Source organism: Ylistrum balloti, unplaced genomic scaffold (genome assembly GCF_031769215.1).
Source record: "Ylistrum balloti isolate Yb309-2 unplaced genomic scaffold, AGI_CSIRO_Ybal_v1 Utg370142, whole genome shotgun sequence".
NCBI classification, from domain to species: domain Eukaryota; kingdom Metazoa; phylum Mollusca; class Bivalvia; order Pectinida; family Pectinidae; genus Ylistrum; species Ylistrum balloti.
In genome coordinates, this window is record NW_026782148.1 from 17509 (window position 1) to 251489 (window position 233981).

Sequence of the window (233981 nt, forward strand, 5' to 3'; positions counted from 1 at the left end):
ATCAAATTTCTCGGAATAGTCAATTGTCTTGAATTTGTCTAATACTATAGCCAATGATTCTGTTTTTAATATATCCGTTTTGATCCGTGTGAATGATTTTCGGCATAACTGATTTTAATCTTGCTGCTAAAGAGTATGCGGCAATTTTATAATCAATGTTTAGTAGAGATATCAGTCTCCAATTTTCTAATTTAGCAACATTACCTTTTTTATAAATCAGAGAAACTAGTCCAATGAATTAAATACTAAATTCTTTATTAGTTTCCAAAAACGTCTGATAAAATTATAAGGTAAATCCGTCTGTACCTTTTAAAACTTCATTGGAATCGCCTCCAACAATAATCATTCCAGTGCTTTTTTTCTTTTATATCATTCAACGCGGATTTAAAAAAACCGTTCCTCTCATTTTGATTATTTGGAGCGTAAATATTAGCAATACTTAGAATTTTGTTTTCTATTTCAATATCTAATAAGACCAATCTACCGTCATCCTTATTTAGTTGATTTAGTATATTTTGTGTAAAATGTGTTTCCTGTAACAGACAAATGTAAACGTTTGTTGTTTCATCCATTGATATAGACGAAGTGCCTTTCCTTATCCCTAAGTCATTGGGCATTTAAGGAAAGAATATGTACTATATCTTTATTTTGCACGTTTGTTTATGGTTCATACTTGTCTGTGTTTTTTATTTTCTTTGTCTGACGGGGACGGGGGTGTTCGCGATTTCGATTGACTCCTGTGACGATTTTTTCGGAGTATCAAAACCGCGGTTTCCCACCTTGATGAATTTGTCTAATGTTTAAGTCTGCTGTTTGTCTTCATTTCCTCCTCTTTTTCATTTTGCCTTCGTACTTTCCTCTTCCTTCTAGTGTTGATTGCACCCGTCTTTGCCTCTGCTCCTTCCTCATTTGGTGTTTCTTCGTTCTGTGAATCTTCTTCGTTCTGTGAATCTTCCTTCTGTGTTTCCTCTTCCGTGCCACTGCTAGCATGTTCCGTGTTCTGTATTTTTGTGCACTCTTGCCTTTTATGTCCATACTCTTTACAATATAGACATTTCCAGTCATTGGTACATTCTGATTGTTCATGACCTTCTTCAAAGCACTTTTTACATTTTTTCATTTTGTTGCTCATTGTGTTGTCCCCTCGGATGACCATAGTGCCAAATAGACCCATAGTACCTTCCCATGGGCATTGTCTTGGGCAAATCTTTTTCGAGATTTTTTCGTAAAAACTATTCTGTCTGCTGTGTAACAATTATTACACGATCATCTACCGACAACGGAATGTTGGATACTTTTATCCTAGTTGTATAATCAGGGTCATGTTTCGGTTGCTTTGGATTTTCAGGTACCAGGAATACGTGTTTACCCCTAACGGTCACCAGCGTATTTCAGCTCTAATCACATTTCCCAAACTCCTGTACACCTCTATATGGTTAAGCCATTATTTATTGACAGCATTGTAGCCAAAACATCAGACTCTTTTAGAAACACAGGTTTTGCTGAACCATAGCCACACGGATATTGTATTTCATTTGACTGCATTATTTCATTCGGTATTGTATCGGAATTGACCTTTCGTGAACTTACCATTCATAACCTCTTCCTAGGTACCCGCTCGAGCAGTGTGAGCAGTGTTGTCACGCTCCGGTGATTGTCCGCTTACCTGCACATGCCCGGTTTGGGTCAATATGTCGCTCAGTGCAGACAATATCTTGTTTACATCAGTTGTATTGGAATACATATCTACTCAGTTAGGAATACTACCGTTAATTTGATTACACAAATTTGATACTAAAGCAGTTAACAATTCAGTTATGCAAAAATTACCTACATTACTCAGGCGTAATCGTTGATATTTCACAAATTTTCTCGGAGCAAAATTCGACGACTTCCCTTGGGTAGCGGCAGATAACTCTCTCTACCCAGAGAGAATTATCTGCCGCTACCTAGAGAGAGTTATTTATTTATTACTTAATACTTCACAATATAACTGTTCTGATAACGTATTTTCATGGTCTAAATCATTTAAGCAAATATACAGGAATAATGTAATGATAGCTCACATATAACTTTCATTTAAAAAATAATTCTTTGTTTTGCTTTGTCAAGCTTTAATTTCGTCTCGTGTATTCCAATGGGACGTCCATTATCCTTTTGTCGTTCATTTTATTTATTTTTTTTCTTCAAAATTGATGCTAGACATGATTTTGACCAATTTCGTCAGAAGCATCATTGGGTGTGGGCCGAACGAAAAGTGTGTAGGGGATGAGAAGAAATTAATGAAAAAAACTTTGAATTACTTCTAAACGATTGATGGGAATTCGTGGATTGGTCCTGGTCCGAAGCATTTTTGTACGAAGGGGAATAATCACCCCTTACTTAGGACAGATGGGCTTGAACCAAATCTGGTTTGGATAATTTTTAGGCGAAATGGAACCAACTTTGAACAAACGGTGGTCTTGTTTGTTCCCCAATTGACCGAAGGTAACGATAACTCAATTTTGTATAAATAGTGGGTTTGACCCCCATTTTGGCAAAAGGGTGGGTGCGCTTTGAAATCATGCTTTCAATGTTGGGATAAAAGTGTTTTTACTATGTTCGATCACAAGAATTGTAAATGCAGAGAGAGAACCAGTTTTGTATATATTGGTCACCTAACTTGAGGGGCAGGATCATGTAAATAAAATAGATATTTTGTAAATTTCTTATCCCTCAGTACCAATAAAGTAGTTTCAGCCGAACCAATCCAGTCGAGCGATACGGGTCACATTGTGATTTATAATAATATACCGAGATATATTGATCCCAGATATTTTTGTGTGTTTCAGTGGGATCCCGGCCACAGTTGTCACATGTCACAGTTGTCCCCTTGATTATATTTGTGCATGGTGTCGACAGAGGAGATACATCGAGTGCATTAAAAAATACTGTAACCAATGTAGGCGGCGCCTCCAATATCCCACGCCTTTCATGTCGTAGTCCATTAATTCTGGTTCAGGAATAATCACAACAAGATTGTTGAAGGAAAAGATTACAATGAAATATTCCAGTGTCTGACTTACTTCATGCTTTGACAAAATCTTATAATGCTTTAACCTTTTATGACCGGTATATTGTCGATTTTTTTCTTTTAATCACATAATCCGCATATTTTTCAGTGAATTCTTTGTGTTTATGTCACTAGCGTATTAAACCATGGCACATTTTTCATTGGGCGCGCTATTCAAAATTCTAATATAGTCATAATAAAGGCTCCGTTTGATTTTGTCTTCCTATTTTTCTGAATTATGTGACGAAAAGAGTATCAACTTTATTTTTATTTCATATGAGATTTTTAAGTTTTAATCTTTGCATTCACAAAAATAGATGCTAACACTCGTTTCAAAAAATCCAAAATGAAATGTAAACTCATCCTAAATATATTAACAGTTTGTGACATTATAACGCAAATATGATATAGAAGAATGATGAAATTTTATATTTTCTGCGTAGTAAACATTTTCGACCATGCCTTCTTCCTAACAGAATGCAAGTTATTTCATGTTAAATGATGCATGCAGTAAGACTGTGCCAACAATATTTCAGTTAATGATGGACACAGTCACTTTTTATCAATTTTCTTAATCTGTTCATATTCTATATTAGCCTCTAAACACGAGGATTGATTTTCATTCAGTTTCAGTTTAAATGTCATTGATTTTTTATATGAGTTCTAAGTATATTTGGTAACACCGTGTGGTAATAACTTTATATCACCCTGATACATATAACAATGACCTCAGCAAATTTAAGGATATGACATCGGCTGAATGAACAATGAATGTATATATTACATATATTACATAATCTAATTAAACATGTGTCAAGGATAGCAAGTCAGTCAATATTTCGATAGTGGAACCATAGGCTCTTCCATTCCATACATCACTTTTGAGTGAAAGTTGTTGGATACATTCATTCCGAACTGATGCATCGTTTGTGTTAGAACATCTGCATCATGTGTGCCATGTTCATAATGTAACAATAAATTGATGTTCTCTTTTCCAAATGTTGAGCACTTCCCGAGATGCTCCGCCATGTGAATTGACAGGATTTCTTCGGTGAAGTTGCCGTAGAGTTCAACGTTGTATCGAATTCCATTAGGTACGCTGTACCCAACAGCCAGTGAAATGCATTCTAACCCTTCTGACTTGCCGTCTTTCAAATCACTGCCCAAAATGTGACAAAATTCGTTGAAGAAGTGATCAACGTTAGTTGCCAACAGACGATACGGTACCCAGTCAACTATTATTCTTCCTTGTGGGAACAGTCTGTCCGTGTCTGTTTTGGATGACAGCAATTTCTTTAGGTCTTCCTTGGTTAGGATCCTGACTATGGTGTTATCAACGGTAGGCAGGAAAGGGAGGATATTTGACATTAGTCCTTTGTAGAACAGGATCGCCTGTACGAATTGAAAAGAATTAAAACTGTTGCTTATTTGTTTGAAACAACGGAATCAATTACTTTTCTCAGGGATAATCAATTTTTAGTTTTACTGGAGCAAATGAGAATGGCGGAAATTTTGTAAGCTCTCTTCTTGACACATGTATATTTGATATGATTTTTTCATATGTGATTATTTCATTAAATTAAATAACACACCTTCTGTAATACAAGTTCAGCTCTTCCTTCCTCTACTCTCTGTAAGAGAGTCTTGTTTCCAGATGTGTACACCGAACGTATAAGCTTAGGTTTATTTGCATTGTCCCGTGTAATGGCGTTTCTCAGATGATAGGCCAACCCTCTACCTACGTATTCTTTACGGATGCGTGCTGCACGTGCTATTAATGTTTCTCCATCATCAATGAGAGAAACGCATTCAAACCCTACCTATAAAGAAAACAATAATAAATCATTGGTAAGTAAATATTAATCGTAGCATAAACTGATGCTTGTTTGATGTGAAAAACTTACAGTGCCAAATTGTAGAAAGTTTGGAAAAATCAAAAGCTGGATTTGGATCTTCCAAATGGGAATTAACTAAACTTTTCCACTGGTTCAATAGTAAAATCAGACTGACGTTGTATTTTATCAGAAGTTTTGACATACATGCACCTGATTGACTGATTAATTGTTGCTATGTGTTACTAACCATAATCTTATTCACGAATACGCCATACCCAGTGTGATTGGTCATGATTGTCCGGTATAGGGCAGGTAGGTAGTCCAGCCCATCATAGACGTCCGTCCGGATAGCCATAACAGAATCATAGTCTTCAATACCAACCTTTCTACATTCTATACAATCCATGGTATTCCTCGATGTAACTCGTGCCTAGCAAAAAAAAAATAGTTATAACATCGGTAGGAGGGTCAGACTATGATGTACTTTTCCGAAATTATTGATCATCACCATGAAATAAAGATGTTTATAACACGGAGACAATTCTGAACTGTCCTAACATGGCTTGAAAATAAAGAAGTGAAATAAAAAATGTTTCAACTTGAAAAAAGAAATCAGACCAGTCTTTTAATCCTATCAAAATTTTAACAACAATTAATGTGGATGAAATGTTGGCCCTAAGTTTACTGATGTTACAATGAATATTAAAAAGCGTTAACATCTACCAGTCAAATATGAGCTGATAGTACGTTTACAAATAGTTATCAGTAGACATGTTTGTGTATATAGGTATCCATGCTCAGGTATAGACACATTCTTGTTATCACAGTGGTCAGGATAACTTATATCTATTGGAAAGCTAGACGAATATCAATATTCGTTGTAATTTTTATAGCCGATTTTGAAAGAAGATTCCCACATCATCCCTCTAGATCTACCAAAATGTTTTAAAAAATTCAACAAGGTCATAATTAACGTATTTACGTAATGGAGATACGTCGAATATGGTTCAATATCAAAATATAAACTCGATATTTACATATTAATGTTTACAAGAAATAAACAGCACGTAAATACAATAGCCATACAATATCCTTCAAAATTCTACAACTGTACATATTCAAAAGAAAACAAAAGGTCTTACCTTTCACAGAAGTGATCCGAGACAGTTATAAAGTAAGGCAGGGTCTTTTACCAGGTTATGCATGTACTAGATAGTCCAGACAATCTTTTCCCACAATGCATTAAACAAAATGGCAAAATGGATTAGTAGCATACAGATTGCATTGGGTGTTTTATTTGCCTTACGGAGGAAATAATTTCACTTAAGTGAAAATAGTTTAGCATTTTGTCTATACAAAACATATTTTACTTTCGAGAAATACTTTTTGTCTTAAGGGAAGTAAACAGTAAACTTAATTTGAATTTTGTTTGATGTCACTTAAGCGAAAAACAATTTACTAGATTTTTTTTCTACGAGGAAAGAAAAGAAACAAACTGACGAATCAGAGAGCAACATTCGTTATGACAAATTCAGGTTATTATCTTAGCAGAGTGCTGCTTTTAACAACAATTAATATGGACAAAACTTATTGATAGTACGATTAATATAAACAAATAAGGTTTAACACAAGGTTAATATTTACCAGTCAATTATGAACTGATAACTGGTATGTTTTTGAAACATATTCAGTTACCAGTAAACATGCATGTGTATATTGGTATGCATAGACACGTTTAGTCAAACCCTTGTTAACACAGTGGAGAGGATAATAATGGTCACCCTATTCACGGTTTGTGTCTCGAGCCACACGACTCTCAGTTAAATTCATAATCATGTTCATATTCATACTCGCTGTTTATAGGCGATATAGAAAATAGACCTACATCCCCGCAGGTCAATCACTCTTTAAAGAATATTTTGTACTTTAAGACACCACCACTCTCGATGATGCCATTGATGATCCAGTGCCTTCAGATTGTTTACCCAAGACAGTCTACAAGTTCAAATACACAGGTGAACAAATTATACATCAACGAAGCTCTCACTAAAGCTAGATCAATGCAAAAGAAATTCATTTAGATGATTAAAACGGCACTATTCTACCCCGATTTCGCCCGATCGGTCTTGCACGGCACAGTACTTTTGCGAGAAAAATGCAATATATTGGCCGTTTGACCCTGATAAAAGCGTAAGAAGGTAGACACTATTACATATATCTGAGGTACACGAACCTTCTTTTTATAGTCATATTTACAGATAATGAGGTTATATACGTTTTTGAACACGTGCCTTATCATCTCTTGCAAACCCTTATACTATTATTTGGTATTGATGATGATTGTGTAATATAAAGTTTAAATACTTACCGAACATTCAATTGATTTTGTGTTGACATTGCATCGCAGATTATGTGATGTGATAAACTGGGTAAGCGTGTAAGGGAATTCCCATATAATTTATACGAGGTCAGATTGTACTAAAGACACACAAGAGAAAAACATATCTATAAAATCAATGTAAATATAGGCAAATGCTGAATAACTGAATCATACAGAACTTCGTTTTTAAGTGCCAGACCCTGCCTACATCTGAAGACACTTCCACTTTCGATTTGCATATACTTATTATTACATGGAAAAGTAAAATTATTTTAAAGAAATTTGGATATGTTCCTCTATTAAACTTCTATTAGTATTTAGTTTGACATTTCCGCTTTCGATTTGCACAATAAGGGACCTAAAGGAACCTATACATGAAATTTGAGAAAGATCTAGAGAAAAGTTTTCAAGAAATAGTGATAACAAACTTTCATAGTCAAAATTCAAGATGGCCACCTATCGGCCATTTTGTTTTTCTGATCAGTCCCAAAATTAGATTATGCACAATTAGGAACCAAAAGAAACATATATAAATATGTATAGTACATACATTTTTCTACTTAACTGACACACATATATTCCTTACCAAAACATATATATAGATATCTAGATTTTTAAACACGCTAAGTACAAGTTAAAGTACATTAATGAATAAATAACATTAATCTGACCCATGTCAGTAATATAAAAAGTACATATCTGACATAATTAGGACATGTCCTAATTATCATCGAATTAATGAATCAAAACAAATAGCATACTGCCATACACTCCCGCTGTTGAAAAAAATGACCCCCTTGTCATTTACTGCTGACAACGGCTAGAACTGCTGTCTTCCCACACTCCGGCATGTCCTCCAATGCACAAGTAAGAGCAAAGTCAGCAATGAATTGTGCAGGTAGTAGCCAATCTGAACTTTGATAACAATTTCTGGGGAGTTGCAACATATCTAAGACATAATCACCAAACATTTGCCATTTTCTTTCTTATTCAGGTTGATTTCCTAGGTACAGGAACTGGTCCTACTTGATACCTCTCCTTGGCATCATTTCCTACCTGATCACCTTCACAAGGCGTTGTAGGATCATCCTGAGAAGCAGGGATGTTCATACCCTCCATGAACGATTGGTCGTCACCAATATCCCAATCTTCTTCTGTCTCCGCATCCTCATCTAGATCGTCATCTGTGAGTTAGGGGACAACAATATTCTCCATAGTTACAGCTGTGTCTTTGGTACTGGTTGGGGCATTCGTAACTAGCAGCCAGAACAAAATATGAATCTTCAGAATCTAAACCACTTTCATTGCTGCAAGCTTCATCCTCAGTCACATTAACACATGACTTTCCAGCCATGGTCTTAACTTTAGTCTTGCAAATATTGTCCATTTCTGCTGGTGGAACGCTGGAAAAGTTCCTATGAAAAGTACGGATTCTTCTTTCTCCAATTTCCTTCTTTACCTTTAAAACAGGAATATCCTTGTTGGGTTGTTCAAGACCTATGTGCGCATCCTGTTCCTATTTATCAGAAAGTTTGTGACAACCATCGTGCACCAAACTTTTCACAAATACTCTGTCACCTGTCTGGACTGAAGATCCTCTAACACGAGTATCGTAATTCTTCTTTTGGCAATCCTTAGAATGACTAGATGTTTTTGCTGCACACTTATATGGTGACCTTAATCAACACACTGTGAATAGCTTGTACCTTTCTCTCTCTGGGATCTACTGATTCCAAGCACTAGATCATGTGGCAATCCTGAATGTCTCCCATTAATAAGAAAGAATGGTATATGTCCAGTGCTCTCATGACGATTACAAATATAGGCATGCACTGAAGGTCCAATGTGTTTCTTACAATCGACTTTTTCACTTGGTTCCGATGTTCCTATCATATCTAATAGCGTACGATTGAATCGTTCGCATAAACCATTTCCCATGGGGTGATATGGTGTCGTACGATATTTCCTTATCCTGCAGTTGCACATTTCTCTTAGATAACTCTTCCAACAAAATTGGAATCTTGGTCCGCATGAAGTTGCAAAGGAAAGTCATAAAATGCACAAAAAATTGTTAAGCAAAATGTCTGCTGTTGTGTCTCGAGTCGGGTATGTTTGTGCATATCTAGCAAAATGGTCATTTAGCACAGGTACATGTTGAAATCCTCCTTCCGATGCTTCTAGAGTTAAAAAAAGTCCACGCAAATGACTACCAAAGGCTGCGTTGACACTACAGGTACCATTAGTCGAGGGCAATGCTTTATCCTTCACAGACCCTTCTGTGTATACAGGCTGTTACTCACAAATAATAGTCCTAACATCGCATTCCTTGTAGTTACATTGGCAATAGTTACAGGAATATACCCACATCCCTTAAAGTCATAATGGAATAGCCCTGTAGTGATACCTAAATCTGAATAAAGTCCTGAAGAAGCAGTAGACTGTAGTAAGGCACAAGTAGGAATAGTCCACTTTCTAGACAGTGTAATCCTTGGATGGTCACCTTAGAATTAGACAGAATACTTACATGTACAACACCTTTTTCAGTACTCTTAACGATGCCGAGACATCAATTCTTCTGAGCAAGTTACACATCTGCCATATATCAAGGCACAACAAAGTCAATCATTCTCTCACAGAAGTCTTCCTTCCACGACTTAAATGAGTAAAAACACAGATTTATTGTAATTGCTGTCTGACACAACAATAAATAAACCACATATTTCCTTTTACAAGGTAAATAGTTCACTGTAGCTTCAATATATCCTAGGTTAGGTAGTGATGTTCCACCAGCAGATTTAATGTCCAACAACTCTGTTAATAGGTTAATTGGATTACGTGACAAGTTACTGAAATAAAACGCTTCACTTACAGACTGTAGAGCCAGTATCCAGTAATGTAGAAACTTGTAGTCACTCAACTGAAATAATCGGCTCGTTACCTTATTCTTCTAACCCGGTAGTTACTGTCGATTTCTGAACTGATGCTTGTGAAAACAGTCTGGGTCTGAGCTTCCAACTTGTGATTGACCCTTCTTCATAGGCTGTTTGGCGTTTAAAACTTCCTTCGAGTGGTCGATGATGACACGACATCCAATACGCAGGTGTCCTTGCTGACTGCAACGACGACAAATGAGGTCCTCATCTTTCTTTCTATTCTGCCTAACAGGCCTGCAAGTGTTCTAGTAGTTACTGGATGAATTATTCCATGCATAACGTCCATCTTTATTACTAGTTTGTGATTGATGACGGTTTTGTCGACTTTCTAATTTTGCAACATCAGCTAATTCAGATTTTACTGCAGCTGCTACCTTCTGTCTCTTCTCACCAGGAACTGTATGGTTATGTTCTGTCTAATAGCAACACGAAGTTGATCGAAACTATTTCATGAGAAAGTATTCAAACAAGTAATTAATAATAATTTTTCACACAATGTTTCAAAGCAATTCTTGATATACATATACAAACTACACGAACTGTCCAAACAATGTAGGTAATATAACACAAATCGGGAAATTGTCATACCTGAATGTTCGAAAACCTGAGTCACCGAGCCACTGGACAAGTACAAATTTGTCTGAATGAATGATTAATTCACTCTTTCTATAAAGATGATGCAGGAACATGGTCATTTTTTCCAAGCTCTATATGAATATTATCAAGCATATCACTCTGATTAAATCAATTGTATAAAACACAATAACAGCAAAAAGCAAACCATACTATTACAATATTCCAATAATTTAATATGCAGGATGAACGCAAATTACCGACTTGAAGCAGTGACTTAGGTATACAGTCCATGCTGGAAGTATGAAGATAAATACTGATAAATGATTATTTTGTCTGGAATGTGTTTTGTCGCGATTCACATTCGCTTTATAATGTCACAATAGGCAGACGTCAGTTTCGACAGTTATCTATCATATATGTTGGAATGTTGGAATCTTTGTACCGATGTTAACATATTTAGAAACATAGGATTATTTTCAGGCGGAACCAAGATGGTGCCTCGGGTTGGAAAGTAAACAAATGCAGTTGGAACTTCGTAGAATCTGTCAATAATCCTGTGTTTCTACTTAAGTTAACATCAGTACAAATAGCCCTTTTACAGCAGTATTTTTTAGCCAAATAAAGGTTGATGATGATTAAATGTAAATCAAAGGGAACCAACTTTAATGGCACAAAGCAATGTATTGGTGAATGGTCTCGAAGGGTGAACAAATCGTTAGGCCGACCTCTATGGGAAATTAGCATTGCTGGAAACCCCACCTTTGTTTGTGTATATACGTGCATATATTCAAACATAAAAGTTGAATTTTCAGTGTCCGGTGAAACATATTAGAATAACTTGAAACAACACGTCGAAATATCTTATATACACACATTTTGATGTATATATGTATATACATAATATTGTACTGTGAATACATTATGGACCGTATTCTACTTTGGTGTGTGCTTAGATTTTTAAGTTTCCATATTGTATGTGATATCAATAAGCATTTGTAATATGTGCTTGTATGTATCTGTCTATGTGAACGGAATATTAACGGAGAATAAAAATGTTGATTTTTTTACGAAAATCTCTCCTTCTATTCATTTTGCTCAGAAAGCTTGAGGTGGGATAAGGGTTTATCTCCCTTACTCCACTCAATGTACGTGTGATGATATTCTTCACGGCTGACAAAAAATTGTATTTTGAAAAGAAATAACTATCATTGCCTAAAGCTTAAAATGACTCTGAACTTCGCTGAATTTAAACAAATTCACTAAACCTCAGCTTCCTTTGGCTTGCCAAGGATTTCAAGGCTGTCAAGGACGTCAAGTATGTCAAGGAGGTCAAGGACGTCATTGATGCCAAGGACCTCACGGACGTCAAGGATGTCAAGTATGTCAAGGCCATCAAGGATGTCAAGGACCTCACGGACGTCAAGGATGTCAAGTATGTCAAGGCCGTCAAGGATGTCAAGGACCTCACGGACGTCAAGGATGTCAAGGACGACACGGACGTCAAAGACGTCAAGGATGTCAAGGACCTCACGGACGTCAAGGATGTCAAGGACGACACGGACGTCAAAGACGTCAAGTGTGTCAAGGACGTCAAAGATGTCAAGGACCTCAAGGATGTCAAGGACGTCAATAATGTCAAGGATGTCAAGGACATGAACTCAAGTTTAATATTTTCGTACGAGATCAACCAAACATGGCCAATTTCATGGTCATGTAAATCGTGAATAGCGATGAGACGGAGTGGACTTTGGTAGTATTTGATTAATTAACCACACTCTTACCATAGGGGGGGAGGGGGGGGGGCGAAGTATGTAGTGATAGAAAATGTTTATCGTACCTTACCGCTTAACAAGAGTCGATATTTTATACCATATGGGTCCACACACATAAAACACTGACTAATGAGTATAGGTAAGGAACAGTTGTATGCCATGCAAAAATATACTCTGCTCTTAGACTAAGCGTTGTACATGTATGTAATAATTTTATTTTAACCTGGTAAAAGAAAATACAAAGTAACCTTGCTCCAAATCTAGTACACAACACTCCTTGTTTTTTTGTACCCGAAGTTTGCTGGAAACCCGAAACACGTTTAATTTCATGATAGTATGGCGTTCTATGAAAGCGTCCAAGAATTATGGAGAGAGTGCAGCTACATTTTTATTTGGGATTTTCCAGGATATTTAAAAAAATTCCCTTACTTTTTTATCGATGATAGACTCCACCTGACCACCGAGGGGTAAGTATACAGATATCATTTTAAGGACTTCATTGAAATGTGGTTACATTACCTAGACCTCGTCTTCACTTTTGACTTTTTCCCTAAACACTACAACTAAATATCGAAATAATAGTTTGATACAGTATGGGACTATCATCACGTCTATTTGACCTTTCACCTCCAATTGAAAATGCGATTCGTCACGTGCGACCCCTGGTTGACCTTTGACCTTGACCCAAATAATAATATCTAAACGAACGAAATACGGATTTCTGGAGAATATCTCAATACTTTTTCATGTAAGGATATTAAAAAAGGGATGTGGGACAATCCAGGAAGTCGACCTTTTTATTATCATTCATTCGTTCATGTTTTAGCTTATATTAGAGTTGTCAATATTTTCGCCAATCAAAAACTATTTCCCCGCCTACTGAACGCATGCACTTTTCGTGTTTAATCATCTCGCTGAAAACCGACAGACTTGTGTTATAAAAAACATTTTCATAGGCAGGTATATGTGATCAGTTAACATGAAACCACACTTACAAAACAAGGTCTCACAGAGGCATTTTAGTGCCCACCATTGTTTGATCTAATTGTTTTCCATTTTTTGCTCTTATTTTCTCTTAATCATATAAAATTTTATTCTTCTCATGAATCAGTGAAGTTAACCTTTAACTATTATTTATGTTTTTTAAAGTTATAGTCAGAGACCAAGGGAGTATTCAAAAGAAATTTGGGAAAGACCCAACTAGCATTTTCAATGGCAAAATCCAAGATGGTCGATTGTCAGTCATTTTTTCTCATCAGTCCCAAAATCAAAAGAGCACAGCTCGGGGCCTAATGTGGACAACTTATGAAAATTGAGAAAGAACCACCAAGTCCTTCTCAAGAAATTGTCATAACGAACTGTCTTAATCAAATCCAGGGTGACTACCTGTCAGCCATTTTTTTTGTTCTGATCAGTCTCAAACTCAAACATATAAGGGCACAACTTTCCAACGAAATTTGAAAATAAGATCCATCCAGTGATCCTCAAGAGAAAGTTGTAACAAGCATTGACAGACGACGGCTGGATAGACCACGAACGCAGGGCATTTGAACACCATCTGAAAATGGTTTTGTCCTTGGAATTGGGTGTCTGCCATATTTAAAATCAGTCACAGTTTCATTGAAATACAGCCAAAATAATATCTACACGTATGTTTTTGTTTCTAATTAAAAAAATATATCTTGCTTTTACACGACTTATACAAAGACTGTTGTGAGAGTGGATATTTACAGAATGGGAACTGGGTCTATAAGTGCTTTTTGCAACAAGCAACTCTAACTCATGACAAACTAACATGTAGTGGTCTTAATGAGATTGTGACGCATCGTTTGATAAACACGGGGTTCATGATTTGACCTTTAAACACTAATTAGTTGTCGAATCACATACTTGTACGACTGACTAAGCATTTGAAATGGTCAACTTTTAATCAGATAACCGTTCCAAAATGATATGAACACTAAAATCGCTGGCAATTTAAAACGATATCTTCCGAAATCTTACCCGTCCAGCATACATGAAATATACACATAATCGACACGCGTGTTTGGTTGCGTGTTTTGTTTTAATCATCACGTGGTCCTTTTTATAATCTTCCTGATAGCTAGAATTATTTCGATCAGTAGTTTTGCGATCTCTCTCGAATCGAACACCATGGCCTAGCAAAATGTTCGGCAAGTTTTAAATGCTTTCTTCGACAAGCACAAGGATACCGCTATTTGAATTCCATCTGGATATTTTTTTTCTTGTGTAATAACGATGAAAACCGGTAATTAGTGATTTAGAGGGTACATTCATCTTGACTGATTTTCTCCAGAAGATTTCAAGATGTCAGGACTAACGGACAAACAAGAAGACACTCTAAGTATTGGAGACGCAGTTTGTCTGTACACTACCGAGAGCTATGGGTTTATGTACTCCCGACAAACAAGGTCAGTAAGAAAACTACAGGATAAATGAATTAATAAATAAATAATAAATAAATGAATAAATAAATAAATAAATAAATAATAATAAATAGGGCAGAAAAATAATTTAATGCTATTAAGATAAGTTATTTTTGTTTGTTTCTTTTTCAGTTAATGTTGCATGCTACCTTACACATTTAACTTATTGTGTGAAAATTACCCCTATCGAAGAACCAATTCTCGTATCACCTTAAAGTAACCTTAATGTTTTCATCAATAAGCATAAATAATAAATTGTATATCTATCTTACACACGTGTGAATTTACTTACTTAATATTTAAAATAAATAAGTAATGTTGTTCATTAAATATCTATGTAAAAACAAACGGAATTCTTAAACCAACTTATTTATTTATCATTTATTGACCGTATTCCAAAGTTACGTAAGTAAGATATTCTGTAACAACTTCTCTCGTACTCCAATTTGTTAAGAGATAACGGGACGAAAGGAGACTTCAAAACAAGACGAAATGCAACATTGCCTTCGGCTGATAATATGCTAACATCATTTAAATATTTGTAAAATTCTAGGGAACGAGCAGCAGATGTAGTACATGTGCTACCTGTTTAAATGAACACTGGACTCATATCATTACAGTAATGGTAAATGCAAGCTTTTGCTGAAACTAACTGATGAGTTCTAGAAGGGCGAAAAACAAAATTCTTTAACTTTCCTGTGTATAGCTTATTGCAAAGTCACGTAAGTTAAGAAAATTTCGTTTGTAAAAAATACGTGTGGTAAGAAATCTGTTTTCATGGATATTGCAAGACCGGAATTCAAGTTTTCTTTGATCTTTGAACATTAATATACAACAATTAAGCGATAATTTTGTCCTTTAAGATAGTAAATGATATAAGGGAAAGTAACCCAATTCCGGATGCTTGCTTTCTTCTTTTATTATTAGAACGTATAAAAATTCCGGATTAAAGTTGGCCGGCACCTGTTTTGAACCATAGTCTAAATCGAAGAAATACGAACTAAGATCGACTGATCCCAACTATTCGAAATACAGTGCTAAGTAGTCATCTATAGTTCAACTATATTACTACATGTATGATGATTGGAACAACATGCAAAACCTACAGTTTCCTTTTAAATCATTCAGTCTTTATCGATAGATTATATAGCTTCATTTTTAAGTTGATAAAGAGAATCACACTATGTGCAAAAGATTGATTTATCAGAAGTGTAAAAAAATGCATTGAAGCTGATTCTTATATGAAAGCTGGATTTTTGACAGGCCGTAATACAATACCTTCATTTCAGCTTCATTAATCCAGGGACGCATATTATAATTACATAGGGCATTGATAAAAGTGTATTGGGAAGGAATAATGAAAAATGGGGTTCGAACTAGCGACTCTAAAGGGAAATTCCCACTAACTGAGGGCAGTAAGCGACATGTACTCTCAACTTCTACACTACTCCCTCATTCACAAAATCTTTTACCCGGAAGACAACAACACCATGGATCAAATCTGTAATAGGAAGGAATAATGATAAATACCCAGCCATTGCAGGGGTTCGAACTAGTGGCCCTTTGGTCTCTAGCCGGACCCTCTACTGCTCAACTAAAGGGAAATTCCCACTAGCTGAGGTTTGTTAAAGTGACCTGTGCTCACAACTTCTGCATGAGTATGAAAATTAAATCTTACAAATATTACTATAAAAATCCCAATTTCCTTCAGGTTATGACATTATTTCCCAAAATGGTTCATGACAAGCTTATTTTTTTGCCTTTCAGCTCCATTTTTAACCAGCTGGCTGTTGGAGTGCGCCAAGACAAAATTCGACCAGACATACAGAATCAGCATAGTATGTGATATTTTGATATTCATTTTATTGTTTAAACACAATGACATATAGATATTGTATCACATTTCACAAGAACCATTGCTACACTGTTTCTGTCACAAAATTAAATCTTTGCTAAATATTGGAAATGTAATATGGAAATGTATGAACTGAACATGGCAGAATTAAGATATTAGATAGCTGTATTAAACCTGAAGTAATATTTAAACCAGTGTAGTATGATGAAGTGAAGCCCATGGTAAAGAGAACCGTGGCTCATTTCACCATAATAGTGAAATGAAGCTCCTCATGGCAAAGTGAAGCCACTATATATTTTGTTTTCAATTGCTGTTTCTTTACTTAATTTTTTATCAGTATACTTCATTATGTTTCCCAATACATAATAAAACAAGAAAAAAACCAGGGTTTTATATATAGGAGGACATCCATCATTTTTGATTTCTCAATTTCAATCTTGAAAATTATTTTCATGACAAATTAAGAATGATGTAGGGTAATTCTGTGCATTTAGTGTAATGGATCCATTTCATTTTCATGCCCAAGACCATGAAGTGACCATTCTGCCTTGATGGTGGTTCTGCTCATTGTCTCTTTATATTGACAGATGTAGAACTTTAATCTGGTGTTTAGACTAGTTTTATAATGATGAATACTGCTTTAGTCAAGTTCTGATGTGTTTATGGTCAATATATTTATTCCAGAGTTACAGCCATTTAACTTTCAAGAATTTTAATTAAAATTTAGAAAAACAATTGGAAGACAAAGGTATTTATTGGAGACCTCTGCCTAACTCCCATGGGAATTCATAAATAAAAAGATACTGACAGAACTTCAATTTCACTTTGTGAGTCATAAGTACACCTCTTCACAAAGCAATGAATACTGGAAAGTCACACACTTGAACACTTTGTAGATAGAGAAGTCCCTATATTTTCCTTTTTTAAGTTCTTAGTTCACTTTTTTTGGTATTAAAATAAAATTGCTGATTATGTTTGACCAATTTAAACAAAATTTCTTCAGATTAAAAATAAAATGTATGAATGATCATATAGTTAAATGGTTCTTGCTTGATTTTTCAAGATTAAAATGTATTTCAAAATTTCTCTTGTGCACAGTGCTAGGTAGTAAACATGATATAACTTCATTGTTATTAATTATAATGCCACTTTCATTTTCAAAATCCATGTTTAATTCACCTCGATGCACACTTTTTGGATTTGTCATGAAAAAATTAAAGATTTACTATGACTGGTGTAGGAAAAGTGAATTGTTTTGAGAGCAAAATATATTTTTCAATGATGTGAAATGTCCAAATGAAAAAGTTCAACATACTGACTTTTATATACAGTTAATCTATGTTTAAATAAAAATGAAGAAAACAAACTTCGACTTTTCAAATTTTATTTCAGTGATAACATTTGAGATATGTGTGGCCAATCGATACAAGCTCAACAAACAGTACAAAAAGCAAGCGGCCAAACTTGCTGAAGATCCAGAAAATCTTACACTACGGGCAAATGTGGCACAATCTAAGGTAATTTTTATTGTCTCAGAGTGAACAGTATACTGAGGCCTTTTTATGTCACTTACCTGTACTTGTGTGCCGTAGATTTACATCGCCCACATATTAGAGACATAAAACTGTTTATTGCTAGAAAACATTTCAACGTTGAAATAAAACAATTATTCAGAGCACAGGTACGAGTCACAGGGTATTTTATCCAGAGTGTTTCTGCATATAGGATGTTGCATGATTTCAATGGCATATTAGAGGATTTAAAAATCAAGCTCAAATGAAATCATTTGGTTAACCACATCTTCTACAATACATTGTTTTTGTTTGCAATTGGCACTGCCATTGTCTGAGTTCACCTGCCGCATGTATTTTTGTTGTATTCGGCAGTGACGGAAAACAGCAGTATTTTAGCATGTGTGGTCATTCAACAGAATTACTCTCTGAATTTACTTTTAAAATCACATTTAAAAATATAAGCAACTGTTGAAATCAGTGATTTTATATGTTGTACTGAATAAGTTTATTGAAGAAAATTCAAAATTCGCTGTTGTATCTGTTGAAGTTTTGAGCTACATTTCTGTGTGAAACAATTATTTTGGTGTATGTCATCAGGCAAAATTCAGTGTAACTTGAACAACATTTAATCAATCAATTTTGCAGGATAAATAGAATATGTGGTCAGTGTCTTAAAATTTAAGTTGCATTTGGACTCGAGACAGAGGCAGACCACTTTTGTCTTTCTTCACCCTTGCCAAAAACAGCTTATATATGAAGACATTGACCATGTATTCTCTATGTCTTTATGAAAATATATGTAATGAATCGGGTCATACACAGAGCCTTAGATTTGTAGCACCACCATATGTGACCAATAAAACAGACAGTTTTTTCCATTTGATTCCAATAGAGAGCTTAATTATAAAGGCTGAATGTTCTTTTTACAACAGCTTGCAGCTGAAGCTGAAACAGAGGACAATGCTATGGAACAAAAGCGACAACAGGGCAGGAAAGTCTTGTATGGCCAGATTGTACAGGTTTGTCAAAGTTTTAATTACAGAATACTATTATACAGTTGGTAATGCTAAGATCTGATTCTGCTAAATGTAATTACATGTGTTAGGGTCACGCTCATTGTGGTTTCCTAATTATCAATGGATCAGACCACATCAAATGTTTCGTCGCACTGACCAGTCAATTAATTTTTCTGTAGATTTTTTTTTTTTAATCTGATCTCCAAAAAGTACCTGCGCACTATACGCAAATATTTACGGTATGTATTTGTTAAAGACAGTTGAAATAAGATTCTGAGCAAACATTTTCACAATGAATCAATATATAGACATGCACTCCTGCTTTTACTGCTAAAATTTGGGTAGTATGAAATTTTAGTGAACAAGTACAAAATATGGGTCCTGAAAAACTACACAACTATGCAGTATATGATAGGTAATGAAACTAGATATGCAATGCTTGTTCTGTTAAGAACAATCCTTTCTTTTGTTTGGAAGAGTATATCCAAGTATGTTTAGGAGACATTTACACAAAGTAGATATATTGCTGTCAATATTCTGGATATATCAAAGTTTGTGAGATACTCTTTAACCTTCATCCTTGATACTTCAGGGGTTACGATCGCTTTCACTCTCTGCACTCCTGGAACATGTCCTCCATACTCCAGGGGTTATGTTCACTTTCACTCTTTGCAATCCTGGAACATTTCATGGCAAAATTGAAGGCACAAGTGAGGTTATGTTAATGGTCTAGAGCAGGTTCAAGGAAAAAAACTGATTAATCATACACAGATAGGCTCCTTTTAAAGATTACAAAAGAGCGACACCCAACTTTAAAGCCAGTACAACATACCATTACGGTTATGTGACCTCAAGATTCATTTGATGTACAACAAAGGATTAAACTAGTCTGGTCTTCTCCACAAGGTGTTGCACATGGGACTTTCAATTTTGCCATAATATTTTCCAGGGGTGCAGAAAGCAAAAGTGAGTATTGAGGATGTTTAACCTCTGATTTGATGTTTCAGGATATTACCATGAAAGTTTAAAGTAACACAAACATGTCATGTTATACACATGGAGATAAATATCATCCTCCTGTACACATTTGTATCTGTGCTTGCAGTTATGAAAATAGTTTAAGAAAAAGATATTTTGTTAAGTGTCTGGGATTCTAGCTATCACATGTAGATAGCAATATACCTGGTATGCCTTCCATGTGGGATGCGAGATGAAACTGGCAGTTCCTGAATTTTACATAGTGCACAGGTCAGGAAACTTATTATGTAACCAAAGGAGAGAACATAGATGCATTATTTAAGTTTTATGTTAAAGGTGGTTTTTTTTTATGCAATGTAGAGTAAATCTAACTCTGGAAAATTAATAGTTTTCTGTGAGGACAAAAAATCTCCTTGACAAATGTTTCCCCTTATGAAATATGTGACACCTGTAACTTTAGACACAATGTATGTGTGGTGTTGTAGTTATTGATCAATAGAATTAAAACACTTATCAGTCTGTGTACATTTTTTGTTGTTGTTTCAAGCATACAAGTGCCTGATCTGGAGGTCAGAAATATTCAATCGATTGTTATCTTTTAAAGGGCTATTAACAATGGACATACAGACTTGATATTGTGACAACAAGCTTTGTTATCCTACAGATCTTCTGTAGTCACATGTAACATATTCAGATATCACTTACATTGTCATCTCTCAATAAACAAAATCTTGATAAGTAACCTTACAGTATCCATCTTAACATGAGGTCCATTATGGTAAAGTTATTGAGACCTAGAGAGAGTTTTTGAAAAAAGTATCTTTGTAAATGGACTGTGTAATGTGGCTTGTACATAATGTTGACTACAGTGTCTGTCAGTCAGCTGATGAAGAAATTATGTCAGTCAGCAGGTGGAATATGATTAAGGCTGAAACATTTACAGGTGTATTTGGAACATTTAAGAAAATCCTGGTATCCATTTACAAATCAGAAAAAAAAATGTTTAAATGGAGATTTTTACTTTCCATCATTTATGAATGCTTTTAATTGATCAGAGGATGAACTAGAAAGTGATACATCTTTTGATAATCATAAATCCTGGGTTGTTTTGAGGACTGTAGCAGCACTACTGATTTCTCCACATTAACAAATAAATTGCAAGTCAATTCTAGTTCTGTAAGGTCTGTAGCAGAATTGCTGATTTCTCAACAGTAAACAAATAAATTGCAAGTCAATTTTAATTCTGTAAGGTCTGTAGCAGCACTGCTGATTTCTCAACAGTTAAACAGTAAATTGCAAGTCAATTTTAATTTTGTAAGGTCTGTAGCAGCACTGCTGATTTTCAAAAGTCAACAGATGAATTATAATTCTCAGAGGTCTGTAGCAGCACTGCTGATTTCACAACAGTTTACAGATGAATCATAATTCTCAGAGGTCTGTAGCAGCACTGCTGATTTCACAACAGTTTACAGATGAATTATAATTCTCAGAGGTCTGTATCAGCACTGCTGATTTCTCTGAAAAGAGGGTTGCTGGCTGAATGGTGTTATGTTTTATATCATTACTTCAGAGTATGCTTATGTTGAGAATTAATAATTATATTATAACCTGAAAAATCTTGAAATACTTCCAGGCTTGATCTTTGAAATTCTCTTAAGTGTACTTAGCTATAAAAATGTCAGACTTCTAGCTGTTTGATGTTATGGTATTGTCCTTAACATAATTAAATTAATTAATCAGGCCACAGTTTTTTATTTGGTTGTCTGCCAGTTGTAGGTATCTAACTATCCTGTGTGAGTTAATCAGGTGACAATACTTATACTCAGCCCAGGCAGATCTGTATGTTAGAGCCAGGAGATATGTTTTCGTCTTGTTTGATGAAACATTGACATTCATGTACCTGATCATTATGAGAAATATCACAAACTTAAAAAAGATAAATTTTTATAAAATCTTTGTTATGAATTAAAATCAAATTTTAATATTTAACAATAAATGGAGGTAGTTTCATTCACAACATACCCAAGCGTCACCTGTTAAGTTCAGTAACTTATTGGTCGACTTGTTTCGCCTCTGTGAGGCTTCATCAGGACGATGTTATGTTTCACAGTGTTCTTCTTCAGTCTAATATTTACCAGTTATAAGATTCTAGTTAGTGTCAGTTATGTGCCTGGTACTGTAACAGGATTGTATAAAAGACCAGTAAACTTGGTAACTACCTATTCACCTATCGGTAGAAATATAGGATTCAGTATCCAGTCTGTGGTAACTACATGTGTGATACAGCTAAGACTTCTGAGACTCGTCAGTGATGCCAGGATGTGGAAATCATGTTGTAGAGATAAAGAGATTGGTTCAGCTAACTGCATTATAGTCTTAAGTAATTCCCAGTAGATTAGTATTGTTTTGTGTCAGTTCTTGAAAGCCAGATATTGCGAGTTTTAGTTCCAGTGATTAGGAGAAGGTTTTCATGACTTCTCTCTAATGGCACTCATACAAACTTTATTTTCACTTGGTTATTTATGTTAGGGTTGAAAATAGATGTTAACACCCAACTGTTCCTCTATGGTAAAGTGTTAACATTATCTTATAATGAAATATACCTCAATAAGAATATAGGTCTAAGGATAATTTTGCATATCGTAAAATGTTCTGACTGTTACCTCTAGAAGATATACTTTACTTATAACAATGTGATAATGTCACTCATCAGGTATACTATAGGATATTATGGATTGTCAGAAACAGTCGTAAAATATTGGGTTGTATTGTATGGTTATAGTACATTGTATGAGACTTGTGTTAATGACTGAAGAGGCATGTACAGGTTCCTCTCGGATGATTCTATCAATGAACAATAGCCATGACCTCCTGAGACCAAATCAAGATTGTTCCACATATCGACCAATGTTAATGAAACAGACTGAAATATACCTTGTCAAGTTTTTCAGAATTTCAGTGTGTAGATGAATTTCAACGTATAGGTGAATTTCAGCGTATAGATGAATTTCAGTGTATAGATGAATTTATAGATGAATTTCAGCGTATAGGTGAATTTCAGCATATAGGTGAATTTCAGTGTATATATGAATTTCAGTGTATAGATGAATTTCAGCGTATAGATGAATTTCAGTGTGTAGATGAATTTCAGTGTATAGGTGAATTTCAGCGTATAGATGAATTTATAGATGAATTTCAGTGTATAGATGAATTTCTCGTATAGATGAATTTCAGTGTATAGATTAATTTCTCGTATAGATGAATTTCAGCATATAGGTGAATTTCAGCGTATAGGTGAATTTCAGCGTATAGATGAATTTATAGGTGAATTTCAGTGTATAGATGAATTTCAGTGTAGATGAATTTCAGTGTATAGATGAATTTCAGTCTATAGATGAATTTCAGTGTATAGATGAATTTATAGATGAATTCAGTCTATAGATGAATTTCAGTGTATAGATGAATTTCAGTGTATAGATATATAGTTGACTACTGAATCTACATCAGTGTCTTATGTCACACAACTCTAGACTTAGATTTTATTACTACTGTTTTACTTATCCCTGGTAGTGGCCAGGATTTTATTTCCAAAAGTGATTCATCTGCCATTAACACCAGTAGTATATAGGTAGTCCTATTTCTCCCATATCAAACATACATTCAGGCTTCTGTCTGCTAATATCAGTGATTAAGATCAGATGTTGAAACTTTTTTCATGGTTGTTATATGGTAAATCTTTGATATGTATTACTAGAAGAAATGAAAATACAAGGTATTTTCTGTGATGATTGTGTCTAGTTCATAGTTTGTTGGCTTCAAAGTCTGTTCAGAAATGTTGGACAAGATGTTGATGCTGTGAAGTCTGTCTGTTCTGATATATAGTTGGACAAGATATTAATACTGTGAAGTCTGTCTGTTCTGTTATGTAGTTGGACAAGATATTCATACTGTGAAGTCTTATTATGACATGTTGGACACCATATCAGAATAACAGTTATTATTTGATAGTTTACATCAGAAATAGGAATTTAGCCCTCTGTCTAATTAGACAGGGAATCACAATATGGATAAGTCATGGTATACTGAAAAATTTTCTAATTAGCAAAGTAGGTATATAGATTTATCGCCAAGCTGCTGTATTACCTTAATCTACTGGCAGGTTGGTGTCCTTGTGGCCCTAAAATATTAACCATAAATTTCCCTACTGCTCTGTCATAATATTTACATGTGTCTATGGCAGAAAACAATAGGGCAGTATCAGAGCTATTGAAGAAAAATCATGAATCTTTTGTACAACCTGGGGTGACTACATGTATCAATACAGGAGTTACTGGGCTGGAAATGTGATATTAATGGTACTTAATACAGCTGTTATGTCACTGGTACAGTTTTATGTTATAATTATAATCAACATATCTTGTGCTCTTTGTATTGTGAATCCTTTTGAAGCTTGAAAAAAAAAGCTTCCCAATGTTTTGGTCCTTGCCATAGTTTAAACCCTAAAAATGTTCACCTCTGATTTTCACCTACGATTGTGGCAGATAGTTGCAACCACTTGTTGTTATGCATGCCATCTTTTGGGTGCTATTGATGAAAAATACTTGCTTCACTGGTTAATGGCCCTAATGACCTTTTTATGTGTTGACGGGCCGTAAGACTGTAAAAGTGATAATAATGATTGTCTCTTTCAGCCAGAAAATCTTTATTTATCATGGCAGTTCTTCATTATCTCCTCGCAACGACTGCAAGGGGATAATACATTTTGTTCATAGATATGTAAATATATTTCTTTTTAGTCGTGACTCTAGCAACTTCATTTCTCAACCAATTTTTGTCAAATTTCATATATTGGTCAAGTATCACAATACCTTGAAGGAGATTGTGTTTCTGCATGCTAAAGTCAGCGTTAATGACCAATGTTACTATTTATGGAAATTTTTTTGTCATTGCTCTAGCCACTTCATTTCTCAACAGATTTTTATCAAACTTCACATGTTGGTCAAGTATCATAATACCTTAAACTAGTTGGTGTTGCTGTTAGCCAGGGTCAACGTCAAGGTCACTTACTATTTATAGCTACATGTATATATGTTACTTTATGAGGAATCTTCTTTGCACATGAGAATACAGGTATAACCCATTCATGTTTTTCTGCAATTTATCCTGTCCAGAAAATCTTCATTTATCATCATATATATTTACCCTGTTCATTTTTCCAAATGGCACTTCATATTGTTCATTAACAGTATGATATTGTTCATTTACAGTATGATATTGTCTATTTACAGTATGATATTGTCTATTTACAGTATGATATTGTATGATATTGTCTATTTACAGTATGATATTGTCTATTTACAGTATGATATTGTCTATTTACAGTATGATATTGTCTATTTACAGTATGATATTGTCTAGCATGATATTGTCTATTTACAGTATGATATTGTCTAGCATGATATTGTCTATTTAAAGTATGATATTGTCTATTTACAGTATGATATTGTCTAGCATGATATTGTCTATTTACAGTATGATATTGTCTATTTACAGTATGATATTGTCTATTTACGGTATGATATTGTCTATTTACAGTATGATATTGTCTATTTACAGTATGATATTGTCCATTTACTGTATGATATTGTCTATTTACAGTATGATATTGTCCATTTACAGTATGATATTGTATGATATTGTCTATTTACAGTATGATATTGTCTATTTACAGTATGATATTGTCTATTTACAGTATGATATTGTCCATTTACTGTATGATATTGTCTATTTACAGTATGATATTGTCTATTTACAGTATGGTATTGTCTATTTATAGTATGGTATTGTCTATTTACAGTATGGTATTGTCCATTTACAGTATGATATTGTCTATTTACAGTATGATATTGTTCATTTACTGTATGATATTGTCTATTTACAGTATGATATTGTCCATTTACAGTATGATATTGTATGATATTGTCTATTTACAGTATGATATTGTCTATTTACGGTATGATATTGTCTATTTACAGTATGATATTGTCTATTTACGGTATGATATTGTCTATTTACAGTATGATATTGTCTATTTACGGTATGATATTGTCTATTTACAGTATGATATTGTCTATTTACAGTATGATATTGTCTATTTACGGTATGATATTGTCTATTTACAGTATGGTACTGTCTATTTACAGTATGATATTGTCTATTTACAGTATGATATTGTATGATATTGTCTATTTACAGTATGATATTGTCTATTTACAGTATGGTACTGTCTATTTACAGTATGATATTGTCTATTTACAGTATGATATTGTATGATATTGTCTATTTACAGTATGATATTGTCTATTTACAGTATGATATTGTCTATTTACAGTATGATATTGTCCATTTACTGTATGATATTGTCTATTTACAGTATAATATTGTCCATTTACTGTATGATATTGTCTATTTGCAGTATGATATTGTCTATTTACAGTATGATATTGTCTATTTACAGTATGATATTGTATGATATTGTCTATTTACAGTATGATATTGTCTATTTACAGTATGATATTGTCTATTTACAGTATGATATTGTCCATTTACTGTATGATATTGTCTATTTACAGTATAATATTGTCCATTTACAGTATGATATTGTCTATTTGCAGTATGATATTGTCTATTTACAGTATGGTATTGTCTATTTACAGTATATTATTGTCTATTTACAGTATGATATTGTCCATTTACAGTATGATATTGTCTATTTACAGTATGATATTGTCTATTTACAGTATGATATTGTATGATATTGTCTATTTACAGTATGGTATTGTTCATTTACAGTATGATATTGTCTATTTACAGTATGATATTGTCTATTTACAGTATGATATTGTATGATATTGTCTATTTACAGTATGGTATTGTTCATTTACAGTATGATATTGTCTATATACAGTATGATATTGTCTATTTACAGTATGATATTGTCTATTTACAATATGGTATTGTCTATTTACAGTATGATATTGTCTATTTACAGTATGAGATTGTATGATATTGTCTATTTACAGTATGATATTGTCTATTTACAGTATGATATTGTCTATATTGTATGATATTGTCTATTTACAGTATGATATTGTATGATATTGTCTATTTACAGTATGATATTGTATGATATTGTCTATTTACAGTATGATATTGTATGATATTGTCTATTTACAGTATGGTATTGTTCATTTACAGTATGATATTGTCTATTTACAGTATGATATTGTCTATTTACAGTATGGTATTGTTCATTTACAGTATGATATTGTCTATTTACAGTATGATATTGTATGATATTGTCTATTTACAGTATGATATTGTCCATTTACAGTATGATATTGTCTATGCACAGTATGATATTGTATGATATTGTCTATGCACAGTATGATATTGTTCATTTACAGTATGATATTGTCTATTTACAGTATGGTATTGTCTATTTACAGTATGATGTTGTCTATTTACAGGATGATATTGTCTATTTACAGTATGATATTGTCCATTTACAGTATGATATTGTCTATGCACAGTATGATATTGTTCATTTACAGTATGATATTGTATGATTTTTACATATTATGTTATTACCATTGAAGAAGAATTATATAGCCAGTTGTTATCTGTCAAAGAGTTGAAAATCGCTCACCAAAACTCACAAACTGACCGGATGGTGTTGTTCAAGGGTTGCTGGTGTTGTTTTTAAATGTTTTGTCTGTTTACACTGAATGCCCTGTGTTAAGTTGATGCTAGTGTGATTTATAGACAGTTGGAAACCTATTCTTCTCAGTTGTCATGTGTTTTATAAAATTTGTTCTTTGTTTCAGTTGCGCCATGTATTCAGTGGTAAATACATCCATGTCAGTACAACCAAGACATCAGACACTGAGAGCAGCAACATGGCGGTACGTATACAGTACAGAGCTGATCATAAAGTTATCAGCTGAGACTGATCACATTGAAATGAGTAACATAATAACAAAAAATTCTTACATTAATCCAAACTTGATTGGCTATGTTTACATAGTGTGCTTCTTGTCACCTGTCCACCAACAATCTGGTCCTCCACTCATTTAGAGGAATATTTGTACATGTATTAGGAATGAATGTTCTATCGCTTCAGAATATTTCTTAGAATTACATTCTTTATTTTAACAATTCAAAACTTGAACAGGTGTTTATCATAGCGCAAAAATATTAATGACTTCAATAAATTCCGCAACTAAGTCAGATAGATAAACGTGAATAAACAAATACTGTGAGGTAAGTAAGTATTATATAACTAAATGAAATATTTATAATTTGATTGAAATTACACAGGCATACAGCTACAAAAAACAGGTCTAAATTCTACATAAAAAATACGTAAGTCACAAAAAACTCACTCTATGTTTACAACATTTTCATTTTCTTTTTTGGGCGTTTAATTCTCAGGGGAATTTTACCCGCAATCTCATAATAATAGAATATTCTAATACGATCATATGTTCCAACTTCTGTCACATCGTGAGGGTCTAGCTTACATATTCAGCTTCTCTCATATCATTGAGGGTCCAGCTATTTTGTTGAATATTCTATTTTTCTGCATTGCAGAATCTAGAAATCATTCAGGGTCTAGCTGCTTCTCTGTCTCTCTTCAATGCTGCTAATCTGGTTACTCTGAGTCACTTCAGAGTCCATTTCTTTGGTATATATAGAATTATGTTAGGACATTACATCTTGGTAAATAGAGTGAGTAGCCCCTGAAACGCCAAATCTTTTTATATCATACGTTGTAATAACTTAATAAACAGATCAGCTGTTCTTGTGGATTGTTGTTGTATATAAAATAAAAAAGAATACTTCAGTCACAAAAAACTGCTGTGGTCTATTAATTTGTCAGGCTAAATCAATATACCTGACTCACCTGTATTAAATTTAAAGTCCTGATGTTCTAATTGATGAGCCATTTAACTGAAATGTAATTCCATTGTACAGTATATATGTACACACTTTGGATTGAGATCTTTTAATATAGGTCACTTGGAACACGTTGTGATCTGTTATTGTTCAAGTATTTATCAATATCTTTGACCTGAGTGCAGCTGTGTCTTGTTGATGTATTCAATCCTTCATGTACAATTTAAACTCTCCCTATTACACTATTTATTAAATCTTTATTATACTCTTATGAAATTGCTATTATAGGATTTATCAAATACCTAATCATACTAAATATATTTTTTTTACTGTACATCTAGTATTCCTAACATACTGTTCATTCTATCTAAATTATACTAATTATCTGGTATTCCTAACATACTGTTCATTCTATCTAAATTATACTAATTATCTGGTATTCCTAACATACTGATCATTCTATCTAAATTATACTAATTATCTGATATTTCTAACATACTATTTATTCTATCTACCCGGTAAATTATACAAATTATCTAGTATTCCTAACATACTGTTCATTCTATCTAAATTATACTAATTATCTGATATTTCTAACATACTATTTATTCTATCTACCCGGTAAATTATACAAATTATCTAGTATTCCTAACATACTGTTCATTCTATCTAAATTATACTAATTATCTGATATTTCTAACATACTATTTATTCTATCTACCCGGTAAATTATACAAATTATCTAGTATTCCTAACATACTGTTCATTCTATCTAAATTATACTAATTATCTGATATTTCTAACATACTATTTATTCTATCTACCCGGTAAATTATACAAATTATCTAGTATTCCTAACATACTGTTCATTCTATCTAAATTATACTAATTATCTGATATTTCTAACATACTATTTATTCTATCTACCCGGTAAATTATACAAATTATCTAGTATTCCTAACATACTGTTCATTCTATCTAAATTATACTAATTATCTGATATTTCTAACATACTATTTATTCTATCTACCCGGTAAATTATACAAATTATCTAGTATTCCTAACATACTGTTCATTCTATCTAAATTATACTAATTATCTGATATTTCTAACATACTATTTATTCTATCTACCCGGTAAATTATACAAATTATCTAGTATTCCTAACATACTGTTCATTCTATCTAAATTATACTAATTATCTGATATTCATGACATAACATTAATTCTATCTAAATTATACTAATTATCTGGTATTTCTAACATACTATTTATTCTATCTACCCGGTAAATTATACAAATTATCTAGTATTCCTAACATACTGTTCATTCTATCTAAATTATACTAATTATCTGATATTTCTAACATACTATTTATTCTATCTACCCTGTAAATTATACAAATTATCTAGTATTCCTAACATACTGTTCATTCTATCTAAATTATACAAATTATCTAGTATTCCTAACATACTGTTCATTCTATCTAAATTATACAAATTATCTAGTATTCCTAACATACTGTTCATTCTATCTAAATTATACAAATTATCTAGTATTCCTGACATACTGTTCATTCTATCTAAAATATACAAATTATCTAGTATTCCTAACATACTGTTCATTCTATCTAAATTATACAAATTATCTAGTATTCCTAACATACTGTTCATTCTATCTAAATTATACAAATTATCTAGTATTCCTAACATACTGTTCATTCTATCTAAATTATACAAATTATCTAGTATTCCTAACATACTGTTCATTCTATCTAAATTATACTAATTATCTGATATTTCTAACATACTATTTATTCTATCTACCCGGTAAATTATACAAATTATCTAGTATTCCTAACATACTGTTCATTCTATCTAAATTATACTAATTATCTGATATTCATGACATAACATTAATTCTATCTATATTATACTAATTATCTGGTATTCCTAACATACTGTTCATTCTATCTAAATTATACAAATTATCTAGTATTCCTAACATACTGTTCATTCTATCTAAATTATACTAATTATCTGGCATTTCTAAGATACTGTTCATTCTATCTAAATTATACAAATTATCTAGTATTCCTAACATACTGTTCATTCTATCTAAATTATACAAATTATCTAGTATTCCTAACATACTGTTCATTCTATCTAAATTATACAAATTATCTAGTATTCCTAACATACTGTTCATTCTATCTAAATTATACTAATTATCTGATATTTCTAAGATACTGTTCATTCTATCTAAATTATACAAATTATCTAGTATTCCTAACATACTGTTCATTCTATCTAAATTATACAAATTATCTAGTATTCCTAACATACTGTTCATTCTATCTAAATTATACAAATTATCTAGTATTCCTAACATTCTATCTAAATTATACAAATTATCTAGTATTCCTAACATACTGTTCATTCTATCTAAATTATACAAATTATCTAGTATTCCTAACATACTGTTCATTCTATCTAAATTATACAAATTATCTAGTATTCCTAACATACTGTTCATTCTATCTAAATTATACAAATTATCTAGTATTCCTAACATACTGTTCATTCTATCTAAATTATACAAATTATCTAGTATTCCTAACATACTGTTCATTCTATCTAAATTATACAAATTATCTAGTATTCCTAACATACTGTTCATTCTATCTAAATTATACAAATTATCTAGTATTCCTAACATACTGTTCATTCTATCTAAATTATACAAATTATCTAGTATTCCTAACATACTGTTCATTCTATCTAAATTATACAAATTATCTAGTATTCCTAACATACTGTTCATTCTATCTAAATTATACAAATTATCTAGTATTCCTAACATACTGTTCATTCTATCTAAATTATACAAATTATCTAGTATTCCTAACATACTGTTCATTCTATCTAAATTATACAAATTATCTAGTATTCCTAACATACTGTTCATTCTATCTAAATTATACTAATTATCTGGCATTTCTAAGATACTGTTCATTCTATCTAAATTATACAAATTATCTAGTATTCCTAACATACTGTTCATTCTATCTAAATTATACAAATTATCTGGTATTCCTAACATACTGTTCATTCTATCTAAATTATACAAATTATCTGGTATTCCTAACATACTGTTCATTCTATCTAAATTATACTAATTATCTGGTATTCCTAACATACTGTTCATTCTATCTAAATTATACTAATTATCTGGTATTTCTAACATACTGTTCATTCTATCTAAATTATACAAATTATCTAGTATTCCTAACATACTGTTCATTCTATCTAAATTATACTAATTATCTGATATTCATGACATAACATTAATTCTATCTAAATTATACTTATTATCTGGTATTCCTAACATACTGTTCATTCTATCTAAATTATACTAATTATCTGGTATTTCTAACATACTGTTCATTCTATATAAATTATACAAATTATCTAGTATTCCTAACATACTGTTCATTCTATCTAAATTATACTAATTATCTGATATTCCTAACATACTATTCATTCTATCTAAATTATGCTATTTATCATATGCCTATGAAGCTGTTATCCTATCCTTATTATACTATTTATCAAATCCCACTGTCAGGCAAAATATAACACAGTAATGGTTATAGCCTATTGTCACACCCTTTGGATTACTATTCCCTTTAAGGTGGTAAATTTTGCAATGTAAATACTGTTTTATAATTGTTTTCATATCTATGAGGAAAAAAAAACAATGGTTAAAATTGAAGGCAGTTGCACAGAATATTAAGACTACCAGTCAACATTACTGGAGGCTCCCCCTGTGTACTGACATGATTAAGACATGACTTTATACAGCTAGTCAGAGATAACATCACAGTAGAGCAGGGTACACAAGGATCGACGGGGTACTCAGGGTACTCGGTGTATATACAGATTCTATCAAGGGGTATTTGGCACCATCAATAAAAATCATCAAGACCTCCTGACATTGGATAGATTTTTTGAGGCCAGGCAACAAAACTGTTTGTTTATCAAATTAATGAATAGCATGATAAACACAACATTGAATTGTAACTGTAAAGTTTCATATTCATACTAAAGGGACCCTCAAAATGTTCATGCTTGTTTTTTTTATTTTAAAAAAGTTTCACCTATTAGTTAGTTAGTTAAAAAACCCCTATTCTGCCAGGTACATTTAACATACACAGTTATCATTAGTACCAGGGTATTATTATAGAATTATTTTGTTTTTGTTTCTCACTTTTATATGGAGATTTTGATGTTTTGTTCTCAGGAATTTTAAAAATTGAAAATATTTATTGCAGTTACATAAAAACACTAATTAATATTGGTGAATGAATTGTTTTTGAGATCTTAAATTGTAAGTTTTGTACACTAGATTATATATCTAGCTTGATCTCAGAAGTGTGTTAATTTAGGGGTTGTAAGATATGTAGGATTTTGAACCTGTTTCTATTAGCAAAGTCAAACAAATCTTTATTGAATTTTCGTTAGCAATATATGTAAAGCTGGTTATCCATATGAATAGATTTTTGTGTGTGATACACATTTTGCTATTGTTTAAGGTATATTACCTTTCCCTATTGAAATGAGTGAATATTTTTTTTTATTTGGTTTGCCAGTACTGTTAAATACATATAATGAATATCATTTTATTTTCACCAAGATGCAAAAGAGAACATTCCAACCTCATTAATCAAGCGGCTTGATTTTTATAAATTTGTTAAATTATAAACACTGTCTGTGTATAAAGAGACAGTCAGACTATAAGACTGGTGGGTCGATCGATGGATCCTATCTGGGTGTATAGATATCATAGTTAATACATGCATGTATTCATTTCATTTGGCCTCAGGTTTGGTAACTAAAACAGTTGTACACAAACTATTCTGTTGACGGTAATAGAGTCATTGTTTTACCATCCAGGGAGAAGTTTATAAATGTAGTTAGCAATGACATTCAGTATTATCTCTGTGTACAAGTCTGGTATATCAGATATTATCATCCTTGATATCAAAACCTCATATTGTTTTCTTATCACGTGTAAAACTATAATTAATTTTTGTAATATTGATATAAATTTGTTGATTAATTTCAGTCCCCCACCTGGAACAATAGGAGGGGGAGAGGGGGAGCGGTATAGTTTTGTGTTCTGTCCATCAGTCCTTCCTTCTATCCTTCAGCTATCTTGTCTGATATACTACTTGTCCCTAAATCTTCATAATTTGGATATGAGTTAACCTTTATCATTTTGTACAAAAAGGAGTATAAGGTGAAATTGTCAGTTAAGAAGAATTTTGATATGCCAAGGTAGGGGTAATAGTTCTACTTAATTTCCCAAATTAAATGTTGACTACATTTGGAATATATAGAGTGGAACTTTTCAAACTGACCATGCATGGGACATAAATATTTGGCAAGTTTAGAGAGGGTTCAGTTTACAGACTACGATATATCAGGACTGATTCCTTTCTGTATATATAACATTAACCATTCTGATTGCCTTCAGCGTTTACACTGCACTGTCCAACTGTATTCAGAAAAAAATTGAAATTATAGAGTAAAAATATTTTGGTAAAGTGATACAAAATGTGTGACTTTACTAGAAAAAAAATCTGCACACATTGCCCTTCATTCTTGGAACTAATGTTACATATTGCCAGGCCCAGCCCCAGTTGGAAGATTGACTTGTCTGAAAAAGTTTTCATTTTGTACATTGCCATTTTGTTTAGTTTCAATTGGTGATTGGTTTTGAGAAGGATCAGTTTGGGGAAATTGCACTGTATAAGTATTTAAACAAGAAAGTACTAAACACCTACCAAATAAGTAATGGTAATCACTAAAAGTGCTGGGATTAGGACTAAGTGTTGTAAATATTTAGTAATTTGTGTCTGTCTTTGTAATGGTAATCACCAAAAGTGCTGGGATTAGGACTAAGTGTTGTAAATATTTAGTAATTTGTGTCTGTCTTTGTAATGGTAATCACCAAAAGTGCTGGGATTAGGACTCTTTGTAATGGTAATCACCAAAAGTGCTGGGATTAGGACTAAGTGTTGTAAATATTTAGTAATTTGTGGCTGTCTTTGTAATGGTAATCACTAAAAGTGCTGGGATTAGGACTAAGTGTTGTAAATATTAAGTAATTTGTGTCTGTCTTTGTAATGGTAATCACTAAAAGTGCTGGGATTAGGACTTAGTGTTGTAAATATTTAGTAATTTGTGGCTGTCTTTGTAATGGTAATCACTAAAAGTGCTGGGATTAGGACTTAGTGTTGTAAATATTAAGTAATTTGTGGCTGTCTTTGTAATGGTAATCACTAAAAGTGCTGGGATTAGGACTTAGTGTTGTAAATATTAAGTAATTTGTGGCTGTCTTTGTAATGGTAATCACTAAAAGTGCTGGGATTCCAAACCATTAGGTCTAAGTGTTGTAAATATTTAGTATTTTTGTGACTGTCTTTGTGTCTTTGTTGTGTTGAAGATATCCAAACATTTTGTGTTATTTTGAAATAAGGTATCCTAGAATTTTGCCATGTTTTAGCCATCAAGCTAAAATTCCCTTGATTGAGATTTAGACTGTATAATTGTTTCATAAACTCCATATGCCACTTAAGATATCACTCTATATTTTGCATCCATGTATATTCCAGGTTGAACTTATTCCCGTTAATGCAAAGCATGCTCAGTTCCGTATTATGCCCCGATACAAGGTCAAAGCCGAAGGTGACATGGTAAGTTGTATGAAATGAACTGTAAAGTAACGGTCAACTTTTTCTGTTTTTAAATTTTATGAAAGTATTTCTTAAGGCTATGAATGAAATATATTGTATGAAAATGAAACTTTCATACCATGGTCAGTACTGAATAATAATAATTTCTTAATTAAATCAAAATGTTTTTTTGATGGTACATCATAAGCAACAAACAATTGTAACTATTATTATGAATGAATTCATGCAGTCACATAATTTATTGGTCATGTCCTGAGTTCAGGGTATGAATAGATGACTTGGTATCCATGATCAGCTCTTGTGAATTAATATAAAGATGAATTATAAAAAACATGGGTTTAACATTATGTTTTTGAAGATGAATGCATATTATAATCAATAACCATTGCTGTATTTTCCACAGGTCCAAGTGGAAGACCAGATCATGTTTGAAAGTGTCAAGTCAGCTGGATCCTTTCTCCATTGTAGCAAATACTTTTTTCCTGGCCACTCCGTCTACTGTGATAGGTACATAAAAATGTAGATGGTAGACATTGTGAATACCATAGATTCAGAGTAAACATTCTTCTTTCCCTGGGTATCGTCTCCATTTCGCATTGAATTATACCTGTATACCATGCAGCATTAGTGTAAAAGCTTGAGATTCTTTTTGCATTTGTTTATAACTTTTAAGACATGATCTTGAGCTCTAACTTGATTTATTTAAGATCGTTATTGGCTTGTTGATAAGCAAGGACTTAGCACTGGTAAAGAATGACATAGTCTGTAATTATATTTTTATGATTAATCGACAGTCACGAGTTGAACCTGTCTGTCCAGACAACCGGGTTTGTGGTGTACCGTAAATACAAACCTATGGTAGAGGAGGAGGACAGACTCAAGGTTAGTTTAACCTAATACCCTGCCTTATACAAACACCTGTCTTAAGCACACCTTTAAAGTGGTCCCTCAAAGTATTCAGAATACTGTATTAATCAGCATAGTGTTAGCCTAACCAGATTATATCATATACAATATCAATTCTTTGTTTCTTGTGTTGGATCAGTGAAACCTTAAGATCCAAAACAAAACTTTGGATAGGGTTGAATCTTTTGACCTATTTTGACTTTGAATTGACTCTTTCAGCCCCAGCACCCTTACCTGGTAAGTGCCTTTTGGCCAGCAGCCCCCCAAATCATTGATATGGGTCAGGGTTACACATCTATAAGCTATATGCACTGATCAGGATGTCAGTGCTGCTGGGCAAGAAACAGATTGAATATATGCATGGGACCAGGAAAATGCTTACCACCATATATGAACTATCAATTACTATTTAATAAACTGAATATTTTACTGTACTAGTTATTGAAATAATTCTAAGGATACTTTCAATTTGGATTAGCTAATTAGTTGTCGTACATTATATTGAATCTAGAAAAATATGATGGAAGGATCGTCTGAAAAATCTACATGTATTATAAGTTATTATACGTTAGAAGTATGAATTATACAAAAAGCAAGAAAAAGTGTAATTTTATCCACATTATTTTTCAAACTGTCAAGAGTTTAGGCATGATCAATCATATTTACTTGAACCTGAGTACATGAGGACACCCCTTGAAATTGCTATGGTTGTAACCAAGGTGACATTCCAGGAAATTTTGTTCTTTGTATAATTGGGAACACCAAATTAGGGAGAAAATATGATACTGTGCCACAAGTTGAATGCTTAGGAAAGGATTGTAAGTAGAATGAAGCTTTCTATGGTGTATATTACACTGATAAGGTCGAAAATAATTTCTGATACACATATGAATAATTTTTTTTTTCATGACAAAGCATAACATTTCTTTCTTCCCCTGTTGATGGGCTTTCCTGTCAGTGAACAATAATAATAATAATAATAAGTCACAATTTTGACCACTTTTGAAATAGATAAAGGGTGGGGAGGTGAAAAATATATTTATATGAGTCATTTTTCCCTTTGTACTTTGATTGTTTCAGTTTATCAACAAAAGTAAACATAGAAATACAAAGATCATGGTATTTTTTAAAGTAGAGTTCCACATTTACAAACAGACTGGTTAATTTTCATATGAAGTAAAATTATACTGCCTGTAGTTATTTCTTCACACATTTGTAATACACACAAATATACAACATTATCTTTTCCAATGCGATGAAGATTTGTGACCTTGACCCATAATACATTGTCCAGGGCTTGGGGCCACATGGCGGTTTTGACTTGGGTAATAGTCAGCAGGGTGATGGTATATTCTATATTTATATATTCTATATATAGGAGTGTAATGGCGGTGATCGTATTAACATATCTTATTTACATCACTTCTAATCACTTAAGAAATAAAATCAAAGACACAACATCTCAATCATTTCTTCTTGCATATTAGAAATGTTGTTCTGATATGTAATTGTAATGAAATCCTGTAAGCCCAACATTCCATAGACATGGTGTCAAAATAAACATTGGATTGCTTATGGTATCATTTAACTTTTCTTTTCTATCAATGAAAATTATTATATGACAGTTTGTTCATTATTTTTTGTGCGCATGAAGCATTCCCTAAAAAGAAATGCCATGCCTGGAAAATTTCCTAAGTTTGTTAAAAGTAATTTTATTTAGTAATTTTACATGATAAAGATATTTTAAAGTGAAGAAGGTTAATGTAATCTGTGTCCAGTTGCTTTTATGATAATTATTGTAACAGATTGGGGAGCCTGTTCGCTTCTTCCATAAAGAGATGGAGGCATATCTTGTAGCAGAGGGATTATTTGAGGAAGAAATTCAAGAGGATGGTAAGTTGGCTCGGATTTACTGCATGCAAAGTGTTTGTCTTTTGTTTTGAATAATTCAAAGTCATTAAATAATCAGAATTACTTATAAATGTATGGTAATTGAAGGACATTTTAGATAAATGTTTTTATCAGTAATTGTTCTTTACACCAAACAGCTGTGTTTTTAGTCTGTTTAAGTAATTATGCAAAAGTATGATGAGGTATCAAATACAAGAATATAGATGACTATTTTGGTAATTCTAGTCCATTTGCGTGTACGTCCAATGGATCAGACGATTCCTAAGACCATGTTCCCTAGTACTGCCTCCATCACCTACTGGCAAATTGAGCTGCAGGAGGGACCAGTCAGAGGTACAAACACGTCTACTGTCTAAATCATATTGTGTAAAACTTTGTTTTCATATCTTTGGTTAAAGTTCATCTTTATAGAGAAAGATTAATGTATTTGTGGTCATGAAGAGACTTTTCTGATATTTGTCATGTTGTCATTTAGGTGGTATCCTGAAATGGGAGCAACCCATCAAGATTGTCCATATGTGTAGTCGGAAGTATCTCTCTGTTGATAAAACAACAAATGAACTCACTCTTACTTCTTCTCACACCGATCCTCGTGCAACCTTTAAACTATATGCTGTCTTCAAGGTAGGCATTGTGTGAAATAGAGTTAAAGTCCAAAATTCAATTAAATTTTCTTAAATTTCAAAAATGGGAAATTATTTATCTTATGTTTTGGTAAACAGAACAACTCATGTTACTAAAATATTTTTTACATCACATGGAAAACTGTCAGTTTTTTGGTGATTGTGATTAATATCAAATTATATTTGTTTACAGCATCTAGAATCCTAGCTGCTTTAGAAACATTGTTACCATAAAGATGTAATAAATAAAATTGGTTGTAGACGGAGCAGAGTGTCATGAAGGATAGCTACTGTAGGATCCAACATGTTTCCACGGGCTTCTGGCTACATGGATTTTTGGGTAATTACTCCACTGTTTTCCTGAATTCTGTCTCAATTAAAAAAATACTTTTCATGGGCACTTGATTTTATTCAATTTTATTCAGAAAAAAGAGTATATAAAATTTCTGACAATCTATTTAATTCTTGTATATATGAATTCTCTAAGAGAAATCAACAAAGATAAAAGTCTATATTGATAATTTTACAGTAATCTGTTACATGTGTTGTAGATAAGTACAGGAGTCGACAGCAATCAGATTCCTCTGACAATGGATCTATGACAGCCCATAAATGGAGTACAGCCGAACTCAGAAAGGTTTTCTTATTCTCACTGATAGGCAAATAACAGTACAATTAAGGAGTAAAGTTTGGTTTCGTTTATGAGATAATCAAATGAAGTACGAGGCAAATTGTGTATAGATTCATACAAGACTATTTACAAGAAATGTTTCAGTTGTATATTCTGAAAGTATGGAAATTGAAATGTCTTGAAACTTGCATGTTTAGAATCAAAATCATCCTCCACAGAAAAAGTTGTTTTTATATATGGCAGATATTTGTGATTTTGAATATTTATTTTAAATATCTGAGTTTCACTAATTATTGTTGCAAACAATTGTTTATGGTAGGTTGGGGTGATTGAGGAGAAACAGTATGATGATGCCTTCACCCTTCAAATAGTGGAGCCAGAACTCCTGGAAATATTCAACGGCATGTCGGGAATGGTCCCTTTCCTACAGAAACTTGTTAAAGACGTAAGTTGTACCCTCACTTTATCAGCTGTTAAATGTTTTGTTATATACCTATCAACACTTCTCATTAAAGTGGTTGATGGTCTAATGAATGCTTTACAATGTTAAAAGATACAATTATCATTGGAATAATTCACTTGATGAACACTTTTCTCCTCGTTCATTGTAGAAAAAGCAGGGAATTGTCCTGAATGCCAAGATGGCTCATGATGCAGTTACGGTAAGTATATTGTCATTCTCATTTGTCATATATAGGTGCATAGCAGTTGTAATTTTGTCCTTTTGAAAAGGTCCAACTTTTAAAATAACCAAAGAAAGTGATTGTAGAGAATTTGAAGAAGTCCACAGAAAAATGCTAAGTCTGTACTTTTTAGTAACATTGTCCAAGATTAGAAATCTTATCATTTCTGTTGTGCTGTATGTCATGTATTCTGATTTATCAGGCTCTTCAAGAAATGCGAGGTTACATGTTTGAGCTCGGTGAGACCACCAAACAAAGGCAGAAACTACTGCGTAATTTACAGGTAAGTATCTATAAGCATTGTGTGGTGATCTGATCCTTGAATGAGAAACATTTATTGCATAAGAATATTTTCAACTGTTGTATTTTGTACTGAAATACAGGTATGTCTTTTCTCCTCAGGAAATTCTTCTTACCTCTAAATTGCTGTGTATTTTTCTTTTTTTGAATAAAAATGTCTGAATGTACAACTAGTATGTTAATTTCTGCTCAAAAATGTGATAATTTATTAAATTTGAAACTTATTTATTTTCTTTACAGATCGTGGAAGTTCTAGTTCAACTTCTGCAGATCCCATTCAGAGGATGTGATGACCAGCAGTAAGTTTTAACCATACAGAATTATCATAATCATTTAAATTTACAGAATTATCAACAGAATTATCATAGCATTTGTCAGTAAACTCGTCATGCTAACAACAAAATATCAAGCTGTTTTTCCAGTACTTATTTTAAACAGAACTCATCCTCCTATTCTAATACAAAAAACAGTCCTGACAGTTCTGAATTGTAACTCTGTTTCAGTCATTTGGTGAGGATTTATGTGGAGGCATACGATGTCCTTTACACCTATTTGATGGGAGATAGCAGGAAGAATGAGCTCTACATCGCTAAACATATTGACTTCTTCCTCACACAGTTTGAGATCAAAGAGGTAAATATATGAAAATCAACCTCTCAGAAATGTTTCCTATTTCATGTTCTACTTTTGAAAGTGGGTGGTGTGTTGTAGCTGTAATGTGCATGCATTTCACAAAGGTGTTAGGGGTTAAAATCTTTAACCAAATGTGAAAAGTTTTGGGATCACTTGATTTGCTGAAAAATTAAGTTTGCGTCATTGTTACTAAATCAGAGTCACACAGAAGTTTTTGATTATATAAAGATATGGAAGAGGTGCTATGAACATTTAACGAATAAAATTTTCCAATTCATCATCTCTTGTAGGGTCAGATTGGTCTGAATGCTGCTCACATGGTGATGGAACTGATCAAGGACAACAGGAAGATTGTGGACAGGATCACCCACAAACATATTGACACTTTCATTGACCTCCTACAGAGAGACAAGGTACCAAACTATTTCATCTAAAGCTTTTGTCTTAAGCATTCTAGCAGCATCATTTAGACAAATGTCTTTCTTCACATTTCTGTCACTTGAGTCTTAACTTGAAAAAGTTATCAGATTCTGATAATAAATACAATGTAGCAAAGGTTTGACTTAAACAAGAAGTAACTGCATTCTATGCCCCATAAATTTGGAGGCTGAAAAGCTTAAGAAAGTCATGACCCAACTTGGGGTTATTCAAATTCTGTCACAACAGGAATCTTATGAATGCTAATGGATTTAGACCCAAATTTTTATTTTTATTTAAATGAAGTCTACTTAACACTGTGAAGATTAATACATTCATACTTTGGTCAGTTTTCATCATTTTTATAACCATGATTTACTCCAGAACTATCGATATCTGGATTTGCTGAGTGTCTTGTGTGTCTGTGAAGACATCTCCATCTCTGACAACCAGAAGTATATCACAGAAGTCTGGCTGATGAAGGGGAACAGGGTAAGTTAGCTACATCTCCTTATCGTAGATAGTATAACTACAGTAACAACATATGTATGGAATATTCTGTAGATTCTAAGCAGTTTCAGTTTTCATTGATGAATCAAATTAGGGTGCTTTTGCTATTTTGTATGAAAGTGTTTAGATATGCACTATTTAAATCCAGCAGTAGCATAAATGATGGCTTTTGTAACAAAATGTTTTGTTCCTTTCAATATAATACAGAGGAGTCTGGGATGAGATATATCAGTGTTATCAGGGTTATACAGCGATCAGTTTAAAGAGATTATATCCTGTGCATATGATTGTATTTTCATCTGAAAATGTATTGGATTTATCCTCTGATAATATTAATTGTGTTTTATTTTATCTATTTATTTTTCTCCCTTTTTTCAGAACTGTGTTTTCTATACTGACCTCGGACAGAAGATAGGGAAAGTGCCTGGGGTTGTGTATGTCTCCTCAAACATGGGCCGTACTTGGACAGAACTGAGGGAATTTGTCCAGGTCAGTCTTGTCATTTCAGAATATGGTATAAGTCTATCTCTGATACTTAGAGCCTTGATTTGTTCTTTCTTTCCTGGTGAAACTTATACCATAGTGAGTGAACCTGCAAAACAATATCTTCCATCAAATGTCCAGTCACCTTTTGTTCATAGCTTTAGAATCTCTACATTAAATTGATGGGAAAATCATTGTGTGATAAAAATCTGTTCTCTTAAACATATAGTGGGACAAGAAATGGTGGCTGGATTGAGTAAAAATGCTATATACTTCAGTTTCACTGATATAAGGAACATTTTTATATAATACTGCAATATTAGAAGATTTATACTTAACTCTTTATGATTATAATATTGTAATAACTCTATAATGTGTACACTGTAAACAGTCTTGTTTCACTATTTCTTGATATAACTACTCACATTTAAGTATTAATACAGAAATTTGAGAGAAGTGTTTTTTGGAAGGAATGCTGATATGGTAAGTTGACATGTAATTGAAACAGCCATTTGACTAGATCAGAAGATGTCTCCTGTTTATTGATTTATAATTGGAAGAGAAATGTTTCCTCCTAAGCAGACTATTTTCCTTCTTGTATAGCGAGCTGGTACAGACGAGTCATACCTGTTCTTAGAACATCAGCTGGAACTTTATGGAATGTTGTGTCATGTAAGTATCACTTCCTACACTCAATAATCAATGTTTCTGTTGTAATAGTGTTATCAGATAGACCAGCCTTCATTTACTTTACATACCACTTTCCTTTACTTGCTTCAAATCTAAGTAAAAAATGTTTGTATCTGTCTTAGACTTTTTGACATGGATATTGTCTTTCTAACTTTTTCATTGTCTTCCCTAAGTTTGTAGTGTGGTCATACAGACTTTTATTCCTTAAATTTTTATGTGTGATGTTTAGAATTGTCTTCACATAATTGATTCACCTCATTCTGTTTCCAGGGTCAAAATGAGTTCTCCACCAAAGTGATAACCCAAGAGCTGAACTATCTGACATGGGAGGAAGCCTTTACCTGTCTCAGTGATGAGGTTCTCCCTGACCAGCTGCGTGCCAGATACTGCATGCTCATTACAAGTAAAACTTTCATTATAACTACACTGTGTTCCTGTAAAGAATGTCTGACTCAAATTTGTTGGAAATACTATCTATCAGAAAGTTATTGATGTCTTAAGAATTGAGTCCTGAAAAAATGTGAGATATTAAAAGTAAATTGACTGAAATTACTTTTGAGTTTTACTTTGTTTTAAATAACGTTAACTCGTGGTAACAGGTAAAGTGTTTCTTTCAGAAACATTTGCTATTATTATTGATTGTGGAAAACTGTCTGTATGAATCATCTGTAATGATGTACTTTGCAGCCATGTTTGTGGATATCAGTGAGAACCAGGCTGTCACAGACAAAGTCAAACTCTCCTACATTTACGAAGATGTGGACCAGTTTGAGGTAAATTATCTCCCTTAATAGAATATAGCAAAGACTCACAATCTATTCCTAAAAATCTGAACATTTACATGGTTTGAGCACAGTTTATAGAAGCGGACAACACATGTCAACTTTTGTAAATGTTTCCAGCGCAAACCAGATAGATAGATAGATATACTGTATGACATAATGACAGCCAAGCCTTTTTTCTTTTCTATACTACTCTTCTTATGAATATGGATATTTCAGGTTGCAGCACTCATAATGTCACCATATAAATTTGGTGTTACAAAATGAGACAGTGTACACCAGAAGCCTGTGTAAATATGCTAGTAAATGTGTTCTTGTTGATGATAATATTAAGTATCACTGTGTTAACAGGATGTGGTGGATCGTACTGGATCAACAACATATCAGTTCTTCCCAACCCTCAATGACTGGATCTCCAAGTTCCTCGGCAAAAACAGTGATATGACTGCATCCGAGATAGGCAACAACATGCTGGTCAAACAGGTAGATTTTAACCTCTGATGTAAGATTCTGTTGATATGTGACATTTTCTTTGTTTTTTTTTTTTTTTTTTAAGCAATCATCGTGGTATACAATTAATCAAATATTGCGTTTTGTCCATGGTCTGCCATCCATGCATCTATCTGTAAAAATATTTGTTATCACTATTTCTTGAAAAGAGCAGAATAGATCATATTAAAATTTCAGATGTAGGTTCCTCTTTGTCTCTAATTGTGAATTATCCCATCTTTTGAGAAATTCAGAAACAAAATGATAATTGGATGACAGTCTTGAATTTTGACAGAAATAGATGTTATCATTTTTTGGATGAATAATTCACAAATTTCATGTAGGGTCATCTTGGTCAAAAGTTGAACAAGATAAACAAAATGGCCAACAGTGGCCTGTTATATCATTGTGTGAAGTACAGATGTAATTCTGTTTTGTAGATGTTAAGACTGGTACACTACCTGTTATATCATTGTGTGAAGTACAGGTGTAATTCTGTTTTGTAGGTGTTAAGACTGGTACACTACCTGTTATATCATTGTGTGAAGTACAGATGTAATTCTGTTTTGTAGGTGTTAAGACTGGTACACTACCTGTTATATCATTGTGTGAAGTACAGATGTAATTCTGTTTTGTAGGTGTTAAGACTGGTACACTACCTATTATAATATTGTGTGAAGTACAGATGTAATTCTGTTTTGTAGGTGTTAAGACTGGTACACTACCTCGTATCCTTTGGATTCTACTACAAAATTGATGACATCAAGAAGCTTCTTGAACCCCTGATGAGTTTGCTGGATGGAAGGAATGACAAACCTTACCCAAATATATCAGGTTTGTCGTCAGAACTTATATAATCATGATTAGCTGAGCTAAAGTATGCTTCAATATTGAAAATTTTTTCCAATTAAGCATGGTGACAAATTACTGTTTCTTTTATTTCGTTTAAATGGTTTCGAGAAACATGGGTGTGGAAAAAACCTTACATGTATCATTTGACTGCCCCTTTATTCAGAAAAGTCGTGATTCACATCTATTTGAATGATATCTACAGGCAAAGATGGAGAGGAAATCTTGAAACATTTCCGCAAAGTTGGACGCTATGAGAGAGGTCAAGAAACCAAGGCTATTGTAGATGCCAAATGCCAGTAAGTATGACTTGATGTGAGAGAGTTCTATGAAGGCATTGTAGATGCCTGATGTCAGTAAGTATGGCTTGATGTGAGAGAGTTCTATGAAGGCATTGTAGATGTCTGACATCAGTAAGTATGGCTTGATGTGAGAGAGTTCTATGAAGGCATTGTAGATGCCTGACGTCAGTAAGTATGGCTTGATGTGAGAGAGTTCTATGAAGGCATTGTAGATGTCTGACATCAGTAAGTATGGCTTGATGTGGGAGAGTTCTATGAAGGCATTGTAGATGCCTGACATCAGTAAGTATGGCTTGATGTGGGAGAGTTCTATGAAGGCATTGTAGATGTCTGACATCAGTAAGTATGGCTTGATGTGGGAGAGTTCTATGAAGGCATTGAAGGTGGTTACAGGATGAGTATCATAACAACAATCATACAATGTTGTTTCAAAAACTATGGTAAAATTACAAGAAACATTGTGACTATGGTTATGACCAAAAGTGGATGTAGGCTTGATTTTTTTCATTTTGATTAATTAATTAGATGACATAAAAGCATTTTCAGACCTACTTCCTCCTTCAACTAATTCTTTTTTGTTGTTTATCAAGATGCAAATGATTCATATCTACTTTTGATGGCAATTTAGATTTCATTTTGGAAACTTGGTTCCATTCAGATGTATTTCATGGCATATATGGCAGCTGATAAATTGGAGAAATTGATAATAAGAGTAACAGACTCTAATATGAGTACTCTGATAAGAGTAACAGACTCTAATACGAGTACTCTGATAAGAGTAACAGACTCTAATATGAGTACTCTGATAAGAGTAATAGACTCTAATACGAGTACTCTGATAAGAGTAACAGACTCTAATACGAGTACTCTGATAAGAGTAACAGACTCTAATATGAGTACTCTGATAAGAGTAATAGACTCTAATACGAGTACTCTGATAAGAGTAACAGACTCTAATACGAGTACTCTGATAAGAGTAACAGACCAATAATATGGCTAAAACATGGAAGTTTCTGATTGGAAAACTAGTCTTGTCAGGTCGTTTAAGGATCAACATCAAAGCCCTATTCCTTGTTTTACAGGGCTTTGGAAGTGCTGGACTTGTTCTTTGATTTTATCCTGAACCAAAGACTTGAGGTAAAAAATGTTTTGTTTACATCCTCTTCATCCTTGACTTTTTATAAAAAAAATTCAGAAACTGCTGAACAATGAGTGTAATATAAAGAAAGCAAAAATACAAAGAATTATTTTTTAAGGCACAGAGGTGGAAAATTATAAAGCTGTAGGAGTGATTTCTGTCATGTAGGTAATAATAAAATTTTGTAAAGAAAAATGTTAATGCACATGGGTAAAATATATGGAAATATACTAACAAGATCCACAAGATATTGGGACTATGTATGTTGTATGTTAATTCATGTTATCAAGGTGTTTTTTCTTTATTCCTGACCCTTTCTAAAGGTCATTAAAATTGGCCTGCATATAAAGCCATTCTATGTAAAGACGTAGGTTTTTGAATTATTAATGGTTAATCATGTTAGTCTTTGGCCAAAATTACCATCATTTTGTGATGTAATGTAAGCATAAGGTTTTTTGATTAGCTATATTCCTGACAAATTACAAGTACTGGGTCAATTAAACTTGGATCATACATGTGTTACAGCTAATAGATATCAGAGCTATATGCTGATTTGTAAAATCTAAACTTCTTAGTGTGCTATTGAACAAAAATTATACAATTTTTGAGATTTTGAAAAGTATGCAGTTTTGAAATGTTTGCTTAATCCGGATACTATGGGGAAGCAGGAACACATGAGGTAAGAATCCTTCAGAGTCTCATAATGTAATCAGGATTGTCTGTTTTCCACAGAAATTTATCAACATGTTCAAAGTAACCCACACAGAGATGAATACACCCTCTGGGTTTTTTAGCCATAAGACAGAACTTGCTCCCATGCTTTCTTCAGACTATGATCCACTTAAACAACATGGGTAAGTTACTCAGAGGTTGCCTTTAGTGTTGATAACAGCATCTCTAGGTCTTCAGATTTTTTGTCAAATCAATACTCCCATTCTTTCCAAGGATGTAACTCATCCTAAAAATTGTTTGTTGAAGACTAAAGTAATTGTAACACAGCTTGGAGCATAAGCCATAGCAGTGTTGAGTAAATTATTACACTTTTGATGTTTACCTGAAGTAACTTGGTGTAATTTGTAGGAATGAAAATATTACAAATGCTAAATTAAATGTAATGAAGTGGTAAAAATTGATAGCAAATTACTAATGTTTAAATATTGGTGTGAATATTTTTAGATTGTCAAAGATTGCTTTGAAGAGGTTGGCTGAAATCTTTGACTCCACCTCTTTCCTGAAAGGTTACAATCTGGTAGACGTCCTGAAGGTATGTTTAAGAAAAACAAGTTTCCAGTGATTATAAACCTTATGTTACTAATTGTCATAGACTCGGTAGAAACATATTATCATCAAAGTTAGCTGTATGGGCCTCCAATTGTCGAGGAAGTATTCTCCGTTGTCACTCTCCCGTTGTATCTATAGCAGGAGAGAAAATACATCTGAACTAAGATTAAACACTTCACAGCCACTGTCAAGTTACATTTCCTTCCCCTTTTTCACACAGGTTTGATTCTTTGAACAATAATTGTAAAATCGTTTCATTATTTTTGCTGTGTTTTTATGGAACTAAATGTTTTTATTTTGTGTGTTATAGGACTTGACTCATTACAAGTATGATGAGATCATCAGACAGTCACTAAACCTTCTGGACAGATATTACTCAGCCTACAATGATCTCTTCTCTAGAGCAGTTCAGGCACAGGTATGCTTTGTTATTAACCACAAGGTTTAACGATGATATATTCTATCAAAAGAAATAAAAAAAATTAGACAATATACATCACATTGCAAGATAAAGAATAATTGCTTGGTCTCAGGAACATTGCATTAGAAGTGACTCAGGACCATTTTCTTGCAATGGAAGTGTCTTCAGGAATATTTCCTTGCAGTGAAAGTGTCTCCAGGAATACTTTCCCTCTATTATCCAGTCACCACTAATCTGGTTGTCCCTCTATAATCCAGTCACCACTAATCTGCTTGTCCCTCTATTATCCAGTCACCACTAATCTGCTTCTCCCTCTATCATCCAGTCACCACTAATCTGCTTGTCCCTCTATTATCCAGTCACCAGTAATCTGCTTGTCCCTCTATTATCCAGTCACCACTAATCTGCTTGTCCCTCTATTATCCAGTCACCATTAATTTGCTTGTCACAATATTATTATGTCACCACTAATCTGCTTGTCCCTCTATTATCCAGTCACCAGTAATCTGCTTGTCCCTCTATTATCCAGTCACCACTAATCTGCTTGTCCCTCTATTATCCAGTCACCATTAATTTGCTTGTCACAATATTATTATGTCACCACTAATCTGCTTGTCCCTCTATTATCCAGTCACCACTAATCTGCTTGTCCCTCTATTATCCAGTCACTACTAATCTGCTTGACCCTCTATTATCCAGTCACCACTAATCTGCTTGTCCCTCTATTATCCAGTCACCATTAATTTGCTTGTCACAATATTATTATGTCACCACTAATCTGCTTGTCCCTCTATTATCCAGTCACCACTAATCTGCTTGTCCCTCTATTATCCAGTCACTACTAATCTGCTTGACCCTCTATTATCCAGTCACCACTAATCTGCTTGTCCCTCTATTATCCAGTCACCACTAATCTGCTTGTCCCTCTATTATCCAGTCATCACTAATTTGCTTGTTGGTCTATTATCCAGTCACCACTAATCTGCTTGTCCTTCTATTATCCAGTCATCACTAATTTGCTTGTCGGTCTATTATCCAGTCACCACTAATTTGCTTGTCCCTCTATTATCCAGTCACCACTAATCTGCTTGACCGTCTATTATCCAGTCACCACTAATCTGCTTGTCCCTCTATTATCCAGTCACCACTAATCTGCTTGTCCCTCTATTATCCAGTCACCACTAATCTGCTTGTCCCTCTATCATCCAGTCACCACTAATCTGCCTGACCCTCTATTATCCAGTCACCACTAATCTGCTTGTCCCTGTATTATCCAGTCACCACTAATCTGCTTGTCCCTCTATTATCCAGTCACCACTAATCTGCTTGTCCCTGTATTATCCAGTCACCATTAATCTGGTTGATCCATTATAAGCCAGCTACCATTAATGAATAACTTTTGTTTTTGAGGGTAAACAGTAAGATATAAAAGTATTATTAATAGTCATTGTATGTTTTGTTTTGAATCCAGGTGTGTATTACGGACCGATCTGTGGAAGTGTACCACCTCCTAGAAAGAGTTCTTCCCAAAATGAGATTGTATGCTAGTGCACGCCTGAGTGATGAGCAAATAATTGAGCTAGCTAGCATTCTAGACTCACTGATTTTGTAAGTAGTTCAATACCAGAAACAGATGCTTGAGAACTACAAACGTGCCATGTGTGTTCTTGAACAGAGACCATTTATTTTGATAATTTAAGATAACATATGAGATAACAATCTTTTGTAGTATAAATCCTTCCATGTATGGAAAAAATGTATTTGTTTAACGATGAGTTAGATCAAATTCTTTGGTTTTGCTATTTTATTTTTGTTCTCTGATTCAATGAAGTAAGTTGGTATTGTCCCAGTACTACATGTTAACTATGTTTTGCTTATTAGGACGTGCCATCTGGATGGAGAAGAGGACGAACCTCACCCTGTCAATCAGACCATCCTCTACAACCATGGTCAGTTATTCTATATTACTGTTACCTGTAGTTACCAGCCAGTACATATTATGTTACAGTGACATGGAGACTTAAGGGTATATGCTATGTTATTGTGACATGGAGACTTAAGGGTATATGCCATGTTATTGTGACATGGAGACTTAAGGGTATATGCCATGTTATTGTGACATGGAGACTTAAGGGTATATGCTATGTTATTATGACATTGAGACTTAAGGGTATATGCTATGCTACGGTGACTTGTAGACTTATAGTAATATGCTATATTACTGTAACATAGAGACATTTAAATGACTTATCTTTTTTTTCCACCACTCCATACATATGACTTGTCTTTGTTATACTGTGTGTTGAGAATGTTACTGGTGCTGCCATTTATCTCATATGCAGATACACCATAATACAATGAGAATGTCATTCTGATCCTTGTTTTTCGTAGACTCACTTGGACTTTGATTTTTAGTCTGATTTCTGTCAGAGTTTTAGAGGAATCTGTGTTATGTCTTTTATTGAAGATTTGAAAAAAAACTTCTGATACTTTCATTAGGTAATGACATTGACTCAAATGAGATTAGTTTTTTGTTTGTTCTGGATGAATGTTGATGGTTGGGGTTTAAACTGTTTTGTATTTTACAATTTCTTTTTGTCCTTTTAACAGGAATCATTGAGTTGTGTTTCACCATTCTTACCCAGAAAATCGACACCAAGCTATTGGTTTGTATTACATAAAATGCCTGTGTTGTATCTGTTGGTGATTCACGTTTTTAGGTCATCTGCCTGATGATCTGTAATCATTGTGTTTCATCTGTCGTCATGCACCGTTCACCTTGCACTGTGCGTAAACTTTTTTAAACTTCTTCTCAATAACTAAAAGTCAAGGATGCTGATACTGGGCTCATATCAGGCTTGATTGAAGGTTTAGCAAGTTTGATTAAATGAATGATTTGATCCAGTTTCAAGGTCACTGGGGTAAATTGTGTTAAACGAATTCGAATGACTTCATTTTAATAAACAAGAGGCCTATGCTGCTAGTATTTTTTTTATCCTGTAGCATGCTGGTATGAAGTCCTACCAAGTTTGTTGAAATGAATCAACTTGACCTACTTTTAAAGTCACAGGGGTCAATTTTTTATTTGTTTTTCCAATTTTTCGAACAGATTCTCAATTACCAAAAGGTCATTTAAGATGCTGATATTAGGCATATAGCATGCTGGAATGAAGTGCGATTAAATTTGTTCAAATTAAGACCTTTATCTACCTGCAAGGTAACAGGGTTGAAATATAATAATAATTGTAAGCTTCTTCTTCAATAACTAATATATAGCCTATGGTTAATGCTGTTTAGGTAGATACTTGGGGAATGGGCTTTGAAGATTGCAGAAATTAACTTAGTTAACAGATAATGTCCTCTTTGTAAGCTACAGAACAGGTGAGCAGTTCAGGCCCATTGAGTCTCAAGTTATTTTTCAGTTCAGTTCAAAATCCAACATGGTGGTCATTGCCACCATCTTAGAAAAAATCTAGACTTCTCAAGTCTCAGTAGTAACATAGACATGGAAATTGATAGGTTGTTAAGGAAAGGATGCCAACACAGTGGTGTTATTTTTCTGCCTCATTAAAAATTCAATATGATTGCCATGATGGCCATTTTGTAACATGATTGAAGGTTATTAAGGAAAGGAAGCAAACAAAATGTACTTGTTTTTCAGCTTCCTTGAAAGTCTGATTTATCTTTTGTTAGAACAATTGGCTCAGATTTTCATGACAAGTTGTTTTTAGCAAGGGCAATAGGAATTGTAAATGTTCTTAAGACAAGGTAAAGCTTTTAAAGAGTAATCTGAATTATGACATACAGGACTGTTTAAAATATCAGTCCACTTAGAACAAAACTGCTGAAATTATTTACTACAAAAATCATGTTGCTTTGTAGTCATTATCTTAATCAGATTGAAGCATTTGAATTCATTTTGTTTTTCATTTCGGTGTAGGACCAGTATTCTGGGCTGACAAAGATTTTCAGGAAGACTTTTACGCTGTTGAAGCTCATGTCTCGCTTGAACAAGCTGGTACAGAATCGACTGTTTGATCGTCTGGACCTTTTGCTGAAGGTACAGGGAGTAGAGGTGGAGCTAGCCGATTGTATTGCTGAGGTAATCACTTTTTCTCACTTCTATATTCTTCCTAAAACATATAATATATTCTAGTAAATATATACACATACAAAGTCAATGTCATGTCAGTGAATTCCACGCAAGATAACCAATTTTGGCATTGTCTTTGTTGCAGATTTGCCCTTCACAAAACTGTTTTATTCATACTTTATACTAAAAAATCCATAGCTGTTCATGGTATCAGTATTTTGCTACTATCTATGTTATTCAATCACAAAAGTAAGATTACAGGTTTTTCATGTTTTTAGTATTCCAACTGAATTTTCTGTACTTAAACCATTTTCACATTCCTCCAGAATTGATAAAGTTAAGATAAGCTTTCACTCAGTCAAAATGTTTAAATTAAAGTTTCCACTTTTCAAGTAATAGCAATACCAATCAGCAGATAATTGTACAGAAAACTGAGTAAATAGTGGGAACTTCCACATACCTTGTGTAGTAAAATTAACTAACCAATTATCAATGATTTCCAGCTGTTTGTAGGAAATACTAAGACTTGTATGAAGATCACAGGTAAACAAGTACAAAGGATTATGTCTATGGTGGCTCGTTGTAAAGAAACTGTCCCCCAATTCCTAGACCTTCTCAATGCTGTTGTCAAGGTGGAGGAGTTAGACCTGCCCATCAAACGTAACCAGGGCTTCGTCATGCAGTATTTCATGCAGTTCAGAGCTGATGTAGCTTATGTCATTGACCAAGACGAGTCGGCACGGTAGGTAACCAATCCTAGGCTGTGTTAGCATTGTAGGTAACCAATCCTATGCTGTGTTAGCATGGTAGGTAACCAATCCTAGGATGAGTTAGCATGGTAGGTAACCAATCCTAGGATGAGTTTGCATGGTAGGTAACCAATCCTAGGATGAGTTAGCATGGTACGTAACCAATCCTAGGCTGTGTTAGCATGGTAGGTAACCAATCCTAGGCTGTGTTAGCATTGTAGGTAACCCATCCTATGCTGTGTTAGCATTGTAGGTAACCAATCCTAGGCTGTGTTAGCATGGTAGGTAACTAATCCTAGGATGAGTTAGCATGGTAGGTAACCAATCCTAGGATGAGTTTGCATGGTAGGTAACCAATCCTAGGATGAGTTAGCATGGTACGTAACCAATCCTAGGCTGTGTTAGCATGGTAGGTAACCAATCCTAGGCTGTGTTAGCATGGTAGGTAACCAATCCTAGGATGAGTTTGCATGTTAGGTAACTTAACCTAGGATGAGTTAGCATGGTAGGTAACCAATCCTATGATGAGTCAGCATGTTAGGTAACTTAACCTAGGATGAGTTAGCATGGTAGGTAACCAATCCTAGGATGAGTTAGCATGGTAGGTAACTAGAGTGAGTCTGCAAGGTATAAGTAACAGACTCTAGAATGAGTCTGCATAGTAAGTAACTAACTGTAGATTGAGTTTATGAGGTAGAATGAGTCTACAAGGTTGAGGTAACTGACCTGTAAATGAGTCTAAAAAGTACGTAACTAATCCTTGATTGAGTCTGCTGTCTAAAGGGTAGGTAACTGACCTTTGAATGAGTCTAAAAATTAGGTAACTAATCCTTAATTGAGTCTGTTGTCTACAGAGTAGGTAACTTCCTATATATCTGTCTTATTTGATTATTACTTATTGACAGAGAGAAAATCCTGATGGACAACAGTCACAAGGACCTACAGTATCTGGTGGCCATGATGGATATGCTGGCTACTTGTGCTGAGGTAAGTAATGATACGTGGTGTTAAACAAACTTGCATTGCAGGATTCTAGCATCAAGGTCAAGGTCACTGTTAATATCTATTAGAAATTGCTTGTCAGCATATTAACAGCATCAACAAGGTGAAAAATGTCTGATGTTTTCTCAGGGGAAACATGTCTTAGGTTTTGGAAGGCTAACATGTCTTAGATTTGGAAGGTGAAACATGTCTTAGGTTTTGGAAGGCTAACATATCTTAAATTTGGAAGATGAAACATGTCTTAGGTTTCTGAACTTGAAATGTATCTTAGGTTTATGAATGACCAAATTGCTTCATGTTGATTTCTAGGGTGAGAACCAGTTTATTGAATCCATCTGTCAGACAATCTTCAAGATTCCTGAGCTGATGAGAATTCTAAATAATCCCAAAGTCAGTGATAACCTCAAGAGACCTTTTCTGAGATTCATCTTGTGGGTGTATCTCAACTCTGCTGGAGGGATGATAGAGAGTGGCGCCGGAGACCTTCCACACGACAAGTAAGTCCTGATCAATGTCTCAACATAAAAGTTACAGATACTGAATTTGGTGCAGTAAGATTTATTGCATTATCCTTAAATCAATGCAAAAATAAATTTGTGTGTGTACAAATGTGTTTATATCACTTTAACTGTACAGATATCTGAAGAGATATCATAGACCAAATGTGATGGACTAAAATCTTGAAAATTTGACTGTAAGAGATTTCCTTTTCAAGACACTATAACAACATGTTTCTTCTTCATTAACTGACTTACTTTACACAGAACCATGTGGAACTACATAGAAAGCCTCAATCAAACTCTGAAGGCAGTGGCTGATTACTGTCGCGAGAATCCACGCAGTGCAAAGCAACTGGTCAGGAAACCACCTCCCAGATTGTAAGTTATCATCATCACAAACCTTAGTACCTCTTAAGTTATATGATGGTTGTTATCACACTGATAACAGGGTAGTTATATAACGGTTGTTATCACACTGATAACAAGGTAGGTATATAACGGTTGTTATCACACTGATAACAGGGTAGGTATATAACGGTTGTTATCACACTGATAACAGGGTAGTTATATAACAGTTGTTATCACACCAATAACAGGGTAGGTATATAGCGGTTGTTATCACACTGATAACAGGGTAGGTATATAACAGTTGTTATCACACTGATAACAGGGTAGGTATATAACGGTTGTTATCACACCAATAACAGGGTAGGTATATAACGGTTGTTATCACACTGATAACAGGGTAGGTATATAACGGTTGTTATCACACTGATAACAGGTTGGTATATAACAGTTGTTATTACACTGATAACAGGGTAGGTATATAACGGTTGTTATCACACTGATAACAGGGTAGGTATATAACAGTTGTTATTACACTGATAACAGGGTAGGTATATAACGGTTGTTATCACACTGATAACAGGGTAGATATATAACGGTTGTTATCACACTGATAACAGGGTAGGTATATAACAGTTGTTATCACACTGATAACAGGGTAGGTATATAACGGTTGTTATCACACTGATAACAGGGTAGTTATATAATGGTTGTTATCACACTGATAACAGGGTAGTTATATAATGGTTGTTATTACACAAGTAACAGGGTAGTTATATAATGGTTGGTATTACACTGATAACAGGGTAGTTATGTTAGTAAGTCTGCTAATGCATTTTAATTTTCCCCACTACAAAGTTTTGGAGGTATACTGGAATCACCCTGTCTATCTGGATGCCAATGGTCCACAGAACTCCTCCAAAACCAGTAAACTAATGACAGATAAAATTTATATCAATACAAAGGATCATATGTAGATATGCATGTTTGGTTGCCTTGGTATACATATCTGTAAACAGGTTTACAATAAATGGCCAATACTTGTTGGTCATTCAACAGATTTGATTTGTTCTGACATTATGAAGCAAAGCTGGTCAGAATTAAACAAGGAGTCAACCGACTGAAAGTCAAAGTCACTGCAGCCAAGGTCAAGGTCAATTTTTGTATCTTTTAACTGGTGCATAATTGCTGACATAAATTTATCGTCCTTCTTACCTGAGTTATGTCGTGCAATACTCCTTATATATTAACACATTTTATAGCCCCTAACGTGAAGTGGAGCGGCCCAAATGTAGGGGTATAAGTTAGCCCTTAGGAGACAATTCTAGTCTCAGATAGTAAAGTATTGTTATGTGCATTTCTTAGAGGAAAACTAGACATGAAAAATGGAGTTAATGACTGACCTGTATATGTTCTTGTCTTTCAGTTCCAAGGAGATGTCTAGACAGTTTGTCATTCAGGGCAGTATGCACTACTTATTTGATGCTGTCATGCCTTTCCTCCAGGTAATATTAACTAAATCCCAGATGTAAATGGTAAGGGTTTCGTTTTAAGATTCCCAAAAATAAGAGAATTTTACATTTTCAAATATCCTTGACTGATCTGTGTTGCTCAATAAAATGTCCTTATCAAAAGAGGGTGACAGATATAGTAAATATATGACTTTTTTTTCTTCTTTGCATATCTATGTAAATATTTGGAAATAAAACTTTGTATAATGATGTTGAAATGTGCTGGAATTCATGACCTCTCTGTAGACTGAAATATCAGTCATATTTGAAAATTAACACCAGGATTTGTCTTTCTGATCTAATTTTGTTGGTTCGTATTTCTCTGCCTAATTATATATGACTAATTATTTTTAATTTATGTTAAATACTGCAAGGTCAGATGGTGAATTTTTTACTTCTGACCTGTTGTGTTACATGCTTTGTGAGATTTAGATAATGTGTTAGGCACCATGGATAAAACTTTCCCTAGAAAAGGTTGCACCTGCAAACTTGGAAACATTATGTTTTCTGTACATTTTTGTTTTAGTAAAAACACATGTATAGCATACATACAAATAATATTTTGAGGGGTTTGTATGTTTGTCACAAATGCAATGCAGAGTCAGGAAAGTTATGGCTGACAATATTGCCTCGCCTTACCCAATTCAAGTTTGATTTAGCAAGAGAATGATATAGGCCATAAGCTGACATATGCTGTTTACTTCACAGATCTTCTGTAAAAATTACTACCAGCCAGACTTGACTATGTACCCAAGTGAACCACAGAGCATGGATATCTTGGCTCGGAACTTTAAGGTCAGTTTTACGAAAGGGTACACCCAAATACATTTAGTTAGTCACTGTTAGTTTCACAATAATAATAATCTGTCTTATGAACATCATTAATGTCATTATTTTATACAATTATTTCATAGACTATAAATGTCAGTTGTAAGATCTGTAGCCAGAGTTTGTGATTCTGTTGTATCAATAAAAAGCAAGCATTTCTGTGACTCTGTAGTATTTGTCTAAAGCAAGCATTTCTGTGACTATGTTAGTTCTGGTATAAAGCAAGCATTCTTTGACTCTGTAGTCCTTGTATAAAACAAGCATATCTTTGACTGTGTAATCCTTGTCTAAAGCAAGCATTTCTGGGACAATGTGCTCAGTTCAGTGAATAGGAGGTTTTCAAGTTAGGTGGCTTCAAGGAAGTGGGATTTTACTTTTTTTTTACTTAACTATTGCAGGACTTCATGAGTGTGATTGGTCCACTCATCAGTGATGCAGGACAATTGAAGAAACTCAATGCATGTATGAGTACCCTGATGTCGGCCTCTACTTTACCTGTTGCAGTACGTAGAATAAAAACCACTTAATTTCTCCATGATAGCATAATGTTAAGGTTTAACCAATGGGTATTCATATTGTATTGTGCTGTAATGAGAACCTGATGGAGCTTATTATGTATTTTTAACCAGTTCTATCTCGCCATCAATCCATCATGATATGTTTGTTCGGAAAATTGTTCATTATGTTGTTCAAACTCAAAATTAAGATGATAACAAGACATCAAAACAACTCTACCATATACTACGAGTCAAAATGTATCTTCAGTGTGATTTCACAAACTCGGTTTCTGTAATGCATGCCATTCTATTTACCATGAGAAACCCATTCTGTGAACTGTTTGATGTTATGCAGGAAATTCGGGAATTCCAAGACCAGATGGGTACTGGAAATCAATCCCTAGATGTCCGCAGTGATAGCAAAAAGGTATGTACTTTTGAAGATTTAAGCAGTTGAGGACAAAACATTGCTGGGATTCTTGAAAACTATTAATGGCATCAAGTGATTATGTTATTCTGTCTATGAAGAATATTTCAACACAGTTTAACTTGCCAATAGGATGAAAGTAAAATGTTAGTTAAACTTTAAACTTATTCAATACAAATTCTTATATATCTTAGCAAAAATTTAAAACTGACCCAAAATATGAGTATTTTGTAGGTGAGAACAATTAAACACAAAGGGAATGTTTCCTTGTGTATAGTAATGAAACCCTTGAGTGTCAACAACATTACTGAATCATTGAAGCCCCTATTGAGAGCAGTCATTAAAGATTGCACTGATTCAGATTACTGACAAAATTATCCCATATCCATCTCATGATATTACAGTCCTATGATGACTATTACGAGGCCGAGAATGAAATCAACAACCAGCTCAACGACTTTTCAATGAACATGAAAAAATCTTACGGAGGCAATAACACAGTGCAGGCACAGATCGGATTCCCGTCTGATTTACGTATGTCTATTTCACACTTACATCATGAAATCTTTCTCTTTGGTAAAGTGATAATGAAATGTTTTGCAGTATTAATTCACAAATATCCAGATGCTCATCTTGCAAGTTGTCACACGGGCTGTTGCAATCACAAATGAAAAAGTTAATGTGTTTTCAATTTATATTTAATTGCTGTAATCAATAATCACTTTAGAGAAATCTTCTTCAGTTTGATGTTTGATGTATTCCAGCATATTCGGAGGTTGGAGGAGATGAAGAGCTACCTCTCGGGCGGGAGTTCCAGGAGCATTTAGAGTGTTTCATTAATCGATCGGCCAAAACACCCCGCGAGAAATACTCATTAGCAAGTAAACTTGTCAAAATGATGGCGTAAGTATTTTAAAGAAATGGTGTTAGTGTAACTATATTAATGAAAAACACTAGATTTTTATTTCATTCTTGACATCAATTTACTGTTGTTGGTTCCTGAATGGCCTCAATTATAGATCTTATAAAGGTAATCAGTTAATGATATGTGAGCAAGCAATCCTTCTGTTTGTACAGAATCTCGTCAAGTCTTACCAACCTCAGTGAGAAGGAGAAGTTGGATCAGGTAAACCTGGACATCAAGACTTTGCAGCTGCTGCGTGGACTCATACATAATGAGATCTGTAGACTGCCGGAGGGATGGGAACAGAACTCATCTGACCACAGAAAGTAAGAGTCTTTTACTTACTAGACATTATACAGTAATGAGATCTTTGAACAGCATGTCCATTTCTTGCCGTGTTTGTGGCTATCTCATATTCTACTTGTTGTTAATATTACTATCTTCAGGGACAATGACTTAAAAAGGAAGAGAATAGTGATACTCATTAAGATTGTTAGTTACCAGATATTATTAAGTCTGAGATTTTAGAGTTCTCTAATTACAGTTTAATGGTGTTCTCCTTTGTATGTTACAGACAGTTACGTGTGATTGACCAGGTCCAGGATGCCCTTGACAACTGTGGAGCAGTCAGCAGTGTACTTGACCACTTGTCACGACCTCAAGATGAAGTTGTTAGGGAGGTGCTTGTCTTCATGGCTAACCTTCTTTATAACGGCAACGAGTCAGTCCAGGTATGAAGTTATTGAGTCTCTCCAGGTAGACAATCATTGAGTCTATCCAGGTATGTTGTATTGAGTTTGTTCAGGTAGGTAATCATTGAGTCTCTCCAGGTAGGTAATTATTGAGTTTGTCCTGGTAGGTAATTATTGAGTCTCTCCAGGTAGGTAATTATTGAGTTTGTCCTGGTAGGTAATTATTGAGTCTCTCCAGGTAGGTAATTATTGAGTGTATCCAGGTATGTAATTATTGAGTCTCTCCAGGTAGGTAATCATTGAGTCTATCGAAGTATGTTGTATTGAGTCTCTCCAGGTAGGTAATTATTGAGTCTCTCCAGGTAGGTAATTATTGAGTTTCTCCAGGTAGGTAATCATTCATTCTCTCCAGGTGGGTAATATTGAGTCTCTCCAGGTATGTCATTAAGCCTTCCCTTCATTAGAAGCTTGGGTATCTTTAGTTTCATATGATGAAAAACTAAACACGATCATGTAAACTGTGTTTTCAACTGAGTTAGAAGAGGTTTGCTTATCTTGATCAATCTAGCATTGCCCAATATGGAGAAAATTTCAGGAGAGAAAATCTGCATGATATCAACCCCTTTTTTTCACTGTAAGACATACTGTTGATATGTGTTACCACATCACAAAGCTTTTGGTATTTCTCTTAAGAATTGTACCAGGACAATGCTGAGATGTAAAAATCTATTCATCTTTAAAGATATTAATGTTACTTTCTATATTTTTTTTACTTGCTTGAATGCTATCAAAGTGTGACTTCTTAAATGGGATAAATATCATGAAAAACTGCTATTTATGAGGAAAAGTGTACCATTGTGGCTACTTTGTAATGCTGTAAGACAGAGCTATATGTAATAAATATCCTCTTAGAAATTGAGGTAAGTGAAATACGAATGAAGAATTGAAGAAAAATCACATTGCATTATAAATGTTAAAATTTGTTAAATTTCACATTGAGGAATATGTATGAGAATTTTTTTCTTTATGCAGGTCAGTTTGATAGACTTCTTCACTGGAACAAGAGAGGAGACCTTCTTCTTCTCTATCAAAGGAAGGATGACCATGTCCGCTATAGCTACGCGGGAAAAGTGAGTCTATTATAAGGCATGATGTAGGCTTCCTGGCTGCCAGTTTTGACTAGATTATTTCAATCATAACTATCTGTAGCCAAAACTCCAGAATAACCTTCTTGATGCTTAGAAATCTGATCAATTGTAACTATCAGTAGCCAAAACTCCAGAATAACCTTCTTGATGCTTAGAAATCTGATCAATTGTAACTATCAGTAGCCAAAACTCCAGAATAACCTTCTTGATGCTTAGAAATCTGATCAATTGTAACTATCAGTAGCCAAAACTCCAGAATAACCTTCTTGATGCCTAGAAATCTGATCAATTTTAACTATCAGTAGCCAAAACTCCAGAATAACCTTCTTGATGCCTAGAAATCTGATCAATTGTAACTATCTGTAGCCAAAACTCCAGAATAACCTTCTTGATGCCTAGAAATCTGATCAATTGTAACTATCTGTAACCAAAACTCCAGAATAACCTTCTTGATGTTTAGAAATCTGATCAATTGTAACTATCAGTAGCCAAAACTCCAGAATAACCTTCTTGATGCTTAGAAATCTGATCAATTGTAACTATCAGTAGCCAAAACTCCAGAATAACCTTCTTGATGCCTAGAAATCTGATCAATTGTAACTATCAGTAGCCAAAACTCCAGAATAACCTTCTTGATGCTTAGAAATCTGATCAATTGTAACTATCAGTAGCCAAAACTCCAGAATAACCTTCTTGATGCTTAGAAATCTGATCAATTGTAACTATCAGTAGCCAAAACTCCAGAATAACCTTCTTGATGCCTAGAAATCTGATCAATTGTAACTATCAGTAGCCAAAACTCCAGAATAACCTTCTTGATGCTTAGAAATCTGATCAATTGTAACTATCAGTAGCCAAAACTCCAGAATAATCTTGATGCTTAGAAATCTGATCAATTGTAACTATCAGTAGCCAAAACTCCAGAATAACCTTCTTGATGCTTAGAAATCTGATCAATTGTAACTATCAGTAGCCAAAACTCCAGAATAATCCTGATGCTTAGTAGCATTTGCATTTCAATAGAAAACAAAACCTCCCTAAATTATGAGATATTATATTTACAATGCCTGGATTATTATGTAGCTTAGAAGTATTTCTTTCCTTTTACTAGACGTCATCTGTTTGCAATGCACCAAGCACGAATGGAGGATGCTATTCAACAGGCGAAGGCTCTAAAGATTGCCATGAAAACTGGACAGCTGGCCACCAATGTAGGTATCAGACAAAGCATGTCAAATACATAGGTATTACATAGATAATGGTTGTCTTCGGAAACACTACCTACATGATGTATTCATTTTGGAAAATGTGGTGATATAGAACTCTTATATTATGTTTGGGCTTGAGTTAAGGAAACCCAATGTGATTGAAAACATTGCTTTGATTTTAGGCCATGTAAGCAGTTTATTTCCATATCACTGATTTATAGATCCTGGGAATTTTAAAATTTTAACAGAGAAATTAATTGTTTAAAACAATTCCTTTGTTGTCTGTTTCCATACCTTTGTTACACCTCTGTGTTGTGCTGCCATTGACTGTTCAGCATTTGAGTGTAAAATAAGTCTGAGGCATGAAAACCAACCCAAGGAATTGATCAGCTAAATCTTCAAATTCTCAGACGTAGGTTAAATATGACCATTCATCTAGTGCCTGCCGACATTTTACACTATTTATATATTGTTTTACCTTTGCATTCAGGAGATCACCAAAGCTAACAATTTTGGATCCTTCATGTCATCCAACATGCAGAAGTCTTCCCTCAACCTAGGCTCCAGCCTGGCAGTGAACCAGGTAGGAAACACTGTGAGACATATGCTCCCCAAAAATATAGTCGCTGCCTTGTCTGTCCATCCATCCATCTGTCCTTCCTTCATTTTGTGTCCGGATCATAACTTTGCCTGCAACTAAACAAGGATCATGAAACATACTGATGTGCAGTGTTACATAGTCAGGGTCCTCGACGCCTCAATTATATCAGTTATTGCCCTTTGTTAAAATTTCTTATCCAGAGCACAACTGCTTGGGTATACATTAAGATAACAAAACTTGGTGTATACATTGCTCAAGTGATGTGCAATGTACCAAATTCAAGGACTGCAACGCCTTAATTATAAGTTATTGCCTTTTTTGTTAAGATTTAATGTCTTTAGCAAAACTTTCCATTGCTTGCATTTAAAATAGAAAAAGGAAACTGGTGGATACATTGATCATATGAAGACAATATGTACCAATTTTAAGACCTGCACCCCTTCATTACAGAGTTATTGCCCTTTGTTAAAATTTTGTGTCTGAAGCATTACTTTGCCTGCATTTAGTCAAGGATATTGAAAGGTGATGTACACATCAGTCATACAAAAGCAAGGTGCAGTGTAAAGTCAGGACCCATGACCCTTGAGTCCTTCGTACAGAGGGTCATTTGTACAATCTTGTGTCATGACCATGACTTTGCTTGCATTAAAACTAGGTGTATGAAACTTAGTGTATACATTGGTCATACTAAGAGAATGTGCTGTATACCAAACTTAGGGCCTGCATTCCCTTAATTACAGAATTATTGCCCCTCCAATATAGCCACTCATTCATTTCACTGATACTCTTGTCATTGATTGCAGTTACCGGTATTTGTTGAATATGAATTGAACTAATGATAGTGATTTTCCTTCTACAAGCCATAACATAGCCGTTCAAGATCAGTTTTAATGCATTTCAAAATTAACCAGTTTGTATGCATAAATGAATCCTGCTTGTCACTTTGAGTCTTAATTTGCTGATAGAAAATCAAATAATGATTTTGACCATCTTATGATTGTAATATTTTTCAGCTGATTTTAAACCAAAGGAATACAAGTGCTGATGTTTTCTTGTTTACATGAACATGAGTTGATATTTGAACAAGGAATTCCCTTACACAATGAATAACGCTCCAGCTTACAAAAGGTACTGAAATATGAATTATTTTGAGCAACTGTACTTAACTGATGATTTTATTTTGTTGCTTTCTTCTCCAGAAACTTGGTTCCACTTTATCTGTTAGAGACAATACTTCACCAAAACCTGGCACATCATTGGTGGTCGCTAATGGTATCCATGGTGATCCGCCACCCGCACAGAGCCCAAAAGGTGGCAGTGCTCTCTCATCCAGTGTATCACTTAAACCTCCTGCAGCTGTTCCCAATGGTATGGGAGTGTCCACCAAAGTAGCACCCATGGAAATAACAGCACTGGTAAGTAACATCTTTTCATATATTATTTTAGCTCTCCAGATCATCAGATGGTTGACTGTTCTACTGCCTTTCCTTCATTGTCTGCCTCTCTGTATCTGCCTATATACAATTCTTGTTAACCATTAAAACAGAAGGCTGACATCATTTGAGGGTGATTGTTGGTGTCCAAGTGTTGATTACAAACTAAGAAATTACTACAATATACTGTAACATATTACTGCAGATTTTAATGAAGAACATGAAATATACATGAGGAATTTGTTATCACTGCTGTGTGGTAGGGGACCTAAAACAGAGGAATTTGTTATCACTGCTGTGTGGTAGGGGACCTAAAACAGATGAATTTGTTATCACTGCTGTGTGGTAGGGGACATAAAACAGAGGAATTTGTTATCACTGCTGTGTGGTAGGGGACCTAAAACAGAGGAATTTGTTATCACTGCTGTGTGGTAGGGGACCTAAAACAGATGAATTTGTTATCACTGCTGTGTAGTAGGGGACCTAAAACAGAGGAATTTGTTATCACTGCTGTGTGGTAGGGGACCTAAAACAGATGAATTTGTTATCACTGCTGTGTGGTAGGGGACCTAAAACAGATGAATTTGTTATCACTGCTGTGTGGTAGGGGACCTAAAACAGATGAATTTGTTATCACTGCTGTGTGGTAGGGGACCTAAAACAGAGGAATTTGTTATCACTGCTGTGTGGTAGGGGACCTAAAACAGAGGAATTTGTTATCACTGCTGTGTGGTAGGGGACCTAAAACAGATGAATTTGTTATCACTGCTGTGTGGTAGGGTACCTAAAACAGATGAATTTGTTATCACTGCTGTGTAGTAGGGGACCTAAAACAGAGGAATTTGTTATCACTGCTGTGTAGTAGGGGACCTAAAACAGAGGAATTTGTTATCACTGCTGTGTAGTAGGGGACCTAAAACAGAGGAATTTGTTATCACTGCTGTGTAGTAGGGGACCTAAAACAGAGGAATTTGTTATCACTGCTGTGTAGTAGGGGACCTAAAACAGATAAAGTTGTTATCACTGCTGTGTAGTAGGGGACCTAAAACAGAGGAATTTGTTATCACTGCTGTGTAGTAGGGGACCTAAAACAGAGGAATTTGTTATCACTGCTGTGTAGTAGGGGACCTAAAACAGAGGAATTTGTTATCACTGCTGTGTAGTAGGGGACCTAAAACAGAAGAATTTGTTATCACTGCTGTGTGGTAGGGGACCTAAAACAGATGAATTTGTTATCACTGCTGTGTGGTAGGGGACCTAAAACAGAGGAATTTGTTATCACTGCTGTGTGGTAGGGGACCTAAAACAGATAAATTTGTTATCACTGCTGTGTGGTAGGGGACCTAAAACAGATGAATTTGTTATCACTGCTGTGTGGTAGGGGACCTAAAACAGAGGAATTTGTTATCACTGCTGTGTGGTAGGGGACCTAAAACAGAGGAATTTGTTATCACTGCTGTGTAGTAGGGGACCTAAAACAGATGAATTTGTTATCACTGCTGTGTGGTAGGGGACCTAAAACAGATGAATTTGTTATCACTGCTGTGTGGTAGGGGACCTAAAACAGATGAATTTGTTATCACTGCTGTGTGGTAGGGGACCTAAAACAGATGAATTTGTTATCACTGCTGTGTGGTAGGGGACCTAAAACAGATGAATTTGTTATCACTGCTGTGTGGTAGGGGACCTAAAACAGAGGAATTTGTTATCACTGCTGTGTGGTAGGGGACCTAAAACAGAGGAATTTGTTATCACTGCTGTGTGGTAGGGGACCTAAAACAGATGAATTTGTTATCACTGCTGTGTAGTAGGGGACCTAAAACAGAGGAATTTGTTATCACTGCTGTGTAGTAGGGGACCTAAAACAGAGGAATTTGTTATCACTGCTGTGTAGTAGGGGACCTAAAACAGAGGAATTTGTTATCACTGCTGTGTAGTAGGGGACCTAAAACAGAGGAATTTGTTATCACTGCTGTGTAGTAGGGGACCTAAAACAGATAAAGTTGTTATCACTGCTGTGTAGTAGGGGACCTAAAACAGAGGAATTTGTTATCACTGCTGTGTAGTAGGGGACCTAAAACAGAGGAATTTGTTATCACTGCTGTGTAGTAGGGGACCTAAAACAGAGGAATTTGTTATCACTGCTGTGTAGTAGGGGACCTAAAACAGAGGAATTTGTTATCACTGCTGTGTGGTAGGGGACCTAAAACAGATGAATTTGTTATCACTGCTGTGTGGTAGGGGACTTAAACAGATAAATTTGCTTTCATGGTTTTGTAGTAGGGGACTGGAATACATATTTTTGCTGTTATTGTTTTGTGGTGGTTGTTGATGAATTTTATGATCATTGTTTTGAAGGAAGATGAAGAGGAAGAAGAACTTGATGAGGCAGAGATCAAAGAGTTACTCGGGGAGGACTTTGGTGAAAGCGGTGACCTGGAATTTGAAGATGATGGTTATATTGAACTTGTACTGAGGATTTTGGGACTAATGTGTGACAATCAGTATCGTCCTCTACAGGATTATTTACGAGAACAACCAGATAATATAAAGTCTGCCAACTTAGTGGCAGAGACAACAAGATTCTTGGACATTTTATACGGAAGTGTCAACAGCAAATCAATGCCCCTTATTTGTCAGCTGTTCGACACTCTCGTGGAGTTCTGTTCGGTAATTATCAAATGTAGAATTTAAGGTACTGTTTTTTGTGTTGCCTAAAAAAGGCAACAAGTAGGAACTGCCGCGTTGATGTATGATTGTCACTTGCACAATTCAAATTCAAAGTTCAAGCACTGTTTCCTGTTTAAAAGTGCTTCTTTGGGATTTCTTTTCAGGTTTGAGAAAAGACAATGTCACTTTGATACTTTTATTAGGAAATTGATTGCTATATGATGGCTTGAGTTTCTCAATCTTATACAATATCTTGTTAAAAAAAAACTCTGCCTTCATACAGTGTTTACCTCATAAAAAAGGCCTTGATGGGTTTGTTGTTCATGAATGCTTTGTTACAGGTAGACAAAGCTCAAAGTTACTATTACTACATGTAGGAAATTTTAGTCTGGTAGATTTCTCATTAGCTCTGTTGGTTCAGCTAGTTAACCTCTAACTTTTATCTTTATTCAGATGTGTCTCATACTATGAATCTCTTTTTACAGGGAAACTTTGCCAACCAGGCATGCGTGTTTGACAACAAGATCTGTGACTACATGAATCACATCTTACGTATGGGTGTCTTCAAGGGCTGCAGTAAAATAGAGGTTTGTTGCTTCTACTTTTGTTAATAGATTTTAGAATATCACAGCCCAGGTGGATATCATGTGACATTTCTCTGACTACACACTGTTACCAGACAAATGACCAGTGTGTACTGGTCATTATGTACTCTTAATTGTAAATCACATATGAAATAGGAATTAAATTATCAAAAGTAGAGTGATCATTTCATATGTACAATTGATGGTAAATATACAGGTAATAACCCATGCTTTGTTCTTTAGCAGTGATGAGTGGGCCCATGGACCCTTGTATATTGATAATCATCATTTTAAATTTAACTTCATTGGGTAGGCAGTATTATTTATTGTACTTCGAATATGAAATTATTTATCAGGGAATGTAAATGTGAATCATTTTTCTCCAGGTGTACTCACTGAAAATGTCAATCGCCACTGTGATCCGAGCCATGAGCGAGGAAAATGCTCCTCAGGACTTCATTCAGACAGAAAATCCTCTAGCTACCTTAGCAAGGGTAAAAATGATGAAAATTTAAAATGTCACAAGAAATTTTTATGTCTGTTTTCCTTAAAGTTGAAATTCAATGTAATGCATGAGCAAAATAAAAGAGCTGAAAATCAAACTAAGTGAACACACAAAAAACTATGAATTTTTTAGCTCAACTGCCCCAAAAGGCTGGCATCCAGCATCAACTTTTTTGTTTAAACAACTTCTTCTCAATAGCCAATAGACAAAATGTTTTGGTAAGTTTGTTTACTAGGAAAAGTGAAGAAGCATGGCCCTTTGTAATTTGGATTATGTGAAAAAATTTTGAAATGAAATTATTCATAGAAACAGAAAGATTATTGTTTACTATTAATCTGACATTTTTAGGAATTTTTCGTTTGATGCTCTGGTTTCATTAATCATTTCTCTCTGAATTTTCTTCAGTTTTATTTATTGTTATTTAGGAAGTGATGGAGTCAATTGATGAACACATAATGATGAAAACACTCACAGATGCCTACTCATGTTCATTGGTAAGTTTTCACTGACAAGCACAAATTCATAGTTAGGGTAACTTTGATACTAGACTGAAATATCTCCAGAAAAGTTAACAGATTTCAGACTTCTAGTTACTTTTATCCTCCTGTCCTCTTACCCCAGGACTTTCATTTCTCCTCTGGTGTCATTTATAGGTTGATGAATCACTTTACAAAATGAGAATAATCTACAAAATGAGAATAATCTAGATATTCTTTCTGTTTAAATTATCAAGATTTTCACTTTTACTGTACCCCCAATGAGAACTCTGGAATTCAATACTATGCTTTTTCTGTCAATTTATCACATTTTCTGTTGCAGCAATTGGCTAAAGCATCCAGTAAAGAGGTAAATTGAAACTTATTTTTAAAAATTTTTGATATTTTTTTTGCTCCCTGAAGGGAGAGCATGTAGTTGCCACATTGTCTGTCTGTTTTTCTGTTCATTTGTTTGTCTGTCATAATTTTGTCAGGAGTTTAACACAAAAACTTGAGAGGTATCAACATGAAACTTAGGTAGATAGATGTCAACAAGGAAAAGTGCAGTGCACAAGAAGAATCACTCTCTTTTGCATAATGTAGGAGTTACTGCCCTTTGTTATTTTTCATTCTTAAATTTTTTTCCCATTTGAGGAGGTTAATCCATCTGTGATGGCCCTTGTTCTCATTAAAAGCCCTCTGGAATTTCTTGCATACTATAAACATGAAGGCCAAACAATTTCGCAAGTTATAGTTACAATGTACTACATGTATGTTTTCATTCAGCTGTCTGTCTGGAGTGAAAGGCAGAGTAAAGTTCACCGCTTTCCATCACTTAAGTTCTTTGTTCAAAATTCTGGTTTAATCATTACTGAGAATATGAATTGAAATGTTTTCCTAAAAATTTCTATCTATTTTTTATGATCAGTTTATTTCCGTCGCATCAATTATGTTGTATGTCCCCATGGACAATGCCACAACACAGATGTAGCTACCATCAAAGGCACTTTTATGACATTTGCAATTACCAAATTTCACACCTGAAGATGATTTAGTTTGAAAATAACTGGAAAGTTACCCTAGATATACAGACTATGGAACTATCACCCACTCCAGCCATGTGATATATACTTATTCACTGACACGGTCATTCATCATGTTCTGTTATGGTTACTGTTTATATCAAAACAATAGTACATATATTTTACTTTTCACTGTTACTTAAAATTAAATAAAGATTACACCAAACATGTTGGTAGGGTTTACTGAAAAACAAGTGTGAACAAAAATGCATGGTGTTTTTAAGTGTGTTTTATTAGGTAAATAGAAGCTTACTCTCAGAAAAGCAACATATCATGGGACCTCATTCTGCCCTCAAAATAAGCATACTGACTACAGCAAGGTAGAGGGGTCAGAGCAAGCTTCTACGGTTATCTATGTTCAGAAAGAGGCAAGATCCTATAAACTTTATACATTTTTACACTCTTTTAGACTGAAATACAAATTGATAGAAAATCGTGTCCAAAGAATGTCTCTGGTATATATGATATACATTCCATAAATTGTATGTAGAAATGTAGAGAATTATTCACCCAGTATTAAACAAAGTCCATACTTACAGTAATACAGAAATTTTTTTTTTTTTTTTTTTTTTGGTATACCTCACATAATTGTACTTATGAATGGAAAGAATTATTACCCAGTGTAAAACAATGATTTGGCCCGATGAACCTCACACAGTTCCTGATAATTGTACTAGGAATGTATAGAGTTATTACACAGTAAAAACAATGTTCTTACAGAGAAAAGATGACGACTATGATGAACTCTGTGACCTTGTACAGGATGTTGGTTTTGCATATTTCCAAATTCTGCTCCGAAAACTGGCCATAGAAAAAGGCATTACAAAGGAAGGTATGTTATCTAATGATTTACACAGTGTGAAAGTGTACTTTGAGTTAAGGGGTTATACTATGATTTACACAGTGTAAATGTATACTGGAAGTTAAGGGGTTAAACTCTGATTTACACAGTGTAAAAGTATACTGGGAGTTAAGGGGATAAACTCTGATTTACACAGTGTAAATGTATACTGGGAGTTAAGGGGTTAAACTCTGATTTACACAGTGTAAATGTATACTGGGAGTTAAGGGGATAAACTCTGATTTACACAGTGTAAAAGTATACTGGGAGTTAAGGGGTTAAACTCTGATTTACACAGTGTAAATGTATACTGGGAGTTAAGGGGATAAACTCTGATTTACACAGTGTAAATGTATACTGGGAGATAAGGGGTTAAACTCTGATTTACACAGTGTAAATGTATACTGGGAGTTAAGGGGTTAAACTATGATTTACACAGTGTAAATGTATACTGGGAGTTAAGGGGTTAAACTCTGATTTACACAGTGTAAATGTATACTGGGAGGTAAGGGGTTAAACTATGATTTACACAGTGTAAATGTATACTGGGAGGTAAGGGGTTAAACTCTGATTTACACAGTGTAAATGTATACTGGGAGTTAAGGGGATAAACTCTGATTTACACAGTGTAAATGTATACTGGGAGGTAAGGGGTTAAACTCTGATTTACACAGTGTAAATGTATACTGGGAGGTAAGGGGATAAACTCTGATTTACACAGTGTAAATGTATACTGGGAGTTAAGGGGTTAAACTCTGATTTACACAGTGTAAATGTATACTGGGAGTTAAGGGGTTAAACTATTATTTACACAGTGTAAATGTATACTGGGAGTTAAGGGGTTAAACTATTATTTACACAGTGTAAATGTATACTGGGAGTTAAGGGGTTAAACTATTATTTACACAGTGTAAATGTATACTGGGAGTTAAGGGGTTAAACTCTGATTTACACAGTGTAAATGTATACTGGGAGATAAGGGGTTATACTATGATTTACACAGTGTAAATGTATACTGGGAGTTAAGGGGATAAACTCTGATTTACACAGTGTAAATGTATACTGGGAGTTAAGGGGATAAACTCTGATTTACACAGTGTAAATGTATACTGGGAGTTAAGGGGTTAAACTATTATTTACACAGTGTAAATGTATACTGGGAGTTAAGGGGTTAAACTCTGATTTACACAGTGTAAATGTATACTGGGAGATAAGGGGTTATACTATGATTTACACAGTGTAAATGTATACTGGGAGTTAAGGGGATAAACTCTTATTTACACAGTGTAAATGTATACTGGGAGGTAAGGGGATAAACTCTGATTTACACAGTGTAAATGTATACTGGGAGTTAAGGGGTTAAACTATGATTTACACAGTGTAAATGTATACTGGGAGTTAAGGGGTTAAACTATGATTTACACAGTGTAAATGTATACTGGGAGTTAAGGGGATAAACTCTGATTTACACAGTGTAAATGTATACTGGGAGTTAAGGGGTTAAGCATACAATTTTTATTTTGTAAATGTTTCAGTTTTGTTCACAGAGACCAAAGAGATGAAATATTGGCATTCCTCTAATTATGTGTAATGTTTATTTTGTAGTCTTTGTAAAAACCAAGTTGCAGAAGGAAGCATGGGACTTCTACGATTTAGGAACCATGTCAATTGAAGTGCTGAAAGGGGAGGACCTTCAGACAATCTACTTCAGAGTGAAGGATAAGGTGAGACAACTGCAAATTACATTTGACCTTGTTGTTTGACTTCATCCTATTACCTTGATAAATGATAATTGTCATGACCTTGTGCTTTATCAAGTCTAGACCTTGTAATCATTATATTTATCTGTGTTTCTATTGCTTATATCTTTTACTTTGACCTTGACTTTACTTAGAAGACTTTACAATTGTTGTGTATGATCATGTGTTTGACCTTGACATTATAATTTTGCCCAAATATATGCAAATATGTAATCAGATGGTGCGATGGTATTATATACACTCACCTTTCATCTTTCTGATGAAGTGAGTTTTCTGCGATTACTCTGGTTGCCAACAATAAGGCTAGCTCACTTCCATTGAGGCCAACAAACATCATACGTTGATTTGGCATATCTCCTACAGTTGTCAACTTTTATAGCTATAGATGTATCTTATTGGGATTACAAGGATTTAACTGAATCAGGTGTGATCTTGGACGTGTTTGAGTAGGTTACCATGTTGCCACATGAACACTAATAAAATACACCATTTCCTGAGCAGGACGTGTCACTCTATTTGTATTTTTTATCCAACATTTGTTCTGTTTAACAGTATGACATGTATATTTGTTATTGACTGCTGATAGAGTGTGTTGCGTGAGGACATCAAGGAGAAGTTCAAGTATGAGGTGGACCGCTCCACTCCCAGCAACAAGATACGAGGCTTCATGGACTGGTCCAGTGACATCATGCAGGACATAAAATACCAACGAAAGGTCTTATCAAACCCTGTTGGAAGAATTCTCATCAAACTTTGGTAAAGTTTCAATCTTTCCATGTGAACATAATCAAACTGCACATTTCCTTATAATCCTTTTACTCTACAATGCATTTAAGCAAATAGTTATTGTAAAACACAGCTTACAGTAAAAAGTGTACAGGTATGTGATAGCAGATGTAATGCTATCAATAGCATTGTTTACTGGACTTGGTAGTCTCTACTTTGCTTAAACAATTAAATCCCTATAGGTACTCATAATTCTGAATCAAAGTGTTGAGGGCACTTTAAAGTGCTGTGCATTATATACAAAAATAAAGGAAACAAGCGGTTATCAGAATAGAACTTTATGAAGAGTAAAACTTATCTATCCTCCTACTGGATATTACCAGGAAAAGGTACTTTCTATATATACTAAATATCATCATAACCAATAACACTGTATACTTGCAATTATGACAAAATTTGGGTAAGGCTTAAATTTTTAAAAGTGACCTTGAACTTTAACCTTTGATGCATTTGCTTGTCTGAGGCAGGTAGGTCTAAATGAACATATTTTTGAATTTAAATTGTAGAAACATTTGTTGATTTAAGCTATTCCAAAAATAAACATTGACTATGGTATGTTCGAATTAAATAAGTTCAGAGACAGAAGATGTCTTATGCCAGCGCCAGGTGGGGTGCACCAATATTCTGGTTTGTACTGTTAAATATGTCAAATCCATTTTTGATTTCAATCTATTCATTTAAGTAGATAATTTGCCTTATTTTATTCAAAATACAAAAATAAATGAAAAGTGCAAACCTTTCAGGACCCAGCGTTTATTTTTACACTTTTTACACATGCGCAGCAGGGTCAGCTGCACAGTTGTCTGCTTGAATTCAGATTACCACTGCTTTGTTTGAGAGCTTTTCTTATTAGAGGTAGAAAAGTACCCACATCACGTAGTTATCATGCATCATGACTGGACAACTCAGTAGCTATTGGAATTGAGAACTGAAATAAAGTGTTTGAGCACTGTTCCCATTTGAGCACTGGTCAGCTGGTTAGTCTGCTTCAGTACCACAGGTCAATATGTAACAGTAAAGAATTACAGAGAAGGAAAGTATAAATGGAGAGGTTGAGTAAAAACTTATCAGGTTTCATTAAAGTGGGGATGTATAGTTTACTGCCTTTACATGGAGGCATTACATACTTTTAGTATGGAGGTGTTCTCACATAAATCTTCATAGCAGGTAAACATTGAAATTAACTCAGTTTTGTAGGTAGCGTCAGGTCAGTTTGTCTTCCCTATAGATATAGGTACTGGTTTCCAGCATCTAAAACATTTTGACTTAATTATTTTCCATTAACTTTTTACTTTTCCTTTTTTTACTTTTTCACTTTCCTGGCTGTTCCCTAAGTTTCTTGGAATTTCATTGAATTTAGCAATTAAGGGGTAATAAATTAAGTTTTGCTGCATGTAATTATGTGGGATATATTCAACCATTGAGTATAAACTCAAGCTCAACGCCCTTAAGTCTTACTTAACAGCAATATTAAGGCAGATTCTTTTTCATTCTTAACTCTCAAAAAAAAAGGTAAAATTGATGTGTCCAAATTCTTAACAATAATTGATTACTCGATGTGTGAGGGGCAACAGTGGTCAAGTGGTTAAGGTATCTGACCATTTTAATCACTAGCCCTTCACTTCTGGGTCATGGGTTTGAGACTTACAGAGGACAATGGCCAGGTAATGGCTGCAGGTCAGTTTTCTCCAGGAGCTCTGGTTTTCTTCCACCACCCAAACCTGACACATCCTTAAATCTGCCTAGCTGTTAAAAGGATGTAGGGTTTGAGACTTACATAGGACAGTGTCCAGGTAATGGCTGCAGGTCAGTTGTTTTCTCCAGTAGCTGTGGTTTTCTTCCACCAACCAAACCTGGCACATCCTTAAATCTCCCTAGCTGTTAAAAGGATGTAGGGTTTGAGAATTACATAGGACAATGGCCAGGTAATGGCTGCAGGTCAGTTGTTTTCTCCAGGAGCTCTGGTTTTCTTCCACCACCCAAACCTGACACATCCTTAAATCTGCCTAGCTGTTAAAAGGATGTAGGGTTTGAGACTTACATAGGACAATGGCAAGGTAATGGCTGCAGGTCAGTTGTTTTCTCCAGGAGCTGTGGTTTTCTTCCACCAACCAAACCTGGCACATCCCTAGCTGTTAAAAGGATGTAAAGCAATAATAAATATCATTGTGTGGTCAGATGAACTTATTGTGAATTAATACTTTTCCAGGATACCAATGAACTATGCTGCCCTGATGCTGAGCATTCTGATATGTTCTGTCATAATGATCACATGGCGTGATCCCAAGAACGAAGAGGGAAATTCTGACGTTGACAGGTAGGTCTGGTTATCAGGTTCATGTTACTGCCTTTGATAGGCTTTCTTCACCAATCTGTATTCCTCCAGTTCTTTTTATCACATCTGAATGAATGATTTTATAGAGACTGACTTCACTCTGTGTTAGGGCTCAGTCTTTTATTATACTCCCCACTTAAATAGCAGGATAGTCACTTTGTGGGTGGGTATATTTATCATAATCTTGTGTACCAGATATATATAAATCTATTGACACCATATCTAATTCAATGTCTTCTTGTTCCATAAACCTTTTTACTCATTGCATATTCAGTTAAGTAACTGTTTGCAGTTTCCCTTAATGCCTGATTATTCATGTGTAAGATTGTTTGTCTGGTACTTATCATTCATTTCAAGCTCTTGTTTAAAATTAAATTAATCAACATGTCTGATGATACATATGTAAGTATGATGATGTTTGAAGTAACTGGTGTATTGTTATTTTCCAGCATTGTGCCAATCTTCAGCATCGATGAGAACCTGTACTTTTATTTCCTGTACATAGTGGGTGGGATACACAACTTCCTCAGTGTGTGTATATATGTGACATTCTTACTGTCCAACAACCCAAGTTTCCCACCGTGGCAGTTTTTCCTCAGGCTTATGTAAGTCAGTAACATGTATGAATTAAAAACCTGGTGAATTCTAATTTGTGTAAAAAGGAAAGAAAACAGGATATTACTTTTTTATTGGTCATCTCAGATTTGCATTCCATTACATCATGCCATTATCAGCTTGATCTAGTCAAGATATCTCTTTTTTCAAACTTCACTTCAGTGAAGAAATGGTCCTCACATTTCACCATTTAGGAAGTCATGATTCCATACTGCCATGGTTGTTTTACTATTTTTGTACATTACAGAGGGAAGAGCAATGAGAAGGAGGAAGAATTTAAGACCTGGAATGAGAGGAAAAACCCATACGACACCAACAACCTTGAATTAAACATATACAGCATAAAAGCCCTATACTATGTGGTAGGTTTTTTAACGGGTTTTCTCCTCTATCATTTTAAATATGTTAACTCTCCTATAAGATTGGAATCCCGAGGTCAAGGTCACTTCAAACTGTCATTGCTTTTCACATTCAAATAGCTTTTCTGATTTACCTTGGTTTTACAGGGTGATTTCCCACAAGGAATTCTGGGAGTAGATTATTAACATACATTAATTGTAGAACATTCTATAAAATGTATCTGTTTTTACAGCTGGATACAATGATATTAGTGAGTGGATTTCATTGCTAGAAAAATAAAGAAAGTTGTAGTTCAAAATCAACAAGATAAAATCTCTTTAATTATAGAAGCTTCAGTTGTGTGAAGATAATCATTAATATTATCATTTGTATGATACAATGTAAGCCTATCAAATTGAAGTGAAATTTGTCAGATAGTAAATAACATTACTCAGGTGACCAACATGTCATCATGAGTGAAGCCAGAGATGAGTGTCTGTTTAATCCTCAGTCAGTAATGATAAGCACCTTACTTAAGCTTGAGTTGAAAATAAGAATGAATAATGAAAGAAAGATAATTCAAATCATAGATTGACTTTTTAATGGGATGTACAGTTGTCAAATGTAAGATAACATAATTAGAGGATGTTGTGATCTTTGCTGTCATTTATGTTGGCTGTAATTGACATGTCAACACAGTTTACTGTATATATATATATATATAGTTTTGTGCCTTGGATGTGAGCTTTTTAAACGTTTGACAGATTATTACATCTACTGAAAACAACTTCATAAAGATATTCATGTCAATTCATACATGACATTCATCGATATGAAGCCGATCAGAAGCACTGAATATTGGTGATAAAGTGTCTCACTACAATAAATACCAGTGGTAATTACCAGGGTAATGTTGCATAGGAGGTATCATAACTAAAGGGATGTAATATGCTGTACCCAGATTAATTACGTTACTTGTGTTTCAGGTATTTGTGGCATGTTCAATACTTGGAACAATCTACTATGGGTACTTCTTCTCTTTCCATCTCCTCCACATCGCAGAGCTCAATCAGCTGCTTAAACGAGTCATCCAGGCTGTCACCACTAACGGTAAAACCAAACAGGGCGTTTACAAAATCAATTTTTATAGACAGACTTTTCAGTATATATTATATAAGTGTATTGTAGAATCACCTTGTTAAAACTGTCACTTTTTACAGAAAAAAAGCAGCATGTTGATTTTGAAGAATCTCTTTAAGAGAAGCACCAGAGAACAGATTTTGCTGGAAAGTTAGTGAGGGCAAACTTAATAGTTTCTGTTGGAAACATCTTTGATATTAGGTATTGAACTGGAAGACTGTAAAGTTGCCACATCGATACCTATATACCTATACATATTTCTCCAACAGGAATGTCACTGTTGTTGGTTGCTTTGCTTGGTCTGGCCATCATGTTTATCTACTCCCTGGTCGGCTTTGCTTTCCTTCGGGAGAAATACTTCAAAGAGGATGAAGGTCGTCATTGTCGTACGGTGGCCCAGTGTTTCGTCACCATAACTCATCACGGCTTTGTGGATGTGCCCTACACTGTGAGCAGCATTTTAAACAGTATTAGTTGTTCAAAAAATCAGTACCTGACCAGTTCAGTCTCCAGTTAGGACTATAAAAAAGACTACATGTATTGCTTTATTGTTACGACAGTTTGTAACTTTGTTCAGAGTTTGTCTGTCAGTAACTCAAGGTTTGAGATCAGTCTGTAACTCTTTTGATAAATTATATATATAAATTTGTCTGTCCTGTTGAATGGTAATCAAATATTAATGTTGGATATTTTGTCTCACAATGTAAAAGCATCATGTACAGGCATGAGATCTGGTTCTGTCCAGGAGCCAGTGGACTATAATTTGTAATGAAATAATTTGCCTTGTCACAACAACATCACTTAAATCACTCGATAATACTTGCAAAGTTATGATAACACAATGATTTTGTATTTACCTACAGACATTTGAGAGTGCCATGGACAGTAACATCAATGATGTACTAATGCTATCAGCTATAGACGTGACCTTCTTCATACTCATCACCACCATCGGCCTTAACATCATCTTTGGTGTTATTGTCGACACTTTCTCCCAACTAAGAGACTCCAAGGTAACATATAAAATATGTAGTGTGGACAATGAATTGAGACAGTGACAAACTTACATGTGAGTGGATAGACAGAGTCGAGAGTTTAAAATCAGTACAGTACATTTTGTTATGTTTCTCATTCCATTAAAAAAAGAAAAGAAAAAAAAATTTCTTAATGGCTCAATCCCTGTACTGGCACACAAGACTACAAGACATATGTTGTCAGTATTTATGTAAAATGGGGTCACCAAGGTTATTGCCTCCAGTACCATTTGTAGATTTGATTAATGCTCTTTTATGATTGGAAACCATCTGTGATTTATTCAGTTACTATTACTAGATGCTAGTTCTTAAAGGTCGTATGAGGAGGAAGGTAGGTACTACTCAAAGAATTGTCTCCTTCTCCTTTTTTTCTATATCAGATACATTATTTCTTTGCAGTACACATGTGCAACCAAAGATTTTCTAAGAGTATTTATCTTACGTCATAAAATAAATTGGGAAATGGCTGAAAATTGATATATATTATTATTTCAGTGGGAAATTGACAAAGACATGCAAAACAATTGTTTTATCTGCAGCAGAGAGAGCTATGACTTTGAGCGACAAGGAAAGGTATTTTCATGATATTTGTAGTAAAACAACTTTTGTATCACCCATTTTGTCTCAGACGATTTAAATCTCATTCCATGGGGCCAAATTGGAAACAACAACTTAATTTACTCAAAGTCATTTTATGGAGTTCCTGGGCTATGATATTATGGCTGAAGTTGTTGCTGTGTCTGTGGGTCAAGCGTTCAGACTACTGACAGCAAAGTACAAAACCAATAGAGATGTGCAATACTACATTTAATAAACTATATAATGTAATAGGTAATATGGTCAGTTGTTAATTATGGCTGGTCTATATGGGGTTATCAGTATCAATTCTGTCCAGAACTGAGCCACACATTTATTTATCGGTCTAGACACGCCCCTAATATAGATGATGGCTCCATCTCTTTTAAATGGATGAAAGCAGATTTAACAAAAAATATTTAGATGCATGGATAATTCAGGAAAGGTGAAAAAAGTTGGATATTACAGTCAAAGTGATATTTCCGAACTCTTTGTCCTACAGACAATAAACTCACACTAGATAACACTGAAACTGGAAATTTAAAAGAACAGATCAATTGTTTCAACAGAGGAACTTTCATCATTGTATTGAAAAGTGATATGAACTTTTAAACAATAGTAAGTCTATTAGAGAAAATAGTAGAAACAAGTTAAGGACTTATAGAACCTAGAATGAGTAATTAGGTCAAAAACATATAGATCTAATTCAAATGATGTCAGCAGCAACTCAAATTGTTGCTGCTAAATTTAGATGTGGGGTGGCTCTGCTTAGAATAGAAATGGTAAGGTACGAGAATATATCAACAGATTTCAGAACTTGCTTTGACGGTGATATATACTTGAAAGAGGAATGATTTTTGTCATATGGAAATGTACTTTATACAATGACATTTTAGACAAGTTGTTTAACCAAAGCTGTGATAACTCTGTGGATGGTAACTTTAACAAAATGGATGACTCCGCTAAAATGTTTCTGCCTTTCAAAATGACTCCCTTATTTGTTAAAAATCCTTTGGTTATGTGAGGAATTCCATGATGTAAATGTGTTTTTGTGCAGGGTTTTGAGAAACATGTGAAGGCAGAACATAACCAGTGGGCCTACCTTTTCTTCTTTATTCACTTGGATGAGACCAGACCCAATGACTATTCAGCTCTGGAACTCCATGTCTATAACATGGTAAGCTTCTCTTGTAAAATGTTTCGTTTTCATGGGGGTACATAGTGTTATCCACGTCAGTTGTTTCCTGTTCCGTGTCTTCTTATCGTGACAATATATCTACAGATTTGGCTTATATTTAATCCATTGATAAGTGGTATCATTAATTTCTACACCATATCACTGATGGTCATTGGTCTAGGTTAAAAGTTCAAAGGTCACATTTGAAATTCATCAAGCAATGATACCTTTATGCATACAAACAGGAACCTTCTGATGTTGAGACATTTTTCTGTAATTTTTGTTTGTTTGTTTGATTTAACCTTTTGAAATGTTTTAACATCTATTTCAACCTTTGATAATGATTTGAAATTTGAAAATATGATATGATTTTTACATGTTTATTTAATGTAACTTCACTGTTGTAGTTGGACCTGAACCGCTTTGAGTTCTTCCCCTTGAACAGAGCACTCTGCCTTCAGAGTGACAAGTATGACACAGATGAAATGATTGAACAGCTTCAGATATCCATCAAAGCATTAGATGCGAAGCTCACCAATGAAATGATGCTTGTTGAGTTTATGGCTTCCAAAATAAAAGAGGAGGTAACTGAAATGATGAAATATGATTTTCTTGTGTCATGCGTCCCAATACACTGTCGATGAACAAATGATTTTTGTAGAGGTGTAGAATATGTGAATGATGTATATGTGAAAACATTAGCCCAGGGTTGTATTTTTACCCAGTGTTAAATCTGCCCTTAAATGCATGGGCATATTTCTACTTTACCATCAAACTTATGCCTACTTTTGTATTTTTGACCTAATACTGTGACAGATGAACTATAGTGATAGTTTCCCCTAAGCAGCCTTTGCATCTGTATGTAATTTTTCTGTATTTACATGTATTTTGTTATTATGAATGTCAATTACAGAACAAATGTATCAAGTGTAAATTCTATTGTAAAGCATCAACAAATTAAAGCTACTTTTCGGTCTTACATTGTTTGATATACATGTTCAAAATGACATCTCTGTGTGTATGATGACAATACCTGCAGGTTCTAGTAATTATTAATGAGGAAAGAAAGATGATTATTACAAATTAAGTTGGAAAACGATCTGTTTGTTTCAGGATGCCCTTAAACTGAAGGAGAGGGAGAAGAAAAATCAAAAGGAGTGGGAAGCTAGTCAGAAAACTCCACGGGAATAATGTGAACCAATAGACATTTTAAGAAGAGTTTTCAAGACATGTTATGACAATACCAAAATAAACAATTTTTTGAATCCAATCATGAGATCGTTCCAGAAGAGGAAAGAGGAATAGTATTTTTTTTTCTTTTCTGAATTACAGAATTAAGATGGGGAAAAAATAAAATAAGAAATAGATTAGTACTGCACATGCAGTGATTTCTTTTGCACTCATTATGTCTCACCAACTCACAGACTGACGAACATTGGAATTGGTGTGTCACCAGATTCAGTAGGCTATAATGAAATCTCCTGGAATATATGTTGAAATGAAAAGGTAATGAACAATTCAGGTTATGATACAAAAAAATAAAAAATGACAGCATTTTGATGAAACTTCCATCATAATGATTTTAGAAGAAATTCAACATCTTCGTGTTAAGGAATCCTGTATGTCAATCCTAAGTAAACAAAAGTCAGTCAGTAGAAAGATATGAGGTAGATTTAATGATGGTATGTTTAGATCATCATTGTGATATCATCTATCTTTATGTACAATAAACTTTGTGTATGAATGTTTTTAAAAGTAGACCAAAATGATGAATATTTTACATGCAACCAGTTTTATACCATGTATACTTGTTGGTCTATAGATGGGCAGAGTTAAAGGTCACATCAAGTGACCATGTGACCAAAATTGATAGTTATATTTATATTGTTTTATAATTTGAAAGTACAAATATCCATTTGAAATTGTTGTGCCTTTTACTCTGTCTTGTCTGGAGTAGGTTTTGGTTGGAATAGCAAGTGATAAACACTCTGAAATTTTTTTATACTGATAGAGGTCTCCACTAATTAAGCTACATGTAGTTTGGAGATCGTTAATGTCTTGTAGGGTATTTTTCATATTTTCAAATTTAAATGTGATATCCTAATTACAGCAGTTATCAAAATATTGAAATAATTCATTAAAAATAGGATGACAGTAAATGATAAATACATTTTGTAAATTGTTGGCATTAAAAATTCATATTTGGATTTGGTTTTGATAAAAATAAAATGTTTTAAAGATATATGCTACTATTTACTTGTGAAGCATGCTTTAGATATTTCCCTTTATCCCATACAGCATTACACTTGTATTTGATCATCTGGAATGACAAAAGTATTATTTTGTAAATTTTTGTTGTCTTTAATTTTTGTGCACATTTAATTGTTTTATCAGTCATTTTGTGCTTTCAAATCTGTCATCAACAATGTTATTTTGTTTTACCAGTCATATTAGTGTGGACCACTTCATAGAAAGAAACTCATGTCAGGTAGAGTAGCATACTTTTGGAACATTTTCTTCACGTTGATAATGTCAGTAGAAGTTCTTGTAACACACCCAGTAAAAGATTAGAGTATGACGTTTCAATGACTACACCGTCACCTTCACCAGACAAATACCTCAGTGTGGAGCATACTACCAACTTTTTCAACTGTACTATAATCCTATGTACGCTGAGGTCGAAAATAGTGTGACAAGATGGTAAATAGATTATAGACCAAAAAATTACGCCACATGGTAACAATGTACTGTAGTGAATTCAGCTACTTACATCTTCAAGTGTAAATATAGGATTGTGAATTCATGTAATTTCTTTAACTCAGGGTAGTTGATAATTCATTCATTTCATTGTGTAGCAAATTTTAAGATTTGTAGTGTGACTCATTTAATTGTTAAGTTTTTTAGTTATACACTCTTTTTGTGTTAGTTTTAGGTTTCATACAAAACATATAGATGAGAATGTATGTTTTCTTTCCATTTACATCACAATTAGTTAATGTTTGGGACGCCAGTTTCTTAAAGTGATCTTAGCCTGTATAAAAATTATTGATAACCTTAAAATATGAACTTGTTATAACAAAGTTATTTATGGCAAAAAATATTTAAATACAAAAGTGTCTGGATGGTGAATATCTTTGGTATACAATGTCAAAATAAAGGTCAGTTAAAATGAAAACTTCAAAAATTGTCACCAAATATTTTCTATCAAAACTGTTTCATCACTTCATCAATATCATGTTATCATGCCTCTTTTGATTTCTGCTATGAAATATCCACTGTATTATGCTGTCTTCATGAATCCTTTCTATCTGTTGCCTTTATATTTGATTACGTTTGTATATATTGACCTGAAGATTTATCTTTATGGGAAAATCAAAGTGATTGAGTATTATCATTCATTTATCTAATGTTTAAAAAATACTGCTCCAGATAGAGATATTTTACCAAATAAAATACAATGTACAAAGTGATAAAAACAACAAAAGGAAGATATTTATGGATTAATTTACCAAAGACTTGACAACTTTACACAATGATTTCAAATTCATTAAGAATTTTTTACATGTTGGGAAACTTCTACTTAACCAAGCAGTTTTAGATGATATTGAAAGCTTGTACTGGGTAAACTGGTGACTTGGCATTTTATTATGTCAGGTAATTTATTTTAGAGAGCAGAGACAAGCAGCAGAAACTAATGGAGTAATGATAAACATTAAAAGGTTAAAACATGCAGATATGATTTAAAAGTTGAATAAGCAGTTGGCCATATTCAGTAACAGTTAAAACAGACTGATATAAGATGGATGTTCTGAAGACCTGCTACAGATAATGAAATACAGGGAGTGGAAAGTGCAAAGACTGACTGAAGAGGACATGAAATGATGACTATTAACAAGTTGTTATGGGTTATAGCAAGGACCAGTTTTCCAACACTTGAATATTAATTGTCTGTGATAAATCCTATACGTGTATTATCATTTTATTGTTATTTGAGGTGTGTATTAGTGGTGTTAAGATCATAGTCAGCCATTATGTAGATTCCACTTTGATGTTAGTTATATGTGAGTTGTTGTGATATATTTTGATTGCTCTTCCAATGTTGAGACATGTATGATTTTAAATAAATGTTTTAGAAAATTATTATGTAGCTGTGTTATTTATACCCCGGACAAAATTTATCAATCGTTCATACTTTTAAATGAACATTGAGATCATCTTCATTCGTCAACGACCTCGTTGTCTGCTGCGATTTGGCAAAATTCTTGCTAAATTTCTATTACATTTCTATTTCATATAGTTTCCTGTATCAGGTTCTTAAGATGAGATTAGTTTCAAAGCTGTTCCCTTAAAATGTAGGTCATTGTTACCACTTTTAGAAATCTTTGAAAAAAAAGGCCTGCATTATCATCAGTGAATTTCCCATTTTCTTAGTGAATGAATTTAATAATGCATTATTACTTGACATCAATATTTATATACACACAATATTACGACATTTTTTACTTGCGGTTGACTTTACAATGAGCTTCACTTTATTATATTACACAGATATGGGAATGTGTTCTTTTCTGCATCATTTAGATTTATTGTCTTCCAATAATTCAATCAGTTATGTTAAAAACAAAACAAATACACACTGCAGCTTCTATGAAAACAAGAATATTTGTACTAATATTGTCTTGAAGAGGGTAATTGAAAACTGTTAACTGTGTCATCAAACCACCTTAAATACAAGAACCATGATGGATAATTATATAATGGTTATGGAATACTGGTCTAAAGGGATGTAACCCACTTTCAGGTATTTTGGAATTTGGGACTTAATTTCCTGTAGGTGGAATAAATAGGAAATCACAATTCAAGTTCAACCTCCCCATTTTGTCTCATTCAATCTGGACCAAATTAAACACATTATCCAGGCATATATGCAAACTAGGATTTAACAAATACAAACAAGCTTTTGGTGTCATAAACTTTTCTGAAACGAAGCAGTCATGAAAAAATTGTGTATGTATTTACATAAAAAGTAAATGATTCAAATAAATATGCGAATAAACGCCATGAGTATTGTATGAAATGAAATTCTTTCTTTGATTGCATGGAACTATCGTGTTAGTTTTTTGTAACAATCGATCATGCCTCATAATTGAAGACAAGTTTTGTTAGTCTCGTAAATCCGGAAATACAGTAACGGCAAAACTCAAATATTATAATATCGTTTTTTTTGTCATTAAGACGCTTGTTCACGTCTCTATCAAACGTTTCAGAGACGTGTTGTGAATCTCTATGACAACAAACGGGAAAATGGAGTACACTGGGAGCAATTATAAAGGGGACTACAAAAATGGACGGTAAATATGCCTTGAAACTCCATCCTTTGTTACTTATTGCATTCCCAACGCCAATGAAACAATTCTTTTTAAATATTTCAGACGTAAGCAAGACTGTGTTTCGGTTAAACTATGCTATAATGACAATATAAACAGTGACCAACATACGTACAACAGTGTCAAAGAGATCTTGCATGTTGTCGGCCTGATTGCAATGCTGAATATTATACGTCGCATGTCAAAAGTTTTTCGCAGTGTTAAGCTTCTAAATTTGTTGGAGTATAACCAACGTTTCAGTGTTGGAACACAGAAACCATCTGTTTAGAATTCTTTTAATGACAACGACAACGTGCATGCAACCAATTTCGAATAATCATTATAAATATCAGTTTTATTTAATGATAAGCTTCTTTTCTGATACACACGGTCAATTTTACTGTAGGTTATATTCTAAACAAGTTGACTGGGGTCATTAATGTGTGGTATTTATGTATACATATATATAACAGAACTGGGAAAATACACATCCCTGTCAAGTGCGCCGGCCAGGAATCAAACTCTGGCGTATGGCATGATAATCCACCAATGAAGTATGCTCCGTCAGCTCATTGACAGAGACTGTATTTAACGCTATATACAAGCCACACACACCTGCTCCTGTTACATATATATTGTGTCTAATATAGTGTTGATTGTTATGTTTTGTTTATTTTGACTTTTATGTATATGTTGACCGTGTGAACTTAAATAAGGTGTTGGTTTTATCCATTATGCTATGAAATATTGATTACCTTGATACATGGCAACTGTTTATGTGACACTTTGTTTATTATCTCATAGTTCAAAATGAAAATATATGATATCATTTTTTAGGATGGAAGGTAAAGGTACCTATGACTTCCCCACCGAGACTCGGTATGAAGGGGAGTTGAAGGATGGAATGTTTCATGGCAAAGGAACTCTTTTTTTTCCAAACGGAAGCAAGTATGAGGCCTCATGGGAAGAAGGAATAGCTTTGGAAGTAAGTAAACAGGGTTTAAAATTATCATCAAAAGTTGAGCCACACAAAAGTGTTATACATACAGCGTACTACCAGTATTTCTATATGTATAATAGATCATTCATGATGCAACTTGTTTTTGTTGATGTCTATTATAAGCCCTCAGAATTATTAACCACATGTCCAACTGAATTGGATTATTGTATCTTTCTTCCAAAACATCATCTGTTGTCATTATATGGTCAAATAGTAAATACTATAACATACCTACACATATTGAATACTTCATAAATGTAATCTTAGGCATTATCCTCTGCAGAATTATGGCCCTTTCTTAATTTACATCACTTTCGGGGCATTTTATTCATTGTGTATTTAACCAATGGTATTCCAGTACATACAATTGCTGTTAAGGTCTTGTAAACATCCTAGACATAAAGATATGTATAACATATACATATCACTTCCCTATGTTCACTTTTTACATTAAAATTTGCCTGGACTTCAACTAGGAAGGCAATTATTGTTGTCATTTTCTCATAAGAAATTATTTGCTTTCTTTCTGATTATAATTTGCACTGCTGTTTATATGTAAATTTGATATTTTATTTATTTACTTATATATTCATTTCTTCCAAAAAGGGAAAATACACATTTGCTGATGGTTTACCATACGAGGAAGAGAATTGGGAATATTGCGATGGCTATGATAGACGATTTTATACAGAAACATGCAATGGCCTGAAACCAGCAGGTATATTTCCCATTTTCTCTCACAGAAAACAATCATTCACCAAATATCAGAGTATCAATAATTTGTGTTTGAAGCATCTCCCTTGAAATTCAGTTTCATTGTCCACTGTCAGTCAAAACCAGAGAAATCATACTGCATTTCAAAGTTGCCATAAATTGTTATTTATCAATATTAAGTTCAGGCTACTTGATAGGTTTTCTAGTATAGAAATAGTTTAAACTATCACAATTTTTAGTGACAGTGAGATTGACTTATTACAGTGCACAGTGCTTGAAGTGGTGGGAGTAATTTATGAAGAATCAGATATTGTGTTGTTTACCTGCATTCAAGTAAAAAAGATACGTGATAAAAACTATTACAATTGTTACTTATATTTTACATGATCTAGGTCGCTCCCAGCTAACCAACAGAATACCACCTAGAGATATTCCAGAAGGTTGTTATGACTGTGGTGATGGCTTCTACAATCCAAAGTCCAGGGTGGTGGTTGATTATAATCACAAATTCCTCAGAAATGCAGGTGAATAAAAGGAAAACTCATTGAATGTTGAAATTTAACTAATTTTTAATGATATGTTTCCAAGATTTTTCTGGGTATTTCAGACAATCAACTACGTCAGAAAAGTCTTTGGTCATTCTTTGGAAATTAAGAAAAGTATTGATAATCATAGGATACCTAAGAATTTTTTAATATCAAAAAGTTGAAACATAACACATTCTGACCAGTAACCATAGTTTATGAATACCTTTTGAAGGAATTGCTGAATTATTTAATAAAACTAGCTTTGCATTATTACATAAATCTGTTAATACAGTATATTTATTCTATTTACAACTTCCTTCTATTGTCATCAGCAAAATACAATTGCAAAAAATACCCTTACAGGAAAAAATCCATGGAGGTTGTCTTATCAGAAATAATCCAAATTTAAAATGTTACACAGGGAGGAGGCACCAATGCTAAAGCATTAGGCATTGCAGCCTACGGTGTGTGTGTGTGTAGCTTGATAACCCAAACTGGGCCAGTATTTCTTTGCAAGCATGGACCATGTGTCTAATCCTGTACTGTAATAGTTGTGTCTAGTCCTGTACTGTAATGGCTGTATCTAGTCCTATACCATTATGATTGTGGTCTGGTCCTGTACTGTAATGGCTGTATCTAGTCCTATACCATTATGATTGTGGTCTGGTCCTGTACTGTAATGTTTGTGTCTAGTCCTGTACTGTAATGGATATGTCTAGTCCTGCAATGCCATTGTACAGATAACTTTCATAGATTCCCCCAACCCTTCCAAAGATATTTTTTTTATATATAGAACATGTACAAAGGAAAAAGTCTAAAACTAAATATCTTATCTGTTTTTGTTTACAGATGATGACGAACACAGTTGGATTATCAAAAAATGCCGTAAAGGATGGGATGAATATGTTGGTTTCAAGAAAGGAAAGACATCGGCATAGTCTTTTTATAAGTCATAGACAACTAGTAATGTTTTTAATGAATGTTTTTCAATACTTTATTTTAACGATGCATTACTGTCCAAATATATGTTGAAGTAATGAAAATTTTAAAACAAAACCCAGCAATGGATATCTATCAATTAATTGGATCAGTAATACATGTGATATTTAGAAATATATTTTACAAACAGAATGCACAAGAAAGTTTTGAAGTACAATAATTTTCATGTACATTGAATCTGATCACATTAAGTCATGTTATTTAATTGTTGTATATTGCATCATCTCTGGTGCACTCTTCCTGTATAAACAGGCAGGAATACAGATCATTAATGGGAACTTCCTGGGACCTTACAAGGAATAAAATATGTATTCATTCTTATAATCAATTAAACAGGTCCTTATTTTGGGGATGGGCAGTTATTGGAAAAGACAACAACAACAAAAATCACAGAAATTTTCAAGAGGGAGTGCATTTATTTATTTATTTATTTATTTTTTTTTTTTTGTCTTTGGTGTAGATGATGGGTGATTATAAGAATAAGTCTGGCATATAACATGGGATATTCTCTGCTCTTTTTTGATGTAGGCTTCACAATTCTTTTATGGATGCATTCTGTTAAAGTTATTGTTTAAGACAACTCCATCAAGAAAAACTACCCCTGACATTGTGGTTTTACTAAATACTGATATTAATCACTGTATTTGAATTATGAAAATTATTGATTATTGATCATGTTTTTTTATTATGAAAGTTTTGGATAAAATCCAAAATTTCAATTAAAATCAATTTTTTAATTTCTGTTTATAGATTTTTTTATATTTGTCTCCAGTGATACAAAATATTCTACTCATACTCATTAAGACATGGATTGCAAGCATCGACTCAAACATCAGTTACTTTGAATACACAAAATATTTTAAATCAATATGCAAAAGGAGATGACAAAGCTTCCTAAAGGGAGATAATGAACACTACAAAAATATCTTATTTAAGTAACAACCGATTACCAGACTTGTAGTGATTGAATTCGGTGTTGTCAGAGACAAATTTCACCTCAAACCTATAGTCATAGAAATATGTCAAACACTTCAACAATTCAGTATATGTCAAATGTAGCATATTAATCTGGGAACTGAGAATAACGTGAATGTCTTATATGACTTCCCTATATATGTAGTAATGAACACCTATAATCTGGTTTTTACAATTACATGCATAAAAATGTATACTACATCACAATATAAGACTGTAATTACAATTTTAATTCAAGCACGAGGACCAGAATTGAAGAATTCAGTTTCATGACATTGAACATGGGATGTTGTCTGTCTTGACTGGAACACAGGGCGTTGTGAGGCTGTAGACATATTCTATCCCGTCATACGTGTCAACTGTCAGCCTGGAGCTTCAGTTCATTTAATGCAAAAACCTCATGACTATCCTTCGTCGGAGCTACCGCGACATGAAACATGAAAACGTTCATATCATTGTCACTGGATATCACATTGATCTGTGGTAAATTAGCTGTCATTCAAAAAATCAGATGGGAATGTGCACTTTCCCAAAATTCATTTATTATTTCCAATTTTGAATGATCCGAAAGGACGTTAAGTACATGATTAACTGATCCTACCATCATTCGTATCGGCAATGTCTACTACCCGCAATCTTTAAGGTTTAGGATTAACAAAAATCATATAGCTGTTTTGTTCTTCTGGTACTTGCCAGTGGTGCTATGGACCGAAGTTTTTGAAACAACCAAGAAGGCAAGCTGTGAATTAGTACTATGCCTATCATGTCAGTAACAATTATGTGCATATACTGTACTTGTATATCTTCCCCAAACCAGAAGCTGGTTTTCCTATATCCATCAGGCACATACACTTTATCAGACTATTTTATCATACTGATAAAAACCCGAAATATAATTCTGCCAAGCACAGAGTATATGATATACAATGCCCCAACTGTCCTTTTGATGAAAATCCAAAAGCCAAACATAAAGTGTAACAAAAGCGAAGTCGACTCCGTTGCCATCATGCTGTTCATCCCGAAATCCTTGTGAAATTAATTGTACATAAGCTTTTATCAGCATAACCTCATAATTCTTGGCAAGCATTCAATCTGGAAAGTGAATTGTTATTTATTTGGAAAGTAGCTTCATCGTTTTGACAACGAAGCGGTGAATTACTCGAATGAAGATGTCGTACACGTTACGTAATTAACCATTTGTATACTGAACGGGTGGGTATTCTACATGGATATCATCATTTGTATCAAGTTTTAATGGAGGGAACGTTTAACAGTATGGCAATAATTTGAAGTTCTGGTGAAATGTCCCTCCACTGAAAAGAACTCAAGTTTTGAAGCAATGTTTCGATTTTCACTGGCTAAATAAGATGTTAATTTCACCAAGCTAACATAGTCAAGATAAACTGTTAGATTAAAATTCTTAGTTACGATCAACATACGAGCAATGTATCTTTTGCATACCTGACAAGTGTTCAATATTTATATATAATAATGGGTATTAAGCATTGGGGCCTTAATTGGGAATTAACGCAAAGTTGTCATCGTCATCGTCATCTTGAAATGTCCCCACCGAACCAAGGACACTCAGTTCCATGAAAATGGAAATTATTTTGTCTCCGTTGTTAGATATGGCTACGAAAAGTATGCCGGCAACATAATAGTTTCTTTTCATAAAAGAAATCAATGTTGGTTGCAACACAGCTTCTGTAAATGTTTACACTTAGATGTGATGGTTTTTGTTATACATGTCAAAACCAGCTGCTTAGAATTTTCTCTTGTTACTTAAACATAAATTTTCATTATAATGATGTAGAAGTCTTGTAATTGGAACATACAGAAATAATTTTGATTTATGAAAAGGCCGTATTTACTATAAATAACACTTTGTGCCAATATACAATCTTTACTGTAAAGATGTTAAAAATAACTTGCGACTCCATGATTATACATTAGAACACCAGAAACATTGGCATAAATGACAAAACTACAAAAAGAACTTATTTCATTTTATTTTTTATACGGATAAACAAACGAAATAACAATGAAAAATGGCAAATAGGCCGAGTCTCTTGTGGAGAAATCCATTAAAGCAAACGAGTTCCACGGATCAATTTCCAACAGAACGGCAACCCATGAGCAAACATTAACTGACAAAATGGGAATTATGAGTCACTGACATATTTTATGTTAATTTCTTATTACAATACGTTGCGATCATTTTCACCCAAAGTAGTTCTGTCGCTGGAGTCAGATGGACACCATCTTCCAAAAATCGATCCTTTTGCTGGTAAGGTTTGAACATTCTACAGAACCAGACATGTTTCGACGTCCCCTTTGTTTCACGACACTTCTCCTTTAGATATCTATTTATCTGTTTTCGATACGTATTATATTTGGCCAAGTTCATCACGGGATTTCTAAACTTGTATCGTTTAAACTTGCTGCCGATAACGACCTTAACCTTTTCGCTGCTTACTGTCTCTGCAAACCGGAAGAGAGCTTCGGCAATGTTTTTCCATGGTAATGTTCCGATGTCATTTTCACCAGATTGGATATAAACTATATCCGGTTTCATTTCTTCGCAAACTTCGTCCCAAGTATGACTCAGGTCCTTCACTCCTCCACCGGACACACCACTAGTGTTGATAACTACATTCCCTGATTTATAAGGACACAACTTTCCCGCACGTCGAGCGAACGAATGGCCTATCAGTAGCACTTTTTTCTGAAAAAAATAAGAATATCTATAACTACTGTAGGTGTTATGTAACGCCTATTCAAAAAGAAAATTGCGAAGTTTTCATTGCACAATCATTTAAGTTGTGAAATAGAAGTTGTTTTCCCTATAAAACGTGAAAGGGTATGGGTTACCCAACCATGGTTCATTCCCATTCAAATAAACCCACATTTTGCCATCAGGACCGAAGAGATTGATATACATACAAGTTTTCTAGTCATTATTGTAAAAAAAAATTAATTTCTAGCTTTTTTTTTCAAACAAGTTTTGAATTCCACATTGAGAAATATTTGAAGGGCATCATAAATATAACACAGATTTCACGGATATTACAATGAACATATTTACTCTCTTGAGAACTAGGCACTGCACAAAAATGGTAATCTGTGGTGAAGGTTATCTTTATCAATAGCATAAGACTTCGCTGTCTTCAACAATGACTTTCAACTGATTCATTTTAATAATATATAGCATTTTGGGATATGTGCATACCTTTGCAAGTGTACTCCTAATAAAATCTATACTAACGGATCACAGAGAAACTCATACGAGATATTCGAGGAACGTGTCTACCAATGATGCAAGACTTGACATCGCTTGTTTTTAGCTATGCACCATTTCATGACGTAATCCTAATATCTTCGCATCTCATCTGATATAAGTTAAAACAAACAAGCCTACTTAACTTACAAAGTACGGGCAATACGCTTACATGCCATTGTAGTTTGATGAGCATCGAACAGGCAAGATATTCTGGTGCTGTATCACACAGCTGCATAATATACGCGAGTAGAGGTTTTTATCGTGAGCTGCTGAATGTGTACGTGTTATTTTAGACCTACCTTCGTCTGAGGAAATGGAGCAACGTTTTCGGTCATCCTTTTGTTTTACCTTATTCACCAATACAAGGTGTAGAACTCTCGCATGTCAACAACATCACGGGCATTTTACGGGTGCATTCGAATACAGCATATAAGAGTTGTCCCCCTTCTTTATCAGTAATATCGTGGCTTGCCGTGACACGAGCCATTAGTTGTGCAGTATCTGGTCAATATAAATCAATACCCGTTATTAGCATGTGGTGGACCCTGGTAACAATTTACACGGTAATAATACGTCCCTGACATGTACCGAGACCACGATCTTTTCATCAACTGTTGGCACATTATCACAGAATTCGAGCGTTCAAAGCCTAATATCTATCATCCAGTCTTCGCTATATAGATGGACGTAGCTGTCGTTCTGTCTATCTCGAGATCTCCAAAGTAGCTTAACCTATACACTAGTTTAAATAATTTCGCGCTAGTAACTGTCCGATATCTGATTGGACTAAAATATTTATCAATGATGGACTTTTGAGGTCAACATGGTGTTACATCAAACCAGTGACTCCCATATCCATCCACTTCACCATGAGAAAGGAGCAGGAAAATGTCATTATCGTGTTTAAGCATATATACGATAAAGAAAGAAGATAACTCAATATAATCCTGATTGTGATCCGCGGCGAACATTTTACGGACATTTGTGAAAGGTGTTGTGTCTGTACTATTATCTTTAAAAGTCATTGTTGTAGTGATACGGGGTTTATTCCAACGTGAAATCCCCATCCCCAAACTCAATCCCACCCAAGCATTTGGTGATAGGTTTGGTGCAGGGCGATATGATACCTTTATGATTTTGTACAATTTATATTTTGATCTTGTATATCTAGCGCAGGAATAGTCGCGACGGAAACATCTCATCCTTACCATCACTTTGTCATTTCGACCTCATTTGACGTTTAACCTCTGGTGTAATGATCGATTTTTTCATGTCTATAGTTCATATCACTATTTCATAAAGACATGCAGGACTAACACATCAGAAAACTTAGTTCATAGCACATCTTAACGCTAAAAGTTGTATAAAATATCACTGTTACAGACAATCTTATTCTGCTTGTATTCCTCTTGCACATGCCTTGTTAATTCTGCCCCTCGGTGCGCGATTGCCGGTTTCCTTCATCGTCAGGCGGTTGCCAACTCTCCTCGGATGTTTCAACCCTAAACCATGACAGTCTCCAGTGGGTGGGTCAGTAGTGGTGGGCGACCACTACGCGATGGGTCCCGGCTTCCCGCATATATCATTCCAAGGGTGTCATATCCAACATTTCCAGTTGTTGCAAGAGCTTGCTCACTGACTGCGCTGGAAATCCTCTGCAGCCGACCTCGACTGGAAACAGCACTACACTCCATCCCATTTCCCTGCAGTCTGCTGCTAGGTCTGCGTAGATGAGAATCTTTCTCTCGATTTTCACAGTTCTCCTCCCATGGCACTGTCAGTTCCATTACAATGAATGTTTTGACCGTGTTGGTTTGTGGACCATAACTGCTGCAGTGTTGTACCCACGATGGATGGGAATAATAGACTCCCATCAACGTCCACTTGCAGCTCCCAGTCCCTTGCTCTGTCCATCAGCGATGTTCTAGCCAATCCTTTTCTCCAGTTAGTTCACCTTACTTCACGAAGAAATTTTCTTTTCCTGTTTTTACCCAAGGCCGCTTCTTTCTCCTCTCCATATCCAGAACTCTGCCAACTCACGCAGGACTTTGTCGTTCCGCCACCTATACCGTCCCTGTGTCAATGACACCTGACATCCTGACAGTATGTGCGACATTGTCCATCGCTTTTCACACAGTTGACAACTGGGTTCGTCAATTAGTCTCCATTGATGAAGGTTCATAGGAGTTGACAGTGTGTCGTAGACTGCTCTCAGTAAAAAGGCGATCCTGTATTGGTCCTTTCTCCATGTCCCTGACCACGACAGTTTCCGCTCTGGTAGCTCCCAATTCACCACACTCCTTGCTTCCCCAGTTCAACTGCCTTCGCTCTTCGATGATCTTCTTCTACCCGCCGTTCTTCATTCAGAACAATCCCTCGTCTCTCTGTTGTTGTTGCATTCTTCCAGTTCTGAAAGTGCACTATGCCCAACCCTTGTCTACCGGCACAGGTGTTCCCAACCACATATCGTATTTGTAGCATGACTTCAGCTTGGTCTACTGATGTTGATGCTGGCCATTTTCTTCCTGTTCTTGTCTGAATGCTTGCTCCACTGACTCTAGATTCTAGAAACAAATGTTTCAGTTAAGAAATGTTTCCACAGTACGTTCTCATTTCTTTAAGACACAGAAGGGAAGAAACATTTCTACGTGTCCATTTAAACCTGACACGATAATCCACAAATCTTTGCGAGTAGAAAGGGATAAGTCATAGTCATTATATGAAATATTAATATAAAGATGAAACTTCAACATAACAGATGTTTACCTGATGATGTAAAATTGAGGCGGTCTTAATTGTCAACAGTAGGGTTTTTCTTGACAAATATAAAAATTTACATGAAGATTATTGGAACACGGAGACTGGTAATAGTGAAAAGGTAATGAAGGGGAAACAGGTTATCTGTTATATTCTTTAATACATGTACAAGCATTGCTAGTGGTAGAATAATGCTTTGAAGTTGATATTAACCGACAAAGGTTAATATCCATGAATGATAAAATAAAATCGAAATGGTGCGGTTTTATGTGTTTAAGAGAGTAAGGTAAACATGTGCTAAGGGTGGTCCCGCACTAAGGGTGAAGGTCAACCGTCCCAATGGGATCGGCTGATTCGCACGAAATATGATGTTTATGAAATAGGAATATCTGTATAAAAAATCATGCAGTGAAATATGCTGTAATAAGGACTTGTTTTAGTTGTTTATAAACAATAAATTATAAACCTTGCACATCCATTCTCTACCAGAGTCGTCGTTTGTTATTGAGGTACCGCAATGCACTCTGGGAGAGATTGGTGAATATGTACATTAGCATTTGTTTAACTCCTTTAGGAAACACCATTTAAGCACATCATTTTTGTTTTTGTTGTTTTTACGCCGCCTAGACGTGTATGTAACTAAATATAAGAAAACGATTATATTTTATTAATTTTCGTGAAGACTTGCACACAGTCAGGTAAAGTAAAAGTTTATCTCTGATCCTATTAAAGAGAAACTATACCAGAAACCAACATTTTTCTCATAAGAATTAGACCGATCCCTGTTATGAAGTCCAAGGGCTTCGTTATACGTTTAGCATGAGTTAAAATCAGATATAGAACTGCACATCTCAAAATAAAAGAAAGATTAACATTTGAAGTTAAAAAATCATAAAATGAAATTGATACAGAAATCCATAGATAGAAACTGTAATATTGGCTTAAGTGTCATGCTTAAGTCCCAGTAAATTTCACATTAGTTTTTCAACAGTCTCAAACTACGACGAGGGCCGAGTGAAGTGCTGTAGTCGATGTTATCCACGTTTTCAACTTTTATCAGTTTTTCCTTGGCAACTTTCTTCGTTTCTTTAACGATGTCATGTTGCCTTATGATGACTAAAAGCGTCAGTATTGTTGCCAAAATTACAGTCCCATAAGGACAGATTTCCTTGCTAGCATCATAATCAATGGGAAACAGGAAACCAAAGAGGCATGACATCTTATTGTGACAAGGGAACCACATATAAAGAAGTGCCACAACTGGAGCCGTTGAAGAAAGCACTATCTTGGCTAGTTGTTTAAGAAGCTTGATTCTAAGTCGAGGAAGATACTTCGGCAAAACAAAGTTATGGATGATCAAGTAAGCCATTGCCAGAGTGAATGCAACAGAAGCTGCGTACCCAGTCATTAGAACGTTGGCCTCTTTCCGAAATACGACAAAGATCATCGACCATAGAAATATGCAGAACTCCCAAAAGCTTCCGAGTTTGAGGATTACTGCTGATGTTTCTTTTGCAATGACAGATATTGTCGTTCCGATGACTCCGCATACGATGAAAGTTTGCATCTTGGTCAATCCAACTGCATAACCTTCAAAAGCGTTGATATGTGTTGTTCTATCAGCCTCACTTTCAGTTGACGTTTATGACGTCATAAGTGAATGACGTTTCCACATATTTTATAATTAGCTCCCCTTACAGAACTCTCATAAGTAATTTCGTTTTCTGTGCCTAAATTTACAAGGAAAAAATGATATGATATGATAAAAACGATACATGGTGCAGTCTCAGCAGAAATCCGCACCACTAATATTATGTCTGTTGATATGAAATACACAGTTTTCCTGCGTCATTTCTTGATACTAGTTTTTGTTACCTTATTCATCCAACATCTTTGCGGATTGCGTGTATGATCACATGCAATTTATTTTCATCTCATATGTCATCGTTGCTAGCATATGTGCCTAATGTTTCGAAATAAACTGACTGTATTACTTACACATATTATCAATTTCCTATCATTGTAGGTCGATTTAGAGAAATTAATACACTATACTTATATATATATATATGGATTACGAGGATGGGGGGGGGGGGGGGAAATCGCAGACTTTGGAAAACTATTCATCTATTGAAGTTAAAAGTACATGTCTCCATAATAGTAAACCCTAAACCCTAACAATGTAACCTAAACAGAAATTGTTAGGCGAAACTCAAATATCTGAAATAGAATACATGTTCAGTGTATAACATAAGCTGTATTTTGGCGTGGGTGAAGAAAGACATGCTACTGTCTTTCTGTCTCGGGCCATACTGTTTTCTCTATATATCGACGTCCTTGGAGACACTAGTGATTTATTATTATTATCCATAAAATAAAAATGGTAAACTGAATCATTTAAGGTAGTGTCCCACCACTCAGTGTTGCGACTCCTGCGCAGAAGATCTGTATTAGTAATAAATTTCATTCCCTAAGTGTTACGCCTGTTTGTAAGCTTTCCGAAGGTTGTCACTCCGAATGAAGCGTCAGCGGTCCCAAATTAAACATCAATGTGATAAGAAAACAAACAATATATTTTACTTACTTCAAGTTATTTTAATGCAGAGACAAAAATTAAGAACGGTAGTGGAAACCCCGCTTATTGATTATCGATGTTTAACTTTGACTCAGAACTGTAGATAAAATCGTGATTTATCGCTGCTATGCCAGAACTGGACTAGTTTGGTCGTGTTGGCCATGCAAAAGGAAAGCAGACTGTCACCAAACGCATACAGATCAAATATCAGAAGTTATGCTGTTATTATTTTAAACACAACATAGATGCTATATTTCATTTTATTTATTTCATGTAAGTTAAGACAACAATTTATCGCAGTAAAGAAGGAATAATATACTAAGCTGAAAAATCATCTTGTTGATTACCGAGTTGTCTTTCTTTGGCATCGCCGGAAATGCTGTGAGGTGCTGCCATCACAGGAATATGATAATGGCAGACGGTATGCAGTAGAAGTGACGGTTCCTCGTAAAACAAGAAAGCGACGTCAGCATTTGTAGTTTTGAGATTTTCGGGCGATAATACCTCAACGTTTGATTACTATAAACAAGATGCCTCCCCCTGATATCACAATAAACGAGGGAGACGTGGTAAAACTCGTCGCCGAGTTTTTAGAAAATCGCGATCTAAACATAGCCATGCTTTCACTTGAGAGAGAGACAGGCTTGATCAATGGGATGTATTCTGATGATCTTCTTTTTCTGCGACAACTTATTCTCGATGGTCAGTGGGATGACGTTATCGACTTTGTCCAACCGCTTAGTTCCGCAGATGGCTTTGATGGTAAACAATTACAATACCTAATCATGAAGCACAAATATTTGGAACTGTTGTGTATCAAGTCAGATCCAACAGCCATGCAAAATTATGAATTTACAGTAGAAGAGGTCGTGAAATGTCTGAACTCGCTTGAAAAACTGTGTCCAACTAAAGAGGAATACAACAATATGTGTATGTTATTAACATTACCTAGACTTTCGGATCACATTGATTACCAGAATTGGAATCCAAGTAATGCACGAGTCACTTGCTTTAGAGATGTTCTGCCTCTAGTGGAGAAGTTTCTGCCATTTGAAAGGAAAGAGAATAAAAAATCATGTGTGGCAGAGAATGACCGTCTGCTTCAGCTTGTGTTGAAAGGTCTACTGTATGAGTCGTGTGTGGAATACTGTCAACAACGAGCAACAAGCAATGGTGATAATAGTGATTTAGAGATGGCATATTCAACAGTGTTACAAAACACTGGGTTTAATGATGCAGATTTAAGTTTGCTATCATGGCTTCAACACATCCCTGATGGTACATTTTCTTGTCCATTTGAACAGAAAAATCTTAACTTTGATGTTCGTCCACTTATTAAACCTTCCTTAGAAGCATCATGGTCTGAGCAAATTCTAGTCACTCCTATTAAGCCAAAAATGTTTCCCCATTCTGCCGTGCCAAACTCAAGACCACGCTCAGCAGATCACATGACAAGGTCTCTTAATCCCCAGTTTGATGGACTGTCTAGTGGATTAGGTCAAGGGAGAGGTGGGTTAATGACTCAGTCTATGGACTTGAACAGACATCCTTTGTCACAGTCTATGGCACCTGGACCACGACTAGATAATTCCATAAAGAATCCAATGCAGATTTCCATAGATAAATTGTTTTCACATGGTGAGTGTGTACAAACGCATAGTTCTATTGTTGAGGACACAAGAAATTCAGCTGGTGGACCAGTGCTACACAGGTCACCCCCTCAGAATGTTTCACAGGCAACAACAAAACCAGGACCCATTCCTCAACATGCACAGACAAAATCTCCGCTTAGGAGTGCAACACCCCCTCAGCACAGGACAAGCTTGACAAATGAAACACCCCAAAGAGTTATGTCACCTGCACAATCACAGGGAGATGCCCGTGAGAGGCGAGATTCTCCAGAGCCGGGAAGTGTGAGAGACTCGAGCTCGGAGCTATTTAAAGAATATCAGCGACAGAAGTGTAGGTTACAGGACCAGCTAGCGATGCAGGAGAAACAGCGAGAAATGTACCAAATGGAGCTGAAAGAGATTGAACAAAAACAGCAAATCATGGCTCAGCTTGACAGTACAGAGGAAAAACAAGGTATAGATGATATCTTTACTATATATACATGTATACTTATATACATGTATGCATGTGTACTTAGTTTAGTACATTTAAAGGAAAAATATGTCCATTTTATTGAAGAAATGCCATAGGATAGGAATGGTATTTTCTGGATTAAAAGCTGCTGTCCATATGAGTCAGGTGTGCAGCATATATACCTTATATGGCTTATATATGGAACTATTAGAATTTTGTTGACATCAACGGCCTTTATTAAAAATTAATAGTAGGTTCTGAGGACTGCATACCTGGTATGCCTAAACGGGTCAACTGTTAAACTCTTCTTTACTTGCACATAACAGTACAGTCACAGATAGAGTAAACAATGCCTAACATCAGGCCCAAATGTGCATTGTCTATTATATCAATAAACTTTGGTTAACATAGCTGTTACCATATTGTAAGAAAGGGTGCTGCTTATATTCGGATGCAGTTCATATGTGGATCAAATCAATAAAGTTGCTAAAAGTTGGCTCTGCCATCTATACACCCATTCAACTTATAACCCGAAAATAGAATATGTTAAATGTCGCTCATGTCACTCTAGTCCAACGGAAATCAATTAAACCAAGCAAGGGATTTTGATCAAATATTATACAAAGGTCAATGATAAGTTCATGTTTCAGGGTTCAGAGGTCAAGGTCAGTGTTTGTGGTCGCTGTAATTGTGATCATTATTATTCATGAAGAATAAACAATTCAGTGACATTACTCTAGTGACGTCATTTCATAAGAGATTTGGTATTATGATAACCTATACAAGTATAAATTTGTGATTCAGGGTATCAAGGTCAAGGACACCATTGTTATTTATAAAAAAAATATCAACCCTTTCGTCTTCATTTCATCAGGAATTTTGCTAAAATATACACATAATGTTATGTTGTAAAAAGTTGATGAAATAATGATACATTTATGCATGAAAGTGGAGAAATGTAACATGTGGTAGTATTTATTGTGGATGTAAATATCAAATGTTGTGCAGTGTTTACTGTTGTGGCCATAGGTTATGTTGATTTGATATTATATTATATTCTAACAATGTTAAATTTTCTGTCTTCCTTTTATTCATCTTGGTCCTTACCTTCACTACAAAACAAATCTAGGTGTAAAATTGTTAAAAAAAATTGTTTACAGCACATAACCAGTTATGACGACAAAATATCTTCTAAAATTTCCTTATCAAGCAAGGTTCTATCGTAATCATTAAAAAGAATCAAGGATTTCTCAGTTCTTATAGCTTTCAATTGTTCATAGACATTTATGCCTTTTGCATAAAATTAAACTTTTTATTATTAATCTATTTGAAAAGATATATAAAGAGTATGAGTCCATTACTTGTGACTCTTGTACTTACTTAAAATGACTACATTTTGGATTATTTATAATTGATGTTGTACATGTATATTAATGTGTTATGTGTTGTGTTCTTTTTCTTCATTATTTTATGTATGTTTCCATGTTTTTATATCATTTAGCTGAAGGGCCTGCTGTTGTTCATGCTGTAGCACAGCATCTGTTGTCAATCACATGGGTATCTACATAGTTGTTTATAGGGTTGAGTAGGTTTTGAATAAATTTAGTATGTAGCAGTATTGTTAGGCCAGGATGGCTCAATTAAGGTCTGACTGAATGCACAGTAAAATAGATTTTATATGGATTTAGACTTTGGGTGGGGATTAACATCATTGTAATAGGACTGATCATATTATAGACAGTCACTGTTATAGGACTGATCATATTATAGACAGTCACTGTTATAGGACTGATCACATTGTAGACAGTCACTGTTATAGGACTGATCACATTATAGACAGTCACTGTTATAGGACTGATCACATTATAGACAGTCACTGTTATAGGACTGATCACATTGTAGACAGTCACTGTTATAGGACTGATCACATTATAGACAGTCACTGTTATAGGACTGATCACATTGTAGACAGTCACTGTTATAGGACTGATCACATTATAGACAGTCACTGTTATATTCATTTTTTCATGCCATTTGCCTTGATTTGTCATTAATTCTGGACTAGGAAAATGAGGAAATGCAATTTTAGAAGGGTATTGTTCAGGGTGAATGTTCTCCTGTTGTACTTCTGAAAATAGAAAGGTGTAATCTCATACAATTTAATGACAATGAATTATAATGAGAATATTTTGCCACAAGTTTGCCTGTGTAAACATTTAGGTATCAAAACAAGCATTAGATACACTGTGTTCTTGCTTTGGCTCTTTTTGTCACTATTTTCTGTTTTGTTTCTTTTTGTGATTGATTTAGTTTATCTTGTTGATTTCCAGATTATGTGGATAGTCAGTTTCCATCATCTTCTTCTAGCACACCTTTGTTAGATCATGTAGAAAGCAGAGATCGTGACATGCACACACCACAATTTACACCCATTGAAAACAATGGACATGCCAAGGCAATGGGAAACACTGCTGGCAGTCCATTGACTATCCCATATACAGATACACCCCATTTTACACCCTTTGAGAATGATGGGGAGTCCATGATGCCAAGTGATCAGTTGCCAATGAACACACCAGAACTAGAAATGTTGAAAAAATTCAATGCAGAAGTTAATGTGAAAAAGCCCATACTTGCCATGAATGCTGTTACTATAAATGACTCTGATATTGAACTAGAATCTAGGAACAAAGACAATAGCAGACTTACTGACGAGAGTTCAGCAAGAGTAAGTCCTACAGCATCGAATGCCCAACAACAGAGCAGCAGGCTAAGCAACCCCTCAGTAGGTCCAGTGCAGTCAAACCAGTGGCCTAACTCACATACCTCTAAAGGTGGATGTTTCGTATTGGGAGACACTCCAATGATGTCACAAATGAAAGACCAACAATTACCCTTAAAGGGCAAGTCCAAGCAAAACAGTCCTCCTAACATCAAGGGACAAAATGTCCATGGGCAATCAGGGTCAACTGGTAACCCTAGCAGAGGGCAGACAGTTGGTAAAGGAATGCAACATTCTCCTAGCTGCCCTCATAGCCCAGCAAATTCCTGTAGAACATTACCCAATATGGGAAAACAGAAGGCTGGACAGTCTAGGGATGGGACCCATACCCCAAAAACTGAGCACCCGAAATCTCCTGGCAATTGTACACCAGGTAAGTGGTTAGATAGTGTACTAACAAACTAATAACCTACAATAATACACAAGTAAATCAGGTTAAAGGTCTTAGTCTATGAGAAGAAATTAAATGTTTTGAAAATAATCTGAATATATGATCTGAAATTGGTAAATTTCTCATAGATTCTGATTGTACATCAAGCCTTTCCATCTTTGTAATCAATTCCTCTTGCCAGTTGCTTTGAATTTAGAAAAGGGTAGGTATCCTTAATTTTAAAAAGCAAAGAATGAATTTTGTCACTTGAATATTATATGGCAATATACTTTTTATTATTCTATTTCACTGTATGGAATATTGAATGATTTTTGCCCTATACTCTGGGATATAGGTTCCTGCTCCACATTACCAAGGCGATCAAAACCTAAATCTCAGACTAAGGAGCTGTCTAATGCCCGTCCTGGGCCATCAGGGGGCACTGTAAATTGTAAGACAAAAATCCCCGGCAGTAAATCGGCAACCCCTTCCAGTCCCCGTCAAGCCCCCAAGGGGCCAGTTCCCAGGCCATCTAGTCTGACTACAGGTGGTCAAGGGAAGTGCCGAAACCCAAAATCCCCTAGCATATCGTCTAAAGGTAGACAACTCTATACATATCAGCATGTATGGTTGAAACCTAGTTGTGCGTTATCTAAATGATTGGCTTTATCCTTCAGTTATCATTATACCTCTTGACATGTTATATATACTGTATCTAGTTAAGCTACAAATAACCATCTCGCCCTTCCTTTCGTGAGGGCCAATTGGCATCATGCTTGTTTTTGTTTTCTTGATTTTTTTATGTGTTTTTTTCATCTTATTATTTCTAATCACTTTGTCTTACTTGAACATTGTATAGTGTTACCCTTCTTGCTATTTTGCTTTATTACTTACAGGTTGGTATATACATACAGTGAAGCCTTCTTATTCCAGCTAACATTTGTTTCAAATGTTGAATACAATGTACAAGTATATTTAGGTAGGGTTTTAGGACATGCATGGATCTCTATATGTATCTAGTTAGGGTTTGAGTTTATTCAGTTTTGGGTTACAGGGTCTGCCGTTGTGACTTATTAAAGTTATGGGGATACAAATGGATCAAACACTATATTTAAGAGTTTGGAGGAGTTGGGTAGTGGGTGGAGGGGTGGAGTAAGCATTGAAAGGAACAAACTATGATGGTTCAAACTTTATGCAAAACTTCCTTGTTTTCTTGCTTAGCCATAATCATAACAAGGTAACTTTCAACAGAAGAATAGATTTAATAATCATTATATATTGGGTCACTTGGTATCAGAATAGGGAAGACTGTGTTACAAGGCTTCACTGTATATACAAATGTACTTGTGTATGTGTCCTATTTGTTTGCATGTGTGTACTGTTATGTTAGAATATCTTTTGAAAAAAGTATCACACATGAAATGGAAACTCATTCACCTGGACGTTCAACCCTGGGAAATTCAAATGGAGTGATTTGTAATTAAGTGATGATATTTGCTTGAATATTCAGGAAAAAAAACAAATTGGGCTTCTTTGGAAGTCATACCAGCTGATGATATTCTGTTCTAAACACATTTTATAGTTGTACAAATTTTCCTAGTGTTATTTCAGCTTGATCCATTTGAAGAAAGGATGTCCTTTAAACCATTATAGAATTATGTTAAAAAATCTACATGATCAACTAATGCAAAGGACAACCTGGACTGTTTGCATGTGTACTTATGCATACTGATCCTTTAATTGATACTGATACATTTGTATGTATAATATCATGTAGTGCTTTGAAAGTTTGCAATCTCATACATGTACAATTTAAAAACAAAAACAAGTCTGGTTTTAACAATAATTTAAGCATTGATTGTAAAATTCATTTCTTATTAATTTTAATGCTGTTTTATTTTCCATAAAAAGTACTTTTTTATGACAGAAAACTTATGTTTGATAATCGATGGGATTATCCAATTTCCAAAGTTCATATGATTCAATTCTGATGGGTGTTTGTTGTAAAACTCCATGCTACTTTTTATGCACAAGTTGTAATTTGTTAACATGGAAACTAAGATGATTGATTTAATGTAAACAGATGCTAAGCAAGAAGCCAATTACCAGGAGACAAGTCACATCAGCACAGGAAGTTTGCACCGGTCTCATCTGGATGCAAGTCCAGGCATGGCCTCACCTAAACCCAGTGTAAGTAGAATTTATACCTGGGACCAATGTCCTCGTAACTTTGTATAGATGGAGTTAATAGATAATATGGTGTAGATGTTTTATCATACTGTGTATTGATAAGAGTGACCTGTTATATGAAGTCAAGAAATAATTTTTTTGTATATAAATAATTCATATCTAATGACCTGTTCAGGGGAAGTGTCAGAAATATAAATGTAATTTCTATTAATATTGTGCCTAGCCATTTTTGGCCTTTGTAATTACTGATGAATAAAATCAACTGCAGAAAATCCAGTGTGCCGACGGAGAGAAAACTTATTTTAGGAAAAGCATACTTTTACATTTAAATTTTGCTATACATATTCTTATGAAGTCTAGTGGAAACCAGTTGCACTGTTGAGTCACTTACAAATGTTTGACAGACAAGGTCAGTGATTTAGATCTATACTATTTTATATGAGGATGACTTTGGGATGTTTTACACTATTTTCATATCAGTCGGATATGAATCGACCCAAGTTTATAGCAGTGACATCAATGGAGGATGCACAAGCTATCAGGACCATTGCCTTCCATCCATCTGGTGAGCTGTACGCAGTGGGGTCCAACTCCAAGGTGTTGCGTGTCTGTACTTTTCCTGACCTCTCTAGTCTCAGGTGAGAGAATCTTACAAGAATTAGTCTTAATGAAGTAGAAATTTTATTAAGATGATACAAGACTGATCAAGGATTTAGAACTGTGATGGTATATTGTGGTCTGCTTGGCAATATTGGTCACTGTAAATAAACATTTACATATTACAGAAGACAGCTTTTAACAACAATTAAGGGTAAGCTTGTCACTTACACTGGCCAATCAGAACTTAGAAAACAGGTCCATTGTTGACTATGCTGAACCTAAATGGAATCCTGTAGAAGGAATTGATGTTTGATATACATATATATACATTTGTGTATACCATTGGCTTGTTTTACTTATGAACGATATATACCATGCAATTTTATACATATTTCCTGATTCAAATGGTTTGTTAAAGGAAACATGATGGTGGATTGTGTGTATGTTCAGTTTTGTGGTTTGCTAAGAGATTATTTGTCATTTGGTGATCCAGAGACGACCATGTGACAGAGAGGACAGACGTTGTTTACAAGAAGAACAAGCATCACAAGGGATCCATTTACTGTATTGCCTGGAGTCCAATGGGGAACCTCATTGCCACAGGCTCCAATGACAAAAGCATCAAGATGATTCGCTACAATACAAGGGAGCATACTGATGGTAGTGCATCTCATGAGATCTGTCTTACTGAGAATTTACATTGTACTATAAATTCATTTTTGGATCCTCTTATTGCCCTTGTGATAGACCACTGTTGTAGGATAATTAGAGTGATTGATCTCTGTGGTAGATTCCACACTGTACATTTCAATGACTGGAGTCCTATAAATCCTGATATGCACAGTTTGACAAAACAGTGTTAAATATTTTAAAGGTTTGGTTATTTAGCAAAATCAAGTCAGTACTTGCTGAGTTTCTGTAAAGTTCATGATTTACCTGACTAATCTTAGCTGCAATGACCCTCCCAACATATCGTCAAAATCTGATTTTAGTAATGATGGCTGACTTCGATTCTCATACACCTGTGTTCTTGTCTGTCTACCATCCCTCAATATTTCTTGTTATCACTATTTATCGGTTACATTTCTGTCAGACACACGACATTAAGAAAAGTATTTCAGAAATTGATCTCTTAAGTTTCATAAGAACTTGGATCTTCCATAAATTCTGAATGCAGGTTCTCAGTTTCTAGGTATGCATGTTCAATTTTAGATTGATAGCTATGGGAAGAAAGAAAAATGGCTATCTGGTATTTTGGCAGTGTTATCCTTCTTCTGATCTTTCTCAATTTCACACGTAGATTTCCCTTTCCTTCTAGTTGTGCTAAGACAGTTTGGTTTATCAGAGAAACAAATTAGAGACATGCAGCAGTCTTGAATTTTAAAATCGAAAGTTTGTTACTGTATTGTCATTCATTTCATAGGTTGTATATTTCTGTTGATTTTCTAGGTAACCTTGATCTACAAATTTCTCTGTTCACAAAATGGTAAACAGTTCAATTGACATCATTGAATTTTGTGAACACTGTATATCCACAAAATCAGGTGTCTAAAAATTATGTATTCCTTCATAAAACCATGAAATTGGAGTCCCACAAAACATATGATTACATAGTAGCTAGAACAAAGGCATCTTCCTCAAAATTTTGAAAGTGATCAGAGAAAGAAAATGGTCTCTACATTGCCATCATGGAATCAACAGAAAATATTTGTTATCTGCATTTGTCAAAAAATGCAGCTGAAAAAAAAATAGATTATATTTTTTTAACCCTTGATCCTTACTAGTGTACATTTAATTTTGGGACTGATCAGGAAAACAAAATAGTGGACAGGAGGCCATCTTGGATTTTGATTAGTTAAGTTTGTTATTGCAATTTCATTACTGATATTGAATGGATCTATCTCAATTTTAAGGTTCCCCTTGTGTCCAGTTAATTTTGGGACTGATCAGAATAAACGAAATGGCTTCCAGGTGACCATCTTGGATTTGGCAGTTAAAGATTATTATTGCTATTTCAGCAAAGGATTATTGTTCTAATTTCTTACCATTAAGAGCAAAAACAGAGAACAGAAGAGAAAAGATTGGAAAAAGATCCAACTTTCAAAGTACAAATAAAGATCAAACAATGATGGGCACCAAGATCCGTTTGGGATCTCTTGTTCCATTTTTCATTTGCATGGTCCCCTTGGTCAATTTTTGCTGAAAGAAGCTTTTGTCTCAACTTTCAGATGTGGGTTTACCTTGTGAGTAGTGTTACCGAATGTAGTTCATTTTCCTATCAATGCTACAAAAAAAGCATTGTAAAAGCAAAGAAATCAAAAGATAAAGACCAAGTTACATAGATCACAGATCTTTTTGTTTTTATTGTTGGTCTTATACATCCGTGCCATTACAGTGGGACCAGAGATGGAGTTGACAATCCATGATGGTACTGTTCGAGACCTGACCTTCATGCAGGACAGCATCAACGGGACTTCTCTACTGATTAGTGGCGGGGCAGGTGACAACAAGATCTATGTTACAGACTGTGAGACGGGTATGCCAGTGAGGGCAATGGCTGGACACTCGGGTAAATAATACCAGAGCAAGTGATGATAAATGTTAAATGGATATATATTATAGAGTAGGTCTGACAGTAATGGTTCATCATCCATAAATACAAGGTATTTCAAGTATAGCTACATAGACAGCAGTTTGATTTTAATTTCTATTCTCACAATAATTAGAAGATGGAACATGGGAGCAAGTTCTTCTGTTTTTCTCTTTAATATTTGGCTTTCATATGATAAAATTTTGACAAAATGCATTGTATGAAATTAACTCGCTCAATTGGTTTTAAATGAAGAAAATATATATGCAATACCTAAACAAAAATTCTTTCATAAAGCAATGTAAAGTTTAGGTCCACTGTTTTGAAGTAGTAACTAGTCAACGTTGAATTTTGGTATCAGATTTGCTTGCTTTTGTAAGTGTTCCTGATCAGTCTGATTTAGTCTACATGATTCTGACTTCTTTTGTAGGACATGTATATTCTCTACACACATGGGGTGGCTGCATGTTTGTTAGTGGGTCACAGGACAAAACGGCACGGTTCTGGGATATGAGGGCTTCTACAGCCATCACAGTGGTACCAAGTGCTACAGGTACTTTAGGATATATATATATATATATATAAGTCATAGTATTGACTCAATTACACCAGTGTAAGCATGGGTTATTTTTGTGGCAGCAGGTTCTTGCTAAATGCTGTATGTGTATTTTTAGCAGTATACTGATATTGGCACCTTTTACCTTCAAGTTGGTGTGCTAATTCAAGTGCAACACTAGAATTTCTATGTCCTGTCATTGGGCAAAGAAACAAAACATACAACAATTCATTGTTGAGAATTTTGTAATATATTCAGTACTATTAGTCACTTAGAATGTTCAACTTACCTATTTAGTATGGCATGTTTCATAATAATATGGCTCCTTACTTAAAACATACATGGAAAACCACAGTGTTTATCAGAGAAATTCATTACATCTTATTCAACAACTTGTACTTGCTGTCTTTGCTATATATATGATTGCACTAACAAATCTAATCTGTCTCAACTGAAATAAGAGTGTGCTCAGTTAAATACACATACAGGTTGTTCAGTATCCCACATTTTCTTTGTTCATAGTTTTTTATTGTACATACAAACAGAGAATACATATGTGTATGCTCATTTGATTATCCTCAATACTTGGTTTGTCTGGTCTATTCCTCATGCTTAAGTGATCTGTATCTATGTAAACAGGCAGTGCGTTTGCATCAGTGTGTGTGGACCCTTCAGGGCGCCTTCTGGCCTCCGGGCATGAGGACAGCAGTGTAATGTTGTATGATATCCGAGGTTCAAGGGGAATCCAAAGCTTCAAGCCTCACAAGGGAGAGTGTCGATCAGCTCGCTTCTCCATGAATGCATACTACCTTCTGTCGTCGTCTTATGACCAGAAAATAGTACTCACAGACCTGCATGGTAAAAGTTTCTGTTATAAAAGTTTCTATTCACCTGTGGCATACATTTTTACAATGGTTACACTGAATTAGTTTTAACATTGGTCATTTGGTGAACTTGTCTGAAAAGGTTTGATCCAAGATTAGATAGCTAACCATTCCTGGTTCCTTTGTTCTTTTAAAGGATTGAGAAAGGTAGAATGTGAAATAGAGTGACATAAACACTTTATATTGTTGTATAAACTATAAAAAAAATTCATGCTTGTATTAAATATTAAAATTTTTTTAGTTTGAAGCAGCTTCTGAAATGATTTAGACTTATGATCTTTTTAACTTTAGATGATATCTGTTAATGTAATTTGAGCAGTTTTCTTTTTAAAATTCTTCATAATCCCATCATTACCTTTGATCTGCAGGTGACCTTGGGCGCCCCCTGCCCAGTGTGGTTGTTGCTGAACATGAGGACAAAGCACTTCAGTGTCGCTGGCACCCGTCACATCTTGCCTTTGTTAGTACAAGTGCTGACAAAACAGTCACTACCTGGGGTTTACCTGTCTCCATGTGAAGAACGGATTTTCTTACTTCCATTTAAAGGTTAAGGTGAAATCTTCAAAAGGATCATCAGCAGTCAGCTAACAAGAACTTTACAACCAATGGTCTACTTAGTTAAGTCATACAGGTCAAGGGTCAAACTGACTGGGTAGGGACGTGAGGATGGGGTGGGGGTGGGAGGTCAGGTCTGATTTAAGAGGAATCTGATTAATAGTCAAGGTGATGTCATTGAATTGATAGTTCTGTTATCTTAATTTTGTCAAAGTGTGATGAAAGGTTTGGAGTTTCATGATTTTCATTTTCAAATTAAGAGCTGGACACAGAAAGTCAGTATCTGATTTGGAACCAATACTTCTCTGAAAAATATATTGTTTGAAGGATAAATGGTCAGTGATTTTTAAGCAGAAAACATAACTCATTATACTTCAGTTTTAAAGTGTCCTGTATGTTGTAGCTGATGTATGTATCATGTGTCCACCAGTCTCATCCAGAGGGTTAATAAATTCTTAGGTCATGTGTGGTGGGGACAAAAATGTAGCATAGGCTGGTTCAGTAGATTTTCAAAATCCTTCATGTGTATACTATGCTAAATTATTGCATCAATCACTAGCCATGATGAATCTAGCTATTTATACTGCTAAGAAAGTTGTCTAAATTACAGGCTCTGTCTAACAAAATTGTCTAAATTACATACTCTGTGTAACAAAGTTGTCTAAATTACATACTCTGTTGTGTAACAAAGTTGTCTAAATTACATACTCTGTGTAACAAAGTTGTCTAAATTACATACTCTGTGTAACAAAGTTGTCTAAATTACATACTCTGTGTAACAAAGTTGTCTAAATTACATACTCTGTTGTGTAACAAAGTTGTCTAAATTACATACTCTGTTGTGTAACAAAGTTGTCTAAATTACATACTCTGTTGTGTAACAAAGTTGTCTAAATTACATACTCTGTTGTGTAACAAAGTTGTCTAAATTACATACTCTGTTGTGTAACAAAGTTGTCTAAATTACATACTCTGTGTAACAAAGTTGTCTAAATTACATACTCTGTAGCAGTACAAGACAATGTAATAAAAGAGAGTTATCTTAGGTTTAGCTTGGCAGCTGGATTGATAAACTACATAGCAAATTTTTGTTTGTAATGTGTTATGGTGAGTAATTTTGCTGTATTGATGTTGGCAGTGTTTCTGTGGTTATGTGGTATTGATGTACACTGTAGACAAATTTCTTGATGTATTTTTTAATTTAATTACAGTGAGAATTCTTTCATTTGCATTGTTAGATGTCCAACCTTGCTTGCTACTTTTTGGTAATTTTTGAAAAATATATGATAGACCGTTGTTGATTACAGTATCAAATTTATTTGCTTAGTTTTACCTTTCCTCACTGATATTCGTTATACACCATGTTCTGTATACCGTAGTCAGCACCTAGTTCTCTTGCCTTTTAGCATGTTATTGGTAATGATGGACCAGTGTTGACGTAGGAAAGTTAAAAGTCTTTGCTGCTTGAAAGGGTGCTGGGAGTTTGGCTTAATACATGGTAGGAGGTTTAATGGTGTTTTATGTGTATGGTACAGGGTGCTTGGTTCCATCAGCAGTTTGACTCTGTAGCTCTGCTTTAGCTCAATAATATAGCAATAAAATTTATTTAATCAAGATTTATGATTTTTGCACTTGAGAGAACAATTATTTATTCATTATTTACTGCACTTTCAACCTTATTATAAGAGTATTGAAAGCGAGTATCAGTGTTTTACACCTGATGTTTTATATGCTCATTAAAAAAAAAACATGTATATACATTTAATGTATTTATGTCTTCAGTCCATTTGATGATATGATAATCAGCATAACTGTCTATGTAATTCATGAAATATTCATAGATTTAAATTATAGGTCTACACACACCAATACACTTGGGTTTACACAGTCTTATAAGACTCTCAGAATTACACAGACCTGTAACACTAGGTCTACACAGACCCATAACATTTTCATGTCTACCACACACCTGTAACACTAGGTCTACACAGACCCATAACACTTTCATGTCTACCACAGACCTGTAACACTCAGGTCTACACAGACCCATAACATTTTCATGTCTACCACAGACCTGTAACACTAGGTCTACACAGACCCATAACATTTTCATGTCTACCACACACCTGTAACACTAGGTCTACACAGACCCATAACACTTCGATGTCTACCACAGACCTGTAACACTCAGGTCTACACAGACCCATAACACTTTCATGTCTACCACAGACCTGTAACACTCAGGTCTACACAGACCCATAACATTTTCATGTCTACCACACACCTGTAACACTCGGGTCAACACAGACCCATAACACTTTGATGTCTACCACAGACCTGTAACACTCAGGTCTACACAGACCCATAACACTTTCATGTCTACCACAGACCTGTAACACTCTAGGTCTACACAGACCCATAACACTTCGATGTCTACCACAGACCTGTAACACTCATGTCTACACAGACCCATAACACTTTCATGTCTACCACACACCTGTAACACTCAGGTCTACACAGACCCATAACACTTTCATGTCTACCACAGACGTGTAACACTCAGGTCTACACAGACCCATAACACTTTCATGTCTACCACACACCTGTAACACTCAGGTCTACACAGACCCATAACACTTCGATGTCTACCACAGACCTGTAACACTCATGTCTACACAGACCCATAACACTTTGATGTCTACCACAGACCTGTAACACTCATGTCTACACAGACCCATAACACTTTCATGTCTACCACAGACCTGTAACACTCGGGTCTACACAGACCCATAACTCTTTCATGTCTACCACAGACCTGTAACACTCTAGGTCTACACAGACCCATAACACTTTGATGTCTACCACAGACCTGTAACACTCAGGTCTACACAGACCCATAACACTTTCATGTCTACCACAGACCTGTAACACTCAGGTCTACACAGACCCATAACACTTCGATGTCTACCACAGACCTGTAACACTCAGGTCTACACAGACCCATAACACTTTCATGTCTACCACAGACCTGTAACACTCAGGTCTACACAGACCCATAACACTTTGATGTCTACCACAGACCTGTAACACTCAGGTCTACACAGACCCATAACATTTTCATGTCTACCACACACCTGTAACACTAGGTCTACACAGACCCATAACACTTTCATGTCTACCACAGACCTGTAACACTCAGGTCTACACAGACCCATAACATTTTCATGTCTACCACACACCTGTAACACTAGGTCTACACAGACCCATAACACTTTCATGTCTACCACAGACCTGTAACACTCAGGTCTACACAGACCCATAACATTTTCATGTCTACCACACACCTGTAACACTAGGTCTACACAGACCCATAACACTTTCATGTCTACCACAGACCTGTAACACTCTAGGTCTACACAGACCCATAACACTTCGATGTCTACCACAGACCTGTAACACTCAGGTCAACACAGACCCATAACACTTTGATGTCTACCACAGACCTGTAACACTCAGGTCTACACAGACCCATAATACTTCGATGTCTACCACAGACCTGTAACACTCTAGGTCTACACAGACCCATAACTCTTTCAGGTCTTCCACAGACCTGTAACACTCGGGTCTACACAGACTTAGCAAAATCTGGAATTTGCAATCTTACTTCCAAGATTATTTTGTCTCTTCTTAGAAATCTGTGATACATTTCATTATATTAAGATCTTGATATTTATTTATTTTATTTATTTCTGAATACATACAGCATTATGATGCTGCTGATGTATATTATTTAAATCAAATCTCCCTTACTTGTACCATACTGACTAAATCCAACAACATATTATAATTTGTAACACACAGTAGAAGTTGAAGGTCTAATTGACATCAGAGTCACTATAATAATTAAATTATTAGGACATGTTGCCCTATACTGCATTATACAGCAATATTGACTGGTGTGAAGTTCTATGATTTTTATCTAAATACCTTCACTTCCTTGATATAGAATTATATAACATTTACAAGTCAGGAGATGATGTAAACCATTCCTCGCGTAGCATTACACTGGAAAACATTGCCATATTCGCTTGAGTTATTATGTTGATTTTACATGTTTTTTGCATTCTATTATATTAATACCAAAAATTTGAATTCCTTATAGAGTCATATTTTGTTTAATTTATAGCATTGTTAATTAATAATTTATGATTTATATTGTAATTGTTTAAAATTTGGTGCATGCATTTAATGTTTTTGTTTAAATTTTGTATTTATCATTTACATTGGTTCTGTCCTGCTCATTGACATTGGAGAAATAGTTATCTATTATATTAACAGCTTTAATGTAACATCCCTCCAAAGATCTTTATTGAAGCCTGAACAAATCTCCACATGACAAAACTGTCTCACTTCCTGCATTTTCCTTCCGTCCATCAATAAACAGGCATTATTTTCTCTATGTATTGAATCTTCAAATTTTTGTTCATTTACAGATGTTTATGTTTTAATGTTTTATTCATTAGTTAGAATGTTTTCATATTGAGGTAGGTTAAAGTGACAATTTTTACCACCAAAAAGTTTTAAATTAGCCAGTTACAGAATATGTGTCTCTCAGAACAAAATTTTACAAATTTATTGATAAGTTGTAGAAGATGGCCATTGTGCTATGAATGTCAAACAAGTCATTTAAGGATTTATATGTCAAGTAATCATGGCTTTTGTGAACTTTTTTGCATAAATTGTTTACTAGGAGCAATGACTCTGTTGTAATATGGTCAAAAATCCAAACCTGACTAAAGTGTCTTTTTAGATTAAGAAGTACTTCAAATAATGTTATTCTCACATTGATGAATATTGATATTTATATTGGTAATCTTGACCTCATTTGCATACCTTTTCATTCAGAATGATCATATATAAACATAAGTGAAGTTCCTAGTATTTTTTGAGCCACAACATTAAAATGGAAACATCTATATTTATTTATATGAGAATACTTTCATTAAATGCACACATGCAAACATTGGGTCAGGATTTTGTGCCAAGTTACAATGAAGATATTATCAGTGTTGTAACTTTCTGTAAAAAATTTCATTTCTTTGTCATAATACAGTTTATAATGATAAGAGTATATTTGGATACATGTTACAGCTTCAGCTTCTTGTCAATGTTGCTCATAGTTTGGTTAGAATGAAGCAGTGGTTATTGAAATTTTTCAAATACAACTTTTTTTATTATTATTTATCATTTCACAGGTATAGATTTGTTGAGATAGGTCAGATTGATATATTTGGAGTATCAATTTTGCTTTGAATGTCATTTATTTTCTTAGATTATTGATTGGAAATTGTCACCACTCAATGGTAACTTTTAAAAAAAGTTCGGAACAACTGAACTTGATATATCATTAATTTCATGTCTTCCATATGTATGATTACAAAAGCACTTTATATCATATGTAATGAAATATTTTCCACATGCATATAAATAATCTGCATAGTTTGAGAAGATTGTCAATCTGTGACCTTGATAGGCACTGACACATTATTTTTGTGGTATACGTAACATTTGTGTCAGGCTGGATTTAATACATCATTCAGAAGAATGATCCAAAAGAGTGTTGAATGTGTCGGGTCATGTGATTCTGTGCATGTCAGGTCAAGGTCATTAGAAAGTGAGTTAGGTCAAGGTCATAACCACCATGATATTGTATATCCAATGATGGGTCATAACAGTAAGATAATGATGTGATGTAAGTTAACTGTCTGTGAGTTCACGGTTGTGTTTTATAGAAAGGTGAAGGATATCTTGTTTTTTCAAGTTAAAGGTTGTGCTCTCATTATAACATGAATGCTTATCGATGATTTCAGTCAGTGCTAAGTTTGTCATGGTATTACGCTAGCAATTCATAAATTAAATTTCATTACATAAACTTTTGCAGCATATTTTCCCAATTATAATCATCATTTAATAAATTGAAAACCATTCTATATGCCTGCACTACCGTGTTTTGTGTTCAGATCTGTTTGCTGTGTACAAGTTTCTGTACCTCATGTGGCTTCTTTGTAGCAATACATGTATAATCATAACAATGTCTTAGCTTTGATTTCTAGTCTACCAAGTACTGTGAAATTTACCAGTGACTCGCCTTTCACTATATTTCATTACCATGGCTTATTCCAGCCAGTGTTCCCATGCAATCTAAAGTGATTTGTTTTCTATTTTAAATGCGCTTTGAATATAAACATTGTCCATTATTCAGATGTATATTGATCTGTGAGAGATAAATTAGGCTACTACACAGGTAGTATACACTCCATGTGAATTATGATATTTTCAAAAATCTTTTATTTTTGTTACACAGTAGTGTCACTTGATATCAATGTACAAGATTTACAATATAGATATTGATAGATAGCATTGATAAGTAGAGATGGAATTATTGTATAGCAGTGTAATGTTACATTCTGGTTCAGTTATCTTAGTAATCTACACCAAATATACATGTAAAATTATCTACACAAATATCTTAAATCAACTCAAGTCTTTAAAGTGAGGAAACTATAGCACTTTATAGTACATACTAAATGTAGTGCACCATAAACTTGGTGTGAATAATATTTAATGTTAATATAATCAAATTAGTCTCCAGAATGCATCTAGTACATTAAATCCTGAAGGATCTCTAGACTGTTGTTTATGGTTTCAGGTTTGGCATGAATACATGGTTGATATATTTGTTTAAGCATGCTTAATTGCCAGTGGTATACGTACAGTATGATGTACAATATCAATATGTATTCATTGGTTGTTTCATAGTGAACAATACACTACTTTATATTCCAGCATGACAACACCCATGTACTAGACATTGTCACCCTATGTGCTTGGTATGCTGCCAGATTATTTATTATGAATAAATCATACAAAACTATGACGTTGTGTTTGTTTCATTTATGTATTTATTTTTTATGACATTATCAACCCACAGAAGGTTTTAACTGTCCTGTTGAAAAATAAATCAGTGGCATGTTCTACTTCCACTTCCAGCTGACTTACAAATTATTGAAAGTTTAACGCAAGTTTTGCAAAATTTGGTACGTAGTACAAAACTGTAAGCCATGTCACAATACACGATGACAAAACAAGTGACTTGAACCTGTTTATGGCTTTGAGAAACCAAACAACTATACACACTGGTAACACCCTGTAAGCTGTGGGGCTATCAACAGTTGTGTCATATCTCCGAAAGTATTGACCATCGTCCACATAATACTCTTTACAACTACAACAGCTTAGCCATGAAATGTAGCTATTGACAGTTCCTAAAGCATTGGTCAAAGGAGGAATGCTTGTGATGTTCTTCCTCTTCAGAAGTTTACAAATGAAAGTGTCTTTGGAATCCTGGAATTGAAGCACCTCATGAATAAACAGCATTCTGGAGATGTATAACCTCTGACCTCTCATGTAGCCTGATAAGAATATGTCTTGCTCATCACAGTTGACCTTTGACCTCTCATGTAGCTTGATCAAAATATGTCTTGCTCGTCATAGTTGACCATAGCTCGTTTGTCCTTGTGGGATCCCTTCTGTGATGAACTTGCAGCTATAAAATTTTGAGTAATTAAAGAGTTTATTTTACTTCATTGTCAGAAAAATAATGAAATGAAATAGTCAGTTGTATGTACAGAAGTTGAAATTTACAGGTTTAATTTAGTATAAATACAGCATCATACACCCAAAACATGAAACAAAAGGTTTTCATGCCATTTTCACTACATTGGAACATTTAGTTTGATAGAGACGTGTAAGTCAGAATACAGCTATGTTTACAAATATGATTATCACATTGGATGTTTATATTGGTAACCCATATGCACACCACTGCTGTCATTAAAATGCCAAGAGGTATTGTTCTTACCTATAGAAGACCATGATGTTGTTGATGGATCAGTAGCCTGCTCAAATGTAGGTTGTCTCCTTGCCATGGAAACACGGAGCTGTACCCCATCTATCATGGCATTGTTGACCTTAAATCAGATATCAAACAATTAACATGAAACCAACAGAAATCTCAATACCTCAAAAAATAATTCCAATACAATGTCCATAGTGCTAAATCTCATCAAATTGACCTTGCATCATACACAATGGTATCCACTGTTGATCTCATCGGCTGGAAAACACTGAACAAGCTGTAAGAATAGCACAAATTTTAACACCTGCATGATTATATGAAATATGTGTTTATATAACATAAAATTACAAACAAGCTTAGTGTTTGCGATTTTACTTCTTCCAGCATGGACAGGGTCATTTACCAATATAAATACTCACTCTTGGCTATTTTTAACTTAATATCTTTCCTCCCATCATCACTAAATTAAGACTTACTTCTGATATAGCTGAATCTGCTGATTCCATTTTCTCAAAAGTCACAAAACCAACACTGAAAAAATGAGAAAGATTAATCAGAATCAAAACTAGAATTGTAAAGCAAAAAGTCAACTATTACCTTCTGATCCTCCCATCTAAATATATAATGTACTGTAGCTTGTACCAATATTTTTTTTCTTTTTTATGCATTTGGGTAATGATGTAAGATGTTATCTTCACCATTGACCTCTGACCCTTATAAACAAACACATGCTTCTCAATCAACCAAGTTTGAAGTTGAGCAACCATTTTCTATATCCACTGGTATAGGGCTCTCTTTACACTGACCTCTGATTGTGATAAACATAAAGATACCATCATTGGCCCTGATTTGAATATGTAAAGGCTTCAAATACTATAGCTTGAGGTTTAACCAGCGAAACATAGTCCAGAAACAATTAAGATAAAAAGTGAACAAAAAGATTAACGCCGTCAGTTCATATGTCATTTTTCTAGATAACCTGAAGGTCACACAAAGCTACACACTTCTTGTCCTTCTCCATGTTGACATTGATGACATTGCCCAAGTTGGAGAAAGCTTTCCTCAGTATTTCCTCAGATACACCATGTCCATGGACATAGATAGTGTTTCCTCGCGGTGGTGGCTCCTTTCCTCGACTCTCACGTTCTTTCTTCTCACCAAAACCTAGAGATCACCGAAGTTGGTTATAAAATGAACATATCAATATAGACAAAGATACTGTTAACCGGCTCATTATCTTTATAATGAGTACAATGCTGACCAGTCTAAAGAATATATCACATAAAAATCTGTCAAAACTTTGAGATTATTACAACAGAATTTGTTTATCAACCATCCTTTTTTCTTTTATATAATACCAAAATGTAACTAGGAATATTGTCTCAAATATACAACATTGTAAAGTGTCACTGCATCATACAACATTGTAATGTGTCACTGCATCATACAACATTGTAAAGTGTCACTGCATCATACAACATTGTAATGTGTCACTGCATCATACAACATTGTAAAGTGTCACTGCATCATACAACATTGTAATGTGTCACTGCATCATACAACATTGTAATGTGTCACGGTATCATACAACATTGTAATGTGTCACTGTATCATACATTGTTATGTGTCACTGTATCATACAACATTGTAAAGTGTCACTGCATCATACAACATTGTAATGTGTCACTGCATCATACAACATTGTAAAGTGTCATTGCATCATACAACATTGTAATGTGTCACTGCATCATACAACATTGTAAAGTGTCACTGCATCATACAACATTGTAAAGTGTCACTGCATCATACAACATTGTAATGTGTCACTGCATCATACAACATTGTAATGTGTCACTGTATCATACAACATTGTAAAGTGTCACTGCATCATACAACATTGTAAAGTGTCACTGCATCATACAACATTGTAAAGTGTCACTGTATCATACAACATTGTAAAGTGTCACTGCATCATACAACATTGTAATGTGTCACTGCATCATACAACATTGTAATGTGTCACTGTATCATACAACATTGTAAAGTGTCACTGCATCATACAACATTGTAAAGTGTCACTGCATCATACAACATTGTAATGTGTCACTGCATCATACAACATTGTAATGTGTCACTGTATCATACAACATTGTAATGTGTCACTGTAGCATACAACATTGTAATGTGTCACTGTATAATACAACATCGTAATGTGTCACGGTATCATACAACATTGTAATGTGTCACTGTATCATACAACATTGTAATGTGTCACTGTATCATACAACATTGTAATGTGTCACTGTATCATACAACATTGTAATGTGTCACTGTATCATACAACATTGTAATGTGTCACTGTATCATACAACATTGTAATGTGTCACTGTATCATACAACATTGTAATGTGTCACTGTATCATACAACATCGTAATGTGTCAATGAAGATAAGGATAAATATCAAATAAAAGAAACTAGAGAATGTTTGCAGAACATGTATAGTTCACTCCTCCTTTGATAGTAACTGAACATAAAGGTTTAGATGTATAAATCTAGGCAAGACTGTGCAGTCTGGATTTTGATCCAAAGTTTCAGATGTACCATAATATGAACAAGATTCAAAGTTACAAATTGATTAGATTTTTCACAATTGAACTCTATATCATCAATGTTAGAAATAAAAAACCTTTGTGTACTTTAACCACAGGTTATTACAATATTACAACCACAAATAAATTTTACCTCCACTGACAAAGTTGTCGTAAAGTGCTCTCATTTTTTGTCTTGGGCGTGGCTAAAACAAAGGAAAAAGAATAGCATGTACAGAAATCATAAGTTTGCTACACTGATGCCATTCTATTTACCAACAGGTGATGGATCAGTTTGCTACAATGTCAACGTAAAGCAATGTGAAGTGAATGATAGGATTTTACAGGTATGTGTTCATATTTCTAGGAAACTTGCAAATAAGTTGATGGATTTCTGAAAATTGTCAAGGAAAAAGCATTAATTATTGGTAAACTCTTAAAAAACGAAACGAAGAAAACAAAAATTCAAATTCATTTAAATGGCAGTTTCTTCAAACAGGCATACCTCAGCAAATTTCAGGTATATCTACTCTAGCATTGTCTCCAAAATAACAAAATATCTCCCCAATTGAATGTTTGTACCTCTCGTTCCTCTTCCTCTGGATGTGTTGCCTGGAAGGGCTGGAAACCCACGGCTGATGGAGTCTTTTCTGGATCCTGCAGGGAGGGGAAAACAAATAATCTAACTAACAGCAAACAAAGCTTATCCATGCACTCACAGTATAACACTTCTAGGTAAGGAACATGTACCAACTTCACATTTTTATCTGAATATTCTCAAGAACACAAAAATTCTCAATGAGATTCACTAAATAGCATATTGATAAAATGATTTTCTAAAAGATTTGTTTATAAACAGCAGTGACTTGATCAATGTTCAACAATGCACTTACCTTGAGTTTCTTTTCAAGATATTTGGAGCGTTTGAAGCTATGTTTGTCCTGACTGTCAGAAGCAATTTTGATTGCCTGGAAGATAGCATTAAAATGATAATAACCTAGTATAATTAATGGAATGTAATGTTGAGAGATCCTCCACATTGTCCCCTGTAGAAAGGTTCTTTTGATATACATGTAAGTGACATTAAAATTTTCTATGACAATCCAGGTACATGTATAGATGGAAGATTATTTAACTTGTATAATAAACACCAATGTTTAAACTTCAGACTCTTCCTTGCAAAATTCTATTTTTTTAGTGATGGGAAGTCGGTTAAAATCAGTAATTGATTATCGGTTGAAATTGGTGAGGCTTTCAAACGTAGTTAATCGATTATGCAATTGGCTGACAGTGTGTTCAATATCTATAGAAAGCTAATGCATTCTTTATTAAAGTTCTATTATGGTTTTTTTTTTCTTTAACTTTAAGGCTTAATTACCTCTCTTACCAAGAATTTATATAAGAACAAATATTATTGGCAATTGCCATCTTTATTAAGCATAATTTGAATTTTGTTTTTGTTTAAACACAAGAAAATATTATGGAATTGGTGTACCTGCAAATGTTGGTCATTTTAGTGGCTATCAATACCAAAGGACTTTAAACGAAGGCAGTTCAATGCCTATATGTACTCGTCTTAAACATATTGCTCTCTGTTTAAATCATAATATGTTGTTCATTACTGACAGCATGATCTATTAGATACAGAGGCTATTTTGAATATGATGTTATAATGGACAGACCATAGATGTCATTTATAGTCCTATTAATGACACTTTTTAATTAATTCATAAAGAGGAAAAGCAATGTAAATATAAAGATGAAACTTACACCCGATTTCAACAATTTCTTTGCCTGTTCTTTAGCATCTTCAGCTGATTCTGGAGCAGCTACAAAATACATGTAGTAATTGGTAAGTTTCTGAAAAGTTTGGCTATAGATCAATTAGAGTCAGATGTGTAGTTTTAGATTGATACTCTAATATTTATAAGTTAAAGATGAGCTGCAAACACATCAATGAAAGTCTCCTTGAAACTGTTGCTAGGTATGGTAACAGTGATCAACCTAATTAATAACTAAGGTATTCATGGTATGACACTCAGCTACGAGTCAAAATTCAAATATAAACCAGAAAATTAATGAATGAAAATAAATCTTAATTTACCAGTTTTAGTGAATTATAATGATGTTAAAATTACTTATAGCATCTTTCAATTGCACCCATGTCATATTGATTTTTATTAAACTGAACTATTACAATCATTTATATAAAACTCACCCATATGTTATATCTATTAAACAATTATAATATAGGGAAGCCTTGTTTAAATGCTCACATAAGTTATATTCCTACATATTAAGCCCCTCTTGTTTTTATAAGAGTTAAGAGATATCATGTACATTTACTTATGTAATAGTTCCATTAAACTTTCTGCTATATCTTAATGCTTACGTCTTTTTGCTGGTTGCTGTGCTGGTGGCTCCCTTTCTGGTTTGGCTGTTTTCAAAGCTTGTAGTACTTTTTTCTGAAAGATTGAAACATAACCAATTTTAAATCGATGAAGTAATAGATAATCAATACAAAAATAAATCCATGTACTCAAATAAAAAAAAGAATGGATAAATACAAAATCTTTAATACGCTAAGTTTGAATATTAAGATATTATATTTACACTGGTACTAGCAAGATATATAGTACAAACAGGGATGCATGACACAACCCCTGCTTCTGTACACCAAAATAAATAAAAATGTAGTATCATAATACTCAAATAGGACACACAAAAGTATTTATTTAAATATCGAAAGTGTCATATAGTTGCACCTTTTTACGTAGCAAAGCATATTTTTGTCGTAACTTTTCTTCTTCGTCTGTTAATCGAGCAGGAAAGTTAATGTAAACCATATTGAACAAAACACAGCTAAAACACGGATGTCGGCAAAAGGGACCATTCCATGAAATTCGGGAACTTAAAATATGTGTAATGAAACATTAATTGTCATGATTCCTGTCTCATCTTTGTTACTTTATTATACTTCCAAATCGTTTGCGTTTTTTTCCAACTGCTTGCACTCATAAAAGTATTTTATTATGAAAGAGGCGCTCCCCTATAAAACCGGAAGTTAAAATTCTCACAGTAAACACACGTGCCAATAGCGGTTTCGGTTCGTCACAAATGAGATTGACGTGCAGTACAGACAAACAGGTTTGTTATGGAAACATGATTAATATTTACATTGTTTACCAGGCGTTTAATATAACTTAAGTGAAATATGACATGCAAAACGTGAATAGAAACCACTATCGAAGTATAAATAAGCTACAAACAGCTGACAAATTCGTTATACATTTACATCCAACACAGGCAGATTCTAATAAAACAATACTACATGTATATCACATCATCATGATGGTCAGTGCAAAATTAATCACTGAATAGTTTCCTTTGAAAAATGTCCATAATCATTTCAAATTAATCATCTCTGTGTAGCAACTAACCTTAAAAGTGGCTAATTCCCTATATGAAAAAGAGTGTCGTAATCACTGAATAGGATAGAGTATTAAATTTTGTAGACGTAATTTGGAGTTACACACAAAATGAAACATAAGCCCTGAAGGAGTGGGTCTGTGTAACTTGTACACGGTATTGAATACAACTGTCTCTGTCACTCACTTACTGGAGCATGCGTCATAGTAGCTGTAATTTTGTAGCTCTGACAACAAAGATGTTATTACATTGTGCTGCCGGGTCGGTAGAATGGTGGATTATCATATTACTACTACCTTCGTTGTCTCAATTGGTACAGAAACAATTCATAAGTATGTTTCTTTTTTTTTTCAGAATATAACTTTTGTATCCTGAGATTTCTTTGTAGTCTCTGCAATGAATCAGTGAATAAGTGAACACTCTTTGGTAAATCAAACTGGAAAAAACCTGTTCATCCACTACAAATATGAAGTTTGTGGTGAACAGCGTAAAGAATGGAGGATGTCGCTTGGGTGTTATGTCAGAATTTGGGTTACATGGTAAAAAGACAGTTGATACCCCAATGTGCATGCTGTATACTAGGAGAGGTGAGTAAAAAGCAGTTCATGTAAGCTGAATTTTTAATGTTAATTAATAATTTCCAAACTCCAAATCATGTATGAATCTAAGCTGAAGTTCATTGTGAAATAAGTGTAATGCTTTGTAGCAAAATCTTTATCAAATTCATGTGAAGTTGAAGCTGTCTGTAAAAGCCACTACTGGGAGTAAAGAAATGGCCTATAAGGCAGGTGACCATTTATGTGATTACAAATTGTACTAATTAGACTTAGTGGCCTTTATATCCTGTTTTTTTTTTATATATATATATATACAGATGGTCTTTATAAACAGTTTTTTTACTTGTTTTATAAAGAGTTTGCCTTTATGGACAGGTTTTTGTTTTGCATAGAGATTACCCTTAGGGCAGATTAGACTGCACTAACATAGATGATGAAGGCAATATATCTGTCTTGAATTTTTAATACTCTTATTTGATGATCGACATACAAGATATTTATTCTGCCAGTCTGCCTTATGTCAAATATAGCTACCAGAAACACCTGGGCAAACATTGTGGCAGAAAGACAAAATTTCATAACCCAAAGCCAGGTCACAAAGTAAGAAACAAAGTCAATTCCTGGATTCCATCTAGTAGCTATAGTTTTCTTTTTAAAAAAATATTTATTTAGGATGACAAAAATTTACTTCTATGACAGGTAGTGCCCCTCACCTAACAGCAGATATGTTAAAGAAAATTCAGTATTTACCTCCTTTGGCACAAATGTCTCTCACTAACATGTAAGTACAAGTTTTTTCTAATGCCTTTCTTGTTTTGTTCTCTGTAAAGTAAGAGTGGTATTGAGGTCAATCTTTTCTAGCTATACAAGAGCAATGTTATTGGCTAAATACAAAATCATACTAAGTGCCAGTACTAAGTGCACTTTTCAGAATTTAAGAGAAATCCCCCCTTTTTTTTTTGCAAGAGTGGTTTACGTTGTCTTCATTTTGTTATTCTGTACTAAGCATTACCATAGATGTTTTCAGTATCATTAATAAATGATTTAACTATTATTACTTTCACCCAACTAAAGGACAATTTTACATTGTCCAGTATAAAACTGTCATTTGTTTGATATATTTAACAACTAACTTATGTAGACTTGTGTAGTAAAGGTGTGCATCTTCTTTTTCAGGGTAGAGCATCAGGAAACCTTGGAGGCATTTAAGGAAGGAATCGGAAAATTTGCAAATATGAAGGTATAATTTATTAACTTATTTGTTTCAGTCAAGCGAAATCTAACGGTATCACTGTTTACAAGAGAAAGAAAATATAATGAATTGTTTCTATATTGGAATTCACAAAATAATCTAATAAGTATTGAGGAATTCAGTGTTGTATCTTGATTTTGAAATTCTATTCAAAATATTTTAAACAGTAATTTATTCAATAGGTAAAGTTTGATTTGATCTTTCAGGACTATATTGTGTACATGGCTCTCCATGATCCCGCTACAGAGGTGATGTCAGGACAGAATGATACAGCAACTGTTGGTGTGTGGACTAAATCAGGCAAAGTCAAAGTAATTATCTACTGAAAGATTGGTATAGGTTACAGAGGTCACATTTTAAGAGTTCATACAAAGATTGACAGGCGTTTATGAAATATTGATATTTGTTACTGTGGTCACGTTTTATCAAATGTTCTTGCAAAGATATAAACTTTTGCATTTCACTATGTTACCAGACCAGCTAGAATTGAAACAATTCTGTGAAGGTGACTAAATAAAAGACAGATGAAGGGAAATTCACACTCATTTAGTCAGTAATATGAAGACTAAATTGCACATTGCTTAGATAGGATAGCTGTAATGAATTTAAATATATATGATATTATTTGTTGGGAGAAGATTATGATAAATTTTCATGATTTCATTGCGTTAATATTTTGGGTATCATTTTTCTGATGGACTCTTTTATGCTCCCTGGATGGAGAGCGTATAGTCACCGCATTGTCTGTCTGTCCATCATGATTTTGTCCAAGCATAATGCAAAAACTATCAGAGGTATCAACATGAAACTTCATATAAAGATAAATCTCATCAAGAAGAAATTGCAGTGCAACTCTTTTGAATAATTTAGAAGTTATTGCCCTTTGTTATTTTTTATACTCAAATTTTATCTTGTCAAAGTAAAAGAGATATCAACATGAAACTTCATAGGTAGATACATTTCAATAAGTAGGAGGTCAGTGTACAAGAATCATAACTCTTTTATTGACGTTTGTTATTTTTTATACTCATCTGGTAAATTTTTCCCCAATATGGGAGCATAACCTGTCTCTTACAACCTTTGTTTATTTCTTGTAAATCCAAAACTTAGAGCAGTGTTACTGAGATGAGAGAAAATTGTTCTTCATTCAATACTCCGTATTGAGAAACCTTAGTAATTGTAACATCTTTATATATACCACCCTTATACATGAAAGATTCCCATGTTTTATTGTAAATAATATTGTATACAAGGATACATTAACTCAATGTTTTTCTTTTCACCCTCAAATGAATCTGTTTATTTTCACCCATTGTTATATTCACCCTAAAATACATTCAGCTGTAATTTAAGTCATTCACCCACCTGTTATTTTCGCTCTGATGACAAGAAGCGTGAAACAGATGACATTTTTACTGTGTCAAATGTTTCCACATATAAAGTGCTTCTTTTCATAATTACTGACCACATGATCATTAATGTTGTAGTCCATCAGTGATCAGTAAAACTTTGTAATGAGATAGATCAGGGATCTCCCTGGAGCTGATTTACTAGATCCTGTCTGGTTGATCGGGTGAATTGAACCCTAGACAAATTAAATACTAAATCTAACTTAGTTTAAATAAGTCTGACTCCATCAGTGAAGGGTCATGTCTCTTGCAATCTAAAGATGTTTTTTCCCCTTATATTTTGTACATGTTTGATTACCAGACTTCTTCATAATGTTGTGTTGAACTGTTGATCTAGATGGATGTAGATATGTTTATGCGAGTACAAGAAGCATTCAAGCCTGACATTTACCAAGCCCTGAGTGACGGGGACACAGATCTCAAGGCGGCAAAGAAGAGGACGAACAAGTCTGTGACTAGGACATTGTCCTACCTTGACCAAATACTGGAGAGATTACCCAAATCTGAGGTTAGTTACAGAAATTGCACATACCAATTCAGAATGGTGAGTATGGATTTGGCATCACATTATGATGTAATTCTTATGTGGTGTTATGTATTAATGAAATCTAAAGACTGTATTTCATTATTGATATAATATCATGTATGTAGATACAAAGGAAACTTTTCTGCTGATAAGCAGAATTAAATTTTTGTAGTAGTTATTACTGGAAGTCTTCTGAAATGAACACAGATTTTAGTTTTGTCAGTTATTAAAAATTTGTTGTTGACATAGATACCATTAGCCTAAAACCTAAACACCATAAAATAAGGTACCAGGATATATCAATCTGTTAGCTTCTCATTAATAGTCTGTAATTTATTGACTTTGTTTATCAGGTGATTAAGTCTTTATTCAAGAGTTGGGTATTACAAAATGTTGTCTATTTTCACTTTGGGTATAGATACTAAAGGACGCAGCCTTATTTGGTGTAATAGAGGGAGGTAACTCCATGTTTGAGAGATGTCGCTCAGCTCGGGAAACTGGGTCTAGAAATGTGGCAGGTAAGAATGTTTGGTGTAATCATTACAAAACATATCAATATAAAATATAATTTTAGATGGGACAGAAGTTACCAAAGTTATACCATATGGATAATTGATCCATAAGTTAATAGTAAAAAAAAAAAAATAAAAAATCATCGTTTGAATGTTTTTGATAGTTTGTGTTTCTTATTTTTAAGTAAGCCTTAACTTTACTTAATTAGTTTCAGGTTTTTTTATCATGGGTTCTTGTTAACTATTTAATTCTAGTCTTTTTTATGCCCCTGCCATTTCTTGTTTAAGGGTCATGTAGTGTTACCCTTGGCTGTAATTCCATCTTAATTTAGTTTCTGCTCATTTATTCTTGAACAGATACAGAGATAGAACTGTAATTTGGTATGTACATAGTTTAATGATATCAACATGAAGACCAATTTCTGATTTGGTTTAGTGGGAACTCAAAAATAAATAATGATAATAATAAAAGAAAAAAATACTACAGGCAAAATTTGGATGTTATTTCAGATTCTTTACCATAGATTCAACAGACAGAGCTTCAATTTTAATTCAAGAGTCTTGAGTACACCTCTTAACAAAGCCAACAACACTAAAACAAAGCTCCAACCTAAGTCCAATTACATAAATGGTAATTGTGTTTGTAAGTTAGAATCACTTGTGCCTAATCTATTGATGAATGCTGTAACCATAATCATAATTTAAGTAAAGGTTTGGGTTGTTTTTCATACAGGATTTGTTATTGAAGGATTCCATACACAGGGACCAAAGACAGAGTTTTTCAAAATGTCTGATATTAAAGACATATTGAAACAGACAGTGGTAAGTTGACACAAGAATTTGTGTATTTGATCTGTTTATTGTGTGACAGTACTATACCAATATCTATACAGATAGATAGGATTCATATGCAGTTTACATATCAATGTCATCAGTGTCATTTGTGTGATGAAAGGGACAGTATAGTCATCAAAATGAAACTCAAATCTTCTACTGGTCGTGATGTAAGAACTGCTATTCTTTGAATCAAAGAAATTGTGTATACATGTTACTGTATAGCATAGGGTTTTATTTAGACAGATGATTTAGTGAACAGGGTTCAGTATAGACAGGTTACATGTCATGAAGAGTTCACTTAAGAAAAGATAGAGTACACTTTTTTATCCAAAGAGGATACAGTCTAGTTTGGTTAGGTCAGAGCATGCTGTGTGTTGTAGAGGTTGGGTTGAAGTCTTGATTATACTAAATTAAACTAAACTCAGATGACACGATAATTGAGATTATACTTACCTCAGAGGTCTGAATCATACCAGATTTTACTTACCTCAGAGGTCCTGCTAGATCATACCAGATTATACTTACCTCAGAGGTCCAGCTGGATCATACCAGATTATACTTACCTCAGAGGTCCAGCTGGATCATACCATATTATACTTACCTCAGAGGTCCAGTTGGATCATACCAGTTTATACTTACCTCAGAGGTCCAGCTAGATCATACTAGTTTATACTTACCTCAGAGGTCCAGCTAGATCATACCAGTTTATACTTACCTCAGAGGTCCAGCTGGATCATACCAGTTTATACTTACCTCAGAGGTTTCTCTTTTTATAGGATTGTCTTCCAGATGACAAACCACGACTGATGCATGCAGCGCTCCCTCCAGATCAGGTCCTAGAGGCGATAGAGTTAGGTCTGGACATATTGGACAGTTCGTATCCTTCATGATCATTTAAAATGGTGTCAATCAGAGTGCTGTGTGCTATTTTGCTCAAGTGAAACTGGTTATCCATTTTATTCAACTTCTACCTGCATTTGGACAGTAAGATTGAAATTTGTTTTGAGTGAACACTTTTAGAAAGTGACACTTTGGGAAAGTGGTTTGAGGAGGCTTGGCAAATTTCTGAGATTTTAAACCTCGTTTTATATTCCTTGACTGAGGTCAATAGATATCCTTACCTTGTCACAGAGAGAGGGGCTGCTCTAGTGTTCAACTTCATCCACAAAGCTAACCCAGAGAATATGAACGGGAACAAGATTGTTCAAAAAGGATGGGAAATAGATCTCAATGATAAAAGGTATAGTCAAATCTGTCATAAAATTCACGAAAAGGGCATCAACTGCCATAATGTACAGGAAGTCTGTATAAAGATGTCAAACATAATTTTTTGATTCCTTTGATTCCTTGTTTTTGTTTCGTAAACCTTCATCCAAACTCGAAATAGAAAATACTGATCACAAACAATATTGAAGTCTTCTCTCTGTCCACCTATAGCAACATTTGGTGATATTTAATATCAGTCCTCATAGAGAGATGGTCTTTATGTAGAGGGGATCCTTGTAGTCATGTTATTCCTGAGAGAGTTCAGGTAAAAAAATTCTTATCATTTTTGTCCTTGATGATGTATGATTCATGGATATTGGCATTCAAGTTGCATGTTTTATCCATATAACAAAGTAAAGTTACCAAGCATGATCAGTGCTTGGGTGGGTATCACTGGTTGAACTTTTCAAGATTAATGGGAAAAGAAAATCAAGCAGTCATTTTGTTGACAACTAATTTATGTAAAATCAGATGCTTGCTACATTGGAGTATCATTTAAAGACTTTTTTAAAATCTGGTATAGTAAAAAATGATACTTCCTAGCTATTCATTTTTGTGATTTCACTTTTGTGAAGTTTACATACTAAAAAAGGAAAAATGTCCTCTGTAAATAAGAGGTAATTGTCCTCACAGCTGTCACCAAACTCTTGAGCAATGGTCAATTAAATTTGACTGTCAGTGATTGGTATACACATGTATACAGAACTTGTCTGTCCAACAGCAAACATCATACATGTTACTGTCAGTGTATTGTTTGAAGTATTGATATGTCCTGTAGTTACATGTACAGTGTATTTCAAAAATATGCATACTTGAAGGTAATTGGATGTGTACAAAAATTGAGTTTTTAAATGGAAAAAAAAAAAAAACATAAGGTGCACATATTTAGTGTCCTTGAATAACTTATAAGTATATTTCCTCATGAAGTCAATCCACATCGGTACTTAAAAATGACAAGTGTTATGGCTGCTGACGTTAAGATTCTGAACATCACAAAAATTAATTGATTTGATGGTTTACAGTGATTTCTGTCAGAGGATTACAATGTATAGGGAGTTTGCTTCATGTTTATTAAGATAATTTTTTTTCAGATATTTTGAAGACTTTGGTCCTTTGTTAGAAGGCTGCTCATGCTACACATGCAAAAACTTCTCCAGAGCCTACATAAACCACTTACGGAATACATCAGAACTGCTTGGGTCTGTGTTGCTGATGATGTAAGTTTTCCTACTTGAAACTGCTTTGGTTTGGGTCAGTAATTTACAGGAGGGAATCTATTTTCAGCTTACAGATGACATGCTTTATGGGTCAGTAACATGGTACACCAGGTACAGATATTGCATTTCCTTGAAACACTCTATGTATCATACAGATGTTATCATATTCAAAAGATTGAAAAGTTGTTTAAGCCTTAAAAAAGTATGTTTTGTTTTACAAGATGATGACTTTGACTTATACTGAAATTGTCTTATGGAACTTTTACATTACAGACACAACTTCCAGCACTATTTCCACTACTTTGAGGCAATCCGGGAAGCTTTGGCAGATGACAAATATGAACAATTAAAAACTCATATAAACAGACAGAATCTTGGAAACAACAGCTGATAGTGGCATGCTTTTATATCACTAGAAAAACGTCAGATCTTCAGGAAATATACATACTTTATAATCAGAAACATTAGTTGTTTTCATGGCATCAGACAAACTAGGAAAATATTACATATCAACAAATGTTGTTAAGCTGGAAATTATGTCAATCAGTCAATAGCTGTGATGAAATATACAATGACATCGTGAAATCTACACAGGTTTAGTGCTTAGTGAGAAACCTACAGCAGGTGTTAGTGGGATGAAAACCTAGGTGTGGAAGAACAATAATAACAGAGTACTGCAGAGATATTTCACAAGTGTATTGTAATTTACTTATTACCATAGCCATATTTCTTCGGTTCATTAAACCTTTTTTTTTCTAAATATGTTTAAAGAATTGCAAAATGAATTTAAATTTCACCTGTCACCAACAGATCAAATGTTTTTGTTCAAACTGACAGATGCTCAATTGGATTTACATGTAAATTCTGACAATCTTTAGTGGTGTTGAGCCAACGCCGTTCTTCTCGTAAATCCTTCTTCATAACTCTATTGCAGAGTCTAAAACTGGTTTAAACTTTTTATGAGCTTGTTCCACCAGTCTATATATATATATATATATATATATATCAAGTTTTCACAGTAAGATTCACACCACAAATTGTCCTGAAGAAGCCCATATGTTTGGGTGAAACCAGAAGACATAAGTAACAAGAGATCCCAGAGGGATCTTGGCGCCCACCATTTGAGGATCTGTTTTCAGTTATTGAAGATTTTTTTTTTTGTGTTACAGGTTTTATAAATGTTCATGAACTGGTCTTCATTGAATGTACTCAATGATGGCACAAGATATTTTTATTAAGCACCTATTAGCAAATATCATTTGAAAAGATCCCAAAGTATTATTAGATAGCAGTCAGTTACAGGTGGATAATGGACATGGTCTTGAATCAATATGATAAAATATCGAAGAAAATATGCTTGTGCTGTATTACTGTCGACATCCAAGATGGCTGCCTGTTGGCCAACTTGATTTCAAATCAGTCCAAAAAAACTACAATGCACAACTAGGGACCAAGAGAAACCAATACCTATGAAATATCAGAGGTATCCATCCAGTACTTCCTCTGAAATAGCAGTAACAAGATTTTACTCTCAAAATCCAAGATGGCTGCCTGTCAGCCATCTTGATTTCAGATCAGTCCAAAAAGGTACAATGCACAACTAGGGACCAAGGGGAACCTGCATATGAAATTTGAGAAAGATCCATCCAGTACTTTCCCAGAAATAGCGATAACAAACTTTTACTTCCAAAATCCAAGATGGCTGCCTGTCAGCCATCTTGAATTTGAATCAGTCCACAAAAGGTACAATGCACAACTAGGGACCAAGGGGAACCTGCATATGAAATTTGAGAAAGATCCATCCAGTACTTTCCCAGAAATAGCGATAACAAACTTTTACTTTCAAACACCAAGATGGCTGCCTGTTGGCCATCTTGAATTTGAATCAGTCCAAAAAAGGTACATACACAACTAGGGACCAAGAGGAACCTGCATATAAAATTTGAGAAAGATCCATCCAGTACTTTCCCAGAAATAGCGGTAAAAAGAATTGTTTACGGACGGACGGACCACGGACGCAGGGCGATTTGAATACCCCACCATCTGATGATGGTGGGCTAATAAAGATAATAACTTGATCATCCTGAGCTTGGTGCAATTTACCATTACCTTTTACTTTTGAATTCAGAAAATATTTGAAAACAGCCAATTTGGTACTTGGCTCTGAATTAAACCACTCAAAAGTATTAGCTACTCGACAGTAAATACAAAAATATCATATCTATTGAACAAAAAGTCAAGCAGATCAACACATAACCTTTGCCTTAAAATCAGGGATGAGCTTATTACAGGACATTGAAAATAATGCCTGTTAATGCTTCTGAATAGCAACAGATATGGGTGGGCTTATTACCAAGCATTATTGCATTCTTATGATCGATAGTAAATATATTCTTATGGGTAAAACTAGTGCTTACTAATTCATTAATCCAATTGGTTTCTGTCTGTCTGTAACTTTATGTTTCACTACTTTAGTTTGGTTCATTTAAATATGTATTATCCATGTATTATTAGGGGCTTTGTGCAAAGATAAAAAACACAGATAAGTTTGAAATTTTACATTTTATATATGTATCTTTAAAATAGTTAAAAACAATCAATCAACAAAAACAATTCTGTCTGCATCACATTCTGGTTTCTTAGGCATTCCTTATTACTTACAAACACAATCATCAAATAACAATTTAAACATTTAAATCTTTGATCCCAGTTTTAACATGGCACCATTCTGAGTTTACAATTTCTATCTAAGTGCACCATTCCATGTATACAGTCCCTTTTTCACAGCAGCATTCCAGGTAAATATCAATGTAGATAAAAAAATCAAATATGTATCTTGAAATGATGAAAGATGAACATAAACTAAAACCATACAGGTTTAGAAAGATACATAAGTCAAACCTGTTGGAAACCTAGGCTGCTGTCCTGTAACAATGTGAAATGATCAATTTGGTCACTCCATCACAGATAGATGCAACTGTCCACAGTTTCAGTATTACCTAACAGAAATAAAACAATAAACCAGTAATGAAATATGTTTTACCATTCCCCCCCATACCCTAAACTGGTGAACCAATCCAATATAACCTTTTTTTCTTTCACCATTTTGTATGCAATGGTAGCTGTTAATTATAAACAGGTTTTTACTTCCAATGGCCATTAATCCTTGGTCATTCAACATTTTACATTATTTGAGCATGGTCAAATGGTATGACTAGTTTAAACCAGTAGTTGGAAATATTAGGCGTTTCAGAAACAGCTACCATTGCAATACAATCCTGACCTCTGATTGGTCAAAATTTAGATATCTGATTTTGACCAAATTTGGTATATAGGAGTAAAAGGGAACACCAAATATTATTGTATGTGTTTCATTGCCATGACAACCATGCTAAGGCAAATAGTGGTCTCTGATTGGTTGAAATTTAGATATTGCAAAATTTAAACCAAATGCGATTGATAGGGGCACTAGGGAATGCCAAATACTATTGTATAGGTTTCATTGTCATGACAACTATGCTAAGGCAAATTGTGGCCACTTATTTCCGAAATTTAGATACTGATTTTTTCCTTACTTTATATATTGAGAGATACCAAGAAGCCCCAAAATTAATTTTTAATAATTTTTGACTTTTTCGTGGAGTTTTGACCAAATCTAGTACAAAGAGGTCTTTGCATCTGCTGAGGGTATTGGTTGTCATCACGAAGACAGTTCTAATTTAAATTGTACTGAATATTATAACTTCTGCCATTTTATACAGAAATTATGAAAATTAATGATATTTAACTAGTCAGTTTTGGACAGGAAGAGCTGATCCCTTCAAACTGTACCTGCCAAATATTCCACAATCCAGCCTCAGTCTTGATCAGTGCCTGGCATTTGTCCAGCAGATTTTAGCTTGTCCAACCATTTCAAACACTAACAGCGAGAACTGCCATATTTTGATTTGTTTCTAAAGTTTTCGCAGGTTTCCAGATTGCACAGAGTTCAGATTAGAAAAGTAATGATTAAACATATATAATAACACAATACTCAGCAATATACAAACAGTTCCTGATCTGCATTATAATATAGAACATTTAGCACCTCGTTACTCCTAAGCTAGAGTGTGTAGACACCCATTTTATAATTTACACCACACAGTAATTTGTGGATATCTCATTTAGTACCTTGAACAAAGGTAATTGGAGAAAGGCTTATCTAACTGCATTTATGCTATAGTAAGCCATGATACCAACACACCAGTCAAAAGTGGTTGGCTTACTGCAATCCTATCTGTAATTCTACTGAGCAGCAATATATAGGGAAGGACTTATCACCAGCCACTGACTTATTGCTAGATAAATATGACAAGAGGATTTTGTAAATGTTATATATCTTAATGCTACATAATCAGAAAACACCTCTCCTAAATTTTCTTTCTTAAGAAATAATTTTTATCAAGACTTTGAGACAAAAAGTTCTTTCCATTAACAGTATCTGAAAAGATATTCATCTAAATCAATTTTTGTTTTTAAATGGTACAATTTGTGTTAACAGGTTTGATTATTTCTCAAAGCTATTTAGATCATACAAAGCATGGAAATCATACAAAACATGGGTAAATCATACAAAACATGGGGAAATCATACAAAACATGGGAAATCATACAAAACATGGGTAAATCATACAAAACATGGGGAAATCATACAAAACATGGGAAATCATACAAAACATGGGTAAATCATACAAAACTGGGTAAATCATACAAAACATGGGGAAATCATACAGAACAAGGAAATCATACAAAACATGGGGAAATCATACAAAACATGGGAAATCATACAAAACATGGGTAAATCATACAAAACATGGGGAAATCATACAAAACATGGGAAATCATACAAAACATGGGTAAATCATACAAATCATGGGAAATCATACAAAACATGGGTAAATCATACAAAACATGGGTAAAACATACAAAACATGGGAAATCATACAAAACATGGGGAAATCATACAAAACATGGGAAATCATACAAAACATGGGTAAATCATACAAAACATGGGGAAATCATACAAAACATGGGGAAATCATACAAAACATGGGTAAATCATACAAAACATGGGTAAAACATACAAAACATGGGTAAATCATACAAATCATGGGGAAATCATACAGAACAAGGAAATCATACAAAACATGGGGAAATCATACAAAACATGGGAAATCATACAAAACATGGGTAAATCATACAGAACAAGGAAATCATACAAAACATGGGGGAAATCATACAAAACATGGGTAAAACATACAAATCATGGGAAATCATACAAAACATGGGGAAATCATACAAAACATGGGGAAATCATACAAAACATGGGAAAATCATTCAAAACATGGGTAAATCATACAAAACATGGGGAAATCATACAAAACATGGGGAAATCATACAAAACATGGGTAAAACATACAAATCATGGGAAATCATACAAAACATGGGGAAATCATACAGAACAAGGAAATCATACAAAACATGGGGAAATCAAACAAAACATGGGTAAAACATACAAAACATGGGTAAATCATACAAATCATGGGGAAATCATACAGAACAAGGAAATCATACAAAACATGGGGAAATCATACAAAACATGGGAAATCATACAAAACATGGGTAAATCATACAGAACAAGGAAATCATACAAAACATGGGGGAAATCATACAAAACATGGGTAAAACATACAAATCATGGGAAATCATACAAAACATGGGGAAATCATACAAAACATGGGGAAATCATACAAAACATGGGAAAATCATTCAAAACATGGGTAAATCATACAAAACATGGGGAAATCATACAAAACATGGGGAAATCATACAAAACATGGGTAAAACATACAAATCATGGGAAATCATACAAAACATGGGGAAATCATACAGAACAAGGAAATCATACAAAACATGGGGAAATCAAACAAAACATGGGTAAAACATACAAATCATGGGAAATCATACAAAACATGGGTAAATCATACAAAACATGGGAAATCATACAATACATGGGTAAAACATACAAAACATGGGTAAATCATACAAAACATGGGTAAAACATACAAATCATGGGAAATCATACAAAACTGGGGAAATCGCACAATTGCTGAGTCCTAAGGCAAGTGGAATTATGTGCTTTTATGATTTCTTAGCCTTGTTTAACCAGCCCATCATCACACTACTCTCCGTCTTCTTCTTTTTCTTAGGTGGACTTTCTGACACCTTGACTGGGGAAACTCCTTCATTTTTAGGCCTGGACAACCAATTCCTCATTAGGTTACTACTAGCAGACTCTTTCAGTTTTCTACAATGAAATTTTATTTTGTGAATTCCAGATCATGTCCTTTCAATAGAAATAGTCAACAATTTTCACTGTATTTTGCCCAATTGTTATTAAAAATTACTTTAGACAAACACTTTGAATATCATTCAAATTGGGTCACGGTCACATTTATCTAAAACAAACTTAAGAGCATTATACCATGATTGCTTCATATGGATGTTTATTTCATATTTGTTCAAATAAAGTCAAGGTCACTCTGAAAATTGTAGCATTTTACAGGCTAATTATATAACCTTTGACCTCTTGTTAATTAGTTAGAATTACATATCTCGTCTGATATTTTTTTTCTTCAAAATTTACATCAGAAGATGTCAGGTTTCCGGTCAAACCTTCTTAGTCTAGGTCTTTCAATACCTCATCAGAGACTGATTAAAGAAATAATAAACAAGAAGCCACAAAGCTTGGCTTTATCCCCACATCAAGCAGTCAGTGTAAAACCCAAATATAATATATACATACCGGTATTACAATAACAATATAGTGTGCTATACTTACTTTTTGAGGTCCAGAGGTTCCACACAGTCAGGTGTTTTATTTCGGGAGTTGTTGACAACATTGGACACAGGGTGTAACTGGATACACTCCACTGGTCGGATGTTCTTCACAGCCTAAAACACAAGTTATATATAAATCCTTCATGATCAGAAAAGAATTTCCACTGCCAAAATGTTCATAATTTTTCCCTGATTACTATAGTGATTTTGATACTGTTCTGAATTGATGGCCTTGATGACCAAGTTGAAGTTTGAAGTTTGGGCCCCGCCCACCTGTCCCAAAGGGCGGAACCACAAGGAGGAAGAACACATTAACACCAACCATTAGGAGCAAGAACACAGAAACACTAACCAGCAGGAGCCAAGAACTCACAGAAACACCAACCAACAGGAGCAAGAACACAGAAACACTGACCAACAGGAGCAAGAACACAGAAACACCAACCAACAGGAGCAAGAGCACAGAAACACTGACCAGCAATAGCCAAGAACTCACAGAAACACCAACCAACAGGAGGAAGAACACACAAACACCAACCAACAGGAGGAAGAACACAGAAACACTGACCAACAGGAGCAAGAACACAGAAACACCAACCAACAGGAGCAAGAACACAGAAACACTGACCAACAGGAGCAAGAACACAGAAACACTGACCAACAGGAGCAAGAACACAGAAACACTGACCAACAGGAGGAAGAACACAGAAACACTGACCAACAGGAGCAAGAACACAGAAACACCAACCAACAGGAGCAAGAACACAGAAACACTGACCAACAGGAGCAAGAACACAGAAACACCAACCAACAGGAGCAAGAACACAGAAACACTGACCAACAGGAGCAAGAACACAGAAACACTGACCAACAGGAGCAAGAACACAGAAACACTGACCAACAGGAGCAAGAACACAGAAACACTGACCAACAGGAGCAAGAACACAGAAACACTGACCAACAGGAGCAAGAACACAGAAACACTGACCAACAGGAGGAAGAACACAGAAACACCAACCAACAGGAGCAAGAACACAGAAACACTGACCAACAGGAGCAAGAACACAGAAACACCGACCAACAGGAGGAAGAACACAGAAACACTGACCAACAGGAGCAAGAACACAGAAACACTGACCAACAGGAGCAAGAACACAGAAACACTGACCAACAGGAGCAAGAACACAGAAACACTGACCAACAGGAGCAAGAACACAGAAACACTGACCAACAGGAGCAAGAACACAGAAACACTGACCAACAGGAGGAAGAACACAGAAACACCAACCAACAGGAGCAAGAACACAGAAACACTGACCAACAGGAGCAAGAACACAGAAACACCAACCAACAGGAGGAAGAACACAGAAACACTGACCAACAGGAGCAAGAACACAGAAACACTGACCAACAGGAGCAAGAACACAGAAACACTGACCAACAGGAGCAAGAACACAGAAACACTGACCAACAGGAGCAAGAACACAGAAACACTGACCAACAGGAGCAAGAACACAGAAACACTGACCAACAGGAGCAAGAACACAGAAACACTGACCAACAGGAGGAAGAACACAGAAACACCAACCAACAGGAGCAAGAACACAGAAACACTGACCAACAGGAGCAAGAACACAGAAACACCAACCAACAGGAGGAAGAACACAGAAACACTGACCAACAGGAGCAAGAACACAGAAACACTGACCAACAGGAGCAAGAACACAGAAACACTGACCAACAGGAGCAAGAACACAGAAACACTGACCAACAGGAGCAAGAACACAGAAACACTGACCAACAGGAGCAAGAACACAGAAACACTGACCAACAGGAGCAAGAACACAGAAACACTGACCAACAGGAGCAAGAACACAGAAACACTGACCAACAGGAGCAAGAACACAGAAACACCAACCAACAGGAGGAAGAACACAGAAACACTGACCAACAGGAGCAAGAACACAGAAACACAAACCAACAGGAGCAAGAACACAGAAACACTGACCAACAGGAGCAAGAACACAGAAACACCAACCAACAGGAGCAAGAACACAGAAACACTGACCAACAGGAGCAAGAACACAGAAACACTGACCAACAGGAGCAAGAACACAGAAACACTGACCAACAGGAGCAAGAACACAGAAACACTGACCAACAGGAGCAAGAACACAGAAACACTGACCAACAGGAGCAAGAACACAGAAACACTGACCAACAGGAGCAAGAACACAGAAACACTGACCAACAGGAGCAAGAACACAGAAACACCAACCAACAGGAGCAAGAACACAGAAACACTGACCAACAGGAGCAAGAACACAGAAACACCGACCAACAGGAGCAAGAACACAGAAACACCAACCAACAGGAGCAAGAACACAGAAACACTGACCAACAGGAGCAAGAACACAGAAACACTGACCAACAGGAGCAAGAACACAGAAACACTGACCAACAGGAGCAAGAACACAGAAACACTGACCAACAGGAGCAAGAACACACATCAGAAGACCCAAAAACATTTATGTTAATTTGTTGACATTAATAAGATAATTTTTTGTTCAGAGCATCGCAGAATGCTGAGCATTACGGTTATGTCTAAGGCATTAAAAAAGTGGACTATTTTGACATATTTGTCTCCATACTATATGAAATTAAGATTCATAATTCATGTATTTTTGTGTCTACTGCTACTACTTACATATTTCAAATGAATTACAAATGACATGTTTTTTTTCTTTGTAATCTGATCAAAATCAAGGGACATACTTGTATGAAGTAGACATACATAAAGATGCTAATGTGTACCTCTCAATGAAATACAATATTGTAGTAAAGTTCCAGGAATTTTGATACACCAAATTCACAATTTTATTTTTATTTTTCCTAACAATAGAATGGTGTTGTTTTAGGAAACAATGGCAAGGCAATTATATACAATTTCATATGTAGTGCCCTTTTCTTACCTGGATTTTTACCTGAGATTTACCTGTGTTTTTCACATCCTTCATTTGACTGAGAAATTAAACTAACCATGAATTCTATTTGATGAAAATAATTTTTAAATTTTTTGAGAATAATTAAGTTTGAATTCACTCAGCAGTAAAACATTTCAAACAAATTATGTTGGATGTTACCTGTAATAGAACTAATATTGCACTAATATATTAAAGATAATGTAAAATACAGTATTTAACTGCATTATAATCATTTTGACAATTAAATATCAGAAAAAAATTTAAAAGAGAAAAGCACCTGAAATAAAACTGGAGTATTTGGGGAAAAAAACATATACTTAAAATAAAACTAGAGTATTTAAAACAAAGAGAAAAAGTATCTCATTATTGGTTAAGACGATATCACATTTCTGGTAATTGGTATCAAATCTATTAAATCATCAATGAGAAATGATTAATAGTCATTTTAGTTTCATCTGATTTTATCAACTTTTGGCCTAAAGGCCCATCAAAACATTATGTGTACACATAAAGTCAATAATCTGACATGATAATGTATATATTTGTTATTTAAATTTTACAAAATTATCATTAATATTACATTCAAAATAAAACAAAAATTAAGGCTTTCCAACAATTCATAAATAGGTTTCTTCATACTTGATACTGTTATAGAGAATAAAATTATTCAAAATGTGACTATTGTTTAAACATATCCTTAAATATTAATGTGTAAAAAGAAGTATCATAATTTTAAAAACTGAAAAAATGCTAGTAATATCAGTTAGCTAAAGATTTACAGGTAAATTTACCTGTTGAAACTGATACTACTCTGACTATAATCACTATAAAAATGCACTGTAGAGGATTTACAGAGGATCTTTAAAAGAAGATCTTTATCTTCCCTATTCAGGGTCAATGTGAGTTAGGAACAGTCCTACAACACAGCTTCATATTTTCAGATATCACTCACATTGAAGTATCTAAAACATAGAAATCATAGTAATTATTCACCTTCGTCTTTGTGAAAATATTTATTAAATCTGAGAATTTCACCATAATAACCCAATAAACTGGTTTTTATATTGAATCCACACTTATGATTATAGGTGAGCCACACGTACAAATATGCAAACTTCATGTTGCATTATGGGATAGATATCTACCGGACATTGCACTTATGTAAAAATAGATGTACGCTATTAAAAAGGAAGTAACAACAACACACTACCGGCTAATTGTTAACTTTCCAATTTAAAAGTCTCTGTTTGTTCATACTCCAGTTTGAAGGTAAGTTTCCCATAAGTTTTGTTAGTGCTCAACATGTTTATTTACTTTGAATCAATCAAGCAATAAACTCAGAGTTTAAATCTTTGATCTGATTGATAAAGCAGTCAATATGGTCTCCTGAAATGTCAGGCTTGTTTTATACTTATCATTTAGTACATTTGTATAGTGGCAGTAACGTTGAATTTCATCAAATAAATAGATAGATAACTAAATAAATAAATAAACTTCTGTTTAAGATATCCTTTTACCCCTAAAGTTTCTGTGCCCTTTGCTACTACACCTATCAATGATGGAGAAGACCCTTATCAACATTCTAAGGATAGACGGCCTACAAGAACATCAAGAAAGACAGACATTTGACCGACAAGTACAACAGAAAATTGTATTTGTAATCTATGGAAATCTTGAGGAAGAAATTGGAAGTGCAGAAGACATCAAAACCATTCTGGAACAAAATAACTATAAATCCACTCAATATTCCGGTAAAAAAGCAACAGATGTTTTAAAAATCATTTCTGATGCAACTGAAAAATCATCTTACAAAGTGACTGTACTAGCGTTTCCATATTTACATACAACAGTGAAACTATCTACTTTAATATTATACCCATTACTTGAAGAAGAAGAAAAGTGCACTGTTATCATGGTTAAAGTGTCATTGTCACAGGAACTTCCAAAATATGCCAATTGTTTACCGACTTTGGACCTTACTACAGATAGATCACAATGGTGGCAACAATTGAGAAAAATAACTGGCAGATGTGCTGGAGAAATGAGCAGCATTGTAGCACGGGAACATAATTCTAAATGTCTCAAACAATTCAATCAAATTTTGGATCAGCTTGATTTGGAAGTGTCTAAAGCTTCTTTAGAAAACCAAATATATGCAAGAGAGCAGACAAGAAAATTCCTTGGCCAAACTGAATCTACAAGGTATCATTCTAAAATGAAAAGGAAATACCAATATCATGCCAGCAGTCCAGGTTTGATTTCTCCTGACAAAGAAGACATACATCACCTAAATAGAAGCAAAGGACAGCTTAAAGAAATTCCAACCTGGAAACCATCTCCAGAAAAGATAATCAGGACTTACTCTGAGAATCTACCATATGGGAAAGATACACATGTCTTCATCATCAATGAAACCACAGAAGAAGAGAAAAGACTTGCCAAAAAAATGGCTGCCATGCTACAACTTCATGGAATCACGTGTGTGAGCCGTGATGAACTTCAAACCAATGAAGATTTAATGGCAGCCATGATGAAATCTGTTGACCGGTCTATGGTAACCATTATTCTGAACTTCACTAAATTGTCTGGTATTTCATCCATTGTAGCAGACCATGCCTTTATACCTGATGAGTTGGACAAGAAAGCAGTTGTAATTCCTTTAGTATTTTCAAGAACAGAGAGAAAAGATGAAACACAAAGTTCCAGTACAAAACAGGGAAACCGTTCACTAAATCAGGTAGAAGACGTATCTCCATTAGAACAGAGACGTCAAAGACAGCTAGACATTACAACAGGGCAAGGTGTGCTGATGGAAGAAGAAGACTGGAAAAAGAAAGTTCTCGGTTATATCAAGAAAATTCAAACACGAACAGAGCCCAACATGGCACCAGAGAAATCACACAAAGAAAGATGCAGAATTCAGAAAGTTGTAGATGACCTTCAACTAGTTGTCAAAACACCATCATACCGTGCCAAAAAACAACTTTATCTGACGTCATTGGTCGAACGACCTGAACTGTCCCGCTTTCTTTTTCGTCATAAAGAGTATAAAGTCATGAGTCTACCAAAGCTGGTAAGTTTGACCAAGAGGCCTATAGGACCTGTATAACTCACCTATATAATAATATTGAATATTAAAGTTAAAGGGCAGTAGCTTCCAAGTGTCACGAAAAAGAAACTGTGACACTTACAGTAAGCTAGTGTCAATACATCCATACCATCAAAACTATTATTTTACTCATCTCACTAATAATTATTACAGGATATAAACAACATTTTTCTCAAAATTGAAATCTCTTAATAACAATTAAAGTAATGGTATGCTTCCATCCATAAACAGCATTTGGTTCTATATCTTGGTTTTGATAATATTTTTGAAATCTGAGTCAATTTGACCCTTTTGGCCTAGTCCATCAGCCCCTCGGGGTAAGTCAAAATCAATATAGGCATATCATCAAGCAGTCATCCTTCCCTCATGTCCAAAGGAGGTTTAACAAATAATGCTCAAAAATTTATTTTTCTATATAAACTATAGCAAACTTTATCCCCTCCCCACAAGGGAATGTGACACCCTGGGGCCATGAATAATTCAATTTCACAAATTTGGTAAACCATCTTTAGACACTTCCCTCCATGAAGAGCATTTGATACTACCATATTTGGGTGTTGAGAAGATTTTTGAAATCTGAGTCAATTTGACCCCTTTGGCCTGGAGGTTGGGGAAGCATATAATTAATTATTTTAATTCATTTTCACAGAGAAGATGTTGTTGGTTTTAAAACAATTTTCTGCAAATTCTAATAAATCATTTTTTTTATACATGCTACTACACTAGTATCATTAATGTATTTTCCGGGCTATAAACTGCATCCGAGTATAAACCACAGGGCTGCTTTTTAGCGGTTTGATCCACATATAAGACACACAAGGATATAAGCCTCACCCTTTCTTAGGATGCTGTAACTACTGCTTACCAAAGTTCTTTGATATAAGAGACAACCAAAGGCAATTTACTTTGATTGTCAGTGAAGCATTTAACATAAGTTTGCAAATTAATTTTAGTAATTGTCTTCGCACAAATATAGGGCCTGACATTATGTACGGTTTACTTAACAATAACATCATCAGTGTCTGTACTGTTAAGTATTAGCAAGGGCCCTTGCACGCTGACAAAATTCTGATACTCCCATATTTTTCCTTGTAAGTTACACAAAGCCATTCTTATTGTAAACAAGCATGGTGCTTGTTCTAGGATTTGACCAGATGACCTATTGCCCCCAGGATGAAACAGGCTATTGCTATGGCTTCCAAAGAAACAACTAAAGTTCAGAAGATATTAATGTAAATAATGTTACAAGGTATGATTAATTAAATCCACAAGCATGTGAAAGACAGATACTCATAAAAAACAAGAGATCCCAGAGGAATCTTGGTGCCCAACAATGTTTGATCTGTACATGCTCTTTGAAAGTTGGATCTTTTCACTTCTTTTCTCTTCTCTTGTTTTTGATCCTAATGATAAGACATTTGAACACTCCTTTGCAGAAATAAATGATAATTTTTACCTACTAAATCAAAAATGGCCACCTGCAAAATGGCCACCTGCAAGCCCAAAATCAAATGAGCACAAGGAAAGACGAAAGGTAACATATTTATAAAATTTAAGAGATATCCATTCAGTCCCAAACTCAAATAGGCACAACTGGGGACCTTGAAAACCCTATACAAGAAATTTGAGAAAAATCCATACAGTTGTTCACAAGAAATAGCAATAAAAAACTTGCAAAGTCAAAATCCAAGATGGCTGGCTGTTGGCCATTTTGTTTTTCTGATTTGATCCAAAATCGACCTAAGGAACCTACATATGTAATTTAAGTGATCCATCTAGTACTTCTCAAGAAATAGCGATAACAAACTTTCCTACTTAAAATACAAATTGGAGGCCTGTCAGCCATTTAATTTTGTTTTTAATCAGACCCAAAATCAAACAGGCACAACTAAGGACCAAGGGAAACCTACAAATGAAATTTAAGAAAGATCCATCCAGTACTTCTCAAGATATATTGAAAGTGATTTTCTATACATAAAATACTTCCTTTGAGGAAACCCTGAATGAAGCTTGAAAGCATCTGGACCCCAAAAATAGAGATCATGTGCAGAATAAAACATACAGACATACAACCTGCTTGCTATATATAGGACACCCACATCTTCGATAAGGGACCTGCCTCATTGATATGAGGCTCTAATAAGCATGTACTAATCAACACATACTGTTGAATTCATGGGAATGTTGATGACAAAGGCCATTCATTCTAGACATGAAACTGCAAAGGTTTAAATTCTACAGAATTTGAGGATACAAGATGCATCACACGTCAATTTGTTAGACCTAGACAATTGAATTTTCAGTGTTGTAAAATCACATTGATAAATTATATTGAAAACACATGAAATACTTTATTAAGACTAAAAACAGACCAAATAGCTCCAGAATGAAAGTATGGTTTGAATAATTGAACAAAGTGTGCAGTATCTACACTTGATAATATCTTGAAGTTGCTTACTCAAATCACGTACTCGCTTAGATTTTGTGTAATTCAAAAGAATGTTACTCACTTTTACAGGGCACTGACAAGACACCCCAGAAAAGACCATCCTCAGCTCCACTGAGTCAAAATCAAGATCCTGTGGACCGAAACCTTCCACAACGATCACAAACACCTGACCCACATATCAACCGATCTCAACAGGTAACTTCAACTTACTTTGTTCAATAGTATTCTATAGGGAATATTTAGCTCTTTCTTTCTTACTTTCTACTCTTTTGTGTCCCTCTTGAAACCTATCCTCATATGACCCTGCTTGTTACAAAGACACAAAATCCCATAAAATCTTCCATCTAATGTCAGTTTACAATATTTTCTAACATCTAATGCTGTGTATCAAATAACTCTGTTATTATAGCTTCCTTGTTGCTATATTCCTTGCTCTTTGATGTACCAAATAAAGATTCCTTAAACTTTCTTGACAAAAATCTATTTTGGCTAGCATTGTACAGTGCTTACTATCCAGACAGAGTTAATTGGTATGTAAAATCTCCAAAGTCAGAGCCACAATCTGTTCCATATAGCCATAGACCAATGATTTCAAAATCCAAATACTTTTGTTTGGACCTCATAAGATTTGATTATCAGGAACTGTACAGTAACAGTATAGAAAAACATGTTAAAAATGTCACTTTTCAAACATGTTAAAATATTTATTAGCCTTTACCTTTAACAATGGTATATCGCCAAAATCCAGCCATTCACTGACTTCTTCCTCCGATGTCAGGATGGCCTTTAATGAAAAAAATCATATACAATTTAACGTTTGATGCCTTAAAACAAGTGAAAATCATGTCAAATCTGCCCTGCATCTTTAGATGAAATCCTGTGAGAATTGTATGACAGTGTCTTGCCCAATGTGTTAAAAATAATACAAATGTTTCATAATACTTGCAGATGTAATTTTATAACAAATATGATTATTTGTTCATGCCCTTGACTGGTATCAAACTCAGCATTTCTTATCTAATGGTCTAAAAAATAAACTCAAGACATATTTCTTCCTACCCAAGTCAGTAAGACTTAGCTAGTTTACAAGGACAACATACATCCCCTCTAGGAATTGTATTCAGGGTCTTCAGAGGGACCAATGATACTTGTGGAGGAACAACAAGTATTGTGTCCTTATAGAGCTGCCATTGTAAAAAATATCATCTTTACAGGAATGAGATGTCACATCTCTGTTTTTCTGTAAAGGCTAATTTACCAACTGAGCCATCTGACATGGCTAATTTACCAACTGAGCCATCTGTCATGGCTAATTTACCAACTGAGCTTTCTGTCAAGGCTAATCTACCAACTGAGCAGATGAGAAATTCTCTTTTCTCTAAACCTGGGCTGTACACTTGGGCAAGATTGAATGGTGTGAAAGTTGGTCAACTTGCCAGGTTCAAGTGATGGAAATTTCACTTTGGCCTACTGGAATGACCTTACGTACAATGTGACAATGTAATGAACAAAGACTGAATATGATCGAGAATCTACTGAGGAAATTCTCAGATCAGGTGGAAGTATACTGTTATACTTAACTATAAGGGGAATTTACCATGTCCCATGATCATTACCACATATCCCCACATATTCATGTCGACAGGTGCATGGACTTTGTCTGTGACCTGCTCATCATACTTACCGGCATTCTGTGATGGAGCCAGTCCATGGCAGCTGAGGCAGCAACAGTTATGACACTATATGTGTACAAAGGTGGCGCCCCCTACAATACAAAATGATATCACTATCCTGACTACTTTTAATATAAGTTGTTTGAAGTATTATAATGCTTAATTGAAAGAAAAACTACTGGAACAAATAGGGACGAGGGCAGTTTCAGAGGTCCTGCTACAGTTGTCTGAAACTAAAGGCTAATGTTTGTTAGGTTTTCAGAATTCATTCATAAAGCAAGATCTGTGTATGCACATATGGTCGGAAACATTATGATATTCAGTAAAAGTGAAAAAGAATACATCTTAAAGTTGGTTCATAGTTTTATATTGGACAGAAAATTCCAAAACTGCATTTTGGTCTCTGTTGGTCATACTTCCCACATCTGGTACCTGTGTGTTCATCGTGAAATAATTTCATATCACCTGGATCATGATTACATGCAGGCTATGACACTGCACTTCACAAATATTAATATCAATAATATGTATAAATCCTTAATCGTGCTATAACTTAATGTAACAGAATATTATGTACCAGTAAGAACCAACAGCTGAATTAGAACATTTGTACTTACATCAGGTGGCGACCAGATATCAAAAACACCTGCCATTGTAAGTAGTCGCTTGGTGCTAGGGACATTTTTACCTGGAGAAAAAAACACAAAGTGATTTTAATGGTTGCAATTGTAACAAAATTTAATCACTTGGTACCTACACAGCAGCAGAACTCAAATGATACAAACAATAGGCCATGGGCCTTAACGGTCATCTGACTATAAAGACCTATATTTTAAAGAGGCCAAATAGGCCTAAAATAAATTGCTACACTAATTTACAACTTACGAAGAAGACATTGTTGGTTCATAAAAACATTTTCTCCAAACTTGAAATCATATTCTTAATACATGGTACTACACAAGTGCCATTACTCCAACCTATTGCTAGTTGAAAAAGAACTTTTAAGATCTCACCTCACATAACAAGAGATATAGGTCAAGGTCAATTATTTAAACAAATTGATAACTATTGTTACTAAGTTTGACCTCTGTGACCTTGACCCACTGTATATTTATATTTACAAATTGGGTAGTTCTACACACTAGCATACTACAGGCCTAATATCAGCACCCTGGGCCTCTTGCTTATTGAGAAGAAGTTGTTTAAAGATTTTAACATATTTGACCTCTTTACCCTTGAAAGTGGTTAAAGGTCATTAATATTAATAAACATGGTAGCCCTTTATCCCATCATGCTTCAGGCATAATATTAGAACTCTAGGCCTTTCTGTTATATAAAAAAAAGTTGAAAGGACATCAGAATTATTTGGGTTACCTGATAAGCATAAACCATCATGGGTAGAGAGCATCGCACTACGCAATCTGAGACCTTCACCTTAGGTTATGTAGGCCAGTGCTTTAGCAGCCCCTTCTACATGGAGGTATGTGAAGGGTCTAACTGTGGGAAGAAACATGGAAAAACCCACTCGATCAGGCAGCCTGATCCAATACCTTCTCATGTTTTATTGGGTAATCAACCTCTATGAACTGAGATGAATGACAAGAGCACAATAACCATGCCACCAGACCACCAAGTTAGTATTAGAGTTAATTATTGAGATCAACTATTGGATGACCACCAAGTTAGTATTAGAGTTAATTATTGAGATCAACTATTGGATGACCACCAAGTTAGTATTAGAGTTAATTATTGAGATCAACTATTGGATGACCACCAAGTTAGTATTAGAGTTAATTATTGAGATCAACTGTTGGAGATGAGAGGCATACAGTGAACTACCTGTGCACTTATTTCCCTGCTCAAGGTTAATGCCCTGAAATGTTTTATCTCCAGCATCTCTTCCATCACTGTGACCATGAAAGTCAGAAAATAATTCGGACTCCAAACTCACATTCTGCAGAATGTCTTTAGGTTCTACTTTTATTTCTTTTTTTTCTGTTTCAAGTGTTTGTCTTGTATCCTTAAAGTCTTGATCACACTTATCCTCCACTGGCCAATCACTTGAATTTGAAACTAAGTCTGGCTCCTTCTTAACATTTAGCCAATCAGAATCTTCCATTTTCACTTCCTGTTTGATGTCACTGATACTTTCTTTTTGTGTACACAATGATGATGATTGTGGGAAATAAATGAAATATGGTTGCTTTTCGTCTTTGTCTCTCTTCCATTCAAAGAACCTGAAAGAAAAAAAATAACAATAATAATCACAATTCTACCATATGACCAGTTTGATATATAGTCACTCCTCTTCAAATGAACCTGCTTGCCATTACCAGGAGAATATTTCTCTTCTAAAAGTTTATTATATACAAATTCTAAAATTATGTTTCTTCGTTTACTACACAAATGACCTATGTTAAAGCATATCACCTTTAGTTTACTTTTTTTGTGATGATTATGTGTTTCAGTATTACTTGGATCACCAACAGTCACCCATTTTTTATCATAAAGTTTGGACAATAGGGAAAAAAGACTTCTCTGAAAAACCAGTAAGTTTGAGAAATGCCTTTAATGTTTTAACTGATTTCTATTTACTGTTGATCTCAGCAACCTTGTTACATATTTTTAAAATGAACTTTATTTATTTTACAATAATAACGAAAAACAAATTGCAGTTTACACACATCAATTCTTGTTGGCCAGGATGGGAAAACACGAGGGGTCTAAATGTAGGAGGAACTGGATTACCTGGGTAAAACCCACATTGTAGGTGACCCCATATTTTCATATAATTGATGTGTCAGAGTGTAAATGCCATATATCTGATTACGTGTAAAAAATGTAATATGTTGGACAAACGTCCACTACTATTAATACCAGTGGTGGGACATTTCACATCACTGTATCACAATATTCATGACGTTACAGTCACAGACTGTTATCTAACGTCTTCAACACAAACGTCGCCGTACGAAAGAAAGCTGGATTAGAACATTAGGAACTTCTCAACCAGCAGGTTTGAACATTATAGCATAATAGCTAAAACAAAAAATCACTAAGGTGAAGACCAGGACTCTCATCCCGTGCATCAGGTGGAGGAAAACATATTCTCACCTAGGAAGCCTGAAAAGACATGCGAATATGGTCCATGGATCTACAAAAACTCGGAACAAATGCAAAATATGCAAACGGTCCTACGGATGCATACAAATGTACAAATGGCACCTACAGCAACAACACCCCGGGTACAATGTAGAGCCGGAAGTCTCCGAGGACACTACGAAACAGGAAGCCCGTAAGCAAGGTAGCAAATGTCCTTTCGAAGTACAAACAAAAACAAAGCTGGATCAAGTAAAATTCCGCACTAAATCCGCCACTGTAGGTCCGTCAGGAATTTTGAGTCATTGTTATTTGAACTATACTCATAACGTCATAAGTAACAATGTACAGACCACCACATTTTTAGTACTTAAGGGACATGGAACCTACTCTAACTTTACTAGAAGTACGGCGTTGGCTCTACACCCTTTTTGATATTATCCAGAAAGTTTAAAAAAACAAGAGGCCCAGAGGGCCTGTATCGCTCATCTGGATCTTTATGACCAACAGTACTATATCTGTGCATATGTTCCATGTTTAACACATTTGTCCTTGGACTCTTGGACTTCATAAAAGGAACATACTGGCCAAATATAATGACTATAGGCTTTTCAATATTTCAGAAGAAATTGTTTAAACATTTTAACACATTTGACCCCTGTGACCTTGAAGATTGGTCAAGGTCATTTCTTTTAGCAAACTTTGTAGGACACCATAAGAGGAACATAGTAGCCTAATATAATGATTCTATGCCTTTCGGTATTTGGGGAGAAGTCATTTGACCTCTGTGACCTTGAATATAGGTCAAGGTTATTTCTTTTTGCAAACTTTGTTGGACTTCATCAAAGGAATCTTCCAGCCACATATAATGATTCTAGGCCTCTCAGTATTTTGGAAGAAGTTGCTTAAATTTTTTAACAAATTTGACCTCTGTGACCTTGAATATGGGTAAAGGTCTTTTCTTTTCAAAAATTTTGTTAAGCTTCATCAAAGGAACCTTCCAGCCATATATAATGATTCTAGGCCTCCCTGAATTTTGGAAGAAGTTGTTTAAAGGTTTTACCATATTTGACCTCTGTGACCTTGAATATGGGTCAAGGCCATTTCTTTTTGCACACTTTGTTGGGCTTCATCAAAGGTACCTTCCCGCCAAATATGATAACTCTACACCTTTCGGTGAAAAGTTGATGGAGGCAGGATGGACGGTCCGACGGACGGACGACGGACGCCACGCTATGGCATAACCTCACTTCGCCCTTTGGGCCAGGTTAGCTTATGAAAGTGTTCTTTCAATGTTATAACATATATGTGTTAAACTTTCCAGAAATAAAAAATTTAATGTAGCACAAACAACACAAACATTTCGAATAAGTGATCCCAATTCTTTTAATTCCAAGAGAATACTCTTACCCATCAGCTAACACCACACATCGTCTGCCTTTTTCCAGAGGTACCTTGTAGGTTCGTTTCTCCAGCATACCTTCTGCTCGGCAGTTGTTAGTTTCGTAACTGACTTTTTTAGGATCACCCTTGTGCCAGGAAGGAACCATGCCCCACATCATTGGCTGAATGACACGGTCAGACAAGCCCTCCAACTCCCCTAAGTAGTGTCTACTTGACAGTAAGACAGGCCTACAGCATGATAATCATATTCAGTTTCAAGGGATGATTTACTTAAACAAGACAAGTTGAATGGAAGAGAGTGTATTCAAACTGTCAGGTCAAACAATTCAGTATTTGGTTACTTATAGTGTAGGGATTTCAACCCAGTCCACAATATGACACAGGGAGAAATTCCCTAGAGATTAGATCCTAGACTGATTGTTATAGCATGATCCTTCTTGTCTCTTCAAATCCAGTCACAATTGCATATTATAGGGTAGAAATCTTGATTATATCCACATTTGAAAATAGGTCAAGGTAATTCATGTGACCACTTTTGTTCTGAAATACACAATAGTTCTTTTGTACATTGATATATCAATTCAAATTTGTAAGTTAGGCCCAAACAGCACAAGAATTTGACCTTCGACTTTTTGAAAACACTAGCTTCTACAGATGATTAATATAAAATTTCAGAGCAACACTGACCCATATTTTTCATTTCTTTATGTAATGCTATTTGAATATCCATATATTGGTATTACATCTGTGAGACCTAGAATGTAGGCCAAAGTTATTCCTATGTGGAACTTCACAGCTATCAGATTTTAGTAGCCTACTTTGGAAGACTCTTAAAACTTCTAAACAGATGATAAAATTTAATCCATGTTAATTTTTGTTCTCCTTGACCTTTGACCTAGCATGATAATCTGAATAAAGATTTGCACATTTGCGACATTGTATGACAGATAGTATTGTACTTGAGCTTGATTTGTGTGAGAGCCTGGAGAGACATGGCATGAGGGATAGTATTGTAATCAATCTTGACTTTTGTGTGAGAGCCTGGAGAGACATGGCATGAGGGATAGTATTGTAATCAATCTTGAGTTTTGTGGGAGAGCCTGGAGACATTGTATGAGGGATAGTATTGTAATCAAGCTTGATTTGTGTGTGAGAGCCTGGAGAGACATTGTATAAGGGAGAGACATTGTATAAGGGATAGTATTGTAATCAAGCTGGACTTTTGTGTGAGAGCCTGGAGAGACATGGTATGAGGGATAGTATTGTAATCAAGCTTCGACTTTTGTGTGAGAGCCTGGAGAGACATTGTATGAGGGATAGTATTGTAATCAAGCTTGACTTTAGTGTGAGAGCCTGAAGAGACATCGATGACAGATAGTATTGAAATTAAGCTTGATTTGTGTGTGAGAGCCTGGAGACATTGTATGAGGGATAGTATTGTAATCAAGCTTGATTTGTGTGTGAGAGCCTGGAGAGACATTGTATGACAGATAGTATTGAAATCAAGCTTGATGTGTGTGTGAGAGCCTGGAGAGACATTGTATAAGGGTTAGTATTATACTCAAGCTTGACTTTTGTGTGAGAGCCTGGAGAGACATGGTATGACAGATAGTATTGTAATCAATCTTGACTTTTGTGTGAGAGCCTGGAGAGACATGGTATGACAGATAGTATTGAAATCAAGCTTGATGTGTGTGTGAGAGCCTGGAGAGACATGGTATGACAGATAGTATTGAAATCAAGCTTGATGTGTGTGTGAGAGCCTGGAGAGACATGGTATGACAGATAGTATTGAAATCAAGCTTGATGTGTGTGTGAGAGCCTGGAGAGACATTGTACTAGGAATAGTATTGTACTCAAGCTGGACTTTTGTGTGAGAGCCTGGAGAGACATGGTATGACAGATAGTATTGTAATCAAGCTTGATTTGTGTGTGTGTGAGCCTGGAGAGACATGGTATGACAGATAGTATTGTAATAAAGCTTGAATTTTGTGTGAGAGCCTGGAGAGACATGGCATGAGGGATAGTATTGTAATCAATCTTGACTTTTGTGTGAGAGCCTGGAGAGACATGGTATGAGGGATAGTATTGTAATCAAGCTTGATTTGTGTGTGAGAGCCTGGAGAGACATGGTATGAGGGATAGTATTGTATTTAAGCTTGACTTTTGTAAGAGAACCTGGAGAGACATTGTACGAGGGATAGTATTGTATTTAAGCTTAACTTACGTAGGAGAGGTTGAGAGACTTTTTTATGAGGAATATTATCATTTTCAAGCTTAACTTACGTGTGAGAGCCTGGAGAGACATTATATGAGGGAAAGTATTGCTGGCCTCCGGGAGGATCCCTCCACAATGGTTTCTGTGTTGTTCCTTTCTTATCATGAAAGTTGCAGGCTTGGCATACATCATCTGGCGCCAAAGTGCTAAATATGCAAGAAGAAAAAAAATTTCGTTGAAAATGAGGGAGAGGACTGGAAAAAAAAACTCAAGGCGCAACAACATGGGCAAATACATACCTCATATAATTTTTGTGCTTTACTTATAATGCTATATAACCACTTTTCTGAAACAACATTTTTCTCATGAAAATTAACTTGATAATATCAAAATTTTCTTTTGCTTTGAAAGGGACATATGCTCAATGCTTGCAGAACAATGAAGACATTTCTATCAATTGGAACAGAAATTTTCTATTTTTGTTTTTTTATTCAGTTTCACATTAAAATTTACAAAAAGCAAGGTTACCTTACAATTTTGTTGTTTTTATATACAGAGTTAACTGCAAATATTGATCTCTAATTGCAATTATTTCAACATATTCCCCAAATTATGATCGAAATAACATTTTACCATTTCTAACAACTGTATCTCATGTGATTGAAATTTCAGAAAAACCTATTCAAGGAATGATGAATTTTGGAGACTGACTCTACTCTAAGTCTTTGGGTACATGAATCTGGTTTACTGGTGTGGCAATGGTATTGTGCAGCATTGTGAAATAAATGGGATCAAAATAGCTTTCTGATAAAATTATTATCCCCACTACATCCCCACCCCCTGCTATTGTTTAAGTGAAACCTGTTTCTCCTCTTCATTATTATCAGTTCCTTCTTTACCATGGCCTTCACTTTACTACACTGGTAATGGACCAATGGGTTTTTCACTCATATTACACAATCTTAACTTAATCAACTATCTTAATTCTGAACATTTTATGAATCACTGTAATATCAAATAACAGAATGTTTTAAATTTGGTTTTTCTCCAAAACTTTCAATTTTCTGGTTTTGTATTTTTTGGACTTATGCTTTCTCTATGGGACTCACTCAAGTTTTGAGAACACACTAAGTCTGTTATTGGGACTCACTCAAGTTTTGAGAACACACTAAGTCTGTTATGGTACTTTTCATGTATATGCAAACATGTATATAATGTGTCATATATGTCTCTGATATAAGGAGGAATGAATTATATGCCCCAGGTTAAATGCTATATAATAAAAAAACAACGACCCATATCTCATTATGAATGATGTCAAAACATAGACAGAAAAAAGATCTTTCAGTTCATGAGAATTTCACTTATAATTTGAAATAAGCATGTAGATGTTGCTGGCTTATACTGTTGCCTTCCTTGCTATCTGTATCAGCAAGCATATATAGACAGGGTACATGGTAAGGAATCAGCATATAGTCACAGGTCTTAGTCTAACTACTATCAGTCTGAATCAGACACCTAACATATGAGTCCCTGCCTGAGCTGACCCACTGATGTAGATAGTTCTGCTGGACAGACACTGGGGAGCATAAGAAGCTGCTGTAAAAAGATACACAGAGAAAGCATGTGCTCCTGAGGTGATATCTCAGGTAAACATCCAGCCCAAGTAACAGTACCTCACCTACTGATCAACCTAAATGACACAACAGGTTTGAGAATTGCATGTGTACAACTTCATTCTATTCTCCATTATATCTTGATTGGCATGCATTGTATATTCTGGCAATATTGAATATTTTACAAATATTACTCTTTCTGTTTCTGACAAAATTCTGTAACAAGATTACACTGAAAAATTAATTAAGACAACAAGTAAATCAGGACATACCAGATTTCAGCATTTATAATCACAAAGACTGTAAAAAATACATTTAGAAAAAACATTCCATTCTCACAATTCCAAGTCATAATAACCCATATACAGACAAACTTCTCCAGACTAAGCATTAGATCTATACTTAGGACTATGTCTAAACCAAAGATTTATGTCATGACTTTCCCAAACTATGTCAGTATCACAGAGAACTTTTCTAATGGTTATATTGAGGGGAACTACATTGTTCATCAGTAGACATATATTTGTGTAAATGTGATGTTATGTGCATGTTTTATAAATTAACACTGAAAGAAATTTTCCCACATTTTAAGTTGGTCGATACTGTAAACCATTACTCTCTTTTGGTTAATCCCTCTTTATATAACATTATCTGACTATCAAATTCTATTTCATTTTCTGTTGCCACCGAGTGAAATTGGTTTCTGGGTTGAACCAGTTGATTTTCTATTAACCAGTATACCACAAGGGTGACCTTTGCTTTTACATAAGGGTCTCTGGAACATGATGTCTTAAGTACATGTAAACTCATAATTGATCTTTGTAGAAATTTTGACCAAAACCTATCAAAAAATGAAGTTGCTGGGTGCTTACATTGAATCGCGACGTGACAGGATGGGATGGACATGGGCAATGTTATATGCCATATACGCTATAATAATAGTAGCCATTCACAGGACAGGCAGTAGTTTCTTGCACAAACGTGTTCTAATAATTCCCGACAGATTTTCAAAGGTTTAATAGGAAGCAAAAACCATTCATAAAGCTGAAATATATTTACTTTAGAATTTTTCAACATAAATGTAAGGATTGATATAGAACTACAACTTTTAGACAATGAATATGTTCTTAGCAACTAAGATTATGAAAGATGACAAGACTGATGCACCAGCCAAGCTTGAAACACCAGCTGAATCCAGAGTTCAATCTGTTTTACCTTGTCGTGATCAAATTTGATTGTAAGCCATGTATATCCCATTGAATTATACGTTGTCATTCTTGAAAATTAAAGCATTTCCTTACAATTTCATCCTTAATACACACAATAATACATCAGTCACAGGTAAATATTTATGTATCTTCATCTAGTTTTCATTCTAATATTTAGGGCTGTACTTGTGCACAAAAACTATTGGATCACATGTAGCTTTTTCAGGCAAACTAATGGCAATTTACAAAAAAGGCAGGAGCAATTGACAAATATCAGTGCCAACCAATTTTCTTGTTTTAATCGAAATAAAACCCAAGAGTACCATGTATCGAAATAAGCCCAAAGATATCATTTGATAATGGAATCCAATACAGATTCTAGTCACATTTTATATAGGTAGGTTGTAGACTGGATCATCAGTCATAAATATATTGTTTTATGCAAAAGTGTTTCTTACATGCCAGTATTGTAAAGTATAGATTAATATGGCAGTACAAATAATATGATTCAATTATTTCCAGAGACGTATTTATCACATGTGATATATACGTCTCTGATTATTTCACATATTGAAACTTCAGATGTCAATGCAAACACAAGTATGAGGTGTTCAAGCATTTATTATTATTTCATATATCAAAAAATAGTAAAATGACACCTCATTGACAGATAGACACTCTCTTATAAACAATATATTTCTTACAGCATTCATAATAAATATTTTGATAACATCAAGGACTTGGCCTTTAAATAGCAGGTCCGATTTTACGATAGGACCATTTATGCAGTGATGCCGTTTATCAGCTTTTATTTTGATTGGAAAATAATAGAACATTAATGTTGCTAGTGACGTGCATGTGACCAATCGTCAAGTATATGTTAACCAGTAAATGTCTTTGATTCTTTTCAATGGATTAATGCAAAGTTATCTAAAAATATAGTTCGATATTCCCATAACGTTAGTACCTGCTCCGGAAGTTATGACTAACGGCAGGCCGACTCATCATCTAGCCCACCCGACCGAACAGTGACAATCGACCCCGCCCCTAAACAATATGCATGCGTAGATTTACTAACAAACCAGAAAACTGACCAGGCAGTCCGCCCACACATTGTTATAGAAATCGGAGAACTGTGGATTGTTGACACGGGTTGCCGTTTGTTATTGTCCAGTTGAATACACGTGTGCGTATAAAACACATGTGTTTTTCCCGCCGTTTACTCCAGAATGTTATAATTGACCTATTTTTTGCAAAGAGATTCTCACAACGAACTTTATTTCATTAAAAAGCATAAGCAATTTTTCCTCATAGTGAAATTAAGAAATTAAGAAGTTATTATGCTATCCATTGTTAAAAGGCAAGGACGTTTTCTTGTCACATGTTAAAGTTTTGGTTAGATCTTCGGTAGCCGAACATGCCTGAAAGAAGTGTTTTGATTGGATTAATGAATGAATTGACCTCATCACGTGACCCTACATGTCAGTTTGCCGTAATGGTGTCAAAGAGAATGTCGCCACACTCCGGAACGTAAACAGTGTGAAAAGTTATTTTTCGTTGGCTTTTCGGCCGAGTAATATCTGACAGATTGAAAAAGACTTGCTATGTACTTCCCCCAAAAATATAAAGGAACCGAGAAGTGACTATTAGTACGCATATTTAGTATTTCCGTGTTGGGAGATTGACAAACATGGCGGCCGAACCAGGCACCTCCTACTACTATCAGGTAAAAGGAACCATGTCCTAAACGACATACCGCCGGTATTGTATTTAAAACATAACGATACTCTGTATATGCTAGATTTTGAAAGGATGCCTTCATACTGATATTCCTAGCTTTGTAAACATATGCTTGCTGACATCTATTTTGGACAACACCTAAAATGTTTTTTTAAACCCGACCCCTCCTCTTCCATTTGTCTTCTGTCTTGGCAATATTACACGAGAACGTTTATTTGTCTAGAAGCTTACACACTCCTTATATATTGTGTTGCTGCTTATCTTGAGAGAAAACAATGATATGCCGATATATTCATATAAATGCTTAATAATGTCAACCAAAACTAGAAATCAGAAGTAGCAGCATACTGTACAGAAGGCATTGGTTTAGAATGTTGAAGGCTGAAAATGGCCAGTAATTATGAAGATATGTGTATTATTCATCCATGGTATTATATCTTGTAAATGGTATACTATTATAATTTCATTAGTTAAGTTCATGTAAGATAGCAATATTGGGAACTGTTGTAGTCCATCATCAGTTCATTTCAAGTTCTAGAATTAATAACTAGATAATGGTATTTAACATCATCTGTCTTGAGTGTGGACAATAAATATTGTATGTATGTGAGAGTGTTTCAAATGTCAGTCGCTCAGTTAATGTGAAAGTGCATGGTGATAAAGATAGTGCGTAATTAACAGACTAATTTTCCTCACCAATGGAAGGTGGATTTTCCTCAAATATCTATATAATCACATTTGTTTGCTAACCATCATTGTAACAGCTCTACAAAGCTTGTGTTGATTTATGAACTTGTAAACATTGTGAAATAAAGGCTGATTTTATTGCGTTGCTGATGGAATTAAATGGTTTGAAGAAAAATATATTTTTTATTAGTTTAATTAAAGATTTTGTTCATATATATTTGGTAATTTGACCTAGGCATTGTATGCTTTGACATCCCTTCATACTTGTAAATTTTTGCACAGGGAGGTGCCATTGGTATAGGACAGAGGTATGGCTTTGAACCCAATCTTCCAGAGGCAGAGATTCAACTAAGGTTGGAAGACCTTCGTGAACAGCTGAAGAAGGAAATTCGTAAAGAAATGAAAATAAAAGAAGGGGCAGAAAAACTACGAGAGGCAACAAGTGACAAGAAAAGCCTGTCAGATGTCCAAATAATTGTCAAGAAGTCCAACAATAAAATGAAGGAGCTTCAGCAGGAGCTTCAAGAGTTGGATTTGTACTTACTTATCTGCAACCCTGGCAGCATTCGGCATCGAGACAACACAATGGGTAAAATATGACTTCATCTATCAAAATTAATGTCAATCTATCTTGCCTTCTTTTATGAATTGAAGGAAGATTTATGGTATATATTTATGAGACTATTGTATACTCATTACTACTGTAAACAACATTGATGGAAAGCTTCTTAAAGTGCATTTAATTGCTTGAAGAGCTATGTGAAACTACATTCATATGTACAAGTGGCACTGTATTATTAGTGTAGATAGTTCAAAACTTTGATAATAGCGGTAGGGTTTCAGATTTGATTTGAGAGTACCATGATCAGAAATATATAAGTATCGTAACGGCCTTGGAATGAGGTGTTTGAAATATTATAAATATATGTATTAAATATCAATAATGAAGTCATGCTACCAATCACAAAAATAAATCTGCTTGATGCTTGTAATGGCATATAAATCAAACCCTTTCTAAAATTTACTCTGTACTGAGAGGGAAGAGAAAATCTTGACATTTTCGTAGTAGTATTCAATTTGCTATAGATGTAAAGTAGCTTTAAGGATGTTGAAATTGGATGAAGGTTAAATCTGGATATCCCAGCTAGATATTATTTTTTCATTTTAAGTTGAAAATTTATATAGAGGCCATGATCAAGAGACTAAAACTTAATCACTTCAATCAGCATCAGGATATTTTTCAGTTAACATTGAAAATATTTTTCCAAAAGTAAATGAAATGTTTATAACAAAGAACTTTTTACAATACCAAAGAAATGAAATACAAAAACTGGAATTTTCACTGGTCGATTAGGTTGTTCTAGTGAAGTAAACCTGGTACATCAGGGAAGTTCACATGGTCTTCATATCTATGAAGATTGAAAATACAAGTCTTTTCATATTTTCGTGGCTCAGGTTGTTAGATGGACACGGCAAAGTAATGTAGGGATATCTGGAGGAAGATGAGGACAGAAATCAAGTTTACTTCTATTCCATTATCACTTCAGCAGCTCTATATTAAACATGGGAATCTTTTAATGCTATTTCCCTGGGGAAAGATATGTGTTGGGAGATAGGGAAGTGTGGAAATTAACGGAGGAAGCAGGCATTATGGTATTGATTTAGACTAGGGCAATAGGCTATACCAGTTGTCTGAGGTGAACGGACTCGGCAGAATGTATACTGAAATACTTAAAATGTTTTGATGATATGTTATGACTAATTTTTTAATCAAATTCTATAATTTAAGATTTGATAAGATTTTTTCATCATAGTTAATCATAGCAGTCACAAAATGGAATCTTACAGCTGGGAAGCTGTATAACATGTGTACATTATTTATGTATTGGAAATAATTCCAGGTATTGCTCACTCAGCAAAATATAGATGTTTTTGTAGGTAGTGAGTTAGGAGGAAGCTAATTATCTCTCTAGATTGTGTAGTTAGTATAAAAAGGAAACAGATACTTGGTGTTCAAATAACATTTTAGTACCCCCTTGAAACAGACACAGATCTAGATAGAGTACTTGTACTTAATAGGAAGTGTGATCAGAAACACTTATTTTTGTGAGTCACACAGATTTATGTTCCAGAAAGATAGACAAAAATTTATCTCTATCCAACAATACATCAGTAGCTTTAATTTGATGTCTTGACTTGATCTGGATTTAATTTAGTTGGAAAACTTTCCACAGCAACAAATTTGAAAATTATAAAGTATCTTGAATGAAGACTGCAATAGTCATTATCCCATAGACAAATGATTCATTACCCAATGCTGCATTCCAGTGCACCTTCTGTTTTACACAATTGACATTTAAAAAAAAAATGCTCTTTTAATGCCTTAAGACTTAAGGTGTTCAAATTCTACAGATTTCAAGTTACATGTATGATCAGTGAAAAACCATTAGAGTTGAGAGCAATGGGCCAATTTCAGCAATTTTTAGTCAGTGTGTGAAACAAGGTTGGTCGTCCCATGTGGGACTAAGAGTAGAGGTGTAAGTTTCTGATGTGAGGATAGGGACCTTCTAGAAGTATTCTTAGGTACTTTTCTAATTTTAAGTATGATGACCAAAACACCATGTATTGCTTTGCTTTGTATTAAAATATAATAAGGTGAGCTGCCCTGACCAGATTTAAATCCTAATTATAACTTTTAAAATTGAATACTTTCAGACCATGAATTTGATTAGACAAAGTTAATGATTTTACATATATGCATATCAGATTACTAATGAACGTCAAAGTCAAGGAGAATACTTAGTAATACTGTAGTGATACATAGCAGTACTAATACAGTAGTTGATGTATCTAATGTCACATGGTTATTCAAACACATAAGTCAAGGTCACAGTTTCTTACAGGTTGTAGTTTTAGTTGACATTTTACATAGTCAAAGTGCTCAGAAAGGTCAAAGTTGGTGTGTAGTCAAAATGTATACATGTAAAGGCAAAATGCATTAAGACAAACTGGCCGAAGTTGGAAAGTATATTGAATCATCTGATGAACTCGTTTGTATTTAAAGGACAAGGGGTAATTTATCTTAACAGGTGAACATTGAGTTCATAATTTTGAACCACAGGAATTTTGGTATACATTGCAATTTCATGAATAGCAGACCCATCAAATTAATTCAAAAGAAAAATAATGTGTATTACAGATATTGAAATCTTTATCATTCATTTTTGACTGAGTTGAATAGGTGTAGAAACAATGTTTTTAGATCATAAGTACATGCTTAACATTTAGAAATGTTATTCCTTGGAATCAGTTTAGTCATGTTAAATATCTCACTTTAGTAGTTTGTAGTAAAATGTAAACATAGTTTCGCATATACAAATAAGAATAATCTGTATTTTTGATTGCGCTATGTGCTATTATTAGAATCCTTGAACAATAGAATTGAAATCTATTTGTAAATGCTTGCACTGAATGCTAAAAAAATGTTTGATAATAGTTATCAGTCATATACAGACTATATGTACAAGATAGTATTGTCATGAAGTAGATGCTAGTTATGTCACTTGCCAAAAGCGACATATAGGTATTACTATATGTTGGGGGCTCCATTGTCCGCACAGAGGTTTTTTATGATAACCTGAGTTCACTTTTGCCGATAAAGCACAAATTTCATGAAGTGCTACCTTGCCAAAAGTGCTTGCTTGGGGGAGCTTTTCAAGTCCAAAGTTCAAAGGTCAAGGTCACTGTTACTATAAATCGAAAATTAGTGTTTTTGCAATAACCTCAGTTCCTGTTGGCTAATCAACCTTAAATTTCAAACAGTGCTTCCTTACCAAAGGTGCTTGCTTGGGATAGCTTTTCGGGTTCAAATGTCAAGATCCCTGTTAGAATAAATAGAAAAAAAAATTTTTGCAATAACTTCAGTTTCCATTGGTCGATCCAACTCAAATTTCAAACAGGGCTTCTTACCAAAAGTGTTTGCTTTGGATTGCCTTTCAGGTTCAAAGGGCAAAGGTCAAGGTCAACATACTATAACTATTTTTTAAAAAAAAGATTGCAATAACTAAAGTACCTTTTGTCCCATCAACCTCAAACTTCATATAGTGGGGTTGAAGGCCTAGGACATTTTTTATGCGTTAACTTGAGTTTTCTGTGGACATTATGCTCAAACTTCATGCATTGCTTCCTGCTTCCTTACCTAAGGGGCTTGCTTGAGATTGCTCTTCAGGTTTGAACATCAAAGACCAAGATCATTGTTACTATAAATAGAAAATTTGTATTCATACAATAATCTTACTGACGGTACTTGATTGGGATTGTTTTTCAGGTCAAAGGTCAAGGTCATTGTAGCTGTAAAAAGAAAATTGGTTTTGTGTGATTACTGGAGTTTTCTTTGGACTTTTAGACTCTTAACTTCTTACAATGCTTCTTAACCAAAAGGACTTGTTTGTGATTACTTTTCGAGTGGGTTTGTCCCTGTTCCTACTATATTTGGAGCAAAACAAATTATATAAATGAAATAAATACAATGAATATCTATGACTTTTGTTCCTTAAAACTCATCGTCAGAATCCTTGCTATGCAGAGGACACATTCACTTTCGTGGAATTCTTGTTTTAATTATAAAATATTCTGTATTATGTGTGTGAAGAATTGATTTAGATAAGGCCATCCCATGTGGACATGATCATCCATAATTATGGCATCTCAATGAGTGTATTGAGAATAGGATGGAATCTGTAAATACCACAGCTGACCTGATTGAGTACATTAAATTTACAGAGTAGCCCTCACTATAAAAAATGCTGCAAAGTGATTTTGAAAATACTGGTCATGACCTTTTTTAAGACAACCCAGTTTTGATAGGAAAGGGAATTTTATTTTCTTTACTTGCATTGAAAACATGTGAAGGAATTTTTTCTACATAGACTCGTAACATTTCGAGATGTTCAGACTATGTATATGTTTTGATTTTGACATGTGTAATTGGTGTAGAAATTAAGATGTCATAGGATTGAAGTGTTCTCAAGGAAAACATCAATGATTTCTGGTAGATGTTTGATTCCTGTCAATCACTTATATGATATTTCAAAGTTTAGGACTTTTGGTTTTTATCTCGACTTCGATCTTATGTTTGATGCTGTAAAGTAGTTCATAGGTAAGAGGCATCGATGAAACCCTAATGAATGTGTGAACATCACAGCATTCCAGGAATATTTTGTGTGGGAGACTGGAATCTTGTGTACAGTGTTAAAAACAGGTATTATAGAGTTTTCAGCATATATCCTTGTAATCTCCTGGTGTATAGTAACTCACATCTCTAGTATCTGTAGAGCCTAGAGAAATATCAAAGGAAAGTCGATCGGCATGTTCTCTGTATATAGTGGGAGAAATTAGCACTAGGAAGTATAACCCAAAAAAATTTACAGCAATGAAAATAAAACAAATCTGATCATACTTTTAATATATACATGTATATTTGTGTTCTTGCTGAGTTTTCAAACAAGGTGTTATTTTTGGGAAATAGCTGGATTAATGAAAACTCCTTACTGGTTCAGTGAAGTTGATGATAAATAGCAGAGTATTTAACTGGCAATATTCTGTTTTCACTATGCTTGTAAAATAGATAAATCTGCAATAAGGAAAGGATATGAGTATGTTTGATGTGATGTGAACAAAATGGACGTGATTTATCTTCAATTTATTTAGAAAAATTATGTCTGATTTTCTCAACATCTGTTAATGTAGGCCTGTTGATTGGTGTAACAGATCTGTAGAAAGTCATTGACTTGATCGACCTTCACTATGTCCGGCAGTAAAACACTTTAAAGATATACAGCACCCCTTTTGTCCTCTATAATTTATGTTTCAAGTATGTTGGACTTAACATTTCATTGAATATCTCCAGTGACCTATAATGTGGTAAATGTTCCTAAGATATGTTAGCAATAATTATCACTTGTGTTATAAACACTCAATATAGATACATGTACTGTCTCCCTGAGGTGGATTAAGGTTGCTTGTAGCCCAACAGGGGTTAAAGTCATAGGAATTACCTAAAAAACAATTGATACACTTCACAGATTTTTAGCCTGAAATATTTGTTTGCATTTTCTATCACCTACATCTAGAAAACTTTGTTAAAGATCAGTGAAAACATTTACCATAAATGTTATAGAGGAGTAATGTGATATAGGCCTGTATTGTGATTGAAGTTCCACTGTCAGACCTGACCAAGGCAAGGTATTACTTACCTGTAGACCAAAGGACAAGTGTGAAGTCTTTTTTATTTATTTACTGTCATGAAATACAAACAAAATATGCATGTTAAAGTCGGAGATATACATCCTCAGTGGACTGTGGTTATCTTTTGTGAATGCTGTTTGTTTATAGGGAGATGGTGGTATTGAATTTGAGACAGGGTGTTATAATCTGTTTACTGCATTAACGTACCGAGTGTTATACAGTACTGTTTTATATGCGAACTAGTATCGCTGTACTGTTGAGGTGAATCATGCTAGTAACGGCTGTACATTGTGTATCTTTTTTCTCACAAGTTTATGATAATCAATTGAATCTGGTTACTTCTGAGTTGAATAATGATCCTGTAATATAACATGAAGACAATTTATTCACCATCAGCTTAAAAATGCTGCACCAACAAACAAGCCAGAATCTAAGAGATTGTATGCTGATAATTCTGTTCCAACGTGTCTCCCAGAGACAGCTAGTGAAGGCCTATGCCTAGCTCTTTAAGTCTGGTTAGCACAACTTATAACTGATTCTCAAGTGTTTTGATCTGTGGAATTCAATCTTCAACAGCAGCCTGTATATTCTAATAAATCGTGATTTTACTGGAAGTATAAATTTGATGTGTGCAGGATATGAAATCTGTATAATTGGACATGTATTGTTTGATATGGTACACACAATGTGTTGTTTACCAACAGGTGAAAATAATAAGAGAAACAACAAACAACTTTTGATGAATCACTGAGGATACAGACAGTATTCTAATTAAGGCTTTATATTAGTTTGCTGGTAGAAGGAACGAGTGCGGAAACTCTGATGATGTACTTAAAAAAATCTGGACACAGAAAGATAATGGAACATATTGTTTTGTTTAGCTTTCATGAAACCAAATTTTTCTGAAGAAAATTTTGATTTATTTAACAACCTTGTTTATTAAACAACTTCCGAATGCCAGCAGATATTAATAGGCTTCCTGAATAGAATAATGTTTAAACTCATCTTGTGTAGAACTGTTAAAGACATAATACATTCACTGTACATAGAAAGATATCATCGAAAATAGGGTGGAAAAAGAGAAAATAAAGTCAAGGCGAAAAAGAGATGAAAAAAGAATTAGAATAAAGATGAGCAATGTACTATATATCATTCATATGATCATTTCCATGGTGATTTGACTGCCACACAATCATAATAAGAAAATTGGCAGCAGTATTTTATAAGCTATACACTGTCCAGATTCATACTCTCTAATCTAATCATACAGGATAACCATCTTCCTTGTGTACACACTTAAGACAAGGGGCACCAAGATGAAATTTGTATTAGATAAATGCATCTCCTATATGTAAACACTTCTTGCTTATCAGTGTTAAAATTTAACAGGCAATATCAATGTATTGGACAGGTAAATGATAATAAGTCCCCCACCAAGGTACAAACACATCAGATAATGAAGACTGATACAATACACACACTCTACATAATAATTTGTATGTATTGTTAATTAATCATTAATGGGAAGAATGCAGTCTAACCCTTCCTTAAGGACGCCTTTTGCTCAGAAGGTTTTGGAATAAGACAGCGAAACTGTTGAATGTGTGATTTCACCCATACCCCAGTTCCAGATGATGGTGTTGAGTTTTCACTTTCAGATTGAATGTTAGTAGTTATTCAGAGATGTAATAGTTAGCCTTATATCTACCGTTTGATATATGTGTATACACTGAGGTATATTAAAGTTCTAAAGCCACAAGAAGGTGAGAGGTGGTTAGAAGAACTGTAGCCTGCCTATCTTGTTACAAGTTTGTAGTGTAGAGAGGGCATTGTCTCAGTCAAAATACATGTGGTAGTGTAGGCCCATATGATCAGATGAAAACAGGGCGGGTAGCCAGCTCTAACTGATGGCGGAGAAACAGCTGTCTCCGCTAACTGGTGATGGGAGCAAAGGATGAATGTCCTGTCTTTAATGTTTAATAACAAATTGCCTCAAATGTTAAAATGGCGGTTCATAGGCAGTAAAACCTGGTCATAGTCTGCCAAAATAAACAGATTCTGTTAATAAATATATATCTATATAAATATTTTGGATATGATGAAGGTCTGAACACCAGATCTCAGTTTAGTCAGGAAACATTACTTTTGTGTATATCATGGTAGGCATGCATTTAACCATATAACAAATATGCCAGTTATGACAGGCTTTGCTTGGAGAAGTGTGTTAATTTCAGATAGTAAAATTCTGTCATTTTTGGCAGGTCATGACAAAGCATTATAAAACATTATAAAATATGAGGGATGGAAATGAAACAAAACTCATGATCAATTATTTGTTTATTGATTATGATTGATGTAATTAACAATAAGCACGCGTTTGTTATAATCACACACATATTTTTCTGTTCTGTAAATTATGTCACATTGACCTGCAAATTTGCCAAAATGATGATAAATCCTAGAATGTAATAAAAACAAAAACAAACAAGCCTTGGCTTACAGTGGTATAGGCTATGAAGAAGAAAAAAATATTCATGAGGAACTATTGTAGGTAGAATTTTCTACAAAACTGGCAGGTAATGTCACTTATCATTTCTTGTCCTGGAAAAGTAGTTGTTTGCCAATGAATACATATAAACTGTTTGTTTTTTCACACAAAAACATTCCAAGCAGAGCATGTGATTGCGACATGATTTATGTAGCAAGCTTGGAGATAATTTAATTGTAAGTAACCTAGTGTAATGATATAGTCTGCTACAAAACATCTTTGTGTTTACATCCCCACACTAGTCTACAATGGCTGTCTGTGCCACTGTACAATAATTACATTATAGAACAGACAGAATGAAACATGTTTTGGCTACAGATGTATATACTTCTATGTGTATATAGGTAACATCAGGTTTCATCACAGTGTCAGCACACCTAGATGATCAGATTTACTAAATATATTGGCATGTATTCTATATATAAACAATTTTGTCATGATGGTTATAGGTCATTTATTATTTCATAAAAACTGACAAAATTTTTCTTTTAAACAGCTATATATTTAAAGATGTCGACTTGCTAATGAATTCAATTAATAATTTTATGTGTGATTGTTCATTTGGTATTCTAATTATACATACAGAAAAACAGCTTGAATGTTTAAAATTTGTCACTCACAAATATTTAGCATTTAGTTTTAGAACATGAATGGCAAATCCATGTCAACATGTCTGTCATGAGGTATATTGGTTGTGAGGAATATACATTATAACAGATAGAGGAGCTGTGTGTGTATGTGTATCAATATCTCTACAACTAATGTATAATTAGGAGATGATTAATTAGGTCACAGACAGCATCGAACCAACAGTGGGTGGTATTGAGTTTAGATTGACATTGTAGTTTTACAGTTAAAGGCTGTAAAACAGTTGATGTAAATATGTTGTGTAGATCTCTCTGCTTTATATTGATGTGGGTGGGCTTTGGTCTTTGTTGATAGGTGTTATCTAACTGAATGATAAAGAGGCAGATCCGGTGAATACTATTTAAATTTGCCTGTTTGTGTCTTGATAAACAAGTCACCTCTAATATAGTTTGTCCCAGTCTCAAGTCGCATCTGATATATATATATTTTGTCCTAATCTCTAGCCACTTCTAGTATATTGTTTCTCGTGCTATTTAGTCACCTTTACATACATAGGGTCTTACATGAGTTTTCATTTCATAGATTCTATGAAACTGGTCTCAGATATTTTTATTTTTGCAAACCTTAAAACTTCGAAACAAATTTCCTACATGTTAACTGATATTAAAGTTGGGAACAAATTAAAACAACAAATTAATTAGATATCCATTTTGTTGTGCCATTTGAAAAATTTCCAAAGATCTAAATTTTTGCAATTTTCAAATAAAATGGTCGGAAATATCCCTATGAAAATAACTGGCTATACAATATGCAAAACCACTACATGGGGGGAGTCTTGATAACAGGTGAATAATTTGATAAATATGATTTTTCCCAGCTTGTAGCCAATAGTATTGTTTTACATGTTTGTATTTTGTTAGAGTTATCTGATGTTTTATCAAGCATGTATATTCATCTATTATAACCCTTATAAACAGTTCAGGATAGCAGATATAAAAATCTTAACTTTTAGTACAAATATTCACATTTTAATGAAAGAGATTGCTAAAAAATTGAGGAGAATGTTTGGGAAAAGTATAGTGTAGTTGGAGAAGCTAAACATTTCTTCAAGACTGCAAAATTAAAACACTCGTGTCCTGTACGGTAAGCAAAATACAGAAAGATGATCATCTTAAATGTTGAAAGAAGCTTCCTTGGTGATTTATTCATGTCTTAAACCTAAAACTCCTCTGTATTGACAAACTACTCTTATTTCATAATCTCATGACCTTGGTGGTTTCCAAGGTCACCTAACCTTGACAAGCAGTGTAATGAAAGCTTCGTCATCTGGTTGTGTTCTCCTATAATTGGGTCACAGGGAGCATTTCCTTCGTAGATCAGTTTTTATCAAGAATCATAAAAAAACAGTACTAGGGTAATGGGAATTATGTGTCATTTCCTTTGTCCTTTGTTTTCCTATGGGGGATTGCATTTGTTAGAGGTCAAACCTAGGTCTCCAAATCTACTTGAGAATAACCCATAATTGTAATTGATGACACCTTCTAAAAATGTTGTTGGTGGAAAAAACCTCGATATATAAATTAAAACAGTTAAAGCAAAGTTTTCAAACTAGCCTTACACCTTTTATTTGACAAACATGTTTCTGCATTTTTCTTTCTGATTTAATTTCTTGAAACAGATTGATTTTACCAGATGATTTAATATAGATTATGACTAGATCATTAAAAAATACAGTACTACATTATACATTGAATGAAGACATTAACAAGTAGAAGTATTCCTTTACTTCAGCGAGCCTTGTGCCCTAGACATTTCCTTGTTACAGACTATTAAATACATATCTTTAACATATATAACATAGGTAGTAGTAAAATTGAAGCCTTATATTAAGTTCTCATCTTTACATACTTAAGTCTAAATAAGATTTGAAGCATTAGGAATTTTTTTAACTAAACAGGCATAAATCTGTAAATTTAGCATGGAAATCATAGAATGTTTAGTTTTGTTACTAAGGAAATTTGAATAAGATTTTGACTTGCATGGTGTTTGTTAAATGTTTATATGCAGCAAGCCAACAAATGCTTTCTCACAATAATGTAATAAGGGTTGTTGATTTTATCAGTTTTATGTGCCGTATTTCTGTTTGTGTTTCATATAAATATTAGAATCGTTCTATTGACAACCGACAGCCACATGTTTCTGGTTATATTTAAAAAGTTACACGTACATTACATATTTTTGTTGATGATGGTTCGTGAAAGTATGACTGCACAAAATCATAACTGGTAACTAGTTTATATACCTAATCAGAAAGATAGATGAAATATTTTATCTGTAGTTTAACTATGCAGAGTGTTTGATTTTATCAGATGTTGACATTTAGATTAGACAGATCCTTAAACTTTGAACGTCACTCAATATTGATTCTTGTGTGCAAGCTAAATGATAAAAACAAACCTGTCAACATCATAAAACATCAAATAATTCGTCCTAGAGACTTTTTTTTTTTGCTATTGTTGAAGTAAACAATAAACAGACTGTATGAACACATTCTGCTGATATGGGTTCTAAAATTACTTACTTATAAGAAGCATTCCAAAATTTACATGTCCCCGCATTTTCCTAGATTGTACAAACAACACACAAGTGAATAGCACCTTTTAATACAAATTTATCATCATACAGCTGATTCATCATTCAAAGGCTTGACTTCAATTGATGAAAATCAAAACTGATTAAAAAAAAAAAGTCCGGATGTAGATGGGAATAGTGCACTAGCCCACATAATCCCCCATAATTCAACAAATTTCATAATTTTCATATATAAGGTTATTTCAGTAGGAATTTCTAGATCTTGATTATCCTTTTGGATTTTAGAAATGCATTTGAATTATACATTTTTCTTTGTATTACAGGTCAATCTCCAGAGAGAGATGGACAAAATCAAATGGAAAGCAACCCTGCCAACTCACGGATATCCTCCTTACAGAAACAATTTGATATTGAAAATAAAGTAAGAAGCTCAAAGAAACACTTTCAAAATGTTGTTTGGATGTCATTGCAGTATCTTCATGAAATAATCTTTTGGTCTTTTTTACGTGCCTTTGTAAAGTTTTTGATGGGACATATTATTTGATGTATGGCGTTACCTATATGTCTGTTGTAAACTTTTAATTGTCCTTAGATCTCTTTCTACAGTTTCAACAGATCGTTTTCAAACTTGATGGGCTTAAGTAGCATGAGATGAAGAGTTTACTGTATTTAGAAGCTAGTTTTCATCATGTTAATCTTCTCCATATTTCTCCTTTCTCAGTTTTCAATTGATTTTTTTAAAACTTGGTAGGCTTAATCGCCATGAAATTAAGTTGTGTTGATTATGTTATATAAGTTTTGTCCAGAGATCACCTCTCTCAGTTTTCAACTATTTTCTTCCAAACTTGGTGTTGTAATCATCATAATTAGAAGTTTTAGGTTTAGGGTGAATGGTAGTTTGATTAAACTGTATTCGGAAGAGTTACTGCCCCTTGTTGTTTTCATAATGTTAATCTTATCCATAGATCCTCTCTCTCCGTTTTTAATTCATTTCCTTCAAGCTTGATATGCATAAATCACCATACTTCTCAGCAGTTAAATAAAACTCGATAGGCTTTTTAACCATCACATGAAATAGTTTTTCCTTTCTCCAGTCGTGATTTTAAAATTTTGGAAAAAAGGGTTTTTTTTCAACAATTTTCTTGTTCGGATATCTCCTTTCTCAGTTTTCAACTTTTGGAATTTGGTAGGCTTGAAAATCACAACAGGAGATTTTGATTTAATAATATTCAAAAAGTGATTACCTTTTGTTCAGCATTTACTACCCATTTGTTTTTATGCTGTAATATGTCATTAAAATGTATAGCTCTCTTACTCCTCTCTGTTTCTTGATACATGTTGTTCTTTGGCATGGGATAAGTATATATTGATTTGCCTTAGGGTGATCTGACTGTGCACTGTAATATGAAACTCAATACAAGTTAGTTGGAAATTCACGTCAATTAATACCAGGTATGTTGTATTGATATACAGATGCACTATATTACAGATGATTGTTATTATAAGGTTAATACCAGGCCTTACTCAAGAGGAAAGCATTTCCCAAAGCCCATACAAAAACAATATATTTTCATTTGAAAATGTGATCAAATCAGTTCTTCATGCTGGTCTATGAATTAAAACTCTCTGGTTTATTTATATTTACTATATAAAGTAAATAGTTTAATCATGTAGATCTGCTTGGCACTTTTCAGGTAAAACAGGGAGCTGAGAATATGATTGGAATGTATAGTGCCGGAACATTTAAGGACAAAAAGATGTTGGCGGAAGCTCAGCAAATGTTGAGTGATGCAAAAACGAAAATGGAGATCATTCGCATGCAGATGTTGAAGGTCACGCAAGATGCTACAACATCAGATGTTGATGGTAGCTATTTATTCTTGTGTTGTAGCTTTATTCATGTTAAACAATCACACCTTGCCAGTGAAAGGAAACTTAGAATGTACAGTAAGGTCAATAATCATGGTGTAGGGAGCTCCCTTTTGTACAGTCTTTAGTTTCCACATGAGATATCATTCCATTTTTATATACTTTTTTTGTCAAACATGAACAGTATACAAAGACAAAGTTTGATTTTGAAGTTGAGGAACTCTACATTTGATTTCTTAAGTATGGTGACGGTTGCTGTACAATAACCAAACAGGAAAGGATTCATATTATTTTAACCAGATTCTGACAAATTTAACAAAGAAACAAAGGTGAGGTTTTGATTTTGATAAACTCACAGCCTTGTGATGAAATATTTCTGTTTGTTAACAGTTACTCAGCAATGTGAGGTATTATCTCCACTTGAATTACGGATAGAGGAGTTACGACACCACATGAAAATAGAGTCAGCTGTATTGGAAGGTGCTAAGAATGCTCTTCGGCTACTACAAATGTCTAAGTCTCCAGATAGCAAAGCTGTCAAAGAGGTATAGTATAGTATTTATAAACAATGATACAACTAATTTGAACTGAAATTAAAGAGGATAATAGTTGCAAAATTTATCATCAGTGAAGATGTGGAAAGATTTTGACTGGTTAACATATATCTCACACTTCATAATCAGTGATGCATGTTTCAATGTCCCTATGATGATCAAGAATTGAACTTGAAGATCATCTGTTTAACTTGAGGAAAATAACTTTTTAAGGAAAACACTTGAAAGAGTGTAAAGTTTATCATTTTACTTCTGTGATATTCATTTTTTCCTTTTTTAATTTTTCAGGCACAATCTAGTTTTACGGAATCCAACCAGAAATATGAACTTTTACGAATCTCATTAGAAAAACGAATTGTTGAGCTTGACCCAACGTCATCCAAACTACAATTGCTAAAGGAGGAGTTAAATGTAGCTACACCAACAATTTATCCCCCTAAGGACAAAAAGAATCAAAATTCTTCCCCTTTCTCAAAATCTGCTGCAATAACAGGAAAGTTAGAGGTCAGGTAAGCTGTGAGCAATGTTATTTCTGAAGTGGAAGTAATGACGAAAAGACGATAATTAAATTTTGATTTTAATGAATTTTGGATAATTTCTATAAGTTTTCTGAGGCTAAATGCTGTAGAAATTTGTCCACAATATTGCAAAATTTAAATTTTCTTTGGCATTGCACTGAAACAACTTAAGATAAAGAAATCAGTAAAATAGTTCAAATTCTATGTTCAACAAGCATGTACAGTAGAAGGGATAGGGACATCCCCTGCTTGATTACGTCCTCTTCACATGGAGTTTCTGTAGAGATGTATGACACCTAGTTGTTTTATACTCTACCCTTTTTTTGTGATGAACATTTTTGAGTGGTCTGTAGCGACTTTTCCTAGTTGACCAGCTCTTTTAACATTGGTGATCTCCCTTGCAGGTTGGTTGGCTGTCAGGGGCTGCTGGAGGATATTCCTGGTCGTAAAAAGGAGAAGGATAACCTACAATTACTTCTGTCAAGTCCAGGAGAAAGCAAGAGTCTACTACGCAGATCAACAAAAACATACAATGTTAAGGAAGATTTATCCAGTGAGTTTAGTAGGGTCACTATTATAACTGTTCATATGATAACAACATTAAAATCTTTATCTGGAGTGAACTGTTATCATTTTCCTTATTTATTATCAATGTTTATACTTCTTCCATACATTTTGCTTTTCGAAACAAAAAAATATTGTGTTATTGTCCCAGTAATAGATTAGGGAAATTCCAGGGTTGGGAGCCCTGGTTTCACTCCCCTTTTCAACATGCTTCTTTACACAGGAAGCCTCATTCCTTTCTCTTGCTCATTAAATTCATGACATGCATATCACACATGTTGCTAATTCATTTTTTTTCATTTAGATGAGGTGATGGCAGTGCTCAAACTAGATAATGTACAGGTGGGCCAGACAGCATGGAAGTCATGTAGTCAGCAGTGCTGGGACCACCGCACAAGTATAGACTTGGATAGGGTAAGTTCTGGGGCCTGTTTACATATGTAGGCATGTAAATAAACCAGTTGGCTCTATTTTAAATGTTTATTTCAGTCATAGATTATGACAGACCTGTACATGTTCATACAGGTTTCAAAATATTCTTTTCAATGTTCATAAGTAATAAGATCAGTAAAGGTCTATCAGTATTTCAGATCTCTGTTTTTGTTGACAAGCTTTTGTAGGATTTCTCATGGATACTGATTATATATGGCGCTATTGTCTTGTTTGCCTCAAAACTTAATAATTTAGACTTGTGTGGTATTTATTTGTGATGATTTGTTTTTATCCTCTGTTCCAGTCTAGAGAATTAGAAATTGTGATTTATTGGAAGGACTGGCGACAGATGTGTGCTGTTAAATTTCTGCGTTTAGAGGATTTTCTAGACAACCAGCGACATGGCATGGCTATACATATGGAGCCTCAGGGAATACAGTTTGCAGAGGCAAGCAAAATGTTTTTCTGTATTTCAAACCTCCTCTAGAAATAAAACCATATATCAGTTCTGTAATAAAAAGGATGAAAAATGGTATTATATGATTGTGTGTTAGCTGACAAAGTATCATAGTTTTGTGTGGCTCTGTAACAGCTGACATGGTATAATAGTTTTGTCTAGCTCTGTAACAGCTGACATGGTATAATAGTTTTGTCTAGCTCTGTAACAGCTGACATGGGATAATAGTGTGTGTGGCTCTGTAACAGCTGACATGGTATAATAGTTTTGTGTGGCTCTGTAACAGCTGACATGGTATAATAGTTTTGTCTAGCTCTAACAGCTGACATGGTATAATAGTTTGTGTGGCTCTTTAACAGCTGACATGGTATAATAGCTATTTGTGGCTCTGATACAGCTGACATGGTATAATAGCTATTTGTGGCTCTTTAACAGCTGACATGGTATAATAGCTATTTGTGGCTCTGATACAGCTGACATGGTATAATAGCTATTTGTGGCTCTTTAACAGCTGACATGGTATAATAGTTTTGTGTGACTCTGATACAGCTGACATGGTATAATAGTGTGTGTGGCTCTGTAACAGCTGACATGGTATAATAGTTTTGTGTGGCTCTGTAACAGCTGACATGGTATAATAGTTTTTTGTGGCTCTGTAACAGCTGACATGGTAAAATAGTTTGTGTGGCTCTTTAACAGCTGACATGGTATAATAGCTATTTGTGGTTCTTTAACAGCTGACATGGTATCATAGTTTTGTGTGGCTCTGTAACAGCTGACATGGTATAATAGCTATTTGTGGCTCTTTAACAGCCGACATGGTAAAATAGTTTTGTGTGGCTTTGTAACAGCTGACATGGTATAATAGTTTTGTGTGGCTCTGTAACAGCTGACATGGTATAATAGTTTTGTGTGGCTTTGTAACAGCTGACATGGTAAAATAGTTTTTTGTGGCTCTTTAACAGCTGACATGGTAAAATAGTTTTGTAAATCTTGACATGTATTATGCAATCAATCCCAGCATGCTTTTACATACATTACACATCTTTTTTATGGACACTCCAATGTTGGGAAAACCTTGTCAGCGTCCTTAGTACCAGCTTTCAAGTTCAAATATCTGTTACCAAGAATTTAGAGATGGCAGTCTTGATAACACATGACAGCATTAAGTGAGCTACAGTTTATGTATATCTAGGTAAAAATAAATCTGAACAGTCAATTAAATATGTTCTTGTTTGCTGAAGATTCAGAATCCTTAGTATAAAGAGTACTACATTTACATTGAGCTCTACTTCATAGTTCTGTTTTTACTGCTTTTTTACAGATCACATTTCTGAACCCATCTCTATCAAGGAAACCTAAGCTACAAAGACAGCGAAAAATCTTTCCTAAACACAAAGGTGAGATAAGACTTATCAGGAAAGGTTGAGGGAAGCTCAGTCCTCTTTTCACAAACTATACTGTTATCAAACTACCATAACATCAAAAAATTTTATCTGTTTGATTTTGATGGTCATTGGTCAAAGTTTAAAGTTCAAATAAAGTCATACATGACCACTTTTGAAATAAAAACCTCATGAAATCACATAAACCATATCCTGATCGGGGTCAAGGGATATTTCTATATGATCCCCAATCACTTCCCATTCATTAATAGAACACACAGATTGCTACATCTGACTTATTACAACAAGGTGTGCATACATAAACCACTTCACATTTTAAAAGAAGAAGAAAATTAAATCATTTGCTGAACTATTAATGTTAACTTGATTTTGAAAAGAAAGGTTGAAGGGAACACCAGGGGATTTTCAGTTCCCTAAGGTCCCTCTGTAACTAGCAAAGGAGGGAAAAAATCATCAGTGTGATATATATTTTAAAATAGTTAACTTATTTCCATCTAGAATATACTTTTTATTTTATTTTCCATGGACATTTTTGGATATGAACATGGCTCACATTGGACACATTTAGAGTTATAAAACAATCCATTGAACTTGATACATTACACCAATGTATTTCGATATGCATATGATAAAATTAGAAAAAATAATGAACATTAATTGTAACTTTTGTCAAGATTCTACATGCTTAAATGATACACATACATCATATCATTATATATTAAAAAATTATTACAGGTTTGATTAGGAAATTCTATTTTTTTTTCCAGATAATAATATGTTAAGCAAGTATATCAGTGTTACCTTGTATATTTTTCTGACGTATAATGTACTTATATCTTTGAGTCTACAGAAAACTTAACCCATTTTTTCTGCCTATTTAGGCTACACTCCCACTAACGAGTTTCTCCAATGTCATACTCTTGATTTTACTCATTATCAGACATTAATTCACAAATATGAAGTAATTCTAATCTGCAACTACAGTGATATTCAGAAAAAAAGTAGTTGATCACAGCAGAATTATTTAATTCTCACTGATAACGTAACACTTGAATACTGGAAATCACTGACTTTTGGAGAAATTCAATGCTGCTTGGAAGTCTTTATAGGAATAATTGTTTCCATAGATGATACTATGTTGTTTTCAATTTATCAAAAATACTTCCCCCCCCCCCCAAAAAAAAAATCCCGTGATTTGCAGTAATCTAGTGTTTTGTAAAATTCAAGACTTAATTCAGCTAAATGTTATCAGAATAATTGTTTTTGTAAAGATCATAATTGTAGAAGCTCAAAATTTTATAGTGTAAGTGTTTGTGCTTGTTTTGGTTGTTATTAATGTGGCTTTTACATATGACCTGATCGACCAAAAAAAAAAAATGCTAAAAGAACATTCAATTGTTTTTCATTTTTTCTGGGATCATATTTTCTTGGTGTCAGAAGTCCCAGTTTTCAGTTTAATACATTGTCAGTTATAGATTTCATTAATCAGACATTCGTTTTGCTTGTAAATTTACTATCCTTGCTACTGCAGATTTAAGTCAAAGACAGACACCCAGGCTGCTCTGCAGAGAGCTGTAACTTGCTTGTATCCTAGAGATGCCATACATGTATTATACAGTAAATACAGAATAAAAACTGTTACTTAAATATGTGAAATGCTTGCCTGATCATTAATGCAGTGACCTCTAAATTTAGCAATAAGGGATGTTGAGGCATCAAACCTTTCACAATACAATATTTGTTTGCCAGATACTAAAGCTGAAGTAACCTTTCCAAATTGGTTGTGATTTTTTTCTTCTTTTGATAAAGATACTTCTGTCTTGGTGTTTAAATGATACTTCTCTCTTGGTGTTTAAGGGGAAAGGGTAAAGGTATTTCTTTTATATAATCCTGCTACTGAAGGGGTCTTGTTTTTATCAGTTTAAAGTTTTATGTTGTCAGAGTTCTAATGCAAGTAGTAGTCTGCCTATAACTATTTGTGTCAACAGATAAAGGGCCATTGTTATTTGGTTCTCTCATTCTAGGTTTGTTATGGTTGACCAAAAGAAAACAGAAATTAACTCCGTGAAGTATTGACTAACGAGATTTGTCTTATTGTTTAATAATTTAATTTTGTGACAGAACAACTCATTGCATTGATTTTGTCTTAATTTGTCTGGAATGAATTTAATGAATTTGGACTATAACACATTAGAATGACTATTATAAATTATCACTTTTGTGTTTTAGCAATAATCCGATGCAGATCAGATAAAGGGTATATTTGTCTGAATTGATCTGCGTCCACAATACATTCAGGTGGGCCTATACTTTACACATGACATGATGGTGAACATACACCAATAGGTTCCATCATTATCATAAAAGTGTCAGAAAGTTGTGTATTACCCAATTTTTACCCTTTCCGTTCATAGAATGTCCAGCCTTATTTTTTTCATGTTTTGAGATGTTAAAATTGTTATCATGTAAGTACAGTTAACTATATCTTTGTTGTTAAATTTTCAGGGAAGAATTTCCCCCGACCTGGTCAGATGAACATCAATGTAGCCACATGGGGACGATTGATGAAGAGAGCTTTACCCATTCCAACCCAGTGTTCAGATAATTCTAATGTCCTCAGTCCTCAGGCACCCATTGCCTCTCCAGGTATGTCAAAGTTATGTGAACTTGGGCACCCATTGCCTCTCCAAGTATGTCAAAGTTAGGTGAACTTGGGCACCCATTGCCTCTCCAGGTATGTCAAAGTCAGGTGCCCATTGCCTCTCCAGGTATTCCAGTCAGGTGAACTCAGGTTCCATTGGTTTCTTAAAGTATGTCGTAGCAAAGGAAGCTCCAAGTGGAGGGTTGGATGGGGGTGTTCTACTGTCAATGTAATTAATTTTACAGCTAGAAGAAAGTCACAATAACTGGCAAGGAACAGATGATAGATTGGACAATCAGCATTGCTCAATGATATGATCATGTAACCTTTTTTTTTTCATGTAACAATTTTATACTGTATGTATGAGATTGGCATTCTTAAGATGTGTTCATGTTTTGCAGGACAATAATGTTTTGTTGGGTTTATCTTGTGTGAAACTAATGAAAAAACCAAGTGAAAGTTAGAATGCTTTGTTTTAAGATGTTGGATCATTATTCATCTTAAGGTGTGTTCTTGTACTCTCCAGGCATAGTTTCTGCAGACCGAGGACCGCCTATACATCAGATCAACTTCGAACCTCTCACCCCTGAGGAAAGACCTGTGCGGATACCAGAGAAATCTCCCTCTCCAGTGTCCCCAACCAGGGACATTCCTACCCCACAGTATGCAACACCCCCACAGCAGCAACAGAAAGACATCCAGGTAACATCAAATGTCTTTTCACAAGTTTTCTTTTGTTTGACTTGTATACCTCACACTCAACAAATCGTATCTCAGCATATTAGTCGAAAATATTTAATATGGAAGTATGTGGTTATTATTTATGGTACAAGTCCTGCTCTTGTTTTATCTTTTAATAGTAATATTTTGTTTTTCAGGAGGCATTATCGTCTTTTAATTTTCTTCCTGAGGATAACCCAGCCAATGTGATAAACCTGGATGGTGATACAATGGAGTCAAACCAGCCCCAGCGAATACCCTCCTATCATAGCTCACAACCACCCCCTCCCCTCCCAACTACTCCGCCACCCCCAGTATTGCAGGAAACACCTAAGAAATCTTCCATTAAAAAAGTACCTGTACGAGAACCTGAGTAAGTGTATAGACACTAAGACTTAGAAAGCATGACTGAGAGGTTGTTTTATGAACTTCCATAACATGTACGGTCAGGTGTTTATTTTGCACTGAAAAGTTTGCATGACCTGATGGTTATAGTATGAAGGAATAAAGAATTAAATTCAGTTTTTTGAAAGATAGATTGAGCGAGTTATGAACTCTAAAATCATCATTGTTGGTAGAACTTTGAAAGCAGTCTGTGTACTGTTATTTGTTGAATTTATCATCTGTTACATAATTTTGTTTCTTTGCAGCTTCTCCAATCAGTATTGTAGATTTGATGACTTCAGACCCATTAGTGTCCTAGGCAGAGGTCATTTTGGAAAGGTAATTGCTGCTCATAATCACAGAATTTTACAGACATATTTGGCTGATAAGATCATATCGTACTACTATCAAAATCTATATCTTCTGTTGACTGAATATCTCCTTAAGAAAATTCATCTTTTGTAGAGGAAAACTGTTACATAACATACTTGTATCCATAAGGGAAGATTTTAAATGTTTTATCATCCATAACTTTGAATTGTTTTCACACTGTGTATTGGAACACAACAAAGAGGTAGAGATTACAGATCTTATCAGCTGCAGATTTTCTGATAAACATGAGTATGAGTGTTATGGGTAAATAAGCCCTAGTGTTTAGGTCTGTTTCTGTGCTCATTTGTTCATGACACTTTGGTAAAACCTGGTGTTTGGGCCGGTTTCAAAAACCATCACTTTTGGTAACTAAAGCCTGGTGTTTAGGTCTGTTACTGCGTCCCTCACATTTGATAAAATCTGGTGTTATAGGCCTATGTCTGTGTTCATCTGTTCAAACTTTTCTGTGTCTCTCATACTTTAAGAGGGAAGTTAGGGAAAATGAAATGATATTTGTTTCCTTTTACAGGTGATATTAGCTGAATATAAACAGTCAAATGAGTATTTTGCTCTGAAAGCTTTAAAGAAAGGTGAAATCATGGCACGTGATGAAGTAGAAAGCTTGATGTCGGAGAAACGTATTTTTGAAGTTATTAATTCCATGAGGCATCCGTTCCTGGTTAATTTATTTGCGTGCTTTCAAACTGAGGTAAGTGGTTGAGAAAGTGCAGTTGCTCTGGTAAAAACTACAACCAAAACAGAAAAAGAAGAGCTTGTCTCAATTTGTAAGAAATATTCGTCACTGTAAATCGCTGACATTTTACATGCATTTACTAAACATGGCAATTATATAGCATGGATTTACTATTAAATTGTCTTAGCAGTGATAAACTGGAACCAATCTTGTATGTTTTACAGGAACATGTGATATTTGTGATGGAGTATGCATGTGGTGGGGATCTCATGATGCATATCCACAGTGATGTTTTCTCCGAGCCCCGTACTGTTTTTTATGCTGGTTGTGTAGTCCTTGGTCTGCAATACTTACATGAGCATAATATAGTTTACAGGTGAGTAAATAAAGGTGCTTGCCTATTTACTTGAATTCAAAGAAAAGCTGAGTATGATAATGGTATATAAGTAAAATCTTAATATGTGCCATACTAAGCATGTCTATCCTGTTTCACAGAAGTGGACTTACTAGGATTAGCATGTTTTTTAGCCACAATTTATTATACTTCAACATTCCAAACGTGACCTTACACTAACAACCCCCTCCTATGAATAGCTTTGAAACATCAATAAAATTGGTCAATAAAAGGTATCCTTTACTCATTATTTGGTATCATTATGATGTATACATTCTCTGTTTCAGGGACTTAAAGCTGGACAACTTACTGCTGGATCAGGAAGGATACCTGAAGATTGCCGACTTTGGCTTGTGTAAGGAGGGCATGGCATACGGTGACAGGACCAGTACTTTCTGTGGTACGCCAGAGTTTCTTGCCCCTGAGGTACTCACAGAGACATCATACACTCGCTCTGTTGACTGGTGGGGACTTGGTGTTCTTATATTTGAAATGCTCGTTGGGGAGGTAAGTCTACCAGATAACTGTTTATTTAAGTGGCAAGTTGATTAAAATTCTAATTTATGTTAAAATTTTAGCAACAGGATCCATTATAAGGACCCTCCACTGTAAGACAAAAAGGCATTAATAGTGAACATAACATCCGTTTTTTAAAAAAAAAAAATAGAAATTTTAGATGTTTCCAAAATCAGCTAAGATTAAAATGGACTATCAAATTATTACTTGAAGACAATGAATGTAAAATAAAAGTTAAATATTTGGGAAATTTCAGGAAGAATGCGTTTGAACAAATGACAATTTTAGAATTTTTTGAATACAAATCCTGCCTTAAACAGAATTAGAGATCAGACAAAATTCTTATCTTTATGAAAAATTTTAATGCAAGTGAGCCAGCAAGCATGCCTGCACATTAAGGCATGTTTGACAGGCTTTTAAATGTGAAGTTCTCAAAGCTGTGAGGTGGATTACAGTACTTTGTCTGTAGGCTTAGGTTATGGATGATTAAAAGGATGGACTTGTACACAAGTAATAGAATTCAATATTCCTTGATGTATCCCAGTATTCTAACATCAATCTTACTAAAATACTGATTTATTATTCAAGCAACTATCCCCAAAATATATTTATCTTTGATTTTTTTAACTCCTGACTTATTTTTTTTATGATATTCATCAGCTGAGATATTGTTGAAAAACTGTTTGGTTTTGATTTTAAAACGGCGGTTTCAAAATTGATTTGAACAGTCACCATTCCCGGGGGATGATGAAGAAGAGGTTTTTGACAGTATTGTGAACGAGGAAGTCCGTTACCCTAGGTTCTTGTCGACAGAAGCTATTGCAATAATGAGAAGGGTAGGTCTCAATCATTTGCTTAAGACATTTCTATTTAGGTGCGGAATGCAAATTTGATAGAAAAAACTTTTTGATAATTTTTTTATACGATCTTGTAGTTCTCAATCAAAAAACATTTTGATTTAAACTTTGGAGGAATATTGTAGTATATAACACTGACCAAAGAAATATTTGATACCTGATGCATCATATCTAAGAATGAATCCAAGATCATTTATGGAAACTATTTTAGTTACTGAGGAGAAACCCAGACCGGAGGTTAGGGTCTAGTGAACGGGATGCAGAAGATGTCAAAAAACAAGCCTTCTTCAGGGTAAGTGTTTGATTTCTCTTATAAATTTTCCGCTTAAAGCAAACACTAAAACAGGATTCTTTACTCTAATAAATGGATGTTTAGAATTTATTTTATATTTCTTCAAAGAATGCATACATTATAAAAGAAAGAATCTTAAGCAAGTAAGCTATTTTGTGTGTTTTATTCTAACAGAACCTGGTATGGGATGACCTACTAATGAAGAAAGTGCGGCCTCCTTTCTGCCCTACTGTGGTAAGTATGGCTGAGAATCTCTCTCCTCACATCATTTATAACCATCACTTGGCTTAAACAAGGACCAGAGATTTGTTCACAACCCATGCAAGCTGTGTAGGTGCCACTGGCTGTATTTGTTATTCTGCAAGATGTCTTTGTCCCTGTGTGTGAGAATGTGAGTCTCGTATATTACAGAGATTTTAATCTTACCATCCAACACCTGCCGTAAGGTTCTAATAATGTAAGTGGCATCTTATGTTCTTCTTCAGTCAGCGACTGAAGTGATTTCCTTCTTTAGTAACATATGCATACTCAGGTTATGATCTGCTAATTAAGGCTCCTACTTTCACTAAGAAAAGAAAATTGTTGTCATTATCAAACTTCTTGTTAGGTATTTTAGTAATTTAGATTTGGAATCAAACTGATGTTTGTAAACGTATGCTGTACATCATGATTTATGTATTATGACAGCTATTGTGTCATTCTGAAACCAGTTGATTTAGTTCTGGGCCACGTTATAGTCAAATTTTATTTATAAAGTGTCTTTAAAGATATCTCTAATTCCTAGGTTAAGAGTTTTTGGTTTTTGCGCTGCAGTCGTCTCCCTTCTATTTTCTCAGAGCATGATGTACCAATAACTGTTTCATAAAATTTTTTAAAAAATGAATTTGTATAAATGTATATATAAAATGGTTTGTCACCAAAATAAAATGGATAAAAGTTTGTGATAAAGAGGAAGGTAGGATGCCACAGTTCATTTAACCTTGGAATAGAGATGTTTCATTTGATTTTTAGTCTCGCAACTCAAGGCCTGTAAGCCTGGACCTAAAACACAAAGTAAAACCTGACAGCGTTGTAAGTTCATCCGCATGGCGTGACTTGTGGATACCCGTTATGTATTTGAGTTGTCTCCCTTGCAATGTTTGTGTTGAGAAGTTTACTCTAATGTCAGCTGAGCGCTGTGGATGTTTAATACCCTTATCTCCCTAGCAACACTTAAAAAAAAATTCTACTGTTTGTAATGTTTAGCAAGGTTTAGGCATACCTTGTAAGTTGGTAGATTCCAGCTAGATCCCCTCGCTAAGATCAGCATGGCCTTGTGTATTGCAGATCTTTGATGCATTAGATGTACACTGTATTTTCATATCTAGGTCTTTAAGAATTGAAGATTCCACATTATCGTTTAGGAAACACTCTTTTGGCTGTTTCCTTTTCAACACCTTTCATTCATTTCATGACTTGGCACATGTATTAGTATTAGTACATCTGTTCCCTGTAAAATCACATGATTACATTAGACTTGAATATAATTCAAGTGAAACATCATGATCGTTAACATTTCTCTTATCCTGAAAGTAATTTTAGGCAAAAGTGTATTCCTGATCAGAGTCTTGTTTTAGTATACCTTTGCAGATGTTCGTTAACTACATTCTATTTTTGTCATGGACTCGTTATTATTGGTGACTCCATGAATAATGACACAAAACATTATTTTACAAGTTACACCTACATCAAGTGTTTACTGGTCAACTTCAAAATAACCTATATCTTTCTTCCCTTTACTTAGAATGATTTCAAATGGAGAAGTCTGATATCTTGACCTTTTAAATCAGTATTTTAAATTCATATCTGAGGACTTGGAAAAAGTAAATTGTTACATGGCTTTAGAAATATCACACCTAAAAATGAGTGAATAAATGGAATGTGTTGTAGTTAGGATTTTTAGTGTCAAGAGTACCGACTGTGATTAACATGATGTTATAGAAATAAGCATGATATATAGTTGTACCACATACTCTGTACACTTTCTCTCAATTAACCTTATTGTGTAAGGAGTAAACAAAAAATGTTTAATTTTTTTTTCTGACCACTGCATTTCATCAGTTGTTTGTTGATGAGAAAGGTGATATGGTACTCGATAGATTTGTTTTATATAAGTTGAGTGGTTTAGAAATATTTTTTATCATGCATATTCATACGTAGTTGTGTAAATTTTTTTCCATGTAACATATATTGTTTTTTTCATCTAGTTAAAATTGCTCTAACTGGACATGTGAACAGTCTCCTGTTTTGTAGATACACATGCAGTAGCAGTAATGATAATTTGAATGGCTGTTGAAAGTCTAGCCAATGTCTCTCACTAAATGTTTGATAATTACATTTGACAGAAGGTGTTCTTTTGTTTATTTTAGAAACATGCGGAGGACGTAAGTAATTTTGATGACGAATTCACCCAGGAGAAAGCAATCCTGACGCCAGCCAAGGAAAGGCGCCCACTAAAGAATGAGGATCAGTTACTGTTCGTAGACTTTAACTATATTGCAGACTGGTGCTGACACCTACTTACCATGGCTCAGCTATTGATAGTGACACTGCTTAGCCTATGGTTTAGTCTCAGTATTCAGACTAACCATGCATTCAGTCTGCTGGTTGTAATAGTACTCATCACAGCGCTTCAAAACACACATTGCAGTGTATGCTGCTATAAATGACAGCCAAGTGACTTTACAGCAGCTACAAATACACAGTGCTGTGATGTAGGCTTTATGTCAGCTGTCTATAGCCTAGGTTGGTACGCCTCAGTAAAGCAGGGTGAACTACGGGACAGATGTGCTGCTGTTCATGCCTTCCTGCTATGTGTTCTGACACTACAAAGGCGAGCCAGCCCAAATAGTGCTTAAGTTAGTGTAGTGAAGGCACAACAGGATTATAAAACCTCAGTGAATCTACGTAGTGTCAAAATAGGAACACATACCTTACCAATAAAGTACGACAGGATCAACACTCCTACAACTTATTATAGTACTGAGGATGGATTTCAGAACATTAGAATGTCAGATCTTCACTGTAGTTCAGTCCACATGGGCATGATATTGCTAACATTTCCAGAGGTGATTGAAGATGACCTTCTCTGTGGAACACATGCAATTTCTGAGCAACTTGTGTCTACTTGATTTTGACCTGTTTTGTAGAATTAGAAATATGATCAACTCCTTTAGTGATGCGATTCATTCAGACCAAATATTGCAGCTCAACGTGTGGTTTACAAAAAGTGGTGATGTTGCTAGGAAAAAACATTATGGGAAGTGATTGTCAATCATTATAAGCACTAATGCAAAGTTTTATTAAAATTACTAGCCCGTTTGATCTCGCTAGCTTTGTTAAAATGTTACTTGGCTTCACATCATACATGGGGATGTTTGAATTCCATTTCGCAAGTTATTGGGTTGTTTATTTTCCAATGCAAACTTCACACGTGGCTAATACTTAACTTTTACTAATGAAAAAGGGAGGGACAACCGTTCACACTTTTATCACATGAAAACAGATTCTGAGATATTTTCAGCTCTATGCCACTTAACAGTAAAAGTAAAAGGACTTCGGGTGGAGGTCAAAATGTTCGACCATGGGTCATTTTCTGATCAAGTTGATGATTGCTGTACTATGTATCATGCTGCTTATTACCTGGATATCTGACAGGTAAATTCCTGGAAATCTTCTCCTGTAAATTGTGTTGTGTGAGCATGGAGATGGCCACACTGTCATCGGTTGTGTGTGAAGATAATGAGAGGATGTTTATATGTAGCATTGACATGGCCATTATTGAGGTGGAAGATTTACAAATTGTTTAAATGATTGCAAGAAATCTGCATTATACATGTAAATGTCAAAATAATATTGAAAGCTTTCAAGTATGTAATGAATTGAGATATATTTTTATTGCGAAATTTTGTTGTGAACTTTTGACCTCAACAGCAATGTGGTTGAAATACTATGTCAGAATACTTCAATAGAGAGGGCATCTTTGGACATGGGTATGTCCATTGTTCCAGCCTGTCCACTCCAAATGTAGCTTGTTTTCTTGTCAAGAATATAATAGTTGATAGAAATGCAAGCATTACGTGATTTTAGACAGACTTGATGCAATGATTTTGTCATTGTTTAGGAATCGACTATTATGAACTTATGTTGTGCTATCTAGAAGGTGAGCGAGTGAAGGTGTCAGCCATAGTTCTATGATCTTATATAGTCTAGCTTTTGGGAGTGTAAAGATTAACCTTCACTCTAAACAATATCAAATCAACCAGTGTGTTGTCACAAGGAAGAATATCACTAAGTCACAACTCCAAACTGTTCCTGTCTTTAGTTTGAATATGTTATTGAATTAACAAAAAGTGCAATTGTACAATTGAGTTTGTTTGATAGTAGAATCTCAAGGCTCACTGTAAGTCACATCAAATGAAATGTGAACCAGTACTGGGTTGTTGTGATCATGCTGTTTTTAGAAAACAATTTGTGCCCAATTTATCAGTGTGATTGTAAGGAGGTTTACTTACGAATGTAAGTATTTGTTTTAGCAATAGAGCAGGTGAAACCTGGGATGATTGACATTCCAATTAACAATCTGTATGACATACTGGAGACAAGGGTATGAAGGGCATTGTAAAGTTGACAGGGAAACTGGTATAGGAATTATATACTTAAGCATAATTATTAACTTTTTGATTAAATAGCATGTCAATTTGATTGTTAAGCTGTTTTCAACAGAGTTTTACATATAATTGATTGTAGCTTAAGTACACAGAATTGATGATATGATGGTGAATACAACCCAAGAGGACTGACAATCCGTGGTTTTTTCTTCCTTGATCATTTTCAGGGCCTGATTATGGAAGGAGAATTTGTGGGTAGATTTAGGAATATGCATTGTAAACTTGGTCCTGTCATACTGAGAATGTGACACCATGAAACAAAAAATTTATAACTATGCATCTCATATCATGTTAGCTGTCAGTTATTATTTTGAATGTAGTGCCATGTTAAATGATTTTGAATATAGCATGCATAATGTTCTTAAAGTGCTATTAATTTATTTTTTGTACAAATTTAAAAGCTGGTCCATCCAAAATACAATGCATACCAGACTGCTTTGTGTGTTAAAAGTCAAGTTCTGTATGCTTAGCAAGAGGATATGATAACCAACTCATATCATCAAATAGTATTTCCAATTCATCTTAAGTTGTATTTTTGTTTATTTTTATAGGATTATTTGAAGTAAATGCAATGAAAACATGCATGCTATTAGATTTTCATGACTCATTTTGTCTTTGACAAGAGAAAATTAAACATAAGTTTGTATAATTTATTAGTGTTCATATGCATCTTTAATTCATTATTTTGTGTGTATGTCCATCTGTGAGAAATTCAACAGATGTTTGCCTGAAGTGAATCTAATAAGTTAAAACATATCTCTAGCTGGTGGCCTTGTTGTATACAATTAATTTTATAACTGTTGAATTTTGTTGTACATGCATTTTGCTTTAACTTTTGCTTAATAATTGATGCTTTGGAAACTAACTGAAGATTGAATTTCTTGCCATTTTCCTGTCTCAGTGTTTTTTCCTTGCCCGAATCCATTTCCTCGATGTAGACCTGAAGTAAGTTATTTCTGAGAAACTGAACAGTTCCTCAGATGAGCAATAATACAGGTAAACTGTAAAGTAGTTAGGAGAAGGTTGTTCTGATTTAAGGTTCCATGAGCATGTTGTTTGGTAATGTGGTGAATGTGTTCTTACTCCGAGATTAAATGTGTGAAAGTGATGTGCTTTGTCACTGGACTACAGGCTGTATGAACCATTAAACTTTGTGGACATTTCTAGGCATGTCTGTTTCTAACTGTTCCTTGCCAACACTTCTGGAGGCATACATGTATGTGAATATGTGGGGTGTGTATACTTCATGAGGAAGTCATTCATTCTGTCAATGAAATTATTCCTATATTATTCCTAGTAAACCTGCCTAGCAATGATAGGGTGGTGCTCAAATCTAGTGGTTTCTAATTTAAGTGTACATGATGTCTCCTTTATAATGTGCCTGTAATAAACTTAAGACATAAACACATCAAGGGGAGATCATCTCTGCACAAAAAATATACAAAATCAAAATTGTAATAATTCAGTACTGAGTACTAAGGGTGAGATGAAGCCTCTTTGCTCCCTGTGACTTCTGCAGTAATATAGAATACTTTGTGTTTTAATGAGCTGTAGTGCTTTTCTAGTGTGTAACCACTGTTGCCATTCCAACCTCAATTTCTGGTCCTGTTTCCACTCACTGATATTAACTGGTTTATTATTTATTTCTGTACATTGTAACATAGTAACTTCCCTTTCAAATCTCTTCTTACCATGTTGTAGAAAGATGAACAAATAATATACTCGCATTTCATTCACAGTAATAAAATGACCTAAATTAAAGCCTTTGGGGTTTTGTTATTATTGAGGTTCGGAACAGATCAAATGTTTCTGGTTTTGTAAGCTCACCTGGCCTGAAGGTCTATTGTTCTGTCCCGCATTAACTTTTCCATTTAAACAAATTCTTCTCATAACCAGCAGGTCAAATGTCATGTTATTTGGCTGGTTGGTTGCTGGAATGAAGCCCAAAAAAGTTTGCTAAAAGAAATTACCTAGACTCTTAATACAACTTCTCCTGACTAACTAGAAGCACATTCCTCTGATCAGTCCCCTAGTATAATGCCTGACAATGTTTGCAAAAAGAAATTACCTTAACCCATATTGAAGGTCACAGGGATTGAATTTGTTGAACCTTAAAAGACTATTTCTAGTAAGCCAAAAGTGCCAGAAGCAGGATATTTGGTTGAAAAGTTTTTTAGGTCATAGCCCAACAAATTTCATAAAAAAGAGCTGGCATTTACTTAAAATCCAGGTGATAACCCACACAGGTGATAAGTAGAAGCTGTTTGTAGTGGAAATTGGTTAAAATTGATTGGATGTGCTCACTTTGAATGCCAGTGGTCAATATATTTGTGATATTAATCCCAGTTCTACATTTGGTGGACATTGAATACCAGATAAGCATGCAGGCTCATTGGGCCTCTTTTTGTGTACACAAGAGAGACTAGAGATCTTAATAGCACATTGTTATATAGGTTTCTAATCAGATTAATTAATGCATTCAGTGACATGCTCCTCAAAATATCACTTCCTTGTTTAGCGGTCATGGTTCAGAGTGATGAAACAAACATATTTCATTGGCATGTTTTAATACACAGAACTGCTCTCTCGCACTTAGTCATAATATTATATATAGTTTAATGTAGGTGTTCACAAAGCTGATTTACAGGGGCCATATCAAATCCCAATGTGTGTCATGTATACCCTAGTCACCAATCAAAACATTTGATCGGTCACGGATTTTCAATATTTTATGAAATATTTTAATCAATGACGTTCAAGCTGATATAAATATCGTTATGTCCACATCCGATGTAAAGAATGGTAAAGAACAGTTCCTTCAATGATAACCCTATTTAACAAAATTGTGACAAAGCTTTAAACAGCAAAACTCTCAAAACGTGTAACTATTTAATTCTGAAATAACCGGCCTGCAAAAATATGAAGCATACATATATTTGTCTTTTCGATGCTAAGAGACCTCTAAATAGTGTCAACATTACACATAAGAGTTCTGTTCAAAAATTGGAGACCTGGTCAGAAAAAAAGCAAGAAAATACTAAAATGTCCACATCATCATAATCCAACTAGGGAAAAATAGAAACAAAGATTTACACGGAGACTTGTGAAAAAGTACAAAGAGAATAAGACAATGTGTTCCGGAAGAGTAGGTGCCTTCTGCTTCGACGACACCCCTTATGTAAATCATATTCATTGACAATAATTTTGGACCAAATTGTCTGCGGTTTCATTTTGAAAACATTTTTTCATGTTGATTATCGCAAGTTCGAGAGGAACAGAATATTTGAGCTAGTTACGGATATATACAATCACGTATAAACATGAGGTGGGGGGGGGGGGAGTTAAAGCATATACGAAGTCCCGATCTAAAATGTGATGGACAACGAAAACCTCCGTTTCATATTGTGTATAATACAAAGTATGTAAACTTTTAAATCCTGTGCTCTACGTATCTAAAATGTGATCGACAACGAAAACCTCCGTTTCATATTGTGTATAATACAAAGTATGTAAACTTTTAAATCCTGTGCTTTACGTATCTGGTGACGACAAGCTACCAGTGTCTTCGACAAAATAGTACAAGAAATATTTAAAATTAGTGCCCCGAACTGAAGGAAATATTTTTTGATCGGTTTACTTACATCTTCATATCTTAAAGGGTCTCTACAAATTTGTGGGCGTTTTTTTTTTCATTTTCCTGCAGTGTTTACGTGACTGGACTGTTTTCGAGACTATTCGCTGATATATTTATCAAGTATTCCATCCCGGTACCTTATATAACTATTTCCGTTTAAGTATTCATACGTACTTAAGAGGGTTCAACATCGAAAGGGCAATCCACAACACAGCTTTGATGTCTCTTGTGTTTCTTATTTTACAATGGTAAACCCGATCAGTTTTTATTGCAGTCAGTTGTATTTATAAATATGTACTCATGTTTGATAAAAAAGCCAATTAATCGTTGAGCAGAAACTCATCCTAAACATTTTTAGTAACAAGCATTAATATTATGTTAATACTGGATTCAATAACATGCAATTCAAAATGAACGAATTAAAAAAAAAAACCACATGCAGTCTAGACCTTAGGACGAGGAGGTTGACAACATGTATATCCAATATCAAACTGAATGGATTGGAACTCTCCTACACCGGTAATATCTTTGAAACCAACAATAGTTCAATGTTTAACAGGTAATCGACACAAACTTACAAACAATGGTTGTGTCACATGTACCTGTCTGGATTTATACAGTAGCCAACCACAGAGATATTAAATTATTGACGGATAGCTGTTGCTGGAAAAGCATCCCATAGTCACACTCTTTAATGTGTTGGAATTATAAGGTTTTCTGACAATCTTTAAGTGCAAATCGATGAGTTATATAAATACTGTTTCCAAAGACATGACGACCATAAAAACAAGCCAACTCGCGTGTCAAAATCAAAATTATTCAAAAGCTCTATAAAAATAAATCGCACCTTGTAATAATACACCATGGATTTGAAATAATCAGTCGTCCCGAATATAACGAGTATTTTATATATTTTGGGTGAATAATAATCACAAGCCAGTATCGGAATAACACATTGTAAACACTTCCACAATGTCTACTGTTATTTGATCCTGTTGTCCCTTGTAACTCTTTATACACGGAAGCCACATTTATCTCTTGTGTCGGTACAAGAATTAGATACTTTGCCCTGATGTCCTTGATTTGAACATGAAGAAACCAAATCCGTGGTGGTTTCCGTACGGACATGAAAATGCTCCGCCCCTCGCTTCCAACGTAAATAAATCAACACGAGAAATAAACATTCAATGGAACGTGATCTCACATGGGAGGCAAATCCGGCGATTTTCTTCTTTTAGGACCTGCAAATGAAAAAAATGGGTTCATTTTCAAAACTTGGCTTACTGCAAGTCAAGATTGTATTTCTTTCTCCTATTTCAATACCTTTAATTAACAACGAAAATACTACACGTTAAAATTGACTGAATTCGAAACCAATCAATAAATATTTTCTTTACCTTTTTTCGTCTGTATACACTTACCTTTCCTACTGGCATATGCTTTATGGTCATTGGTAAATTGTTCAGGAGGAGGGAAGCTACTTTCATCGTGAAATGGAAATCTGGACTCCAGATCAGAGGCTGTAAACAACAAAATACGTCACCAATTAAACATCAGTGTATGTGGTTATCAACAGTGCTATTTCGACATACACTTTTACTGTGACGATCATAAAACATGGACTGAATTAGTGTCCAAGAGGTACTCTGAAAATACCAAACTTTATTGGCTAAGTTCATCGAAATAGCCCTCCAGAACCCGAATTAAGCCGCTTTTGTACCTCAAAAGTGACAGTTTTTCAACAAGCTGTAAGAAAGCGTGATTTCAATTCCTTTGTGAAATTCGGCATAGCCAACCTATGATGTCTGGATTTCGCAGTTAGTTATATTGTTACTGTAGGTCTCGACAGGTGACGGGAGAGACTACAACAGGTTCGTTATTGAACTAAAGAACAGGTTCTGGTTGCCATAAAAATATTGATGGAAATCTTTCCTTATTATGTATGAAGTTAAGAGGGGTTAACTACTCATTATTATCCAGGCCGTAATTTTGAGTTGCATTATTGCATACATATTCAAATTCGATCTGACAGACCTTGTTCAATTCTTTGCCAGTTCCGGAAGAATACCAAGAAAGACTATACATGTTCTTTGAGAAGGATGGACTGACGGGCATTGTGGCATTGAGCGGCGTCTTTCGTCTGAACGTCAATTTCTTTTCATAAAATCACATCTAGTCATGAACGACTGGGTGGGTTTTCGACTATATGTTGCTAGAAACATCTTTGGGCGAGGATAAACGAGGCCTGAGGGACGGGGCCCAATATGTGAAATAAAGGAGTAGCTTTAAACTACGTATTTTCACCTGATTTTAGCCGCAGTATTTATTGGTGTGGAAAGGGTATCGATTATATATAGAGAGAGAGATTTTCGGCCCCATAAGGCCAGTGGGAAGAGGTCCATTTGGCATATAACACATTCTTTGCAATTCTTCTGATGATGTTTTGGTCGGAAGTATCTTTGGGGTAAGAGGGAACCAATTTCATACAATATGGAGGGTCTCGGTCCGTGGCACTAAAGGGACAGGGTGTAATATGTTGAATAGACGACTGGGCTTAAATGTGATTAACATCCATTTTCTTAAAAACCCTTCCAATGCAGAAATTACATGTTTTTGTCCAAAATTTGGTTTGCTGCATCCCAGGCCCTAGAAAAGGACTTTTGAGATAACCCCTCCAAAATGTAACTGTTAATCATGCATCTCTGTACACATTGAAAATTATAACGAAAAAAAGATAATAATTCTAAAATACATGTACAATATAGGTAAACATAATTATACCTACATAGCAGTATTATATATATATATATATATATATATATAAACACAATGGTAGCATTGGAAGTTTAATGTTGTCTGCAGGATCATATCGTTAACAAGTGAAGGTGGAGACAGAACAATGCCCCACTGTTTGTCTGGTCTGTTGTTCTTATACCCCCTAGATATCGCGATATAAGTTTTCTGATACATCCAAGTTCACAGGTGTGACGTCATAGCAGATATTGTATGTTAAGATAAAAATAAGATCTTATCGGATATATTGAAGTTGATTGTTGTTTCTTCCTGTCAAAACATTGTCCTTAAAGAGACGATCTCGGAGACAACTTAAGTAAGGGATATTCCAGTGCGTTAAGCTACACGGAAATATTCAACATTTTTAAGAGATACAGCTTTTTCTATGATGAACTACTGAAACTTTTTAAAGACCAATCCAGCTACTTTGATGAACTGTTGAATCTTTAGAGAGACACAGCATCCTACTTTGATGAGCTACTGGACTTTATGAGAGACACAGCTTCCTACCTTGATGAACTACTAGACTTTAAGAGAGACACGGCTACCTACTTTGATGAACTACTGGACTTTAGGAGAGACACAGCATCCTACTTTGATGAACTACTGGACTTTAGAGAGACACAGCATCCTACTTTGATGAACTACTAGACTTTAGGAGAGACACAGCATCCTACTTTGATGAACTACTGGTCTTTAGAGAGACACAGCATCCTACTTTGATGAACTACTAGACTTTAGGAGAGACACAGCTTCCTACTTTGATGAGCTACTAGACTTTATGAGAGACACAGCTTCCTACTTTGATGAACAACTAGACTTTAAGAGAGACACAGCATCCTACTTTGATGAACTACTAGACTTTATGAGAGACACAGCATCCTACTTTGATGAACTACTGGACTTTAGGAGAGACACAGCATCCTACTTTGATGAACTACTGGACTTTAGGAGAGACACGGCTACCTACTTTGATGAGCTACTAGACTTTATGAGAGACACAGCATCCTACTTTGATGAACAACTAGACTTTAGGAGAGACACGGCTACCTACCTTGATGAACTACTAGACTTTAGGAGAGACACAGCTTCCTACTTTGATGAACTACTGGACTTTAGGAGAGACACAGCATCCTACTTTGATGAACTACTGGACTTTAGAGAGACACGGCATCCTACTTTGATGAACTACTAGATTTTAGGAGAGACACAGCATCCTACTTTGATGAACTACTGGACTTTAGGAGAGACACGGCTACCTACTTTGATGAGCTACTAGACTTTAGAAGAGACACAGCTTCCTACCTTGATGAACAACTAGACTTTAGGAGAGACACAGCTCCATACTGTGATGAACTACTGGACTTTAGGAGAGACACAGCATCCTACTTTGATGAACTACTAGACTTTAGAAGAGACACAGCATCCTACTTTGATGAACTACTGGACTTTAGGAGAGACACGGCTACCTACTTTGATGAACAACTAGACTTTATGAGAGACACAGCTTCCTACTTTGATGAACAACTAGACTTTATGAGAGACACGGCTACCTACCTTGATGAACAACTAGACATTAAGAGAGACACAGCTTCCTACTTTGATGAACTACTAGACTTTAGGAGAGACACAGCTCCATACTGTGATGAACTACTGGACTTTATGAGAGACACAGCTTCCTACTTTGATGAACTACTAGACTTTAGGAGAGACACAGCTTCCTACTTTGATGAACTACTGGACATTTGGAGAGACACAGCATCCTACTTTGATGAACAATTAGACTTTAAGAGAGACACAGCATCCTACTTTGATGAACTACTGGTCTTTAGAGAGACACAGCATCCTACTTTGATGAACTACTAGACTTTAGGAGAGACACAGCTTCCTACTTTGATGAGCTACTAGACTTTATGAGAGACACAGCTTCCTACTTTGATGAACAACTAGACTTTAAGAGAGACACAGCATCCTACTTTGATGAACTACTAGACTTTATGAGAGACACAGCATCCTACTTTGATGAACTACTGGACTTTAGGAGAGACACAGCATCCTACTTTGATGAACTACTGGACTTTAGGAGAGACACGGCTACCTACTTTGATGAGCTACTAGACTTTATGAGAGACACAGCATCCTACTTTGATGAACAACTAGACTTTAGGAGAGACACGGCTACCTACCTTGATGAACTACTAGACTTTAGGAGAGACACAGCTTCCTACTTTGATGAACTACTGGACTTTAGGAGAGACACAGCATCCTACTTTGATGAACTACTGGACTTTAGAGAGACACGGCATCCTACTTTGATGAACTACTAGATTTTAGGAGAGACACAGCATCCTACTTTGATGAACTACTGGACTTTAGGAGAGACACGGCTACCTACTTTGATGAGCTACTAGACTTTATGAGAGACACAGCATTCTACTTTGATGAACTACTAGACTTTAGAAGAGACACAGCTTCCTACCTTGATGAACAACTAGACTTTAGGAGAGACACAGCTCCATACTGTGATGAACTACTGGACTTTAGGAGAGACACAGCATCCTACTTTGATGAACTACTAGACTTTAGAAGAGACACAGCATCCTACTTTGATGAACTACTGGACTTTAGGAGAGACACGGCTACCTACTTTGATGAACAACTAGACTTTATGAGAGACACAGCTTCCTACTTTGATGAACAACTAGACTTTATGAGAGACACGGCTACCTACCTTGATGAACAACTAGACATTAAGAGAGACACAGCTTCCTACTTTGATGAACTACTAGACTTTAGGAGAGACACAGCTCCATACTGTGATGAACTACTGGACTTTATGAGAGACACAGCTTCCTACTTTGATGAACTACTAGACTTTAGGAGAGACACAGCTTCCTACTTTGATGAACTACTGGACATTTGGAGAGACACAGCATCCTACTTTGATGAGCTACTGGACTTTAGGAGAGACACAGCTTCCTACTTTGATGAACAATTAGACTTTAAGAGAGACACAGCTTCCTACTTTGATGAACTACTAGACTTTATGAGAGACACAGCATCCTACTTTGATGAACAACTAGACTTTAAGAGAGACAAAGCTTCCTACTTTGATGAACTACTAGACTTTAAGAGAGACACGGCTACCTACTTTGATGAGCTACTAGACTTTATGAGAGACACAGCTCCATACTGTGATGAACTACTGGACTTTAGGAGAGACACAGCTCCCTACCTTGATGAACTACTGGACATTTGGAGAGACACAGCTCCATACTTTGATGAGCTACTAGACTTTATGAGAGACATAGCTCCATACTGTGATGAACTACTGGACTTTAGGAGAGACACAGCTTCCTAATTTGATGAGCTACTGGACTTTTAGAGAAACACAGTCGTAGAAACACAGCCACCAACTTATTTAAATCACTGAAACTTTATATGAGAAATTCGACCAAAGAGATGCACTACAGGAAATTTGGTGAGACTACTCCATCAACGAGGCTGAATCACTGAAAAACCAGGCTGAACTACAGAAAGTTAGACGAGACTAGACCATCAACTAGGCAGAACTATTGAGACTTTTGAAAACTAACTATGTTAAACTACTAAACAAATAATATGCGTGTATATATATATATACTTACATTGCCCACTTCGAGGTGATGGCAGGGCCGTAGTGGAAGGTCTTCGTGGGGGCCCTCGGCTCGGTAAAGCTGGGGGTGTGTCTAGACCACCCGTGGATGGGATCGCAGTAGTATTAGTTGGTGATCCTGTCCCTGGGTTGGATACACTATGACGCTTTGGAGGACGACTCGGTGGTGGGGGAGGGGCACTTTCTACAGTCATTTTGCTCACTTCTGCTGGTAATGATTTTATTTTAGTCATTCCAATTTCATGATTTTCATAATTTATAACAGGTGACTTTTTATTTCTACTTGGCAACGTTTGTGCATTGTTGTATATTGAAGACTCCTCCTTCGGGGGTGTAGGTAAGGGTCTCCCAATAGCGGAACTAGTACGGTTGAGTTGCCCCCCTTTACGTATTGGAGGAAGGTTCCCCCGGGCAGGGAGAGGCGGCGGAAGTTTGCTGGCCGACATCATGCACGTGCTAGGCATCTCACGAGAAAATCCACATCCTATAAAAAAAAATGGGTTTTAGATTAGAAGATCAGTTTTGTTATGTTTGTGTGTTTACACTCTTACAAAGACAAATAAAAATATAAATTGAACCAAATCAAATAAGGTTAGATGTAATAAAAAATTACATTCCTTCCCCTACTCGTCTGATAAATCACATAAATGAATAAAGGGTGAAAACACGAACGAGATAATTGATAAATTAAATTTCCGCGGGAAACTTTCCATCCAGTTCGTCCTCGTGTTGCGTTTGAATTACGATTTTGTTGTCGTGTCGGAATTTTCTTCTTGTTTTTGTAAAAAGAAAACTATAATGATTGACACGATAACATTTAAAATAGAGATAAAATCGAACAATAACTAGACTTCTTGTGATAGAGATAAAGTATTGAAATTTATGTTCGTCAATATCACTTACGAAAGTTATGTACAATATGAGAAATATCAAATATCACTAAATCATGATACAGAAATGTTTTAATTGTTATGATAGGTTGTTGTCAGTCTAGTACATTTGTAATGGTTCGCGACCTTAAATTTTCTATGAGTCATATTTCTCGAAAGTTTGCCTTAAGTCCGGTTTCAGTTGACGGCACTCGTGTGTGGTTGTGTAATGTGTGTGTATGACATCCTACATCAATCAATCATCCTATTAAAATATTTCTCACTGCGCTTAGCAATTATTCAACATCATCTCTACTGTACTTAACCATTACCCTTTTGTCGAAGTAGTGGGGCAAAATGGCCGATTCACGGACATTTTGGATTAGCAAAGTTATATAGCCTGTAAGCTATTTCCTGTATATAAATGGATCTTAAATCTAACGTGAAGCTTCCCTTTGTTGTGTCATTAAACTTAAGAGAATGACAGATAATCATATCCACATCTATATAAATTGTTACTAGGTCGATCGATTCAAACTTTATAGGTACGTTTTACTTTTTCACTAATTTTGATACTTGATTCATTCATAAGTCACACACACAAATAAAAAGCTGTAGCGAATAAGACAAAAGTTCAAACTTACGTCCACTAAGGATCGTACAATGGTGATCGAACATTTATCGTGGTGCAGTAAACAGTCATATTCAAATTCTAATCAGAATTTGGTGTTCTAGTTATGAGTCTGGCCATGATGGGTGTCCTAAATTAAATACTTAATTTTCTCTCGGTAAACAATAACATAAAAACACTAATTCAGTTATACATCTCTAATGTAAGAAGTGGTGGGCAAACTACTCGAGAGATGCATACCATGTTTTATAGTCGTTGATAATGAATGTACTTTAGAGTTTGATCCGGTTTTCCACAGATAAGTAACAGCAGATATCATGAAATATTAATCAACATTTTTGATTCTGAAGCGCACTATCAGGCAGGAAGTCAAATAGCAATCACAGCTATATGTGTTTCAAGGGTGCAAACATTATCAACACCTGATAACAGTGAAATTAATTCACGATTGCGAGTTTACAGATTATAACGATACACGGAGACTGGGTTATATTGTACTGATACACGATGGCGAGTTTATAGACTATAACGATACACGGAGGCGGGGATATATATTGTACTGATACACGATGGCGAGTTTATAGACTATAACGATACTCGGAGACGGGATTATATATTGTACTGATACACGATGGCGAGTTTATAGATTATAACGATACACGGAGACGGGATTATATATTGTACTGATACACGATGGCGAGTTTATATATTATAACGATACACGGAGACGGGATTATATATTGTACTGATACACGATGGCGAGTTTATAGATTATAACGATACACGGAGACGGGATTATATATTGTACTGATACACGATGGCGAGTTTATATATTATAACGATACACGGAGACGGGATTATATATTGTACTGATACACGATGGCGAGTTTATAGGTTATAACGATACACGGAGACGGGGTTATATTGTACTGATACACGATGGCGAGTTTATAGATTATAACGATACACGGAGACGGGATTATATATTGTACTGATACACGATGGCGAGTTTACAGATTATAACGATACACGGAGACGGGATAATATATTGTACTGATACACGATGGCGAGTTTATAGATTATAACGATACACGGAGACGGGATTATATATTGTACTGATACACGATGGCGAGTTTGCAGATTATAACGATACACGGAGACGGGATTATATATTGTACTGATACACGATGGCGAGTTTATAGATAATAACGATACACGGAGACGGGGTTACATTGTACTGATACACGATGGCGAGTTTATAGATTATAACGATACACGAAGACGGGATTATATATTGTACTGATACACGATGGCGAGTTTATAGATCATAACGATACGCGGAGACGGGATTATATATTGTACTGATACACGATGGCGAGTTTATAGACTATAACGATACACGGAGACGGGATTATATATTGTACTGATACACGATGGCCAGTTTATAGACTATAACGATACACGGAGACGGGATTATATATTGTACTGATACACGATGGCGAGTTTATAGGTTATAACGATACACGGAGACGGAATTATATATTGTACTGATACACGATGGCGAGTTTATAGGTTATAACGATACACGGAGACGGGATTATATTGTACTGATACACGATGGCGAGTTTGCAGATTATAACGATACACGGAGACGGGATTATATATTGTACTGATACACGATGATAAACAAATAGGTATTCCTCGTTCCGACGTTAAACATTAAATTGTCATCTAGTAGAGACATAGATAACAGTACCACATATCGTATTTGTAAAGAAAAAAATGCTCTGTTCAAGTTGTTGTTCAGCAGAGCACATAAACGAATTGCTAGGTAAGAGATATTTACTTCATCCATTGAGCAGTGTCTTGTCTTCTACAACTACAATTATGTATATTAAATCCAGGATAATATCTTATCATATTTATTTTCATTGTTTAGTATTTATAAATCAGGATTTGATTATCATACTTAATCATATAATGCTTTATCAAATACTAAATGAGAAGACTAACTGAGCGTTAAGTGAACACGTGACCAGTTATCAGGTAACTGGTTACACGGGTAACTAAGGCTGCAAATCATTTAGATTATGTGATATTGCTATGTATTTTTATATATCTGACAACGAAATAATATTGTATGATTTTTAGATATCGTGGGAATAATAATTCGAGGTTGTGATAAGTTTGGCAAGTTCACGGGAGCTATTTGAGCAACATTCGCTGGGCATTTCATTTCGCGCCATTTATATTAATATGTTTTGTATTCGCGGAACAAATTCCCAACTATACAGGAGTTATATCTTAAATGTTTCTTATGTACGATCATGTTACTAATTACGTGCTGTGTTTGCATTGGTCCCATCTCCCTCCTTAATTATCTAATACCTATTTACATTGTGACATGATCTATCTGCACGGCCACTGAAGTCTAGCTAAATAAATCCCATACATTTAAATTTAACTGGTGTCCTATATGTGACTTAGTCACAAGACAAGTTTCCGTCTATTTTGAAGTGTGCATGTATTACATTGATGGAGAGGGTGAAGCGGGAAGGGGTGTCGGGTTAGGGTAGCAGAAGCGGGGATGGTGTGATGTTAGGGTGGGAGAAGCAGGGATGGTGTGATGTTAGGGTGGGATAAGCGGGGAGGGATGTGAGGTTAGGGCGTATGAAGCGGGAAGTGGTGTGAGGTTAGGACGGATGAAGCGGGAAGGGGTGTGAGGTTAGGACGGATAAATCGGGAAGGGGTGAGGGGTTAGGATGGATAAATCGGGAAAGGGTGTGGGGTTAGGACGGATAAAGCGAGAAGGGGTGTGAGGTTAGGGCGGATGAAGCGGTAAGGGGTGTGTGGTTAGGGCAGGAGAAGCAAGGGGAGGATGTAAGGATATGACGGGAGAAGCGGGGAAGGTGTGAGGGTAGGGCGGGTGAAGTGGAAAAGGGTTGGGGGAGCATAGGGCGAAACAAGAGGGGGAGTGGGAAGGGGGATAGGGAAGGAGAAGCATGGGTGGAGTTGACGGGTGGTGGGAGAGTGGGGAAACCCATTGTTGTGTAAGCGGAAGGAACAGCACTTTGTAACGGAGAGTGGCCTTATGATATCACGAATTATTTAATTCTTATAAATTGATTGTACCGGAACGAAATAAGTCATGGAGTGGGCGTGGAGTATCTAAAATCAACTTGAAATCTGAGGACTCGTGTCTATCAATCATGTATACAAACTGTAATTGTAGATTTTGTAAATGTAAAGAAAGGCAATAACTGGGAATACCCGAACAGATTTTTGTATTTATAAATGTAGGCAACATAAGGCAGTCTTAACGATTGCTCATATTTAAATTCCACAGCAGCCATCTTCTATTCTTTAAAATTTGATCAGTACCTCTTACTATCGGTACAATAGCTACTCTTACACATTGTCTACGCACGATTCTCTACACCTACAACCGTTAGACGAACGCTACCCTATCTCTTCTCCACAGCCTCTCTACACGTATCCTTCCTCATCCCCTTACTACACCTTCCTTACCCGAACTCTACCCAACAACCTCACCATATCTCCCCAATATTTACGCTCCTCTGTCTCGTCTCTACACCTCCCAAACATTTACCCTATTCTGTCTCGTCTCTACACCTCCCCAACATTTACCCTACACTGTCTCGTCCCTACACCTCCCCTACATTTACCCTACTCTGTCTCGTCTCTACACCTCCCCAGCATTTACCCTACCTCCTCTCTACACCTCCCCAACATTTACCCTACACTGTCTCGTCCCTACACCTCATCTACATGTACCCTACTCTGTCTCCTTTCTACACCTCCCCTACACGTACCACTTCTTTGCACCACCCCTACACGTTCCCTACCCGATTACCTATCTACATCTCCCTTATACATACCCGACCGCCTCTCTAACCCTTGCCCTACACGTACCATAACCAATCTCCTCTCTACACCTCCCCTACACATACCCTACCCGACCGCCTCCCTAACCCTCACCCTACACGTACCATAACCAATCTCCTCTCTACACCTCCCCTACACATACCCTACCCGACCGCCTCCCTAACCCTCACCCTACACGTACCATGACCAATCTCATCTCTACACCTCCCCTACACATACCCTACCCGACCGCCTCCCTAACCCTCACCCTACACGTACCATAACCAATCTCCTCTCTACACCTCCCCTATACATACCCTACCCGACCGCCTCCCTAACTCTCACCGTACACATACCATAACCAATCTCCTCTCTACACCTCCCCTACACATACCCTACCCGACCGCCTCCCTAACCCTCACCCTACACGTACCATGACCAATCTCATCTCTACACCTCCCCTACACATACCCTACCCGACCGCCTCCCTAACCCTCACCCTACACGTTTTGTTTTTTATTTTCCTTGGTTTTTGTTTTGTTTTTGATTTAGTCAGTGTTACGTTATAAGTAAACAGCTGTATAGATGGTAGAGTAGCGTACTCGACAGCCCAATACGTATTTGACAACAGTTATAAACAGACACAACTCAACTGTGAGACATTCTGGCCTTCTTTGTCATGTTATTATAATAAGCAAACAGTTATAAATATATATGTAAAATAACGTACCTTTTCCTGATGAATAAGTCTGTAGCCAGGACCAAAAACGACACAAATTGACGTTTCGTTAATCCATCATCAATCATACAAGTAACTGGAGTTCCATTTACTAAGTGAAGTTTCTGTACCAGGAAGTTTATATATATATGGGCTAGATTTAAAGCAAGTACACTTGATGGACATTGTGTGTGTTTTATATAGCGTGACGCACATATGTGTATAGATTACTCTTGTGTTTACATTAAGACAAGCTGCTTTCTCAGTGTTATGTGTATGACTAGCTAGGCATGTTTCTTCCGGGTAGCAAGTCATCAAAGCTAGATACAACTTTTCTCTGTTACCCGAATTTATCAGAGTTGGGGTAAACCATTTTATTTCTCATTTCAAAGTACATGTAATTAGTTACTTGACGGTGAGAAAAATATTTCGCTTAAAAGTTACGTGTAAACAATGTAATAAAATCGAAATAAACTGGAGACTGGAATTGAGATAAGAAAATCTCATTCGGTGGGGTAAGTTTTTCAAATGGACAAACACGAAATTTTGGCGGGTGTCTGTCAGGTTAATATCGTGGAAGGTTAATAATTTTAACCCGAGCATTGAGATCCCCCTGTGTCACACCCAAAGGCATGAGCAAGTATATGTCCACTGAAAGTCCGTAGTAGTGGTCGTAAAACCCGTTTAACAAATATTGTTGTTCTCCCATTCTGTTATGTCACAAGTTAGGGAAGGGGAGGGGGAGGGGCGAGGAGTCTTAACCCTAAACCCTATACCGGCGATGACACAAGGTTATATCACACGTATGAAAAAGTATAAGAAAACAAATAAATCCAATTTTACTTGATGCAATGATTTCAGGAGCTGTGACAATTCATCAGTTAATCACGTAATGTTGTAATTCAATGGGAGCGAGCAGCAGTGCTGATTTATTTTTCTTAGAACTGAATGTTCATTCGGACTGAGGAGGACCACTGTTGACGTAAAACAAGGTGTCTAGATTACATGGGTTAACTCGAATGCGCAAATGATATCAACAATTTGAATTAATGATATTACATTTTGTAAATGAATACTAAAGTGGCACCCAATACAAATCAAGGTATCTGTTGCGATATATTTACTTATAGATACACAAATCAAATTCAGATGAATTCGGATTAAAGAAGCCTATACTGTTTAAATATTATTCGCCACGAGCACGATTCAGTGAACCGACGCTTACTTTACCAAAGTGTTTCGTTATACATTCTTGCCGACGGAATGTAATCAGGTAAACAAAGAAAACTCTCCCATCACAACGAGAATTAATTGATAAAGTTTTGTTTTTGTTTTGTTTTTGGTTTTGTTTATGTCATTGTCAATCTGTTCTATTAGTTCTGCACGAGCTAAAAAACCGAATAAATCACACAAGATATCAGATAAGTTCCTACTCGAATATAAGACATTAGGTTTAGTTTGTATCACGTTACTGGCAGTTACCCTTAAAACTCCAATAAATTTATCTAGTAGTGCTATTGAACAAGTACTTGGTGAAGACAAATTTAGAAACGACATCCTGCTACATATAGTCAACGGTCAAAAGTTTCTCTTAAACATTTTTGTTTTGTTTTTGTTATTCAGGCCTCTGATCGATGAACGGAAATAATTTGAGCAATGAATGTACATTAAAAATGAGAAAAATGTCGCGTGTGGTGGTGTCCTTTCCGTGAATGTTGCATTGTAGAACTGGCGGACAGGATGCTATTTTGATCACTCCTTTCCATTACAGAAACACAGTATAAATATTAACTAACTTTAATATGTATATCTCCTTGCATAGCCGCTGACAATTCATTTTCCAAACCGAAAAACGCATAACTTCAAAATTTCCCACTTTTATAAATAAGAAATAATCTATATTATTTCGAGACATTAGATTAGTTATCTCCCTTCTTTCAACTCTTATGAAGACAAGAAGACGGGAAAGCACATGTCAAAGTGAGAAAGTCAGTTGATTTTGTGAGTAACAATAATTACACGCGGTCGAATGTGGTATAACACTTTTACAGACTGTTACCATAAAGACATTTTAATTTTGTGATTAACATCATAAGTCCTTATCTTACGATTTCAGAATACAAAATGATTTCTTGCTGTCCGTGACATCGAGTTTCTGAGTAAACACGCAATGCCTTTCAAATTTAAATCGGGAGAGCATGCCCTGAGGAATTTACACGGTTATTTCTGTGTATATAAACCCGAGGGCATGAGAATGGCAGATCTGGTGCAAACTCTACAAACTAAACTTTTGCAAGGTATGTATAACTGATATTGTGTATGATATCCATGTGGTTATTTTTTCTGTTGATAATTAAAGCATTGTCATCTTAAAAGCAGCATTGTTGATATATGTTTTCATGGTTATATGCTGGTATTGAAATGAAACTACAACTGAAAAAAATAATCAGATACTGAAAGTTCCCTATGATATTTTTAGGCCATGTTATACAACTTTACCTTAAATGTGGATATGCACCACAGCACAAGTAAACAACAACAAAGTATTGACAACTTACAAGTACAGAGATATAATTTATCAATTTACAAATACTCCTAGCACACCACAAATTTAAATAAGACTATTACAACATCTAAATACAACATTAATATTTACTCTAACACAGCTCGCTATTTCCTACAATACAACAGGATGTAGTTACTTACAGCCTAACTCACCTTCAAATATTATAATATTCTACTTAGACCACATCATACCAAACCAAGACACCGTTTTTGATGAATACATATACCCTATGTATACACTTTAGAAATTGTGAGTGTTTATTATAATTTTTGCTGTGTATTTTCAGTCAACCATCAAGAGTCGATAGGTTATTCAAATCACCTATGTCTGTGGTCCCTGTGTCAATTTTTCTGTCCTTCTGTTTACTATTTTTGCTACTGCTTTTTCTTGAGAAGTACTGGGAAGATCTTTTGCAGATTTTAATATCTAGATACCTCTTGGTCCCTTGTTGTGGCCATTTGATTTTGAGACTGATAAGAAAAACAAAAATAGCTGTTGGATGACTGTTTTTGATTTAGCAATCGAATATTATCATTTTTATGCCCCCGTCATTTATGGCCGGGGGCATATAGCGTTGCCCATGTCCGTCCATCCCGTCCCGTCCCATTGCGTCGGGTCCCAAATCAGTATATACCACCTAACAACTTCATTCAGACCTTTCACTATTATTTCACATGGGGGGGGGGGGGGGGGGGGGGGGGCATTCATGTCTTACAGACATTTTCTAGTTTTTAAAAGACATACAGTTAAAACAAAGAAAAAGAAGAGTAAACAGATTCAACAGTAACGATCAAACAATGGTGGGCACCAAAATCTATTTAGGATCTCTTGTAATGATCCTGACCACTCTGAACTTAGCCAGTAGAGTGTTTTCATGTGTTGTATTTTGACGTGTACTTTTTATTAAATTATTTGAAGACTTGTCATCTATGTAGAACAGCATTATACAGCAGAGAAAAGATAATTGATTGGTTGGAAAATTCAATCTTTCTGGCATCCAAGAAAAGCAAGAAAAAATTGATAGAATTTCTATTTCTTGTTTCTTGACGAAAGAAATTTTCACTCCGCTCAATGAAATATAATACTTGTATAACTGTTTTATCAAGAAACAAATATTATTCTCCTTCTCAGGCTCTGTCATGAAGTTCTTTGTGTACATTTGAAAAACAACTTGGTGATACATTTTTGGAAAAAATATTGATCTTAGGTTAAATTTTTTTTTTCATTGTGTCACGTTCTTTCCTCTGGAGTAATATTATTTTTAAGTCAAGATAATTGATATATGTTTATTTGAATTATGTTGTTGCTAGTCCTTAATACTTTTGAAATGAGGAAAAACAGAAAAGAAGCAAGTAGTAAATATTTCACAGCCTGTATTGATAAGACTCTTTTAAATAATTATGTCTGTTCAATACTGTATTCCATAACAAAGAAATTAGAAATTAAAGTATGACCCCTGTCCATTTCTAAAATTCATACATACACAAACTTTGTTCCCCTTTTAGGGTAAAAAAAACCCAACCAAATTGGTGAAATTCAAGACTTTTTACCCAGTTTTCAAGTAGTCTTCTACACAAATACATAGTTAGGGGTACAAATGTATCCAAACTGTACAAAAATGTTTTGGTTTTTATCAATATTCTGAGATACCTTTTGTTTCTTTTTTTATCTTTTTAAAGAGATCAATGCTCTACCAAATTACCTCTTTGAAACAACAAATCCCAGACTGCAGGCCGGTTCACCAAGTCTTGCTGAAGGACATGCTAATGCCAAGCCTGACCTGCTGGCGGCTGGTAGTACAGAAAAGTCAGTGGTTGGAATGGATTCTAATTTAACTACAAATTCAACCTCAGATTCTCTTACATTCAGCTCAGAGCAACAGTTAATGGAGGCTGAGATAATGAACAATCGTCTTGGTAAGTATTCTAGATTACTAAATGATTTATTTTCACAACCAGCACCATCTCCTATCAAAACATTAGTGTATAATATCATGTTAAAGTGTCTGGCATGTAGAGTTTTGTTTTGATTTGAATAAAAGGTTTGATGATATTTTGCCCTTTTTAGATTTTAGGCATTTTTATATTGTCAGGTGATTGCCCCTCCTACAGTTTTTGACAGAGCAAAAGTGTATTTCATGACTATCTCTCTGAATGATTACATTCCAGTGATTCTAAATTCTGCAAATTGTAAATAACAAGTTGTTAAAAATGTCTATTTCCTAATAATGTAAGGAAGCTTTCTTTTAATGATTTTCTCATGAACTAAAAGGCCTAGAGGCATGATAGTTGGCTTGTGTGTTCTTAGGATGAAGCCCAACAAAGTTTGGGAAAAGAAATGACCTTGACGTAAATCCAAGGTCTTTAAATCTTTAAATGACTTCTCCTCATGAACTAAAGGCCTTAGATACATGATATTGGGCTGGTATGTTCCTATGATAACGTCCAACAAAGTTTGCAAATGTTGATAACCTTGACTTCAAGGTCATAGGGGTCAAATTTGTGAAAACCTTTTAATGACATTTTCTTATGAAATTGAAAGGCAAAGGGGCATGATATTTGCCTGGAATATTCCTAAGATAATGCCCGACAAAGTTTGGAAAAAGAAATGACCATGACCTATGTTCAAGATCACATGGGTCAAATTTTTAAAAACATTTAGATGACTTCTTATGAACTAAAAGGCCTAGATGCATGATATTTTGGTGGTATATACCAACAAGGTGAACGCTTCAGGCCCACTAGGCCTCTTCTTTGTGTATCAGTTTCCTACAGTTGTTACTCTGTAAATGACACAGAATACTTTTAAAATTGAAAATAATTACATACGGATAATTTCCTTTTAAGCAGGAAGCTTTAAGTAGTATATCTTATATCTGTTAGTATAGTTTATACCTGTCCAGTGTTTTTTCTGATGTCAAGAGAAAAATAATTAAGAATAGAAATTTTCATGTAAATGTGTACTCTGTCTTTTATTTGTATTCTTAAGGTTAGTCAGAATACAAAACCATGGGCTGTAGGTAGGTATATGTCATCCTCAGATGAGAATACATGTCATGTTGTTTGCAATTGTTTATCCTCAGTTTTGGGTGACCGATATGAGCCAGAAGACTTACGCTTATTTGCAAATACGGGGCTGGCAAGGTACTCTTCAGGTCTTGTTGGTATGTATGTCTATATTACAAAGAGACAAAGTCTCATGGTGACCTATTATGATTAACATTGGCCGTAATTTGGTAATTTGGAGATATTTCAATCTTGGTTAGAATTATGAGCAAAGTATGACGGCTTAATGATATGCTCATGTTGATCGTGGCTGACCCCTAGGGGCTGATGGGCAGGGCCAAAATAGGTCAAATCAATTCAGATTTAAAAAATCTTCTCAACACCCAGGTATGGCAGTATCGATAGCACTTCTTGGATGGTAGCATCTTAAGGTGCTTTTCCAAAATCGTTAAATTCATGAAGATGAATTTTGTGAAAACACTTACCGTATATGATTTCCTTTGTTTTACGAAAGGCCTAGAATCATGATATTTAGCTAAAGGTTTCTGCAATAAAGCTTGACACTTCTTCAAAGTCATAGGGCTCAAATTTGTTATACACTCACTTTATTCTTGTGTAATCCATAGACATAGAATCCTGATATTTGTGTGAAAAGATCATTTGTTAATTAAAACAAAATTAACCATAACCTATATTCAAGGCCACACCTTGGTATATATTTGTTAGAATGCTCATGTGACTTATTCTGATTAGCTGAAATGCCAGGAATCATGATATTTTGGTTGGTTAGTTCCTTGGATAAAGCTGACAAATATTGCTGAAGGTAATGATCTTGGCTCATACTCTAAGTCACAGAAATAAACAGTTCAAAAACTCAAATGGCTTCACCTGCTGATCAATTGTAATCCATCGATCGTGAATTTTCACTGTGATATTTTGTTGGGGCTTTTACTTTAGAGGTACTTGTTCAATAAAATTTCATATATAGATAGCACTTGGTCTTTAGTTGTTATTTAGTTGTCCATTTTGAATATAAGCAGAAAGTCTTGAGAATTGCTTGATGGATCATTCTTGAATTTGATATGAAGGTTGCCCAAGATCCCTTGTTATGCATTGTCCATTCTGATTGAGACTGATCAGAAAATAAAATGGGTGGCTGACAGTCATCTCTGATTTTGTCAGTTATCATATTCATTACTGGATGTATTGTTCCTTAAATTTCATTGTTTATTCATTTTCCGTTATTAGACTAATCACAAATCCTAAGTGGCCAATATATAGCAATCATATAATGTGACAGTTTAATTTGTTCTTACTATTTCTTGAGAAGAATCGTTTTGTTTGTTGACATAAACTTATGATAAATTTTCATGTCAATTCAACACAAAATAAAGAGCAAATCAGAGTTAAAAAATGAAAAGAACTTATAAGATTATACAATGGTGGGCACTAATATCAGTATGGGATCTTTTGTTCCTTGGAGTATTTGTTCATGTATATAGATATTACAAATGCATTGTAAATGTAACTTTTTTAAGTTTTACAGAATATAAGTTCAACTATAAGAGGCAAACTTAATTGATGGGCAATTTTGATTACAGTGTATTTCTTTTGTGAAAATGTGAAATAATGATGAAGATAAAACCAGGGTAATTTGTTTTCTTTTTTTAACAGTGATTGGATCTGGAACCTACAAATATAGAACCAAAAAACTGAGTAGTAGATACATACAGGTAGGTATAGGTCCTTAGTATTTGTCATAACCTTGTTTGTGTAGTAGGGAAGGATTGAATGCAATGAATATGCTGTTTGTTGGGTGATAAAAGTCAATCTTTGGGGCAAGGAGGAAGGGATGTAGCAGAAATGGATTGGGTCAATTGTCAGTGACCTGGTAGCTTAATTGGTATAGTGTCCATCTAGAGTTTGGAGACTCCAAGGTTTTAACCTAGATCTGGTCATGAATTTTTCTGCTCCTGTTACATATGTAAAGAATCCATGATATACATGCCAAGACAATATGCTCATGACCTCCACAAAGTGATTGAGTAAAATGTCACATGTCATCTTGTTTTGTGGTATCGAAAATCATTTCTTGACTTCAAATTTGAAGATTTATTTTAAAAACAAAATATAATCAGAATATTTCATTTTTTAGACTATTTATTTTAATTGAAATTAAATCAAAGCTCAGAATGTTCATGACACTATGACTATGGCAGAATCCTATGTTTATTTAGACTTTTATCTGTTGTCCTAGGTATACCATGTGAAAGGTCTCTTGGGCTGGGCATCTGATTCCTATAGTACCAAAGGTCGCATTGTTGAAAGGAGCACTTTTAGTAAGTCTTTCTTGTGCCATTGTGGATGTTTTTTCCACCTTGGAGATGATAAAAGATTTTTATGTCTTGTCAGTACAGGGTACACATACAAGATATGGTACAGTGGAACCTGTCTAATATCACACTGTATTGGTCAGACAAGATATAGGATAACTGATGGTTTGATAGAGTAAACGTCTGGTTTAGACAAGGTTCTGCACTATACAGGATCAACTGTACAGAAAATCATTTACATTCATATTTATTCTAAGTCTGGTTGACCCCTGAGAAGGGAATCTCACAAGGATGTAGGACTTTCCTGTAGCAATCACTTTATCAGTCTTGTCTTGAGAATTGTCTTTTAACTTAATATATTTAGGTTCCTTGGATTTACTTCAAGGTTAATTAGTCTCACATTCTTTTAAATAAAAAATAACTTTTTTGTCTTGATAAAACTAATTTCTAGACATATATCTGCAAATATATCCAGCATGGCTTTGAAGTGCTGGTGTAATTGTTGTGTATATTACCATTTTGTTCTATTACAGGCCATGTGAACACGTCACTGGTGGAGAAGGTGTGTGCTGCTGTGGAGGCTACTCACCAGAGGAAGATGTTTGAGTGAGTATCTTAATGTCTGCTTCATCACAGCAGAGGTATGAACAATATGCAATTATGTAGAAAAAGAAATTCAGTGATGGAGATAGGTTTGTTCAAAATTCCTTACAATTATGCATTTTGACAAATTTAACCTTTAGACAACATGATTGAAGATGTATGTCCTGTGGTTTATTAAATTGAATTTATTTTTAAAATAATCAAGTTTGAACAGTTTACTGATTTGTGTTGAAAACTGAGGCAAAAAAAATGTTTGCAAAACAACCAGAATTCTTTGTGAAACTAAATTATTTGCAATATGAATTCAAACTTTAGAAAAAAAATCCATTTGTTTTTTGTAACCAAAATCTAGAGGTAATATGAATAGGTTGCTCAGTAATGAAAAGTGATCATTTATTTAGCTATGCTGGAGTTAACCCAGAGAGTCAGGAGGCATATGAGCTAGCCACACAGGGGCTGCTGCGTCCACAGATGCATATCACAGAGCCTATTATCTACAGCATCAAATGTGTGGCATTTGACCCACCATACTTTACACTGGGTAGGAGAAACTGTTGATTTTTTAATTACATAATATTTCGGTGATGATCCATCACTAGGCTGTGAATGAAACTCTTTATTTGACCAGTATTATACCATCATGTACATACTTAAATCATTTCTTATTTTATGTCACTCATGTATATTTTTCTTTTAAACTGTCTTTGAAAATTTTAAATGAGTCTGATCAGAAAAAAACAAAATGGCTGACAGGAGGCCATATGTTAGACTTAACATAATAAGAATAATTGAAGTTCATTATTGGTATTTCTCATTTCTCTCTCTTATTTGTTTTCTAGCATCCATTTCAGAACAGATCAGAAAAATAAGATGGCACACTGGTGGCCATCTTGAACTTGACAGTTTGACAGATATCAATAATTATTGCTATTTCATAAGAGGAATGCTAAAATTTCATATATTTGAGAAGAAATAAGAGGAAAGAGACGAGAGGGAAAAGATCCAACTTTTAAAGAACAAATTTCATGACAAAACAACCTGCAATATTCAATAGTTTCCTTATTTTACATCCTGAGTCAAAATTGAAATGTAATGTATGGAAGATATGTTCTTGATTTCAGAGATTCATGCCATCAATGAAAGGTGCTATTTTCTTGCTGAAGTAATTCATAATTTTGGACTGTTGATGAAGACTACAGCAGTGTGTGCTGGCATCCGTAGGATTCGTAGTGGTGTTTACGATATAAGCTATGCCCTGTTGTATCAGGATTGGGAATTGAACAAAATCACTGGTAATATCAAAGATTGTAAGCTCATCCGACCACCATCTCACCTGGAGAGACTTAGTCCTACTTTAGGATATTTAAACAAAGACAATAAAGGTGTATTCCGACGTATGATGAAACAACCACAAGTGTCTCCAGCTTTAAGTGTATCAGAAAGGATCAGAATGAAGGAAGAACTCATAGCAACCAAGAAAATGAAAAAAGAAGTGCAAAAGTTCCTGTCTAGTAAATTAAATGAGGAAGAACCTGAAGTAATAGATGGAGAGGTGAAAGAGTAAAGGCTTATTGTGGTGTTTTATAAATATATGATCACTTCATTAGTATTTTATTGGATGCTTATTCCGTTAATTTAAACATTGAAACAGATTTTTTACAAATATTTGATATTTGTAAGAAAGATGAGAACAATATTTGACATTGACCTGTTTTCAAGGTCATACAAGTTGATTATGTTAAAAATTCTGTCAAATTATTTTGAAGATCAAGAAGATTAATATATTCTGTATTTCATGTGTAAATAAGCATGCTCTACATAAACTATCAACAAACCAGGATACATACAAACCTGATGGGAATCTTAATCAACATCCAGTAGAGGAATTTTGATATCAGAAATTATTTTTGAATCCATGATTTGAATGCAGTTTGTGATATGATTTTATGTTTTTGTTGTCACTGTTTACTTGAATACAATGTATTTACCTTATACACTCTACATGTACCGAGTTTGTTTATATATAGGTATTTTTCAGGAAAAGATATTCTGCATCACTGACTACTGTTAACATATTTTAGCAGTAATCTTGTTTGCTGTCAACAAGATTGTCTTCAAGATTAAATGGTCATTTTGCTTACTTACTCAATCTGTTTATAGTGACTATTAGCTCTTTAAAAAATTTCATTTTGATCATTAGATACTGGTTTTGTAACCATGTTTTTGGTTTCAAAATAAGTATGTGGTGACGTTTTTCCACTGTAATTTACTTAATTCATGTTAAAAAAGTAAAACAAATTGAAGTTCAAGTTTTAAAAGAATTTTCACTCCTGAGAGAAGATAAGTAATTATAAATTATTTAATGTATGTGCCACAAACTTCACACATGTAGTGTCAAACAAAATAGAAGTGGAGCGAGTCCTGAAGCCAAGTTTTCAGTCAGTATATTCTTTCATTTGTATTTTCAGCCAAATCACATGGACATCTATACTGTACACATACCAATATAACAGTACACAGTGCTTACTTGGGATTGCTTTTCAGGTCCAAAGGTCAAAGTCACCATTACTATAAATAGGAATGTAAATGACGACACTGTTTAAAAGACTCTAGAATCTAAAAACAGTTTGTAAATTAGGATTCAGGTTAACCAATAGTCATCAGATGAGTGGAAAAAACTTAATATATTAACATTCACCTGTAAATTCATATCCCTGATTTATAGTAAGCTTGCCAATAGTTTGGTGCAAAGTTTGCATTTGGTTTTAATTTGAACTATAATAATTCTTATCTAAATATAATGCATGTTCTGCATTAGTTTTTTTGGATAAATTACCACCTTCAGTAAATAAAAAACAAATCCACAAAATGTTTTTTTAACAAAACATAATGTGTGGTTTTAATACAGTGTTTGGTCAGTATTTGGTGATATCTATGGGAATATCATGCATTTAAGTAGAATTTATGCCATTTCCGAACTCTTTACTGTGTGTCACAGAAACTGCAAGATAACATGATGTACTGCAAATGACATTTATTTCCTTGCTTTTACATCTATTTCAACGTGTATAGCAAATGCTTCACAAATATTGATACATATACACTGTACATGGAAATTATTGCAAATTAACATGGTCATATCTTAACTATCTTTAAAAAAATCAGAATTGAAATAAAAAACATTATCTTGTATTAATAATGAAAATCTATCCTCAGGATTAATTTCCCTTCGACGCTATACATCTAATCTGCAAGTTTACTCATCTCTTGAAATCCTATATCATAAGTCTAGAAGTGGTCTGCACCAATTACAAATAGCATGATAAGTGGAACAAACCCTTTGTGATATCAAACTCGACATGTAAACACCTGAAGTGAGGATAACAGGATTGTTGCTATAAAGAAATGGAAAGAGATTGTAATGTCCTGGATGTTAGATTTTGGAAAGTGATTGTAGTAATGTCCTGGATGTTAAATTTTGGAAAGTGATTGTAGTGTCCTTGATGTTAAATTTTGGAAAGAGATTGTAGTGTAACAAAATAGGGTTAGATATACTGTTACAAAATGTGGTTTCAATGCTAGTGTAACCCAGATACATCAGTCAGTAATCTTTGACTGTGTAACACAGCTAGATTTTCATATGGGATTGGTTGAAATAAGTTAGTTTAAACAATAGTTCATTTAATGTTCAATAGTATATCAATATAACACATATAGGTAGTTCACAGGGGCGTGGATAATTACTTGCATATGTCACAGGGCAAAGAAAAACAAACAGTTGTTCTTCTCCTTGTATTTATTTATTTATACATAACCGGCGGACTCACACGAAGAAAACCCTAAAAAACAACGGCCTTATAAGAATACCTAGTATATGCGTATTCTGTATGACAATGGACCGATATGGAATGATTAAACAATTATGATTTCAAATTAATAATTATTAATTGATTATTAATAATAATTATTAATCAGATGTATAATATAACATTTAATTACCTTCCAAGACCTGTACATGGTCTGATAAAATGTATTAAAGTCCAGTTGTCTTGTCAATATGGTACCAAGTGGACTCCAGAGGATACGTCCCCACCCTGGTCTACGGCCAACTGCAACAATGTGCGGTTGTAAAATGGTTTTATTTCTTAACTTTCACACTCACATGCTTTCCCAACAACTTACACCCTAATTAACATATAACTAAATAACAACACCAAATATGGAAAAGACAGGATGTACACAGGAGGTACACAGGACGTGCACACAGGACCATCGTGGCACAGGCACAACATGTGAATACACTAAAAATGGAAACTAGCATTTTGGTGTTCCACTACAGATAATGAATATATATGTACCTGTCACACATATATACACTTAGGTTGGTGTTGTCTAGGCCCCGAGAATCTTATCAGTGGGTGTACAGCTTCGGCCAGATAATTAATTAGAGATTATCCCCACTTCCTTGATAATCAAACTTATGCAATTTCCTGTTCGGACAGTGGCCACCTAGTAGTAGAGTATTTATTAGGGTCTATTTTAAGTAACAAATTAGCAGGGAGAATCTCTAGGTAAGAACACACAGCCTTGGGAGAGCCCACCAGATGGACAGTTCTGATACAAGACACAACGTGAAGTACTAGTATGAGTATATGAACTCTGAATGTTGATGAAATGTTGCTTTTGTACATGTAACATTATTATTATTCAACATGTAATAAACATGGCTATTACCAACAAATATGTGTGTTTATGACGTCTACTGTGTTACAGTAGTGTCCTTGATGTTAAATTTAGGGAAAGTAATAAACCAGAAAAGTCCAGATGATATTTAACTAAACAAACTTAATGCACACATATGAAAACAATACAAAACATGACCATTGATTGAAAATTCAAAATTTCACTAATTGCTGAATATTTCAATCATAATAGAAAAATTTGCTTTGATAATACATGTGATGAAAGTCATGAAAATTTAAAAGGTTTTTCATTAACATTAAATGAGGGGTCAAATACAACGCTAAACCACATCAAGGACTTCTAAGAAATTCAGTACAGCAATTCAGAGAAAGGCTCAGACAAGTTTTGATAAAAAACGGACATTACGGTTTGGCAAGTTCAGCTTTGTTCTTCAGATGAGGTAAGATAATTACAGGTAAACACTTGCACATTATTGCTTTAAAACCTGTCAAGATATAACTTTTTTTGAGTTATGTGATAGAAAGTATCTTAAATTTTAGTTCATTTCATGTGAGCTTTTGTGAAATTTGTTCTGAATTTTTGCTTTCCAAGGCTTAAAAATATAAAAACTTCTAGAGTTGTTTCATAAAATCCTGTAAGAAATGACATTTTATTTAATTTCCTTTGTACTGTTTTTGCAACAAAATACCAGTGTATAAGGAGTGGGGTGTTGTGGCTTGTACATAGTGTTGAATACGGCCTCTGTTGCTCAGCTGACAGAACATGCTTCCTAGGCTCAGCTGGCAGAGCCGATGATCACACTGGAGACCAGGTTCAATTCCTGGATGAAGCAATCCAAAGGAATTTGCACTTTCCCTGTTCTTTCTGTCTAAAAGTTCTCTTTATTTTAAGTATCGAGATAAATCATTCAAATTTGATACTACATAATGTTTATCAACTTCCTGTGGTACATTGTTCAGGTCTTTGCTAAACAGCACTCCTGTCAAGCCTGCCTCCCTTGCTCCACAGTAGTCATTAAGGAAATGATCCCCAACATGAAGTGAATTACAAGCTGGACAGTCTCCAAGTCTGAGAGCTTCCTGGAAGATTCTCACATCTGGTTTTGCAATCTTGAATTCTTTTGATGATACCACAAAATCAAAGTGATGCCTTATAGCCATTTTGCTCAGAATTTGCTCCAAACGTTCATCAAAATTTGAAACGACTCCCAATTTGACACCAGAGTTTCTTAAATTCAGTAATGTTTCCTCAGCACCTGGAAGAATCTCCCATCCATTTGACGTTCCAAAATGTACATATAAATGTGTAAAAATTGTTAAAATTGTGCTGTCATTTCCTTTATAACCAGCATCAATAAAAGTTTTTTGAACAAGATCATGCCACCAATGGTGGGAGACCATATTCTCCTCTGCTCCAAAATTTGGATATTGTTCATTTTGTTTCACCCAATGTGTCTTAAAGGCTTGATTGATTTTGACTGGGTCCATTTCTACACCATATAGCTTAGAGATCTGAGCATACTGTTGACCAACTCCTCCAAGTATCTTAAGGATGGTGTTAGTCACATCAAACGTAATCATCTTTACTGCGTTCGCCATCTGAAAAATACAATTATTTAAAAAATAATCATTTTTGGGTATACATATATTATGATACAAAGTAATTTTTACAATGTTCAGTTGTATTCCTACCAATAAGCCAAGAAGGTGACACATGACCTCTCTTATAAGTCAGTAGGTGGGAGCTAGTACTGTTACAGACATGAATGAATACACTGCTATATTCTGTATGATGAATAGGAGCTGACATTAACCCTACAAATTATAGGTAAGTGTTTTTGAAATTAATTGAATAATCCGATAGTATTGCCCTTCTACAACTTTATAGAAGAATATGAGACATTTGTGTAGTCTTGTTTGGAGTGTTGGAGGTTTTATTCTTTTCAATTAATTTTGTCAAGCTTCCATCCTCTCTTTCTTTGTAGCCATTGTACTCTTGCACCTCGTCATGGAATAGGACGTGTAGTGTTTAGGAGTTGGTTAAGATATTCGCCATACAGATTGTAATGCACATAACAAATTTGTGTAGCAATAATCATTCTATAGAGAAACAAACCCTTATTCTTACCAAGGGGGATAACTGCTACGTGTCTACACTTAATGAGAAATGCAACGAGCACATTCCATAAACTTCAACTAGGTAGATGCAAACGGAAGCGATGACGCGCCGCTAAGAGGACAGTTACGTGAATGGTGAAAAAAATTCTGAATTCTGAGAATAATCACAACATCTTCATTAATTTGCAACAGAAATAAATTATCAAATAGCAGACGGATCACTTTTCACCTTCGGTTGTCAAGTCGGTGCTTGTCTGCCGGAAGTGAGAACGCGGATATCGAACTACTGTCATTTAAGTGGTATATTCATATAACAAATTAAAAAGTAAAAATGTAAAACTTTAAAAGAAGAAACATTTAACATCACAATTATTGTCCAATTGATTTATCTCCTCAGCGTTTTATTCGAATAATTTTAAACATAAAGCTTTTAGGAATGATCTTCGAAAACTCCGCAGTAACTGGCATGGCGCGTAATCAATGACAACACTGGAGGAGTACGTTCGTTCGAGAGATGTTATAAGTGAATTGTAACATGGAACAAGGTGGTGAGTGTCAAATGAATATCGCATTGCATAGAAATAAGTAAATTGTATGATGCCAGACAAATATACCCCTCGTTTAACCAGCAGAATGTTTGGAATTTTGCGTTAGAACATAACAAGGCAAGTAGTGACACCTCTCTGTCACTGCGCTTACATGTGACATTATCCGCACTCGTTCAATGGAGTTAAAATTCTTGGTCTGGATAAGATAAGGGTCCCTAAATGGTTTCATTATTTCGATTGACAAGTGCAATTATTTACATGAGGATAATAGTTTTAAATGACGAACTGAAAAATCGTTACTATCACGTTGTCGATATCTTGTGCAGGTTTTAATTTAAAATAAAATGTTTTATTTAAATAGATATTATTCTATACAGTGTGTCTAGTATACAATAGCCATTGTCAGTAATCAACTAACTATTCCAGTTTATAAGCATTTATATGTTTTGTAAAATGTCAAGTTTTAATTTTTTTTGTAAATTCTTTCGAGTAGCAACAACAGTACTTATGAATAAAATAGTATGATTGAGTTGTCGGATGAGTACACAAACGAATTGGTTTCTTTTGCTTTCTTTACAATGTATTGAAACAGAGAATGCTTTGTTAAAGTTATTTTAAGTTAGTTTAATTGATGTATATAAAACCATTGTTCTTCTATAGAGCTCTATTAAAAAACATGTTACTTAAAGGAAGTACTTGGTGTTGCATTGAATAGTTCAATCTTCATTACATGGTACATGGACTTTGGAATGAGATACAGCATATATATCATCATGGTGTATATGGTTATGCCCCACCATTCTGCATGCTACATGCTAATAATAACAAAAATCAATATGAAATGTAACATATTTTAATTATTCATTACTACATGCTTTTGACAATGCAGCATACTGGTGTAAAAGTATCTAACTTAAACCAAGGGTTAAATGAATCTTATGAAACTAATATTGAATATTTCCATTCCATTTTATCCATCCTGATGTTTTAAATTTTCACCTGAGATAATACCATACATATACTGAAAATTTATTTAATAAAAATAACAGGATATGGTTCTAGTTAACAAAAGAATTTTAATTGTGCAAAATATTTACAAACACTTATCTCTGGAACAGGTAAATCAATAATATTAGTTCAATATACATAGAGGGATAGGGTACCTCACAGTACATACACACTGTTCTTTCTCTGGCTACCTTTGACCCATTGTGTGATGGAAATTGAGGGAAATACCAGGAACAAAGTGTGGATTAATTATTTTTGTACTGTATGGTGTTAAATGTTAACCTAGTCATGGTGTTGAGTGACTGGGCATCCGTACTTGGCTTCAAGTTTGATTTTATAATCTATGTCTTTGCATGTCATTGCATCAAATTAACATGTATGTGTTGATCCAATGGAATCTAGTTGCTTTAATAAATTCAGCTTTCAGAAAGTCCTGATGTTGTTGACTAAAATGGATTTGTCATGCATAATAATTGAAAATTACAGACCTCAATTTGTTACTATTTCGCAAAATATTTATGAGGAAGAAAATATCATCTGTCTGTTAAGGGGTTTTCGAACACACCTAAAACTGAATAAATTCTAACATTTGATGTATAGGATACTACATACAATTTATCTCATTAAGGAGGTTAAAGGTCTTAATAGTAAAATAAAATAAATTTCTGATTTAAATACAATTGAACTAGCTTTTTGAAGTAGAATTATGCTAACTTAATATTTTCAATAACTTTAGATTTTCCAGTAAGATCTCTCAGTGGTAGTAATAAACTTTAGAAAAATTGTGATAATACTAACCAAATCACATTTCATATTGTAAGCTTTTAATGTATTAGTGAAAATTAAAATGAATGTTGTAAGATTTTAAATTATTGTCTTGGTCCTGTTTTGGCCAATAATAATTTATATAAATTTCATGTTTTCCTGACCTAAATATTTTTCTTTTGGTCAGCAAATAATTTGCCATACTACATATTATATACATTAAATGTATACACCTCTGTTTGAGAATTGTAGCATTAAGATTACACGAGAGCAATAATGCATACATTTTTTTATGTGTTTTAAGTAGTCCTGATCTGATAATTAGTGATTAACTCTGAATAATTTGCTGTTGGTTTTACACTGCTCAGGGTGTTAATTTGTATTGAGATACATTTTGTTAAACGATGTTTGTTAAACTTGTCAGATAATTTTTTGTTTATGTCAATAAATTATTTATATTGATCATTAGATTGGTATAGATCATTTAGAATCTGTTTATAGCATTAATTGAATGACTACAAAAGAATGTGTATATACACCTTGAGATTACATGTTTTGGGACTGCCTTACATTCCTGTAAATAGAATGCCATGAACCATATCACATAATTGAAGTTACCATCTTTTGGAGTACCTAGATATGTCATACTGTGTGTACACTGTTTGTTTAAAGAGTTCTGCATATATTTGTTCATTCTGATATATAGGTAGTTGACTTGACTTAGGCTAAACTAAAGAAATGTTGTGTTTATGTTTCATCTCTCAAATTTTGATGAAATACATATACAGATATTATTCCTGTTATATGAATCAAGATTTCAATATTATAAAAACAACCCAACCAGCCAAACAACAGCAAAGGTACATGTAATATTAAAAAGTAGGATATCGAAAGCAAAGATATTTTGTACTGTAGGTATTTAAAGTACATCTGTTTTATATTTATTATGCGCCAGCAGGTAAATTTTGCAAAAAAATGCTCACTGAACTAACTACTATTTCCACTAGACCAGGCATAAAATCTGTACACTCTTGGTGTTGGGCTGCTGAATTGAACCTGTTATATTGGTGATGTTGTGAAAGAAAATGTTACTAAAATGAGTTAAACTTGTGAGTTTAACTTAGTAGGCTCTCTGAATACATTTTGTATCATCAACTGAAAATCAAATTTTTCTGAAATTCTGGAGGTGATCTTTGTTTACAATAGATTTTTTTACCAAAACAGTCAAGTATAGCAGTGCACAAGGTCTGCAATTTCTGGAATAGATTTGGAAAGAAACGAGGAGCAGAAATTTCAATTTGTACACAATTAACTGTCACAGATGTTTTGTAAGCTTCGCATGTATTTTCATTAATTGCAGAGTAACCATATGTCAGAAATTTTGACATCGGCTTAATGGATTCATGGTTCCAAAGTATCTCTCTAGAATAAAATCTATTATCTTTTATCAAAAATAAAATTTTCTATGAAAGATAGTGAGTTCATATTTGAAAGTTTGCGTGTTCATTGATTATTTCTTTTTAATTCTATTCAAATAATTTTGTAAGACCAGAAAATTTGATATGATTATACTCATAATAAGGTATTACAAAATGTACCTGAATTTAAAAAATGCCATTAGGATTTTAATCAGCTAGATATGTGAAAAGTTTACCAGTCCATTTAATTTTTGCTATTATGTAGTAAATATTTCATTATCAATAAAATCTGTACATCCTCATTGTGACAGGCAGAGGCCAGTAAAATATTGATTTAAATTACTCCTAATTATGTAAATTACATGTCTTTAAAGCCGTTTTTTTTTACATCACATATTCAACAGTAGTCCATCATAGCTAAAAATAACACCATTGGAATTTGTCCTGTTTAGTCTTTTCTATTAGAATTTCTCATGAATGTTGTCAGCTCTGTAATTGAGAATTTTGGATTGGTTTGTTATCAAAGTGTGATAATTATGTTATTATAAGAATCTTTTAGACATCAGATTATAAAGTCTACTATATGTTATGGAAGGGTATGGAGTAGAAAGAGTTTTATGAACAGTTAGTACATACAAGCAATGTAACATTAATTATTCTAATCTATTTATTTAGGACCACACTAAGGCTTCCTTTCCAGTTGTGTATTATTATTTTTTCCAATGCAGTCTACAAAATTCCCAAAATCTTGATATTTGTTTTTAAGTAAAATCATGAATTACAGTGATTTGATAATTTTTGCAGCACAAAAATTTCCAATAGATTGACATATTTTTTTTATTTATTCTGTTTATCTTAAAATACCTCACCTGGTATTTTTCAAAGTGTTCATAGTTAATGGAAAAATATTGAACTGTTCTGGCAAACTATGAGCAGCACAGGCCACACAAGATTTGATGTAATACAGGTTGTATAGATTCAGTACTTCAGTTGTTTTCTGTGTGGCTCTGAAGTAAACTTATAGGTGAGGTTATTTATGTAAAATTTCAGCCCTGAACTCCAAAGTTTTCTTTCTGGAACTAATTCTTTAGTGATAGTGATTGTGTAATGATTGGAAATATTCAGAGTATCATTTTAGAATCTTAACTAGTAGATAGATGCTGAGCTAGCTGGCCTGACTTGCTGTGATTTTATGTCTGTTTGACTGTTGACAATACAACACCACTTAACACTGTTAAACTTTAAACCACCTCCTGCTGTAAAATTGGTGCTACATTTAAAAGCCTTGTCATCTTGTGTGAAGAAAAATTCTTCATATACCAAAAAGAAGAGAGAGGAAAACACAAATTTTTCACCTTCCTACTTTCAGAAAATGTGAGAACAGTGTAACAGAGGTTGATTCAAAGTTTAACATTTTCATGTGTTGCTAATATTGCACCTGCTTGGTCATTAATCCCAGATATAAAGACTAAAAAGGTTACCTGAACATATATTTACCACTGAATTGGACTTTTATGATATTTATCCATAAAATATAACCTACAAATTAACATAATGTACATGTATATGTCTTTTCAAGATATTTTAACTGCCATTTAGACAGTTCTTTCTACGGTCCTGAGTGTTTATGAAAATCGTCTCTGGTTTAAAAGTTTAAAAGTAATCAAATTATTACGAATATAAAAATCAGATGTAGGAATACATACTTCTGAAATGTTGAAGACAGGCTGTCAGTTTGCTGTAGTTTCAACAAGAATGTTTCTCTGAAGATGAATCATCTGTGTCACCTGCCAAGTTTTACGGTTTTTATTACATTGATATGATCTGTATATTTGTTTATAGATTATGTCTTGTCAATCATGCAAACTGCTAACTGCACATGCTCTTAATGCAGGTTCCCTTTAAGGTTCCCTATTTGTCTTCCATGTTGTCGTAAGTGGTTCTTTTGCTGCAATATCTTAGACATATCTAAAGGTGCCCACTTTTGTATTGTATAAACAGATCAATAATTATGAACTTAATTAGGAAACTGAGTTATTGCCTTACAGTCAAAGCGATTATTTTTTAATTAACATTTAACACAATTACATTACCTTTTGGTAATCTGTGTGCTATGGAAAATTCTGTTGCAGACCTATTTACTCTGTTATGCAAAAAAAGCCCCCCCCCCCCCAAAAAACAAAAACAAGCACAATTTAATGCCATTTTCCTATTTTTTCAATGATTTTAAAGCTTTTAGATATCTAATGATGCAGATTTGATTTTTTAAGAGTATACAAGATAAAAGACAAAAGACACACAAGTAAATAGCAACTTTAAATACAAATTTAGAGTAAGATACAGTAGAACTAAATATGATTTAACTGCATCATACATCCATTTCATCTTTCTAGGACATGCCAGTGATGCTAAGGGCTGATATTGTTGAAACCTAAGAGGGTACTTGGGAAGAATCAAACTGGTTGAAATAAATGTCGAAAACCAGGTAGAAACAGGCACTCACAAACTCCATATTTCAGTAATTTTCATAATTTTCAATATTTTATTTCAAAAGAAGTGCATGTATACTGACACAAATTATTTGAACATCATATGTATGTTACAACATACCGAGTGGCCTAAAGGTCCATCAGCATTGTCTAAATATAGTTCTAAAAAAGAAACAGCATACAGAACAACAAAGGTACTTTTGAAGTTAAGATTTGAAAAAAGGGTATTTTTATGTGAATGCTGACTGGCTTACATTGCTATAGAACTTAATGATTGGTTAACCTTACCAGGTGTCTATTTAGATGTATTTATACTACCAAAGTACCGACCATAATTGTCATCTATTTACACTTGGTATAGACTTGATTGTTGTAAATTGTTACTTGTTATGTAGGTAACTGTAGGTAATGATAATTTGTAATGATGAATGTATTACCAAAACAAAGACATACAATTTATAAAAGTTATCATCATGGTAGGAGGTATAATTTCACGGCAGCACAATTTCAGTGTAATGATTAAGCCTTTAAAAAATGTTCCCGCAGTTGAAATGAAAATAACAATTTATTTGTATAAATATTTAAAACTATTTGCTGTAGCTTTAATTCTTGATAAATATAAAGGTGTTATCAAGGTAGACCTTAGATAGTCAGGATGATAAATTATCTATTGATCTGATGTACACATGATAGAGTATGGTGTCGGCTTCTGGATGCTTTGCATACATGATGGTCCTCTCTGTACAAAGTCAAGTACACATTGACACACCAGGGATCTTAGGATGATAGATGACTGCCACATCTTAATATTCAAAACACCGTCATAAAAAAGGTTTTGACACCAATATTCAATACAGAAATATTTGAACAGGGGGTGATTGAGGATCAGAAGGTTTAGTTATAACCCAAATCATGTATGCTGTTGTGTGTCGTCTTATATTACATTATATAGCTTGAGACAAGCTTTATGGTTTACATACAGAGAAGAAGTGATAAATCTACAATGGAGCCGTGAGTCTTGTACTCAAAGAATTTTGATGAGACCAATAGAATTTCTGGAAATACTTAAATTCCAAATTGTGGGGGCCATTGTTTAGCAGTAAAGTTAAATACTCTGGTAGACTTTCAAAATAACACAGTCTGACATAAATAGTCAAAGTCTTTTAAGAACCCCTAATTTTTAAAATTTTTTTTTGCAAAGACTGTCAATATTCTTTCCATGACAGTGTTTTGTCTAACAGAACACCAAGAAGTTTGGCACAATCAACAGTTTCATTGACTTTTCCATCAAAGTTCAAACATAGATTTCTACATTTTGCAAGTTTTTGCACAGAACCAATCATCATACAGTAGGTTTAGTTGAGATTGAGACTGAATTTGTCATTCTCCATCCATTTGTATGTACATTCTAAGTCTTCGTACAATTTTTGTACCAGTACCTCAACTGTTTTACCTTTAACATATTAACATATTGCGATGTATCATCTGCGAACATGGTAACAGAAAAGTTTTTCAAACACTTTGGATAATCGTTTATGTACAATATAAAGAACAGAGGCCCAAGAATTGAGCCCTGTGGAACAACAATATTAATAGGCTGGAACTCAGAGAGTACACCCTTATAGCTGACAGCTTGATATCTGTCAAATAGATATGACTGAAAAAAGTGTAAGGCTGATTGGGATACACCATGAGACTTAAGTTTGTGTAAAAGTACACTGTGATTCACTGTATCAAATGACTTACATAGGTTAATGAAAAGAACACCAGTGAGATAACCTGGATCTAAATTTTTAACCCATTTGTCTTAAGACATACATTTAAACATCAATACCAGCTTCATTACACAGATGGCACTTGAAACAACTTCCTGTTTCCCTCAGTCTTCATGATGGTAAAGCTTTCAGACAAATAGTAATTGTAATTTTACAGAGTAAACATGATTTCTTATTTGTTTTTGGAGGGTGTACACATGGTGTCCAGTTAAGTCTGAGATATTTGTTATGGAGGGACATTACACCTTGTATCCTGTAAGGCCTGGAATATTTGTTTTGGGAGGGAGAACACCTTGTATCCTGTTAGGTCTAGAATATTTGTTTTGGGAGGGAGAACACCTTGTATCCTGTTAGGTCTAGAATATTTGTGTTGGGAGGGAGAACACCTTGTATCCTGTTAGGTCTAGAATATTTGTTTTGGGAGGGAGAAAAACCTTGTATCCTGTTAGGTCTGGAATATTTATTTGGGAGGGAGAACACCTTGTATCCTGTTAGGTCTAGAATATTTGTTTTGGGAGGGAGTACACCTTGTATCCTGTTAGGTCTGGATTATTTGTTTTGGGAGGGAGAAAAACCTTGTATCCTGTTAGGTCTGGAATATTTGTTTTGGGAGGGAGTACACCTTGTATCCTGTTAGGTCTGGAATATTTGTTTTACACCTTGTATCCTGTTAGGTCTGGAATATTTGTTTTGGGAGGGAGAACACCTTGTATCCTGTTAGGTCTGGAATATTTGTTTTGGGAGGGAGAACACCTTGTATCCTGTTAGGTCTAGAATATTTGTTTTGGGAGGGAGTACACCTTGTATCCTGTTAGGTCTGGAATATTTGTTTTGGGAGGGAGTACACCTTGTATCCTGTTAGGTCTAGAATATTTGTTTTGGGAGGGAGTACACCTTGTATCCTGTTAGGTCTGGAATATTTGTTTTGGGAGGGAGTACACCTTGTATCCTGTTAGGTCTGGAATATTTGTTTTGGGAGGGAGAACACCTTGTATCTTGTAAGGCCTGGAATATTTGTTTCGGGAGGGAGAACACCTTGTATCCTGTAAGGTCTGGAATATTTGTTTTGGGAGGGAGAACACCTTGTATCCTGTTAGGTATGCGATATTTGTTTTGGGAGGGAGTACACCTTGTATCCTGTTAGGTCTGGAATATTTGTTTTGGGAGGGAGAACACCTTGTATCCTGTAAGGTCTGGAATATTTGTTTTGGGAGGGAGAACACCTTGTATCCTGTAAGGTCTGGAATATTTGTTTTGGGAGGGAGTACACCTTGTATCCTGTTAGGTCTGGAATATTTGTTTTGGGAGGGAGAACACCTTGTATCCTGTTAGGTCTAGAATATTTGTTTTGGGAGGGAGAACACCTTGTATCCTGTAAGGTCTGGAATATTTGTTTTGGGAGGGAGAACACCTTGTATCCTGTAAGGTCTGGAATATTTGTTTTGGGAGGGAATACACCTTGTATCCTGTTAGGTCTGGGATATTGTTTTGGGAGGGAGAACACCTTGTATCCTGTTAGGTCTAGAATATTTGTTTTGGGAGGGAGAACACCTTGTATCCTGTTAGGTCTAGAATATTTGTTTCGGAAGGGAGAACACCTTGTATCCTGTAAGGTCTGGAATATTTGTTTCGGGAGGGAGAACACCTTGTATCCTGTTAGGTCTGGAATATTTGTTTTGGGAGGGAGTACACCTTGTATCCTGTTAGGTCTGGAATATTTGTTTTGGGAGGGAGAACACCTTGTATCCTGTAAGGTCTGGAATATTTGTTTTGGGAGGGAGAACACCTTGTATCCTGTAAGGTCTGGAATATTTGTTTTGGGAGGGAGAACACCTTGTATCCTGTTAGGTATGCGATATTTGTTTTGGGAGGGAGTACACCTTGTATCCTGTTAGGTATGCGATATTTGTTTTGGGAGGGAGTACACCTTGTATCCTGTAAGGTCTGGAATATTTGTTTTGGGAGGGAATACACCTTGTATCCTGTAAGGTCTAGAATATTTGTTTTGGGAGGGAGAAAAACCTTGTATCCTGTTAGGTCTGGAATATTTGTTTTGGATCCTGTTTGATATTTGTTTTGGGAGGGAGTACACCTTGTATCCTGTTAGGTCTGGAATATTTGTTTTGGGAGGGAGAACACCTTGTATCCTGTAAGGTCTGGAATATTTGTTTTGGGAGGGAGAACACCTTGTATCCTGTAAGGTCTGGAATATTTGTTTTGGGAGGTATCCCTGGAATATTTGTTTTGGGAGGGAGAACACCTTGTATCCTGTTAGGTCTAGAATATTTGTTTTATGAGGGAGAACACCTTGTATCCTGTTAGGCCTGGAATATTTGTTTTGGGAGGGAGAACACCTTGTATCCTGTAAGGTCTGGAATATTTGTTTTGGGAGGGAGAACACCTTGGTAAGGTCTGGAATATTTGTGTATCCTGTTAGGTCTGGAATATTTGTTTTGGGAGGGAGAACACCTTGTATCCTGTTAGGTCAGGGATATTTGTTTTGGGAGGGAATACACCTTGTATCCTGTTAGGTCTAGAATATTTGTTTTATGAGGGAGAACACCTTGTATCCTGTAAGGCCTGGAATATTTGTTTTGGGAGGGAGTACACCTTGTATCCTGTTAGGTCTGGATTATTTGTTTTGGGAGGGAGAAAAACCTTGTATCCTGTTAGGTCTGGAATATTTGTTTTGGGAGGGAGAACACCTTGTATCCTGTTAGGTCTGGGATATTGTTTTGGGAGGGAGA

General features: G+C 34.7%; 12 protein-coding genes and 1 long non-coding RNA gene across 17 annotated transcripts; 7 read left to right on the plus strand and 6 right to left on the minus strand.

Annotated features, from left to right (window-relative positions):
- Window positions 1-3867: 3867 nt before the first annotated feature.
- On the minus strand, window positions 3868-5293 carry LOC132550734 (histidine N-acetyltransferase-like). Its single transcript, XM_060214827.1, has 3 exons — window positions 5135-5293; window positions 4645-4872; window positions 3868-4444 (listed from the first exon to the last, which is right to left on the minus strand). The coding sequence occupies exons 1-3, from the start codon at window positions 5291-5293 to the stop codon at window positions 3884-3886; spliced, it is 948 nt and encodes a 315-aa protein (XP_060070810.1). The 3' UTR covers window positions 3868-3883.
- Window positions 5294-9347: 4054 nt separating this feature from the next.
- LOC132550741 (inositol 1,4,5-trisphosphate receptor type 2-like) lies at window positions 9348-82174 on the plus strand. The gene is made up of 71 exons (XM_060214832.1): window positions 9348-9373; window positions 12047-12489; window positions 14869-14980; window positions 16763-16833; window positions 18243-18367; window positions 19297-19383; window positions 28245-28322; window positions 35996-36076; window positions 36480-36583; window positions 36871-36958; window positions 38788-38875; window positions 39119-39226; window positions 39369-39517; window positions 39778-39856; window positions 40068-40153; window positions 40467-40592; window positions 40759-40809; window positions 41033-41113; window positions 41371-41429; window positions 41634-41763; window positions 42054-42176; window positions 42565-42672; window positions 43069-43179; window positions 43777-43845; window positions 44134-44266; window positions 44551-44636; window positions 44997-45128; window positions 45839-45968; window positions 46189-46282; window positions 47368-47422; window positions 48156-48277; window positions 48600-48687; window positions 49015-49122; window positions 50597-50733; window positions 51007-51074; window positions 51736-51791; window positions 53066-53227; window positions 53722-53960; window positions 54873-54954; window positions 55279-55466; window positions 55734-55847; window positions 57241-57319; window positions 58034-58120; window positions 58552-58656; window positions 59006-59077; window positions 59482-59611; window positions 59842-59980; window positions 60155-60307; window positions 60556-60712; window positions 61706-61803; window positions 62933-63032; window positions 63520-63612; window positions 64830-65045; window positions 67422-67733; window positions 68219-68320; window positions 68704-68811; window positions 69248-69316; window positions 69642-69668; window positions 71101-71212; window positions 72827-72945; window positions 73568-73737; window positions 75977-76084; window positions 76552-76707; window positions 76965-77079; window positions 78043-78166; window positions 78466-78644; window positions 79060-79209; window positions 79726-79803; window positions 80864-80983; window positions 81391-81567; window positions 82097-82174. The coding sequence occupies exons 1-71, from the start codon at window positions 9348-9350 to the stop codon at window positions 82172-82174; spliced, it is 8310 nt and encodes a 2769-aa protein (XP_060070815.1).
- Window positions 82175-86287: 4113 nt separating this feature from the next.
- On the plus strand, window positions 86288-89528 carry LOC132550740 (MORN repeat-containing protein 5-like). The gene is made up of 5 exons (XM_060214831.1): window positions 86288-86334; window positions 87187-87334; window positions 87956-88067; window positions 88456-88587; window positions 89440-89528. Exons 1-5 carry the CDS (start codon window positions 86288-86290, stop codon window positions 89526-89528), a joined length of 528 nt encoding a protein of 175 aa, XP_060070814.1.
- Window positions 89529-92556: 3028 nt separating this feature from the next.
- On the minus strand, window positions 92557-94208 carry LOC132550739 (uncharacterized). Its single transcript, XM_060214830.1, has 2 exons — window positions 94144-94208; window positions 92557-93289 (listed from the first exon to the last, which is right to left on the minus strand). Exons 1-2 carry the CDS (start codon window positions 94177-94179, stop codon window positions 92747-92749), a joined length of 579 nt encoding a protein of 192 aa, XP_060070813.1. The 5' UTR covers window positions 94180-94208; the 3' UTR covers window positions 92557-92746.
- Window positions 94209-99706: 5498 nt separating this feature from the next.
- On the plus strand, window positions 99707-111899 carry LOC132550730 (WD repeat-containing protein 47-like). The gene is made up of 10 exons (XM_060214823.1): window positions 99707-101261; window positions 103592-104416; window positions 104769-105011; window positions 106497-106603; window positions 107084-107241; window positions 107697-107863; window positions 109599-109772; window positions 110224-110346; window positions 110989-111207; window positions 111602-111899. Exons 1-10 carry the CDS (start codon window positions 99707-99709, stop codon window positions 111748-111750), a joined length of 3720 nt encoding a protein of 1239 aa, XP_060070806.1. The 3' UTR covers window positions 111751-111899.
- Window positions 111900-111971: 72 nt separating this feature from the next.
- Window positions 111972-118722, plus strand: LOC132550761 (uncharacterized). 3 transcript variants are annotated; one of them, XR_009554227.1, is made up of 3 exons: window positions 111972-113822; window positions 113927-115092; window positions 115145-118722. It is a non-coding gene; the product is annotated as an uncharacterized LOC132550761 (long non-coding RNA). The 3 variants fall into 3 exon arrangements; XR_009554228.1 differs by having other exon boundaries at window positions 113927-114882; window positions 114935-118722; XR_009554226.1 differs by having other exon boundaries at window positions 113927-118722.
- A 5-nt stretch (window positions 118723-118727) lies between these two features.
- Window positions 118728-125143, minus strand: LOC132550759 (negative elongation factor E-like). Its single transcript, XM_060214852.1, has 10 exons — window positions 125061-125143; window positions 124688-124760; window positions 124066-124124; window positions 123189-123263; window positions 122878-122952; window positions 122450-122501; window positions 120711-120870; window positions 120183-120237; window positions 119710-119818; window positions 118728-119394 (listed from the first exon to the last, which is right to left on the minus strand). Exons 1-10 carry the CDS (start codon window positions 125139-125141, stop codon window positions 119318-119320), a joined length of 816 nt encoding a protein of 271 aa, XP_060070835.1. The 5' UTR covers window positions 125142-125143; the 3' UTR covers window positions 118728-119317.
- A 254-nt stretch (window positions 125144-125397) lies between these two features.
- LOC132550732 (queuine tRNA-ribosyltransferase accessory subunit 2-like) lies at window positions 125398-134017 on the plus strand. The gene is made up of 12 exons (XM_060214825.1): window positions 125398-125442; window positions 126079-126311; window positions 126981-127062; window positions 127458-127521; window positions 127740-127844; window positions 129280-129450; window positions 129887-129986; window positions 130714-130802; window positions 131594-131694; window positions 131929-132057; window positions 133175-133300; window positions 133574-134017. The coding sequence occupies exons 2-12, from the start codon at window positions 126191-126193 to the stop codon at window positions 133689-133691; spliced, it is 1206 nt and encodes a 401-aa protein (XP_060070808.1). The 5' UTR covers window positions 125398-125442; window positions 126079-126190; the 3' UTR covers window positions 133692-134017.
- Window positions 134018-139479: 5462 nt separating this feature from the next.
- Window positions 139480-161065, minus strand: LOC132550736 (abasic site processing protein HMCES-like). The gene is made up of 9 exons (XM_060214829.1): window positions 161033-161065; window positions 157183-157320; window positions 154903-155124; window positions 152233-152630; window positions 151011-151081; window positions 150405-150485; window positions 149439-149504; window positions 140180-140292; window positions 139480-139645 (listed from the first exon to the last, which is right to left on the minus strand). Exons 1-9 carry the CDS (start codon window positions 161050-161052, stop codon window positions 139480-139482), a joined length of 1275 nt encoding a protein of 424 aa, XP_060070812.1. The 5' UTR covers window positions 161053-161065.
- Window positions 161066-161445: 380 nt separating this feature from the next.
- On the plus strand, window positions 161446-193479 carry LOC132550757 (serine/threonine-protein kinase N2-like). 2 transcript variants are annotated; one of them, XM_060214849.1, is made up of 22 exons: window positions 161446-161664; window positions 162648-162954; window positions 174663-174760; window positions 176034-176205; window positions 176599-176753; window positions 177051-177271; window positions 177685-177833; window positions 178149-178258; window positions 178581-178724; window positions 180058-180133; window positions 182645-182785; window positions 183307-183482; window positions 183659-183873; window positions 184151-184223; window positions 184786-184965; window positions 185175-185326; window positions 185632-185851; window positions 186589-186696; window positions 186929-187009; window positions 187184-187243; window positions 188021-188080; window positions 189418-193479. In XM_060214849.1, exons 1-22 carry the CDS (start codon window positions 161629-161631, stop codon window positions 189559-189561), a joined length of 3078 nt encoding a protein of 1025 aa, XP_060070832.1. In that variant the 5' UTR covers window positions 161446-161628; the 3' UTR covers window positions 189562-193479. The 2 variants fall into 2 exon arrangements, with proteins under 2 accessions (XP_060070832.1, XP_060070833.1); XM_060214850.1 differs by lacking the exon at window positions 188021-188080.
- Window positions 193480-194302: 823 nt separating this feature from the next.
- On the minus strand, window positions 194303-208027 carry LOC132550723 (WAS/WASL-interacting protein family member 1-like). Its single transcript, XM_060214814.1, has 4 exons — window positions 207916-208027; window positions 201793-202284; window positions 196774-196872; window positions 194303-196593 (listed from the first exon to the last, which is right to left on the minus strand). Exons 2-4 carry the CDS (start codon window positions 202262-202264, stop codon window positions 196553-196555), a joined length of 612 nt encoding a protein of 203 aa, XP_060070797.1. The 5' UTR covers window positions 202265-202284; window positions 207916-208027; the 3' UTR covers window positions 194303-196552.
- A 1834-nt stretch (window positions 208028-209861) lies between these two features.
- LOC132550728 (pseudouridylate synthase TRUB2, mitochondrial-like) lies at window positions 209862-218411 on the plus strand. The gene is made up of 9 exons (XM_060214820.1): window positions 209862-209904; window positions 210020-210200; window positions 212149-212385; window positions 213552-213632; window positions 215149-215207; window positions 215732-215813; window positions 216341-216413; window positions 216812-216951; window positions 217532-218411. Exons 2-9 carry the CDS (start codon window positions 210074-210076, stop codon window positions 217972-217974), a joined length of 1242 nt encoding a protein of 413 aa, XP_060070803.1. The 5' UTR covers window positions 209862-209904; window positions 210020-210073; the 3' UTR covers window positions 217975-218411.
- Window positions 218412-219455: 1044 nt separating this feature from the next.
- Window positions 219456-223487, minus strand: LOC132550720 (haloacid dehalogenase-like hydrolase domain-containing protein 3). Of its 2 annotated transcripts, none has more exons than XM_060214810.1 (2): window positions 223461-223487; window positions 219456-222712 (listed from the first exon to the last, which is right to left on the minus strand). In XM_060214810.1, the coding sequence occupies exon 2, from the start codon at window positions 222710-222712 to the stop codon at window positions 221996-221998; it is 717 nt and encodes a 238-aa protein (XP_060070793.1). In that variant the 5' UTR covers window positions 223461-223487; the 3' UTR covers window positions 219456-221995. The 2 variants fall into 2 exon arrangements, with proteins under 2 accessions (XP_060070793.1, XP_060070792.1); XM_060214809.1 differs by lacking the exon at window positions 223461-223487 and adding an exon at window positions 223242-223411.
- Between the last annotated feature and the right edge of the window lie 10494 nt (window positions 223488-233981).

What these genes read in the sequence shown, in the direction of transcription:
- LOC132550734 (XM_060214827.1), bottom strand. Translation starts at nt 5,293, where the DNA reads ATGGATTGTATAGAATGTAGAAAGGTTGGTATTGAAGACTATGATTCT. An exon ending in TATTCGTGAATAAGATTATG is followed by an intron (nt 4,873 to 5,134) that starts GTTAGTAACACA and finishes TTTTCTTTATAG; the next exon opens with GTAGGGTTTGAATGCGTTTC. An exon ending in CTGAACTTGTATTACAGAAG is followed by an intron (nt 4,445 to 4,644) that starts GTGTGTTATTTA and finishes CAATTCGTACAG; the next exon opens with GCGATCCTGTTCTACAAAGG.
- LOC132550741 (XM_060214832.1), top strand. Translation starts at nt 9,348, where the DNA reads ATGTCTGCTGTTGTGTCTCGAGTCGG. An exon ending in AGGAGGAGGACAGACTCAAG is followed by an intron (nt 36,959 to 38,787) that starts GTTAGTTTAACC and finishes TTATTGTAACAG; the next exon opens with ATTGGGGAGCCTGTTCGCTT. An exon ending in AACTACTGCGTAATTTACAG is followed by an intron (nt 41,114 to 41,370) that starts GTAAGTATCTAT and finishes TTTTCTTTACAG; the next exon opens with ATCGTGGAAGTTCTAGTTCA.
- LOC132550740 (XM_060214831.1), top strand. Translation starts at nt 86,288, where the DNA reads ATGGAGTACACTGGGAGCAATTATAAAGGGGACTACAAAAATGGACG. An exon ending in GGGGACTACAAAAATGGACG is followed by an intron (nt 86,335 to 87,186) that starts GTAAATATGCCT and finishes ATCATTTTTTAG; the next exon opens with GATGGAAGGTAAAGGTACCT. An exon ending in CAAATTCCTCAGAAATGCAG is followed by an intron (nt 88,588 to 89,439) that starts GTGAATAAAAGG and finishes TTTTGTTTACAG; the next exon opens with ATGATGACGAACACAGTTGG.
- LOC132550739 (XM_060214830.1), bottom strand. Translation starts at nt 94,179, where the DNA reads ATGACCGAAAACGTTGCTCCATTTCCTCAGACGAAG. An exon ending in CTCCATTTCCTCAGACGAAG is followed by an intron (nt 93,290 to 94,143) that starts GTAGGTCTAAAA and finishes TATTTTTTTCAG; the next exon opens with AAAAAAGTGCTACTGATAGG.
- LOC132550730 (XM_060214823.1), top strand. Translation starts at nt 99,707, where the DNA reads ATGCCTCCCCCTGATATCACAATAAACGAGGGAGACGTGGTAAAACTC. An exon ending in CCCTAGCATATCGTCTAAAG is followed by an intron (nt 105,012 to 106,496) that starts GTAGACAACTCT and finishes TAATGTAAACAG; the next exon opens with ATGCTAAGCAAGAAGCCAAT. An exon ending in CCTGACCTCTCTAGTCTCAG is followed by an intron (nt 107,242 to 107,696) that starts GTGAGAGAATCT and finishes TTGGTGATCCAG; the next exon opens with AGACGACCATGTGACAGAGA.
- LOC132550759 (XM_060214852.1), bottom strand. Translation starts at nt 125,141, where the DNA reads ATGGTTTACATTAACTTTCCTGCTCGATTAACAGACGAAGAAGAAAAG. An exon ending in AGAAATTGTTGAAATCGGGT is followed by an intron (nt 123,264 to 124,065) that starts GTAAGTTTCATC and finishes GCTATCTTCCAG; the next exon opens with GCAATCAAAATTGCTTCTGA. An exon ending in CAGATTCAGCTATATCAGAA is followed by an intron (nt 119,819 to 120,182) that starts GTAAGTCTTAAT and finishes ATCTGATTTAAG; the next exon opens with GTCAACAATGCCATGATAGA.
- LOC132550732 (XM_060214825.1), top strand. Translation starts at nt 126,191, where the DNA reads ATGAAGTTTGTGGTGAACAGCGTAAAGAATGGAGGATGTCGCTTGGGT. An exon ending in CTAAATCAGGCAAAGTCAAA is followed by an intron (nt 127,845 to 129,279) that starts GTAATTATCTAC and finishes CTGTTGATCTAG; the next exon opens with ATGGATGTAGATATGTTTAT. An exon ending in AGAGATTACCCAAATCTGAG is followed by an intron (nt 129,451 to 129,886) that starts GTTAGTTACAGA and finishes CTTTGGGTATAG; the next exon opens with ATACTAAAGGACGCAGCCTT.
- LOC132550736 (XM_060214829.1), bottom strand. Translation starts at nt 161,052, where the DNA reads ATGTGTGGGCGGACTGCCTG. An exon ending in TGTGTGGTGTTAGCTGATGG is followed by an intron (nt 152,631 to 154,902) that starts GTAAGAGTATTC and finishes TTTTTCTTTCAG; the next exon opens with GTTCTTTGAATGGAAGAGAG. An exon ending in GCAGGGAAATAAGTGCACAG is followed by an intron (nt 151,082 to 152,232) that starts GTAGTTCACTGT and finishes TTTTTTCTCCAG; the next exon opens with GTAAAAATGTCCCTAGCACC.
- LOC132550757 (XM_060214849.1), top strand. Translation starts at nt 161,629, where the DNA reads ATGGCGGCCGAACCAGGCACCTCCTACTACTATCAG. An exon ending in GCACCTCCTACTACTATCAG is followed by an intron (nt 161,665 to 162,647) that starts GTAAAAGGAACC and finishes ATTTTTGCACAG; the next exon opens with GGAGGTGCCATTGGTATAGG. An exon ending in TTGCGTGCTTTCAAACTGAG is followed by an intron (nt 184,966 to 185,174) that starts GTAAGTGGTTGA and finishes TATGTTTTACAG; the next exon opens with GAACATGTGATATTTGTGAT.
- LOC132550723 (XM_060214814.1), bottom strand. Translation starts at nt 202,264, where the DNA reads ATGCCTAGCACGTGCATGATGTCGGCCAGCAAACTTCCGCCGCCTCTC. An exon ending in ATCACCTCGAAGTGGGCAAT is followed by an intron (nt 196,873 to 201,792) that starts GTAAGTATATAT and finishes TGTTGTTTACAG; the next exon opens with CCTCTGATCTGGAGTCCAGA. An exon ending in AGCATATGCCAGTAGGAAAG is followed by an intron (nt 196,594 to 196,773) that starts GTAAGTGTATAC and finishes TTTCATTTGCAG; the next exon opens with GTCCTAAAAGAAGAAAATCG.
- LOC132550728 (XM_060214820.1), top strand. Translation starts at nt 210,074, where the DNA reads ATGCCTTTCAAATTTAAATCGGGAGAGCATGCCCTGAGGAATTTACAC. An exon ending in TGTTGAAAGGAGCACTTTTA is followed by an intron (nt 215,814 to 216,340) that starts GTAAGTCTTTCT and finishes GTTCTATTACAG; the next exon opens with GCCATGTGAACACGTCACTG. An exon ending in CCCACCATACTTTACACTGG is followed by an intron (nt 216,952 to 217,531) that starts GTAGGAGAAACT and finishes TCTTGATTTCAG; the next exon opens with AGATTCATGCCATCAATGAA.
- LOC132550720 (XM_060214810.1), bottom strand. Translation starts at nt 222,712, where the DNA reads ATGGCGAACGCAGTAAAGATGATTACGTTTGATGTGACTAACACCATC.